Source organism: Struthio camelus, chromosome 2 (assembly GCF_040807025.1).
Source record: "Struthio camelus isolate bStrCam1 chromosome 2, bStrCam1.hap1, whole genome shotgun sequence".
Taxonomy (NCBI): domain Eukaryota; kingdom Metazoa; phylum Chordata; class Aves; order Struthioniformes; family Struthionidae; genus Struthio; species Struthio camelus.
Window position 1 is genome coordinate 36,924,963 of NC_090943.1, and position 277,336 is coordinate 37,202,298.

Below are 277,336 nucleotides of genomic sequence, written 5' to 3' on the forward strand. Positions count from 1 at the left end.
CTCTCCTCTCCCACGGGGCTGTCTTGTGGTGGCTCCACGCCCCTCTTAAGACTGTGCAGCGATGACAAGGCATGACCAAGGCCCCTGATAACATCATCTCTGCTTTTGACTCTGTCTGGAAGATATGTTGGTATCGCCAAGTCCCACTGAGCAGAGAAGGGCAAACAGCTCTGAACAGGAACAGGCTCCTGAGGCTCTAACCAGGCGCCTGCTGTGCTGCACCCACCTTGCAAACAGCGTGGGTTTGGCAGAATTGAATGACTGGAAGTACAGGCATAAAATATTCCAGTTAGGAACAATAACTACATGTGATAGGCATGAAGGCACAGAGCCCAGAGTTCATTAAGGTAGTTTTTATATTTTGAAAAGCAATATTAAAAAACACTGGAAAATGCAAGATAAATGTAACAGTTGCGTCTACAAGTTTTAACCTTGTATTGCTTGGCCATTTTGACATATAAATTATTGCTTACTAGCTTTCATAAATACACAACACAGTAATATGTACAGAGGCAGACAAGCATGAAATATGGAAAAGAAAACATTGGCAACACTGATTCTGGAAAATCAGACTATTTCAAACATACCAGGTCTCATAACGGTGGATAACTACTAGCTGCAGTCCCTGAGAATTTAGGTAAACACCTAGATTTGGGGTTTTCTGTTTTTTTACTGTTAATGCAAGGTAACAGCATCACGGCACTCAGAGAGAACATAACAGGCGGGTAGGTGTTCTTACCTCAGCTCATTGACTTCATCCCAGTATTTCTTAACAGTGTAATAAGCTGACAATAAATAGGCTATGCAAATAAATATTTCTCTGCTAAAATGTTTAGTATTTACACCTTTCTTTGTAATTTTACAGCAGCATACATCTTTTTGTTTCTGGTAACACTTTCTCTTTTTTGCCACTGTCATGCAAATGGAATTTAGTACTATCTGAGATGGGGCCGGAATCAAAAGGATGTGTCATAGAAGCATCTAAAGTTGATGCAGCAAAATCTCCCATCAAAGAGCTACAGAGTGACCCAGCTTTTTACTTTGTTTTGTCTTATTACTTCTCCTAGCTACTCAAGAAAACATGCAGAAAATATAACCCCAGGTGTGACTGTGGTAGACTGAACTTAAGAGATTCATGCATTTTATCCTGTGTAACATGATTGTGCTATTGGGGAGCTAAATATGACTAAACCCCACAATGTCACCAGTCTATGAACAAGGGAGAGGCCATAAAGTGTTCCCCATCTCCTTCACAGGGTTAATTTCTAACTCTCCTCCCAAACACCACACCTTCAAACTGCTTGCCAGTCAGAAGCCCAGCTCTGTCAAATGAAGACTCCGATGGGCCTTTATTTGTTAGACAGGTGAACTATAGGTTCAGGCTATTTGCCTTTCTATTATGGTTAGAGTTAAAAGATCCATATTCTCAGTGTGAAATCAATGCCCCAGAGTTGGCCCCTCAGACCTGAAAGATGTATCCAAATAATAAAGGCCACTATGAAAACTGGTTTGTAACGCTTTAAACAATAGTCCAATTAGCCAGAACACAGATTACAAAGTTAATGTTGGCATTGTGCCTTCAAACTGATTTTATGCCAGCTGCAATGGGTAGACAATACCTGATTTAGGATAAAGTTACGGTGCTGCAGATAGCTGATACCTCATCTGGCTTGAAGCCTGCTGGAGCAAAGTTGGCCCATCAACATACTTCAGACCAGTCTGAACGGGCAGAGTGAGGAGCCCTCAAGCTGGCTGTAGCATACTTTCAAATCAAAGTCTAAGCATACAGTCTTTTTTCTTTTTTTCTTCTTCCCCAACCCCTTCTTTCATTTCCTTGTCTTTTATCCTTTTCTGGCACCACTGCTGCTTCACCAGCCGTAACTACCAAAACTATTACAGAGCCAAGAGTGCAGGGAACTGAGAGTCAGGCCTACTTTCTCACAATGAAAAACCTTCTTATGCTCTCTTCCCCACAGATTTCCACGGAATAACCTGTGGAAAAAAGTGTTATTCCACATGAACCAAAGCACAGAGTCAGGTCTACATGCAGGCTCCTGAAAATTATGCCGCAATAAAAAGATTTCACGAGGGGGAGCTCAAGAACCAGCAAACAACCCCAGTAATGCAGGGGATTCAGAGAGCACTGTAGCCAGAGGAAGAACTGCAACAAAACAAGAAACAAACACTATTTGTGGTTCGTGTTTTTACACTGCAAAAAGGAGTCCACTCCAGCTCATATCCTGATCGGAACAGTTTTGGTCTGTTTGCACAAAAGGAGTTATTTACAATATGTGCAGTCACATCTACAGAACATAGGAAATTTTTACTCCATGGCCAGCAAGAGTTTATTTTTTTTTCTTTTTACTGGGTAAAAAGAAGATCCTTTTTCTAAAAAAAAAATCATAGAGTATTTGATAATAACAAAGTACAAGCAAATACATTTCTGAAACATCTGTTTCCTTTACAATAGATCTATACAATATTTCACAGATGGGAAAACTGAATGCATCCTACAGATTCCCCCACAGACCACTTGTTAAAGCTGCTTTTCTTAAATCCCCTTAAACCAGAGTTCACACAATGATGAAAGAGCACGCTACTTCAGGGGAGCCACATTTCAGTAAAGGAGCATTTTCTTGGAAGTCTTCCTGATGTGGAAAACATACAACAGACATACAGCGAGGCAGCCTGTCCTCCCTGCTCTGCAGAGGGACTGTTCCTGTACATCGGTGCACAGCCACGTGCTAGACAGAGGAGCACACTGCACATTGCCCATGGCATGCACTAGATTACTTCAGGGCAGCTCCTTAGCACTGAAAACCAGAGCTAGTATGAAGGAGTGCTTAGACATAGGTCAATCATAGCTTGACTTTAGAAATGCTCTCTCAGAACACGTGCCTAAGTACTACTTTTAGCTTCAAGAAAATTGGCTAGGGGAGGGGTGAGAGAAAGACAGAAGTACTAAAGGGACCATAATGCTGAGAGCCCGGTGTGTACATGGATAATTACACTGGTACCCTGTAAAGTGCACTCACTTGTTCTGTAAGAACTAGAAGCGCGTGCAAGTTAGGTGATTTTTAACCTGCTAAAACACTATTTCCAGGAGGTTAGTTAAGTACACAGGGAACCTAGGCACTGCCTCTGAATAGACAGGGAGGAGGCCATAATCCAAGCAGAAAACAGCTCCTGCTATAATAATTTACAGCTTGTTAACTGCAGGAGCTAGTACTAAATCTGAGATAACCGAAAAGGGAGAAAAGAAGAGTTTTAGTATACAAACAATTGTGTCCATAAACTGCAAAAAAAGTCGATTAGCTCTGATAGTGCGTTTTATAAAGTAGACTCTTAAGGGACCATAACAGCATGAACTGTTCACTTCTGACCTTCAAATTACGACACACTACTGAGTTTCATATGGTGCACTGTCTTTTCATATTCCCATTCTTGGTTGTCTGCACTTATCTCAAATTAGATGCTCTGGTGGACTCAGGGAAGCTGCATGGATTGCACAGTATTTTTGGCAAGAAAACTTTGGCAGCCTTGAGTTAGTGAGGTACATACTGTGGTGAAATGCAAATCCCCTTGCTGCATGTCGCTCGTTGAAATGTTTTGCGGCTGTGACATGATGCTTCCTTCCACTCTAATACTGTCAGAATCTGCATTGAAAGCTACACTGGACCAACCAATATTTTCACAGAGACCAAGCTCCTGAGCTCAAAGGCAGCTGCTCTGCTCCCTCCAATTGTGGTGACAAGTGCGGATGGCATCAGGCTTGCCCTGCAATTCTGTGAACAGCTCCTTTGCTTGCTCTGCTCGATCTTCCTGTGTATGTTGCATGAGTTACTGATAAAACTCAGTAAACTGTTCTTATATAGGGAAGCAACATGCTTGGCATAAACATTCACTGAATTCAAAGTGCTGCAGTTACAAGGTTATATGAAGCTGTGTACGCTCACACTCGCGGCTCTATCCTGTGAGAAAGCTCAAACAGAGCTTGCTGGTTGTCGATGACATGCAGGTGATGGACGTATGGCTTCAGCTCATGATGCTCTTTTGAAGGAACTTCATTGCCTGCAAGAGAGGAGACAGAGGATGAGCCGGCCATGCCTTGCGTGCTTCACGGTTCTGTGCGTTGGCATCGTATCTCAGAGCCCCTAGGTGTGCCAATGCGTCCAGCGCCGCACATTCACAAAAACAAGTAAAATACCTGAGGTAACAGCTAGAAACAGAAAAGGGGAGAACAAAGCAAGGAGGAGGCGATGCTGGTCTGCAGGCGTAGCAGCAGCCTGCAGGCACGAATGCAGAGGAGGAGAGGCAAGTGGGTGGCAACGGGCTGCCTGTACCGCATGGACGGTTTCCTCCTGCTGGGAGTACGGACAGTTTGTCCCCTGTAAGCATGACTCAAGGTTTCCTTTGTGCTACTCTGGCAGCACAAAGGGACCTTGAGCAGGGGTGGATGATCTAGCTTGTAACTTTTAAACAATCTTAACACAAATATACACGACAGCAGGCCCCTGGATCACTTCCTTGGGAGCAGGGGAAAGGTGACAGCGCAGCAGACGGATACTAAAGCTCTTCAAAGCTCTTCTGACAGGTCCCTGGGCTTTGATCTGTTATGCTTTTGATTTCTGATCTAGTAACAGAGATGAGAGTCACGCTGTTATGTCATGGGAGCATACATGGCAGGAGGAATTAGCTGTGGAACAGACAAATCGAAGGGTGGCTGCAACAGCAGCTGTGATCTGCCACTGTCTTCAGACCCAGCCCCGACTGGTGGGAACTCGCTGCCTGTGAAACCTTCCAGCATTGCTGGCCACCTGCAGAACTGGAAAAGGAAGAGCTAAGCCCATCGCTACTGAGACCCAACACGGCTGGCAGAGAAGACAAAGAGATACATTGCCCACAGAAGCGTACTTTGTCACATTGCTGACAGGCTACCACAGGTTGGAGAGCTCAGTTTTAGTCCATGTCCTGAAGGAATTCTTAATACTATTGCCATAAATTAAAAAAAAAAAAAAAAAAAAACTCAAAAATCCCCAAACCAATCAGCTTAGCTGCATGCTCGTTCCTTCTTTTGTTTCATTATCATCCTTTTTTCCACATCATCCAGCTAAATGAACTTACTAGGACCCGACCATCCTACTTGTTTGTAAAGAGCCCTATCTGATGCTATGCAAGTAACACAGGATGTCAATACAGACAGTTTTGCGTGCCACTGCTAAAGGTGCTCTTGGGCAGCAATTTCTAGGAGCTATTTCTAAGCATCTGTCTGACTTCAGGAATGTGGCAGCGAATAGGATAACGTGATAAATTTGTGCCAGAATGCACAGGTGACCTTATGGTTCTTAGGGAATAGGTTCACAGCAGCTGTACTGAACGTACTGAAAATTATTTATATTCTCACTAACACTTGAAATTACAAAAGCTTCAATTATGTTATTTGTTCAGGCTGCTTTGCCTCATTTTGAAATGCTATTATTTGTTTTCAGGATTTAATATATTAAAGTATTATTTCCATTAAAAAGGCATTTCAGCCTTGCTTGGCAACCTAATCAGTTTCTAATCTAGAAAGACTTTGCCTGGCGTACTTAATACATACGATACAGCTCATAAACAATAATAATAATATCCCTTGCTTGGTTTTGTTTGAATTCTTTCCTACAATAAGATGCCTGCTGTTCTTAGGCCAATCTGGGAGCTGATGCAGTAGAAAGATTCACATTCCTGAGAGCAAAATAAGCCCACTAGAAAAGGAAGCTGTCCATAAAGTCTCAATAAATATTCAGTGAATTCATTTCATGCCTAAACAAATTCAACAAAAAATAGTGCCTACAGGGATATCTGTATAAGCTGCTTTTTAAATGCCAGCTTCACAATAAATCAAGTCTGCGATAAAATAAAATAACAATCACCTACTTTAAACTACCAGATTATATGATAAATTTTGGGTATTAACCTTGGATTTATGTTGCAACACTTACAAAACCACTTGAAAAAAAAATGCGCTGAAAGGGGTTTTTTTCTTTGCAAATAAGCTGTAAAAAAATCACACCATTAAAAGGAAGCAAGACTGCCATTTTAAAATGCCAAATAAGGGAGACATTCCAACTTATAAAGACATGGTTTGGATTAATCAATATTTCCTTCAGCATCTGGTTTAACAGAGGATGTGTGTATATATATACACTATATATTGTGCATAAGTGTGTGTATATATATATATATACACACTTTTCTATATATAAATAACAGAAGAATCATGATAGTAAGCAGCCTTTGCTAAAAAAAAAAAAAAAACCTGTAAGTATACAAGGCAATCCTATGTAGAAAAACTATTCAGCAAAGCTACGAACAGTGCCTACTGTTCACCAAGGTGTATGTATTTACACAAAAAGTTATTACTATTCTTTTGTCAGAGACCATGCTGACAGCTGCTGAAAATTTAGCCGGAAAAAAAACCCTCAAACAATTCAACCTCTGTTTTTTTCATCCATGACAATTCTGCATTAAGGCTACAGCACAGTTTGGAAGTTCTTTTTGAAAAATGGATTTTATTGACCTCAGTAAGTGACATGCTTAGTGTGTTTGGCTTAAAGCCTCTAACTACTTTTTAAAGTAGTGTTGTGTTTGTCCCCTTGCTGTGTTTAACCTCTTTGCAGCACAGGTCATGCAGAGGAAGAGAAAAACAAGGTTTCTCCTCTGTGAGCAGAAGAACAAAGAAAGCTGAGGTCTTTTGGCATGTTTCCTAAGGGTCAGGTTCTCTGGTGTCTAATAAAGTGGAAACACCAAAGAAAGCATTTCCCGCAGCAAAGACCAAAAAAAAAAAGAAAAAAGAAAAAGGAAAAAAAAAAAGCACATCTCTGCATATATTCTCTAGTGTCTAAAACAGGCTGAGCTCAGTCTGCAGACTTTCCCTCCCAAAAATACTAAACAAAACCTCCTCTTTTCTACTTGGTCAACTATTTTCATGAAATCCGTAGGATCTTAGTATCTTCCAGGCTTCTGCCGTTCTGTGAAATGCCCCTATGAAACCAAACAAAGCAAACAATACATAAATATCTGATTGGTCTTAGTGGAACACAGTGAAAAGCCATGATGATGAATACCTTCTTTCGGCTACTGGAAGTCAAGACAGTTTTGAATCTATTGCCATAACACTTGGACTCATGAAAGAGACCAAGGTAACTCACCCATAACTGGGGAAGTGAGTTGGCACAGGCCTTACACAACGTTATGAAGAGATGATAATTTTTTCGGGAAAATCAATTTATAAAAAAAATGGAAACTGTTTCTACAAGTATTTTGTAAAGTAAAACTTCAGCTTCACCCAACTGTGGTTACTGCTATTTTGACCTTCTGAAAATGACACCCCCTTTTGCCAGTTAGTTAAATAATTAGCAGCTATGTTTTACTGCTGAAAATACCTGAGGAAGTAAAAAGAAAGCACAAAAACTCAGGGGCGTAGAAAGACAAAATAAGTAGCAAAATTTGACTACTCACCAAACTGGTTATTTCTGCAATGTCTCAATGATCGAACAGTATCTGCAATCATGTGCTGCAAAGACAAAATATAAAATATCAGTGCAATAATCTGAGTGCAATTGTTTACATAAAATATAAAATATCAGTGCAAAAATTCTGTCATTAGAAAATCCTGAAAAATCTTGCTTTGTACAGCAAAAAAAAAATATAATAAGGTAGAAAATGATGATAGTGGGAAGTGGACAGAAAGGCTCTCTGGCTCAGTGATAACATTTGATAAAATAGGGTTAGTCCAGAAGGTCCTTGTTGATATCACACAGATTAAATGAGAGGAACTCCCTAGGAGCCCATGAAAAGTGGTAATGCAGAACAGCCATACAATTGCTTAATTTTGTCCCCGTAGCTTTTATCAAACTGAAAACCTACAGCAGGGAAGTCTTTTGGAAAAAGGAGCTGATTGGCTTAGCACTCCTCGATTCATCTCCCAGCTTTAATGCATTATCCTGGGCGCTGGGTATTCTGCAATGTCTCCTTCCATCTCTTCCATCTTGTCTAATTAGACCGTTAAGCTCTTTGTGGCACAGACTACACCTCTACATATACTTGTACGGTGCCTAGCAGAGTCACGCCCCAGTATCAGTCAGGCCTCTTCTGCAGTGTGATACCAACACACAAAAGTAAGAGCCCACAGCCAAATGCTGTAGAGTGCTCTGACACCTCCACAGACACGTTCCAAAGAAGGCCACACTATGGGCACAGTGTTTTAGGAAAAGGTGGTGCTAAGAGAAGGATCCTCTTTCCCATTTGAGAATGAACAAACCTTTTATGATACATTAAACTTCACTGAATATTATATCACACAGATAAATAAAAGTGCAAATACAGCAAGACATTTGCTACCCACTGCACCCATGAGCTACCCGCGTGAAGAAAACAGAACAAAATTCATTCCAGGTTAACTCTGATGGCAAGATGCATGAGTAATACATGAGCCAGTCTTCTCCAAAGGGGCTCAGAGAATGATTTGATACTTTTTTTTCTAATTTTACTGGCCTTTCCAACCAGTGAAGAAGGATCTTTAAATTGCAGTTAGCAGCAATGATATAGCAGCTCATGGAAACAGCTAAAGTTCTTCTCACATCTCCCTCAAAAATAATCAGAGGTGGAAGGGAATAGCTGATGATTAGAGGGCTGGAGCACCTCTCCTATGAAGAAAGACTGCAAGAGCTGGGCCTGTTCAGCCTGGAGAAGAGAAGACTGAGAGGCGATCTCATCAATGTGTACAAGTATCTGAAGGGGGAGTGTCAAGAGGATGAGGCCAGCCTCTTCTCCGTGGTGCCCAGCGACAGGACAAGAGGCAATGGGCAGAAACTGAACCACAGGAAGTTCCATCTGAACCTGAGAAAAAACTTCTTCACTGTGAGGGTGACAGAGCATTGGAACAGGTTGCCCAGAGAGGTGGTGGAGTCTCCTTCGCTGGAGATATTCAAAACCCGTCTGGATGTGATCCTGGGCAATATACTCTAGGTGACCCTGCTTGAGCAGGAAGGTTGGACTAGATGATCTCCAGAGGTCCCTTCCAACCTAAACGATTCTGTCTTGAGCAGAATATGTTTAGGACCAGAATGACTTAAAACAGCTCATCTCTCAGCACGCAGAGTGGCTTATAGGTCTCCTCCACAGAAAAAATTATCACAAAAAAAACAGCACATGTTTAATGAGAACTTTGTGTTTCTTTCATACACCAGTGACACAAAATCATTTTTCCTGTTAGTTGCTATGCTTCATTTGCCTTGAAATCATGCAATCTCTAGTGCTGATGTCTCTTCCTTGCACTAATTACAGTGAAGTTCTAATGAGATGTCCTAGATTTCATGGTCAATAGTGTGAGCGCTGGGAGAGCTACAACTTCCACCAGCACTGCTTCTGCTGTGATGCTTTCCAGCCGAAACCCTTATTTTGAATGCAGCTTTTTAGAAGTAAGAGAGACTTTAGACGTAATCACATACACTGCCATTCTTTGCCGTTTCTGCTTTGTTGCTCAGTGTGGGGTCCATCCATCCGAGACTGGCTTTTGAAGCTGATGCCCTGAGGATGAAGACCCTCTTTGTGCAAAACTCTCTTGGAGCTGAATCCCAAATCTCCCTTCTTTAGTAGCCTAATTAGGCATTTCTCTCTGTCCCTCTCCAACTCTCTCTCATCCACCTGTAATGCAGAAAATCAGCTAATTTATCGGCAAAGCAAATGCTATTTCCTGACTTTTTAACAGATGCTTGCAGAACATTAGTGTGGAGAATAGCAAGGAATATTTCTTGCAGCTTTTCAGCCTACCAGCTACCTAGGATCATTAGCATTCCTTTAACTAATGACAGCAAAATCAACCTTGGGAGTTACACAGATATTTTGGGGGTGTTCTGAAAATCTTCAGCTGCAGGGACAGTTCTTCCTGATGGAGGGGCTACTCCGTAAAATGCATTATCTGTAAAGGTAATGGCCATTGACCTGTATTAGAGTTTGCCGGAGCGTGGCTAAGACATGCCATCGCTAAAGATATGGGTGATGGCTGACTAGAGTTTAAAAAATATAAGAAACTACACTTCATTGAAGCAGCTTAGTAAATACCATGGAAATATCTTCAGATGCAACAGTATAAGACCTTACTTCCATCTGTTTCTTCATATTTAGTAAAGGAAGAGGGCATGGTACTAAATATTGATCTAACAATATTGTAGCCTAGATTTTATCCAACATGGAGTTAAATAAACCACTGCAATCCCTTAAACTTTTGCTAAAGTTCCTCAGAAAACAGATCTTTTTTTTCTTCTCTTTGCAAATCCCCTTCTTTATATTTTGAATTAACTTTGGCTTCACTGCAATCTCATCATGGTGAATCAAGTTCAGTCACGGTAGGATTCTTGTGGCCACAATGGTCTAAGGATATAAAAGACGCAGCAATTGCAGAAGAGATGATAAATTACATTAAACTCACTGATGTAACTGGAAACAACCATGGTTCAGACTGACAAGTCCTCCTTCAAGTCAGGTGCTTCATTAAGGAATGAAATATTTCATAACACTAATCCAAATGGAGACATGAGAAACCATCTTTGCTTTGAAATTCCTAAGTAGAAATTACGCATTTTACGACAGTGAGTGAGTTCCTTCCCCAAAACAGGAAATCTGCTGTGGTAGGATAAATCTTCTCTTCTTTTTCTGCAACAGCAAATTTGCAGGTAAGGATCAGTGGCTTAATCCAAGCCAAGCAGGACTCAATGTCAATCCTAATTTTTCTCAGCAGAGATCAGAAAGTGCTCAGCACAGTATAAACACCAAAGAAGATCTACTTTCTTTGGGCATAGCCCTTAAAATTAGAAAAGTGACACGAACTGATGTACGCATGGGTGACATGTGATGTATCTTGTCAGTAAGTCCATGTCCACAGACTAAATACCTTCGCATCCAAATGAACCAGCATAGTACAAGTACTGGCTGAGTCCCCAGGACATTCCTATATTTAGATCTCTCCTAAGCCTCCACTTCCACAGTTTCCACTGTTGCTTGAATTCATATGTACAGAGTATGATCTGACTAATAATCTGGAGAAAGAGTCAGCCTGAACAACCCTCACCCCACCACCATCATCTCAGACTCTCTCCCCTAATTTAAATGCCTATTATCTAATTGCATAGAAAAGGTGAAATGCTGTCTCACTGAACTCAGTTAGCAAAGCTCCCGCTGCCTTTGGAGGCGCAGTGCTGACAGCAAGGATAGGAAATCTTACCAAGCAAGCCCATGACTAAACAACAAACAAACAAACTCACAAGGTTTGGCTAAAACTGGAATAAGAATCAGACCCCACATATTCACTAAATTAATATATGGGGCAGTGGGGGAACTTTAGTAGCAATTATTGTGCATCAAAGGCTAGCTAATTTGCATGTTAATTAGATGTACTTCCAAGAGGTAATGAAGAAGAATGTGCTAATGAATTTTATGTAAATACTAAAGGTAAAACAGTTAAGAGACTTGGGACAAAAAAAACTTTCATTAAATGTAAATCATTCATCTCGTAAAGTCTGCAACAAGAAAATGCACAGGAATCTAACAGAAAACACTAAAAGAGGATTTAAAAGGTTCAAAAGTCAAAGTCTACATCTGCTTATAAGTTGAAAGAGAATGTGCACTATGAGAAGATGTGAAATTAAAGTTCAACAGCTGATTCATGAATAACTCCATGTTTGGATGTTCATTCTGGAATAAGGGTAGACACATGGAGAAAACAACCAGGAACAACCATCCAGACTAACAGTCCCACAACACATCTGCAACAATCAGAACATTTTGGTTTCCTGAATAAATAAGCCAAACCAACAGAATCACAGTTTCTCCACCCCAACACTGTTTAGATATATTAAGTACTACAGATACGTTGCTAACAAAAAATGAAATAATGAAAATAAAAAAAAAAAAGCAAACCTCTTTCAGTAATACTATGCCAGAGTAGATGTCACATAACGTCAACCACATCTGTAGTAGATATTGCCAAACATACAACGTCAGTAAGTGCTCCCTATGCAAAGTTTAGTACAGTGGTATTTATAGTCAGTTTAATTCACAGTTCAGGCATTATTTTCCTCATCATCTAACTGAAATCATAAATTTTACTTTCATACAAGATCCCTGGGATTAGCATATCAGTGGCAAGTTTTAAACCAGGACAAAACCGAATGGACTGCAAACACTGATGGTGGCTACCACTGCCTTAACCGTTTTACAAAGAAGTGGGGGAAGAAGGAATGAGAAGAGAGAGGAGCAGAGGAAGGGGTGAGGAGAATTAAACTCTTGGTTGTTTATCCTGTTTACAGAGTTTACTTCTGTTTATTTCTTCCTGATTCAGCCAAAAGAAAACCTTTTAGTCTTCTAAGATAAGGAGGGGAAGGGGAAGAAGAGAGCATGGATTTCTCCAAAAAACAGGAAAGACAAAATTAACATACCAGCTTTTCAAAGTTAACAAGGTTATCCAGAAAAGTTTTATTTCCTTCGTGGATAAACGTAACATCTAAAAAATAAAGAAAAAAGAGTTATTTTTATGACTTTGTTGTTTTAATACAGGAGAACTAAATGATGATCAAACAGCAATGAAAAGAAAAATAACAGGAAAATACCCCATTAAGGATTGACACAGTACCTCAATAAAAAGGAACGAGATTGATATACAGATTACATTAGATGGAAACATTATATGCACCTTGTTAATAAGAGCATTTTTCAAGGGGGACCACAGGCTCTTACTAAACCTAATCTGTATGATTTCCAGGGCGCATATCACAGCGGCTGGGAGCAGGTGGAGGTACCCAGTGCAATTGGCTTTGCACAGCTTCCTGGCTCTCTGCACCCTGGGGACCCGGCCAGGCCACCGGATGCTTCCCGAGGATGGTACCATTCGGTCCCTCAGCCCAGAGCTCCTCCAGTGCAGAGTTACCAGACACTCGAGTCGGCCTTCATCCTAGCTCTGTCAGACACAGCTACCAAGAGATGCGGGCTATAACAGGTAGGTTAAACAGAAGGCATATACCGCAGTCCAAAGCCTAGCCTTGGAATAAGCATTAGGGCTAGGGCAGCGCTAGGGAGTCAAAACACTCTTTTACACGGCGCTACTGGAGAGAATTAGCAAAGGCAAATAGAGGTCAGTGAGAGGAAAAGGAAAAGGTCTATGTTTGGCTCCAGGAAGTGAACTGAACACGGCGTTACAAAACAGAGGGGAAAAAAGCAGGCAAAATAAGCGTTGCTAAGTGAAGATTACAACTAAAACTGCATCTTGAGGTCATCCTGCACATTAGGACACAAGCAAGACCTTATCTCAGACTTGAAACACTTAGTGCAGGGGCAGATTCCCTGCGAGGACTGAAGCACTGCCTCCTATTTTGCACCCTCGGGGTCATAGGAAATAAAAGCACGAGCAGGAGCACGAGCACCACCACCACTCACCCTATCATCTCTCTCCTGCTTTAGCTGCCTGCCCCTCAGCTGTACATGTACTCATGAGTACCAGGAGGAGATGGCATTATTTTAATGAGATGGCACTTTACCATCATTACATCTTCAAAGTTACAGCTGTGCCTGTCAGCTGGCGGACGGCAATCAGCAAACACGGCAATGCCTCTCTCTCAGCTGAGGTGCCAACTTGCGATGCAGCCGTCTAACTGCCTGTCTCAGCATTTCTGCTGTACTCATCACTAGGACCATCTGAGAAACTTATCCCTGTCATGGCCACTCGGTCCCCCCAGTCACGACTATGAAGAGCACTAGTTCCAGGGGATTTTTGGCCTGGGAAGCTGCCGGGACTCCCTTGCCATTCACTCCCCTTCCCGCACGGTAGGCAAAATCAGCCAACCTGATTTATTTCCTTCTGTTTCACAGATTCACTCTGGGCCTGAAGGGCATTTCATAATTGCTTAGAACAGAAATGTTAACGGCTTAACGGGCTGGTGGAAACCCAGGGCTTGTAATCAACAGGTCCATGTGAGGGGTGATAGAGGGCGCCCGCACCCCGTGGGGAGCCGGGCTGAGCCCTGCTGGCACTCCAGAGCAAGTTGGACAAGCACAGGGATCCACGCGGGATGCCTGCAGGGCCTCGTTGCCTGCAGGCGTCCTCCTCTGCCCCAGGGCAAAAGCAGGGAGTGGGACTGGCCTGACCTCTTCCTTTGGGCTGCTTTGGGGCACCTGGCACTGCTGGCGAAAGGATGCAGCTTCGGGAGCTGACAGACAGGCAGAGCTTGTCCCTAAATGGCCATATGTGCATGCACACGTGTGGGTGGGTGCGTAAATATGTACGCACACCCATGGGAAAATATCACTGCAGTTAAAAAACGTCTGTCACTTCTAATGAAGAACTTCTACCCAAAACAGAAATTGCCAGACAGTTTTTAAGTCTACGACTGCAATGCATATCTCTGAGGGTAGAAAGAACAGAAATCTGCTTTGCGGCCAACAACTAAGAGTTTAGATAAATTCAGTGGAGCAGAAAATTGCATTTGAGCTACGTTGTAAGGGTACAACACTGCATTTTATCAAATATTTGAAAAATCTGTCTGATTTTCAAAAGCTGTGTCTGTGCTGTAAGAAAGATCTGCAATTACATTAAATTAGCTTTAAATGGGCAGTCTAAAGTTATTCTCCATGAATAGAAAAAGTTTTTTACTGATTTTGTGTTTTCTCTTGAAATTACTTTTGTTCCTCTTGTGTTGAAATATAGTCAATTGTCCAATTATTAATGATTCCTATGTCATTAATGCTTATTTTACTGGTCATCTAAATAGTAATAGTAAAAACATGCCAGTTACAGAGTAAAGTCAACACCCGTTAAGTACTGTGCAATATAATGGGAATTACCAGCCTTGGCAATATCTCCTTATGGATCATTCTATAACTGAAGAGGATTATCCAGTTATTTTGCAAATCCTCTTCAGTCTCTCCAGTACATTTTAGAGACGTGAGATCATGCTACATGAATGCTGCTTATGTGCATGTTTCTACACACAACATTGTACTGCTATGCAAACATCATAGCTAACAAGTTGTATATGTTTCCTCTCTTTGTTTGCAGACAAGACATACTCAAGAACACCTAAAAAAAAAGTCATTCTGAAGCCTTGATCATTATATCCATCTGAATTAATGCAAGCTCTTTTGAAGTCCGCAAAGACGGGAAGTGCCTTATGGCCCCCAAACTGTCACTGACTTATTTGGAAAACTAGCTCTTCAAATATTTTAAACTTGCAGCAGTAACAAGTTAGACTAAACAGCCTAAAGACAATATTTGTGGAATATAGGAATATCAAATGAACTTGTCATGTTCAAAGAAAAGATGATTAATAATTCATGAATCCAAGATAATGGGATCTTTGAAATACCTGCCACTTAATTACCCGCCTAATTCACTTTGTTAAGCAAGTAGTTTTATTATCTTTTTCAGAACTTTAAGGGAGGGACGTGAAAATTCTCCACTCAGAACAGACAGATGGAGCAGATTCTGCTTTCAGTAGTTAATTTTATTCCTATAAGGCAGGGCGAACACCTCAGAACCTAGCAGCAATCTTGATGCTGCTTTTGTGCATGTACCAAGCACAACCGGATGGCTCTGTTCAGGGACGTGCAAGCTCTCTCTTCTAGCCTGAAAAGGATGGAATCAAAGCAGTGCCGTACTGCACTATCTTTAAGTAACAGGAAAAGTACTAAAGTTTAAAAATATGTATGAAAAATGCCATTTCACGCTGTTTCAAAAAGCAGCTGTTTATTATTGTCTACAGCAAGTGCTGTCCTGTATATATCACTACAAGTGCAGCATACTTATCATAAGGGCACCTGAAGGAAAAAAAAATCACTTTATACTTACTGTAACTAACTATTACAAATTTCTATGCATGCACTTGCATGGCAAAGAAGAATAGACAAGCTTTAACATTACCTTTCAGAAGTAAGGGCATGAAAGGAATTTTCGGAGATTTCATTTTCTTGAATGCATCTCTGTAGGCTTTGTGATTCAGAGAAGGGTCCTACAAAACCATGTGGGTAATAGAGAGAAAAATCAATAGGCTATAAAAGGAGCAATTCTAAATCCATTATGGGCTTATGATCTGAACATGATTTAGATATAAAAGGTTTCCTCAGGAAATGAGGTAGATCAAGTTTTTCCAAGCTAGGTGACTTTACTAAAGTGAACAGGAAATGTAAACAATGAAAGAAACAAAAACAATGATGTTCCTCTAGATGGAACAGTTCTAAAATGGGAGTAAGCTGCAGGACGGATTCAGTCTTTAAGTGCTCTGTAATTTCCCCACACAATTTCTACTAGCAAAATCTATTCAGCTTACCTGCTAGTACAAAATGCATCCCAAAACGTATTGTCAATGAATTTCTTAAAGAAGCTCTTAGATCGATCAACAGACCATATATTAGACATTTTCAAAAGAAAATGAGAGGATATGGCTCAGTGGCACTGTGTAAAACTCGTCTCATTTGCTCTATAAACATGTTTTTTGTACACTAGCTCACGCACACTTGAAAGCATGTTAAATTATGAATGAAAACATGCTAATTTATCAGTGCAAAAGCGTGACAACTGTTAAAGGACAGATTTTTATGTCCCTCGCAATAGACAGTGATCTCACCACATGTACAGTTCCATGACAGCCACAGGAAACACTTGTTTATTCAGCTTTGATAATGGTGACAAAGACCCCTAGCCTCTGAGTTTGATTTTTTCAACCTTCAGCTGTCCTCATTTTCTCCTGATCTGCAGCACATTTCTTTGGATACAGAAAGATTAACCTCCACAGCAACAGAACTGTTCCCAAATTGATACTGAGGAACAGACAATATAGATTTGTTCCTCTCTTATCCCTTCCTCCAGCTGTCAGGAATCTTGCCTTTTTCTTTGGCATTTTTGGAGATCACCTCTGAGCTCGGGAGGGCTGTGTGGCCCATAGGAAAACACTGATCTGACACAAAGACGTTCTAGCGTGAGACAATGACAGGCGGTTTCAAAATAAATTAGAAAGAAGGTATGTAAAGGCAAGCAATTCTTTTCTGCTATCAACACTGTACTTACTGTCAAACTCTCCAGTTCAGTGAAAAGTTTTTTGAACTTCCCAGGAATTTTCTGAAGTGGGAAAAACAGAAAAGAAAAAAAAAAAGAAGATTAAGAAAAATTACAGCAGAAAAATATTGATTTTTTTTTCCCCCATGAGACTGTCATGTGTGAAGTGCCTACTGGCGGTATCAACGGGCCACTTTCTCAGGGAGTTAACCCCTCTCCTCAGGTTCCCAAAGTCCTCACTGCAGATCGTGCTCAGTGCGGCGATGCCAGCGCATCCGAGACTGCAGCCGCCTCCCGGGATTCCATACGCTCTCGACTCCTTTACAAAAACTGCCTGGTGGCAGCTGGTTCGTTTCCTTCCCTAACTGCCATGTCTACTGCATTTATCTCGGCATCTGTATTAGGTTAGAAATAGTAACGCAGGCTGAGGATTTAGATGTTGTAATCATATCTCAGCTAAATCATTTCTTGCACTCACTCTTTTCCTAAACTGTGGGTTTTAGAAATCAACAGGCACAACACTGTCATTGCTCTGCTTGATTCGACCCCTTGCACCAAAGAACATGCTGGTGTCAAAGAGAGAACTTTTCTTAGGAAGTGATCACTCTGTCTCTGGTATCTCATCCTTAATCCCACAGGGAGGTGCAAAAAACACTTCCCAAGGGAGCCCGGGCAAAAATCACCTTCTTCCTCCTTCCCCCATAGCCTAACACTCCCTCTGTTCTGCAGGCACCAACTCCCTTTTCTCTCAGATGCTTTAGGGGATTCATCTCATTATACTCAGAGAAATTGCTCTTCACTTTGAATCTTCCTGCTGGTATTTCAGCCTTCCAGAAGGGCATGTAGGCCTGAAAGCTTGTCTAATCTTTCTAACTATACTAGTTAGTCTAGTAAAAGATGTTCCCTCTTTCTACAAAGCCTGCCTCGCCTACATCCTTAGACTATCACAGCCACAATGACACTACCAAGAGAAAGCAGCTTTAATTAACAATTAAGACTAAGTGGATGAGCTGAACGATTAAAACACTAAAGTAACTGCATATGGAATTGCAACAGCACGCTTTTAACATCTTCAGTCAGGAAAAGTTAGGATCATTAAAACACTGCATATTGCAGACAAAAGTAGAAGATATACTTGGGAGTGCAGTACCCATTTAAGAATTCAAGTGCATAGCCAACATAATTTAGTGCCTAAATGGTTCTTTAAATTTAGGTGAGTTCATTTACATGTGTAAGTAATTATAATTAATTTATACACATTGCTCTACTTTCTAGAAGTCACGTTACTAACGCAAATAACCCTCTGCTCTTGAGATTTCCCGAACAGTAAAGATTTACAAATTTAAAAAAAGTACAAGTTTGACTTAATAAATGTTTTACACATAGAAACTTGACATATTTACGATGCTATGTACGCAGACACACTCCTTGTGCAGACAAATAATGTATTCTGTTCTTCCCGAGAGAAATTCACCAGGGGTGCATGATCTTTGGAGAGCTCTCACCACACAGCAGAGCTCTGCGTATTTCTGTGCAGCAGAGAGCTGCGCGACAGCCACCAGGGATCTTTGATATAATACTTAGTTCCCTTCCACACCCCCACCACAGCCCAAAGAAAAGGGATGAAGGCAATCCATAAGAGCAGGCAAGGGCAAACGGTCCCTAGTAGACACGGCGTTTCAGAAGCAGGAGAGACACTGGTTTCTCTATAGTTATCCTCAAGTATGTATTTTTCCTCTGAAGAGTTTTGATTTACCTATTATTTAAAGATAGCTACTCCTTGCCTATCTGCACCCCTATAAACTCCTCCCCACAGAAGCAGTTGTTGCCCTTGTCTCTCTGCCACTGACATAGGCCGTGATGTTTCCATAGCTGTGGTTTTGACTCAGGGGAGTCTGGACAGCGTTTAAGCACCTTCGCAAGCCCCTGATGGCCATTCGTTTTCAGCTGTTTGTGCTCAAGAATATCTTCAGCACTGGAGACCACAGCATCTCTTCGTCACTTTGTGTTACTGATTCAAATCGTTGGGAGTACTGCCTGCCTGTGGTGTTGGGTAGGGGGGCTGAAGGTCGAGCTTCCCTCTATATTACACTAAATCACTCCTTCTCTAATTTTGGACTCATCAGCAAATACAATAAGCTTGGAAATATTACTATTCAATAATATCCTTTGATAGGAGAAAACAGCAGTGATGATAGAAAAAACACAGATCCCAGAGGGAACCTTCTCTTCATATCCCATGCTCTGTCCAGCGACTGGTCGCTTCTTCAGCGGCTCATCTCTATGCTCTGTTGCACAATATGCTCCTTATTCGCAGTGCATTTCCTAACTTTGTTGCTCAAAATGAACGGCTGCAAGGGAGCTGATCAAGGGGAACTAATGAAGGCTTATTTCCTATTTTGTATTTTTTAAATTGAATTATTCCACATTAAGGTAGGCTTCATTTGGAACTGCCGTTATAAGGCCTTCTGTTCCTACACCTACTCAAAATGCTAAGATAATTTACTCAATATTTTAAGACGGTCAGATCTCTTTGCTTTGTTCTTATTTAAAATTTCAACCAGGACACCCTTAGTTGTATTTGAATGGCCATGAATCTGAGGTTTCAGGTAACAGAGAAGTTTCTACACTGATATCCCCTCATTTTGTTTCAGCATTAAAAGCCAAAATTTAGAAACTAAAGGTAATTCACCACTATACAACCTATGTGAGAAATGGTTTTGACAAGCTCTAAAAGATACAAAGATGCATCTTACCTCCCAGGTCTGAGACAGTCGGCTGACAGACGCAGTGTTGAGACCCATAACAATGGCAAAGAACGAATTCAGATTTCTTTGGGCTTTACAGCTGTGGAATGAAAATATGAATGCTGTATTCTGATTTTTTTACCCTCAAAATAAAAGATAAACGGAATGCACAGGTATCCTAGGTTACTGAGTTCAATTTTGACTCTCAGCACTAACCTGCAATCATCTTCCACATAATGAACTCATTAAATGTCTTATCTTGACCACCTGCAGTCTAGGTGATGAGGTCTCTAAGAAGTTTTTAGCAAGTGTTCCACTGCCTCATCAACCTTGTTGTTGGCAGGTTATTTTTTTCTTTTGCTGTCAAAAGCAATTTTCCCTTTTCAATGTTCAAGTGACATACGGAATAATTTCTTGACCCCATTCTGTGGTATTATAAATATTTTCATCTCCTTTTTCATCTTTTCTATAATTTGTACATCACTGGCTCCTTCAGTTTCTCTTTGTGGTCATGGCCTGCTATCTACTTTTCTATATTGTTATTATCCTTTATTGAATTATTTGTAGTTTATTTTAACTTTTCTCCCATGCATTTCCTTCTTACCAAGGAGATGTAGTGAGACAGCGGGGAGGGAAGGAGAAGCATAATTACTGCTTTGCCTCTCTATTCTTAGACCATTCTCCTGTGCAAACTTAAAACAAATACCGAATGTACTTGTTTGCAACACCATCACATTTTGTCCATGTCCTTAATTTGTCATCTATTATCACCCAAGGACCTTTGTCCCAATACTGCTCTTTACTATCACGCATTTATTTCTTCAGCTCAGTATCAGCACTCCCTAGCTGAAATTACTTTGCATCTATCTAAATTAAATCTTATCCCACTGTTCTTTGCACATGCCACTAGACTCCTTAGATCATTCTGTATTTTTTCTACCCTACAGTGCATTTGCAATCCCTCATCATTTTTATTGTCTGAAAAGCTGATTAATGTTCCATTTACACAGCCCTATAAATTAGTTGTAGCTAACACTGGTTCCAATACTGGTTCCTATGGAATTTGCTTGATACCTCTGATATTTTGCTATGCATGATCAGTCCTTGATTATTTCTAGCCCATTCAGAAATTTGAAATCATGAAATAGAGAGTCCTATTCAAACAAAAAGATTTCACCTGCTTATGCAGATTCTCAAAGACTGCTATAAACACACGTATGTGAGCGCACATGCGCGCGAGTGTGTGTTTATGTGAGTGTGTTAGAATCCCCTTTTAAGATAACTGTAAGTGTAGGAGTGAATCTCCTGTCTTCACTGGGATTAATCTTCAGGGAAAAGCATGCACCAAGGACTTAGACTGGAAACTGTCTGGGGCTTGCTACAAGTATAAGGCTTGCACTCACTTTAGTGGCCCAATGTATCTTTAGATGGCCTACATCTCACTTAACTTCAGCTGTCTTAAGCTATTCCTCTTTGTAGCTTAGACTCCTTTTATCATCAGCCAAGCACCTTTTAAAGGCAACTTGTTCTGAAATTAAAAAAAGCGTCTAACATAGCCTGGATAAACTGCCTGTTGGAGAGGTCTATCTCTCTCAAAGAACTGTGGAGAGAACCTGGGCCACCAGGGTAGACTAGGTTTGTATTTTACAGTCAGCTACTGCTTGGGAAGGAGCAACCAAAAAAAAAAAGTGTTTCCAGGTTTTACCTAAACTGGAATTTTATTGAAGAAGGATTCTGTTATGACCAATGTATTCTAAGCCTAGGTTGACCTACTTCTGTATCTCCTCAAGGTGTTCGTTTCTAACAGCATGCAAATTCATTTTCTCTACCCAACTGCTTGGTTTCTATTTTAGACTAACTCATCAACAGAACCGTAAGACTCTGTTTCAAAAACCCTCCCTTTCCTTTAGGTATTGATACACGTGTATAAAGGCCTCCCATCTTCTTCAGGTGTTCCTCCTTAATGGAGCATATGAACACTGAAGACAGGATCTTAGACCTGGTCCTGCGTCGACAAGCTGAAGGTCGGAGACACAGACTCCTGGCTGAATCTGGGAGCAGAGAAGAGGCAGCAGCCAGAGGGCTGCCTGGCTTGTGCCCGATGATGGCAGTCCTGCGGCTGACACACTATCCCTCCACCCTAATTGTCCCTCTTGCATTAACTGTTCCAGAATTGATGAGATAATGATAATGTCTTTTCTGCTTTTCTCATTAAAAGGGAACCCTGAGCAAATTACCCACTGCCTATACGTGTATTTATTATTTCAGAATCTACACGCTAAAATGAGGGGTGTTTCTGTAACGCACAGAGAGATGCTGTATCATTTACTGACAACTGCATTTAGTTTCTGCAATTTTGACTATTCGCTTAACAGAGACGGAATTAACTTAGACAAGGCAACCTTTTATTCTGGAGACAAATACATCCCTATTCATGTGGGACAGATATGAAACTTTTCCTGGAATGCAAATTAATGCTACTGTGGCGCAAGCAAGCCACACAGAACCAACCATTTCTGACATAACTGGACCAAACTTGGCCACTGATAAGGCTGAGAAAGAATGTATTACTGGATTGCATACAACTTGCAAACCAAATCAAATCACATTTATGAGTTACACTAGATTAGATTAGAAGAATTCATTTCACCAAAAGCACTGCTTGAGCAGAGAACAGTCTTTTGTATATAACTGCCATGCTTGAAACAAATTAAATCAACCCAGTCGATGAGGGGAACAAATTATACATTTTCCATGAACATGCATATTCAAATATTGCAGAAGACGAACAAGCAGAGAGAGAGGCGAGGAGAATGGTTGCATATATTTCAATTGCTCCGTTCCCTTAGTTACTAAAATACAGTGATTACAGAGAAAAGAACTCTCTGTATAGAGAATATATTTATATTCTGTTCCAAGGCACAGAATAAATGCCAGCACTATTTAGTATAGTGCAAGAACAGACGGACAAATCTAATTAATGCAGCAAATAAAATACATAAATTAAAGTGTACTCTGAGAGGGTTATGTAGGACAATAGCTTACTGCAGCCAGTTTCCTCTCTAGAGGCAGGACACTAAGTTTTAAACAGAGTTTAGTGGTTTCCATGTAGTCTTTGGTAAGTAACTGTGTTGAAGCTCAAATAGTTTCATAATGTGGTTCCTTGCGTTATCTCTGCTGAGAAAGGAGGATCTCTGCAACATCAAGGATTTTGCAGTTGATGCTGCAGACACATTGGCTAAGCTGTTGCGGAAGATTTGTGTAGCATATACTCCACTACAGCTAGTTTTGGCCAGTGTTTGCTGTTGTTATTTATACACTTTTTAATCTAGGCATGTTTACTATACTTGTACAAATACCGGATGACGTCCAGTTTCCTGTCTTCCCTCTTGCACCTAATTCCCCTTTCCCAGTAAATAAAGCATGCGCATTCAAGGATTTTTTTTGCAAACATAATAACTTACTGGGCGGCAATCTTGATGAACTTTTTCACTAGCTGTACACGTTTGCAGAGCTGGCTGCAGAGGAGGATCTCGGTGGCAACCCAAAGCTGGACTTCATTGCATCTTTGAAGCAGAAGACTGAGATTCTCAGTGTTTTCAGCACTGCCCTGTCTGCTGAAGGTGAAGTATATCAGCTCTTGCTGGAAGACAATGACAACATTATTAGGGATACAAAATCAATTTGAATGTAAATAAATTACAGATTATTTTAAAATGTATTTTTGAAATAAGATTTGGTAACAAATGGCTATTTTTACTTGTCCGTGAGCCAATCACAGATGATCCAGGGTCCAGGCTGGCTTAGAAAAGGCTAGAGGCTTGTTACAATTTGTAAGTGGACTGGAAGCCCTGCAAGAAGGGCTTTTCTTGTGAGATTTCCTGCAGCTCTACTTCTGGTTTCAGCTAGACATAGGACATAAACAATCTGTCTCTTCCAGCATTTCATCACTTCTGTTTCAGCATGAAAAACAGCCCATATCAGAACATTCTAGAACTTGAAAATTTTCCATTTAAACTTGATTCTAAAAATAGCCACGGTTTCAAGAACAGAGGTGTGGGTCTTCATTTCGGTGCACAAAAATCTCATCAGCTCTAGCTTTAAAGTGAATAACTTGAATAAAAGATCCTGAAAGGAAAGATCAAGGAAAGAGCTGCTGAGAGGCACTCCCATCCATTTTCTCAGAAGGCCGTCATGCTTTTCAGTGAAAGATATTTTCAAGTGATATTTCGTGCTTCACCACTGCACTGTTAACCAGGTCTTTTATTCAGTGGATCACACCAAAACCTATTAAAGGTTGTCATTGAAACAACCCAATGGGCACTGAAGTGGGCCTTTACACCATTTTATAAAGCCTACCCAGGATTTTTATCTCACTGAAGCCTAACTAAAAAAGTAATATAAGCATCTAAGTTGCTCAAATTGTGAATTCTGTTATGGTTAAAGTGATATCAAGACATCGATTTTTAGAGTCCTACATTTACTGAAATATTATCAAGTGCAAAGGACTATTTCTATATGCAACACATATACTCGCAGATACTTTTTAGAGAATAATCTTGCTCTTTTACTCTCAGAAGCAAATCTGAATAAAATCCATCAAGTATACAGGCCTCTTATGAGGTGCTCCAGCACAGGGAAGTTGTAAACTTTTGACAAAATTTTCAGAATCAAAGATGGCAAAATATCTCCCGGACTCGAATCGTTACCACCACTACTGAGGGCTGTCGTGGCGGTGAACTGAGACGTCATGTAATAGAGATGCTCCCAGATACTGATGCAACACCAGGACATAAAAATGACACAAGGCTTCGTGAATAACATGCTTGGAAGAGGACTTGGCGCTTCTTACCTCATGAATTGCATTGAAGAGACTCCAGTCAAAGTTTGTTAACTCCAAGGCAAGATCCCAGGTGTTGATTCCCAAAATCCTCACAGATCTTTGTTGCAATTCCTCATTTTCAGCAAATGGGCTCTAAATCAATAGCCAAGAGCAAAAGAATCCTGAGCAAATGCCAAAAGTTTTGCAAGGAAATAGCTACTAGACAGAGGTACAACGCAAGGCTGAGTGAGTAATCTTCTCTAAGTGCACTCTGAGGGGTTTTTTTCCCTATACTAATCAAAATCAATGTGCTATAGCCTATTTAATGAATAGCTTGAAAGAGGAAAATAGGATCAATGATTTTATTGGATTAAGCTTTCTCTCTCACTTTCTCTCTCTCTAAACCTTGAGCATAAAACACTGCGCAACAGATATAACGGAAATAAAATCCCTGACATCACCAGAAAGTAAAATTTTGTATTGAAAGATAAAGGAATCATTCTACAAATACACCAGATTTCAAATACATACACACAACTTGCCACCAATCCACACACATTTACAAATACCATAGAATCATCAATTTTATGATTGTCTTACTTTGAATGCAATTGCCAACAAACAGTAAAACACTGTAGGTCCTGATTCATTAAAATTACTTAGCATATTACTGTGGATTCACAGGTACTGCTGGTGTTAAGGATCATTTGATTTCCATTATTAACTCCGATTTTCCAAGGTTTGTATTTCTCTTGTTTTTTTTTTTTCTCATCAGTCTGAAATCTGGCACATGAACAGTCCGCCAAAATGAAAGATTATTCCGATCAGTTAAGCCATTGCTTTGGTGCAAGATTTTTTGACAGTTACAGCAAGTTTTGGAATTTTTATTATGTAACTAATTAAACTAGACTGGCTGTCACCTGTCTGCACCGGAAATCTTTCCTTAATATTAGCATTTTTAGAGGTGGTTACAATGCTGCAGGTAATGGGGATGATGGATCACGATGCTAGCAGCACGTCAGCTCTTAAAGACACACTGATCCAACAAAATGTATACAGACATTTCTCATTCCCAGGCTGAATGCACGGATCCTAGTGGTACTGACAATATCAGTCGCAATGTTGTCCTTGCGCTTCCCTCAAAACATATAAATTATTAGCAGAAAAGTGTTAAAAGACTAATTCTTTCAGGATCTAATTGTTCCTGCTTCACTGAGGTTGGGGGACCGGGGTTGCGAACTCCCCCTACCCACCTGATGTCCCAAGGACACTAGAAACTGTGCTGTTGAGGGGAAGGGAGAGGTCAGCTTTATGGGCTGAGTGGCACTGGGGATACTCGAGCCTTTCTCTCCCAGCTCCCCCCCAGGAATTCCCAGGGGCAAAGCACTTCCCACACATCTTGTGGTCACCCTGATGCTCATTAATTTTGGTAGAGCTCACTCTGCATGTATCTCTACATGCAGTAATTCCATGGTGTCCATACACCATCTTCCACGATTATGCACCGGTCACTTTAAGTCTTTTAAGCGTTACGGAGGCACAAGAAAAAAAAGGAGTCACACGCTCCCTGAAGTAATCTCCATCTCATTCAGTCCCGCACAAGTCCAAGTCAGATTTTCTAGGCTGATGCAGATTGAAAGATTTAAGCTGCATAGGAGCTTTGGCCTCTTTGAAACTGGTGAAAAAACTCCATTACTGTTCAGCAAAATAATGCTGTTAACACAAGAATTTTTTTTCACATATATGGCAGCTCAGTAAGTTTTATTAAGGAATTAAAAATAAACTCTTTACTGAAAAAGTCTTCTGACAAGAATATTAAGCCCTTAATCTGGAGTCAGACAAATCAAAAACGGAAATATAAATACTACAGCCTTACCAAAGAATCAGTCAGATCTTTTCGGTAGACAAACATACGACTCGATGACTCGAAAGACTTTGAGATAGCCAGGTCATTTGGTTGTAGTTCATGTTTTTCTTTAAAAACAGAAAACAAAATGCAAAAGCTTCAGAAAAGTAGTATAAGCTGTATGTATATGTTTGTGAGAAAAACATCACAAAGGTTTGCAACGCCACATCAATTTCTTAAAACGAAACTAAGCATCATACACAGTCCCTATTTATATGCTGAGCATGGGATCATCATGTCCATGTTATTCATATACAATAAAGGTGAGATGTCACTGATACTGGGCTAAAACACAAAAATCTTCAAGAATCTGCTTTCAGCTTAGACTTTATATAGGACAGAATGGAAAAAAAAAACTCTTAAATCATCTAGTCTAACCTCCTACACATTACAGACCATTTCATCTCAACCTAATGCATCTACAATCAGTAAAATGGCATTTGTTAGAGCAAAGTGTCTCAGGCCTCAAGAGACTGAGCTATTGTATTTCCCAGGCAGGGAACAGCAGGGGTGAAAGTGTCACCAGCAGCCATGGCCACTCAACAGGGAGAGAAATTCAGAGGATCCCAAGTAGATGAATTTCACCCCGTGTAGCAGAGGAAGGGGTGAAAGAGTCATCAACAATACCATATTAAGAAAAATTCATCCAGACCCATAGCAATTTATTTAGTAATCATTTGACTCTAAGTGAAAGACCATGACACACCAATCAGGTATCAAAGAGCGAGGATTTTCTTTTCCACTCCAGAGAACTAGTCAATCAGTGACCAGCACTAGGCAACCTTGATACATCAAAGATAAGGGAAAAAACAAACTAAAACCCAGAATACAGCTGAAAAACCTGGGGAAAACCATCTCTTCCTGAGGGCTGAGAGTAACTTTCTGGAGACCTGACACATGAGATTTGTTTACATTCACTGTCTTAATGTTGACTCAAAAGTGCTACAAGCATTTTGAAAGCTATCTTGGACTTTTCATGGCCCATGAGGGAGGGGTCGGAACCGGTGGATTCTGAGAGCCAAATATCCTTTGAAACTATCTTTACCCCTTAACCGTTCTCACACTGACAGTAGCACCTGATACACTCATGTTAACTACAAGTATGTTTTTTCAAGGTAATTTTGAATAAAAAAGCTTCCTTGTTCATTTAAGCAGTGCAATAAAAATGAGATCTTTAAGGCTTGTACTACTGCCCTTCAGACGGAAGACAGAAGATACTTCTGAGTCTTGCAAATAGTAAACAATAAGGAAAAGAAAATGCATGGCAGGTCGGCATTTATTGCATGTGGCACATCTGACAATGTTTAACAACAAGGATACTGCAATTTTGGTATCTTCAATTAATTCATTTAATGTGACCAAATAACATTTTGGGGATTATAAATGGTCACGTACAAATGGTAGTCCTACAGTGTTTGTGTTTTAATTACTTCATTTCTAAATGAGTAGCCAAGTGGCAATGGTATCTACTCTGTGGCTTTCTCAGGAATCAATATGGTTTAGAGATAACAGTGTGCTAACTTATTTATGAATTGCTAGTTTTCTTCAGCTAAGTAGGCAGCTAGCACCAGTTTTACTGCTATCAGAGCAAAACTTGCCCTGCTCTTCAACAGGACACAAGACCTGAAAAACAGTAGTAGCACACTGATTTTGCAGTGCTGCAAAATACCCTGCAGGTGGGTTTGGGCATAGGCAAGGGTAAGACAAGTACGCCTGCAAATGCAGATGAGCTGGCCAAGACGCCTACAGGGAACGCTACCACATGGCTGCTCCATGAGCAGGCTTGGGATTGCCGGGGCAGGATGCCACCTTCTTGCCACCCACACCGGTTCCCTGCAGAAAAAGTGGTTATTTAATTGAGCTTGGCATGGGGGAGAAAAATGGGACCTTCCAGTTCTGAATCAAATAAAACAGAACAAGTCTATTTAAATTTCATTTAACCAGACTTACAAAGAAGTAAGAATGAGTGTGTTGTCTTTAAGGGTCCATCCTTTGTCACAGGGGATCTACAGCAGCTCACATCAGCTGAGAGTATGGCCCAGCTAGTCTAAAGTTTTAGCCCTTTTACGTGGATCCAACTTTTCATTCCTATGTACCCAGTTAAATTCCTTGCTTTATATTCACTAAGAGTAAAAAGATGCCACAAGCAGCAAAACAACTTCCCAAGGATCTTGAGACCTGCCAGACACCAAATATCTGAGGCTTAGCAGGTCACTAATATCAGCCCATGATCAGTTTGATCTTCCTTAAAAGAGACAATAAGCCTTTCCTGTTAAATGAGAAATGCTACAATAATAGGCAAAAAATGTCAGTTGTAAGCCAGATTCACATAAATAAAAATGTTGCTTAGACTGTCTCCCTAGCTCAACTGTGCAAATATTTCTCTCCCTCCTTTCCACTAGAGAATATTCATTACTCAGGCTGTAAGCAAGGGAACAATCACACACATAGTGTTTGCTGTTCCCTTTTTTATTTTTAAAGCAAACTATGCTTCATCACCTTCAAAATTAATTTAAATGTGAAAGTGAGAGGCTTATCTGCGAAAGAAGAAATCTTGCAACATACTACTGAAGATAAAGTCCTCTACACTCCCTTTCAGTGAGGAAATACTGTATCCGACGGTACCCAAGAATTAGCTGTTGCCATGGAAATGACTCTCTAGGAAGCAGCTCCTTATTGTTCCCGTGGCCATCCAGCTGTGGGCCCGAACAGGAACAGCTGTATCCTTGCTCCAGAAAATGTCAGCCCTCCCTCATGTGATACAGAAAAAGATAAGCAGTCAGATGAAGGAAAGTTATTTACCGCCAGAGAAGGTGACTATAACCAGTGCCAACTCCTCCTCCGTGTACTGGATCTTTTCTGCTACGATCTTTAGTAGCTCCTGAGCTGAAGCCGATACTTGAGCTTTCACACTGACATAGGAGTGCTCTGTTATATACACACGGCAGAAAACTGCACAAAGGAAGAAAGACATGCTCAGCAACAGCCAGAGACATGACGAACTGAAGACAGGAGAATTTCACAAACCGAACCATGGCTTGGGCCATGGCTGCCCGACCAACGTTAGCCAGCAGCAACGGCTGCTGCTGCACGCTGACCTCCAGGGACACGACACTCTCAAGCACAAACATCATCGTTCCCCCTTCCCACATCCTCTCCCTGGGCAACGAGAGGGGCAAAGAGAGACCCCACGGCTGCATTTTAGCAAAACCTAGGTGGAGCTCCTGCTGCGAGGATTTCTCACAGACCAGCTTTCTCTTCTAACTTCTTTGCAAATTCAGCTGTTGTCATCTTTTGTTCCTTTTAGTTTCAGATAAATCACCACTCTTTCAGTACACTTCATATCCTCTGCCGAAATTATTTGGCACCTCCACTGCCACCTGCTTCTCAGGAAGAGCTCTCCCTAGCCTTCTGCAACCATCTAGCTTATCTGTCTAGACAACTGAACTACATGCACTGCCAGGGTATTTTAGTACAAGCAGAGGGTGCCCGAAGAGCAGTGCAATTACTTCAGACTGGTCTTTCCCTGAATCCCTTGCAGCACATATAAAAGGGATCAGCTTGGAGAAACTCCCTGGACTCATAATTTCCCATGAAGTCGATGAGCTGGTTAGGCTCTGAGAGCTCTCGGAGGGAAATTTCACATCAGTAATGCTGTGGTCAGCTCAGTACTTTGTTTCAGCTGCAAAGGTGATGTACGTTCCCTCTGCTTTCCAAAACTTTAGCTTTGCGGTTTTTTGCTGAGTTTGCAGGAACCAGTTATTTGAAACACAGCTGCTACACTTAAAAGGGAAGAAACAGAGCAGCAGACTTGCATGAATATTTAAAAAATGACAACATCTGCTAATGAGAGTCATTGCCACAACTCTTGATTCCATACTCACTTAAGTGCTTAATTAAACTTTCCATTTTCCTCTACTTTAGTACTTTAATTGCAGACAGGCTGCTACAATGATAGTATAAGAAGACTTTTTCTCCCTAGAACTGATTTTTTTTTTTCATTTTTATTGACAGATGTACACAGCAATAACTTTGTGCTTGTCCCACAAATCTTCACAGCTTCAGGCACTTTCATTAACTGAGACCACGCTAGAAGACATCGGTAAGAACTCAACCTTAGTGAACATCTTTTTCTGGTATTCTAGTAAAGAAAAATGAAGATGAGGAGGACGGAGGAGCTTAACGTTTAACCTTGGGAAAGAACAGTCATTTTATAATTTTTTCTTAACCTGTCTTTGCTGACAGACAGTAAATCAGATGCTCATCCTACAGAAGAGCAGGTATCCTTTAGAACAGGTATAACTCATGAAAAGATAAATAAATCAAACTGTACTCTAAATTACTGGGCAGGTAAAATAAACAAATAAATAAACTGATAAGAATATTTGGCCCCCAAATGCAGAGTGCAGCACAACTTGCCTACAAGGAATTTGTCTGAAATCTCCTCCTCTTTGTCATTTTGCAGGGGGAGGGGGAAGATGACAGCAATATATTACTTTGTAATTGGGCTAATGACATATTTTTTGTTTAACATTGAAGTAAACCAACTTAGAGGTCAGGTACTCAAGAACAACCATCACACCGCTTCCCGAAAGCCTGTTCCCCCACGCACCTTTCAAATATCGTATCTGTGGTCTCTACTGGCATGGGCCATGACATCCCTTCCAGGAGCCAGCGGTGCTCCTCCGCGAGGCACAGGAGGGAACACGCAGCTGGAGGAAGAGGGCTTGGGCAGAGGAGGCCCTAGGTCAGCCTGGTAATGCTTACATTGGTAGATACAATGGGCCAGGTCTGTTCTCTGGCCCTGAGGGCAAGCGGCACGGAAAAATGGCTTGGATAAACTCCTCCTTCACAAAAACTGTCAACCGGCAGCACTCCACAGCCCGTGATGTTTCCCCCGGCCGGGCCAAGGCAACGTGTGGCTAGTTTGCACGGGTCAAAATCAGGTAGAGGAATGCCCTAAGAGTTAAGTGGTTTGGACAATATGTGCCGTTTTTTTAACCTCTCTCCTGGCCCTGCTTAGTTTGTCACTACAGCCGCTGAGAGCCCTGAAGCTCCCTGGCTCCTCAAGAGCCACAGCAGCAGGGTGCATGCCCACCCCAGCAGCCGTCTCTTCTGCCCCAACCCCACTTCTGAACTTTCCTTCCCTCAGTCCCAGCGTCTTCCTTGCCTCCCAAAGTCACGGTGAGAAACCAGGAGACAACAATTTAAACCAGTCAGGGCTGGCCTTGCTGGGCCCGGCCCATGCCTTTTCCCCTGGCCATGTCACCTGTCGCCTCCTCCCTTCTGCCAGTACACTTCCCTCCTCGTTCCCCCACGAGCTGTTTCAGACTTTTTAAGACAAACAGTGAGTGTGGAAGTTCTCATTCGGAAACGATGTTTCTGGAAGCAGGCTTGTGAACCTAAAGCTCAAATGAATCTGAATTTCAGATGTGGAAAGAAGGTATCTATCAGCAGTATATACCGTGGGGAAAGACTTGGCATTAAAGGAGCACAGTTGTTAATCTTACCCTAAACAAGCATTAATACCACCCTGATCTGAACTAGACTTCTGGATTTCTGTTCCCAGTGTGAAATGAAGATAGACTGTCAGAGGGGGAGATTTCCAGGTAGGAGGTCTTTCTGGCTGTTTTCTGCTAACATACGTGATGTTATTTTCCTCTCTGCCTCCTTTCTCTCACAGCTCTCAAAGGCCTTATGGGAGGCTGACAGCTTCACTTTATGATTGCATTACTAGCAGTGAAGGGAAATTGTATTTTGAAATGGCTGACATCATTAAAGTGCAGCGGCATCTTGCATTCCACGTGGAAACGTTTTTGAGGAGAGAAGGAATGAACACAGGTTTGCAGAGTTAGTGGATCCTGACCTATTTAACACGACAGGCTTATTCACCTTTTGCAACCAAGATCTAGGTCAGGAGACTGAGACCACGAAATAGAGCAAGAAATAAAGGCCAGGCAACACGCTGCCAGCACTTGAGACTCACACAGCTTTATTACAGGAGTTGGAAGAAGGGTAAGGGTTTGGAAAAGCCCTTGAGGTATCATATTACTGCTGAACCCCTACAAAGTAGGGGGCAGAAAGGTAATACTACACATTCACATCTTTCTTCTTTTGTGGCCCTAGGGTCCTGTTCAGAAGAGTACATCGGTTTAAAAAAAATGTACCTTAAGGGTAGCTCTTATTTAAAATAATTCTGCATTTACATTTAAAGGCATTGCACTAAGCTTCTCCACTCTTTAAATCATACTTACTTTCTTCTGTTTCATTCATGGTTCCTCTGTGCTGCAGCCAGTTCTCTTTTAGACTGAATTGGTGGAAAAAGGTTTTATTCTGTGAGGGAGCAGGAGGAAAAAAGAAACAACAATGACTCTCTGCATTCCTGCCCTTTACAAAGCAGTTATTCATAGCATGCAGCATTCAACACATAAGTCTGGCCAAAAAGGTTTTCGCATAGGAAATCCACCCACCCATTCTTGGATAAGCAAACTGGGAGTTGCCTTACTAAATAATGGCAAAGGTGGGGATTTCTGAGGAAGCGAGACATGCCTAGGCTAAGCAGCCTGCACGTTTTCAGGGTTTTCCGTCATCATGTTCATAGCTCATTTCTTACATATGGTCCTAAATAGCAACTATTAATTGGCCTATTTCACTACAACCTCATATTCTGCCTTCTACATTTTCCACAGTAACACTTATAAGCTTATTACACACTTCAGGGTCAGTCCAGTAAATTTCGTGAGCACGGCGATCCACTTCCATGCAGTCTGCATGTCAACACTCTCTTGCTTGCATCTTTTCCCTCCAGTTAAATAGACACAAATTCATGTTTCTCTCTTGCTTCCTTTGTCCCCGTCACAACAAATCCCCCTTTACTCTATCTGTTTGACATTTGTAGTCAATGTCTGTGCTCAAATTGGTTTGCCCAGGTTTGCTACATCTACCGAGCCAAGCAGGGACATGCTCCTAGGCTTCTATTGAATTCTGACATCTCAGAACGTGTTGTTAAAATGCTAATATTGTCACAGCCACTTTAGGTTAGTTCATGCAATTGATATCCAGGCTGCACTGACCAAAAATAACTCTTTAGGCAATGTTGCAGGTCTAGTCTCATTGATACATCCTGCCATGTCTTTGGCCACCAGTCATTTTTAATTGAGAAGCTAAGAAAAGCAGTGACAGAAAGTGGGGATGGGGAAGTGAGATTCTAAGTTATCTAGCACTCAGCATAACAATCAGGGCCGTGTTACCTTTCGGTGAGGTGAGTATTCATCTACAGTGCTGAAACAAAAAAGCAAAAATCCAAATTATTCTTTCCATGCAGGGGCTAGGAAAAATACGTTGCAGCTATCAAAAGGTTTGCAACATCAAAAAGTTTTTAACATTAAATGGGCACCAGAGAACGGCAGCAGAGCTCCTTCAAGGAAAGTCAAGGGAGGCTGGCTCAACCAGAAAAGTTTTCTGAAAGTTGCATAATCCGTGCAGAAAAAAGAAATGTCACCAGTCTGTGAACTCCCAGAGCACTGGTAACAGCTTGAGCCTCGGGGAGAGGCACAGGTCTCAGTCAGTGTCACAGTTCCAAATCCCAAATGACCAAACCACACAAAAATTCCATTTGTTGGAAAAATGTGCCAAGGAAGTATGTTTTAAAAATGCCATAATTAGTAGCAAAATGATAACCCTGACACATCCATTGCAAAAGAGATTTGCTTCTCAATACTGCAGATTAGAGAGAGAGAGAGAGAGAGAGAGAGAGAGAGGAGGGGAGAGACAGGGGGAGAGAGAGAGAGAGAGAGAGAGAATGTGTCATTTGAAGTCACAGACTGTGAGTTCTGAGTCAAATTTTGCCAGCTTTTTCACAGAGATATTGCTCTACTTGAAAGTCATCCTAACCAAAACCGATTGGAGTGATTGTGGAAAAAGTGATATCCCACAAACATCAGAGAAGATGGAATAATCTAGCTTTACTTTGAAGATGACTCGTAATAATGAATGCAATACCTGCATCACTCATTTCTCTGTCTTTACTGAATTATAGCAAGATGCCAATAGGCATAAATAACACCCTAAACAAAAGGAGGTTTGACCACAAATATAATCGGTACTTACTGACGACGGTGCATTCCAAGTATCTTTTGAAATTCTTTCAGTTCCTTCTCAAGAATGGGATATTCATACACATCGTCTAACACATTCCTGTATATTGTCTACAAAATAAAACAGTATCTGCAAACATCTGATAACTCAAAAATAGATATGTCACATCAATAGTCTAAATCAAATCAGGCACTAGCCTATTCAAATAAATTTCATCATTAGAGAATGTTTCTGTTTAAATTTCCAGACTACTCAATGTTCAGCTGTCTTTGAAGAAACACCCTTTGCATCACCATCAAGTGAGAGGGCAAAAGTGTTGACACTCATTAGTCTACAAACAGTAAGATTAAAAATGGCACTTGTGGCTGTTACAACAAACCTGGTTTACAGCAGAAGGATACATTCTGAAGCATGAGAACATATCACACCATCATCACTTACCCAAAACGGTAACAACAGGTTAATTTGATTTAGGCTATCAAAATGAAGATTTTTTTTTTCTTTACTTTCTGTATTTGCATGCATTTTAAATTGCGTCAATGCCCCTCACAAGCAAAACACAAGATAACTCTGACTTTTAAATCCATAAACAAATAAATCTTATTTTTTCTTTTTGGGGAAGGCATTTTCTGAGTACCATCAATCAGGAACCTCAGTTCATGTAAACGACAGTGTCTGAGATAAAAGGTAAATAAACTGAATTGACTTTGATGACTGAAACCATGGTAACTGTTTTCTCTATACCTCTTCAGAATCTGCACACAGATCCTTCTCTTTCCCTTCCGAGGAGATGGGGATCATACGTATAAGCCGAGTCATCAGGTTTGCTTTAGCCAGTTAACACTCTTACACTCTTACATTTCAAGAACAAAGAATTCTGAATTACACACCTATATTATTTTCTGCATATACAACTTCAATTGCCATCAATACTACCGCTGTGTAATATTGCACAGTGACATCAAGCACAATTTTGTTTGTGCAAGAATAGCATACAGTCACCCACCCTCATGGGCAGCAAGATAGGCCCTGCAACAAGATACTTGCAACACAGTAAAACTTTACTCTTGGCTGGAATGATGCCCATTTTATAGTATGGCACTATAAATCTAGTACCCAACAGCAAAAATCCTCCACTTCCATATGCAAAACGCCGTCCTCCAAACCAAAAGAGAAGCTCCAGACGTTCAATTTTCATTCAGCATTTCTTTGCTTTGCCATGAATGAGTGGCTGAAGAGAACAAAAAGGCCCTCAAGTATTGCAGAAAAAAAGTCAGTCTTTAGGAAAGGAGGAAGATCTCGCACAGTGTCCCAAAATAACTGCATCTTTCAATCAGTTGGAAAAAAAAAAAACAGCCACCAGATGGATCCTGGCCCAGTGATTACTTTGCCATTTGCAAATTTAGAAGCGAAATGAAAAAGGAACTGGAACTCATTCAGAAAGATTATCAGGTCCTTGCTTACAAGTAAGGACAGACTTTTATTTACTAAAAGCATCTAAAGCTGCCCAGTTCTCCACACACACCTGATAAACGCTGTGGAATAACGTTTTGCGTTTCAGTCAAAGTAGGGCCAGCTACGAGGACCACAAAACTCTCGTTTTGTCCGTGCTCCTCTGGATACTGACTGTAGGCTCTGTTCTGGCAGAGAAGACCCAAGTGTCTAAGGACTCTCCCCAACCGTGCAGTTTTATTTCTGCCTGCCTATATTTTTCTCATTTTCAAGACATGCAGTTTTCTAAGTTTCACGTTCGAATGTAATGTTTTGACTGAATGTACTGACTTAACCGGCTGTATGTGCAAACTGACTATCCTTAAGGTGTTAAGGGAGGACTGACAGAAGTCATTTTACATTAAAGATTCCGAGGAGAAAATTTTAAAGTATGAAAAATTATGCTTTATACTTTTTCAATTGGGGCTTTCTAGACACAATGTTCTACTTAAACAATGCTGAAATGCATCAGAAAGTGTTACAATACCTTTAAAAATTGTTTTAAATGTTCATCTTCATGTAACCAGTCTTTGTAGAGGGAAGTCCACTGAGACACCAAATGCAAGACTTTTCGTTTCCTACAGGATATATCGGAGTCGTCTTCTTTACCTTGCTGGTTCTTAGCACAATAGGTGCAGCTGGTTAAGGATCAAAAACTATGGCCTCTCTGAAACCTACACATTAAGTGGCAGAAAAGTCACTGAAACGTACAAATTAAGTGATGGAAAAGACTCTGTAATCATCTTTTGTTCCGCTAATAAAAGACTGTTTCGCTACACTGCTCTATTTTAAATGCTTTATCCTGTCTGCAGCTTTAAGAGATTCATCAACTTTTTGGAATGAAATGCTCAGTAATAGAAACATGAGTTCATCCTCTGTGCCAACAGGGCTTTTTCCTTTATAAATTAGAGAGATAAGTCTATAAAAGGAAAATCAATCTAAAAGGAATTATACTCTGTTGAGTCATATCTTTCCTCTAGAAGGGGAATGAACTTTTGTCCTACACGCAGATGCAAACGTGAATGTCTGTAGACAGGAGGACAATGCATCATTAACAACAAAAAAAATTGAGTGGAGGAAGTCAGTTTCTCTTTCCCTGCACAAATTACGTTAGCAGAAATAACACCATTAAATACAAAGGTAAAACAATCTATTTCCACCGTTGTTCTCTATTCACAAAGCAGAAACACCAAATGATAGAAGATTCCCACGTTATGCATTGCTCCTATCCCTTCCCTGCTCCTTCATTAGGCAAAAAGATAGCGTTTCACAAAAGAAAAAAAAAAGAAAAATAAGTTCGTTTTACAGGTACACGTTCATTCAAACAATAGTCCATAGCGTATGGAAATAATTTACAATACATGAAGAATCTTCTATTTCCAAATGAGTTAGAGTTATGTACTATTCCTCAGGATAAAAAGGAACAGAAATTGTAAAACACTTATCCTCCATTTTTCTCTTCACATGTTTTTAAACGCATTACACAAATACAGGTATTCTAATAATTATTATATGATCTGGATAGTTTTAACCTGATTTTAAAAGTTATTTTATAAATGTTATCACAAAGACCTATGTAGCTTTAAATGAAAACAGCATTCATAAGATTTGCTTTGTTGCTATGAATTAGGTGTCTGTTTCAACATATCTTTCAAAAATTCCTGTGAAGAAAGGATGCGCATACACAAACATATGTATATATGAACACTAGAATAAAATTTTCTACTAATGCGCATATGACATTAATATTTGTCATATGGAACAAAGGGGAAAAAGGGGGATCTAATCCATCGCAATACTATATACTTTCTACAAAAACAGAAAATGACATCTTTATTCATAAAGTAAGAAATTTAAGAACGAAGAGGAAACAACATTAATGTATGATACACAAGTTTCTTACGAGGTTGCATGGTTGACAAGATAAATATACTAATTTGATATACTCACACAGTAAGAAACTCTAAAAAGGGAAAAGAATTGCTGAACTCAAGCAGTTCCCTCTCACCTCTTACATTTTTCCATTGTAATAATTGTCTGCATACATGTGATCACATAATATCCCTGAAATAATATACTAGGATATCTAACGTTTTGAGATAATGGATATAGGTTTATCGAGAGGTAGATTTGATTTTGCACATTCAGCTTCAAAGCAGGAATCTTCTGATTATTGATTCAGCAGCCATGCACACTCTACATGTATAACGCCATTTTTATAGGAGAACGTGTACATATTTTTATGGGCATCTGCAAATTACAGGAACTCATATCCAAATGCAGATTTCATGTTTCCAATGGGAATCTTTTCCTCTACAATCCATTTAAGTCAAGATAACAACATAACCTGAACTTTGGGAAGTTACAGGTTTGAATCCAAGTCCAAGTATCACAAAACCTTATGAAAATTGGACTGGAAGAGACCTTGAAAGATCAGCTACTCCATCTCCCTACCCTAACAGATGATTGACTATACTTACGTTATTGGTGGATTACCTTTTATGACTTCTCCTTGAAAATCCTGAAAATCAAAGATTCTACCATCTTTCAAATAGTCTACTCTACTGTTTCACTTTTCTTAACATAAAAAAAAAGTCCTAGTATCTAACTTGAAACTTTTTTATAGCAACTTAACCTCAGAGCCTCTTCTTCTATCTGTCCTCAATATGAGAACAGACTCTTCCCTTCCTTTTCAGGTACCTGAAGATTGTTCCATTTAAGGTTTCCCTTTTTTCAGCAAAAAAATCCTAACTCTTCCAATGCATCTTTGTAGATCATGTTTTCTAGAATGCTGATCATTCCCATTGCACTTTCCTGACTTTTTTCCAATTCATTCACGCATTTCTTGGGGTGTGATGCCAAAAACCACAGGGGCAGTCCATTTTTAACCACACCACAGTGACCACTAGACAAGAGCTCTCTTTTCTCACCACTTTCACGTGCAATCTCAAAACAGTCACATGGGGTTTGTATTTGAGTAATATCAATATGCAAAAAGCAAAACTAATCCTTCTGGGCATGCAATTTACTACTTTTGATACAATAAGGCTTAAAAATATATGGATCCGGGTGTAATTGCGCGATGCCTGTATATGCACCAGTTAAAAAAGGATATTGCCTCAGAAGTGCCTGGCATAAGTCATCAGTTGTCATGAAGACTGTGTATGTGAGAAGAAAATCATCCAGGAGAGTTTCTGCAGAGGAAGACAAAAAATCCCAAGGTAAAATATATTAATGAGATGAGAACAAGAGTAGCTATTCTTGTCAGTTTGCATGGCAGGAATAGAAACTCAAAAAAAAAAAAAATATAAAAATTCAAGTCCAAGTAATACATTATTGATTTGAAGACTAAGTTTGTAACAGTTCACAATATGTTGTCACTGAGGAGATGAGATCCTTATTAAACAAACATATCCTCAATTTTCAAAGAAACTACAAGTGGGAATGTATGTAAAATAAGCCACAGTTCAGGAAATAATAAGTAGGACTCCTTATCATAAACACTACCATCCCAATTGACTCTGCTAGATAGTCCCAGCAAAGCAACCTTTCCACCAGCTTCAATAAGTTGTTCTGGAAACGCGAAGACAACATTTTAGTAACACAAGAGAGGACATTGTGATTGCCATGTATTGTGATTAACATCTATACACAGTATTTGCGATGCAAGAATAAACAGAGGGTTAAATCTTTAGCTGCTTTATCTTGTAGGCATCACTATAAGTGTTGAGAATTTTTCCCTAAGCTTTATTTAATTGCATTATCAAGTTTCCTCTACTTCTGTCGTTCCTCCATCTGGTTTTTGTCACTGTTACAACAACGGGCTGAAGATACTTGCTGATCTAATATTTCTGCCCACTGCAATTGCAGTACCTCAGGTTTTCAAGCAGAAATCTACTGCCGGTTCTGACCTCAATACAGCTTTCTCATTCCTCATTCCCATCTCATATTACTTTTAGGATTTTTCCAAATTTTTAGAGCATGCAACAGACATATGAAGGCAGACTGGAAAAACGGGGTTTGCTCAGCTCTAAGATGATGCCTGGAAGGGATCTTATTGTGGTCTTCAGCTACCGAACAGCAGGGTATAGGTAAGACTCTGCCAGACGCTTCCTGGAGGTGTGCAGCAAAATAACAAGGGGCAACGACAGCAGATTACAGCAAGGGAAAATTTGCCTGGATATAAAGGTAAAAATTTTCCTGCGCAGATGGCCAACCACTGGAACAGGTCACCCAGCTAGACTGCAGAATTTCCAACATCAGATACAGTCAGAGCTTGCCTGGTCCAGACCCTAAGCAACCTCATCTTCCCGGACCTGATTGGAGCAAGGGTTGGGCCAGGTGGCATTCAGAGGTCCCTTCCAACCTAAGTTATCCCCCAATTCTAAACTGGACAATAAATTTGCTTCCAATTTTAGTAAATTATTCATACATGTGAGGAACGATCTCGGGTTGCATTTGCTATCCAAACAACACAATCTGTAGCTTTTTACAAACAGACAGGAAAATTTTATACCAGTCTTTTTAACCTCAAAATAAAAATGCCTGTTTTTTCTTCCACAAAATCATGAGATGTTCTCAGATATTGAGTAGTTCCTGTGCAACACATTTCTTTGAATTCTAGCAAATACACTGTATTCCCTTTAACTAGAAAACAGCTTTGCACCAGCTGTTTTACCGGGTGAGAAAAGGAATGTGGACAGAGGCTAAAGGTTAACAGAAATGCTTCTGCTATATGGTGGAGGAAAAAGTACTTTAGGAGTTTCTTTCTCAGCTTTGGTTTAAGTGCAGGATTTACAACCGTAAAGACCAAATCATACCTCACATGAGCAAGATAAGGCTGAGCCTCATCGTCCATATCCTGCTCATCTCACTATTTGTGCGTGATCTTCCCAATTAAAGCTGGGGCCGGCACGTGGGCATGCAACCGACAGCATCCCAGCAGCTTCTGACACCAAGGCTGCAATTTCACAATAACCTAGGCCAATGTCAGTTAAAGCTGCCTTGGACCAGTCAGTAAATTATCGACCCCATAGCTGCAGTGCAGGATGGCAAGAAGAATTCTTCCACATATCATTCAAAGCTGGATATCATAGGATAGCACATGGATGGATAGCTAATGATATTCCGTCTTGTCAGCATGGGATCCAAAATACCTCCATTGTCTTAAAAATACATATCACCATAATAAGAATAAATTTAGCTAGATCAATGCATTTAGCACAGCTGGTCTCTAGAAAGACTCCTGATCTGAAGACGCATAGCTAAAACCTTGCACTGAGAAATAAAACCATTAAATTATTTATATTTCATCAACATTGTTTAAAGTATAAACAATGTGGAAAGTTACCGTGGAAAGTATTATCTCTGTGTGAAAAGAATATTTTGTCTCAGTAACTGAAAGACATTGTGAACAGCTTGTTCTCTGTCTAAAAGGTCATCTATTCGTTCTGTTGCACATCTTTTGGAAGATACAATGCAGCTATTAGCAGTTTCACAAACATTTATTTGGAAACTGCTGTTCCTGGAGTCAACAACCACATCTAATCTCTTATTTTAGCTCTTGACTAAACCGTATGACAGCACAGTGATCCTTATGAAACAAAAAACACATTTACAACAGATTACTTCCACAAGGTTCTTCTGCTTTATGGCTGATATGTGAGTTTCAGCAATACATAGCTAAATGGTCACAAAAATATTAAGTACTGAAGTACTTCATAATAATACAAAGTACTGAAGTACTACATAATAATATTAAGTAGCTAAAAACAAAATTGTAATGCTTAAAAATGAATGAACTTCTGCAGTTGTTCATAAAAGTGCAACTTTATTCCTCTAACTGGTGATAAAATTCTGATTTAAAAAATTATTTTTAATATCTACAATATGTTTTCCAGATGTCAGTTTTCAAGTCTTCCAGCATCCCAAAGTCTTAAGGTCGGAAGAAAGACAAAAAGGCTGGGTTTGCTGTGATTTGGGGTTTTTTTGCTTTTTGCTTTTTTTTTTTTTTTTTTTTACAAAAGCCACACTATAGATATTATTAATACACTTCTTTTAAAACAACCGGTGAATGGTGGATTAAAAGGGTGTGTTTTTTACGATGGCTTACAACTATTTTTAAGCTCTCCATACAACTTACATTTCCCTGCTAACCTAGGCGTAAGCGAACGCACAGAAAATGCGGCACAACATGCTTATGCTTGCCAACTCTGTGCTGCAATGTTCTTTCAGATTCCTATTTAAGCTCTTAGCACGGCATGACAGCAGCAGACGCTTACCTGGCATAAAGGAGTACAGCTCTGCTCACTTAAATGGAATTGTAACACCTGCCTTCCGCTGACCCTCCTTGCGCAGAGAAATCATCTCCCCCTCCCTCTGCAGGCTCAGGAGGACCTCTATTTAGTCTCTGGCTTCTAACAGCCACATCGGAACAAGATATACTACCCAACCAACTCCAAGTCTCAGATAGGTATAGAGAGAGATTTTTTTTTTCTTTTAATATAGAGGAAAAATTAGAAGAAGAAAAGTTCATAAATTACAATTTCTATAGTTTGTGTATGGGCTAAATCTCTCCAAATTGCCTCTGAATTTGTTTAGAGGTGTAAACCCTGAAGGCATATTTGGAACAAAAAGTCGGGATGTTTTATGTGGCCCACTAATAGTGTCACTCACCTGTTAAATTGCTTTAACAAGTAGCAATGAAAGTGTGTTTGCTAGATTAAACTTCTATTACAGGATGTTACAATAATACTCACATTTTAAAACACCTGGCCTAACTTGCATGTATTTCACTGAAGTACTACCGTTCACTCTGTTTTCTATATTTTCTTCTCAGATGCACTGTAATTTAAAAACATCTACAAACCTCTCAAATACTTTTGAACATCAACAAATTTCCACAAATAATGATTTACTGGTCCTAACCTGCAAACAGAGAGACTAGTTAAACATGACAATTAATTCAGTGCAAATTATTCATTCTGTTTTACGACAGACCACTCCTAAAAGCAGTAATTGTGAATGAGGAACAAGTACAAGTTGGTTTCATAAGTATGAAAAGAAATCTTCCTGAGGTTTTCCTGTTTAGTCACAGTTGATTTGAGTTTAAAAAAAGGGAATTCTGGTAAAATCATTAATTACTTACAGTGTACCCTACCCCACTCTGAAAGGTAATGAAATATGTACTTCAGCTTTTAAATTTCACTATGTCCCAGTTTCTGCATAGATCTGTGACCACATTCCCCATTCTTCTCACAGAATAGATTTTTCTAGTATTTGTAGCAAAGAGGGAGAATAAAATGCATACTAGTAGTTGGAAAAGAAAAAAACTACCTTTGGAAGATACATCTTTCGCTGTGCAAAAGCCTGTGATGCTATTTTTTAAATTTCTCTTCTTCATGAATTTTTTGTTTAATCATTTTCTTTTAGCCATCAATCTAATCTTTCTTTGTTCCTCCTCATTTTCCTTTATTTGGTTAAGCAGTTATTACAAAGCATGCAGGTAGCTTGCAGCTACAGAATATTTCATTTCAAAGACAATTTCAAGCATTTTAAAACTTCATTAAGACATACAACAGAAACAGCGTGAGTACAATGGGCTACTGCTCTTGCACCTCTTTGAGGCCAGCCTTAAGCAGCAATCTCACTACATCGAACGAATGCTCTCAATATCATACTGTAAAGATAAAAGTAATAAAAAAGCAAGCACTATGCTTATTTAGTATTAAACAATCTATTCACACCAGCTTCTGCTGAGACAGTTTCACACAGGCTGTGTGCGTCCCCCTTTCCCCAGCCGAAAGAAGGCACTGTAGGCATCAACTTCACTGGAAGCTTTCAGTACCCCTCTTCTGATCTTTCTGCGATATCCAAGTCCTTCTACAAGGTACATCCGGGATGGGTGAAGGATGTTACGAGCAATATGAGACATGTAAGATCCATGGGTAATGTAAGAGATATCGGGTGTTCAGATGCACATGAATTTCCCAGGGAACGTTTGTGCCAGGTCTTAACTAAAGGAACCAGCAACACATCTGCAAGAGAAGCTGCAAGTGTATTGCGAATATGTATTGCAGTGTACGGTGATGAGAGCCAGCAGCAACAATGGCTTCTCTGGCTAGGAAGGGGGCCCAGAGCCCCAGAGACAATGAAAAGTCATACATTTGGATAAGCAACACACTGTACACTCCCATGGACCCTTGAAACCCGGAGGAGTCCCTGGCACTTCCGGTTATGCCCTCTTTCCTCTCTAACCAGACTAACTCCCCTTCTCTCTGAGAGGGCAACTCAACAAATGTTGACTCAACGTGAGAAGACATTTTTTTATATATTCACAATTTTAAATGGTAGGAGTGTAGAATGATTGGGATTACAAAACATGTGGGATTACAAAACAAATTCTATTCTTCTGTTGTTTATCTTCTCTCTTCTGCAAACCCTTCTCTAGACAGGGTATCAATTACTGAGCCTGAGAACAAAAACGAATATAGAGCAATAGCCAGAAATATTCCATAACACACAGTTAATAAATCAGGACAATGCAGTACACCTTCTGTTATCTCCATGCTTAAGACCTGTAAGCTGTTCTCAAACTTGGACATTTTCCTAAGCTATCAAAGCAGGACAAGGTATCACATAAATAACTTCAAATCACTTGTTAAATAAACATAAAAGAGATTTAAGCCAAAGGGGAAGTGCCTTTGCCAAATGAAATAAAAGTCAAATTCTTTTCATTAAACAGATCTGAGGATAGCTTTTTAAAAAGTAAATATTTCAGTTTAGCTATCACATAAAATGAGGAAAGAAAGAAAAGAAGTAGAGAAATATTCCTGTGCTACAGACAGAGATACCTCTCTAACTGCCCACCTATCAATTTGCATGCCTACATACATATTTACACTAATATGCACGTATGGCTACCAGTTAGATCACCAGAGCCACAACAAAACTATATATACATTTATATTATGAATGTTTAATAGATCAAACGGTATTCAAAATACACCTGTTGCTCCACTGCTAATATCAGACATTGAGTCCAGCCAAGCCAGATAAAACTTTTTCCCAATTCCAGGTCTTAGAATCATTAAGTCCCTTTACAACCGCAAGAAGAGTTAAGTTGAAGATAAACTGCACTTTGTCCTGGTTTTCTGATCATCCTCTTATGCTCTGAATAGTTCTTGTTTTGCTGCTTCTCAATGGCTACCCACAAAAAAGTTGGTGACAAATATGCCAAAAAAGTCCTCCCACAACTGTGATGGCTGAAATGATGCGAACCAGTCTCTTTTTTGCATCTGACTTTACAGAGAAACTTTTCACATCTTACTCTTCTTACTCTACACCATTTTATTTTCTTTATTTTCCATTGCTTGCTGTCTTCTATTGAAAATTAATATTTAAAATCATGTTGGCCTTTTTCTTGTTTTTCATAACTTTATTTTTTCATGCAATTACACGGTTTGCAAAAGGAATAGAGGAATATAAACATATAGACTCCGCACTTAGACTCTGTACTTCTTTATCTGCAGATTGTCTATGCCGCATATTGCTAGTTCGAGAGATGGTAAGAATAATGAAATCTGTTCAGCTACAAAGAACAACAACTCATCCGTTTTCTTTGAAAACTTATTGCCATTCTGAACCCAAATCTCCCGCTTTGCACTCTACAAATCCATTGTGAATGGTTGTGCAAGAATTACAGAAAGATCTAAGGGTTTTTTAGACTTGTATTCTGCACTAAATCGGATTATAAGAAAATTTAGATAAAGTACTGGAATGCAAGTCTTTTTCCACTCTATGCAAAGTAGGTATTCATCTTTCTCTGAGGATTTGCTGGAGGAGGCTAAACCTGTGTGGAGAATGCAAAAAAAAAAAAAAAAAAAAAAAAGAAGGATTGCTTGAATAAGCAAGCCACTGGAATTCACAGTTAATTCTTAGGTTAAAACTACCCTTAATGCAATTTTATAACATCAGTTCAGAAGCTCTTGACCCTACATAGCATTTGTTTACATAAGTAGTGGCCTTCATTAATATGTGACAATTAAACTGAGTAAGCAGAAGACCACTCATGTCCTGAACTAAAAAATAATTCCTCTCTAAACTCATTACTTTCCAAGCCAAGGAAAATGCCATTACTCCTCAATTTCTCTCTCAGTCTCAAAAACATACCAAAAAAGGAAATCCTAAGATCTTCTTCATCTTGAAGCACGTAAATCCTGTGTATAATGTGTTTGCTGTGCAGTGTGTAGGACATCCCGCAAGACAAAGTGTGGATGTGGGTTACATGGGATTTTTAAACATCAATGCAAACTGAGTTCTGTGCACTCATGAGACCTCTTTGGTGTTTTGGGCAGATATTTTGGGAAAGAGGGATACCACATTACACATGTGATTCTCATCACAACATACATTCTCCCCCAACATTGTTAGAAAAACACCTGGCTGAGCTGTTCAACTATACAATAACATCCTGCTGGCCAGAAGTTGTGCACTTCTCTGATGTTTCTTTATTGCAGAAAAATGGTGGGTGACCCATCCAAACCCTCCCCCTCACTCGCTTTTCTTCCCCAGTCTGAAGATACCGGTAGCTCAGAATGGCAAGGAAAAGGTGTTCAAAGACAGTGAAAGCAAGAATCATCTCATTTGACTTGAACCATCTACAAGTTAGGAGTTTCACTATGTAGACTCCCTCCAGTCTCTGCAGAGAGCTGACATCCCTCAAGGGAGAATCTGAGATCTTGGGCATCTGGAAGTGTTCATTTTTTTCCACTGTCCAGGACTAGATGCCTAAATTTTAAACAGAGAAAGATCCTATCTTGAGTAATGCTCTTTGCCAAATAACTTGATTTTCGGTCACAAATTTTGAACCAAAGTTAAGGAAATAAAAGAATACCTTTCAAATGATTGTACCTGCCTCCTGCACACACTGCAAGACCCTGCTTGAATTCTGCACATGCAAGTATCATGCCAAGCCTCCCGTATGTGCTTCTCTGCTACCAAGGAATACGCTAAAGCGGAGCTTCGGCCAGGGTCACATGATCACGGATGACTTAAGGAAGAGCCCGTAATCTGCCCTTTAACTTTTTGATATAGCTTTATCCACCCTTGGAGACCCTCCAGCAGGTACTGGGAGGAGGGAAAGTGTCTGCTAAGCAGCACGTCCCCGGTATTTTCAGAAGAGGCACCATTGCCATGGGTTAACTTCTACAGCGTGTCCTCGATGCCAGCTCAGGATGTGGCAGGAGTCTGTGACTGCCACACACGGATCAGCCTGAGGGTCCATCTAGTCTGGTACCCTGCCTTAGATCCTGGCCAACAGGATCTTAGGATCTTTCAGGGAGGGAGATGCAAGAAACTCTTTAGGGGTCTTATATAAGAAAATCTCCCTGCATTGGGCCTCCTTCTTAATATCTTAGAAAATAGCTTAAACTTTGTTAAGAGTAAGCTTCACCCCTGGGGCGGGGGGAACTTTTGTGCAGTAACTATTAACAAATTGGGCCTCTTCTTACCTAAGCAAATGTCCAGTCTATCTCTGAACCCTACCTGAGCTCAGTAATAGTGGTTCTGGAGAGTCATTCCTAGCCTGAAGAACAGAATTTTGACTTTATTACCTTTTCATTGTTACTGAATAACACTTCCTGTATACCTTACACCAGTGCGTAGTTTTATCAGAACCTTCTTGCTTTCTTATTCCTAAGATACACAACTGTAAAGTTTCCTGTTTCACCTTACATGATGCTTGTTTTTCCTGACCTTATCATTCGCTCCTGAACATCCTCCCTCCTGCCTCCAACACACACACCTACACTTCACAGTATCCACTATGAGATGAACCGCATGCAGCGTTATCGATGAGGCTACCAGACTAATTTATAGATTAGCACTTCAGCCCACTCCCAGATACTTGATTCTTTTGTTAGCAGCTGTTGGTAGCTGCACATTAAACAGGAGGCTTTACTGTGTTGTGCAAAATGATACGCGCTTCCTCATCTGATCAGGAATAGGTCAACATCTAGCATCAGCCAGAGTCTGGATGACATAAATATAAATGTATGTTCAGTAACATACAAACATTCTAAAACTCCTCAGTTACGTCATTTCCTATTTGTGATCATGGTGAATACAGTCGGAGGACCATATGGTCAGCTCCTGGTACCTTCTTATGTGTCAGTGTTGGCCAAAACGTCAAATGAAAAAGCACTGACAGCTTCAAAATTTGCTCTCACTTACATTTGCTGCATCATCCCTATCTTGTAGAACCAACCACTTTTCTATCAGATTTACTGAGGCTCATCCTCTAGACTGATATTTGAAAAAACAAACAAACAAATAAACAGAAAAAATAACTGAATTCTTTGGGGTTTATATCTTCCTACACATGACTGAAAAGTTGGGCTCGGCAATGCTAATGTGCCTTATGACTTCAAGGCACACACTGGAAAGATTTTTAAAGGAAAATACTCTCAGATGAGGCTAGCAATATTGTAACTACCCAGAAACAGTTAAAACTTGCTTTCCTCAGAATCACAGAGAAGCAGCCCTATGAAATGGCTGACAGAAAGAGGAGATCCCTGTGCTTCAGTAAAAAGGATGCTTATAACTTACTGTTCTATAGGGAATACCCATTTTTTACTATTTTAAATATTCCTTTGCTCAGTTCAAAATAAACTAGAAAAGGGCTAGAGCAGAGCATTTTAAAGTTTTTTAGCCTCTCAGTGCTGAAAGCTCCTGAGCTTGATACATTTTTGTCATCCCTCTTACTGTTATCCATAAAAATGAGAAAAATTATAATCGTGCCCCAAGGCAAGAACTGTCAAATGTAGCTTTTTTACATGTAATACTATGCAATCCTCTGAAACCTTTCAGCAATGCAAATGCATGTCCAGCAAGCTGTAGCTAGTAATCAGAAAATTGCTTATTCTGTAGAAATGGAAAAAGGGTTCATGCGTAACTATTTTTCAAGATAGAAGTTTCTCAATAATCTGTAATTCCCAAGCAATTTACTAAAAAATCTCAGGATGTGTCTCTATGTACAAATAGCAGATGCAAACTGCTATCATTAATATCTGATCTGGCAAGATATCGGTCACATCCTACAGGGTGCTGCATAGTCTCAAATTTCCCTTGAGTTCAGCAGATGGCAATGGCACTCAGGACCTTCCAGGATTAGCCCTTAGCCCAAAATTAAATACTCTAAAAACGCTATGCCACCATGGATACAGCATGAAGCAAAGAATGAAAATTATGTAGAGAAAGAAAGGTCAATGGAAAAAAGAACATCAATATATAATTTGCCGCTAATGTATTAAAAGAACTATATTAGTTATGTCATCTAACCACTGAAGCACCGAGAAATCAATGCAAAAAGAAATAAAGAGCAAGTCATTTATTTTTGGCATGAGATTAGAAAAAGAAAATATATAAGAGCAGGGTATTTAACCTGTACAACCAGAATTTTTATTAGAATATGAAAATCAGAACTGGGAATAATTTCTAAGGTCATCTCCCAGTGATTTCTGGCAGTACTGTAACATCTGCAGGATGAATCAAATGTTCTGTCTGGTAAGGTCAAAACTCCTTCTAAAGTTGCATTCCAGCTGCTGCTATCACATCTATTGGAGTAGTTTCATATTTTGTTTGAGGGATAAAAGGCCCTGAAACCACAGCCAGAAAGCAAATGTCAGACTTGTCTAGCTTTAATGAGACACTATTTTTTCCACACGGAAATGTGAAGGAGTTTTTCTCGCAGGTAGGACAGAGCCCTGGTGATTAACATGCAGCTGTAAGGGTCTGGGTTTTTTGAAGTTATTGGACAAATCTATTACGCCTTATATATTCTGAAGCATTAGAAATATTGCCTATAGCAGTCATTGTAAAATATTCCCACTTTCTGTTACAGCAGCCCTTGACTACTGCATCCAAAACACTCAAGCCCTCCATACACTGAAACTCTAATTGACAGGAAACTGAGATATTTTAAAGTACACGCAAAGTACTCACACGAGCCTAGCTGCAGAAGGCAGGCAGTCCTTGGTCACATCAGGAGACTCCTAAAACACTTTAGGAAGAAAATATCCATCCTCTCTTTCCATTGATTGTTTACAACAAGCCAGCCAGGCCAGGACTGCCTGGAGCAGCAGGACGGAGGAGCGAAGATTAAACCGTTCCCTTTTACCTTGCAATCCAGCCACTTTGCGGGGCCGAAGAGAGAGCTGCAGTAACGGCACAACACGCTGGCCTGCTCTCACTCGTTTTCCACCCTGAACGGAGCCGTAGCCTGGTGCCCCAGGCGCTGTCTTGTCTCCGTGAAATTCATGTGAGCAAGCGCAGGGTTTCTTCATTTCTGTCCTGCACCTGGATTTCACTGGGTCCCTGCCATCACCCTCATCCCCAGGCACCCAAAGAGATGCAATGTTCGTCAGCCCGAAGCCCTCAACGGCACAACCTCCAGTACCACCGCGACTGTCCCCGCCTCAGTGGGGCCACCAGGACCTCACACAGCCCTGGTGCACAGTTTTCCTCCATGGCACAGCAGCTCGCGCAGAGGGGCTGCATCCTCTGCCTCTTCCGCCACTGCGAGCCTGGCCGTAGCGACCGGCGTGCTGCAAGGGGCTCACGGCTGCTCAAGCCTTTTCCTAGGTCCGCCACCTCAACATATGCCTGAGCAAATTTGTTAGGGAAATTTCAAAGCACAGGCAACGAGGACAGGTAGGACGGACTGGCAGTCTCACGCCGTGACCTGCCCAGGCTGCTCTCTTTTCCCAGACGCAGGGTGCCCTCCGTCCCTTGCATGGGGGCCAAAAGGACCTGCTCGTTGTCCTATACCAGGCTTCTTCACCCCAGGAGAAAACATCCTCAAGTAATACTAAGAAGTAGTACTCACAGAATTTGGAAGCGGTCCCTAATAAGCCCGTGGAAGCTGGAAGAAATGCATCTCCCCTCCGACCTTAAAGGAGCCCAAGCTGCTGACTCAGCATGGACCATGGCAGCAGCCCACAGGTCCACTTATGCGTCAGTTCGTAAGGCTGGGACCTCTACTCAACCATGCAACGTTGCATTAATTCTGCACCTGATGCCATTCTACCCGTGGAGTTTTAATTTACAGCAGTTTTCTTTGAATTAATTTTCCTTCTTTGATGGACCCCTATTTTACTATGACATTAAAACGGCTACGAGCGCTGCACATACTAATCCAATGCTCTGTTACTCCACATGGACTTAGACATATTAAGTGTCTGTCTTAGGATGGGCTAAGTTGCTACTTGGAGATGCCTTTCTCTCATTTGACTCTCAAGAGAAGTCTAGAATTAGCCTGGCCGTTTGACTTTCAGAAAGTTAAATGTACTTAATCTTCATTCTTTTCATCTTCACAGACCAAAACTGGTACTGCACTGAGGATGAATCAAGTTTCACATACGTCTTTCTCATTGCTGAATTGGAAGACCTACACCTAGGAAACTGCAATCCTTTAGATTAAAAAAAAAAAATCTCACATCTTCAAAAATTATTGTGATTACACCATTTTTGGGTCTTCAACTTGAGATACTTTAAAAAGGCCTAATTTTCAGAGACATTTTCTGAGAACAGGAACCCAAATCTTCTCTTGAGGACCCAAAAATAACATACATAAAAGAAAAATAAAAGACCTTTTTAAAAATTTTAATCAATCAGTAGTATTTTTCAAATATGTATAAATATATAAATATAGTCAATATTTTATCATATTAACATACATATACTAAGACTATTGGCCCAAAAGTTTTAAACTTGAGTGCCCTCATGACAAGTTCCAAAGTCCACTGTATTTGGACACTATCCAGGCCAGCTGAGTATGATGACAACTATAATATAGTGAATAGAATACATTTTGTACTGGTACATAACATGGGTAAAGGACAAGTCAAACAACATGTGGAAATGCCATATCTAAAGCTTTGCCGGTCTGATGCAACGCCTAGAATTCAATGTCTAGTATTATTCCCATCATCTGCTGCAGACTGTTTTCTATACCAACTAGAGGTATAGGTCCCTTAAGGGAACAGAAACATACAGATCTGCTCTTGTGTATTTTTAAAAGTGTTTAGCAAGACACTTTGATCCATGATTTCCCCCCTACAAAGAGGCAGGAGGAAACTTCTTTGTGCTCCAGCCTGGGGAAGAAGATATAAGAAGAATATTCTATGCCTGTGGGACTCAAATTATCATAAGTATGCTAAGCAGTGCAGGCTCCACAACATGCGGCACTGGAGCATGTACAGTAAACATCACGGTGGCTCTAAGCCTAGTGCGACAAAGCCTCTACAGGCAGAAGGCTTCTGGCTTCGTTAGATTTGGCCGAACCTTTCGTAAAGGGAATGACAGCATTTTTGTCTGAGCGAGAGCTGTTGGATTTGGTCCAAATCTCTGCGTACAACGGCAATAACAGGCACTGAGTTACTAGACTAATGTGCAGACCGCTCACTGACCTTTCTTCCAGCACGTGAGACAGCAATGCACTGGGTCAAAAAAACAGGATATTTCTGATGTCCTGGGTATTACAGTGAGGCTCTCACATACCCACCTGCAGCCCAGAGCCAGGTAAGCTCAAGAGCAGCAACCTCCCAGCCAACATCCCCAGAGGTATGGAGGCAAAAGGCACTGCAAAGTCTACGGTACTGCATGGCTCAAACGCGTTACAGGCTTTTTGGGGGAGGGAGCAGGGAGGAGCAGGAGGAGGGAGACCACTATGCAAGTCCTACAGTCAGCACATGAGACTTGACAGGTATTAGTGTACTGCAGGCTTAATGCAGTGAAGTTTTATTCCTGCAGGACGCCACCTCCAGCATTCTTCCGCAGGGTATACAACAGTTCAGGTTGCTGGCCACAGACTACTCAAACACTGTTTAAATGCCTTATGCAGCAACCGACTCTAAATGCCTACAAAGTGCAGCAGAGACCTATCAGTACCCGAAAGGACAGGGCCATACTTGTGTCTTAAACCTCTCCTATTCTCCCCTGCCCCCACTGCAGGTAGTGAAGCACAGCTTCGCAGAATAAAACCGGAAAAAGGAGGGTCGGAGCACACCTACGGATGGTGCCTAAAAGGTCATTCGTAAGACAGCTGCATTTTTGCTTCCCCAAACTGGGAATGGGTTCCAAAACCACCTGATGCATTTCCTGATGGCTGTTTGAGCTCCACAATGTTACATTAATTGAATACTTGTATACATGATACACCGCCTTAAATCATGAACCTGAAATTGTGTTCAATGTACAGAGACACTCATATCATTCTGATGACTGGTAATGTGCAATTAAAGATAGTTTTCTCCGTATTATCAGTGACAACTGTAACAGAAGACAACCATGAAAAACTGCCTTGCACATAGCATGCACGTGTACTAAGAACATCCAACAACTTCAAACTATAGGGTTTGTCAGTACAACCTTGTACTGACAGTATAATGAAAGAAATAACAAAGGTTCCTGCTTGTACTGTTTAAAGATGATACACAGATAAGACACAAGAGGAACAAACATTGTTTGTAGTTCAGCTGCCTGCAAGTATTAAAATACCTGCATGGGTTATGTTTCTCTGTAGCAGCAGAGCTGTGCACATATTGTGCAAGGATCCTTTGGCTTCTTCAAACATACAGTAGTTTAATGTTACGTTTTTGCAAAACACCTTTATTTTGATAAATTTCAAACTGTTTACACGTATGAGGGAGTTCAGCCTTAGACTCGTGATTTAGTTGTACCACAATTACTCAGGGAGTTTATTTCATGGCCCTGCTTATTTTGGTTGAATAAAATGGGGATATTAAGCAATTCCGAGAAGAAAGCCCTGCGGAGTGATTTTCTAAAGATATATATTCACTTCTGCCATGATTTCAGATTTTTAGTGCTGTTTATTGATTTAGTCACAAAAAATACACTCAGAATATAGCTCTCAAATAGATAATAACCTTGGACTGGTATACTCCAGCTTTCTCTTTAGGTTTTTTTTTTTTCCTTCTTCTTTTTCTCAGTCTTATGGGATACTGTATCTTTCATGCATACACTTTAAACCATCTAATGCAAGAGATGCACTTTGCACCTTGTAGAAATTATTTGTTCAGTTAACCGTTTATTCCTCCAAGAACACTGCCAGCTGCTTCTTGGACATTCACAGGGCACAAAGGAATCTCCTTGGCTGAGATGTAAATCATACCTTTCTGTACAAGCATAAATTAATCTGGTGCAGTGTTTGGGGAAAAAAAAGGCAAAAATCATAAAATGCAGTAATAGATATGGCACTGTATTAACCTGGGCCTCTTGGCGCATCTGATCTATGACCTTATTTCACCACTACATATAACAACATTCAACAGTGACTACCACTCACCGTCATCTTTCCTTTCTATAGCTTTTTCATCCATAAGTGCCAGCACAGTTTTTGTTAAATGTGTGAGCCTTATTCTTCCATGTTACAGAGAAAGTGAGGCACACGTGGGCCTTCAGTGACTGTACCAGCTCATACAGGAGGCACCTGCCAAAGCTGAGATTACAAATCCAGTCTGCTCACTCCTGTGCTGCTGCTGCATTCACTGCATCATGCACTCTCCCATGCAGAAAATACCAGTGCATTTGGCCTCCTGTCAGTGAGCCAAAACCACTGAATGTGGGTTTCAGATAGAGATCCTACTGCACATAACCTTTCACTTTCAAATTTCGAAACCCTTTTCAAATTAAATAGCCTAACAACAATGTACTTTCTATAGCACCTTCACTGTTACCATTAACATATTATCTTCCTTAGTTTGTTCCTTAGAGGACACATTTGTCTGTCCAACTGTGTCAATCTTGCTCTCCCTTACCCCTGTAAGTTTTGAATCTGTTGACCAGTTTCAACCAAATTTGACAAAAGGACAGCAAATTCTCAACGGTTCAAAAGTAATGAAAATAAGTGCATCTGCAGAAGAGAAAGAGAGGTCATTGATTGGCCCATTGAAGTAAAGACTGCAGTGTAAGCACAGCTATCTTTTTAGACATAAAATAACTCAGCCAGAAGAGGTGAAGTCATAGTACGTCAAGCTGCTTCTCTTTGTATCTTTTAATCAAAATAAACACACAAGCAAACAAACAGTCCCATCTCAAGGACTGGGACTACTAGTAGCACTAAGATAGTCTCCTTATTTAAAATTTTGCAAATTGTGCCCCTACTCAGTTTCTCTAACTAGGCTTCCTATTGCTGCTATTCTCATCACATCTCCCTTTCTGGAACACCAAGTTCTTGGGTCTTCTCTTAGGGGGTCCCACATGTTCCTAAGGGCAGAGGTAAAGCTTCTGACTCTGTGTTCGCATAGCACCAAGCACAGCCACTTTGGTTCCTGACTGCCCATAAAATACAGATAAAATGAGAACTCAATATCCTTCCGCATTTATTTCTACAAGCAAGTTGTTTCATTAAACCACTTTGCTAAATGAAGTTGGCCATTAAGGCCAACTATAAAAACACGATCTTCTATTTGTTTCTGACTATGAAGCGGTGTTTCCATATCGTTCCTGGTTATTCTACAGAACATATACAGAAAATAATCGATTATGAAATGACTCTCTCCTTAAACTAACTGCAGTCACCTGTCCAAGGGTACAGTCCATTGAGAGCCTTCTGCTGGGTATAACAGTAGACTACGGCCTCTTTCAAGTTACATAATAAAGAACACGTATTTATTTTCCCTGAGGAGTGCCTATGAGAGAAAGCAGCATGGCATCTTAAAGAAATGACTCTGATGAGTATAATTCTTCAGCTAGCTAAACCCTTCCTGTACAAGAACATATATTTAAAAGCAATTTTCTAAAACGCTTCTTAGAAATACATCACCAGTTACAGTAAACGTACAGGAGCTGGAATTAATTCCACAAGGAACTGCTATTTTAAAGACACAGCAGTCCACATCCCAGAAGGACAGTGAAGTACAATCCACAAGCTCGTCTAACCACTGTATCCAATTACAAGGAGGAATAAATCATCACACACGTCTATGTCTGAATTTCAAAAAGTAAATATATTGTGAACAGCCAAGCCAAAAGCTGCCATCTCTGCATTCACAGATTAGCAGAGGAGGTGGTGTGTTCACTTGCATTTGAAATGAGAGCGTGCAAAAACTATTAACAACTTAGTATTACTAACTATTAACATTACTTATTTTAAGATAAATACAAAAGCTGCACTTTTTTGCTTAGTCTGGGGCTTGATCATACAGAGCTGCCACTCTTTGCAGTGGGAAACAAAAAATGGGGGTTTCCTAGCTGATTTTATCTACTTGCCCACTGTGGTGTTTGTGGAACAATTTCAAAAGGTGCCTTGCTTTGAAATACAATCTGTTAATCTGTAACCATAAGCATGAAAAATGCCTCTCTACCTCCGAAAATTCTGCTCCAAAACAAAGTAGTAACCTGATGATTGTTCTAAATCACTAGTTTTGATTTTGATATCCCTAAACATTTCCTACTGAAGGTGGATGCAGACCAGCGATAGGCTTGCTTTATACTAACTCCCTTCACAGATCCCAGAAGCCCACAAAGCCAAATCCTAGGCTGACAAACATCAACCTAACCAGAGCTTGTTTATGGTCTAATGACAGACTTTCCTAGTCTCTCTGCCCTGATTCCTGCCCAAGACCCTAAGGGTCAGAAGAAGAGCTGACACAGACCTGTTAGTACACTTTGGGCAACTGCTTCCACCCAGTCTCCTCAACTCCCCCATCCCAGACCTCCATGACAGAGAACACAGTCCTTTATAAGAGGAACTGAATTCTCTCAGTTTGTCAAGGAAACTCAAGACAGCATTTTCTTGCAAAGCTGATGGCATTTTCACGACTTCCACATGCTTCTGGAAAAATGTTATCAGTCATTTATTCCTCTTTGTAATCATGCACACAGTTATAGCTTCCCAAATCATATCTCACTAACTTTGATCCCCAATAAATCTCCAGTCCTTTAAGCTGAGATGTTAAATCGAGGGCATGAGGAGAAGCTGCAGTTACCTTAATAGTCTAAATATTGTCATTTGTCCATCATTGGTGGTTTCCATGCTTTAGGGCATGTAAAACAATGTTGTAGCTCCTTGTTGCTTTGAGAATGTGAATGAATAAAGGGTAACATCAGGGATCTAACAAATGCTATTTGTCTTTGGTTGTTTTCTGTTGCTGTTTGTTTGCTTCTGCTTCCAGCCTGTGGTTGCGTATTCCCTATGATGTACTAGCATTAACAACAAACAAAATCACATTGACAAGGCTCATATTGACCTGTGGGGTGGGGAATGAAACCCAACAAGGGTTTCATTATCATATTGATGCTGGGGCTCTAAAATCACAAACGGGAAAGAACAAAAACAGTATCTGCCTTTCTCTTTCTAGCTTCAGTGGTGCCTAGAGACAGGCCAACAAGTCCTAGGTCCTAAAAAATGGAGGGGGCAAGGGGCTGAATGAAAAGCTGTCTGTTGAATCAATAGGGCCTTGTGGGCAGGAGGGGGGATAATGGCATGAGGGGGATGCAGAGCAGGGCAGAAAAAAGGAAAGGAATAGAAATGCAGTGAAAAGCAGTAGTAGGTGAGGTATAAAGGCCTCCAGCAGGCCCAGATCAAGCAGCATGGTTTTTCCATGATTACATTTCTAAATTGGGTGAAGCTAAAGTTAAAGCAACAGAATAAAATCATAACTCATCAAGAATAATGAATGTCAAGAATGTCACAAGAAAATATAAATTTTATATAATTAGCTTCCATCAAAACTACATCCATCAGTGCTGCTGTTTTATTTACATTGGTCTATTGCCCCCATTCTTCTGCCCTTCCCCCCAATTTTTTTGCCCTCAGTGTCCTTGAAAACAGCCATCACATTTTCACTTCAGAGACAGTATACTGATTTGGCTTCAGAAGGATCTCACAAGCATTTCTGAACTGAGACACGGTCATCTCATGCTCTCAGTCTGACTCAAGAGACCGCTATGTGAGCTGCTGCCACAACCACAACTCACTTAGGTATTTTTCACCTTGTCTCAAAGATGGCACAAGCAATTTACTTTATTGCAGTAACTGATGCTATTCTGAAAAGCTTTCTGCCAGAATCAGCTATACTCCATGAGGGTAACTGACACTGATATTTCAAAAGTCACGAGAAACCACTGCCTGTCAAAGTGGTGTAATTCTACTCCTATTTCAATCTGTGAAAGGATCATAATTGACCTAAAAAAAAAAAGCAGGACTGCCTCCAACGCCAACCACATAGGCTCTCCTAAAAGGTGCTATGTGATACTAAACTAGATCAAGCCTCTCCTTCAAAAAAAAGCTACAGCAATTTAAAGCCTGCATTATGCGCTTACAATTTTCAGTTAATGCACAAAGCTTCTGAATTTATGCCAAGAGCATTCTTGGCAAGAGGGTCCATTATTGCCTTTTCAGACAGACACCTCAACTCATATAAAAGCACTCCTCCACAACCATCTATTCCTAAATCCAGTAGCTGATTTTATGACTTGCCCACTGAAATCATAAACCAGCAAATTAACATAAACCACAGCAGAATTGCCAGCCAACCTCTCCCAGCATGTAGAAAATTTCGCCTTAAGTAACTGTGGCATAGGTGCTGTCTCCCCTCTTTTTCCTCTGTCACGATAAAGGAAGCAGCACCTGGAGTTAGGGCATGGCAGAGCTGAGCTCCTTGCGCTTGGTTACCGGGAGTTGGGGGGGGGGGGGGGGACGCGAAGGAAATAAAAAGAGCAAGGATTGACAACTTCGTTGGGGACCAAATGGAGAAGCACAGCGATCACAAATAGCACATCGTAGCCATCGCTCTATACTGATCTGCAACTCCACTATTTGTGATGCAAATCTACTATTCTGGCATCGGTTTGCCTATCCCACAGACAGGAGTTCTCATGCAATAGTGGTTATTTGACCACATAGCAAGCAGAGGCATTTGGTACTGAAATGCATTTGAGGTTTTGCAGTTATTAAGGGTGATCCTAAGAGCCTGCAGAAAACCGCATCAGGCACTACACGTGTGAAATTAGCCAAAAAATTCTTCCAAATAACGGTTCACAGATAGGTCTTGGATTGTGGCTTTTTGTTTTTAATTTCTCTGGGTGTCTTCCGAGCACAGGGATTTATAAAAAATGCTAAAATGAAAGGTGGGAAAGATGATAACTGCATCAGCACATCATACAACAAAGTTTCACAGAGCAGCAGAGCAGTAGTCACAGACTGCATGTAAGTAGCTTAGAAAAGGAACTATAATTGCATTTTGGCTATAATCAGAAACAGCTCTGTTCCTCATCACAAAAAGGTCAAGGCTACTTCTTCCATGCTACTATAAGACTGTTTGAACTGAGGGCACGTTAAGAAGGATTGCGGGGGAAGCAGGAATTAATAGCATGCGAGTAAACTTAGTTTATAAGGTGGGGGGAAAGCAGCTTTGAAGAACAGATTTCTTTCAGATTTTTAATACACAACCTCAAAGTAAATGCAGGTCTTCAGTCTGTCAGGGAATGCATCCTTCCACCCTGTGGGTGGGGAATGAACACGCTCTTTATATTTCTCTGCACATGTTAATCTCACAAGAAAATCATTGTATTACAGCAACTTTGAACACTGGAAACATTGGACTTCAAGCCCTGAAGACAGTGCGTGAACTGTATTCTTGGACTCAAAGATGCAGTAAGTATTTCAAGACCCAGTTTTATGTTTTCAGCATTCTTACATAACTCCCCCACCCCATGCAAACTTCATTCCAACAAATCTTTCAGAGCACCATATCCAAGTTTTATAACATTAACGAGAGACAGCTCTTGGGAAGGAGGCTTTGTTCTATTCTGAGAATGGGCTTCCTACTTAATAGCTAAGGCACAAAGTGCTAATACCATGCGTGACAGGAGTCATTATTGCACAAACACCCTTACTTATCTCAGTGGGTGGTGAATCATTGTGTTGTGCAAGAGGAACACAAAAACAGAGTACTGAAGACAATGTCTGGGTTTTCAACAGCCTACAGTGCTAAGAGGCAGCAGGTCAGAGTTTGATAGTAAAAAGTCTTAAGCATGAAGGAAAGGAGAACAATGCTACGTGGTGAAGACAAGTAAGCAGCAAGGAAAGACAGGACACCTGTGGTCAAGGCTGCTGAAAGATGGCATGGTCTGTTGCTCATGTTGAAGGAACAGGACGTGTGGACACTACATAAAAAGCAGCAACGCTGATATTTCCGTTTTGCATTCCCAGTTTCTACTCTCACAGTTAACTGTCCTGCCAGCCCACACACAATCTGCTGGTGCTCCTTACAGGGCTAATGATGTCTTCTACTTCAGACTTAAAGTAACATTTGAATGTCCAAATGGGATCCGATTTCCCCTCCACAACAAATCAATGGCTGTAATACAAGAAACTCCCTTATAAATCATGTCTCACTTTTTCTTCAGTAGAAAGATTAGCTTTGCGATAACTGAGTATGTTTTACAGTTAATCAGCATCATTGCTTCATGGGCCACATTCTGGGAAAACATGGAGAGAGGGCTGCGTTTGGGGGCTGAGAATATGTAGAAGGTTGTGCCACCTTCACAGTATAGGTCGCCCACTCCCTTCATATGTTTCACACTTGGTGGTTTGATCCCACTGCTGTTGGGGGACTGATCTCAAAAGGACAGAAAGCAAGGTTTAGACTCACTTCGAAATGTGGCTATACCGTCGTACTGAGCCAGCAGCCCTGCTGACTTTCTTTGCTTCTGACGTTCTCATGGCTCACTGGAAAGCAGTCCCATCTCTTCTGCCCCTTCTGTCCGGCCTCCCAGAGGACAACGCTCCTATTTCACTGCAGCTGGCAGGGCTTCAACGCTTGCTGCGCCCTCACCCCCAGTACACACACACACACACACACACAGAGTAACAAATTTAATTTCACTCTCTTTTTGCTCTCTACTGCCTACTCAGTAGGCACAGCCAGTATATGCATCTGTACGGGCATGCTATGGGGGACATCACTGCATTGTGTTGCACGCTAGAATACTTAACAAGGCTGAGCTCTGGTCTACTCTGCAAGATATGACATTACCTGCAACAGAAGGGACCTGGCCTACTTTGCCACTGAACCTGCAGCTGTTGAGAGGACCAGCCTAAACTCTTCAGTATAGTACTTAACCCAGACATGGAATTAACCCAGCTGGCATATTTGTATTTCTGAGATGACATCTCTCTTATCAAGAGATATGTCTTCAGCATTGACACTGTGCAAGAATCCAATTTTGATTTTTGCCTTTATGAACCTGAGTCCTAGTCATCTGACCTGGGAACATTATTTATTTCTGCTAGATTCGACTCTGACCAGCCACACTCAGGTGATTAGAAAAAGACTCAGACAGAGACAGAAATGGAGAAGTAACATTTACTCACACTCTGTCACCACTAAAACATAAACATTTTTATAATGTAAAACCTTACAACGGTTTTTTGTCCTTTCTACCTCACAACCTTCTTGGCTTAACAATGCAAAACAATCTACAAATGTCAAAAGTATCATTCTGAAAAAAAGTTCCAAAGAAATATTTCTCAAACATGTATACATGCCCCTTTATAATCTCTGCAATTTAACACATATGCTAATTTAAATACATATATGACCATATACGCTTTTGTATATTTGAAATACTTATGCCATTGGTTTGGCAATTCATTCACATCTCCTAGACTTCCAATGTCTTCAGGGAGAAAGTGATTTTACAGACACCTGTTTAGAACTCTTTAGGGTCACAGTAGCTTTCCAGAAGTCTTATCAAATTCCCAATATCAAAACAACTTGTCTCACAAATACCTCATCAAAGCGTTTACATCACCTAGGTTTACGTTGCCATACGAAAAAATAACCTATTCTGCATTTTATGATTTAAAAAAAAAAAATTTAAAACCTTTTTCACTGTCAAAAGAAAAAATCATAACTCTTCACTACCAAAAAAGTTGTCCCTTGCCAGACCCTCACTGGCCAACTCCTTTCTACTCAAACCGCTAAAACTATCAAAAGCCTTCCTATGGTCAACAACGTAAATCTTAATAATAAATGGTTTCAGACTGGGGTTTTTGTGATGCTTCTTACCAGTCTCCCACATGGAAAAAAGTGGCAAGGAGGTATAACAGACCACAGAATTATGGAGAAAGACTGAGGAATTAAGAATATTGTGATCTAATTGACTAACGGTATTTGGTGGGTAGCTTTTTCTCCTACAAAGGTGACTTAGAAACACAAAATACCTAAAACACTCAGGGCCCTGCCATCTCCCACCAAAGCTACTCTTGCACAGGCAAGACAAAACCCTATTTAGGTGCCTGAGGTGCCAAGAGGTACCTAGCTGCTTCTGCGCACACTGAAACCAGGTCTTTCTGTGATGCCTGCTTAGGTCCCTTTCCCTCCTCAAAAGGGTCTAATTTGCTAGGCATGCTTAGATCATGAAAAGTAACTGGTGATAAGCTAGAAAAATACCACCAGCATCTACAGAAAGAGCTGCAATCACTAGGATAACATGACGAGAACATTCACTATTCCCCATGCTGACTTTAGAAAACTGTACAGCAGGAACATCAGATTCAAAGAAACAAGAGAACAGGCAGATGTGTCTGCCCTTAGTTAGCACTGTTGACAGGATACATTCCCGAAAGCGCAGAGGGCTGGGAGGCTGGCCCCAACGTTGGATATAATGGTGAAACAACCCCAGAGTAGCCTCCCAGGATTCTGCCTTTCCAAGAGACTGCCCTAAACTTGCTCTAGTGCCTGAGTGTAAAAAACCTTTTCCAGACTTTGAGTCCTCATTTCCCACAAACAAGTGTCTGAGCTCCTACAGGAGACGGCCTTTTAGACATATTCTCCATGGTGGCATTTCCTATTAGCTTAGGCACTGCAGCGTGTGACACACTGTCTGTAGTGAATCCCAGACATGATGCTCCTCCTGCAAGCTGATTCAGCTCACTAACGTGACAGAAAATAATCCTAGAGAAGATAAAGAAAAGAATAGTTTCGTACTAAGATGCTTAGATCTACTTGGCACAAGGTCAACCCAAGCGCGTTAGAGGAGAAGGGGCTACATGGCAATGATCAGGAGGACAAACGGAGGATACAAGATCTTCCTATTCGAGTGGAAGCCAACACCTGTGTTGGCTGCCTCGGTCACAGCCTCTAGTACTAGCTCTTTTACAGGGGCCAAACGGACACCTGCGGAAAAAAAAGAAAAACATAAGAAAAAGACACGTATGGAGTTATCCTTCTCTGATATATCATTGTAGCTTCCACAAATTGGCATTGTAGAGACTTCCCAAACTGGAAGCTGTATCCACATCACTGGAGGAATGGAGTCTTCTTCCGTGATTTTACCTAATTTGTTTTTACACCCTTTCAAATTTTGGCTTCGGCAAAATCCTCACATAATGAGTTTCACAGCTTAATTGTGCCTAATTTCAGAAAAAGAACTTCTCTTCATTCACTATAAGCCCAATAATTTCATTGTGTTATGAAACACTTCCTACACTAAGAGCAACAATGAATAATATTTCCATAGTCACTTTCCCACATGATTCATGGCCTTATAAACCATATCAATCCCTCCTTTACAGATACTGCTTTTCTATGCTGAACAACTCTGGACTATTTAGTCTTAGCTCTATTTAATCCATACTTCTAATTATCCTTGCTGCCCTTTTCATATCTTTTCTAGTTCATTTATAACCTTTCCGAGCTGGGAGAGAAGGAGGAATCATTTTATATATACCATATTACACAATTATACAGTGGCATAATTATGGTTCCTACTTGTCTTCTTTCATTTCCTAATTGTCCCAAATACTGTTTGCCTTTTTGACTAATGCTGAATGAAATTTTCCAAGACCTATCCACACGGTCTCCAAAGACCTGTTTTCTGCATAGTATTAGCTAATTCAGTTCCTACATTGGACAGATACAATGAAGATTTCCTTTTCTCCACGCTGGAGAATGCATTACTTGGCATTTCTCAACCTTGGATCTCATCTGCAACTTTATCATGCAGTCACACAGATTTTTACTCCCTCTGCCTTCCTTCAGGGCTGGTTTTCAAGGGGCCTGCTCCCATCTCCGTATTCCCAGTCCCCCACTGCCCCATTCTTATTATCTTCATACAGTTATTTTTGAGTTGGATCAGCTTCCTGATCTAACGCAACTTGCAGACAAACAAGTAATGTTTGTCAGAACAGTGACAAGACAACATGACAGCTCAAACAAGATGTCAGAGGTGAGGACAGTCGGGTGTACAAGAACATAATCTTGCATGGTTATCCAAGACAAAACCATGGCTTCATTTGTCATGAGATCTTCAATCATTTTAACATGATCAGCTCATTCTGTTACCTCAGTTTTTATCCCAGGCGCACAGCAGCACCCCAGTCTCAGCAGGACACCACTGGTAACTTTTCTCCATTTCAGAAACAGATAGTTTACTCTTACTTTTTCTCTTCTCTCTCTCAAGCCATTATTAGTCTTGCAAAATACCTTCACTATTAACAAAAGATTCTTTAAATTTCTTTAAGGATTTTTGGCAAAGGACTTTAACAAAGTATTCTGGAAATTCAAATGCAAGAGACAGACAGATCAAATCAAATATATCCTCATACTCTTCAAATTTTTAACAGCTCTACAAGATACACAAGGTTTGACTACTATCTTCCAAAAGCAACGTTTGCTTTCCCTCAGTTTGGTATTTCTGCATGCACTTCTCCATTCCATTTTTATTGTAGCGCTACTCAATTTCCCAGCACAAAGTCATAAGTATAGTTAGGCTGCAGTTTGACATGTAGTTCAAACTACCTCAAGCAACCACTGATGCCAAAGGGATCGGTCCGTTGCTCCAGCTGTCCTCACCTGTGTATTTCCCACTCCATGCCACCCTCTCCCTTGTGCCAGGAGCAAAGTTTGTGTCACTAGCTGATTAACTGGATCTGGAAACTGACCCATCTTAAAACGAGTAATTTACTATTTCCTGAGTTAGGTTCAACAAGGATCAGCTCCCTGCTCAAGTCCACCACAATATCCCACAAAAAGTTGTACTAACACAAGGGAGGGATCGGTGTCGGGGCACGAATGAGAGGCTGGGGAAGGCTGAGCTGCTTCTTCTGACTACAGTGCCAGTTTATACTGGAATAATGTATTGGTAAAATGACAATCTTATTGCTTCGATGTTCCCCAGACAGAGTCCTTTCTTTTAATTAGCATCACATTTTGCTCCTTCCTCTGCCACTGAAGCTGATTTATATAACAGATTACACCCCACTGTTAGGAGTTCAGCAGTTTCATATCTGAGTTCCTTTAGAAGTCTGTGGGGAGTAAAATCTGATCCTGGTGATTTGTTACTACTCATTTTATTGATTTATTCTAAACTTACTTCTACTGACACAGCTCCTCCTTTGAGACAGCTCCTTACGCTCATTCTGCATGAAGAAACGGTCCTGTGTGGGAACCTCCTCAAGTTCTTAATATTGAATGCTGAGAAAAATGATTATTTTAGCTTTTCTGCTATCATTAACACTGTTATTTTCTCCATACGTGTTAGCTCTGATAAACTCTTTTTCCTCTCTATAGGCATTGTAATAATATGCATTCTTCCTACTCAGTTCACCAAGTTTTCCTAAGACTTTGGGGTGAAGTTTATAAAGTCCCCCAGAATGGTGATAAGGTAGTACTTCATTGAAAAGGACTGCTAAGAGGTAATGGTAGCAGGCATTTATTTTCTCCATCCTAAATGCTAGAAGATAGGATCACAAAACGTTAGGCAAGCATTTACTGTCCTTGGCATCAGTCCCCAAGCATCAGATACGCTCATCTTGATTTTGTGGCAGTTGTACAAATTTTTTAACACCTTCCACTCACCAGCAATAAGGCACAGCAAGCAAGAATACAAACAGCATTATTTATAGCTAAGAAACAAAACAAACCCAAAAGCAAAAAGACATGTTTTCAGGGACTACTAAACAAAAGACCACACCTGGAAGCAGCAGAGCTGTACCTGCTGGTTAGATAGCTGTAGCAGCTACTAACTACTCACGCAAGAGGGTATCGTTCTCCTAAAAGGTCACATAGAGTTCCTCAGAGGGTGCCATTACCCAACACCAAAGCGGCATCATTGGTGCAAGTGTGGAAACAGAACGGATTAAACAAAAGTAACTCTTACTGACATAGCAGTTCTGGGACAAACAGATAAGGTTTGGTGGTCTCCCTGGATGCTAGGTCATGCTCCCAAAGCTACAACTGCTTGTGTGTGACAGGGGAGAGTTCCCAGCGACCCAAGGACCCCATCTACAGTCCCAGATAAAGCGACACAGCACGGTACAAAGGTAACTATGCTTTTCCTTTCTTCCTATTCCTAATACATCCAGGCCATATCTAAACCTTTCTGCATACATTTTCACTAGGTCATGAAGATTCACCTTTTTTTTCTGTTCAGTTAACCCTCCTCCAGGCCTTTATCACTTGCCATCCTAAATTCAGTGACACCCTCTCTAACAGTACTTATCATGCCTCTCCCTTGCCACAACCCTCTTCATAACCCTCTGTTATAAAAATGCCTCAGCTAAGACCATCACTGCTACCGGTTACTCCAGTCATACCATTTCTCGTTTAGTTCCTTCCTCTAGGTCTCCATTTCCCATTGCTTCTTGCCCTCAAAGACCTTCATAAACCAGTCTCTCCTTCCCCCTACTCATTCCTTAAAATGAATGCCGTAGCAGGAAACTGAAAGACAGGTAGTGTCGTCAGCTGTGATGAGGAGAGATAAAGCGTTCTGCTTCACCAACATTTGTGTTAAGCTGCCTGAGAGAGGTGGTCCAACACATGGGAAGGGACAGAAGGAGCCAGGCAGTCTAGGCAAGCACCGAAGGATTTGATGATCATTGTGTCTCAGAGGTTGTCAAATGCTGAACAAGATCACCACGAGGCAAGACGGCATATTTGAACAGAGACCAGTCAAAGGATCCTCTGGAGACTCCATTAGGATAATATCCAGGGAAGGAAATGTTGCTAATGCCCAAGAAAGAAAGGTTTTTGCAGAAGAGGATAACAATTTTGGGGAAAAAAGAAGTCACAGTCAACAGGAATGGCTTATAGATCCTAAGACCGTAAGATTTGACCTTTCAGAGATTACTTGTTCAAATCCTCATCCTTGACAAGGATTGGCCCAGCAGGTAAGCCTAACATTTGCTGCCTGGATATTGACATATTTGAAGGGTCTCACTCTATTGAATTCTTAAGATTTCAAACCGCCCTTTAAAGTTTGCACTCAGCAAACACTCCCAGATGATTCCGAAAAGCTTAGAGATCATTTGAAAATGTTCTTAGTTACAGAAATTAAAGAATTTCCAGTAGGTCGTATGCTTTCCCACTCATGCTAGAAAACAAGAAAAATACGGTCTTCTTGGGAGGTGGTACATTACAGGTTATAGCAACTCAACAAGATGGAAATTTTCTCCCTTTGAGATGGGAGGCTGTAGGTTAGCAACAAGTCCAGATTTAAGATGATGCCACCAGGACTCATGTATACTCCTGCTATAATCATCAGGAAAAAAACAGTCATTAAACAGTTATCAACTACCTAAGTTTATGAAATCTCGTAAACCTCTGACTTTCACAACATCCTTGCCTACAGAAGTCATCTGAGCAATACACACCTGCCTGCTACCATTGCCCCTTATCAGTCCTTTACAATGAAGTACTACCTTATCACCATTCTGGGGGACTTTATAAACTTCACCCCAAAGTCTTAGGAAAACTTGGTGAACTGAGTAGGAAGAATGCATATTATTACAATGCCTATAGAGAGGAAAAAGAGTTTATCAGAGCTAACACGGATGGAGTGTAGTTGTGCATGTTGCAAAGTCCTCCTTACTGTTCTTAGTTGCTATAACAACATTCTACCATGTCACAGGTAACAGGACTCTTCTTCAGGCAGGGTGACAGAAGGTGTTCCCACCTGTTTATCATAGCAGGGGATGTCATAGCAGACTGCTTAAGGTATCTCGCTACAAGTTTAGAGGCAACTGAAGGGAACCATCAAGCCTTGGCTGGACCAAGGTTAAATTTATTCCAGACCATCTCCAAAGCTTCCCTTTATTCTCCCCACTATAAACTGGCACCTGTTGTTTATAAAAATCCAGTGTTCTATGACCATGCTAGCCCCAGGAGTTAGTGGATTTTTTTTAATGACCACCGAGGGTTGCAGTCATGATTTGTTATACAAAGAATGGGAATGAGAGCACGCAGAGCATCGCTCTGTGGAAACCAATGCAAAGCGGCAAGGAGAACAACAGCCAGCCCCCCGCCCCCCCGCATTAGTGTACATAAGAATAGCTTTGTCTTATATTCTTCACAGATACAAATAAGCAAATGAGTGTGTGTGTGGGGGGGGGGGGGGCTGCAGGGAGACCAGGAGGCCAAGGAAGTCATCCTGGAACTGGCAGCCTGACAGCAGAAGCAGCAGCTAGGTGCAACAACATCGTCCTTCTATGTTCCACGGAACTATGTCTGCTAAGACACAAGCTTGCAGGACTCTGCCGCTCCACAGTCCTCTAAGATGGGCCAGACTATAACTACAAATATTTCCTGCAAGGAATAGCAAAGTCTAAACAAATGGCAGAAGGACGCCGTCAGCTGCACACACAAAGGTGTACACATGCTCACTATACAGTCATATTTCCCGTATTTCCTCATGTCAGTTGCTACAGGGGTCTGCAAAACAGAGTGATCACCGGAACATCTACCACAAAAACATTTGGAAATGTAACTCAAAAAAATTTTATTTTGAAGAGGTACTGTCTTACCAGATTAATAAAGCCAGATAAAAACAGTATATGATGAACTACACTCAAGTAACTTGAAGGTCACTGGGCAAGGTTTAAGATATTTCATTGTGATGGCACAAAAGTGAAACCACCGTCCCTTACTTCTTAGTTCCATCCATGGGATCCAGTTTACCCTGGCTACAGAGAAGAGCTAGTTGTTTCTCTCCAAAAGGAGGTGTGATAAGGCAGAAGAGGTGAGGATGGAGCCAACATTTAAATACATCACCATCTGCTAACAAACCGGCAAGTAGTGGCTTTAGTATTTGTTCTAAGGGCAATTTATCAGCTCCTCTGTAAAACAATTAGAAGAAGCTCATGAACTGCCTAGCTTGGGCACAGTGATGGGAGGGAGAGAGAGTAAAGAGGAATTAAAAGAAAGGAAAGAAAGAAAAGCTAGTAAACATCAATATCAGATATACTCAGTATCTAATGTTTTATGTAAGGAGTGCTTTGTATTTAAAAACACTAAAATATAATGCATAACACTACAGAGAATCTCATTGTTTCCTAGCAAGATTTTGAGCTTACGAACAAAGCTAAAGAATTGTAAGAGCAGGCAGCTAATGTCCCTCAATCTGCAGGTGATAAACGTTCCTGGGCAAATGTTTTCTGAATCTATCTAAAATTTGACCATAAAGGGCCCAGGTATCCTTCAATGAACCATCCCCTAACACTGGCCAAGAGCTGGCTCATATAAATCATACCCAGAAGTAGTCTGACTGCATCTGTGGAAGCAAAGCAATCAGAGCCTCTCTCTCTGCTTACATATTAATGCTTAGGCAGACAAAAGCAGCACTAGAAATATAATACTATCACCACTGGACACTCCACATATTTCTTCGGGGCATTTATGCATCATCACTAGGAATATGCCTATTGTCCCACACTAAGCTAATGACTTGTTCTGAGAACCCCCCAATACTGAAGTACCTCTGGGAATCACAGATGTTATTTATATTTTCAGTCACTTAAAAGGATTAACGTGTGTTTATTCTCAGTAATCTCATTTGTAGGGAGAGCTATATACAGGCATCAAGAGTATGCGTTTTAACCCTATGGGGAGCGATCAGGTGCACAGCTCCGTTCAGATCCAGCTGCCGTCCTCAGCATTCTCTTCAGAATTTGGGAACTCTGAAAGCCTCACCAGCCCGGCTACTTCCATTACAACTATAAAGAAATTGCAGGTTGCAGGCACTCCTGACAAACTACCACAGGACCTCTGCTGACAGCAAGCTGTGCATCTGGCCAAGAGATGTAGCTGAAAATTAAACTGCATGTCAAGTAGCCCGATCAATAGAATAATTGCTCTAGGCTACAACAAATTACTATCTCTGGTTGAAGACATACAAGTGCAGCATCAGGCTACACAGCATATCCTGCGTTATGAGGAATTCATGAGCCACACTTACGAAACGGAAGATGTGCCAAAGCACCGGGGTGGTGGCGAAATGTGCACTTAGCCACACGAGTGAAGTGAACATCAAGTATTCTGATCAATATAGTAATAGCTGCAGGCTATAAGGAATCGCAGTCTCTAGCTGAAGAGGCATGAGCGCTGTACAACACACGCTGCAGCCTGGGCTATCTAGCGTAAGCCATTTATTAAAAAAAATAAAAAAGGCAGAAGTTGTTGCTAAGTCTGTAGTTCCTGAGCAGATTCATTAATTGCCGGTATTTCTGCCCTGAGGCTGCGCGCCCCACTTTGCCACCGTCCGATTACCGCACGGTCCCGCTTTCCTCGCTACATCTCTCCGAGGTGCCGAATCGGAGCCGTCGGCTTTCCGCAGGGACCGCGGGGTCTCGGGGTCCCCGCCGGCCGCGCGGTGCCGTGCGGTGCGGTGCGGTGCGGACCGGACCGGCGCGGGGGCCGCCTCGCTCCTTACCCGTCTCTTTGTCCTGGGCGGCTTCCAGGTGCAGGTCGCCGAGGAGGTGCTCCAAGATCTTCTCCGGCGTCCCCGACACCACCACGTATCTGTCAGAAAGCAGAGAGTCCACAGAGTCATCCTCGGTCGAGGACTGCGAGCGGCTGCTCCATTCGTCCTCCTCGTCCTCCTCGTCGATGTACTTGAAGTAAGGCACGTCGAAGGTGGGCAGCGGCCGCTCCCCGCCCCGCTCGCCCAGCGGCTCCGCCACCCGCGCCCGCGAGCTGCCCATGGCCGCGAACAAAGGGCGGCTACGCGCGCCCCGCGGGGGCCATGGCCACGGCCCTGCCCGCGCCCGCGCCCGCCCGGTGCCGCCGCGGCGCGGAGCCCGGCCCGGCCCAGCCCCGCGCGCCCGCCCGCCCGCCGCCGCCGCCGCGGCAGCCGCTTACCTCCCGCGCCGCTCGGGGGCCGGGCTGCGTGACCACACCTTCCTCAGCACCAGCGCCTCGCCGGCCGCCTCCCGCGCCGCCTCGCCGCCGCCGCCGCCTTCATCGTCCGCCTGCGGGCACGGGGCGAGCGCCGTTAGTGCCCGGCCGGCGGGGCCGCCCCGCCGCCGCCTTCCCCCCCCCCCCCCCGCTGCCCTCCCGCGGCTGGAGCTCCGCGCTGCCCCGCGCACCGGCCGGTCCGAACCGCGAAGGGGGCCTTGCTGCGCAGCCGGCCGCGGAGCAGAAGGGAAGGGTGGGTTCCCCTTTGTGACCGCTGTGCAGCAGCGTCGCGGCGGGTTTTAATTCGCAGCTGCGGGGATGCATGCGCGGGGGGCTTCCCAGGGGTGAGGGTTCGTTTCATTCTCAACTGGCCAGATGAAACAGAGCCAGAACCTCTCGAGCCCGTCAGAGTACTCTAGTAATAGCTTACATGCTGCGCAAACAGAATATGCATTCTGCGCAGCTTCCCTCCTGTACTTAAACAAAGGCAATAAAAACACTGAGACAGAGATGCAGTATCTGGCGCGAAGCATCCTTTAAAATATTTTATGCACAGACTTCCCTCCCTTTCAACAACTTTTCAACTTGCCAGACAAACCACACCACAGAAAGTTAAGCCCCGTGAGCACCCCCCTTGCGTGAATCTCAGCTAAAGGGAGATGCGTCAGTGCACCGACTTTCCCCATCTCGGCTCCCTTGAGCTGAACAATCATCCATTTCTGCACACGCAGCGCGCGTCCGCAGGCACCGAGCAGCTAAAGCCAGCTGACTGTGCAGTGCAGGAGATGAGGGCTTGCTGCTGACGGAGCAGGGCGCATTGAAACACACTGGCTGATGAGAGCTGCTCCTCGTCCACTGTGAGATCCTAGCGGATTCTGTCATAGGAGCGTGAGCAACACAAAAGAGGCGAGCTATTTAAATGCAAGCACGCTCGGCAGTAGCTGTTCCTCTAATTCTGACCTGGTTTAGAATTATATCATTCACTATGTGAACGGTACTTTCATTTATACATGTATTAAAGGCGGTACATGTGCTACTTGAAGGAGAAAAACTAGCATTTGTGTATCGAGCATACGGCATCCAGCAACGACAAAGACTTCAAGTAGCCTAAAAATTGCTGAGAAACAAATCTTGGCAAAACAAGGTAGGGAACTTTCTGATCCCCCTGAGGTCTTTCTGATGCCCTTTTTTATTATTTCTTATTTTAAGGTCCAGTGAGTGTGATCACTGCTTCAGCGTGGTGCAAGCATGTCCAAAGATGCATCCCCTGCCCTGAATAAGTTTTCTTTATCAGTAAACAACATGTAGAATTGATCTATTAAATTTCTGCAAGGTCAGACATACAGGTACTGAGCCAATTAATGTCAGATATTCATTGTAACACTCCCAGGGGACATTACTGAGAAGCCACGTTACAGGAATACTGATGCCTAATTGTAATCTTCCATTTCACCGGACGTGGGGTTTTTTGTGTTGCCTACATATTTGAGAAGCTGCAATGAAAGAAGCAACAAAAGAGAACGGGAGCAAGAACAAGAAACAGGTGCAATATTAAAGCAATTCAATAAGAGGGAGGTTTATACAAACAAATAAATCTCTCCATTTCTCTCCGTTTCTCTTTCTTTCTCTGGCATCCTCTAAGAGAGCCCTGATCCTCATTTCCCTGAGCGCACTGACATTCTGAACTGCAGCAGATATAGGGCATATACATGATGTATGGCACTGTATCTGCACAAACCATCTATTTTCACATATATGGAAATGGATTTTTAGCACACCCATATACATTACATACATGAGCAGCTGGCAGCAACTCAACAGTGAGCAGTGGGAGGCTGAAAGCTATATCATACTGAAAGGACATTAACAATAGGCTATTCTGGAAGAGAGCGTTCCCATTTTAACATCTTGCCAAGCAGAGACATTTCCAAAAATCCTTTTGGAAAACTGTCTGCAAACTAACTGCATAAAGAGCTCCAATGGTAAGATTTTCATAAGGTTCTTATTTTGTCCTTGCCTGTTCTATCAATTTTGAGGGAGGGAAAAATCAACCACTTTTATCAAGAAACACAAAAATTGTGCAAAACCCAAGGACAATGAGGTTGAATTTCGATTTTCATTGCCTATAATACTTATTTGCAAAAAAAGGAAGGGATAGAGACCTTCTTTATTTGGCTGTTTTTCGTTTTAATAAATTATTCCCATACAATGGAATTATTTATCTCATTAAAATCCCAGTTATGCATTACATAATTTTGTGTGTTCAGTTTGACCCTTGAGTCACACTACAAGCAAAAACAATTAACAAACCAAAGGACAAAGAAAAGTCCTAGGTATCTCCCTAATTTTTCCAAGTCTGATTTGAAGACTACAGATATTATTCTAAAATGACATAAAGGCATGCTTCATTTATTGGGATCTTGAACGGCCTCTGAAATAATTAATGCTTGCTGGAAGAAAACTGGGCTGCTCTCAGCCTGCTCCACCTGAAGCCATCAGCAGAGGAGGACAAGGTGAGGGGCCCCCACGTGACAGCAGTAAGTAGTTCTGTGCAAGGCAGCACCCTAGCTGAAATGAATCCCTGAAAGTCAACAAACTCACCCAAGAGACATTTTCATCCGGCTGTCAATTAACTTAACAACGCAATCTCTCAGTACTTTGTTTTCCAGAGCATTTTTGCAGCCCATATGTAAGTAACCTGCACCAACCATACAGGGGCACAGCAGCTCAACATTACCAACTCCTCAATTCTAGAGGAATTGGGGCAGAGAGGCTACAGCAGGGCCTGCTGCAGATCAGCAGCAGAATCATAATTTAAATTCTGGTGACATTGGCACCTCAGCTGTGAGCCCTCTGAGGCTGCCTATTTGACATTTAGTCCATCCACTCCAGTGCAGAGGGTGGGCAACGACTCTCAAGAACACAGCTGGATTTGAGCTCTTGCAGAGGAAGCCCGGCTCAGAGGAAAGGCAGCAGGGTGAAGAGCCCTAGAGATGCCCTGGAGGTTAATCATCGTCTCCCTCAGTAGCTAGCCTTAGGCAAGACACTTGTCCGGACTCTCCCTGTCTCACTTACCTCTTCAGAAACACCGTTTTCTTCTATGTTACACGTGCGCTAGGAAACTTAGCTAGTGTCCATGCAGCACTCCATCCATATTAACTATTATATTTCATGTTTATTGGGGCTTTTAATTAATCATCTCTTGATATCAACCGCTATGTTAACTTGCTAGTAGGAGTTTCAAGTAAACAGTAAGGCCCTCTGGACTTGGGCAGGTCTTTTGACCAATATGGCAATCAATTCCAGTACTCTCGGCTATGTTGCTACTATTGACATAAGCCATTTTATCTCCAGGGTAATATATTTTAACAGCAGACACATACTACCTCTGTTTTCGGCATGAAAGGAACCCTGGCGCAGTATAAGTATTTATGTACTTATTGGAATGGAACGACTGCAACTCCTTGCTTAGCGGGCCTTAACTTGTGCAGGTTACGCTTTGCATAAGTAGGCATATGGCCCTCTGAATTACTGCTGGAGCAGAAGCAAACAGAAGTACATATGATAGTGTTGAAAATAGCCACAGGGTGCTGGCTTCATTACAGCAGATGTGATTTCTGGGTTATCTGGAATTGACATGGAGGAATCCAAGCGCTGGCCAAAGCAACATGTATCTGTAACAGACTGGGAGATTTCCATGTCCCTAGAACTCCTTAGTGTGGCCTTTTAATTAATTAAAACAGAAACCAACACCCAGAATGTGCTGCTTCCCCTCTTCCTACTAGAAACATCCACCACTAGAAACAGCTTTGAAATCTCATCTACCTTCTGAAAGCTTTTTGCAGCCCCACTCCTGCAAGGAGAAAACCGTATACTCTGCAATAGACACAATATCATCACAAACCTGCTTCACTGAAAATAAAGGTTCTTCTTTTGCGAATAACCTCCCGTTTCTCCCACCACTCCTCCATGGGACAGGACACCTGTACAAAGCTTTGTCTATTTTACCCATTACTGAAGTGTCTGTTACGCTGAAACATCATGCCCTAGCAACTCAAAACATACACTTCCCAGTGACAGAACTCTTCTTCGGTATCTCTACCTCCACTTTTTTTAAAAGGGGGCCAGACCCAAAGCTACCCAGGTAAAGCCCAGATCCAGAGAGATCTCCACAGTGTTGACTTCAATGGGTAAGGAAGCAATACTGCAATTAAGAGGCAACCTGAATAAAGGCATCTATGCATACGCATTTTCCCACTGCCAAGCAACGACTGAGCAAAGGCAAAGAGAATCTTCCTCGGGCAACGTGCAACGAAGCAAGCCTTACATATCAAGCCTTACATAGCAAGCCTATATCTCCTCCGAAATCACATTAAGTAACAAAGAAATTGCCTCCTTCGGTAGCTATAGAGGGCAAGAACATTTTGTTTTCACAGTGTAATTTGGAAAAACTGACTCAACACAATCAGATAATGCTGATCACTTCTGCCTCCATGTCTTTTGATGCTGGTGCCAGGGCATGCCCTTGAGTGGTACGGGAAAAGGCAGACACGGAGAATTCCCAGGGCTGCTCGGGCCCTGAAGAGGATTCTGCCCCTGGAAGAATCCCAGCAACTTCCCCGCACGCAAGTCCCAGGGGCGCTTTCTCTGAAAGAGGCGTAAAATACAAGAGTGGACGCTGGAAGGGGGTCTGGAAACACAGATGCGTAAGTACAGGGAAGGAGCTCCAGTAGGTGACAGAAGCCACAAAATAATAAGATCTTCGTTTCAGAAAACTGACTGTCTTCCTGGACAAGTATATTTTTGCTTGGATGGTATAATCAACCCCTCCATTTAATGGAACATGTTGCCTGTTCAAAAAAGACATACAAGAACATGATGGAAGATCGAGTCTGAAAACTGGGAAACATTGACTGTTATTCCTTAATTTATCTCCTTTGAATAAGACTTGATTTCTTATTACATCTTGTTCCTTCACTACAACTCTGCCGTCTTCAACACATGGTGAGCATTTGCTCTGGGATTGGGTCAAAACTGAGAAAAAATGTTCCTGTCTGTTGGAATCCTGCTTTACCTTCTGCAAAGGCTGAAAGCATGTGTGTCTGCAGAGTGATGCAGAGATCCCTAAACCTGCTCACTGAGAACTGGCTTGGACACAGCAAAAATCATAACTGCTTTAGCTCAGAGCTCCATCCAGGCTCATTACGTCCTTCAGGAAGATCCTGGCTGTACCAGCCAAGAGCTACAGCTGTAATGAAAACCTTTTTCAGCTCAGGCTGAAGCACGCTCAGAGCTTAGTGAACCTTCAAATATTAACCTGCAAAACTCTAAAAACTCTTTGCGAAGCATGTACAAACTGCTTTTTTTGGCCTCTAACTTGGGCCAGATTTTGGCGGATACTTATGAAGATGGCAAAAAAACAAACGCTCTTCCTCAAAGGGATTTCAAATCCCACTTCAGAAGTATAATGGTATAAGAGCTTTTCAGAGAAACTACTGCCAGATTTTTTTTTTAACATAGCAATACAGTATTTACCTCTAACCTGACTCTTAGCAGCCCCTGAGCCATGTTGGCTACATTTTTCATTAAGAAATTAAATAGGCTGAGGCAGATACCTTTCAAAATAAGCAGATAAGATGTGACAACTGTTATAAGCAACCAAAAATGGATTCTTACAATCTGGGACATTTCCCAACCCCAGTAGTATACAGTGAGATTAGTCCTACCTACAAAACACAAACATATTACATCAATCAAAGAAAGCAAAAAAAATTCTATTAACAGCTCTTCCTGTAAGAGACTCTTTCAGACAGCATCTATCAATGACTAAAGATGACTGCCTACTTGCACTTTATTATGTTCTCCACTAGAATCTGTTATGGTGGATACAGAAGAATTAGATTTAAACTCACCAAAGTACAGACAGATGTACAAAAACGGCCCTAGTCCTTACAGGATATTCCTCTTTATTTGACAGGAAGATGGAAATGAACACATCACAATTAAAGTGAGAGGTGGCCTACAGTTTCTCTGATTTCCGTAGATAAGCCATCTACAGTTAGGAGAAAAGCATTTTAAAGCCACCAGCACAGCTCAACCAAGGAGACTGGTAAATATTTTTTCTCTGCAGTGGCTACCCTCTCTTTATTCTAGAAAGATAAAAATAAAAAACAGCTATTCTAATTCTACTTAAAATACCACAGTACAAAACTTCATTTTAAATGGAACTGCCTATTTCACAGTCAATTTGTTGATCACCACTTTTTCCAAATTTCAAGGAAAAAAATACCATCTATGACTGCAGGAACATCAAAAGCAGCTTTTCATAGGACAATACTTACGAATCAAAAAATATCTCACGTAAGGATATCTTGTTCTATTTTACTATGAAATATAGTTCATGGAATACTCATACTACATTTAGTTATTTTTCTCATCTCAAGACCTCTTTTCCAATTTTTCATTATACCTTAGCATTTTTGTTTCTCTGTGGAGTTGTTAAACCTGCTTTTATAAAGATGTGCTAATCCACAGCATATTGGGAGAAGCAGAAATTCACTAAAGAAAAATTAAAATAGCTTACACAGTGATTTTGTTTGGGCTCTCAGAGACTTCTGACCAGTCCATAAAACACTTTACATGATGGAGTAATCATCTCCCCAGCAAAAAAAACCCAGGGATCCTACCAAAACTTCACTGTGGTTTCATGCTGAGCTATCTGTCTCAGAGATGCACAGCAAAGAGCTGACATTCTGCTTAGCAGACCCTCTTCCAAATACCAGCATTTATCAATTTGCACATAGTGGTAAAACAAGCAAAAGTCACGTCAGGAAAAGAATCAAAATCCTTTGTTGCCAGAAACAATTTTCAATATCACATACAACAATACACAGAATAAGCACTTTTACAAAAGTTGTTGATGTTATCATCTGCATACTGAGCATCTGCTGCAAAGACAACGTTAATAACAAGCTACCCTTGTAGAAGGGTCAAAAGGATAGCGCTGGTAAGACAGAGATGATAGACAACAGGCATCAGGGAAAAGATTAATATCCCTACACAGTCATACATCAAGGAACTCCATTTTTTCCTGTAATCCCCAAACTGCTGAGAGTAGGGTTATTTTTGCTTTCCCTATTACTAAGAAGTAAGAAACTGCTCATGGGAATAGGGAACGACTAAGCATGAGTCCTCGTGTGAGCAGCGAGGCTGCTGTCGGGTCCTAGGGCTAAAAAAAGCTCAATTGCATGTGTGTGTCTAAGCTCAAGCAGCAGTCCCACTGCAAGCAAGACTGGGCTTCTGTTGTGCTGACCACTTAAAAAACAAGATAAAACCAAAAGAAAAAAAAAATCTGTAAATCAAGACAGCCAAAAGGAGAGAGCCTTGCAGAGCACTGCACAGCAAATTATCGACAAGAAACTCCCTAAATAGATCCTGAATTCTCTATACCCAAACTGGCCCTTGACTACCTCTGAATATTGCCCTTCAAAGGCAAAAGCACTTTGACAGATTGGGGTTTAATGAAAGGAAGCAATACCTGTAACATAGGAACTAAGCAGCATACTTTCTAAAGTAACACAAAAATCACATTAATGGTGTCACAGCCACCCAAGTAATGATATCACAACCTTAACGCCCCACAACTCTCTGTTAGATAATGAATAATGGCTTTTAAGACAACTGGAGGCTATGCATTTCATTTTTCCTTTTCTTTGAGCACACACACTTCGAAGCTATTAGTAGATAAGTTTGACAGCCTGACAGAGTGCTACCACCTTGGCAAGGACAACCTAGGAGAACTTCTCTCCGCAACCACACAACAGCTGAGGAAAAAAAATAAAGAGCAAGAGAGCATGCAAGAGAGAGAAAAGATATGAGGACAGTATTAATATTGTTATCATTCTCTCACAGCTGGCAAGGTAGCACTTATTTCAAAAATACCGGGATACGTAAGAACTGCAGACCTAGAGCATGTGCACTTGCAAAAACTCTGCAGCACACTAGGACAAATTAATGTGGCTGTAGGACAAAAGGGACAGGTGCCAGCTATCTCTTCCAGCTGCCTTGCAATTAATGTGGTGGTATGTTGAGCTGACTGGAAATTTTCCAGTACAACTTTTTTCTACTGAAAAATGTGGATCTTCTAGAACTGAAGCACTGCCAGAACATGTCAATTTGAACAGAAAACAGCCTGCCAGGCTCCCCCCGATATTTGCATATACCTCACACTGCAGGCTGGCAGGGCTTTAGATCTCCTTGCCCCTCAGGAGCTCATCAGGCCTGCAGCTACAGCCTGGAGGTCCCAAGTTCCCGAGTAGGTGGCAGGAGAATTAAATGTATATTTCTGTCCCAAGGGCATTTGTCAATTATATTATTTTTACCTGAATCAGGATGGGAACTTTTTTTTCCCCCCTGAGAGCGTAAAATTTCTTGCAGGATAAAAATTTGAGAACCAGGGGCAGGTATCTCCCTTGCATATATAGATCAAGGAGCCGTTCAGTCCAACAGCTACCCAAAATAATATCTTCATGATGTCAGTGGGCAATGGATCAGGCCTCAGCTGCAATGAATAGCGTGAAGGAAATACGATAACAACTAGAGGACTTAACTCTTGGATAGGAAGGGGAAAGTGCTCTGGAGGCTGTAGACTTGACCCAGATATCCCCGCACTGATAAAACATACTACTACTATCGTATGCATTAGGGAAAAAAATGTGAAGATGATTGACTAGATGCACAGAAATTCTACTTGAGTATAATCTTAACATCAGAAGAGTGAAATTCTAGACATTACTGGGATACGAGGGGAACTAGATAACAAATTCATTAATATTCAGAAGGGCTCTTACTTGGCTTCCAAGGCAGCCCACATGCAGCTTTCACATAAGAATGAAAACTAGCTAATACTTCTAATATTACTTTATCTAATTTATTAACATAGACTAATATTCACCTTGGTACGGACACATGTGCAAAGCCCTTGCAACCTTTATTATGGACTTAGTGATAAATAAGGTCTCCTGAAAGAATGGAAGAGCTAGGGCAGTAAATATATGACACCATCAGCCTTATGGAGCTCTAATTAGCAATGCTGGACACCTACATGTGTTAAGTCAAACAGACAAGACTTAATCTCTTTCTCTGTCTTTCACTGCATTTTATATTTGGTGCGAAGTAAAATATTATTAAAAACAACAAACAAAACAAAAACTTACCCAGTTACTATCTAACAGAGAAACTTTTGTCTCTTGCCTTATGTCCTCAACACCTCTCAGGCTGGCAATGGTATTATTCTAGTGCAAAAAATTAAATGGGGGCAGATATACACTGCGCGTTATAACCCAGATTCCAAACTTGTAAGATTAAAACTTGTCTATTAACTGATATTCTGCTCATTACATTTATCACTGTAAAACACGCTTTCTTTCACTTGAAGTATCTATACTCCCAGAAGGAAGCAGCTGATTTTCCAGGATAGAATACTCAGCAAGGACCCATATCTGGTCCTGACTTCACAAAAGGCTTAAGATAAATTCTAAAAATTAGAATACTCTGTAGAGCTGGAGCTCATTCTCAGGAACTCCAGAATGAAAATATCACAAGTGCAGTGAGATGTAATGGGAGCTTTTAACAGAAAGCATGAAAATGCATTGAGTAAGGGAGTACAAAAAGATCCAAAGCTAATGTTTGAAATTAAAATAGTTTATTTAACCTCTAGCTAAACAGTAAAATTCATAAACTAGAGTTTATATCGTGGGTTTTTTCAACTAAGTTAGATACAGTGCTGTGATTTCTTTTTAGAAAAAGTGTGATTCACTGCAAATATAATTTTCTTGGTTTTGGATGATGGTTTAACTCCTTCCAAAATAGCCTGAAATGACTAGCCTTTTTACTGATGCTTGCTAATGGCTCTTTTCTTCCTAATTAATTCATGCATCTAAATCACTCAAAAATAGATGAGCCACTAATCACTGGCAGGCTTGGTAATGTATCCTAAGGAGAGAGCAATGTGTGGAGTATGCAATCAGCCTGCCAAAAAGAAATGAAAAAGGGGGTAGATGGAAAAACAAAGCTCACTCCTTTCATCTAATAGCAGATTTGATTCTGCATTTCTCATGAAAGGATAAAAGGCTCGCTGATTTCCACAAATAGTTCGTGACAGAAATGAAAAAAAATCGGGCTGCTTCTGTACAGGATACTTTTCTCTAACATTACATACCTACACGGGAGAAAATTACAGGATCAATTTTTTTGTTCTTGGTACAAGTTTGTTGTCCACATTTAGAAAAGAAAAAGAATGGGAGTGAGAAAGTGTGGGTTAACAATTAATCAGCTGTTGTCAGCAATAACTCATTTAAAAGTAGAGGCTGCATCACACAAGAAGGAAATTTCATTGTAAGATTACAGTGAAGAAAAGAAGAAAATTTTCTCGTATCCCTTTGTAAAGAACAATACTTTAAAATTATATATTTTAATTATATTTTCATGTATTGAAGAAAGCCAAAACTGTCACAAACAATAAAAATTACAGAACAATATACAATAACACCAGCTACCTACATTACAAAGTAACATTTTACATTTCTCCCATTTTGTGATTTTAAGTAATCTCAAATGAAAGTACTTATATTTTGTTCCAAACAGAATGATGTATCTGTTCCTTAACTAACTCTATTCTGTAAAAATTTATTTCAGTATGAATGTTGGGAGTCTCCTCACTGCTTTCTTTAGATAATATAATCGTGCACAACTTTAGGAAGAAGGTAAGTTAGTTATATCAGGGGCAATCTCAACATTTATTCAAGTTATGGAATGAAAAATGCATAGTTACCATGGCAACCACTAAATCACATGGTATCTGCAATGAGATGCAAGGCATCTTGAGTAAACACTCTTACGTGTATTTGTGTGTCCTCCTCTGCACAGATTGTCCCTTTGCTGAGGAACGCACACCACAACGTGGTGGCCAGCTTTGCTTTTGGCAAGGTTTGCAGGCTATTTTATCCGTGTACCCAGCATGCGGACACATGCCAGATTTTACTTTGTCTTCTGCAAAAAGTTGACAAAAGTAACTCAAAATGTAATTTTCACTTGGGATCATTTAACAAAACTTGTTTTTTGAAAAGGAAGAAATACTTGACAAGTTTAAAATTCTACGTTGTGTTCAGGTTGTGTTCACCTGAATTAAGAACACGAAACCTTACAAGTGACCCACTGCCTCTCTCAACCTCACTTCTTTGTACCTCGGCATCAGGAGACCATTCGCAACAGCACTAGGGAAAAAGCTTGCTGCCGAGGCGAAGAGCCTGCCAGACATGCAGCAGCACATCGCGCCGGGCAGCCGAAGCTGTTACTGCCTCCAGCCATCCACCTCACCCTGCTGATGGATGTTGCCGCCCCCAAAACAAGGACATCCATCTGATCTACCCCTGACTCAGCCCAGCACCAGGCTGCTGCATGTCTCTCGGGGCCCCGATACTATCAGTAACAAACGCACAGCCTCTCCCGGAGATGGCTTCCCCTCCTCCCTGCTCATCACAAACCCAACCCTCTCCAGAAGGATCCCTTCATACCATATCCCTCCACCCACCAGCCCATCCACAAAGCATCTAAATATCCGTCAGGCCCTAGGTTCCGACTGCGTTTCACTGCTGCTCTTTTCTAGCTCTTCTTCAGCCACTATCGTGCCCGCACAAGGCTCCCTTCCCGTGCCTTTAATTCGTCATGAGGAGCAGCAGCTCCATCAGGTTCCTGAGCCATCTCCCTTAGATCGCTCCCCTTCTCCTCCCCCAAATGCCTCCACCTCCTTGACCTCCTGAGCTACCTGAAATGATGCCACCTAGAGGAAGAGATATGGAGCAACAATGCCATGCCACTTGCCAGCTTCCTATATCACAGGTTTCATTCAACCAGCAACGGCTCCACATTGGGATGCAAATGTCCACTGACTGTATCTTCTCCAGATGCCATTCGCTGATGCATATCTTCACCTGATGCCTTTCTCTTCCTCACACCACATCCTATCACTGTAGGACAGCACAGCACGGGACTCCCCAGACAACACTAATGTACCTGATGACACCCAGGAAACACCGCAGCTCTCCTCTCTCTGCTCTGGACCTTCCTTCCCCCTTTTCTGACTTGATCCCCCCCTGACTCGCATAGCTTAATACAGGTTATCAGTGCTCCCAGCAATCTACACAACAAAACATGAATTTCATGGTCATTAGCAGCCACTCTTTTCCTGTGCCTGCATAAGAGCTCATCCAACCAACTTCTTCCTGGTGACTCAGGAAATGATTTTTATAGTCTTATGTCTCAGAAAGTCACCCTATCTCATCAGTCCTTCAAGTACTGACTTCCTAAACCTGTTAACTTTACCCTTGCTGGACTCTTCCTTCCCTTCCAGTTGGTCATGTGCTAATTAACCTGAACTTTCAGAGGTAAGGAGATGCCAGTGGGGAAAGAACAGACACGCTCTGGAATTCATCAGCTGCCCAAGAATGGCTGAGCAAAGGAGAGAGAAAATGAGCTGTGTGAACAAGCGGCCAGGTCTTAACTCCCTAATAGAAGCCCGTGAAGAGGGTTACAATATCCAAGTACTCCAGGGAAATAACTAATGCTCCTTTCTTCAGTTCAGTCATGTTTCAAGAAGCAATTGCCAGAGTTACTAAGTGCTTGAGATGGCCTCAGTCATTGCCATCATTTATTTTATGCATCATCATAACTACAGCAGTAGGTCAGGAGGACTTGTGCCTTATGGATGTCTTGAATATTAACACAGACACAGGAGGATTAGGAGAATGCAGTCAGAAACACACAGACCACAATACTTTGACTGAAGAAAGATAAAGACAAAGCATTTAAAATCTCAACATAAGGCTTCAGTTAGATGTTTAATAAAATGAATCAGATTTTCACGATTCCTTTGATCCCTTAAAATACAAGTTATCACAACCTAACATTCCTGAAGATCTGTTAGGAATTTTTGTTCCCAATATAAGTAGTGAATATTTTCCGGTAACAGTGTAACTGCCCACTCAGTAAAGACAGAAAAAGCTGTCATCTCTGTCTTATACCTCTATCTATACTGGATCAAACTCTTCCTGTGCAGTATGTTTCTTCATCTATACTTAGAGTTCGCACTGGTGCAGTGGCTACCTATTAATAAGCAGTAAATGAGAGAACAAATCGGAGATGAGATCTTAGGCTCCCAGGCGTTAGACATACAAGCTATAACCTATACACTTAGCATCTCTCCTGACCCGCTGACACAATGCTAAGCAAGGCTATGCCAAAGAATATTTTGTGAGGACGCGCATCCACAAGGAATGAGGACATGTTTGCATAACAACAACAGGCGTTGATTAGCAGCTTGGCAGGAATCTCCAGACTCCTGACATCATTTAAACCCCATCCTGTAGTCACCTTTCCTTTTAGTTACGTGAGGCTTCACTGGCATAGAAGGGCGTTTTTAGAATAACGATAATTTAAAACGTTGCCATCACCAGAACCTTCCGGCTGTTTTGAGATCTTAAAGACAATTCTCCTCCCCCCGCACCCCACAATTTTCAAACTATTTCCGCAAGATAAGTGAAGTAAAAATACTGCTAACCTTCAGCACTATCCTCCCAATTACTATGTTTCAAGGGCAGTAATATGGAGAATACTAAACTAACGCAGTTTTCAAGGTCAAGATGTAAAAGACAGATGATAGTCAACAGTAACTTTCATTCATTTGGTATTCAGGATGCATTTTCTCTGAATATCAAATCATAAAATCATTGCCAATTCATCAGATTTTAAGTTTCAGCTCACTAAAAATTACACTATTCTAAAAATAAAATGTATTTTTATTTAATCTGATTAAGATGCTTCTGTACAGCATGATCTAAGCCTCTGATTATTTATATCTCTATAATATCTCTATTGCTCTACTGAAGAAGTAAATTCATCATGATCCATTTTGATGGAAAACATTCATGCACTGAAAAGTGGTAAAGCAATAGAAGTCAAGATGCTGAATGTAGCTAGGGCCTAAAAATGAACAAAGGTTTCTCTATATTGTGTTTGCCAGGAAAGCAGGAGCTCGCATGACATTTGGCAGTGATTTCCCATGATGAAGCAACTTTCTGTGGCTTTCATTTTCATAAAAGCCCTACCTATTTAGATTTAGCTCCTTACCCTTAACAATGCAATACAGATAAAGTTCATTAGATATATTGTCTAAGGCAGCAAGAGACCTAGGTTTTGCTGTAGCAAGCACTCAGCATATGCCTGGCAAACCAGAAGGAAAAAAATGTAAAAAAGGACTGGAACAAATTATTTGCTACAAAATATTATTTGCTACAAAAGCAAAACTGATGTGGGCATTTTGATATTCTATATTGTGCTGAATTAGCAAAATTGCCAACATGAAGAATCTCCAGAATGGGAAATATTATTAGATCTTAACCAACAGGATTTATTCCAAGCAGGGTGAGCACGCGACCATCTGACGCAGATCTCTTCCCTGCACAAGAGCACTGGAATACAGGAAACCACAGCTTTAATGAATTACCCAGAAAACTGCAAATGCCTATGAGATTATAGTTAATTTTCACATTACTGTGGTCAAGAACCATTTACAGCTTGTTGGTATTTCTGCTGGAATGCAACACCTTCATTTCTTCTTCCTGCAGGTAAGGCATGAATTTCTACCATAAAGAAATAAGTAAATTGCCTTCTTTTCTTTTTAATCATTTCCACTCTTGTGGCATCCTTACTACATATGGAACATGACACAAGTTCAAAACTAACAGCATTTGAAAATAACAGGTATGTGCACAGTTTACTGTATAGCTTTTGTCTAACACAAATATGCTATTTCCATGTCACTGCTATGAAAATAGTATTGATTAACCAGTAAGTATTGGAGAGTTTAACTGCATTACGACAGCAGTTGAGGGTGGAAAATGGTGTAAGGGATTTCTGCCTTTTTTTCCCTGCAGGGAACAAAGCTGTTTTATAACAAATGCTTTTCCCACATATATATATGTATTCATGTGTGTGTCTGTGTAACAGCTCAGGGTGGGAGAGAGAGCATTAATGAATTCCCAGAAGGTTATGGCCACCCAGTGCAAGACTGCTCTACAAGTAGAGCACAAATTAGCACAGATTCTTATGGCTTTGTTGTAAAAGTGGAGTATGTTCCTTCAGTTCCTGCAGAGGCTCCTATAAGGAAGTGTCTAAAGGGAGGCACCAAAATAAAAGGGACAGACTTTTAGAGGTCTTCTGCAGCGAAAGCTATGACTGTTCCTCTGGAAAAAAAAAAAAAAAAAAGAAGGCGGCCACCTTTAAGGAAGGACCCAAAATTGGGCTCCCACATTAAAAATCTGTCACCTGCAACAATTTGTTCGGGCTTTAAAAGGGATGCCATTTCATCCTATTTACAGCATTCTTCCATCATCAGTGCGTTCTAACTACTTAAACACCCAATGGTGTGTGAGGGTATCTCAGGCATCAAGGTTCACAATATTCCTGAAAAAAGAGACATGGAGATGTTCATTTGCCTGAGGTCTTGGGGGACGTCTGTGCAGAAAGGGGAGCTCCCGAGCCCCAGTCTGGCACCCAGAGGCCATCACCAGCCCTCCCTCCCTCTTTGAGGGGTTAGCTATGGTTAACGTGTACCTACAAAGAGCTACCTCCAAGGTCACCCCCAGTGAAGGCAGCCTGTGTATTTCACTTTTTCTGTCAGCAGGCCCTGGCCAGTGAGCAGGAGAAAGGTGACGTTCACTGCACTGAAGCAGATGTGATGCCCGAGAGTCACCGTTTGGCACAGAAGAACTGAAAAGGATATTGAAACTTTTCAGGAACTGCCAGCTGAAAAGCTGATGCAATCCGAAGAGAAAAAGCAGGGAGGAGTGTCACAACAGATGGCTCATCAGGATAAAGCAGCTTCTTTGTTACCAACCTGAGACTGCCTGTAAACGACTGGTTATTTTTACAGTGTGACAAAGGGTCCCATAAGAACTCCTTGTAAGTGGCCAGTTTCGCTTTTGGCAAGGTTCGCAGGCTATTTTATCCGTGTAGCCAGCACACGGACACATATGTGCATACCTCTACAGAGAGGGAGAGACCTGGTGGACCCACAGGATGCACGAGCACCTTTTGTTGCTCGGTAGAGCAGGATTCTGCCTGATCCTTAATGAAACCTGGAGAAAGGCCCTCCTCGCAGGTGCCATCCTCTGCAGCCAGGAGGATTCAATGGGCTCCCAAGGGAGCACGGGGCACAGCTCATACCCCTTAGGAAGCTCTTCAGGTGCCAAGAGTAAAGCAGGTAGGATACTACTCACACCTCTGCCCAGGCTTAATTTATTTCTTTTACCCCTGTGGGGAGCAGGAGTAAAGTACGCACTGCAAAGGGGGTTTCGTTTAGAAGTCATATTCTTCTTTTACACAAGTTCATCAAATCTAGGAAACCAAAAATAAATCAATATAGTGCAATGATCAGCTTGCTATGGGTATTGTGAACAGACCGACAGATTATTTAGACAAATTGAATCAATGTGTTGATTCCACTGCAAAGATTCAAGGCACACAAAGCCAGAGCATCGGTACCCCTTCCCGCCATTTGCCATTGACACGAGGAAACCCAGGCCTGGATGTGTCTGTTTTTTCGCTTGAAACTTAAACAACTAGGCTTTGCATGTGAGAACTGAAATTACAGCCTCTTCATTCCAGCCAGCTCTGATTAGTATCATCTCCCCTGACCCTGACCACATCAATTCTCCCTATTAACCTGCTAAGTACAACCAGGCAGCATTATTTTTGCAAGCACTAAATTGATTTAACTGCTGTAGTTGTATCTACACATATATTTCAATATATATTCAATATATATTCAAGGCTCCTGTGATGAATGATCCCCTACTCGTAATATCAAAAATATACAGTAAAAAGGGCTAAGCTGATTTATTTAATAAATTTTAGTTCCCTTAAAAAGGGAAGAGACACCATGCTATTGCTACCAAATCAAAAGGGTGACGTATATTTGCATTCTGTGCTAGTTTTCTCTTCTACTAAGAGATCTGCGTCCTGGTACTGCTTCACTTCTCCTGGCACTGGGCTAGGTAGAAACGCTGCTCCCATCACCTCCCAGAGGAAACAGAGAAGAGCTATGGGATGGTGCTCAGTCCTGCCACTGCAGGTGAGACAGCAGTGCCAGCCAGACTCACAGGGGACAGAGCTGATGCAGACCACAGCCAGCAAAGACATCTTGGCTGCACGCCTTTCCCTTGGTCTAACAAACAGGGCGATGTGGTTCAGCATCGTCTCCTATTCAGGGCTTACCACAGTACAGCGCTTTGAAAATCCATCTAAGGTTGAAACACCAGCAAGCTGCTAAAGGAAATACCAGATGCCATTCATGATCTTCCTGATTTAGGTCATTCTATTATTTTCTAAGTCACCAAATGAGGCTAAAAGTACTTTTGCCTGCAACCGGCAGCTGCTGCCGCTCCCACACGTCAGAGCATTCCCCGCTCTGATGTGAATATTTCAGTAAGGGACAAAAAAGCTAGCAACTGCTTGCCACATGGTATCAAAGTACATTCGAAAAAAGGCCACAGGGTCACTGCTAAATTTCAAACCCTGTTTCATGTTTCCACATGACACATCTAATTAAAACTTTTCACTGGGTAGTTAAAATGAAATCTGTGCGTGTGTACTCGAGATCTCATTTTCACATGCTATGGATTAGAATACAGAAAGTGCTGCACGCAGCAATAGAAACACTAATCAAGAAAGGAGGGGAATACCTGCTTTGACTTAGAGGAAGGCAGTCAGCAGAAATATCACTAACAGCCTAGCTTTTCGTTCCTTCACTTTTTGAGCTGCCACATACAACCAAGGGAAATGAATGCAAGTGGTGTATTAGCTGCCACCGAATCAGCACTCTCCACAGGTGACTGCGTATCAAGCACATCTTGCAAAATGCCATCACCTTCCACAGCTAGGGCATGATAGAGCCACTAGACCCCAAGGGCCTTACCCTGCTCTTACACAATAATACCTATTAACATCAGTAGGAGCTGAATTAAGCTTTAAAATTCAGGCAGGCAGAGTGAGTGGTAGAACAGCCATAACACAGGGACAAGGTTTGGAGATTATTTAGAGATGTCTTGTGATTAAAACAAATAAATCCTGAAAAAGAGAAGTCTGCACAAAACACAAGGTCAAGTTGTCTTTCTTTTTTTGCTGTTGAGGAGACTTCAGCAACGGGGGCTAAGATGTATTAAGAGAGCTTAAGTTCTCTTTAGAGCTGCCCTTTCTCCAGAAAGCCCTTGAAGCAATCCGGCTGATTCTGGTAAAGGGGAGACAGTTGAACAAAGGTGGGAAAAGCTGAGTTTTCATATCAGCCCGCCCCAGGCAGTCTCCAGAGCATGCATGCAGGAACAAATGCTGACCATGCTGCTGGCATTTATTCCAGTGAGATCCTGACTCAGGCTGGCAGATTTCTGCAGAAAGATTATTTGGTTGGTACTCAGGAAGGGTTGTGCTGCCAGCACAGCAGCACCCGAAATCACAGGAGGCCTCACATACTCCTGAGCATCCTGCTCCTGGAAGCCCACTAATTTTAGAGAGAAAGGAGTACTCTAAACGGATACTGTCTTATTAGAGAACGTGCTCTGCTCCAGTTTCTCCTGGAAGTAGGAGCAAAGCTTGAGCTGTAGAAGCGTCATCAGTCCGCAGGAAACACAATCACCTGTTTAATGACACTAGCCACGTATCTGCTGCATCATCAGCCCAAATCTCCACTACAATGGGGCTGAAGATTCTTCCTGAACATATTTGGGATGATGGGGACCGGGGGGCGGGGGGGAAGGGGGGAACCAAAAGCCCTGCCTTCTCTTTTATCTGGCTCTGATCTCTGGGCAGGCTATGAAATCTCAGACACCAAGGCAAAGCTGTGGTGGGCAGCCACTAACTTCTGGCTTATTAACGAAGTCTTCCAGTTCATCATGATCATTTCATCTCAGTCAGGTCCACACTGAGAGCCAAAGGCTGACAACCTCAGTTGGCTTCAATTCCAAGAGACAAGTGAGTAAAACAACGAACGATTTCACTGTAAGGCACATCACTGAAAGGTGAAGCACAAAACTACTTCCTTTGAATTTCAAAAACTGCTTGAAATTTCTGAGTTAAGTTTGCATATTATCAGCTTTCCTATTTAACCATCCTGAACATTACCAATAAATTTCCTTAACTTGACAGAAAACCCCAGGCATTTCTGTTCTTCAGACTTCCTTGGACAAATGTAGGAGTAATTGTCCAGGAGAAGACAGCAGGAGACAGCCACTGTAGTATCACCATAACTGGGAATTTACTTATGTCATATATCAGAGAAATGGAGAAAATAACCATTCAGAAAGTCATAAATCGTGCTGATCACACAACGAAGGGCACTGACTAGCAAATTTTAAAAAAGGAGAAAGTTAGAGCAGGTGTCCTGAATTTACAAATTGTTAATTTCTACTTCTCTAAAGGAAGAAAATGATTATTTTTAGGTAAGCCTCTGGACAGACCGGAAACATAACCAGGTAAAAGCAGATAAGTGATTTGTGCAATTTGTTCCTACACAAACGCGTAATAACGAGTCTTGGGAACAAAATAAAAAGGATGACAGGTAATATGGCCAGCCACTACAAAGCTCCGAGCTGGAAAAAGATCTATGCAATCAGATAAAACTTCAAAACATTTTGTAAAAAGAAAACAAAGTTCTAGGGTGCATAATTAGAGGGCTCAAACAAAACTGAACAAAAGCATTCAAGCTCTGCGTTATAAAAAGGGTATTAATCAGATGAAAAAACTACTATAGGGAATATTTTTTAAAAATTAGTTTCTGTTAGATGCTTGCAAAGTACTATACAGTTTTGAAATATGTAGTTTTATTCTATAGTTTTCAAAAAAGAAGGATTTTCAGTAGCATATGAAATCCTGAGAGAAGCACAGAAGGAAGAGTACAGCGATGACTTGCAGGTGAAAGCTTTCAAAGGGTTTCTCTGCTCTTTCACAATGACATCGGCTACTGCGCAAGAGAAGGCAGAAATTTGGAACCAGGTTTTTGGTATTGGATCTGGGAACTCTGTTGCCCCACTGTCCCTGAAAATAGCTGTGTTGTCCTCTCCCTGCTCCTGGATGCTTATGGCCCCTTGTCGCTCACCCCCTTCTTTGTGCCCTATAAGCCTTCATGAAGCCACCGGAGAAGCATCCAAGTAACCAGAGGCTGAGATATGACTCTGACTCTCTGGCCTTGCTGTAGTTTTGCTCAGCTTTTTTAAAAAACGTGCTCTCCGGCCCCCAGCAGTTTGAAGTCCAACACGCTTCCAGCTTGCTGGGATCCCTTAGCCATCTCTCAAGGATCTCAAAGCAATTCATCAACATTCATTAACTACTGCAGGTTTTATAGTACCCCTTCAAGGTCCTGCAGGTTTAAGACATTTTACTTCTGGGTAAACAAAGGCGCAGAGAAGTGAGAGGACCTGAAGAAGGTCATATATTAAATAACCAAAAGAGTCAAAAATAAAATTCAAGTGTTCTGACTCCCAGCTTTCTGTCCTGTTAAATACTACATGCCCTTTTCACCCTTCTCACCCCACTAGCTAAGGTATTGTCACACACAAGAATGAGTCATCATTCTAAACCAAAGAAAGATCCGCATACAAAATATGTATGTGGAATTTCCTTCTATACAAAGTGTTTTAATGTTACAGACTAAATCACAAAGGGGAGCAAATTAAGCTTTCTTTTTTTTCTCTCTCTTCTTTTAAATATTCTAGGCAAAGCATCTGGAGGAAAGAAAGTAGTATGGAAATATATAACCTAACCCAAAGGAAGAGAGTAAAGCTTCCCAGTATGCTGTAATTGCACGTGTTCCAATATTATGTTGACAAAGTGTCATGTGAGCACAAACATTACTCATCTCAATTGTTTTATTTTTACAGAAAGAAGGCCATTACCTTCTAACTGCCATTTTGCACAGTTTCCTACAGGGCTTTCTTCTCCAAAACTTTGGCCACATCTACTTACTCAACAAAAGGAATACTAAGTCCTCTTAAATTACATAGTAAATAAAAATATGTGTTTTTAAAAAAATAAACGTTTTTCAAAACAAAGATTTCCTAGTAGCAAGATGACCCTAGTTCTACAACCGAGCAGGAAACAGTTTCCTTATCTCTGGTAAACTTTTTCCATTTCAAAAAGATGTCTGCTCTGCCATGCAAAAATCCTGGGAACTGCAGAAGTCTTTTTTTTTTTTTGGAAGATAAAGATGTTGGCTTACCCAGAACAGGTGATCACCTGGATGTACGTATTCATCCAGCAGATGAAAGATCAGACTTCAGGAATAGGACACTCTCTGGAACATGCCAGAACTAGATTCAAGTCCCTTTTCTTCCTGATTCACACCAGATACTTGAACTTCAGGCTACCTCCAGAGTAAGCATATCTCTTAATTACTTACTCTTACTCAATGCAGGGCTATAAAGTGACAGCCTCACTGATAGTCTTCAACGATAAGCCAAGAAAAAACTAAGTCAGCATTGCAAACTACTGTATTACCCTGGGATGAGAAGGCAAATGGCAGGCCCTTGTGCTTATATGCTATACATGTGCTAAACCTGTTCTGTTTCAATGACTTCAGACACCTATCCCATCTCATGGTTACTGAAGTCATGAATATTTCCACAGCCACTTTCAGTGTGCCATAGTTATGTCCCTTTGATCCACAGTCCTTCTGCAACAGATGCCAAGCAGCCCCCAGTATAAGAGGAGGGAGCCAATCCGCACACAAGCTATCCGGCAGGCCTGTCCCAGGCAGAGCGGATACAATAAAAGCAGCTATGACTTATCTAGAAAGTAAAGCACAATCAGTCTCAATCTCTGATTGCACCAATCTCTGATCTCAGTCACTGATTGCATTCAGACGTCATTCTATGTCACTGTTTTACAGAACATTTTTCCATCAGAGCACTGATCACTGACAACCAGTTCAGTAGTACAGCACAATGCAAGGCCGCAGCTTCATCAAACTAACAAAAACTGCAACTCTGGACATGTCCTGGCATTCATTCTTGTCTCTTTGCAAGTGTCCAGTTGGACAGATAGGTGCACACTAATAACTCTGATGTGTCGTGGCTGGAATTTCCTGGAGAAATTCTTCAGTCGTGAGTAATCTATACAACCTGGGGCTCTACATCATTAATCTTCTTTTGTAAGCCTTTTAACAGCTTCAGCTGAACCGCTAAACCTGCTTCTATGAGCAAATCATCTGTCTTCTTAATGAGACCACTGATTAGAAAAGTTAGTACCCTGTATATTAACAAAGCTGGTTTTAAATATCTGTTGTCCTCCTGAAAACACACCTGCCCTCCTACGATATAACTCTAATCTCAAATTAGCTAAATCACAGAATCAATATACTAAAGCAGCATGTATTTTTATACAGCATGTAACCCTTATTAATACATGCATTAATCCATAAAGAGACTACAAGGTGGATTTAGGAAACGCTTCCCTCCCCACTCATGCACTGAAGTACTGAAGCAGCCCCAGCCTAGAATATAATTTATGTGGTTGAATAATGAATTCATATTCTTCCGTTGGTCTGAACACATTAGAGAGTTTTGAATTTCCTTTGAATATTAGCGTTAACTCAAAAAAAAATTTACTCAACTGCTCTAACTATGCAAACAGTAGTATAACCTGAGGAATATTTTTCTCAGATTATTGAAGTAAGAAGATATTTGAGAATAACGTTATAAACAGATGTAATTTTTTAAATCAGTGCAACACTTCACTGAAATAAAACCAGAAACAGTATCAAGTCTATTACAAAGACATTATTTATTTGAGTCTATGGTTCCTAAAAAGAAGTTCCCAAAAAATACTGTTTAGTGCCAATATGCCTCAAATGCATCTCAAATGACTTCTCGAGCAAAAAAAGCTATGACACATTGCTTCAAATTGCTGTTTGTATCTTACTTGGTATATTATAATTGGTGCTAACTGTAAGTAAACTTCTTGAAAAAGCAGACTCATTTTATAGCTGAATATTTCAATAAATATTCTCAATCTATTTTCTATCAAAGCAATTGTTTTAATGCATTTGTTTGATGAAGAAATTAAGTATTTAAATAACAAAACTACAAATATCTCATTTTACATTTCTCTAAGTTTATGTGTGATTTGCTTGTAAAAGTAATAGAAACTGCCAGCTTGCATTGTCATTTTTACTCTGGGTCACACTTGGAACTAAAAGAATTTCTGTGCATTTTAGATAAAGAGTTCAAAGCTTTTTATCAAAGTGATTTTTACCTTGAAGGAATGAGACAGCACAGAGAAAAGACTGATCTCACTATTTAGAAGCTTATTTACTACTGTTTACTTTCTGCTTATCAGCAAAACAAGTTTTAGGAAACCTAACACATATGACATACGCAGCGCCTTAACAAAGAACCTTACTCTAACACATTAAGAAATGGTAATGGGAAAGAAATCACTTTACTTTAGTGTCTGTTTTCCTCTACAAGCCTGTTAGTACTACTACAGTTAGAGCATTTTGCAAACGTTATATTCACCAGAGAAGAATTTGGCATTTTGTGCTACAGAAAACAATCTCATCTTCCAATATACCAGTCTAACATGGTCATAACAAGCTTGCAGCGCCAGAAAGAAAGTAGCAGCTCACATAAAACAGAGCTTGCGCAGAAAACTTAAAAAAAAAAGTTTTCTGAAGAAATGCTACGATTTATCCCAATGATAAATTTGTAGAGAAGCGATAGCACACCAGAAACCTGAAACAAAAGGAATATGGACTTTCTGAATTGAGTGCTTAACCTATGAAATAAAAATGTATTTATGCATAAAATCATCATATGCCCCAATTTTATACCCTCCAAAACAGACCTAGACCAAAGGAATCCCTTCTCTCTGTCACCATAGTTCCAAAATGAGCTGTTTCCTCTAGTGACCTACCCAGCTGTCACGTATTTTCCCCTCTTCCAGACCATCTGCTTTTTCTGAGAAAGAGATAATTATATTTCATCTCTCTCTGAACAGACCGGTGCCCCAAACCAATTCGTGCTCCACCTGCCCACTGTGGGCTGCAGATCCTAGCCCCAGCATCACACCTTGAAGAGCACGTCCAGGTATTTTACCTGTCCGAGGACCTCTGGCATATAGGCAGCCCAGACTCTGTCGTACCCACGCGTCATTTACCCTTGCTATGAGAGTCAAATTCTCCTCAAGTACAGATTAAGCTGGCCATTAATTATTTGAATGACAGGAGTGCTCAGCAGTCCTACTTCCAAACTAGATCCCCGTCGCACTCAGAGCACTACCAACGCAAAAGAGAAAGGAAGGTCACTTCTCCAAGCAGCTTTACACCTCACTCACCGAACAGGAAAAAAGGCTAAGTTCACTGGATACCATATTCCCCAGTGAGCCCAAGAGCTCTTCCTTCTTCAGGGGAAGATACAAGAATCGGCAAAGCCCAATCATATTACATTTGTGTTTGCTGCTAGTGATAAGAAAACTGAGTAAGGTTGTACCAGTCTGAATACAGCTGCCTTAGAAACACAGTGGGTAGCAACAGAGGAGCCACAATTCAATTTCCCTGACACTTTAAGTGAGTGAGACATAATGTACTTATATTTGAAATATGTGTAGTGAGAATTCTAACTCAGCATTCAAGTTTTTTTCCCCCTTTTTAAGTGTTCCTAGAGGAGAACAAATTAGACTTCCACTTAGAGGAGCAGTTCCACCTTGACCATGTTAGAAACTGCAGCTTTACTTCCAGGGTGGTGGCAAAGCCTCTGGCCTCCAACAGCTACGCTGCCCACGGCTCGTTAAAACACACAGCGCTGCCAACCGGTATGATTACTGTTTAAAGCTGCATTGACAGGAAGGCTAGCCCAGCTAGCAGGCTGTTGAAGTGCTGAAAGAAGAGCATGGCAGGATGTTCGTGCATTTCATTTACAGACCAAACAGCTTCCCTTTGAGGAAGGCAGATCATCCGTGAAAGCACAGTTTGAGCTCACCAGGAAGGAAAGCTGGTGAAAGACTTAGCGCAGGGATACTTGCTGAGAAACGAGGGCCCTGCAGAGAACACACAGAGCTTTTCCATTTTCCGGTCTTCACAAAGCGCCCGTTATCCTGTATTAGTATTTCTAAGGAAGTAATGTTCAAGTAACCTATGCTTTTTGAAAAAAAGAGATGGGCATGCTACGCACTATTTTGTAAGGACACCACACCCTGAGCACATTGTTTCTCTAACATCTCAAACGAGCACAAGAGACTGGGCAAGAGACTAGCGGCACTCACTGCGCTGTAGCCTGCTGTGTTCCTCCTCGGAGAAGAGAGGGCACCCGGAGCGGCCCAGACTCAGTAATGCCTTATTTGATGACCGTTCCTCGTGAAATCAATAGACTAGATGGGTTCTCAGCAAACACACCTATGCCGAAGACTGGAAGTCTCTCCCGCATCCGAGCCTGGGCTGCCTAGACCACAGGTCCCATGGTGGCCACAGCACCACCCACCCCTAAAACCACCAGTGTAGCACAAACAGGGCAGAGGGAGCACATCACAGCTTGCGATTGCTCCTGCTAAACCGAAGCCATTTCTCTCCTAAAGTATGCCAGCAATTGCCAAGTACCGTACTTTTCAAAGGGGAAATAAAGGAAAGCTGAGCACGTCTTTCCATTTTTAGAACTGCTTTGCACCCCGTGCAGCTACAGAACTACAGCTGACACTGCATTACCCTTTGCAATGACCACAGCAAGCAGCAAAAACACCAGTGAATTTTTGGAGTACCAGCACCAACGTTCCCCCCTTTCATACGCCCACAGAATCTGTAATCTTGCTCAAAATCCTGAAACACAATTAGAAACCTTTCCTGGCTAAAAATCTTCTTTACATAAGCTCCTAAACTTTTAATTGTGCTTTGCTGATACGGTTTAAAGATACATGGAAATTCTGCCAGATGTCCATGGCGAGTGGATCAGCTGAGGAGCAATTCAATCCCAGGGATTTGAGCCCAGCTAATTACTCCCCTCCCTTGTGTGTACCAACTGATACAATTACATATTTAACTGCTCAAGCCTAGACCTTATATGCTGCTGAACAGACCAGCGTGAAGCTCTGAAATAAGGTTTCATCTTTCTCTTTTCCTTTGTATAGCCCTACTTCAGTAGGAATGAGCTCGCAGAGGAACTGAAAAGTAATTCTTTTCTAAAGCACAGATTTTATTCTATCTCTCAGTAAGTAGAAAATAGAGCAGATTTTATATATATAAAAAGATACAGGAAGACTAAGTGGGATTTTTGTTTTTTCTTGCAGTTATCGTTCTGGGGAGCCTTAGATGAATATGCAAACAGAATAGAAATTTTTACCAGGAGAACAAAATTAAAGACACATTGTGCTATAAGCAGAGCAGTCATGTTTCAGTGCACTTTCAATCCAGTTACTAACATTTGAATAAGTGTTTCCAGAAGCAATAAACAGAATGCTGTTTTCCTCAGTGTAAGTTTTGGTTGACAATACAATTGTTTTTTTTAGCAGCTGCTGAATTCCTTATCCAGATCATTTTTTTAATCCACATTGAAAAGCTCCAGCCAACACTTTCTTCGAAATACACCAGCAGCAAAGTAATTTTCTTTAAGACAAATTTTTAAAAAATAAGTGCTGTAAGCACTCATATACTTTATGCATTATTTAAATACACCTTTAAACAGACAAAACATTTCGATTATAATTGGTAGAAACAACAATTTGATACATGCAGAAATCATCTGCTATTTTATGTGCTATGCGATACTACTAATAACAGTAATTGACAGTTAATGTCAACATAATAATAATTTAAATGTGTTGAAAAATATTGAACTTAATACATTTCAGACAATTGTAAGCGACAAAACAGAACAGTTAACAGCGCCATGACTAACGTGCGTCCTGGATTCTGACCATCAGCTTTGCTGTTTCAGTTTTCTGACCTAGATCTCCCTCCCCTACCAGGAACAAACAAAAAAAAGCCAAACAAGAAATGTCTTACTTGTTCTGTCTTCTCTGGTTGTTTTCTATCCGCCTGCAAAAACTGACAGTTTTCTCTTGCCAGCTTCTGGACTAGCTCAATCCGTCCAATGTCATCTCTTTCCTGAAGCTTGCACAAAACCCCTGCCTTAAGGGTGGGAGAAAGAGCAAACAGATACTTAAATCCACAATCCCAGGACATGACACCGCCACAAGTTTCAACCTTAAAAGAAACACATCTGTTTTATCATATTTGCCGTAATTCTGTGCCGCTTGCTGACCACAAATAAATCGCTGCCTCCCCCCCGAAACAGCTCAAGAAGAGCTGAGGCACATCTGAATCTCCAAATGTATCTACTTTGGAAGAGAGAAGGCAGGGCTAGCTAAATCAACTGCTACTATGTGGCTGACTGATATGCTTGTAGTCTGTTTGTTCCTGTCAACCTATTTCCTGTTACATAAGAGAACAAGAGCAAGAGGTTAAAAACTCATGGGAAAGTTAGCTGGGAACAGCCCTGGAAAAAGAATGAAGTGCAACACAGTCACTCCTAAAAATAACATACTAGAACTCCCATTGCTCCAACGCCAACGTTTTTCACGTATGCAATCTATAAGAGTTAAATGAAAGTTGCCCCATGTTTATGCATTCTATAAATAAGAAATTAATATCATCCAATTCTGTTTAGGAAAGCAAACAACATTTGCTTTAAAACGTTAGAACTATTTTTTAAAATAGTGTTAGAGAACTATTTAGAATTAATGGTTCTAAAACATGCTAGAACTATTTTCTTGGCTAATACGCTGCCAATTATTCAAGCCGAGAGCTGTGAGATTAGCTATACTGACAGTGTTGTTTTGTCATAACATTCAGCACTGGTGTTTTATAAAAATGACATGTATGTAAAGACACATTCAGGCTCGCACACAAACATATCAGATCCATCTCTCAGCACGTTAGCTGACAAGGGCTAAATTGCTCACTTCAAAGTCCGTGGCTAAGAGCACTGTCCGATTTGATCATGGATACAGCCTCTGCGTAACTGGGACCTCGGTCGACACTGGGTAGCCTTTATTAGCCCAGGTGTTTCCTGATGGCAGGGGCATCTGTCCTGGGAGGGCCTGGGATGTGGCGTGGCTCTGTTACTGCCATATGACTTGAAGGGCAATCTGCAAATAAACCTTCTTCCTCACTTCCTCCGCCCTTTTCTTTTTGCTACTCATCCTGAGTTTTACTCAATGAGTATTTACCCTAAAATCCATAAATCATCTTGGGAGCCAGGACCAAAAGCCAGAGGTGTCCTGACCCCTAACTCATCAAGTCAGGCAGGCTCTCGCACTTGCTTCCAATCCCTTCGGCTTTCAGCATCTCCTTCCACAACGGCTGAAGGTTGGAGAGTGCCCATCCAGGCTATCCGACAGCCTGCTGTTTTCTCCAAGGAAGTGGGAAATGTTGGTTGAGGCTTCTTCAGCTGAGGAGGGTATTAAATCTACTTTATGAGTAAGTGCTTTAACGCTGGCGTGCAAAAAAAGGTGCCACTACTGAAACTAAAGAGTCATTCTCACAGAATTATTTGAAAGAAAAATTCTACATGCCTACATTCCTCCAGCCTGGATGCAGGCAGCTCCTCCCAAGCCTGCATCAGTCACTTGTGCTCTGGAGAAGAGAATAATTTCAGACATAACCTGTGCTTTGCTTTTCCTGCGCTTCCTTCCCAGCCTTCTGAGGAACCCAACTTTTTTGCACGCTGCATAAGGAACTTGAGCACTGATTTGAAGGTCAGAAATCCATGATGAAATAAGGAATAACAACACCTAACTTGAAGATCCTTACATTTTCTATAAGATTAATGCCTGATCTCTAGGACATGGATTTGTAAACCACAGTGCTGACATGCCATTATCACCTGCAGATCAGGGGGGAGACTGATCTTATTAAATGTAGAAAACTACAGTGAATTAGTTGTCCGGAGCCTCTTTGATCGATAAAGAAAAAGCAGTACCTACTAAGTGAAAAATCTTTCACTTTACAATAGAGACTTTAAAATGGTCAAATAAGTTGTTCCTAAAACTCATATTTTTCTCCAGTAATTTACACAGGGAGTCTAGGCAACTATCACGGACTCGGCTGAGGTCAGATGTTTGCTCTATGCAATACTTAGATTGCTTAGGGACATCAGCTAGAGCCAAGCCTGCCTATTTCACGGCTTAGTGGTGCTTCTAGCAGAGCGTGTAACATCTGTGCTTTGTAAACCCCACAGGCTTCTAGGCTAACCTGTTAGGGCCTGTTAGGGCTTTGGGAGCATAAAGATTTAGCTCCCAAACCTTGAGAGGTTCTGAGTACTTTGGGGGCACTTTTCACTCTTTCATGTTCCACGCAGACAACTCAGATCATACCAGAGGCACAGAAGGTTTGAAGTCCCCGTATTTCAAACGTCAGGTGGACCTCCGACAGAAATGCACTATTCACTACGCTGAACAAGGATTTTTCATCTTCAGTGCATGAAGCAAGGCCCAACAATTAAAAACACTTTTTTTTTAAGCGAAGGAATGGAGATTTCATTTCCTTTTCTGCTAATCTTTTGACTGACGTAATTATTTTATTGCCAGTCTGATTTCTATTCTGTAAATATCCTTGACTAGCAGGATAAAACACACACTCATCAATAAAACAAATACACACAGACATGAATGTCTATTTTCGCATTAAGTGCCTCAACAGGAAAGACTGAAAAATTGAAGTATCCGAGTAAAAAGAGTTTATTTCATGGGGCCAAATTCCCCCCAGTTTCCAACCACTGAAGGGCATCTCACAACCTGACTGGGTTGAATTCCACCCTGTCCCAGCCCGAGTCAGCCAAGGGTGTAAGAAGCAACGGGGAGGCAGCAGCCACTGCTGCTGCCCGGGCAGAAATGGCTTGGAAAGACAAGGAGGAATCTGCAGAAATCGGCATCAGGGGCCAAGGGAGAGTGGCAAAAGCAAGGGTTTCTGAGCAAGGTGTTGAGAAACAAGGATGAGAAGCTACTGGCAGTGAGCCTACTCCGAAAAAAGTTGAAAATGACTCCTCAGATACCCTCGTGTTAAGACCCTACCCCAGTCAAAATCCTCTTTTGGGAGCACAATCAGCTTCAGTACGCTCAAGTGGAAGAAACGTCCTGGCGAAAGATGACTTTTCAAACACATAGACCTCACCGTTTCACTGTGTGTTCAGAGGGAACGTATTATTGTTTTCTACGTGGCTGAGCACCCCAGGGAACAAATAACTCCAGATACAATCCCGTTACTCCTGCCACAACACCTGTCTTTATTCAAATCAGTAGTTGCATTAAAGAATCACATTGTCCTGTCTCAAATAACTACCAAGAAGAAATCTTACTTTTTAATACATCTCCTCCCCCTAACTATTCATTAATTTAAAGAATGCAGGGAATATTAAAAATGTATTTTACTGGGCTTCCAAAGGATAAATGATCAACCAAAAATCCCCAGGGAAAGCTAGGGTATTATCAAGTTAAATGTACAAGCTTTTTAAAGCTTAGCTCTGGGAGTAAATAATGCATTTAAAATATAAAAGGCTAAATATGCTTCTTCTTAATTAAAACAAAAATATGAATCCCTCACATGTAATTCTGATTTCCTCTGTTACGCTGGCTTTCCCATTATACATCTTTCTGCTAAGTAATGTAAGAAAGCATCTAGTTCAGCTAATTAATTAACTGCTGACAGCCTCTAAAAGCTGGTTGGGAAGACGTTGTTAAGAGTTTCATATTACTGGTCATCTTCACTTGTCAATATACATTTAACTCTCAAGCAATGCCTTTAAAGCTCTTCAGAGACAGGGGAAAGACAAGCCTCCCTACTTGCAAGGTGCTTTTTGCATTTATATATTGCACAGGCACATACTGTCCAAAATCCTGCATGCCCAAATGTTACTGTTTACTCCTGTAATTCATGAATGCAGACAGAGACGCAAGTACTAACTTACGTGAAGGTTAAAATGATGAAGGTGCATATTTTAACTGGCTTTAATTTAATGAATGATGAAAGAATGTAGAAGTTTTATAGTAAGGCTTTACCACTATCCACAGACCAAAATTACTGTAATTAAAGGAGTTTACGCAATATTCAAAACAGCATAAAAAGGTTTAATGGGAAGAAAAGTAAATTAGTCAGTTTGTAAAAGCAAAAATGCTGACAACACATTTTCTGTTTCAAACGTCCACTGGAAATATTCCCTCCGGAAAGGCCACAACACTGGTGAATGAGAATCCTAAAAGTAACATGGAAGTGAAATAACAGATCCCTAGGCAGACAGGACTGCATCTTATTTACAGCACGCTCCCTTTTAAACACCCCTGAACCGAATTTTTTCCCCACTTCCACCAGTGCTGCCATGTAACGCCAATATAAGTTAATACTATGTCCGCCAAGTAGCATTCAGAGCAGGCTCCAAACCCTCACCGTCTGCTAACAGGAGAGATCTTTTTTTATTGCACCTCTGCCTCCTTCTGTTTCTGTTGAAAACAATATAATTATTACAGGTTTCACCTTTGATCAACCAGAAGACTAAAAACCATATATCACTGTCTAGAAAGATCATTTGCTTTACTCCAGTCACATGCACAGTCTCACTAAAGCGAAAAAAATCATTCACACACTTAAAGCAAACTGTGTTCAGTGCTTGTAGGATGTCATTTTTATAGGACTGACAAACAAACCAGAGCAACGGCCGCTTTGATAATGCTACCGCCCTCCTCCCAGTTGCGCACTTGAACACTTTTGTTAACTGGCCACTTAATGCTAGTTTAATTTTACATATGTTTCAAATTCCTTCAAATTTTAGAAGCTTGGTTTGCAGCCAAATAAAAGCTGAGTGAATCAATATCCTGATAATAAATTCTCACTTTTTCTATAATCTGCCCATGTAATCTTATTAGCTGACTGTTTACTAGCTGGGAGCACACGTATCGTAACCTTTATTTTTACATCTTTGATATAACTGTGAACAAATATTTTCAAAAAAACAATAATAACAATAACAACTGCAACAATCAAGTAGAACTGAGCAGATACAGAACACAAAGAGGAAAACAGAAAGCTGAAATTTTTTTGCAGTGACATCAGGGTTTCCCCTCGGGTCTTTTCCATGGTTCTGGAACGTACGTTTGAGCTTAAGAGGACTGATACTCTCCTCCACACTGATGTGAATCAGGAATTAAAACTGGGTGACAAAACTTTCACATATTAGGACTCCTTCTATGCTTTTTCTTTAAACTGATTTGTACCTGCTTGCAATAAAAAAAAATGTAGAGCAGGCCATTTCCAAACATCTTACTCCAGCATTACTGCAAAGGAAATGCTAGAAATACCCATTTACGTCCACATGGGCCCCAGAAATTCTGCCTGCACTCTTGGGGTGACTGCCATGATCCCAGTCTGCTACCGAAGCTGCCTATGGCCCTCCCGGGGTCCCACGGTCAAGGCAGTCTACCTGTAGAAATGCACAGGTGCCGCTAGCTGGGCTGCATGGATCTGTTTGCACCCATTAGAATAGGCACCAATGCAAATCCTGTTTTTCTCACATCCAGCTTTTTAGCTGTCAAGATGTCAGAAGAGAAATTAGAGATAGGAACTATCAGTTGTATGCATAGGGAGAAGAAAAACAAGAAGTCAAGATTGGGAGAAACCAATTTTTTGAAATGACATTCAGTACCAATAAAATTTGCAGAGTTTGGGTGCACAAATGAGCTGAAGATTAACCCAAAAGATTCACAGAATCAAAAGGGGTAAGGGATTCCACAGTAAAATACTCAAGGAAGTAGCTACGTTTCTCCTCAGCAGTATCTATCTAAAAGTACGCTTTGGTTGTAAACAAGGCCAGACAGGTAAGGAAAGGAAAAGGTTGCTTGCACTCAAGTGACTGGTAAGTATCCTCATTTCATAGCATGCTACTTAAAGGGATTAAAATTAAATCAAAATGTCACATGTCCTTGCCTCCTAAAACATATCTCATTTTATTTTCTCACCTGGTGTATGCTATGTGTACTATCTAGAAAGAGCAGAGGCAGTTTAAGAATGCTGTCCAATTTCAACATCATGGGATTCATTCCCACGATGATCATCAATCTTATGAAGAGACACAGAAGACGAGATCCAGCAGACTTTCTGCTTCCTACAAGCTCCCTGCTCAGGACATTGAGGAAAACCGATTTCCCAATGCTAACGAGCCATCGAAAGCAGAACCTTCGACTTGCGGATCTGAAAAAGTCTCTGATATGCTATTAATCTCACACATTTACCTGAGCATCGGACGTATCCTTGAGCTCTTCTAGCCCTCTTATTTCTTGACTGCTGTTTTCTTCATTTTGATGAGTTGCTAAAACAAGAAAGAGAGAATGTATTGGGAGTAAGCAGGTTCAAATCACAAGAAAAAGCAAAGCAGGATGGCCCAGTTTAGATCAAACAGGATTACCATTCAGGAAACATGGTTCTAGTTCTAGCTTTTTAGTTAACTCATTGAGCGTTTTCAGGCAAACCCCTGTATACTTCATTTTCCCAGGCAGCAAAACGTTCCTTTACAGCACTAAATAGTTATATTCCTACTATTAATTTATTGCTGATAAAATAGTGGAATTTAAGGAAATTCAAATCTTTTCCATTATAACAAGACCTGATCATTCATAAAGAAGAAAAAAGCAGAAATCCTTTCATTTTCATTATATAGTTGAAGGTCAGTTTGGACTAAGCAAAATAAGCAGATTTATCCAGCATCTCAGCCTTGGAAAATTCTGTGTAAGCAAAGCAATTTCAGTCTTAACAAAAAGCATCACTTCCCATAAAAGTCATCTTCAGAAATAAATAGTAGCAGCAGATGATCTTTGGAAGGTTATTCAGTACTGGCACAGTAAGAGAGACCAGTCACTTAGCTCAGTTAACACTGCTTAACACCAATTTTGCCAGACTGTAAAAAAAAATAAATACTGGATCAAACCTGTAAAGTCTGGAAGGGTCTAAACCGTGTTATGAAATTACTGAACTGAAGAAAGTTGCTTTTGGAGGAACATTGAGACTTTTGTATTCAGAATAGCCACGCACAGAGCCCAGGATTTCCCCTTTCGCTCAGCACACGTGCCCGCCACATTTTAGGGGGGGCAGTTAGCCCTCAGGCCCCCCTGAAACATGACACAGGAGAGGCTGGGCATGCCAGACCTGATGAAACACCTGAGAAGTGACTTTCCTTATAACCAACCACTACACTCTAATCTCCTTAGTCTTGTCTGCACATTAAACGATCGGCCAGTACAGTATAGGACAGCTTGCCCACCCGCTTCCTGACCACCACAAGGCTCGGGGCTTGGGGTCACGGGCAAGAGGATTTAGCTCGTGTGCCTCCTCCTGTTCACCTCCTCTCCTCCACGCCAGCTATCTCAGCGGGTCCTCAGTCTGCATGGGAATTGCGCTTCAAGACAAGTTATCACCTGTTTTGCCTTAAAACTGCGCCTGTTAGCTGGGGCAGCTCAGGATTTGATTGCTGCACAGGTCAGGTGTCCACGTAGCAGGAGAAGGGCTGACAGGCAGCAATACCAACTTCATCAGCCATTCTCACCAAAGCTCTCCTCAGCCCTCAGCCTGACGCTTTACCTGTACAACCAGGTTACCGCAGCCGAGCTCATATGTATCGCCCGGGCCATGAGATCTGGTTTTAGGTATCTGCCCACGTGCTCTGAGTCTGCTGCAGAGATGACGTAAAGTTAGCCTGAACTTCAGGCAGCATCCAACAAACTTTTAAGAAATGTAATTTTATACTGTGCTTGAGCCCGAAAATAAAGCATAGAGATTTATTTTCTTTTTACTGCAGCATTTCTGCTGATACTGCTATGACCGACAATGTATAGTTCTTCTTCCTCTCCCACCTTTGAAGGAAACACCTCTGCTATGAAAAATAGAAAGCAGTACAGTTGTAGTCATAAAAGAAAAAAAAAAGTCAATTTGTCAGTGCAGCTTACTTCATTCAGGGACCTTTTAAAATCCTTTATCAAAAGAGAACAGAGGTCTGGTGTAAATCTTCACCAGCGGGTTTGCTGGCCTCACTTCACCAGCCTTGAACTGAAGTTCAAGGTGAATGCTGAAAACACAGGGTCAATCTATAGTTACAACAGCAAGCATTTATAATTAGGCTTAAATCAAAGCAGCTTTTAAAGCTAGAGGGAAACAAAACGCAACTGTGGCATGAGCAAGTACACCCACCCCCACTTCAACCTAGCTAGCAAATTGCGGACCCGACGAAGCAGTAACCAGAGCTAAAACCTCAGAAGTTGTGTGTGGCCCCGACTGCGGAGCTGCCTGTTCCCCCGTCGGAGGCTGAGCTTTCCTAGGGCAACCCCTCTGCGGCTCCGCGCGGCCCGTTCCCACTCCCGCTCCCGCGGGAGCCGTCTCCCAGCCTCCTCCGCCTGCAGCTGCCCCCTCCTCGCTCCCGGCTCCCCACACGCTCCCCCAAGGAGAGCCGAGCGCGTGGCCCCGCTCTGCCCCTATTACCGGGGCGACATGCGGCATTCAGGATCTCAGTTTGCTAAATCCTACTCCGAAGAACAGACGGGAAACAGGAACGCTGCGATACCAGAAGGCATTAACGAATGTTATCTATCAGCTGGCTGGTCCACTGAAAATCGCCTGAGTTGGCGGCTGTGTTAAACAGACAGTAGAAATGCAACATTTCCCCAACTCTCCATTTCCCGATTTCTCCTAAAATCGATTTGCTCTAGCCGCTGATGTCCAAAATACCCCCTCGGACATCGGCTATTAATCATGCTGCTTAAAGGCGCAGCACCTCGCGAGCTGAGGAGCAAGACCAGAGGGCCAGGCTTAAGCGATGCAGATGGACCCCACCAACCAGCTTTTGCTACGAGGGCCAGCAGACGGGCGCTCTGCAGACAGCTGTGCCGGGGAAAGGTTAGCAGCTAATGACCAGCCACCAGCGGCCTCGCACGGCCCCCGCTCCAGGCGTCCCCTTTCCCTGCCCTGAATCTGCAACCGGAGGGGCGGCCGGGCAAGAGCCCCACAGCGCTTCTGCCAAAATGAGCTGGGGGCCTCTGAGAAACGGCGCGCCCTCGCTAACCCACCGCTGCCGGCGCATCAGCGGGGGAGCAACATCTGGCTGGGGAGCTAGCGGCAAGCAACAGCCATCCAGGGGAGAAACGTCTTTTGCCCAGCGCAAGGGAAAAGAGAAAGCTGTCCGCAGCCTGCAGCAGCCACAGGTAGTCTTCGGGTTTTGGACAGTTTTAGCAGGAGCAATTGTGAAGCCGATGAGAAAACCACCCTAGTTCAGACGCATCCTAAACAAACGGCTTAAGAAAAAATAAAGAGCCGCTTTTATTAGCAATTTAACAGCTCAACACCAAAAAAAGCCGAAAAAGTTCATCATCCAAACCCAGCTGTCCTTGGCTTCTGTGTTGTTTAGGCTGTGCAAGGAATGCAGAAAAGAACCAGTAAATATTTTCTTAAAGGAAAAAAAAAGAAAATCCCAGACCTCACACTGATGTTCTCCCAGCCCCTGTGGGAGAGAGAGCAGAATCAGCCTCTTTTTCATGAAATTTCCATCCCAAACTTGATTTCTGCATCCTCTTTGACTGTTATCCAAACACAGAACCAGCCGCAATTTCAACCCTTTAACAACACCCAGGGAGCAATGCTCAAGAAACCACTCCATCAAAAACATTTTTTTTCATCACAAGAATATAGTCTCTTGAAGACTGAGGTGGCCACAGGGAGGAATAATAACCCTTAATTAAATTTTCATGGCATCTGTATGAAAAGATAATTACATATTTTGTCTATAAAAATTTAAAAAAACCATGATTTTTTAAAATATTCCTATATAGCCTCAAAAACTATGTTCATATAGGCTGTCACGCACATCCTTAGGAAACAAATTGCTATATTTCTGTACACAGTGTGCTTCCTAACCCAGTAACAACTTGCAAACATCCCCTTGAATTCCCACTCAGGAAACTAATCTATGGCTGTGGCCTAGGTGCTGCCCTAACAGGCTTTTGTGCAGGCAGTATTAAGTTCAGTCATGAAATATGTGAATTCAAGGATAAATTCCCACTTACTGCCAGTTGGCCATTTATTTTTTAATAAAAAGGCTTGACGTTGCAAATTCTAGGAAATTAGGAACTAGTTAGTAGGAAAACTAACCGGAAGTTTAGGGTGGGATGGGAAAGTATTTCCCAGGCAAGTGTTGATTTTGGGACAGTTCCCTAAAATTGTAAAATGTACACAGAAAAACTTGTGAACTTTGGAGCTTGGCCAAACGCTTCCTTCTCAGCTGGCATAAACCCTGCTTTTCTCCTTGTGACACAAACATTCCAGCATTTCTTACCAAGCAGCAACAGCAGAGAAAGGCAAAGCTGGTTGGTTTACCCTGACCCATGCATGTGTCTATTCAACGCTATGTGTGGAGCCAGACTTGAGACCACAGATAAAAAAGAATACAAGCAAATTCCCTTTTTTATCTGCAGCATTTCTCCTCCTTTGACCTACAAAATAGGTCACCATGAATGAAAGAAAGTGAAGACATAAAACGTGCATTAGCTTGCTAAAGTGCAATTCAAATGTGTCCATTTGCAAATTAGCTTAGGGAATTCAGGATGTTGATTTTTAATGGTCACTTAAGGATCATAAGGGCCATCATCTGATCTAATTTCCTTGCTCCCCTGTGGGCCAGAGCTGGGATTTTGCTGGAAGATTTTTGTATAACACTGATCTTGGAGAAGAGAATCCTTCTAGGAGGGAGGTTGAGTATTTATATGCAAAGGGATTATCACTTTTACGAGTACAGTTTGTTTAATTTCTTCTGGTCTTTGTTACAGGGAGAAATCATGCATTTTAACCCTAATGGAATACGCACAATAGTCACGTGTATTCATGTGGCCGAAACCGAGGCTGATTCAACGTCTTCGTTATAACCTCTTCTCTGCCTAGTTGCACCAGTCAGCCAGGGGAATCAACGCAGAGTTGCAATTTAGGGAGTAAGAAATCATAAGATCTCGCTCAAGAAAGGGCTTTCTGCCTAGTGTTAAGATTTTGTTTTCAATTTGTGGAACCAAGTTTCGGGCAGGGGCAGGAGAAAGTAGTTTAAGCTCATTAAACAGGCAGAAAAATAACAAAGAAACAAGTAAAGAAATAAAACATTTTCTACCAGCTTTGTCAGCAAAATCAGCTCTCATAAGGGGGTCTGACAGGAAAGGGAATGGAACCACCACTGAAACCAAAACCGAGCATGTTCTTTGTGTCAACACTACTGACTACAGCGCAGCCCTGTTTTTACTGCCACGTGACAAAAGTTACAAGTAGCTGTAAGACAGCGGCGGGGTTCATCTTCCTCTGCGGCGCACAGTGCTCTAGGCACGGCAAAAGGCTCGCTTCAGCAAGACAGACGGTACGTAGCGAGGGCCACGGCCTCCTGCAGCACGCAGCACCTGCGACGTGTCCTGCCTAGTCAAGGTGAGGTGGCTTCAGGGTTACTCGTGTGCCCCCGTGACACACCGGTCCGTACGCTCCCAAACGTGAAGGTGAATTAATGACGTCTGATGAAAAAGATTTTAAAAATCCCATAATACAACGCGTGCTGTTTCATTTTTAACACTTTTTTTTTTCTATTCAAAATGTCAGAATCTTTTACCTAAGTGAAAGTGGAAAGGACTCGTGAAAAAGCCACGCATAAAACAACTCGTGGAAGCCGCAGCTTCGCAACCTTCCCAGAGGCTCGGCTGCATTGTGCAGCAGCTCGGCTGTCTTCCTTTTTATATAAATGAAGTTTCTTCTTTCTACCCCTTCTGGCTCCAAAGATAACCTTCCCAACACAAACCAGCCCGCTATCGTCCCTGGGCTTCTGCAGCCCGCCAGACCAGAACAATAACACCAGCAGAGGTGTGAACTTCCTCCCTTTGGCTTAATAGGGTGTTAACTTTGAAAGCTCATTATTTAAACGTTTGAGAGAGGGATTGCCACCACAGTTAACCATTTTGCTGCTGAACAGCGTGGCGTAGCCGGCACCTGGATAAACAGGAGGCCGTGAGGGCTGCTGGGGGGCAGCGCTCGCCTGGCCGTACAGAGCTCCAGCAACCCCTGGGCTACGCTCCTCGGGTCGCGCTGTGCTGTGCGCTAAGGATGTTCATTTATCGTTTATTGTGGCTCTTCAACCTGCTCACGTCTTAGAACAGCAAATTACGTTGCTCTCTGTAAGATCTCAATCCTTTCACTACCGCCTGATCAAAAAAAAAAAAAATTTTTTTTTTTTCGCCAGCGAGCAAAGGGCCCCTACGTGCCCTCCGCAGGTGGGAGGTGGGAGGCTCACAACCCCTTGGCAGCGGCGAAGGCACTACCGCGTATTAGAATTTTGCTTTATCTGACAAGCCAACAGTCTCACTGCCTCGTCCCTGCTGGGTGGCTGTAGGCTGCTGCTCTGCCCCTGTCAGACCCTCACTGTTGAAAAGACCTCAGGAATCTGCACGGAAATTCTCCATCCATACTAGTTGACTGTCACCAGCCTTTTCAAGAGAGGCACCTTTGTTTCCTTTCTGTTTTTCAAAAGGAAGTTTCTGGGATGAACCTTGTAAGAAATAAACAACAGCAAAAGCATTTTTTAAAATCACACGATGCTAAGCCAATTTCATGATTTTTGAAAACTTTATTATTAGTTTCAACAATGGGACTTGTGATAGCCCTTGTTATTCTTTGTGGAGGGTATTCGGGGAGCTCCAGAGAGGCTGGTTACTATGGCAGCTCTGAGCTGTCTGACAGTGTCATAATGTTTGCTGATGCCTATTAATTTATCAGAGTGGAAAAAATGAATAGCTCATATTGATACTACTGGGGAAACTGAATGTCAGATACTTATGTAAGGGAGTAGGGCCGAGCAACGGAAAGGAAGATGAGCAAAGATTAAACGCTATACAAATGTCAGATTTGGGGACCGTTTTAAGCCAGACCAGGTTCCCCCTGCATACTTCTATATTTTTCCACTCCTATTTCCAAATAAAAGGAGAAAACAACAAGCGCGAATACCTCTGAAAAGCTATATATAAGAAAAACCCTCAAACGGAGAATTGGTTCCTTATTTACCATGAAATTATAATCTTTTCCCAGGAACTACTGAAAAGAGACAGCTTTTTAGGCTCGTCCTTAACATGTTTCCTTTTATTAGCAACACAAAAATTGCCTTTGAGCTTCCTCATTCTTTCCCACTATTTCTGCATATATATATATGCAAATTATTGTACAGATTTCCCTTCACTGAGTACCCCTACATATCTCTGAAACAGTTGGCAGGCCCTTGGGGAGGTGTTGCCCAGACAGCTGTGCAATCAGCTGAGTAAATCAGCTAATTAAAGAAACAAAGAAAATGCAAAAATTATTGGAGAGAGACTCCTGCTCATAGCATTGTTCAGCACCTCTGTATTTAGGAGCGCACAGCAAGCATGGGCTAGAGTAGAGGTGCTTACTTGTAAACTGGGGAGCAAACTATTCCACACGTGACAATGGTGGCAGTTTCTCTCCAGCACTAATATGGGTGTTCTTGATATTTATGCTCTATGGTTTAATTTAATTCAATTTAATATCAACTCCAGCACTTTATTTTCTTTTAAAATGACAGGGGTATGAAATGCAATGTCAGTTTCATATTTGTTACGTAAAAAATGGTCATTAACTTTTGCTTGACCTTAGGTGTAGAACTAATATTGAATTTGTACAGAGGGTGCTCATTATGCTCGTCTAGCTTCCACACAGAAAAATAAGTTCCCAAGGGTCTTAGTGCTGGAAGCCACTTCTCAGATCTCGAATAGGAAACAGGACTCCTGAAAATTATGCAAAAACATTTCCTCTCATTGCAGGGTTTATCAAAAGGAACAGATAACAGTAAGGGTAGGAATCTGAAATCTAAACAGAGCAAAGCCAGTGTGGTGAGAAAGGAGGCTAACAGATGTAGATTTGGTCTCTGGGATCCACTCATCATTAAGGCGCTGTTCCTTTTCACTGCATCCAGATGACCACAAGAAGGACAAACCTCAGTTTAAATGAGACTCAGAACTGTCTGCATTGTATCACCATCGTAAATTAAAGAATGAGCATACTGATGAGTAGCCAATATTTTCCAGCTCATCCATATTACAGCCAAAAGGCTTTGCTGCTATTCTTTTCACGTTCCTAATACAACTGTTCTTGGCTGCAAGTTCTCTTCATTTTATTTAGCCGGACTGAACCCTTTCATTTGAGTTTGAAGGTCATATTTCATCCAAGACGGTGGAGCATTAGAAGAACACAATTTGTAAAACACCTCTGGATAAACGAGGTAGGCAAAATATGAAATCATACCATTTTTCATCAAGGAGAAAAAAAATGGCAGATCAGTTGCAAACAATATAGGATTATTACAAAAATGGAAAAGAGTAATATTCTTCATAGCAATAGCAGCTTGTGCAGAAAACTATTCAATGGCTGAGTACACAAAGCTTTATCTTTTATCCATGCTTTCAGACATTCATTCTCACGTGCAAGATATTTAAAAATAAAAAACTGAGCAGCAGTGAATGCATCTCTAACCATGTCACCCAACAGCTGTATGTTGGAAGGGTGGAGAAAAGATCGTTACATGATGAGCAGGCATGGAGAGCTGGGAACTGTTCAAACATGGAGGTACAGGCCAATCACTAAAGGAAGGTGCCTGAGTGGGCTGGTGCGAAGCAAAACTCTGCTCTCTATTCCAGGGAAACATCCTATGGGCATGGCCAGGAAAGGAGCAGGAAACAAAGAGGACTCTGAATAAATATATTCTGTGAACTCTCTGTAAATGCCTCCCCCCATTCACTGAAAACAAAACATTCACCTGGGAACCGATTTTTGCACAGCTCCTGTCTTTTTGACCTCACAATGCAATCCATTTTTGTGTAGGCACAAAACACGTCATCTATACAGTTATTTTGCATGGCTCATTTCTGAGATGCAAGTACCTTATAAATTGTGCAGAAAGATCTATGCCAGAAGTTCTGAATAACTGCAAAAAACAGACAATGAACTGCCAAAATCTCTCTCAGCGTAACTCCAACAGAGAGCTCTCCGGAGCTCTTATTTTTCTTTCCAAGGCTCAGAATTCATCCTGATTTACGTAAACTGCTGAATAGACAAAGGCCAGTGAGCACGAATGCAGAGCCTGTACACTGACATTGTCCAGGGCACTTCTCATCGATAGCATTGCCCAGGGTGGGCACAAAACAGGCCATGGCACAGAGCATCACTTCTTGCCGCTCCTCACTGCACAAGCCCAGAGCTCCATCCCCTGATGCTGGAGGGAGTCTGCTCCCATCTTTGCGAAGTGCTGCAGGTTTGCTGGCACGCCTGATCCAAGGATCAGCACCAGAAACCCCAAGGATGAGGCAAGGCATTGATCACTAGGGGTGAGCGTTCAATAAGAAACAAAATTCTTAGAAAGGGTAAGTTAGAGAAGCCAACATGACTACTTCTCTTGCTTTAAGGCACAAAATCCTTAAAAGCACAATGCAACTTTTAATTATTACTGGCTATATTTTTAAGTAGAACTTTCATTTTGAACCACAGTTTGGCAAAGCTTCTGAGAAAGGAAAAAGTATAACAGACCTGGAGGGCTACTGTGATTCAATATTACTGCGACCTACCTCATGCGTGACACCCCTATGCCTTTGGGTGGCTATTTCTCCAGGATGAATGCTAGTATTAACACTCATGAAAGAACTCTGTCTTATTCCACACATTTTAGTAAGGCTGACCCTTACTTTCAAGTACCTGATGCTTGGAGAAGTTGGACATTGTAGTGAAATAAGGTCGTACGTATGTCAAGTAAATCAACCCGCTGAAAAGAGGCATAAGGGGACATAGCAGGAAGATCTTACAGATATTGACATTGTATGTTAACCTTTACTCAACTTTCAAACTTTCTCAGTGTTTCCACAGGCGAATATCCACACCTCTGTGGCATATGACTCCCACTTTGTAAAGTGGAACACGTTCTTTCAGTCCCTAAAGGTTTTCAGTTGCATAAACTAAGCAATAATAAGCTGTGCACAGTTCACACCAGAGGCAGTGCACATTTACTAGCGTACAAGAGCTGTACATTCAAAGGGTACTTAATATGTTCCAGATTTAAACACAATATTGAATTTCTCCACTATTTAATAGTCTTTAATCATGTATTTTGGCTGATTTCTTATAACCTCATTTTTGAAGTGGGTGTATAAATCTAATTCAAATTCATTATGTAACAACTCTGCTCTACAAGTAAATAAGACTGTTAACTTAGCATAGGACCTTTATATAGCACCAATTCACAAAGTTTTTTGCTAATTATTACAGAGGGAACTTACAAGTGAGTCCTATAAGGATCTGTGCTACTTGGGAAAAAGAGATGGACGGATGGAAGGAGGAGGGGGAGTAAGACCCTTCTGGCAGCTGTTTCATCAGCTTAGCAAACTCAGACTGCATCCTTGCTAGTCAGTCCAGTGATATGAACCCGCCACCCCAACTTTGAGTTGGCTGCAGCATGTCTCAGCCCCAGAGACAGTTTAGCATGCTAAACTCGCACAGTTTAAACTTTTCACACCAGAGCCAGCGCAAGGAAAGCAGCGAGGGGGCGCTCCCAGGGTCAGCAGCACCTCTTGTGGAAACAGCAAGCTTTTAGATCTGCTCTGCTCTGCTCTAAAGCTACACACAAACACACAAGATTTCAGTGATGCAAAGGCCACCCAGGAGAGTCAAATCTAAAGACATCTAGGAAGAACTGCTGGAACAAAAAACTATATAAAATCCAATACTGATAAATGCAAAATAATGCACATAAGAAAAATCAGACCTAACTATATGTAGACAATAACCAGCTCCAACTTACAGTTCAGAACAGTTTAGAGTAAATGTAGATAGTCTTCCGACATATTAGCTCAACACTCAGCCCACATCAAAAAGATAAATAGTTTTAAAAAAGAGAGGTGGGTTAGTAATTACTGGAAATGTTATAAAACAGAAAACACAGAAAATATCATAATACTACTGCATGAGCTGGGGTACTTCCACATGTTGAATACTGCATGATCTCCTGGCTGCACTGTCTTAAAAATAACGTAGCAGAGCTGGGAGATGCGGCAAGGATGATCAGATTTAATGGCAGGGACTCTGTATGAGGAATGACTAGCGCTTTAGCCTGGAAATGAGACAGCTCCCGTAGGTGAGATAGAGGTTTACAAAATCATGAATCTGGGTATTGATTATTAACCATTTTCCACAACCCAAGAGTTACATATCACCAAGCAGTGAAAGCAGCAGAGAATGTATTTAAAACAGGCAAGAAAAAAATTTGTCTTCAGATACCACACACATGAACTCACAACCACAACACAGGATGAAGGCTAGGAATATAAGGGGGTGCAAAAAGCAATTAGACAAATTAATAGAAGAAAGGCCCACCAAGGGCTACCCAACACAGCAGCATGGGTATAGCAAAATCCCTCTGCCACACACCAGTATAAGCTGAGCGTGTCCATCCAAAGGAGGATTGTTTGTACTTGCTCCGTTTCTCCACTCGAAGCATCCACAACTCACCACCTGCCGTAAGGTGGAAGCTGACCCAGCCTGGCTGTTCTCAGGTCTTTAACCAGGCTGACATTGCCTGGAGTGTATTAAAGTACAGTCACGAAATCAGCTCCGACAGCGGCGCTCTACAGGTGGCAAAGCAGCTTGAAAAAAGAAGAGCTGTTCACAGCTTACTTCTCATTCATATTGGCAAAGCTCAAGCCCAGTGACTGCTTCATACTGCATCTTCTGCCCTCAAATAAAAATACTCACTGCCTCTTAAGTCCTGACAGAAACAATACAAAAGGAAAGGAGGGGGAGGAAGTGTGGATATGCACAGATAGAAGCTAGGACAGGGGACAAGTGACCCAGAAGACCTCTAGTATAAGGTTAGTGCATTGCAAAAGTCATATTACTATGAATAAAGTGCAAGTGACCTGTTTTTTTTTTTTTTTTTAAATCAATACAGCTTGTCAATTTAATAAAATTATAACCAAAAAGTACAGAACTATGTTATGGAAACCTGAACCACATTCCTAACAGAGAGCATAAATAAACCCAGGGGAAGGGAGCAGCACCCACAGCCCTGCCACAGCTCCTGCAACACCTGGGAGATGCTGCAGTCCCCTCCTTGGTACCTCGCCTCTACCACGTCCTCGCTCTCCTTCTCCTTAAGCGTCTGAATTGGTCTTGGTACTCAGAAACACAAGGACGAGGGTCACGCTTTTGCAAATACTTCTTTATGTGAATAAAGTCATATGCATTCCTTTAGATATAAAGTTAAAGGAATTTGCTGGATAACACCACGGAGCGCTACCAGGTTCACAGACAGAAAAGCAGTCTGTGAACCTCACGGCAGGATTCACGGTAGCTCAGAGCAGCGCCCTGACAAACCCCGACTGGTCCAGGTGTACCTGCACAGCTGTGCCTCCAGCCTTCGGTTGTCTGCTGGATGTTATCCTTGTTTTAGCTACCACCTGTAACTCAGGAGAAGCACGACATGAGCCCTGACAAGCCACTGCGATACGTGCCAACCCTTGTAAACCTTCAGAACAGAGGCTTCATCTCCGTTACCGGTACAAAGCAACTGGTAGATTTGTGGCAGCTATCAGAAACCAGCAAGGCATAAATAAACAGAACAATTCTAATGCCAAGACTCTACAAGTAAAAACAAAGTTATATTCTGCTCCAGTTACTCGCCTCCCCAAGACCTTTCACCAATCCAAGGAAGACAGAATTTAATCTATTTATTTCTAAGAGTAAGTGAGAACAATTTTAATGCATTTTTATATACCACAGAGAAGTGCACAAGCTTATTTTCCTCTCTTAGGCCAGCGTTATCACGAGCATTTTATTTTAATGAAATATAAATGTGCTTTCCAGTCAACAGTGTTACTGAGGTCTATCAAAGCTTCAGGATTGCAGGCATTAATTTTACTGTTTTCTACATTTTTAGTTTTATTTCGTTTTCAAAGAAACTAATAATGCTGAGTTCTCTCTGCAAGAGGGCTCTCAGGTACCTATCTACCTACTTACACCGTGCTGATCGGAGTGGTATATGTGCAACATACATTTGAAACATGAAAATGGAGCTTTCCTCCACTGTGTAGAAGGAATTTACTCATTTTTCAGGTATTGCATTCTTCCTTCAGCCATCTGTCAGTTTTATATTCCTCTCATATTCTTCACACACACAACAAAAATGAAAGAATATCTCTTGAGGAAAAGCGTTCTCCTCCACACCCTAGAGAATTTTTATCTTCTGACGTTCTCCATCAAGTCAGGTCCTGTACTAGCAAGGATTTGATACACTGCCCTACCCACATAAGGGTCATGCCTCTACCGCGGTTTTCAAAGCATTTTGTCATTAGATACAGGCAACGTATAACCCTCTGAAATGAAACAGCTATTCTGATCCAAGAATTGAAATAGCTGTAATTACCACTTTTCATATACTGAACTACTACTAAGTACCTAAGCTTCATTTAAAAAACTAAACTATTTCACCCAGGTAACCAAAGGCAATGTTTCCCCTCTCCAGGCACAGCAAATCTTAATACTTTGACCTTTTTCACCTCTTGCAGAGGAAGATGTGGTGTTTGTGTGCTTGTACAGCAATTTTCCTGCATTGTAACCCAGTGATTACTATTACTGTCCTAGACAAATAATATTTAAAGTTTTAATCAGTACAATTAAATCACTGCAATGTGTCTCTCAGAGAGGGCAGAGGTAGATCCAGAAATTAAAGTAATTCAGGAACAAATTACACGGTCCTTAAATCAGGCAAAAATACTCATTTTCGCTCTTACTGGCAGCACTAACCACACATCTAGAGGAAATATTTTGAAATACTATAATTTAAAAACCCAACGGACCACCAAAACATTACAGGAACTCCTGCTCAAGGGCTTTGGTTTTGGGGGCTTCTGATCTCCAGGAAAGCTTTCAGTAAATGAAGAGATTACGCCTTACACTCAAGTCCTGCTCAGGTTAGGAACCTTGCCTATAGCCCACACTCACCACTCTCATGAACGCTACGGCGTGCGTGCCAGGCGCCCACGCCATTCACACCAGCCTGGAAGCACGTCAGGGCAGCTGGCCCGAAAGCCATGTTCCACTACTTTCATGCCAAAATAAATGCTTTGTCTGACCTTTGTTGGTTTATTTCCTGGAATTATACACAGTCTTGGACAAGGCTGGAAGAACAATATCTTAGGAAGATATTGTGGCTTTCAGCTCCATAAGTATTTTCTCTGAAATATGCTTCATTTCACCAGGCACATGGCATGCCATAGCTTCATTGCTAACTGTAACTGTTATGCTGTGAACTTAACCATCAGCAATTAAATAAATAAGCGTACTCCACCACCCTAATTCACTCTGCTCCTACTGTAGTAAAGCCGTTAAGTTAAATTAGACCTTACAGCTATGCCTGATCATGTAGCCATTTTTCATGCAGTAGTCCAACATGAGGCATAAAGAAATCCAAATTTCAAGAACAAGTGTACACTAGTTAAACTGACTAAAGAGATATCTTTTGTTCAAATCTAAGCTGTTATTGTGTTTACATTAATGTATTAGGGAGGGCTGGTTGGCACTTCAGAGTTCTAGAAGGAGTTGTGTTTACTTAAGAGTGTGATTTTTAACTGAAATATTTCTACCTGCTCAACCTGGCTAACAATTATCTTGGTATAAAGGTGATTCCAAGAACTATCCGCCTTTCCCGCTTTCATCTCCTGCCACTCATTTCCTGATCCAGCAACACCCAACACAACCATTTGTGTAGCCACATATCGAAAGGAAATGAGGGGCTAATTCAGATTAAAAATAACCTATTTGGGGGAATGTTCATGCAGTTCTATTAACAGTTCAGACAAATACCTCAAAGCGCATCAGCTGTGATCTCAATTCCTGTCAAAATCACTGAAGTCGCAAGAGGTGCTCAGTGAAGTCAATGAAAACACTCCCAAAGACCTCAATGGCTTTGAGAACCTGCCAACAACTTAAGTCAACTCTACATTTGTTTTACTCCAGAAATACATTCAACTCTCACTTTGCCATAGGGGTGTAATTCTGGCTGCAGATTAACTGTGCTGTAGATGAAGACACCAGAGAGCCAACCTGTGCAGAGTCAGCTCTGGTCCAGCAGGTTTGGTCAGCTCCTGTGCAGGCTCAGGCAAACCCAGCGCTGCTGCTTCCACACAGCGCAGCAATGCAGACACCTTCTGCAGCTGGTTGTGTTAATAAATCCCAACAGAGCTGGCCCAACCATGTGTTTCTTGTCTTTGCAGCATATTGCCAGCTTTTGCTGTAATACTCGTATTCTCAGAGCTTTTCAATTATCCATTCACCTTTCCCTTTTACTGCCCTGATAACAGCCTTGCCCATACAGTCATCCGGATGTACTAAACAAGTCTTCATGAAAGAACACCCTCGTGCATAAATTTGGCCTTTATGAACTTAGAGAATTCAAGAGCAGTATGGAAACCATAAATTCAGGAAGTGATTCAAAAGCCTCCAACATCTGAGGGCAAAATACTGATCACTGGTCTAATGAGTAAAGAGCGAGTGAGCCCTCCTCATTTTCTCCCATGCACATCCCTACGAAATGCAAAATTTTGAAAGCAGAACTATTCAATATGTTCAACTAAAAACTGCACTATTGGCCAAGAAAGAAAGAAAGAAAAAATCACTCAGACTTTCCTAATCATAGGAAAGGAACAAGCAACGCAAAGTTTTGGGAGAGATTCACTGTTTATACTCTTACATGTACACACCACTGTACCTTTATGGTTAGCCAAACCAAGGTCAGAAAAATACACCCTGTACTGAGAAATTAAATTTCTGATGATCCTGATTCCTACAGGTGATCATTCCACAGTCTTGGACTAAGCCTTGGAAAATGTTGTATAATCGTAATTCATATTCAACAGAATAGTCGAGGTTGAAAGGAACCTCTGGAGATTACCTGTTCTTAAATATCAGAGGTTGATAAAGAAAAAGAGAACACAAGATTTCAGGCCTACGTTAGTTAGATTAAAATTTTTGCTTTTTTTTTTTTATTTTAGCATACAGCAACGCACCTGACTGGGCAGCTAAAACACATCGGAGATGGCATGAAATACTGGGCCATAAAAAATATATCAAAATCATCAGCTTATTTGTGTTACATGTAAGTCAAATAATCACATAAGCGTCTTTGATACAGTGCAAGCTGAGCGAAAACGATGACGCTGGCCAGAAAGAGCCTCAAGTTCACATTTGGAACTGTAACACACTCAGATTTTATCAGCTAGGTCATTAGATGTGAAAAGCTAGGGAAAGCAAATCTTGACAGTAATTGCATTGTGCTGTATACAGACTCTCCATTAAACAGTGCCCTCAGTGAGCAATGAGGTCTGCTTTCTTTGCTTCCCAGTGTTAATAAGATGCCAATGAAAAAATCAAATACTTCAATAAATGACAAAAATGAACATGTTACAAAAACCTCTCTAAAGTCCAGCTTGACTCACCTGACTTTCTTGCTTTCAAGGCAATGACAGCAGCCAGTTCTCTCTGTACCTAAAATATCAGGAAAGGAGAGGATGGTTATAGTTACCAATATATAGTCAAACAGAAAAAAATGTAGCATTGGTAAGATATAGGCTATCAATCATTCAGAGCAGTCAGCTGCATATGGAATTACACATATGCTTGGTTTTGAAACTACATTCACTGTTTCCAGTAAACCTATTTCCTTTTCAGCTGGGAATTCTGTGACAACTATTTTTTAAAAACTTTAATTTTATTTAAATACTGTGCATTCCTTAGGGAGCGAGCAATTCAGTAGCCTGACCTATAACTTATTTGCTCGGCATATATCCTTCACAAGCACACACTTAAAGCTCCTTCCTTTCCATGTCAGATGCTTGTTTTCCCTCTGCTGAGCACACTCTACTGCTGGATTTATTGTGTGACTCCAGGATAAGGCAAGTTGGCCATGCTGAGGTTTAGCTGAGGTTCATGTGTATAATTGACATTTGGTTTTCGGAGTCTTCAGCAGGAAACAACCTCTCCTAAGAGCACAGCTGAGTATTTCAGGATCAAAATTTAACTGGCGATGAACATGCAGAAGTGGGAGCTTTCCGATTTACAGGTTATCTCACTAGCCTTTGATGAAACAACCCTGCCATACCACTCAACTCCCTTCCTCAGCCTCCTGTCTGCATTTCTGCATTCTCTGTATTTTCCCTATACTCTCTCCATCATCAGACACAACCTCTTTAGCCACCTCAGCCCTGCATCCACTTCTCTCCACAGGTCTGCTCCTATTTCTATCAGTACAAATCTATGTTATGCATTATTTTCATGCTTTATACTTCCTCACTGCTATCCCCTTGCAGCTGTTGCAAGTGTTCTGCCTTGGTCCCGCGGCACCCCAGGCACTCCCCTGCATACGCCACCGTTCTTCCATTCCTCTTCCCTACCCACCCCCCCGACTCTCTCGTCCACCTTCCAATCTCCCCCAGTTTCTCCCATTTTCCCAAAGCAGGCTGTTTTTATTATAACCAAAAAAAAAAAAAAGTGAGACATTTCAACTACTTTTCTAGGGATGGTCTTTATCTCCCCATCCAAAGTCTTCTGCTTTGCATACTAGCAACAGACCTATGCGAAGGTCAAGGCTATTCTGGAGCAGGAGTTTTGACATCCATGTTCTGAGAGTTTGTGAAATTTAAAAAGCATCAATCACAGGACTTGCGATACAGGTGAGAATAAGGCACTGGCCCATGAAGAGTCCCTGAAGTAATATAATTACGAGCGACTGTCAACATCCCACTCTCACAACTCTGAAGAAAAATTCTAATAAGTGAAATATGAATAGATAATATTATATTGGTCTGAGTAGAGAGACAGACTAGAATGGTTGTTAAGAGAAGACAAAATTGCCTGGAGCATCTCTCTGCCACGGTAACTCCAGCACCCACCGACGGGCTGCCCAGCAGCCACCCCGCAGCACGCTGTACGGAGATCGTACCCCAGGCCTCGTAAATACATCCTCGCATCTTTCCCTGGGGAAAAGGACAAGGGAGCGTTTTTGCTGTCTTTGCAAAGCACAAGGATCTTTTCTACTCCTTGACACCATCCCACTGAGAGGGACAGGGTTTTCTGCTACCCCGAGCAGTGAAATACAAAGGCAGTGCCACAGATTTCCTAAACGTCATCCTGTTTCCAGTACAATCGTGCAAGTTGGCAGCGTTACCTTCACTTCCTTCCTTCCTGCACACTCGTTCCCATGTCTCAAGAGCTGTTAATCATGCCCAATGTAAGCAAAAAATGCAAGTACTATGCAAAAAAAAGGGTTCTTTTTTGGCAAAACAATTCATAGAATCACTTCCAAGGATTAATACACCCGTAATACAGTAATACATACAAGCTACCCAAAGTTAGAGTAGCATTTACAAAAAAAATCCAGGTTGTTTCTGGATAACAACGCCAATAGTTTTCTTGGCGAAATTGCTCAGACCCCTCTCAAGATTCAATCATTAAACTCAAGAAGGGGTATCTATATCCATGCCCCCATCCTGCTCCATTCTCACAGGCTACTGACACTAAGAAACAATGCAGTGATGTCTCATCTTCACCTTTTAGTATTTAAAAAATATATTCTCTCAAGATTAGCCTTATGAGACACTATACTCTGCAACAGTTGTAAACACACCAATCAACCAAATTAAACCGAATTGAAAAAATGCAATTCTGTAGAAAAAGCTGGAAGAAGGGTATGAGATCATATTCTCAGACACTGGAGAAAAATCAGCATTTGTGGCATTCTAGGATTATATTTACAGTATTATTTTTGCTAATGAAGTGGCATTTCACTGGACTGCTTTAAGCTTGGAAGACAGTGCTAGCATCACAGACAACAATAAGGCTGTTTTTCCATACTTTATGTTATGTAAAATATCTCATTTTTTATTGTGTGCCTGGAACGTAGATTGCATATTATTTAATCTGAGCTAAACTCCTGAATTAAAACAGGAGAGAAAGATGTTTCTCTATGCTTAATATTAAGCAAATGTTCCTTCATCAAAGGGTTTCATCCTGTCTGTCTGTGCTCCTCTCATAGGATTCACTCAAATCACAAAGAATTGACATTGCTGAACATCCCCCTGGATTTGCCCGGTGCCCCTAGATTTCATCATCTGTATGCTTTTGTCTTTTTTAGCGCAAATGCACTTGACACCTCTGCTGTACAGGGCAATTCCTATGCACCATTACACCGATGGAAATCTGTGTACAACGTTCATTCCTCACTGCACCCATGCTACACATTATCATGCTTCTTCCTAATAGGATTTCAGTTACTGCCTGTTTGACAAAATCCGTAGTTGCGTATCACATTGCAGATAATAATCTGGACTCAAAGTGAAATATACACTCAAAGAAGAGCCTTGCCTACCATAATAAATTGAGATAATAAATATGAAAAGAAAATCAGTTAATACAAAGAGTTTGCTGCTACAAAGCAAACACTATCTGAGCAGTATCCCATTTTGGGTAACAATGCAAATTTCACAACTGATACAGTTTAGGGCCGGCTTACCATACTGTATTCACAGAAAGATTATAACAGTCTAAAAGAGACTGTTTTAAGTGTGTTAGAATGCTACCACATCTTACTCAGTTTTCTTATTGCGATATGAAACAGCAACAGTATGCATATACAGTGCTGCCCACCTATGTTTCTGCTTCGTTAAATACAAATGGCATATTTACATGGTGATTCTTCCGAGCTTCAAAAAATAGAGGTGGAGATTTTCCACAAAATAGCCTGGAAGTGTTTTATTACACTTAAAGATCACACATATGTGAAAACTGGGGACTGGGGTTCTGTTTCCATAGGATCATATGATAATTCAGGTGGGAAGAGACCTCAAGATGTTTCTAGCCAACATCCTGCTCAATGCAGGGTCAGCTACAAAAGCAGACCAGGTTGCTCAGGGCTTTCTCCAATCTGGTCTTGAAAACCTCCAAAGATGAAGACTCGACGCAACCCCTCTGGACAGCCTGTCCTGCTGCTAGCGTGTCCTTGTAGAGAGAAAGTTTTTCCTAATACCCAGTCCGAATCTCCCTTGTTTCAACTTAGTCTGTTGCCTCTCGCCCCCGTCATGCACAATTGTGAACAGCCAGGCTCCAGCTCCTCAGTAACCTCCCTGTAGGCCCTGCCAGGCTGCAGTTAGGTTCCCCCAAAGCTGCCTCTTCTGCAGGCTGAAAAAGCCCAGCTCCCTCAGAACTTTCCTCGCCGGACAAGCGAGCTGGAAGGCTGCCTCAAACCCAGAAGTGATCATTACATTTTCTTAAGAATTCATGGCTAAAAAGATTATCCAATGTAAATGCATTTCAAATGGCACTTTACACTGCTTGCATGTCAGCTGCCTTTACAAAATTAAGTTTGGCAGCATTGTCAGTGCCTCCTTGTACTGGAGGATATGATTCGATAGGCTACATTCAGTTATTTTGACAGATTCTGCTTCTTCCATCACAGAATAGAGAGAAACCCCACCAAGTTAGTTTCTCATCTTTTGTACCGGGCTCTGCTCTTAAAAGACACGTATTCTATACATTGTGTACAAATCACGATAAGAAAAAAAACCTCTGCGGTTGTTTCCTACTGCCCTACTAACGTGGCGTTGCTCACGGCAGCTATCACGATTATCTCCATCATAACTGTTTAAAAACAAGTGTGCTTTTCCCATAACTAATCAGTTCTAGAGTGGCTGAATCATTAAGAATTCACAGTCCCTGCAAAATCTGTGATAAGTGTAACTGTATAAAAGAAAAAATACCTGGGAACAAACAAACATAGGGAATAAGTAATAAGAGAAAGGTCTACAACGAAAGTCAGACTATAGTAAAGAAAAAAACGTGGCGGGAGGAATTCACCAAACTTGCATGAATGCCTATGTCTGTGCTAGTCACTCTATACTCCCTTTACAGCAAGTGAATACCCCACCAGTGGAGCCTAAGATATGATTCTTTTTCCCTAAAGTAGACATCCAAAACAGATCATACATTCAACATCTTAAAAGTGGCTGTTGATATTCACTGACCATGCAGAGTGCCTAGGGAAACTAGCTCAGATGAAGATGTCTGCCACGTGGCCACTTATATTTAGGTGAGGTGAGTCCCACCCTTTGCAACAGCAAAAGCTTTTATAGAGATACAGAAATATATAATTAGACCTTATGTGCATTCAAGCTTACAGTTTTTCCTGCACTTTCAGACACGAAAACGGTGGTTTATATCTGAGGCAGGCAGATTCCTCCATTGTTACTTGGGCTAGATCTTCACAATCAGTTTAGGCTTTCAGATCTGAGAATTCTATCCCCTGAAAAGGAAAATCTGATACAGGACCATCCTCCTGACCTGACCGAGAATGCTTTATTCCCTTGCCAGTAAAGTAAAGAGCAAAGTGGAAGAGATGACGGTAGTATCAGTAGGCTGCCTTCCCCTGTTGCCCAGTCAATTTTGAACCTCTATCTATAGAAATTTGTGACAGAGTCAAATATAATCTCTGACTGATTTAGTGCTGCGTTGGAGGTAAGGCTTTTCACTCTTGAAAAAGTGAAAGAAGTTTTGAAATTCCACTCTTCAGAGTATCTGAAGAATATCTGAACTATGAATTCTTCAAGTAACAGTGGTTTGGTTCTGTAAAAAAAAATATATATATATATGTTCAGTAAGCCAAAAAAAGTAAGACAGTATGAACAAATTTCCAGTTGTGGCTAAGACTCACATTTGGTTTCCAGGTTTCATGATTCTTTTTTCAATACAAATTCTAAAGCTGTCAGCAAAAAATAATAAAAAAAAAAAATTGAGAACTTTTATCTGGTGAGTCCAGCACTTTGCTAACGGAGGAAGGTGAGGGTTCAAATACCTTAGACAGATAAAGGTTCTTCATAAACTCTTAGTATTTTAGTATTTAGTATTTCATATCCCAAACTACTGTATGGAGAAAAAGGGGTAGAGCATACTACTCTGAGTAGTTTTATGAATCTGTCTCCTACTTTTAAAAAAGTTTTTTGAGCATTTTGAGCATTATTTGTTATAAACACAGCATAAATAATGTCAGATCTTACAATGATTGCATATTGACAATTCCGCTTCCAGCATCATAGTAGTATTATTACAAATTACTACAAATAACTTAAAATGAGTAAAGCACTTTAATTCCTTGGGGGTGGGCAGAGGGAGGTGAGACGGGCTGCTTGCATTTCTGGAAAAGTGAACAAAGACCTAAGAAAAGCTGCAAAGATAAGGCAAAGTTTTTGACCCATAGTGTATTTTTTTTCTGTATATCCAAACTGATTGTAAGTTTACTAGTTCCATTTTCAAAAAATAATGGACATGAAGATTAAGAAGGGAGATTTAAGCAGCTTAAAATATAAATGTTCCATATCATACTAATTATTAGCTATCCTGACTTACAATTATTGAGCAGAGCTCTTCCCAGAAAGCAGGCAAAGGCTGCTAGAAAAGTAATAGAAACTCACTGTGCTAGACAGCAGGAGACAGTGTTTTCTCATTATATTCCAGCTTTCCTTAGAGGGACAAGTTCATTTGCAGGTATTAATATCTGAAGGTCTCTGCTCTGGACTAGGGTTGTTTCTGTAGGGTTAGACTAGAAGAACTTTGCAAAGAGCTTGAATATGTCTCTGTGGTATCAGAGGCCAATTACTATTTTGTAGAAAAGCAGAAAACACAGGAGCAAAGATCAGTCTTCTTGACACAACCATGACAATGGATGGGTCTCAGACCATCTGGAAATGCAACAGACTAATTTTTCTTTACAGCTGTAAAATGGCTCATTAAAAAAAAAAAAAAAAAGGTCCATGTCCCCTGCTGTTGGGATCACTAATGACGTGGTTCAAAGGTTTGACCCTGCAAGATAGATGTGAAGCACTACGAACTCAGTGACAATTACTCACATGCTCAGGGGTAACCATTTTACTCAAGTGTATTTAGCAACAGTTAGGTTCAGTTCTTAAACTCAGCATGTCGATTCGTGAAGTCCTTCCTTTTTCTTAACTGATGAAAACAACATTCTTGCTCTAGTTTTGAGGGAGGAAGCTTTAGAGGGATACCAACAATGTTTTAAAGCTGGTGGTTTTGTGAGGTTTTGAAAATACACTATTTTGCAAGAAGTATTTTGTGTTTTTCTATTTCCCTTTCTTCATTCCTTATTTTTCTACTTTTTTTTCCAAATACTGAAAACAAAAGAGAGGAGCACTCACAACCTAGACTTGCTGGCTGGCAAAAAAATCACTGTGATCATCCAAATTGGAATTCCCTGGGCCACGGATAGCATGGGTTACAAATTATTTATTTAAATAGTTGTAGAACTGCACACTAAGACACCGGTAAAGCTTCCCCCTTTCAGAGACAAAAAATGTAGTTTGCATTACAAACATCTGCTCCATTGAGACTTAGGTCTTTTATTTGATAGGATACAAAACACAGTAATATTTCAAATAGGATCAGTAGCAACTTTGATGCTGTGACCTTACCGCAGAAGTGAGACGAGCAAGAATTTCAGCATTGGTTTCTGCTGTATCTTCTATTTTTTGATCAGGCCTTAAAAATAAAAAATAAAAACATTATTTCTGTCATTCTTTTCCAACATCTTTTGATTCCTGGAAAGCAAAGAACCATATGGCCACAGGCACTGAAGTAAAAGGGTTTTTCAGATTCTGCATCAAAAAGATGACTGTAGCACGACAATAATTAGTTGTGTCAGTAACAATAGAGTACAGCCTTTGTCCCCTGCTGTCAAGACCTCTTTTGATTGGATTGATGTAAAACATGAAGACAGTTCTTCAGACATAAAAATATGATGAAGAATTGAAGAATGGAGGACCTTCTTAACTCTAAGTTGCATATCAGAATGCATATTTTGCTCTGCTAAAAATATACGCCGTCAACAGAGCAAAGAGGTTTCCATCTGCCCACCACCCAGCTTTGCTGAAGGGTGGCGCAACACCTTTTATAGACTGCATGCTCATGTATATAAAAGCAGACAACATCAAAATCATTATGGGACACATGAACTTTGATATTTAAAAGAAAACCTAAAAATGAAATGAGTACCTGTAAGAAGCTATAAATTAGCAAATTAAACCAAATAATAAGAATACTATCAGATTGCTTTTACACTAACTCACAAGATAGTGATTTTATGTGCCTTTGACAAAATGAGAAAGGGAGGAATAACCTTTCTAGAAACTGTTACAGAATCCTGACCCACACGGAAAAAAAACAAAACAAACACACACATACACACACAAAAAGTTGCTTTGGACAGGAAGGAGCAGAACAGCATTTTTCTTTAAAACAGTCTAATTCCAATCACTAAAACACTGTGAGCCCTTTGGAAGGCTTATTGATAATTAGAAGAAAGATGCGAGTATGATAGGATTATTCAAATGGGAAGAAGAAAAACCTCCTGAGATCTTTCCTTTTCATTCTTTTCAAGAAGTGTGGCATGCCAACAAGCTGAGCAGATATGCAAAACTGCAGCTGTTGTGATAAACATAAATCCCAGGTATTAGCAGAAGCCTCTACCTTGAGTAAATTATTTAATTGCTCATATGCTTTGATGTGTTTTGGGAGACAGCACACAACACGCCTGGAATATGCAGCCGGTATATTGTGGTTCTTACATGTCATGTCCAAGAATGTCTTCCCCTAATTAAAAAATTAAGGTCAAAAAGCACAAGATGACACATGTCTTCATTGCAGGGCAAGCATATTCAGACCAAAATGGTAATCTGGATTTGAAATCATAATTATTTTCATGGCTGACTTTCCTATTCAAATAAAAATGTGATTTAACATTTTAAATGTTATAAACGGCCAAAAGAACTAAATGAACAGAGTTGTATTTACAGAGACTGATTTATTCAGTCTTTTTCATTATAATTTGGAATTAGATTGAAATAACTGACCTCTTTAGATGCCTATGTTCTCACACATCTGATCTCTTCTGATCTCTCAGAATCAAGATAATGTGTTTTTTTTAAATCGGAGGCCAAAAGATAGCATTCAGTAGACACAGCTACAGATACAATCTATATACCCAGAACAGTATATAGCACAGCTCTTTCCATCCCAGAATGTTATCACTTCTTCTATTTAAAAATATTCCCAATATTCTTCTGCATATAGGCATCAAATACTTATGAAAATATTAATGAACTAATGATTATAGTCATCTCTCCAGCCTCAGAGAGGAAGTGGGCATTATGATACCAAAGCTAATAGAAAACCAACAGAAAAAATAAGATAGAATGGATACTGAGAGACAGAACCAGACCAGATACCACCTTACATTTTTCCAAAGGAGCCAGACAAGGCCTGGTATGGCTGGTACTCAACAGGAGATACAAAACCCAGGTCGAATCTAGCTCCTATAGAGCCAGTGCTCTGTGTGCTTGGCAGCACGCTAAGCAGAGCAAGATGCAGGGGGCCTGAGCTAGACCTGCATGCCAGCAGCCAGGATGCACGCAGCGGTGACCACACACCTCCTGAAGCATCTGTGCTGCTTCCTCAGCAGCTGCCCGAGGAGCCGCCGGGGCTGCACCTCCGGTCCGTGCCTGAACGGGACCTCAGCTGCCCACGGTAGCGCCGCAGCACCTGCCCCTACACCGGCTTCACAAGCCGCCTACTGCCCAAACAAAAGACCCAAGGATATCTGAGAGTTGTCTGCATTCAGCAAAAGCTTTCCTGGCAGTCCGAAAGGCACTGACTAAACAAACATCCAATCCTGGATATTTGCATTAAAAACAATTGACTTTTACGACAGGTTACTTTTCCAAAGTCAGTGAAATGATTATTTCAGGACAGAAGGTGCAGAATACAGTGTAACACTTCTGAAAGGAAAATAACAAGCAATACTATCAAAAGGAAAAAATCCTTGTTCCCTATTAACCTCCCTTCCAATAACTACAAAAATACTGTGGGATTCGTTCTCGCAGTCTAAGGCACTCAGTGCATTCTACCAACGTCCACTGAGTCTACTGTTCACCCTGGCAGTTAGGTGTTATTATAAACACCTCCATTTCCAGAGTAGGAAATAGAAGCACATAAAGATTAAAAGTCCGACACAATGCCATTGCAGTCACTGGAAAAGAATTCAAAAGGCGTTGGATGAGAGCCTAAGCGACTGCCCAAGGTTGTAAGGAAGCCCATGGCAGAGCTCTGAATACAGATCTTTTGTTCCCAGGCTAATGCAATAGTCGCCTGTTTTCTATTCAAGCAGAATTTGGCTGTGATTAATGCAGGGTGTTTAATGACCCCAAGAGGCCGTTGCATCAATTCCACCTCCTCTGACTGGCCACACTTACAGGGGCTCAGTCTTGTGGAATATCGATACTAACCTTCAGTTTAGCACGAGCTGGGAAAACCCTTCAGTCCTGCCTTGTTCTCCACGGTAGATTCCCACCTACTACTCTGTTGGGATAGGCTGCATTTAATGCAAGGGATTTGCCAAGGTCAAAGCCCAGGACAGGGAGCATTTCTTCAGGAACTGCAAGCACATCTCTGGCCTCAGAACACCATTTCAGCTCTGAGACTTACTGTAGTATTATTTGGTTTCCTTTCTAAGTAAGTTTGCGCTAACTTTTCTATAAATATATACAGTGAAACAAAATATGGGCTTGCTGGTATTACTGGAAACAGGCTTTCCAATAGCTTCTGAGAAGCTATTTCTAGAGAAGATGCTATTCACACACTGCTTATTTACACACTCCAAATGCCAGGATTTGATCTTTACTATATGGGCTTCTGCTGAGAATTTTTAATGCCTGGGTTGATTCCGATATCACTAAGATCACCGTAGGTCATAAGCCACTGCCAAGAAACAAACCAGTACAAATCTGTTCCAAATGCGTACAGCAAGTCAAGACACTGCCATGCTAATTAAATGGACTAGAGGCCTGCTCATTTCTAGAAGACCTGATGAAGTAAGTCCCCAGAGCAGCTACTGTTTGCACAAATCTCCTGGCTGCTTCTGGAAGGGCAGATCCGTGATGCTGCCCAGAGACCCACTGATGGACCCCGGAGGCTGTGCACATGCCAGACCTTCCCCCCAGCCGCAGAAGAGGCAGAGCCAGTCTTGTAAGGATGCACCTGGGACACCCAGCACAGCCTGCTGATGCACAAGCAGGTAGTTTTTTCTGACTTCATCAAAAGCACGGAATCTCATGAACTAAGAAAGTAAGAATTTCTCTATCCGAATGTACATACAGAATCCACGTCAACAAGAATATACAGACTATAAGAAAAACTGATAGATGTAACAATGAATACAAAGTATAAGAGTACAGGAAATACCATGCTTCTAATGGTACAGAAAAACAGCTTATATCTTTATTTGAGAAAACACAAACAGTCACTCCAAGAGAGAGTTTTTAGAATTGCTTCTCCCTGCCTCGTGGAAAAGAATATATGGGTTTCTTTAACTTGGTCAGTAACCTTAGCAATCACCTTATCACATCTATTTCCCTTTCAGATTGTGTTTTAGCAGTTTATTATTCACATCAAATATGGAGAATTTTGAAACTGTAAAAGCCTCTTTTTCCTTTAAGATCACACTCCCTAGAGGCTGCTCAATTATTTAAAATTTTATTCCTTCAATATATACTAAAAGAAAAAAGCACCCCCACAATCTGACAGATAAAGCCACCAGAAAATAATTCTCCAGTGACAATTCTCCATGTTCCCAAAAGAAATCCAACTTCAACTAAAATTTGAATAATGCAAGCAGGAAGGAGCTGGAAATGTACATTAATGAATAATTGTTCAATTCATGTAAGAGGGAACATTCTGCACTAGCAATGACAGCTGCACCAGAATGATAAAAGAGTAGGGCAGACTACAAAATAGTGGTACTCTCTGACCAAAGTCAGCATGCAGGACACGTTTTTAACTCGCACCTTAAAGGTCTTCAGCCGACCTTCTTAACCAGCATCCTTCACCTAGCACCTCAATATGACCTATCTGGTCAAGGTCAAGGTGAAGGTCAACCAACCTTTTCGTTCAAGGCCTTTGTACGAGTAGCCATGAGCCGTGAAAAGTGGCCCGATTTGCAATGATAATGAGGAAAACTACAATTCCCACTGAAATCAAGATGAAATCTCCATGATATTTAAGGCAGAGCCAAAGTGCTCAGCACCAGAGTAGGCTGGAATACAAGAACTGCTATTTGCAAAAAGTCAAAGGTCTTCTCCCATACGAGTCATCTACTTAGGAAAACACACTCTAGACCCCTGCTCTAGGGTCCTTGCCATTTGGCTAGAGTCAGTCAAGCTGACCAAATAAATGTTTCATCAAAAGAAGCCCCACTCCAAAACTGCCAATTTCTGGTTGCTGATGGTGCTCAAGTTTCTGCCCTGAGTCATGCAGGGAAATTACTGAGACATTTTCAATCAGTTCAGCACCTCCAAAAAATCAGACTGAATATCTGAATTTAAGAAATTGGAAACAGCTTACAGGGACCTGGGGCTCTGTACTCATTGAAAATATTTCCATTAGGCATTTACTTGTGTTTTTAAAATCTAAGACACACAGAAGGAAAGTACTTACAGAAGAAAGTTTGTCTGTGACATCAAAGAGGATAAATCCTATTACTACAAGAGTAGTAATTCTCTGCGATATAAATATGACGTTTGAGGCTTCATTGTGCTAGGAACAACGAAAGACTTCAACCTATCTTTTCCAGACTGGCCAGCCCCTGAAGATTTGCCAGGGCATGAGAGGTCACTAGCCTTCAGACCTCTCACTGACACCTTTTTGCTGTATTTTGGCCTCCCACTATGGCACAAATAACTATGGTTTCTTTCTAGCTGCTAAATAGATCAAGTTTAGAGCACAGCTGGATCAGCACAGAGGGGATGTTAACATCCAGCAGTCAGGTGGAAGAGGAGACGTACAGAAAGGGAAGGTCTTAAATGGCAGTCTGCAAAAGGAATAATAATTTGAAACTACAGAGTGCAGTACAAACGTGCAGTAACAAACAAAAATCAGATGACTAAAGCTACCACATTCCTGGCCATCCTCTATATCAGCCAGATCAGCCTCTAGGATCAGCCACCTGACAGCTGATCCTGACCCAGGACACAGGCATCTATCTGATCTGCTAGCCAATCAGCTCCACAGCATGCCTCGTGCCAAATTCACGTCTAACCTCCAAATGCAAGAGGAGGCAAAAAAAGTGAAACAACTTGCCCAGGTAATACAGCGACCTACAGTCAGAGCTTGCAAAACAACCACAATATTCCAAGAACCCCAGGTGAAGTGCCGTGATTTATCTAGCGACACTGACTTTCCCAGGTGCTAATCGCAATGCATATCGTAGAAGAGTCCATCTCTACAAAGCTTGCCAACCCTGGACAGAAAACTGTCTCGTTTGCATAGTGGCTTGGGGGAAAACAATGTCCTTATAAGCCAGTGACTTACAGAACAGTCAGAAAAAACTGAAGCGATGCATATACATACTTACAGATTGCACATGTCAATTCTGGGAGGAGATAATGGCAGTAGTTGAAGTAGGAGCTTTACACCATTCTTCCATCCTTCATCTCTCTCAAATTCACAGAAAAGATAGGTACATTCATCCGCTGAGAACTGGTAGAAAGCATGAGTGTCTTGAAAATACAGTTGTCTGTCCACTGTTTGAAAAATAATAACATTAGATATCCTTTAACCCTTTACCATGCTCTTTGTCCCCACTGCATTTTCTATTGCACCTGACCTTAATCCTGAGTTGCACCCTCATACAGGGCAAAAGGATCACAAACTCAGATTTGCACAGAAGCAGTCCTGTCCTCTATAACTCCAAACAGCGCAACCCAAAAACCTCAGTTTGAAGGTCTCCAGGCTCCTGAGATTCAAGCACTAATACTGCCGAGTATTTCTTCGGCAGCAGAGTTTGGAATTAGGGGATATGGCTGGAAAAGAAAAAACCTTTTACTTGACAGATTTCTGAGCCTCAATTTGCATCTTCCAATCTGTTCCAGGCTTTAGCGAACAAAGATCAGTAACGAGGAAGAAAAGGATACACCAAGGTAAAAAACAACAACAAAAGGTTTCTAGGTTACAAACAGAGAAAAAATAGTTTCATGACTAATATTCTTTTCACATTATAAATTCACCATTTTTAAAGCCATTAAGCTATTGTTCAGCACACCATTATCTCAGCTTCGGCTGGAAGGCAGGAACATTGGCTCTGAGGAAGAAATCTGGGTAAGGGAATGTGGCAATACAACAGCTGTGGTCTTCCCTGGCAGAACTGGGACTGAATGACAAGTCCCAAAGCTAAAAGTACAGGCTCCTACTGGTGGAGTCATCCAACCCTTGCTGAGGCTGCTTTATCAGAAATTATGGCAGTGTACTTGGAGCAGAAGAAAACCTTTAAGTATGCTCATTGTCACCTTGCGTAAGTAGAAGTTTTCCACAACACCTCACCTTGCTGCAAGGAGGAAAGGTAAGTGCCCAGCACAGACCTCAGGGCTGGATACGCACTGAGTTAAGCTACCAGAGTAGTCCCAGCTATGACTGGGACTGGACTGTAAAGTCCAGCAGAAGTCCAGAGGTTGGTTACCAGTACGATTACCACCAACCACGTAGTCTGGACCAAACCCGTGAATTTTGGGAAGAAGGAGGGGACGGCTAGAGAGAATCTGGCATCACAACATTCTCAAGGAGCTGAATGCCTCTCTCAATCCATTGTATTCTAAAATTATAGAAAACAGAAAGAAATGGCAAATCACTAATTGCTAGAGAAGTCATCTGGTGAATCCAGGATCTGCAATGACTAAACAGCTGCTGTCTTGTGGAAAACCTACAAGAGCTTCAGGAGAAAGAAATAGGCTGGAATAGATACACACAGTCTGCAACTTGGCAATAGGCAATTACATTTGCAAAGGCAAAAAAAAGGAAATTGTCTCTAAAAATGACTCATCTTTGGCATTTATGAAATGAAAGATCACAGACATAAGCCTAAGGAACAGAGAGTAAAATAAACAATTGCCTAAGTAAAAATGAAACAATCAGCACTTTTTTACTTTCTCTCCTATCTCTTCCATCAAAAATGTAACTCTCATCCTATTCGGGAAGAAACTGACAACCTTCCTTGTGCTAGAAGTCCTACCAACACTGACCTGACAACACAATTCCCATATCCAGAAGAAGCTGCCACACGCCCACTGCTGTAGATCGGCACTTAACAAAAGGGCAGTGCTCCAGAAGCCAGTCTACCAGTTCCGATCCAACACAGCTTCTCCTGAAAAAGTGCAAAACAGCACTTCTTACACTACAGTAAGGTTAATATGCTATTTAATGATATGGAGTTAAATTTTAAGTCATCAAGGGGAATCCTTTGGTCATCAAAGCTAAGCCTTTGTCTCAAGCACTGTTTTTTGTCATCGTCTTCATTTCAAAGAGGAAAGCGTTCTGGAGAATCTCAGTGGGACATCCCTAGTAACAACAAGGGAATTCAGTGCTAGATCAGTAAGTTCCTTTACATACCTAATTTGCATGGCATATTTTACAGTATATAATATTTTTATTAATTTGTGCTGCATGCACTCATCCAAAGATGTATAAAACTAAATAAAATCCAACTTTTTGGATTTTATTTCCTTTCTAGGAGTAAGCACAAGCAGTACAGCTACACAATATAAGTGTAATACCTCGAGTGTTGCTCTAGGATGTACTTCATCTTGCACATTATTGGTAAACCTCTTTCTTTAATTCATCAAAACCAGAATTCATGCCTCTTTCTCATATACAGATATGAATGAATGGTGCTTTTATAGAGACCTGTGCGCTTTGGCATGATTGAAAATAGGGGGAAGCATATATGCTGTAATGTAAAACAAATGGATACATTTCATTACAGAAACATTCTGCAACTTATGTGCAAAAGCACTGTGTAACTAAAACCTGGAGCCCAGTTACTCTCTCTGACTCCAGACCAGGGTTGAATTTAGCACTCTGTTCAACAAAAGAATAAACATAATTGTATATGAAATCATAAGCCGTTAAATTAATGGACATATACTCAGAGTGCTGCTGCTTTCTGACAACTGATAGAATAACGTAAGAAGTAATATTAAAATACATGAGATTTTAAGGAATTTTCTGAAAAAGCATTTTAGATGCTTAGGAAACACAGACAAAACCCCACTCTTTGCATTTACTGTTCAGAGACAAATGCAAACAAAAACCCGTCCAGTTGATTAAAGTAAACGATCTTGGCTTACCTGCAAATCCCAGTAAGGTACACCCTGTCTTTAATCAGGTCAGAAGCTTGTAGTGTAAAAATATTCCTGAGAGCTCTCCCAGCACAGGAGGAACTTTCTCCATATATCTAAATGAAAAGAGAAATTAAAAATTGTGACAAACAGGGATTTTATTCCCACAGTAGTAGATTACCTCACTCCTGTACGCTCCCTCCCTCTGAGCAATGCCTTCTCCCCTGCTAAATAACAAGCAAACACTCCAGGCCTCACAGCAAAAGCATCCCGATGTCTGCGATACCCAGTCTTATCACAGGTTGCATGTGCCCCACGGACTGGTCTAGTTTTAGGTTTGCTGCCTTAGAAAAATGGAGATTTTACTACCTGTTGGTTTTACATTTGAGCACTAGATAAACACAAATTAAATCAACTGTTATTCTAGCAAAGCAAAAAGATCATATTACCATTGCAAAAATAGAAATACAGTAAAAAAGAAACATCATTCTGTATGTATTTTAGTTAGTTTAAAACAAGCCATAAGCATACTGAGATGCTATTTCACAATTTTTCCTTGTAGTTTAGAAACTGTGGAGGTATTCTCTGGTAGCTGCAGGTTGGTTTGTCTATACCCTGCCACAAGGATGCCGTCCTTCAGAAGGGACACACCTCTTAGGTCCCTCATGCCGGACTCATACCTTGCACCTTAAAGCTGCAAATGAGTCTTTCAAACCAGGACTTAACTCCATCTTCCATATACATGTGTTCTACCTGGACTCTGGGTATTACTCCTTATGGACAAATTTAACTCAAACTTCTCTTAGGATGTTTCCTCACAGTCCCAACAAAGGTATAGGTAATACAAATAACTAACTTGAAAGAAAAAGAAAGCCTTGCTTTCATAGTTTGTGGTTCCTATGTTTCGCAGTCTTTCAAGAAACACAAAATAAACTCGAGACAGTAAAGCCTTGAGAGATGCAAAAACAGAGCTCTCAACTACAAAACATTGCAAAACTAAGTTAAACTGTTATGAGAATAGTTTAAATGGCTCTGAAGTAAGTGTACATCGAGATTTAATACAATTTAGTTAAGTAAATTCAGTAATAGAAATAAGCAGTTTCCAACAGGCGCAAACTATAACGTTAACTGGATTTACCTGCAGGCCACATTCATAAATGTCTTCAAAGCTATGATTAAGAGGCTGAAGCAAAACAAAAAGATTCCTAATCTGCTGTTTTATAAAATGGAATTTAAGTGTGACAAGTACCTTGTTTGAAGGAGTTTCCAAATACGGATTTGAAATTCTTCTGGACAGGGTCTGTAAGACAGTTTGGTATAGATTTAGTTTTGTTCTTAACAACAAAAAAAAGTAGCACAATGTAGGTTTTCTAGCTATTGGAATCTGAAAAAAAGCATTTATCAAATCGTCTGAGTAGTATATCTGAAGTCTCCAAATAAGATTTCTTCACATCAGGAAAAAAAAAAATCTTATTAAACTTGGTCCTATATTGTTTACTACATTTTTTCTGGATCTGCAAAAGGCAGTGAGTAGTAAGGTGGTAAATTCCGTAGATAGCACACAATTGATTGTTTGGATCAGTAAGGACCAGAAATGACAGTGGAGCATTTCAAGAGAAACCTAAAAAAGTTAGGTGAAAAGACAGTATCCAGACGCACTCAGCATTACAAGCAGCATGTCTTAGAGCAGGGAATATGTAATTGCACAGGCTCTTATACCCTTTTAAACAAACTCTATCAGTTCTGTACACACACCTCAGCGTCACAGAGTACTTCCTAAGGAAGACCACTCTTACAAATGAAATTCTGAATTGTAGAAAAATAAAATAGGTATTAGAATAAATGAGGAATAACACAGTGAATAACAGGGGGGTAGTACTGCTCTAATGAAGACCAGCAGTATCTCTGGCTCACCACACACTGCACTGGTCACGGCATCTCCAAAATGATGTTCGAAAGTTAGAGGGGATTCACACAATAATAGTAATAGGAAGAACAAAGGATTTGGATGAGGAGGAGGAGAGACGGAGAAGATTGTGACCTTACATTATATAATGTAAGTATACAAAATAATGAATGGCAGAGAGAAAGACAGAATTTCTATTTTCTGTTTCATATTTTCTGTTTCTGAGAATAAGAGATCATTTAAAGAGGTTTCATATTAGAAGAGATGAAAGGGAAAATGACATAACTCTTCACTGCAGGGAAATGCAAATGCCAAAACCTTACTGATGTTCAATAAAGACTGTGGTTTTAGTTACAAAAGGAACAACGGGCTAGAATTCCGAAAGGCAAATAGAGACAGGATAAAACCATACAAGACTCAGGGTAGTCCATGTTTCCTTACCATGATATTTCCATATCTTGTCAGTGTTAAAAGACAAGAAGATATCATCTATTCGGATGCTTATTGGCACCTTCTATCTTACTACAAGCCATACAACACACAAATAAATACTGCCTAAAAGAAGTCTGGAATTGAAATAGAAAAAATCATGCAGGTGCTCTGGCAGCACAACAGGAGGACCGTGTGGTGCTTGCTCACGTGAATCCTCGTTACAGGCAACATAATTCATTCCTTGCTTCAAGAAGGATCCAATTCACACCTGGCATATTGTAATCATTAAAAAAAAAATCATCCTTCACACACTGCAAGAATTACAGAATCTGTATTTCAGTAACACCACCTGCTTCCCCCCCACCTCCATACTCTTGTTCCTGTATTTTCAAGAACAGAAGGGAAAGGACGACGAAGCATGGAAGTATCTAACACTGTTTACACCTCCATGCTCATCACAAATGTTAGTGCAGTTCCATGTTGCACATGTAACCGTAGCTCAGTATGGAAATACTATAATGCTAGAGCTTCACTCCCTTCACCCATGCCCAGCAGACATGTCCCGAAAACATGACACTGCTTCCACTCCCACTTCTAGTAGGCACGGCATTAACACCTTGGTCTGCGGCAGCCTTTCGCAGCAACGCTTCCCTTGGTTTGTTTCCAAGTCTTTCATTCAACAAGCTTCACTTACTACAGCAGCACAGCCCAAGTTCGTAAGCTGATTTCCCCCCTCACTGCTTAATTCCCTGGCTGTTGTAACAGCGTTCCCATCAGCAAGCTCATTGCAGCAATGCTACAGCAAACTGCAACCCCTCGTCCGGGCCGTTTCGGTGTTTCAGAGGAAACACCTCCAGTAGGGGAACCAGGGCTACCAAGAGAGCAGTTGGGATAGGGGGACATCAGACCCACCGGCCCCACTGCTGTCCTGCCCCTCACCTCCCTGTTCCTCCCCTGTGCCAGCGCCAGGCTCATCCCATCCCAATCCCAGGGAGCTCACCATGCGGAAAGCATTGCTCTTCGGGCAGGGTTATTCTTCTCATGGCTCAGCTCCCCGGATGGCTCACTCAGACGGTGAGCACATGCTCCCACCACTTGCTTTGTGTCCCCCGTGCTGCTAGTCAGACCCCTCTGTGAGCCAACTTAACCCACTACAGAGGCAGCAAAACAAACTCAGTAAAAAGAATCAAAAAATGTTGTGGCATTTCAGTAAGTTAAATTGGCTCTCAAAGGGTCCGGTGAGCTCCAGAGCCAGCGTAAGGGAAAAGGGCCAGATAACACACTCGGGAGAAAGGAGGACGGGAAAGGAGGACAGAGGAGGGAACCAGAAGCAAAACCTCCCTTGTCTGCCAGCAGGGAGCCAGAGCAGTGCAGCAAAAGGGAAGACGCCACGTAACAGGATCATCGCACCCCTTGGGTACTCTGGGCACAGCACTTGCCCACTAACATTTCATCTTGGCCTGCTGTTGCTCTCTAAGGGATTAATTTCAGCTGAACTTGGTACCCTCATACTTAGGCTTCTTGAAACAGATACAGAGCAGGGACTAGGTCCAAATACCCAACTCTCCAAAGATTACTGTCTCTTAACCCACTAAGATAACTAGTCTTGCTTAGGTAGAACATCTCAGTGGACATTAATTACATCCTATGAAGTCAAAAAGCACCAAGCAGTAAAACTCTGGCAAGCAGGGCTATACTAATAGTTTCAAAGTTTCTCATCAGCTTTCAAGATGAAGCATTTTATTTGACTGCTCTTACTGAAAATATCCCACAACAATACACACACACACACACACACACACACACACGAAAAGAAGGAGGAGGTTTATAAAAACACAGAGGAAATGGTAGTAATGGCAGCATCCCCTTTTCTCCACATTACAGAAGACCTAGGTCTAATTCCCACTTCAGGAGAATCAAACTCCTATTGCCCACTTTGGAGGGTACTCTGCTGTCAGATGGTGGCTGGGGCTATGAATTACTTCCAAGGGGTCTGCAAAAGGTCACTCCAGCTGAAAACTCGTAAAGCAAAAAATTTTTCTAGTCCATCCTTCAGACCCCACAGTATGAGCTCTGATGAAGGGAGGAGGGTAGGAATTCACAGCCCTGAAAGGAGAGAGAGAAAGACAGGATGACCGCTCCTTTGGGTAGCGGCCTGGACCCAAATCAGCTTAGAGGAAGCATGAAACCACAGCCTAAGAAAAGTACATTTCTTCATGCCAAGCAGGAACCTATATATGCGAAACTTCTCCACCTATAAGAAGATGGAAAATGCACAGAAGAGCTGGAAGGGAAGGACGGGAAGGACAGGAAGGTGAGACTGGAGAAAGAAAGGTGTCCATATCAAGTACAACTTTCCAGGCACTGCCACCCCGGCTGCCTCAGTGCCTCTTTGCCAGCTTGAAGAGAAGCTCTGCTGAATCACTTGCTGGGCCACTACGGTAATTGCCTCTGCACTTACTACAAACTGGTTAATGTTCTAATCAAGGGATAACGATATTACAAAGCATGTTTTCACTCACACCTTTTGGAGATTTGAATTTTCTCCTTTTAGCACTTTTAGAAGTTTTTAGGCTTGGGATTTTGGTTTGGCCTCACCTCTACTTAGTACGCCTTTGCCTCTGAGTTGCCTGTGCTTTGCGTCCTCCCAAAGCCGCTATTCCTGCCTTTGCCAGCAGTGCAGGCCCAGGAGCGTCAGCAAAGCTCCATACATCTGCCAGCAATTTAATCATTATGCTCTGAAAAAAAAACAAAGCTGCAGCGCTTAGAGCTCCAGTTCAACAAGTGCTCTTCTCAGCTGGGATTTAGTACAGTGGTAGCAGCCAGCAACCAATTCGTACCAATTTCAAATACAGGATTCAAATGTTTTGCCTCTCTTAAAAGAAATTCTGATACTGCTGTGCAATTAGCAAGAAATGAAAGCTTTGGCAAAAATAGGTAAGTAAGGATTTTTTTTTTCTACATTAAGAATGTAACAGGTTTATTAAAAGGAATAGGGGAATTTATTTTAAATCTGAGAAAGAAAAAAAGGCAGAAACAGGGCTCTTCCCATCCCGCAAACTGTTTAAGCTTCCATTATATTCTAAGTTTTTCAAATAACAAGGTTTTTATGTTATCAAAAATGGTACATGAGGCTACATTAAGAGTTTGTAATGAGCAATCAAACTTTATCTGTTGTTAGTTTACAACATATATTTGTTTGTTTGATCGGGGCTTAATTTTCAAACATGCCCACAATCAACTTCACACCGACAAGCAGTTCCAGAGAAACTTTTTGTGTATAAATATAAGAAAATAAGCATTCATAGTTTCAAGGCACTACTGCTACGTCCCTAAAGACTTTAATATGGCCTTTATGCATTCGAAATTGGATTACGCAGTACGCTTATAATTAAACAAATGCTTCAGCACTGCGCTGCATCAGCATTTCTTTCCCTAAATATAAATAGCCTGAAAGCAATTCATTACATTTTGAAATGCACATGGTACATAGCACAGACTACCTGGTAATGAGATTGTTTCTGCTCCTTGACGGGGGGGATTTCGGCAACTACCCAACGTATCCTGAACTGGCTAATATGACTGCAAGGGAAACTATGTACTCAGACGGATTTCCAACAAGCATTTAAGCATCCAAGCCTAAAATGCACTTTCACAAGTATTTGTGCCGGAAGAGTTCTCGCGTTCTGGCCACGAGAGACAGCACACACGAAAGGATCACAAAGAAAGCCGAATCCAATTTCACTTTCAAATACAGTCAAACGTTCGTGCTTTTCTCTCTCGACCAAACATTCCACTCTAATAATAACGTAGCTGAGGAAAAAACAAAAAAAATCCAGCAGGGCTATTCACTTAATTTCCCTCAGGCTTCTCTCCCACTCCACACACAAAAAGTAATTATTTTTTTTCTAGACAGATTTCTTTCTCTCATTACAAACCATGCAAATGATAATGCCAAAATGATGGAAACTATCATAACTGATGCCACCAATGGATGTCTGTGTGATTTTTCTTCAAAACGATTTGCTGGATTTGCTAATAGTAAGCAAGGAGCTAAAATAATTAGAGAGTTTCCATTCCAGCCCTGATCTGAAGATGAATGCTGAAACAAGGCTCTGTTGTACCTTCCCGACACACCCTCCTTAACCTGCAACCCAAGGAGGCAGCAATTTCTGCATGACTAAACATTCATTTATTCCAACCGCTTGGTCATGCCAAGCAAGGAGTGGGGGAAGGGAAAGATAATTACTGCACAGTTTGGGTTGTCGCTCCAGCACCTTCAATTTTTTGCATTTGCTATTGCTTGCTACTGCCAAAACTGTAGGCTTTTTAGGCGGAAATAAGATATAGGTGCTGTGTATAATACACGAAAAGCTACTGTTGTATGACTGTGGCTGCAGGTAGAGAGTGTTGTCATGAATCCCAATCCGTTTCCATGTGGCAACAGATTTTTGCTCTTGGTTGCTAAGGTACAGCAAGTAGAGTGGGTTCGGAAGCTAGCTGACTTTCAGCAGATATAATTTATATGAAATTGTAGAATCTGCTTGACTTTCTGCCAAATAACATTCATAACAACCAATCTTCCCCCCACTACTCCCCTGAAAACCTGCTTTCAGAACTCAGGGATAATGGAGAACAGTCAACGGAACACGTCCCCATTAATATTTATTTAAGATTAAATATAAAACTATTTATAAATGCAATTATTTGGTCTTCTAAAACTTCATACACTTAGATGTAGCATTAAAAGGTCAAAAAGCTATAAAATGAGAAATACATATTCATTGGAGTTTGCAATTTAGGGTTCCCAGGTGAGACTAAAAAGCTCTCTGGAGATATCTAAATGGGTCATTAGTGGAAGGAAACTGAAGAACGTATTCTCTCCTGTTTTCTGTATAAAAAGAACTTGCAATGAATCTGAGTAAGTTATTTCACAAAAGGGAAGCCCACTAGTGACAGTTATTCTCACCTCCACCAGAACAGAAAGAGAGCTGAGAAGAAAACAACTGTTCTTGACAAAAACAAGTAACGTTTTCCAGGTTTAAAGACTTATTTCTGAGATAATAACAGGCATTAAAGCAATGCGTGTTCAAAGCCTTTCAGTATTTTCCGGTACCTATCAAACTCAATACGGCTGTATGTTTTTATGCTTCAAAAAAACCCTCTTTTTTAAGTTAACCTTTAACAATGTCACATGTTTCAAAACTTTTAAAGTCCCACATCCTAGCAAAAAGCAGAACTTAGCACACGAGCAAATTTTGTTTCCAAGCCCCTATTTTCCCCCAGTTACAAATGGCAAAAAAAAAAAAAAAAGATGAAAATACGGCAGGATTGGCCTTTTCTTCTCCTTTTTCCACAGTCCTATCATGAGAGGAAAGCCCTGGATGAGTCCAGTTCCAAACAAGAAAGGCATCAAGACAGGCCAGAACTGCAAAGGGATTCAAATAGAGCTATAAGGGTTTTGACACCGAAACCAAATCGGTTCAAGAGAAAGGGAGGAGCAGTGAACTGTTAGAGGGGAACGGTTGGGTTAAAGAAACTTTATGTTCCTTAGGAAAGGAGGAGACTCATTCTTCTGCTAATGACGCATTCCTACGACCTGTTTAAAGTACCATAAAATGAGGGGGCTGACGAGAGGGTCCTCCTCCAAGCTGCTCCTCCCCAGCCCTACCATCTCCCTGCCTTGCGCTAGCACCAGGGGTTGTGGAGCTGGGCAGTGAACCAACCTCAAGAGCTCACAGCTTCAAATCAACTCAGCAAATAATGATCAATTTTCACCCAGACTATTTCCCTCAGCCGGGCCACGCCGGAGCCCGACAAACAGGACCGCGAGGAAGAAGGGTGGCAGGGGACCCAGGCCCAGGCAGCGAAGGGGAGGTGAGGCAGGAAGGGACAGCTGTGGTCAGAGGAAGCACTTGTTTATGCTCAATTAAACTGTTCAAGGAACTACGGCATAAAATATGTCTAATAAATCTTTAGCGTCTCTGCTCTGCTAACATAAAAAGGAAGTGAACTTTAACCACAAAAAATGACGAGGCAAAATTCTAAAGTGTCACAGCAGAGAACTAGTAATGGGAAACTTTACCTCACACCTTTGTATTCACACAAGGGCATCAATTTAAGTAAAACAAATCCTGTCTCAGTTAACTCCAAAGACCAACTGTAAACTGAATAGGCTACAGCCACAGCTTACAATGCAGAAACAGAGCTTAAGCACGTTTTCTGTTCTTTCTTTTAAAAATAATATGGATATTTTAAACTCAGACACCAACACAATGCTTGCAATGAGAACTTACTAAACATGAAAAGCAGACAGAATCACATTTTATATAATGTTAAACTATACTAAGTAAATTTAATTATTTGTGTTCCTTCATTTGCTTAACTTTATTGCAGCATTTGCGTTCTAGTTGGGAGTTTCAGTCATACTTTTCCTAATGTCACCTAAGATGCTTCCTGGTGCGTTTCACTCTTCTGAACAGTCAGCAACATTTCACAGGCAAGCAGCAGCCTCCCTTCTTTTCAGTGCAAAACAAGCACTTTACAGATTGTCATAGTAAATAATTTGCAAAATGTATGCAGTTATTTTCCTTTAAAACTCAGCACCTAATAAATGCAGTCCATGTTCTTTGTAATCTACCACCATCCTCCTGACTGTCTGGTTTCATTTTGATTTGGAGCACATCATGCAACAGCAGCTGTTTTTTTAATGATTATTAAAAATATTACACAGCAATTAATATTTCTAATGATACAGATTATTATTAGTAATAAACTATTTGGACCTTTCAAAAGAATGCACACAGGACTCTTCATACTATAATTAAACAGATGTTCCTAATGACAGGTTACAATTTCTTTTCATATGGATTTAAATGAAAACATTAACAAAACAGTCAAAAGGGAGATCAGAAGAAAGAAAACGTGGATTGTCTGTACACTTTAAAGCTTTTCAAAGCACCTCTGGCACATTTCTTGTGTTGCCACAGAAATACTTTCTCACGACACATTTCCAAGTAAGAACAGAGAGCAGGATGGCACACCAGCTTGGCAAAGCCAATCTGGGAGCTAGGCAGCCTGTCTCGCAGGCACACACTAGTCAAACACATTTGCGAAAAGCAAAGTAGAGGCTGTCATCACCAGCACAGCAAAATGGCATCACGGAAGAAAAATATCAAGGGAAGGTCCCTCATCAGAAGTACACCATAGTTTCTGCTTTTAAAGAGGTGCATCCTCTGCAAGCACTTAATCTCGGTAGAGCTCTTATTTTCAATCCAGTGACTTCAGACAGCATCTCATCTAGATAAAGAGCACCTAGCAGCACTGATTTGTTCTTTCTCAATCCTTACACTTCTTAATTAAGTGCAAGTCTTATAATAATAACAATATTGAATTTATTCTACTCTCAAATTTATGGTAAACAGGTAAGGGAGAAGGACAAAGGCTTACCAACATGCAGGATTTTTCAGTTCAGTTAATGCACTTATAAAAATTCAGAGAAAGTTGCATACCCCAAAGCATACATATCCAGACACTACATGCAAGTTCCTTACCGCCTCCAAGTTCCTTTGCCTCCCTCAAAACAATTCTCATTTATCATCATCTCTTGATATGCAAATCTAAGTTCTTGATATGAAATCTAAGTTTTCACTAATGAAAATACTGTCTTGGGATGCTGACGTTATCAAACCAAAAAGCAAAAGCTTTCACACTGATCAATTCCTTCAACAACAACACTCATCCCCTTCTATGTTCTTTCTCGTCCAAGCAGTTCAATTAAAATGCAGAATGACATTAACAACAAATACCCAGATCTCCACATGTTAATGAGGGGTATTGCAATAAATACATCTGCCTTGAAAGCCAAGTTAAATACCACCCCTGCCTGGCTCTCTAACATTACCACCACCTTCAGTCATGTAGCCTTGATCCTGCAGATCTCCACTAGCTTTGAAAATACTTCTTTCACTACTGAAAATACTTTTAATATCTACTGCCAGGTATTAAAGAAACTGAGATGAGTGATCTGTGGGAGAAGTGATTCTCTAATGCAAAAGCCTTAGAAAACATAAGGCAGAGCATTACAAAAAGGAGGCTAAAAATAAGCTGACAAGGCTAGATTCTGAATTGTCATGCTAAACCATCATGCTGGCAGTAGTTCAGATTATTTCTATGCAGGTCAGTGACTGCATGTGTATGTACTGCAGACGTTCCTGCAAATAAAATTTCAGGTTCCTGATTTAAATTTGTTGGGGGGTGGGGGGGAAGGTTGCTAACAGTCATCTCTATGCCCCTCTGCATGGTGGGGGCGGGCGGGGGGGGCTCCACAGTCACAGAGAGGAATGACACATTTCATACTGTCATTATGTCTGCTATTCATAGCGTCCTCCACCATCTGCTCTACCTGCCAAACAAGAAAACCCATTAAAATTTCTACTGGTGCTTGGAGAAGGGTGGGAAGAGCAGGGAAGGTGGTACCCCTTCTAAGGGCTGCAGAAGGGAGCTGCAGAGCGGCACGCATCCTAGAGCACAAAACGAACAACAAGACCTGGGTGGAAATACACGGCTTCATGCATAACTTTGAGCTGACTCTCTTCACAGTCCTCCACTACTGAGTTTCCCTCTCTTGCATTCACAGGCTGGTACAGGGCCTCAGTAATGCAATGTCTCCACTGCTGGGATGCTGAGGAGAGTACCTCTGCTATCAGCATTATCACAAAAAATACCAGTGCCAGAACTGGACCTTCAGCAACCAACATTTGTCAGGGATTAAATAATTAATACAAAGTTTAAAACAGACAATCAATTAAACAAGTGATTCAGCTCACCTGTCACTAACAACTTAAATTCAAATGCTGCCTATTTGGTATTAGGCAAAATCAGCATGGTTAGGTTAGCTGATCTTCCTCAATACTGATGCGGGAGCACTCATGTGAGCTGCCCTGATGAGCCTGCTGCAAGGATGCTAACCTCCAACAGAAGAGTTGTAACAAACAGCTGAAGGGCAGAAATATATAAAATTGCTGCAGCTCTTCAGGTAAACACTTGTCTGCAGCCATAGGAACAAAACTTCTGAAACCAGTAAATATTCAGCAAATCAACTATGAACAATCTTGGCAGGATATATAGATAAAATGTCAATATGAAGTGTATATGATTGAATAAGAAAATTCATTAAAATATTAATTTATTCAGAAGCAATTCAAAATTAAAGACCCAGTATTATAGATTTCAATAACTATAGCGTATTTATTGTTTGAAGTACAAAAAGACAACTTTAAAATTCAGTGCTCTCTTTATGATTTACGAAAATACCTTGCAGTAAGTTATGTCAGTTTAGTTTATTATATGAAAAATGCCTGTACTTGTTGGAACTTTTTTCTTTGCACGAGCTGCACATGAATAGTCCATGAACTGCAAGCATGCAAAGGTATGTTTTTAATGTCCCTATTCTTTTAATGTCCCTATTCTGTCTTATTCTATTTCAGAGACCTCCACTTTTACCTCTGCCTGTACAAAACACAGGTCACCTGGTAATTTCCCAAGACTTATTTTTTGAAGTGGAGCACATATATTCCTTTCAGGTACAAGACATGTGTTCCGCATTTGCAAACTGAAATATCTGAACACAATGCAGAAATACTTTTATCTTTGTTTCTAAGAAAAAAAGAGAGATTGTATGATTTTGCAGAGACTGTCTGACCTATTGGACAATGCACCAGACCATTCAATGTAACTGGGTTTTATTGCTAAATCTTTCACGGGTTTGGTAGCAACCAGCAGCAAGCCATTTGCCTTCCTGTACCTCAGTCTGCTTCTCTCTGCAATGGAAGTAACAACGATCGGTTCCCCTCTGCCAAGCCCTTGAGACCTACTGGTCTGCACCTACTGGCTACACTAAGGGCTACAAGCATTCTGGCTGTTCGCCAAATCCCCAGGGTCGCCCCAATTCAACATCAAATACATATGTGCTGGACATTTAAAACGCAATTAATCATCAATAAAACTATCAACTTTTGCTTTTCTTACTTAGATTTGCAAAGAGCAGGAGCGGCCTCTGTGCTGCTGGAACAAGGTCTCACTTAAGGAGCTTGCCTTATAACCTGAACACTTTGAGGATCTGCAGATCTGTTGTTTGTACTGGCAGCACTCCAGCGTGACCCCTGAGGAATAGCATTATTTCACTGACAGTAGCTCTTGGCACAAGTCGGTGCCAACCTACTACAGGCTGAACAGTGGCAGTTTTTAACCACTTCCAGAAGAACAACTGTAATTTACTTTTTTGCAGAAAAACCATCAAAGTTTTACTATTTTAGTTTGGTGAAGGAGTCAGGCTCTCACTGTTCAGAGAGCTTAAGAAGCACCCGGAATGCAAGAAAAAAAAAAAATTGTTCCCTTGGATCACACATGTAATTTCTACACAATGTAGATCTAAGAGCTCCTCGTTTGCTCTCGGCAGAGCTTGAACTCTGTTTGGAGTTCAGCTATCGGCACCTTCAAACATTCTGCAGAACACGATCACACTAACCTTGATAACATCTTTTTTGTACTTGAAAACCTTTAGTTTGGGTGCTGAAGCAGGAACAAATGAAAACTCAAATGCACTCCAGCTCCAAAGGGAGATGTGTTACCATTGAGATGGGGAGGGACTTGAGAAACAGGGCAGTCCAAAATCCTCTGCCAGCGTCCCGGGAACCACTGCACACCTATCATTTAATCTGGATTGTTTTAGTAGACCTAGGTATAATATATAGAGCGATGTAGGAAGTAGTGCACAATAACCATTAGATATAAAATATGGAATAGGATTAGCACGTGAATAGGAGTTCAGCATATACGAACAACCACTACAGGCAACTTAGGTAAATTTAGCTTTCACTAGACTGAGAAGTTACAGAATCAGAAAATATCACAGATGCAAGACACAGATGAGTCTTCTAAATTTTTGCAAGTGGAAAACAGCTAAAGTGCCAAGTACCGAAAAGGAATAAGTTTTACTTTGTATGATATGATCATATCCATATAATATATCTTATGTAGATTAAGATACTAAGAAAGTAAAGGATGTGCCCAGCACCCCCATCATACCTGAGAGTTTGGGCATATTCAATAGGAACTTCCTTTACGAGCATAGGCTGAAAGACTGAGGAACACAGTCTCTGAACGTAGGCAAGATTTCTGCCCTGAAGACGCAAATTTCCCTTCTGACATTCTTTACCCTTTATTTTAATAACCTGCCTTTCTCCTTGCATTTATCATTATTTCCATTCTTTATTCATATAACAATTGTTTGCACACATTTCATATCCCTGAAGCACATGAATAAGTCACGTCATATCTGTGTTGCATTATTCTACTTTTACTCACTGTGATGCATAATCAAGTCTTAAAGGAAAAGTCCTTCCTTGTACTGCTGTGGAAGTCTAATCTCTCTGTGCGGAAGGTGGGAATTCTCATCTCTTGTGATTTTCCTAATAGCTGATAACAGGGGGTCAACACCATGAAGTTCTCCCCTTTCAGACTACAGTTCTGAAGGATGGGGCCTTGCTCCAACGAGAGACATTGAAAATGAACAGAATTGGTCCTTATAAGAGTTCTCCACATTCATCATTTTCTAGACAGTATGGGCCAGGTCAGGATCACCTGATCCTTGCCACTCTCACCAGCCTTCAGAATACAGGTGCCTGACCAAACAAGGTTTAAGAGAAAAGGTTCAGAATTTGACAGGCTATTTTTGTGAGATTAATGCCCTCTCTGGTGATACCCTACTCACATTCATAGAAAAAGGAATTATTAAACAGAATTGTATTGAACCTCTTGAGGAGAAAGCATATTTTTTTAAAAAATAAAGTTATTTTAGGAAGCCTAACTATAAAGAAGTGGATAAATAAATAAATAAGTCTTCCCTCAACTAGTCCCATGTTGCTCTCGTCCCACATGAGGTCATCAACCCTTGTAATTTTCCAGCCTACAGATAAAAACCCCTCCAGGAAAACAAGTCCTGGTATTTACAGCACAGAGTTTCTCTCTTTGGTTCATTTCTTACATGCTTTAAGTATCCTTTAAACATCATACAAGTATAAAGGGACAATCTTAAGGAAAGATTCTATTCCTTAAACAGAAAAAAAAAACAGCTTGGGAGTCAAAGGATTAGAAGATTTCTCTATTTTTGCATCTGATTAAATTATCTGAATTCATTAACCTTTAACTGCATTTGCAACTAGAACTATTATGTAGCTCTACATCCCAACAGAAGTGCCACCATATGATGACTACATCCTAGTCAATCTCATTCCCATATTCAAAGACATATGCAAAAAAAAAAAAAAAAAAAAAAGGTGCCAGAGTCTAAATTAACACAAGAACCATGTGCACAGGAGAAAAAATACTCCAGCAAATTACAGCAATGCAGGGATCTGAGGTGAATTGTATATTATGAAGTTGAACATACACTCCTGTGTCAGACACATCTTGACACAGAGATTGAACTCTATGATTTCAACAAGCTCTCTGCACAACAAGTGGTGTAAGGAAAATTACTTCCTACAGAGGAACTGTTTGGGAGTCTGCACTCCCAGGACCCCAAAACTCATGGCAGACATGCGAGATATCAGCAAACTACAGAGACAGTCCAGACAATAAGTAGCATGGAAGGGTTACACCATAGCTGGGAGAGTCCATTGAAAGCTCTATTATGCAGCCTTCCCGCTCAACTGATTCTAAGCTTTCTTTTTAAAACAGCAAGTCACTTGCCTTGATAGTTGTGGCTCACCTTTTTAAGGCTGCTTCAAAGTGTACGTGAGGCAGTAACCACGGCCTGCTCTTGTAGAATCTGAAATAACAATTCAAAAAAGCATCCTGTCTCTCACTAAAGAGAGCAGTGGTAGCACTTGGGGTATAACGATTTCCTTAAAAAATATATAGCAATATAATTTCCCTAGAAATAGCTGTACTCACTGGGACATGTAAGAGAGAAGCAGAAGGGCATAATATGAACACACTTATCATTTGTGTGAGCAATGACATATGAAACATAAGTGCAATAGCCTATGCATTATTCACAGCCAAACTATAGCTAGAACATGGGCTGAACAACACAACCTCAAAGAGCCAGCAGAATGGTCTGCTCATGCCAGTACCATCACAAGAGGAGACTCACACATCACCACTGCCTTTCTATAGGGTCACATTTCCACCATCAGAGGAGAGTCAGGCCTGGCGGCCAAGGCTAGGAAGGGAATTAGGGAGCCTCTGACCATCAGACTAAGCAGCCGCTCATGTAGTCCCTGTGCTGCTTGGTGCTGTTTCCTCCTCACCCTATCCCACACCGTTGCCCAGGACTCCTCCACGAGCCTCCTTCACACACCCATGTAAAGCAGCAAGTCATAACTGAGCCACTACCTTCTGCTTCACTAGATTGAGTCTTCACGCCAAAATGCTTGAGGGGGTGCTTTGTCCCTTGGAAATAAAAGGATCCGAGGTAATATCTGACCACGTTTTTTCAGGTCTAGGGGCAGAGAGAATTAACTTTTCTCCACTCTAATATTCTGCATTATAGCCAATGCTTGCAACATTGATCACTTTAACATGCTATCATGCGCCTTCCAGTTGCCTGCTGTATCCTGGTTACCAGCCCACCCAAATTTAAAAAGTCAGTAATAAATGTCATTATAAGTCAGCACATATTTTCTGATCTATACAAGTGGCAGGGAGAGAAGGGGAACTGCTGACTTTAAAAGTTATTCAAGTGCTATGCCCATGAAAGATGCGAATTTGTTAGAGAATTCACTGAAATCAGGGAAGCAAAATGAACCAAAAGATTCTTCACATGCTGTAATATTCCCCATAGCAGCAATTGATCTGTGAGAGACCAGAAGTGAGATGTCCGTGACGTCCTAACAGCCTGTTGTGATGCCGACTCTGGCCTAACCAATTCACCAAACAGGTCTGGGCCATGCTGGATGCCCTACCAAAGCAGGTCGAGTCTGTTCATGCTGCTCCCCACACCTTCGCCCTGACAATCCCCAAACGCCCGCCAGCCTGACAACCCATGCCCCATCACACACCTGAGCCGCTGGTTAAGCTCCTGTGCTAGGGCAGAGTGATGGCAAATTGCCTAACTTGCTGTAAGAGACCTTCACTTTCAGACACATGCTCTTCAAGAATTGGTTTATTCTCACCCTGCATCCACTTGCTGACTGTTCCGTCCGTCCCCACACCAGCTCTTCAGAGATGACTTCAAACCAACAGTTATTTCAGTGCCCTCACCCCCACGAACCACACCGGCTTTCTTGATTTCACATCAGCCCACAGTACAACAGGGTGACATATCTATTCAGTCGCCTCTCGAGTGTCAAATATGACTGCAGCAAAAAAACAAGTTCAACACCTTCTTGGGATGTAGATACACACAGAGACTTCTGACATGGAGACAAGGAATACAGAGAAGAGGAATGGAAAATAAAGGTGAATGAAACTGGGAAATATCTGGTTAACTTCAGAGAACAGACGTGACCATCATCATCCTGCGTGTACCTAACGAGGACACTTTGCTCTAATCCTACTATCACATAAGAGACAAGTTCAAGACCTGTGCTATGTTCCTTGAGTTTGGACTTGCCTTACTGAATCCTATATATTTTGCTAGCCCAAACCTAAGAAACGTAGCACAGCCCATGCAAGAACCCACGAAAGCAGAGCTGAGTCCAGGGAACATACTCAGTTTACCAACATCTTTCAAAAGCAATGCTTGCAAAAGCACTAAAAAAAGGTTTTATCACCTTTAATCTCTTTGCTTCCTTTTCTCTACGCAACATCATAGTATCTGCAGTTTTAGGCACTGGACACACCAGCACAAGTTAATCACAGAGGGCCTCTGGGACAGCATTGCTGATAAGTGACCCTTCTCCCTGGAATTCACGTCCCTGCTCCACGCACCAGGATCTCATCAAAAGATTGGATGGGTCTAAGCACAGCAAAGAAACGGGAATTGGAGCACTCTGGGGTTTGGGAGATTACAAAGGAGGTTTGTTTGCACGCTTTTATCATAGCTCATGCTTGTTGACGTTTTTAACTTCTCCGTTTGTGCCAAGAGATAACAATGACTAACTCGGGAGGGAAAAAGTCACAGTGTAAGGAAACAAGCATACACATATGGGAATTGCAGTCAGCTCAGGCCGAACAGAAGATGACTCATAGACCCCCAGTACTGAGCTTTGTTTTTAAAAGTCAGATAACACTCTGACCTGCTAAAGCAATGGATAAACATTCTGTCTGTTTTCTTGCTTAACTCAAAGTAAGTATAAGTTCCTTTCAAAAGTCTTAATTAAAAAAAAAATCTTCCTATTTTGGAAGTTTCACAAAATTTACCATTAGCACTTCAGTGACGTGTGAGCAGTTTTCAACTCAGGCTTATAAAGAAAAACTATTATTGTCTGTGGACGACGTCTCTGCAAGAATTTTATTTACAGAATGGGAAAATGTAACGCTTCCTTATCCACTACTATCATCCTGCAGTTTTCCTGTAACATGTTTGGATATTAATAACCAACTGAAGTAGGTCCTTTTCTACAGCCACAATAAACAGATTCATAAAGTGCTATTTTGTGAAACAACAGGCATGAATAGTTCTCACTGTATGCCTTATTTTAATAAGAACACAACTTGTATTTAATAGCAATATTCCTCTACTAACTACACTTTGTGCTTAAACACAGCACTCCACTACAGGGACATTTTGTGTCTTTGATTTTAATAAAGAGCTTTGCAAGATTAGAGAGCGGTTGTCTGTAGAGCGACACAAACACTTCAATATATCCGTTTTTAGAAAGTGTTTGGCAAATGATTTGTCTGCTAGAGTTTTGTTCCAAGTAGCAGTTTTGCCTTAAAGTGGCCTGAGCAGAATAAAAAGGAAAAATAATAAAACACACCTCCTCTCCTTCTCCTCCTTTTTTGGTTTGTTAGAGAGCTAAATCTTAATAAGCATAATCTCTATTCCTTCCCTGCACTTTGTAAGGAAAATGCAAATCATAGCAGAGCCAAAAGATACTCTTGCAGAGCCCTGCTTTGTGATTATCTGACCTAGTCATTGGTTACTAATCTGTGTAGAGCCTTCCAAACAGTTGTGCATCCATTTAATAGTAGTTTCACCACTCATGAATATTCTCATATTTCTTATGAGAAGAATAAAGCTTTTGACACAGGACGATATAACTGGGTCAAGACTGACATGACATTAGCTGTTTTTCTTCTATTCTCAGAGACCATCTACACAGCAATACTCTACAGGTTTACTCCATCTTCTGCAGAGATGGTACAGATTCACCCTAATACACGGGCTTCCTCTAAAGAAGCTAGAGGAGTCTTTGGTTGAGAGACAAAACATTGATCAAACAGTAGCAAAGTGATGAGGAACAAGAACAGGATTTAGCAGCCCATTTTCTTCCTGACAAGGTAGATGCCCAATGATACATCCTGGGCTCAATGTTGTTTAATAAAACCTATTTGTGATGTGATAAGCAAGTTTTGCCTGTATTTTGGTTAGTCGCAACAAAAAGTCTGTAAGTAACCTCAGATGGACCTAGTCAAGCTAGGTGAGCCGACAACTCAAGTTAAATAACGTTCATCGACATCAAATGCAAAGTAACGCCCACTGGAAGGAAAAAAAAAGCTGACACCTTATACTGTTTTAAATTAACTGTATCAACCTAAAGAAAGCAATGTGAATGGCCGTGAGGACATTTCAGTGAAGGACTAATCTGTGCCAGCAGGAATTCTAAGAAGATAGCAAATTGTTAGGATGAAAAGCATACATGACGGAGACAGGGAGGAAATCACATGATTTAAATAAATCAGTGGTGCAGTCTCACCTGGAATAGTACATTCAGCACAAGCCATCACAACTTCAAAGGGATACTGCAGAACCAGATAGGGTTCAGAACATGGTAACCAAGATGATTACGGAGTCACCTACACAGACTGAGATTGCTTGTTTTTAAAAGTAGCTGTAAAAGAGAATGCATAAAAAATAACCGTACAGAAGAGAGAAATTATAAATTCCCTGCCTAATAACTTACAAAGGTTACCGTGACAACAGACTAGTCCCTTAAATTAAAGGCGGGAAATTCAAAATTGTTCAAAAAGAAATGCTCTAATTAACAACAAAAGAAAACAAAACATAATTTTCCTTCCGAGATGAGCTCGAAGACAAAACACTAGCCAGATTCATTATAAGGCTGAATTTGTATATGAATTACATCAACAGCTATAACTACAATGGTTAAGGGTAACAACTCCCAGGCGTCAGAATATAAGGCATCTCCAGGTATGCAAATCCAGGAAGAGAGAATGTACAATGCAGCCTATATTGCATTTGCTCTAAGGCTCTCTTGAGGACACAAGAAACTTTACATTTGTGGCTAAAACCATTGGCTGTCAAATTAACCTTAAAATTTAAGGATACAGCACTAGATGAACCATCATCTCAACCCACTACATGTCCTGTATCTACAATAGCTTCCTTCAAGATAACTAGAATTTGTTAACAAAACCTTTGCCAGTATAATGTAAACATTTATTGCCACATTGAATTGCAAATAACAACTCAAAAGCGAGACCTTTTAAGCAAGACCTTCAAACAAATTCTCAGTTTATGCATACACTGTAAGAATTGAGAAGAGATATCTCAATGGAAAAAATTGCTATTCAGCTTGGAGAGCCACCAGCTTTAATGCATGCCCTGGCAACCTAAGGGACTTATTGATTTGCAGACATTCATTCAAGTGCAGTGAAAGCCATAATTAGATAAATAGCTTTGGTAAAACCAATCTAAAACTCATTTGTTTTGGGACCGTCTGCTTAATGAGATAAAACAAGAAATTAAATGTCTGCCGAATGTTCCTCTTCTATCCTTCAACACGATAATAAAAATATAAATAAAGAGGTGTTCATTTAACTACCATTATTATTTTTGCATTTTACGTATTTTGTTCCTGATGTCAACTACAAAGACAATATTTATGAACGATTCTGCTCTAATAGGCAGACAACTTCTATCAATTGCCTTCACACATGGGGATACTGAGGTACAAACAGAACAGATCACTCGCTCAAAATGATAATGATCTCTCGGGCAGCTCAAACAGGCTTCCATAATTTTACCTCAAATATCAAGCGCATCAATTATTCCCTTTTTTTAAATGATTTTTTTTTTAAGCTTGGTCTGTTCTCTTTGATGCACTCTACACTCAGGCCTTTTAATCATTTGTAAACACTCTTCGCGCCAAGTCGACGCAGGACAGCTGTAAGACGGCATGGACGCTGCAAGTGCCAAAGTCCCATTGCTGGCCGTGAATATGCCATTTCTCACGAACGGAAGTCAAATTCCAGTTAAGTTTTCAAAACTGTTTATAATAATTAAATCTAGCAGGATTATTTATGTGTATATTATGTTCTTAAGCACATTCTTCCATATAGCAGCGAGGAAGCCTTGTCAAAGCGCTGCTTTAAAGAAGTCCTGTGGTGATTACCGCTGGCACGGTTCAGAGCTAGCATGGACAGATGCTACACAGTATATCGTTCTTAACCTAAAACACACTCAAGCTTGGGATACACTCTGTCCTTACCTTTCTTCTTTGGCAGCTAACTACTAGATTCTGCTTTTGTTCATTTAGGACTTGCATCTCCCATGCCTCTGGCCTTCCCCAGCAGACGCTACAAATCTCTCTTCGCCCTGTAGCACAGATTCAGCAACAGACTTGCATCCCACACACCCCAGATTGGCTTGAGCTGCCACGTGGCTGGAGGCAGCGCACAAATGACATATCGCAGCAAAGCGCTGCATTGTCCACTAGCTGGATCCAGAGCAGATCTAACGGATTGGCTTAGCTCGTTCCCTCAGCCACTCAGTAAACAAACAAACGCTTTGTGACTTTCAAAACTAATCGTGCATGTTCATTTTCTCCCCTTCTTTCCATATTAAAAAAAAATCAATTTCTGCATCGCTAAAGTGCATTCACCTATGGGATGAAATGGAGCAGCTGCTTAACAGCATGCAGTAGCAGTTCATGACAGTAAATGATTACCATATCCATCTGAAATTACAAAGAGTTTTACCATCACTGGGTCTAGCTGTGTAAGACAGAACTTGGCCAGAAAACCACAATTAAATGCTTATCATCTTAAAAAAGAAACAAAAAGCAAATATTACCACCATCGCCACCCCAAAAAGGACCTCGTGAATTTGTGATGCTCACAAGTGGTCTGGGCCTCAGTTTTCTACCTTTTATCCAATATGTAGAACTTCCTCTGGGTCACTGCTCCTCAACGCTGACCTGCAGACCGCAGACCATCTTTTTCATCACGAAGAGCAGGTTCGACATATGTTTCTTTGGCTGGCAGTATCAATATAAACAAGCAACTTGGTGCTGCTTGTTCCTCAGTCCCCGTGATTACACTGCCAAGCCACCTGCAGAGACACTGCGATGGGCCAGCAGCGGAAGAAGCTACCAGCAGCTCACACCGAAGCACACACACGCATGACACCCACTCCCTAATTAAGCAACGAGACCACTGAACCATTTCTTCCCTTACTTCTCCAAGACAGGTAGCACCTCAGTCACACGAGGGCTTTGGTCTGAGGTTCAGAAGCAAGAAGAGGTAGGCAGCCTCCTTTGACCCGAGCAAGCTACAGAGCACTCCCAGAACAGGACCCCCCCCCCTCCTCCCCAAAGTCCCGGTGTCACCTTCCTAGCACCAACTTGCTTAACTAACACAGTCCAGGGAGAAACAGACTATTTCTGAAAAGTAATTAGAAGGCGAATTAGAAAGCCCAAGATTTCACAGAGGGTCGAGGGTCTTTGAGTGGTTTAGCAGAGCCACACCAAAAAGGCAAACTAGAAAGCACCCAGCATTTTAAGTCAACAGGTTAACTCAGCTCTAAAACAGAAGGCATAAATATCTACTGACATTTATACAGAATGAAGTTTTTGTCTGGCAGTTAGCAGAATATTTTCTTTTTGCACTATAAAAAAGTATAGTGACTTTTAATCAGTTAGCCTTCTAAGTCTTCTCCAAACATGTCTTCTGTAAAAGGAATTATTCACAATAAAAAGTACACTATAAGATTTAAATATTAATAACTGACACTAGCTTAATCCAACAGCTACAGGTAGGACCACAGCTACAGGTAGGGCATTTTACAAGGTCAGACTAACCCAAGTCAAACCATAAATTAACTGAGATAAAAGACATCAGGACAATTATGAATAGCTACTGCCTTTTACACTTGGAAGTTAAAAAGAAAATATTCAGATCCTGCTTCCACAGCTTTTAACTTTAGAGCCCCACTGCCTTCATTTTTATCTTTAAACTTTTGCCAAAAGCACAGATAATGATGACAAATGTTTAAATCGAAAGGTTTCATTATGGATAAAGTGTGTACAACAGACCTCAAAGGCCAATGTAAAACAGTCCACTGAAAGCAATCCATGCATACAGACCTGAAGAGATCTGCAAGGCAGCCTGACTTGGGAAAAAGAGATCCAGCACAGAGGGATCAAAGAATAACAAGGCACTCTCACACTACCCAGGGTTAAAAGGTGTCCCATTTTTAATTTCTGTACTGTAGCACCCTACGGAGCCCCAACCAACACGAAGGCTCTTATGCTGAGCGCTGTTATGAACCCATAATAAAAGGCAGCTCACATCCTAGAGAGACTACTGTGGACACCAACGCACAGCATCTGCTTACTTGTAACCAGACACAAATTTCCTGCCGAAACAGAGTGACCTGTCAAGGGTCTCCGAGCAGTTTGGCAGAGTCGCACCAGAACTCTATGCATTGCATCCCAACTTTTCATACAGCAGCTGTTACTCCTACTCCAGCCTGACGCAAAAATCACAAATCAGGGATGGACAGAGTAGATCAGATATAGCTGCACAAGCAATAGCAATTTCTGTCTATTTATTAGGCCTGCTGGCACAGTAACTCTACAGTGCTGAATATTCCACATCTCGATAAGCATCTTTAATCCTAATTCTCTCAAAGAAGCCTATAATGAGCAAATCAGAAAAGGAGAAATAAATCACCTTAAAGATAGAGAATCTTAGCTATAAGGCCCGTAGTTTCCATAAAGAACAGGCAACTTCCTGCCTAGTGAAATATTACTTTAATTGTTACAGGCCAAATGGAAAGATAAAACATCTTGTTTTATTACAATTGCTTTCCACAAGTGAGGTCAAAAAGACAGCATATTCTGCTTTCCTTTTTTTCTCCTTTTAAAAAGCTATTGCTTCCTATTTTCAGCATTTTCATTAGAATAAACACGCACAGCTCGTTTTGCAGTCTCCTCAAGGCACAGAATAGAACTGAAATCACTAGGCTTATACAAACAACAACAGTTGGATAGAAACCTTATTTTATTACTAACCTAGCTTGTCATAATACTACAGTACAGCACTTGCTCATTCATTCTAGCATCTGGGAAATCTAGTGTGCATTAACCAATAATGCAGGTTTACAAGCAAGCAAATTAAAAGTATACAATTCCACAAAGTGAATTTTATTTCTTTCAAAATATATAACTAACAAGATACAATTATCTCACATTTAAATTGAGCCTTCCTCTTATCAAGATGTAACACCTGCAGAAATTTTGCAAATACTCCCCTTTTAATTTCAATGGAGCTGATCTTGTTTTATACATAGATTTCCTGAACAGATTGCCAAGTGACACACTGGAGCATCACCTCTGAGAACCTGTAGGCTATGTCTGCAGGCTATGTCGAAACAGAAGCAAAATCAAAATTGAAAGGAATTATATCTTTGTTCAATCGGAATTACAAAAACGTGCAGGACAAAAAGATATTTTTTTCAGAGACACTAACTGAAGATGTTATTATCAACACAAGAAAAGCAGCACTTAGAGACTGAACGTGGGCTAAATTTACTCAAGACATTTTCAGCTTGAGTTTGATTTGTAGTGCAGGAAAGGGATTAAAGACAAGACTGTGTTTTATAGCAGCAAACTGTGGATCAAAAGACCGACTTCCCAGGACACGCTCTGATCAGAATAGAGATAGGAAACTCAGCAGCTCAGACCCAGCCCCGTGACTCTGAGCAAGGTGGGGCATTTTTTCTGTCTCAGGAGGTCGGTGTCAGTTTTATGCATCTTCCACGAGCCGAAGCTACATGATGGCATCTCTTCCCCAGGTGTTGGCACTGCACCTGGGCCTACACAGGCGTGCTAGAAAGCAGCTGAGGTGTCAGGCCAGGCATTGCCAGCCTCAGAGCACTGGCAGTAGGCATCATCCTGGCAACCTGAAGCCATCCCCTGCCTCAGGGTAAAAACAGCTCTGCATCCTGCCGAAGGTTACTCAGTAGGGCAGAGAGGTAGATTGCCTCAGATTTCCTTCAGCTATACCTACTCATCAAACCCAACATAATTTCTCAGAAGTTGTAAGACATGGGCTAATTAAGAAGTATTCTCAATTTAGCAGTTCAGTGAACACTGACTATGAAACAAATTATTATGCAAATAAACAAAAAAGACACTGAAATTCCCTGTCAGCTACTGTGGTCACTGTCGCTAAGCTATTTTATTCATTACTCAACGCGTCATGTGTCACCAGTCACGGACCTGACAAGTTAAAGGATACTGTGAAAGACAATTATCTTAATCAAATACATTTAGCTGGAATATATAATAAGCCTGATTACAATGGGAAAAATTCAAGACTACTTACCAAGACTATTTTTAGTCATATAATAACTGCCAAGATGATCCGTGTATTAAGTTACTGAGTAGAAGCTCTATGGCAGGCTTTAAAGCAAAATGTCACCAATATCAATCAATTTGTTTCGATAACGGCACTGACAGTAAAACTTTCAATCCACTGAGCCAGTCCGGTATTTTGTGCACAGATTTCAATTAGTATAGTGTGCCCACAGATCAGAAGACCACATCTTTTAATGCAGGAAGACATACAAGGGTAAAGCGTCTATAGCATGTATAAGCATAGATAACAGACCAGTTGTTCTCATCATTTCTTTTCTCCTCTTCTCATTAACAACACCGGGCAAATGAGCAGAATGCACCAAGGAAATGTGTTGATGACACAAAATCAGAGGCATTGGCAAAACAAAGGTAAACAGAATGACATACGGGAAAATTAGATGACTTTGAGAAGTGGAGTATTAGGAAAAGGATGTAGTCCAATAGTGTGAAATACAAGGTCATTGCATTTAGGCACTAATAAGATGAGGAAGCGCAAAGAAAAATAGGGAATGCTATAACTGTCAGCCATTGCAGGGAGATAACTGAAAATAAAACAAACCTGCATGCTTAGGTCAATCAAAAGATAACTATGAACCACTGACATAATGTAGCTGCACAAAGAAGAAATGCAAGTTCTGAGAATTTCCAGCGGAGGTGAGGAATTTCTAACGTCCTGGCAAAACCTCATCTGCAAAGCTACAGTTTCCCCAATCACAGGAATCACATGAATTCAGTGAAGGAAAGTAACTTGAATGATGTAAGCAACTAAAAGCCTTGTATGAGAGGTGAATAAAAGTTTACCAAAACGTAGGCTATTGTAGGCATTCAAATAGATTGCATGGAATTTGATTTTTTTTTCCCTGGCAAAGAAGAATTTTCTCCATCAGCATGACAGCTGCCAATGCCAAAATATACAACAGCTGTCCAACCCTCCAACTATTTTCAGCTTGGGGACTTTCTGTGCCTCATGTAGACTGCATGTTCAACACATTTCTCTCGCATAAACCTTCTCCAGTCTCTCCCTGAATTCATGGAAACTTTTAGCACCCATAATTCTCACCTAACTCCTTTGGTTTACGTTTACTCCTTGGTTTGGCTTCCTCCTTGGGTGCAGGTTTTTCAACCTGCAACCCCACATTCAGACAGAAGTTTACATTCTGACACGCATATGGCAAAGTTGTCACCCAAAACACAACTCAGGTTCCCTCAGCGTGAAGAGAGTCTGAGCGTACTGGTCTGCCTGAAGACCTTTAGAAACAGCAAAAAAGCCCCTGGCCGATCTGAGAAAACAAAATGTTTGTGGTATCGCTTTAGTCAAAAGGCACGGTTTATGGTGAAGATACGTACAGGTCAGCAGGATATTTCACAAAATCAGAGTAACAGGGTTTGACCCCACGATGTACAAAAGGCATGGCAGCTGCACTGCTTTCTGACAAACAGCAGCATCCAGGCTCACACAAAAGCTCTTATGTAAATGTGAACCTAGAAGGCAGAAGACGTGATTAAAAATGTTCTCCTCTGACTTCCAAGCGCTGCTTTTGCCCTTTTAGGAGGAACTCAGGAACACGAGCAAAATTAGCTCCGTTAGGAGAAAAGGATTATCTGCGCAATGGAGCAACTGCTGTATTGGCATACCTGCAGGACCTCATTCGGGGCAGTCTTGGTGCTTCCGGGGGCAGGGACTTTGCTGTTGCACAAAGCACAGAACTGAACCATATTTGGTTACTTATTAAAGAAGAAAAAGGAGGAGAGGAAGGTGTCTTTGGCAAACAAAAGGAAGGAGAGCAAAGACAGTTTATAACTTAAATACTCATGCTCATTACATGTACTTTTAGCACATACCTCAAAGAGGCAAACTGGAAACCAGAAGGATTCTACTTTCTAAAAGATTTTGAAAAAGCACACACACAGCTGAGGGGAACGCTTGCACAAGGACAGGGAGCCAACAAAGTAGTTCCCTTCTCTGCCTCTGCACAAGCTCTGGTAGGTTGCAAGGTGCTTGTTAGCCCCTTCAAGGGACCAATTTGAGCACCTGAAAACTGAATAAAACTGCCACAGCAAAAGACTGGAGCATTTTCTGCAAGAAGCAGCACCAAGCAGAGGAAGAGGAGTAAAACCCACCCCTTTTTCAGCAGGAGCATGCAGTTCCCAGCACAGCTGTGATGCCACAGTCTAACACCCCATGTGGCCTCAGACACCTGTGACGGACCTGCCCTAAGACCGGCATTAGGAAACTCCACCATCAGGGATGATGCCAACATCCAGTTCAAAGTTCAAAAGCTTTAAAAAAAAAGAAAAAAAAAACCCTCTAATTCCCTTCCCTAGTAAGGGAATTAGAGGTTAGTTTTATGACTGAACAGTAGGATGTATTGTTATTTAACAACAGGTAAATGGTTCTGGGTCCACAGAACAAGCACAAAGCATGGTGGTTATTGTAGCTTTTCTGCAAGGCTTTTTTCCACTTCTAAGTTCTTCAAGCATATTCCAATCAGATGTATCCTGATGGAGAAGGTGAAAGATATCCATTTGTAGTCCAGTTTTTGCATTTACTGAACTAAGAGGAAAACGCACATTTTGTTTCACCACTTAATTTTATTCTGCGTTTTTCAATTATTCCCATCGCTGGTCAAAAATTCTCAAACATTCTAGCGCCAAGGGGCAAGAAGGACTGGCAGGCCCCAACAGATTAAAAAAATTTATTCCACCCCATGCTGGTTTGCAAAATTTATTCCATTCTTCGTATACTACCCTCTCCCACACAATGCTTTTCTCCCCCACCACAGAAAATATTCTAACGGCATGCAGTGAAGTGTATCTTTAAAATAATTATAGCACCCTTAACACTTCCATTATTTTTTAGTATCCATAGTCTCCAAGCATGAATGCATGCATGCATATTATCCCTATTTTATAGATGAGGAAGCAAATTGCAGGCAGTCCCTTAGCAAGTCAGCATCAGAGGCAGACGCCCTGTTCAGGGGTCATAATATTTTTCTAGGAAATTAAACAAACCAGAATTTCAGTTGGTCAGCATTTACTTGAAAACAGCTCACCTATGTGAGCAACATTCTTGATGAATCCAGCTGGACAAATAACAGACTCAGCTTGGTGTTTGAACAAACAAAAAAGCACAAAGAAAAAGTCACCGGAGACTAAGATCACTCTGAAATTTAAAAAGGAAGGGAGGCATTTCATAAACAAACAAAAGAACCTGCAAAAATTAACTTTGGAGTGACCTGCAGTATTTTGCTGAGGAGAAAATAAGACACTTTGTTTCATATTTGTGCTACTCAACCTTTTGTCCAAGCTTATTTTAGGTCTCTTTTCTTTTGAGACACATGCTCAAATTGGAAATATAAAACAATTGCTGAATTCTGTTATTCTAACATATCTCTTCGTTCCCCCAAACGCCATCATTATCAGGGTTGCAATTGTCCTCCAAACCAAACTGAAATATGTTGGAAGTGTCATCCCCCTAAAATTCCATTTCTGAGGGAAAAAGGCACACGCACAGGGTGGACAGGAATCACCACGGGGCACTGCTGACAGAACCAGACCGTTCCCTGGAGAATTACGCATGGAAGAAACCTTCCACACATCTCATGGGCTCATTTTGTTTCAAAAGGCAGAAAGTGTCATTATCTCACAGTCCCCTTCTCCAGAGCCTTTCTGAGCCAGAGGGTCCCACGGAGACACAGTCAGACAGCACCTGGCCATCAGCCGGGAGCTCCTGCTGGAGCCGTGCAGCACCTCGAGGCAGCATTCACCCCAGACCTGAGAGCTGCTGCATCCGTTCAGGACAGACCTACAAATTCCCCATCCTCTCTCCAGCCTTCTTTCTACCAAGATGGGCAGATGAAGAAAAACTTTAGCAGGTGAAGCACAGGGAACTGCAAGACAAAGGCACAGATGACACAGCCGCTAAATCTATCACCTCCTCCTTGCTGGTCAGTAACACTGCACATGGGCAACAACACGCAGAACCTGACCTGGGACACCATGAAGCGAGATGGACCAAGGCGTCAGCAAGTGTGCCTGAGGAACCGCACACACCCAAGGTCCCCCCAGGCTTCTTACAGGGGTGTTGACTCATCCACTCCAAACATTGACAGAGCAAATGTTCACACTGCTCACCTTCTCAAATACTCACAATGGCAGTGAGGATTAACCGTGATAATAAACCGAAACCTCCTCCACATGGCATCTCCCTGAAGTGTCATGGACTGGTTGTGCCTAAAACAGCACACATGCCGACAAATGAAAACAGTCCTCAACAGCTATTCTGCACTAGCTCTTGCCTTCTCACTAGACACTTTTATTGAACTTACTTCTTTTGTAATATGCTTTAAACGTAGAATAAATTAACCTCAAAAAAGTATTCTGAAAAGGTCTGATCTTCCCTGGAAGATATCTCTCATCAACCTTGTATTAGGATAGAACCAGGCTCGACTAGTTACAATTAACCGAAACCCCCTAGCTTCAATTTTCTAAATGAATTTAAGCGAATCAAGTTCAGGCCACTTCTGTATTCATACAGACACTTGTGAAGTGGATTAAGATGTGCACTAACCGGAATATAAAAAATTATTACGTATCTCCATACAGACAAGTCTTTATTCTGAGGGTAAAACTCATCTGAGGTAACAAACTTATTCTAGAGTAGGATTCTGCATCCAGAAATTATTTGGAAATACCTACTGGGCTTTAAATTTATATACTACCTTCATCCTATTTAATTTCCTTGCATATATATCGTTTTATACTAGAACGTTCACACAGGAAGTTCTGTTTTAAATTCACACCCTACCACATTTCACAGTAACTTCCCCATGCGTACAAAGCACTTATTTACACAGGTAAACTACTGTAAAGTTGATTCGGGTACAAATATACATCTTGCCGACTACTGCACACTAACTCCCTACGCAGGCATTTATTTATCAGCGCACCAAAACCACAAGGCAGCTTACTTTTACTCCCTTCGCCGATAAACCCAATGCCTTCATTTCAACGACCCACATGCTAGTTTTCAGTCCCGGTTTGGACTGCGAGGACGTTTCGCCTCGGCTTTTTCGACATCCCAGCCCCGTGGCGCAGCCGCCACTGGGAGATTGCGCTGTCCTTCCCATCAACAGCTGCGGCTTCGAGCTGCTGGGGGCTCACGCAGCGCTTCGCCGGGGCCTTGCTTCCCACCGCGCAGGCCGGGGGGGAGCGCCGCACCTGTGAGCCTTTCCAAGACGGAGTCAACTGGACTGAAACATCATTTAGGCGGTTGCACGCTGCCCATCTGCCCCTGTGGCTGGACGCACCTGTGAGTGGGGCACAGAGCTCAGGGGGGAAAGCAGCTTCGCCTCCGAGGCGCCAAGGCGCGCGGCGGTCCACTGCTTTCACGCGCTTCTGCGCGTTTGAGAGCCCTTGAGCAGCGTATCCGTCCGTCGGGCGAGAGCGTACACGGCCCCACGCCGAGCTGCCCCACGTTAAAAGGAAAACGAGGACACGGGCGAAGAAGGCGGCTAGGGCTGGGAGAGCGGTGGGCGCTCGGCCCTATCGGGGTTTGGGGGGGTTGGGGGGGGGGGTCGTGCTGAGCTGGGCGGCGGAGCCGGCGCACGGCCTGCGGGCACCTGCGGCGGGGCCGCCCGCGGGGACCCTCCCGGCGGCGGGGCCGGGGCCGGGGCCGGGGCCGGGGCCGCCCTCCCCGCGGGGGGCGCGCTGCGGGTCACTCACCCGGCCGGCGGCGGCGGCGCTCTTCCTCCGCAGCGTCAGCCCGCTCCGCAGCAGCGCCGGCAGCTCCCGCAGCTTCTGCCGCAGCTGCACCGGCGGCGGCGGGTCGCGGGCTGCGCCGGCGGGGCTCCAGCTGCGCGCTAGCTCCGCGCCCTCACACGGCGACGGCATCTTCACGGAGCCCAGGGCCATGCCGCATCCCCGCCGGCTGCCGCACCGCACAGCCGCTCGCTCTGCCTGCCTGCCTCCCCCCCCCCACCCACCCACGCACACTCACTCACTCACTCACACACCTTTCGCTCGCTACGCGCAGCGCGGCCCCCCACGCCCCGGCCCCGGCGGGCGGGCAGGAAGGGCCGCGCCGGCGGCAGGCGCAGGAAGCCCCCGGCCTCCACCTCCGCCGCCGCCGCTCGCCCGGGGCCGGCGCCCCCGCCCCGCTCCGCGGCGTGGCGCGGCGCGGCGTGGGCGGCGATAAAGGGCAGGTAGCGAGCAGGGTGGAGGAGGCGCGGGCGGGAAGAGGCTGAAAGTCCTGTTAACTCCTTTGCGCTCAGCTGCCACCGCCCAGGACCGCACGTCCCACCTGGCCTTCCCACACCTGGCTCCCTGGGGGCAGAGGGTCGCGGACACCCGTGGGGATGGGGCAGAGGGAGGCCCTGGCGCACAGCAACGCCTGCTCCTGGCCCCAACGGTGGGACCGGCCTCGTCAAAGGGCTGCCCACCTGTGCCTTTGGCAGTGTCCCCTACCTCTCCTGGCAACCCTGTGGGAGGCCAGAGCTGTCCACGTGCATCCCCTCTTCCACCGCCTGCTGCAGGACACCGGCGTGAAGGCAGAGCTTTGGGAAATACTTTCTCCTCCCAAAGGAAGGAGAGCTGAATGCTTCGCCCCGCTGTAATGGCTTTCACTCTCTAAGTATTCACCTTCAGCCTGGAGAAGCGATGGCTTTTGAGGGGACCCAACAGCAGCTCCCAGTACCTGCAAGGAGGTTACGGAGAAGACATCTTTGCTGTGGTGCTTGGCAGGAGGACAAGAGGCAATAGATATAAGCTGAGCCTTATTCAGACTGGATATAAGGGAAAAATCGAGCAGTGGAACAGGCTGTCCAGGGAGGCTAGGCAGTCTCCATGCGTTCCTGGAGGGCTTCGAGAGCAGACCGGATAAAGGCCTGAGCAGTGTGGTCTGATCTCCTAGTTGACCCTGCTTGGAGCACAGTGTTGGGCTAGAGACCTCCTGAGGTCCCTTCCAATCTGAATTAGCCTATGATGCCTGTGTCTTATTTATGGCTGTAAGAGGTACAGTTCTTCTCTTCCCACTTCCCGGTGGAGTCTTGACTCAGTGAGGTGTTTTGTTCTGCACATCAGAATTGATATCAGAGAAAATGAGTTATTCCTCTCAGCTGAATGACTTCCTTACATTCTTTCAGGTAATCGCTGCAAGAACAGAGAAGGGACCCTTAGATGGCAGAGACCCATTCCTTTGTCCTTTGTATAAAGAGGAAAGATGTATTCTTCTGCTCAAGGCACAAGGCACTGGATTCAGTACCTTGAATTATATGGACTTATTTGATCTCTGTGAGCCATACTTTCTTACCTCTGTGGTATAGGTGTTGCTTCCTTTCAGCCAGACTATTCTTGTCATTTTGGATCAGAAAACTGACTGCAAGGTGCGGTTTTCCTTACATATATCTTCTGCCTCTGAGCTACGAGTAAGGCTGACCTGCTCTTCCAGATTGAATGCACCAAGGCCTAAATCTCTGTAAATGACACCATAGTCAAGCCAATCTCACAGACACACTGCAGAAAGCCGTCCCCCTATCCCTAGCTTGAGGTCCCGCTGGTTTCAGGGACTGACCGTAGTACTCATCCAGCTCCACAGTGAGCTAGCTTAATCACTAAACTAATCTTGCAAAAAAGGGTCCCTTTCAGCATTAGTGTTAGACTGGGTTATCTGTCTTATGAATGAAGTAGTAGTAACCTGACCTTTCTGCTACACTGACCTAACAGGAGGCTGCTGCTGAAAGGTGATCCTTCCCACAACCAACCGATGTGTATGCCCTTCCCATCTCTTATGTGGGATCTAGTGACCATCTGGCCCCAGTCAGCCAATTAATCTGATGGAAAAATAACACCACAAAAAATAATGGGTTTTCCACTGGCCATAGAGCTGAATTGGTCCACCTTGTGACTGCACAGTTGCAAGATCCAGGGAGGCAGAAACCTGAAAGTGAGGCAAAGCAGAACTACTCCTTCCAGCAGCCATCCATCATTAGTTTGGCTGGACTCCATCCTATGAGTACATTTTCATGAGCAGTGCAAACCAGGCTGACTCTGGCATACTCTTGAAAAGGGCTAGTTTTGCTCCAGCCATGTTCTCCTGCTACCTCCTTCCTGTTTATACCAACAATCAGAGGCCGTAACATGAGCCAAATTAGATAACTAATCTATCTGAAAGTCAACCGTTAAAAAAAAAAAATAACTATTTTAGCTGACTGAGATGACTGGTCACATACGACCTATTGCTGACAAAAAAGACAGAAAAGGGAGAGGAATGCCCTCTGCAGCGGTAGCCCTAACTTCGATGAAAATCATGCTGCAGACATCTCAACCCCAAAGCGGTAGGAGGATCCGTGAGCCCCAATTTGCAACAGCTCCAGCTTCAGTTGCAAACGCAACTGGAATTATACCATAAACCTGTTCAGCCAAGGCTGTACTGCATAATCAGATACGAGGAACGCTAAGTACGTTGGCTGCTCTATGCAATGCCTTGTGTCCCAAACATTTCTATTACTTCATTTGATTTGTGCCTTCAGCTGCCCCACAATGTGTTTTTGATAGCTGTGTTGCCTGGCAGCCACTTTGTCACAGCTCAGGATGCAATTATGAAGAGAGGTATATCTGCACCACCTGAAAGGATAATGGATCTTTGGTGTATAGGCTTCACAAAAAAGACCATGTACTCTGTCCAAGTCTCTAGGTGCTGCTGTAATACAAGCAGCAACAAGACAATTCAATAAAGCGTGGCTTAATGAGATAAACTGCAGTATAACCAGAAGTAATGTGATTATGTTACAAAAGGGTAAAATTATGCTAATGCTCAAAATTTGCTGTTTGTTTCGTTTTTACTGATCAAGATAAGTATAACTGGTGAATGGTATCTAAAGAGAAACAAATATGTTCCTGAGCATTTAAAAATAAGCAGCTACTGAATAACATAATTTGGGCAAACAATTGTCAGGAAAAGGGATTAGATAGTAGTTAGGTCTGTCTATCTCTAGTTTGAATCATTCCAGTTTTTGGAAGATCCTGGTAGGCATTGTCTAAAATCTTGTATTGCATTTTTTTTAAATCGCAGAAGACCTTTTTTTATCTCCACAAGTGAGTCTAATACCCTTTTCTTTTCCTTAGGGAAAAGGGGAAGGGGAGTTCAAAACTAGATCACGTCAGGAAGTACTTGACAGAACAGTTTTTCATAAAAAAAAAATCAGTACATTGCACCCAGAACTTTTTGTTGAAAACATCTAGATTTCACTGAACTTTCACTGAACCCAGAGCATGGTTCTAAGGGAACCTGGTCTGTGTTCTTGGCAGGGCAGGCCCCAAATTGACTGATTTCTTGCCCCTCACAGGCATCAGCAGTGAGAACAAAAAGGACATCCGTTCCACTGACCATTGGCCAAAGCTGAGGAACAGCCAGTTCTGTAAAATGTTTGAACATTTTTAATTTGGTCTGATATAAACTATTTCCAGTGCTTCTACCAAAATACGTAGATTTAGCTATACCTCCCAGAGCAGAGTATGGACAAGGTTTTGTTCCCACACTTGCAGGAAAGTTCCGCTATATATAAGAACATGTATGTTTTAAAAAATACCAGATGGAATCTTAAGACTTTGTAAGTCTACTGCAGCTTTACAGATGTGGGGCCTGGGAGCGTCTGCTTTTTATAAATGTGTTTATTTTTCTTTAACACTGTAACACAGTCAAAAGAAATGCAGTAAAAATAATATAAGCCACTTCATGCCTGAGTGAGTTTAATATCAGTTTTTAACTAGATAATTGCAAAAAGAATTATCTGGGATCAGACACTTCCTGAAAAAAAGCATAAAAAACACTCACTTGGGACTTAAAGTATTACGACTTCTTAAATCCATTGCAATAATCAATAAATGTCACTTTGGTTTTCACCTGCATAAAGTGAAGATAGATCATGCAGGAATCCAGGAGACTGAGGGAATATTGGGGTGCAAGAGGAAGCATATCTGGATATGAGGAAGCCACATAACTTGTGTAACAGGCAGTGGTCCTGAGCCAGCTATTTGCTCCGGTTCCTTTCAAATGCTTGCTCTCCCTGGCCTGGCAGGAGCTGTTCAAAAGAAAGCTTTGTTTTCCAAAGCAACAACAATCCCTGTCCAACTAGCCAAACAGCCTCTTTCCCAGGCGGTCCTGCCAGAGCGGAGGGGGGGAATGCTTTTCTACTCTTTTAGATACTAACTCTATTTCCTTCTTCCCATCTCATAGGAAAGCATACAAGCAGGATTTTCTTCATGTCACCTCTTCTCCCATGTAGGAAGAGGCAAGCCAGGCACAGCCTACCTCCCCGAATCACCTCCTGATTGACCTCAAGAGAGGTCCTCTTCTGCAGGACTTGTCCCCAGTTCTGCTGAGAGTCATATCCTCCAGGTTTTAATTTGCCAGGCGCTACTCCAGGACCACCTACCTATCGCACTGCAGACTCTCACCCACCCTCTCTGCGTAGCAGACACAGCTAGCCAGGCAGGCAGCGCGCATGGGACAGCTTTGCACCGTCCTGCCACTTTGGTGCCTCAAAGGAGTTTTGAGGTGGATTTCACAGGCACAAGAAGTAAGGGAGATGCATGCACCTCACCACTTGACCCATAGCACAAGTGTGGCAAATGACCATCCAAGCACAAAACTGTGGGCTGGAGACACACACTGCGAAAGAGTGCACTTCTTTCACTAAAACACGTTCTCTGCTTTGGAAAGTCTTGATCGGTTCATCCAACTTCAAAACAAAATCAATCTATTCATGCTGAGAGCTGCCAAAGATCTTCTTTTTATCTGAATAACTTGCTTCAGGTTTTTGAGTTGCTAGCTTCCTTTCACTTGATCAAAGAGCAGGATCTCAATTACATTTTAAATGTTGGATATTGTCAACTTACTGCAAATATAAAATATAAATCAATTAGCAGAGCCATGTACATCAGGGGCATGTATCGGGGTCGTCTATATTTTTTTTTAGGTAAGTCTTTGATTCAGTTTCTCAAGAAATTTATTTGGAAAGAAAAATTTCCAGCTGGTTTGGTATGGTGTCATCACACAGGCCAAAAATCCAGTGAATTAAGCTCAGAAGCACCGCTTGCAGCATTTCAGACTTGAAAAGTCTCCAACACGTAATGTAAGCTCAGCAATGGAAAGATACCGAAATGGGAACGGGGGACAAGGAAGCGGATCAATCCAGGGTGTGACTTGAAAGGTAGCAGAGCAGGAGAATAAGTACAAAAAAGGGGGAAAGAGGTGAAAGGTAAAGGAGATATATTAGTAGGTGAAATATATCAAGTAGTTTCATGATTCATATGATTCATAGCTGAAGAGGCTGAAGCTGTCTCTATTCACACAACCTCCGATTTTCTTTTGATGGCCTGAACCTCTTCATTTCAGCTTCTGACCCTTTCCCATTCTCAATCACACTAATAGGGACCTTCCTGCCTGCCCCCAGTTCCTGCTCAGCACTTCAAAATCCAAAGCATCTTCAGTGACTGCACAGCCCGTGTCCTGCCTGTGCCTCCTCCTGGGACTCGGGACACACTCCTTGCTAGTGATTCTTGAACGCTCAGCAAGGAGAGCGCACAAAAGCACCGTGAGCCACTAAATTTGTTAACGTCATTGTCTGAACCAGAATTATTGCACTGGGCAGGGTGAAGGGTAGAAGGATGTATGTGAGGTGATTGGGGCTATAATCTTAAATGCATATCTTTTTGCATTTACTTTAGTCATTTGGTCATTTTTAAGACTCACTGAGCCACGATGACAGGGGCAGAACTAATGTAAACACAGTCAGAAGTTATCACTTGGTGCATAACATAACTTTTGTTTTAACACAAATAAAAGAAACAATGCGTTTGCTGTGATAACTGTGATTTGCCAGAGCTAATGAGCCTGACTCAAGTCTTCAATTTGATTTGTCTTTTTAACATACTTTGAAGCAGGCGACCTTATGACCCCTCAGGGAAATTAAAACTCCTAAAGCTCTCATGTCTGGCCTTTTCTGTCAAAACAATGTTGTCACTGAGCTATGCTTTCTCTTACAGGCCAGAATTAAACTTTAAATCCAATAAGATTCTCAGCGGAGTTTGTTCAATATTTCTTTTTTTTAACAAAACATAGAAATTCCAAAATGACAGATCAATATATTTAAATTAAAAATTAAAAAAGAAACACATAAATGGAATCTGGATGTTTTTCTGACAGCTGCAACCAAAATTCAAGTTCATTTACCCCTAGGCACCTGGGCACATGCATGATGTTTTTTAAATGTACAATGTGGTAAGTTTTACCAACATTTACAGAAGAGGTTGAATAGGAGATTTTGAAAGACATAAATTGCCATTAGGTGCTAAATTCTCATTGAAAGTCAATGGAAAATCTTCACTCTGTGATTGATGGAGAATCTGCATATTTATCTTTTCTTCTTTAGCTGTTCAATCCCATATTTATGTTTAAATTCATATTTTCTGTTTTAATTCATATTTTGTGTTTCTATTCTATATGTATAGGCATGAAGATGCTTTAGCCTGACTTTGTAGCAGCAGGGTTTAAGACACTGCGCTGGCTTCTTCTACGTGGCTCTTTATGGATCTTTGAATACTTAGCCTATGTCAGCCACATTTCACAGAGGTATAGAAATCCGCAAATTAGTATGTCCTTTCAAGTTTTCTAAAAACAGGCAGCCGGTTAGAGTTGTGGTTGATGCTTCCCTGAGGTCAGAAAAAGCAGCGTATCCTAGCAGACATCAGAAAATCCACATAGGGTCTCAAGCTCAAGACACAAATCCCTAGAAAATCACGCTTCATTGATTCCCCTGCTCACAGAACTGTTTGGGAACTGTGGAATGCATACGTATTTCTATAGTACATACATCACTACAGTACCCTTTCAGCTTCCATGTTAGCAAGCTACCTTAATGTAACAATCGTGACTTCCTCATCTGATTATGTTATCGTTTGCAAAAATATATTTGCATATTTGAGCACAAATATATGCAAGGTCCTCTTCTGTTTTCTTGAATGCAGTGTTAGTATCTCTCACTACCTTCATGTGAGCAGAACTTATCCTCATATAATCTCTTTGATGAAAGATAAATACAAAACCACATGCCAAATATTATGAGTTCTCAGCGTTAACCTGGATCTATGTTGACAAGCCTTTCCCAGGGACAGTAACATCAGTTAAATATTTTCATTGCAATTTCTTGAGAGGTTGGAAAAATCAACAAAAGAATAACATGAGACTTGTTGCCAGAAATAATATTACGATTTTGAACATCAAACCATCTCACAACCTCTTGCAAATAATGAAATGTTTTAAAACATTTTTTTTAATTTGCTTTGTTTGTGTTGTGTTGTGTTGTGTTTTGTTTTAAATGTGCCTGACTTTTACTGCTGAATAAGAGCACCACAGCTGTGGAACCAAGGCCAGTGAAGCAGAGAGCTGGAACCGAAACTCCCCTCTGAGAGGACATTCAGAAGAGAGTCTTCACGTACACAAGGGATGTTTTAGGTTCTTCTGGTGACTCGACAGGCTTTGTTAGGGATGAAACTTCCTCCTGGTACAGTTATTCAAGTGCAGCCCTTTAAACCACACTAACACCAGTAGAGGTAATAAGACTGTGGACAAACCCAGGCGGTTTTGCCCCTTCCGTTTGGGCTGTAATAGAGCAGGGAGAGCTCCCTGGGGCAAGTCTGCTGGTGGGATGAAGGGGCACTTTCCACTTTGTGTCCAGAGTCACGTGTTGATGGACCTGCAAATCTCAATCCAACAGCCCTTCTGCAGTTTCCCTATAGGCCCTGCCTGCTCAAGGAGCAGTGCACTGTCCTTAAGAGGCTGCGCAAAAAAGTGTTCAAATAAATCCTGTTGTTGTTTTTGTACTGATCTATTCACAGAAGTGGTAGCAGGCAGGAACAGGGGAGGGGAGCATGGATGGCCAACACGGTTCCTCCATGCCGAGCAGTAATGAGATCTCCAGAGCGCCTGCAGAAAAGAAGGAATAAGCCTCATCCTGCCATCCCCAATCTCCTCCCCCTTTGGCCTCCTCTAACCGCTTACAGACCCCCCCCCAAGGATGCTTCTGAAGGGCAGGAGAAGTCAGCGTAGTTAAAGAAATTGGGAGGACAAAACAGTTTGCCCTAGGACTTAAACTAGTGGGACTAGTATGAGTGTGTTGTAAAGAAGAGTAGGTTTCAGGGAGAACATTGGCTTCAGAGGCTAAAAATGCATGTGATCTTTGATCTTTCAGCTGTACTTCTATGACTAAACAGTGCTGGCTCTGGGGTGCATGTGAGTTTAGCTAACTGAAATGCGTAAAGGTCGCATGGGAGCATGCAGAATTGTAAAACAGGGCACCAATGGAGCAATCCCCTGGCAAATCACATCAGCACCCATGCAAAACCAGTCAGAGGAGAGTGACAACAATCTTACAGCATTTTTTTGGACCTACGCACCAGAAATATATAAGATGAATTTTCTTGTCCATGGGATAAAGCTAATGCTTCTCACTGAAGCCCTGGAAAAAGACCTTTTCTGTAGTCTGCAAGATATTTCCAGTGTTTTCTGAGGCTTGGATACACTACCATTGTAAACAATGTTATATCTATGATGGTAATGAAATAAAATTATAAACTCATATAAAGGTTAAACTATTTCTAACGAAAGACTAAACCAAATTAATCCAATTAACAAGTTGATATTGAACATATTAACCTTCTGGACAAGCAATTTCTAAACTTTATCTAATGATCTATTAAGCTAACAGCCCAAACAACAGCCTGTATCAAAGCAAATTTAACACAGACTTTCTGCCAGCTAGAGGTCTTGGCTAAACTAATACATCTGCAACTAAGACTAATTTTTGAATTACAGTTTCAATACTCTTATGGCAGCCTGCCTAGACTGTTGTGGTTAGACAATAGCAATTCTTCTCTTTTTTTCTAGTATTTTTACTCATTTGCAACACAATTTGTGAAGAATAGAACTTAAATGCCAGCCCAGCATCCTACATTGTAATTAGCGCTCAAACCTTTAAGCTAATAATTAATTAGACTAATGTATTCTTTCCACAGCGATTTATGTGACCTCCTCATGACAGTCAGAGGTATACAGCTAGATAGTTATTTCTAAACAGTATGTTCAGCAGCGATTCTAAAAAAGCTCCCACAGACGTAAAAAAAAAAAAAAAAAAGCAAACAGAAAAATCTTTTATTAGGCATTTGAATTTCTGCCTCCCAGTTCTTGCCAAATTGCATTTGTCTCGGTAAGACTGACCTGCTATTCAGTTAAGATATAGGTAGCTTTCTGGTAATAATAAACTAACGGACTAATAAACTACTCTTACTTGCTGGCAATGACTCTACTCCTAGTACTGCTGGTTTCTTCCAGCTTGTTAATGTCTTGTTAAGAGAAACGCAGGCCTCAGCGCATGGTTTACGAGAAGAAGATAGCATTACTAATGGAGAGAGAAAATACTTGCTTTGACTCTTTCCGAGGTTCAGGTGTCTCTCTTCCCAAAGTCCTTCAACGAGTTAACGCAGACCACCTCTTCCAGCATAACTAAAAAGAAGTGGGGAAAAAAAAGGAAAGAGATGTAAGTGGCTAGAGAAGGCTGATCTAAATAGGATGAAATACAATGAGTCCCTCTAAGCTTATATTAGGGCTATATTACAGACTAAGAAAGTCTTCCTATTAGCCTTCATTGATGCTGCCAGTCAGTAAGTCCTGATTACTGATTAAGTAATTCATGAAAAATTCTATTTTGGCAAGCTAGAATACTGTCTGAATGGAAATTTAATAAAACCAAACGGGTCATGTAAAATCAGACAATTTGTTCTGTGCGCTCTTTAAAGAAAGTTCAGCCAACTTGGAGAAAGTCTGAGAACTTTTCATTCTATTTGAGAACTTCTAAGCACGTCAAATCTCATTAAAACCCACATAAATGCATCTCAGAAGTGCAAAATTGACAAAAATGGAACAGAACCAATCTATGTTTCAGATACTTCCTATTTACTCCTGTAAGACAAAGCTTTCAAAGATCAACTTCCTGGCCCTTCAGGTTGAAGAGATCTATAGCTTCTTACTGTAAAACCATCAAGTTCTCTTTATCTCCCACTCATCCCACTGGCTACTATACTGACTCTAAATATTTTACAAAAGTACTTTTTCTCAGGAAAGATCTGCTTGCTAAACTGAACTCTGCTTCCCACCACTCCTACTGCCATAATAGCCCCATTCAGACACCATCATTACAGATGTAAAAGCAGCCAAAAGTGAGCAGCATAGTCCCTCTCCTTCTATGCGGCTTTCATGGTTGGGTTTAGTGTATCTTTTTCCTCACCTCTGAAGTCACCTTAAGAGATCCCTGTCCCCAGCCACTTATTCCCAATTCTATTTGACACAGTTCACTGTCCCCTCAACTGGGCTGTTAAAAACTGTTTGTGAGCAGTTAAAACAGTCTCCCCGTTTTTTCCTGTGGGTTATTTCTACACTGAATTAGTTCAGTTAACTGCGGCACAAGGTGGGAACAAGCAGCCAGGGATGTGAACATCCAAAGCTACTTCATCATCCAGAAAAATGTGCAAGGCCCCTTAAGCAAGGGATCACTCTGGAGATGATGGTTACATCAGAAGTGAGAGGCTCTGGAAGAGTCTTGCTATCAGCAGTACAGGGAGAGAGAAGGGAACAGCTTTTAAGATGGGACTTGAGGTTTTTGTGACATAATGTAGTTGCCTAACACAGCTCCCCGACCCAAGCTGGGCCGTTGCAGTCCACACCTGATTTTTCAGAGGCTCTCACAGATTCGTCATTTTGATTTTTCATGTTTGGGTAGGAATCGTCACAATGGGTTTTGTTTATCGATAGCGCATCTACAGGGGAACTGACCAGCCAGGCTCCCTTTACTGTCAAAGGAGAGAAACAGGTGTTTATAGATTTGGATTCAGCTGATGTATTTCGGATGAAGCATATCTTGCAAATAACTATTTTTCTCCACTGACTATAAAGCTAATTAAGACAAGCGGCTCAGATCTAGACATCTGCACTGCAGACATCTAGATTTGGTCAGATGAATTTTGCCGTGGGTTCTCATTCATACTTCTGCAAAATGGGGATAAAATGCAACTAAAACAGGAGCGATCATTTTAGCCTGTCTCACAGAATCACAAAATGGTTGAAGAAGGGAACTTCAGAGATCATTTAGTCCAACTCCCCATGGCAATGGCAGTGCAGACCGATCACATACAGTATAAGGAGTTACAAAACTGGGCATTTTAGGCCTGCTCCACAGTCACAGCTGCACAGATTTGTGGAAAGAGCAGAACCCAACTATATTGCTGTTTTTTTTAAGGTTTTTTTTTTTCCCTTTGCACAGTCCAAAAATCCCTGTCACTAATTCCCTGTCACTGACTGTTCCACAATACAAATCTATGTGCCAATAAGTTTGTTATTCTGAATGAGAGTTGTACTGATTCCATATACATTGTACAACAGCTGTGATTGACAGTTTATCAGTGTATCAGCTGCTGGTTTGGTTACACAAAGAAGTGTTTGAATAACTTCAGCCAAAGTTAAATCTCACGTATACTACACATGCCCTACATGTTTATTGTCTTGGATATCAATAACACACCTTAATTAAATAAACAGGCTTATCTTTTGCTCTATCACAGGAAAATGGTATATACCTGCCTGGAAAAATATTTAATAAGACCCATGGATCTGAAAACTTGGGTTTACCTAAGTTACAAGGAAAATACTAACATTAAGGAAAGCCATATACAATGCATATGTGTTTCTATGGGTGAATAAATAGTACTTAGTTTGAGGACATCGTTTTGATTCACTACATTTTCCAGCTAGTCATAGCCAATAAGCACAAAAGAAGAGGGGAGCAGAGGGCAAAGTGGGGAATAACGTGCCATCACAGACTCCAGAATGCATAGAAGAAGCCAGCAGTATTTTGAAGATAGTGAAATGATTCAGCTGGTTCATCCAGTTTCAACAGCACTGTGGTGAGACTGCTGATGTAAAGCCCCCCAGTTTTTCTCTCTTTCTTTATTAGGACTGTCACAGATAATCTCTGGCCAATGTAGCTAGTCACATCCTGCTTTCTAGCCCAGCTGTCAAGATTAAGGACATCACAACCAGTCATTACATTGACAGATCATCATTTCATTAAGGCAGTGGCTTCAGAGGCTTTGATTTTACCACAAGGACTTCAACAAATGCCAAAGTTTGCTAAAAACCATGGCATCCTTTTCACAGGAGGAAAGCTGTAGGGCCTAGTGGGACATTGCCGTTGAACAGCACTGACAGTGGCAGAAAATAAAAGCTGAGGCTGTGCCACACTCCCACAAAACCTTCCTACCCTCCTCCCTCCAACAAGGCTGCCAAATTTCGCCCCAAGCCTTTCTCTGATTCACAGATAATTTAATCGGTTCTAAACAAATAGATGTGGTGATAGAATGAGGACCAGAAACGTAAGGCACTGTAAAAGGGCACCAACCATACCCAGCAGCCCGTCAAGGCTCCCAGGGCCCAGTGTCTTCAGTCAGTGCAGAGTTGAACACACCCAGATCCAGAACCAAGAACTGTGAATGCAATAATTGTTCTTCCTTCCCCGTAGTAAACAGGTGCCATTTGACACCTGACATGAAAATAGCTGACATGAAGTGATAGGAGAAATCTTTCTTCTTCAAAGACACAGTTTGACATTCAAAGTGTCCCAGGTATATGACCAACAGCCTGCTATTGACTGCAGTCAACCCTTCTCCATTCCATTCCTATGCAAGCTCAGAAGAAAAAATAACCAAAGATCAAGTGTAGCTTCATTTAACTGAAGCTAGATGTCTAGATTCAGACCAGGACATGGATATGAAACCGTTTTAGTATATGCAGAGTCTCCTACAGTCAGTGGATAAACAGTAAATATCCTTTCTTACCTTCCTGGATCTGTTTACACCATTTGATTCTGTCTCAGAGACTCAGCTTCTTTTCCTGAGAAAGAAGGCAAGGTCCAGTGTAACAATCTGAAACAGTCTGAGCTCTTTCTGGAGCAGTGCTCCAAAAGCAATGAAAGAAGACTGCAGCTTTATCACAGGCTTTCACATATTTTTTTCTTCAACATCTATAAGCAAAATAGATATATTGGTTCAAAAACTAAGACTGAAGTCCCTGCAGTATGTAAATGACACATAGCTTTACATAGCCTTCAGCAGAAACTGCCAAGGTGGCCGATGCTTGGATGAGATCAGTTCATGATTGAGGAATGACCCATGGACCCTGAATGCAAGTGAGGCAGATGTGAAAAGGGTGATCAATGGAAAGCATTTGGAGAGTGTGCAGCTACAGCTCAGTTGTTCTGCTAAAGGTGCACACACAGACTTGGTCAATGCAGTCTTGTAGTTTGGAAAATTGCTTGGATCATCTTGCTGAAATCAAGATCTCATTATCTAGCAGTCATTCCTGGTGGCTAGGAAATGTGTCCCTGGTAGATTACAACCTAGGTTTAGCAAGTCAAACCTTGAATCCATCATCTGACTACAGCAAGCGGTATATGTTAGCAGGAAACCTCAATTAGTATAAAGTACTGCAGTGTATCTTCTCAGAAACACAGGCTACCACAAGCATGCCAGACTGCTACCACAACAAGCCAGTCTGTTGTACACAGTTATCCCCTCGGGAAGAACACAAAGTGAAAACATATCGCTGACATGACTCACTTCACTCAGCACATTGCTAGGGTGTGCAATGCAGTGCAGTGCAACAACCCACAGAAGTGGGATGGCACATATGTATTTATGAACATCTACGCTCAGCTAAAAGACTTTGAGTGATGACAAACTGAAATTACTTTTGAAATTGATCCCAGCTGTTAATTACACTCACAGTTAAAACTTTGCTCTTTGGAAAGATATTTATAACATGTATTTTAGTCATCTAATTAAACCATGATTCAGAACATGTAAGCCTGGGAGCATAAGCTCCCTGCATATCTGAAGGGCGAGATATGGAGTCTAACACATGGCCCAGAGCACCTAAACACATGCCTAGAATCAGACAGCATGAATATCTATTTTCACCTTCATTAGTTCAGGATAACCTAAAACCATGTTCCAGTTAAAATTTGTCCCCTTCATTTATTGACTTTTGATATAGCAGAGAAATATTAAGGAAGAGTAAATCTGTTTGTGAGCATAGTGAGAATCATAACACTGCAACATGCAATCAGCAAGGCAGCTGGAACTTCAACCCACACTTATGTGCTTTGCTGGCTTGGGATAGACTTAAGTACCTACTTAGACTTAAGTACCTGCTCAGCGGGGCCTGTAGAAACAGATTTCAGTTATTGTAACAGTGCTTTTGACTCTGACATTCATCCATGTGAGGAATTCCAACCTCTCCTATTTCTTCACAATCTTGCTTGTTACCTGGAACATTTGGAAGCGTCACAACCATCTTTCCTATATCTCGGCCAACCTGTCTTCCAGAGCAAAGGACTCAAGGGGTTTCGATTCTCTTTTCCCAGAGTTTCTTCACTATTTCTGATAACATGTAGATAAACAATCAGGAATGTTAGATAAAAAGCAAACAAAAACTCTATCCTTCATTCCCTATCTATTTTCATGTGGCAAAAGTTAAATGTAGAAAAGATTTGCCTCATATTCACTGTCTACTAACTTCAGTGGCTACTCTTAACAGTCATAAAACTTGAGCTGTATACGTCTTTACAGCTGTTTTCCAGCATATTGAACGCTGTGCAACTTTGGGGCAACTCCACAGGCTGCAGTCCTGATATGCGATGGACGCTCTCCTCCCCTGATACCAGCCCAACACTGGTCTATGCTGGTATCGGCAGGCAGGCCAGGAGCTATCCCAGATGCTGTGATTCCCACAGCGCTGGCAATGGCTGCCCCTCTCCCTGCCCACCCTCATCGTCCTCCTGCTTCATTCCCACCGAGGCCTCAACAGAAAAGAACAATAGACTGGACACAAAGATCTCAGGAGCCAGAACAGACCCTCAAGGTCATTGCAGGGAGACTACTTGGAGTGGCTCTGTATTGAAGGCAGCATGACTGTTTCGGTTTCACATCCCACCAACAAAATCAGGAGCAGGACGCTGCGGTGCTGGCGCAGCTTTCTGAGTGATCAAGCATGTGTTCTGGCTCTGCTTCCAGGTGGCGTAAAGCACAACCACTGTCTTTCATTGGAGGTGTTTTGTTTTCAGAAAGATGTGAACTCTGCGTCCTGGTTTTTAAAAACCCAGTTCATGGTGTTCTACAATTGCCTGGAGTCTCTTTTGCTCTGGTGAATATAGGGTCAGCAGTAAAATGCCGGAGTGGGATCAGGGCAACATGATTGCTGCAGTGTTTACATCCACCGTGCAGGTGGCTTTGGTGCATTCAGGAAATCATTTTCTAACCCCTTCACGCACATTTTCCTGCTGGAAATTCTCAGCAGGCTCGCATTTCCCCCACCTGAAGTTTCACAAACGAATCACACACAGGGATCTGCTTTTCTTTATGCATCTTTTAAACAGTCCAACCAGGAACCAGTTTCTGTTCAAAAGGGCCTTAACAGGAAGAAGAGATAAAAATCTAAGCTCTCATAGAGGCATTTAGAAAACCATGCCATACTACAATGTCACCTTACTACCTCTGTTCTTAAGGCTAAAGTTTTTGAGAAAAATGTGCAGTGAACACATTGATAATGCACAGATGCACTCACAGAATAGTGTGAAAAGTGTAAAGTGTGTTAAATTGTGTTTACTCTCACTTGGCAAGTCCCTATATTTAAACTCATTACATGCATCCCTACATGTTTGTAATGGTATTAAGAAAGTTATCTTCCACAATTGAGTCTCTAAAATCATGGAGCAGACTAGCCACTACTGATCCTACAAAGCATCTACAGAATATATAAACATGCTGGCTTTAATATGTACATCAACCTGGATTATGTCATTAGAGTCAATTATCTTCCATAATAGGTAACTTTTTCAAAGGCTGTCCAGTGCCAAGTGCTATATATAAAATGGTAAGTACAGAGGCACAAGGTTAAAAAGATCTGAGTTTCTGTGGCATAGGCAGTTGCTGCCCATCAGCTGAATCACAATAATTGACCATGTGCGTGTTCTTAGCATGCCCCAATTGCAAAGCAAAATGTGTTAGCTTAAATCACCATGAAGGTGCCCGCACCCTCAAATAGTCAATAGGATGTGATGTGATTGTTACCACTTACAGTTCTTACAGCTTCTTAGGACAGGCTTAACTGTGACCTTAGCATAACTTGGAAGCTTCCACTATTAAATGCCAGGTAATAAGGAGCCAGAACAGCAGTTCATTATCATCAGATTAAGGTACAGCAAAGAGCAGGGATCAAAGAGCTGCTTCAAGCTGCTTCAAGCAATGATGCGTAATATATGTCCACCACCTTTGGCTAGTCACAACTGTAAAAATCTCAGCATACAATGAATTATGAGTCTTAGAAGCATGTGATCCACCTCAGCTATCAGCAGTTTCAGGAAGTTTTAAGGCTACCTGAAACAGAAAACGGACATTTCAAAAGCTCCCATGAAATATTTCTTTTTTTTTTAATTTTGATTTTCTAGTGTATAATTGTTTCATTTTGACCACCAAACCTGTTTATCAAAGAGATATAGTCTGATTTTACTGTTCAATGATGCTGATACTATTACATATCTTTGCATACTTTAATACAAACCAAAACAATGTTTGTTTACTCTTTTACTGAAGCACGGTATCTGACACTATGGAAACAAAGTGCATAATATCAATGAAACAAAGCAAAGTGGTGATTCTTTTCAACTTCATCAAAAGTTCTACCAAAATCAAAAAAGTTTCTCTGAAAACTTTTCATTAAAAAAAAAAAAAATACTGCTGCAGGGGAAATGTCTCTTTCCCTGCTCAAACAGCGAACCTACATACATTGCGTAGCAATAACACTTTTAGCATCTGCTAGCTATAAGCACATTTGTGATAATACTGGTCTTGTCCTTGTACAAATCCATAGAGCTGTACTCTTGCTGGCCTTGGCCTCGGTCCCTTCTCTCGAGGTGTTTCCCACACTCCACTTCCTCAAAGTTGTCTTGAAAGCCAGGGAAAACTTAGACAAGAAAAATAAACTCCTATTACTCTTTGGGAAACATAGCTACTTTTTAGAAAGAGTCTCAAAATGAAAAGAAGGCTGAATAATCAGAATTTGATCTTTATTCAGAGGGCTGGCTATCTGCTGCAGGTGTTGAATATTCCACTCCAAATATCTCCATCAGTGGGGAGAGGCAGTAGTAGAGTTTATGCACGTTTCCAAAGTAACAGAAGACAAATCTCTTTTCTGATGATGATAAAACCATCAAGCCACCACTGACAAAAGAAGCCATTTCAACCGATGCATTAACACTCCTGTGTGTATGTGGATGTTGTTTAGTTTGACTTTAGCAAGGCTTTTGACATGGTTTCCTGAAGTGTCCTTATAGCCAAGTAGAGTAGATACAAACTGGAGAGGCAAAATACAAGCTAGGTGAAAAGCTGGCTGGACCACTGGGTTCAAAAGACAGCATTCAACAGTTAAAAGTCTAGGTGGCAGCAGTTTATCAATGGTGATACCAAGGCTGCTACTATTTAACATCCTCATCAACAGCCAAGATGATGGGCTGGAGGGCACCCTTGGCAGCTTCACAGGTGAAACCAATGTAATCATCAGATTGAGGGAGGCAATTACTCTTTTTGGTGTTTGTGAAGCCACTGTGACCAGTTTTATGTCCCCCAGTACAGAAGAGATCAAAAACCTGAAACGAGCTCAGCAGAGGGCCCTCAAGGTGATCAGGGGCTGGAGCACCTGCCACATGAGAATAGGCTAAGGGAGCTGGGCTTATCCAGCCTGGAGAAGAGGCGGCGTCGGGATGGACCTACCAGCAGCCTCGCAATACCTTTGGGGGGATACAGCCCGGCTCTTTTCAGAGTTGTGCAGTGAAGGGAGAAGAAGGGAAATTCTGACTAGATAGAAGGAAAATAATTTCACAGAGAAGGTAGTTAAGCACTGGAAGAGATCATCCAGAAAAACTGTGTGATCTCCATAGAGATACTCAGATAACTCAAAACATAACAAGGCTCGGAACAACCTGATCTAACTTTGAAGCTAGCCTGCTCCAAGCAGGGGGAGGACCAGGTGATCTCCTGGGTTCCCTGCAACCTTAGTTTTCCTCTGATTCTCTGACTCGCTTCATCCATACAATAATACTATAAACAACAATAAAACTAATTTCTACTTCCTCCAAAATGCTTTGTATTTGTAAAGAAAGGAGAGTGAATGCCTTAAAATGTAACCTTTTAATTCACACAATCGAGTAAAATGAAAACAATTCATGATTTAATGTAAAAGCACTACGTAAGCTTTCAATCATGCAAATGGCAACTGTTGCTTTCCTTCTATACAGGTTCATAAGCTGTGCTTATCAACATAGTATTTGATCAATTTGTTAGTCATGTTGCTGAGAGCACTACTACATCTGGCACGCAGTTTGTTTCATGGTTACTGGCAGTCTCTTCTATCTGTTTAGATCTTGACTCCTTTTGTTAGGGACATTCACATAAACAGGATGTTTCTCTTTCTGCCTGTACTGATGCAAGTTCTCCTGCAACAGCCATTTTTAGCAAGGTAAATTAAAGACTGTGACTACCAGCAAACAAAACTAAACCTACCTTCAGAATGACAAAATAAAATGCAATCTTGTCCAGATCCTGCTGGAAAAACTGCGCTCTGCCTCCACTTTATCTGATAGCAGCAAATGTAATTTGCACAGCTGTTCTTCAGGGACTCGCACAAAGGCTTCAGGCTCTGGGAAGACCTAACCTTTGTTTCTTTCAGGGTTGATTCTATCTCATTTTTATAAGGTCATAAATCAAGGCTAGAGAGAAAATATGTATGGGCTTTTGAATGCAAAATGAATAAGAAAAAAAAAAGCTGTCATTTAAAGCAAATTCCCTCCCCCTTTTTCTTCCCAAGTGCAAGCTCCCTGCTGTACAAATCAAAGTATGCATCGAGATGGTGCCTAAATCTTTTATGAAATGGGCACTTCACTTGCACTTCAACAGAGCTTGCTGTGCATAAAGATTTCTTTTAATGATAGAAGGAAATAATTCTGCAGTTAGGGCTGAATGCTCCCTGCTGCAACTGATATTTGGACTGGATATGGGGCTGATGAACTGTGGAAGTGAGACAGAATTGTTTTCAGTGCCCTTCATGCTATCTTTGCATAGAGTACAAGGCCTGAAGGTGCCTACAGTCCTGTAAAAGTAAACAACATGGAGCTCCTGAGCTCCATATGGCCCCCATACATAGTTCTTGTGCCCTTGCTATGTTGCACGGCCTGAAACGTCACTTATCCTGCAGCAGGCACATGGTAGCATGGTGACATTTAAGCAATCCAAGCTGTGGTGGAAAGTGAGACAGCAAGGCTTGCCAAGGTCAACATCTCTGGGTTGCCCAGGGACGCAGCTGCATGCAAGGACTCTCCCACAGGGAGTGAGCGGAGGGGGCCCAGGAAAGTCATGGCCATCCTCCATGGGTGAGTATCTCTTGGAGTTCCCTCAGCCCTCCAGCGTGCTCATCTCATGGCTCTGGTTTACGTGGGGATTTTGACAGGTAGCTCATGGAGAAGTGCCAAAGTGCCCAGCCATGGCAAAGTGGAGTCCCTGATGTCAGGCACTCTCCTCATACTCAGCCCTCACACTCCTCCCCACCCACTCATCCCCTGCACAAGTGCCCCCCCCCCAATAATCACAAGGCAGAAAATATGCATGTGATACCTTGTTTCCCCATATCCTCCCTCTTGCACAATATCCTCTATACTGTAGGAGGCACCTCCACAGTTCCCACCCTTGTGCAGGCATTTGAGAGTTGAAAGAATTGCTTCATTCTTTCCTTAAGCTGTTGACATTCATATAGCCCAGGCAAGAAAAACTCAGATCAATGCAGCTCACAAGGGTGCGTGCACACAAACATATTTAGCACCAGCCTTCAAAGCAAACCCCTCAAGCCCAAAACCAACAAAAAAGGAGTCTTCAAAGGAGGTGTCTATCCCCTCAGCAACATAATGTCCCATGCTCTCTTCGAACAACCATAGTAGAAAATCTGCCCTAACAAGGTTCAGGGAAGACACTGAAGTAAACTCAGATGGATTCCCTAGGAAGTACAAACTCCTCCACTGTGGAAGATAGAATTTTTTCTAAATGGTAGATACATTTAATAATACAAAAGCTGCAATACCCTCATCCAAACACTTGGTTTTATCGCTGTGCAGGCAAGTCAGGCTCTGTTCAGTCAGATCTTGCTTTACTATCTGCTTCCAGCACTGAATTCTTCCTTACATATTTTTGAATTTTATAAATACCTGTGCTACCTCTAATGCACTCTTCATTGTATTATTAGTTAGGTGTAAATTCCAATTATAATGTCATGGCTGGAAGTAGGAAAAGCCCTTATTTCCTTATACTTTAACCCAGCATATTGTAGTGTGTCAGCTGTTGCTTTGTTTTCAGCTGGCATCAGATATGAGATATAAATTGCACTTAGAGTAATTTTTCATCATTGTTTCTTCAGACCTATGTCAGTAAGTTCATGGAAACTGAGAAGGTAATATTGTTAGTGCCTTTTCTTTGCACTATGCCTTTACATTGCTGAAGTGCTATCTGCATGGCCAGCTCTCGTTTGTGAGACAGAGTCAATGCAGAGCCGCAGCTTCTTTAGAAAAATAGTGTATAGAAAATACATCTTTGAGTTAGTCATGCTAAACTGCTTATTCTTTTGTGTTTGCTGGTTTTCCCTTCTAGTTCCTTTTATCTGAACCAGGACTTTTTGAATCATATCTGTTTTCTAAATAGAAATTTAAGGAAAAATTGTGTTTTTTTGGAGAACTAGATGCAGAAGTTAAGATCAAAAATATTTGCAGCATCAGGGAGCAGCATTCTACATTTCTTCTTGTGTTGTCTTTGTGCATTCTATATCCTATTTTATTTCAGCCTGTCTCTGCATTCAGAAGAAATTGGTAAAATGTATCAGCACAGGCTGTTCTTGTGAAGGCTTGTACTGAAGTACACATCTAAGATCAAAGTTCATTCATGCTTTCTAGGTGCTGCTGAACTATTTGTTTTGCTATGGATAATTTTAGGAGGAGTTTGTAATGAGTGAAAAGTTATTTTCTCTCTAGTTATGCTGATTTCCATATCTACCAGATTAAGGTCTCACTACCTGGAATGTCCTTCCCTTTCATCTTGCTCACCTAGTTTCTGCCAGTCAGTGAAACGCCTTTCTTTCTGTTCCAACTTTAAAGACAACAAAAAGGTATCTTTTAATCAACAGTCATTGGCAGATGCCCATTTTACTTTCCTTGAGTATAGTTTATCAATGCTGCATCAATCCCATTCTCTTTGAAATTAGAAGCACTTGAGCTTACACAGTGGGCTTTTTTTCCCCCAGAAATCACATTCTGTTGTCTCTGCAATCAATTCTATTCTCATTTTCACATAATTACAGCTTTATTAAGCAAAGTATTTAGAAAGTTCCTCCCAAAACCTTTACACTGAGTGCTTTCCAAAAACTAAATGCTAACAAAACAATTTCTCTCCCTTTCCGTCACTAGAGGAATCTTAATGTGCAGGGCTGTTTTTCTTGTATCTTCTCGCCTCAAATCCGTATGCGGTAGTTAGACACCAAACTGATGTGGGCAGCATAAGAACCAGGAGAGAATAAGGAAATACTGAATCGGTACAATATGGGATGGTGTATTGCCTGTCTTACTGCAGGTACACACAGCAAGAAGTGACAGTGGGAAAGCCAAGTGAAAGAGGAACCAAAGACACGGAAGAGAATTTTTACCATGTAGTTCAGGCCAGGCCTTGTGAATACTTCTGCTGTGGCAATCCTTCAAGGAACCAACTGCGTAATTTCACATGGAAGAGAAACAGGATAGGAGGAGACAACAGCAGAGCCTGTACTGATACTGGGTCATGTAAACCATAGGAGAAGGCTTACATATTCAAAATTATTATTGCATCTCATGCAGGGAACTGACTGTAGCAGCACTGGCTGGATGAGTTCAGATAATGCCTAAAGAAACACTACACTGTTGATAGCATGCTTTGTAAATATATATTGTACAGGTGTAGCGCCGTGTACTCATGCACTGTGCATCCACAGTAAAAAGATTGGCGGTGGTATTGCTTTAACACACATACAGCACTCTCCTCAAAAACTGTCATCTTCCAACAAGTTCGCGAACAAATATCCCTTCTTACCTCAAGCATTTGACATACTGCCAGTCTTGAGCAGGGGCCATTCATTATCCCCAACACTGATTTATTTCTAAAACAATTTTTCAAGAGCACATTGCCATCATACCGCTAAGTTTTACAGATCATACACTCACAGAACCATTGGGGCTGGAAAGGGCCATGGGAGGAGGCATCTAGACAACCCCCCGCTTAAAGTAGCGTCATCACTGAATTCAGACAAGGTTGCTCGTGACTTTGCCCAGTTGGGTCTTGAAAACCTTCAGGGACAGAGATTTCACAACTTCCCCAGGCAACTTCTGCAGTTGCGATTTTCAGTTTTCCTCTAAAAAAAAACTTTAAAAACACTTTAACATTCTAGGCAACACAAAACATTTTTTTTCCTGATTTGCTGAAATGATTTCAATAGACCTGACAAGTGTCAACCAGTCAGGAAGAAATTCCAGCAGCAGTTATATAAATACCGGACAATAGGTATGTTTAGAGAGGTAATGCTGATGCTGAGCCATAGCTGTGTCACTACAGGAACCGCTAAACTTAAAAGAAACAGCACTATATTAATAACCCTCATCTGAATGACCCTGGGTTAGTTCTAGTTGGATGTTATGTACACTTAAATACCTTCACATCAGAGAAAAGGGGAAATAATTACATCTACATCCGTCACTTTCATTTTTTAAACCAACTCATCCATTGTGGCTGTCACTAATCAGAATGCTACCTCCAAGAAACTTTGCAGCAGAGATTTGCACCAGACTTTTTACAGCAGGCAGAGCAATTCTTTCCTCCTGTTGCAAAGGAACAGATCGTTCAAGACGGGAGCCTGTGCCGTGCTGAAGGCAGTTAAAATTACAGCCAGTTCCCAAATTAGATGTCAAAAACCCAGCAGGCTCCTCTTCCCTCCACGGCTGCCCACACTGTGGGAACCGTTCCACCAGCATTATGCTCATTAGACAGCTCTTCTCCCACCTACTCAGGCCCGAGTAGGAGATTCTGCCTTCTGGCCTCACATTAGCCCTGCCCACGTGTTTGCCGTTCCTCAGAACTGGCTGATTTTAGTTTGAGAGTTTACCCCTGGAGAGGGCTGGCAAAATCATGCACTGAATTTGCATAGTAGTAAGGAACAAAACTGGTATCTGGCTCCTTTTGTATCTACAGGCCACGCATGCTGAGGGGAAACTCAGCCTTGCTCCGGGAAGCCGGTTTTGAACCCCCAGTGTAAGAGCATGGAGATAACGGAATAGAAACTCCACGTTCGGCAGATGGCAGGTGAGATCTCTGCTGCACTCACCCTGGTCTGTGAGAAACAAGGGAGCTCTCCTCATCCTTCGCGGGGCACAACTGGTGCTGGCACAGGGCCTCGGCACCACAAAACCATTCTCTCTCCCCGCTTCCAGTGTTGCAGCAGGGCTCAAGCCATGCCTCATAAGTGTAATAGCTTTTTCTGGTTAACAGGGACCTTTTGCCTCCTGGGCAGCACTAAAAGTCTCAGTAGCACTAAATACCTCTAGGGAAGCCTGCTAGGCAGGTTATTCCAACTTGGAATTGCATTACAGTCTTCTGAGTTACAATGCCGTACCTGCTCTAAGCAGTCACCTTGCTGGCAAGAATAGGTACAGATAAAGCAGAATTTGTAAAGGAGCTTGGCATGTCCTCCCAAGCCTTTCGCTAGAGTCGCGCAGCTTCGTATAAGGACAGAGCTGGGTGCAAGTTCTGGGCTCCTATTCTCAACAGCACAGATTTGTAGGTGCTGGAAGCTGCCTCGCAAACTCTTCACGGGCCTTTTTTTTTTTTTTTTTTTTTTTTTTTTTGAATAGAGGAGCTGCCTGAACTGCTGTCAGGCTGCAAGAAAGTCCCTATCACTCTCCCATCCTTTTCAATATGCTTAGAGAGTAGGAGGAAGTGTCAATCACGAGGCTATGCGTACTTGGGCTTCTTCTCCCAGCTCCCTCCTAAACCCTTCATTGCAAATGAAGCAATCAGAGGAGGACAGCTCAGTAATCAGCACCTTCGTATGATCCCTCCTCTTCAACAGTCAGCGGGAAACAAATCATTTGCTGGAACTTGCTACAAATACACAACAGGCCCTATAGCTGTACAAGGGTATAGATAACATCCCTTTAAAAAGGAGGTAAATGGTGAAGACTAATCAAGGATTCTGCAACTATCAATGGAAGGTATTTTCTACAGCTGAGAAAATACCTCATTTTCCTGAGTATTTCCCATGCAAGTTTACCTTCATGCAAGCTGTCAACATTCGATCTGGAACCCGAGAGATCACTAGAGGTTCTGTGAATTTTCAGCATCATTAAAGACAGGATTAAACAAAACTGGAGGCAAAATACAAGCCTTCCAGTGTCCAGTGCATATATTCTCACATGCAGGTTAGGTGGGAGGAGGGAGAGACAGACATGGTCAGGAGAAAGGCTGTATACATTTCATCTCTTGGCTTAATCTAAATGCAAAAGCTGGAATGAAAACCAGAATATCAAAACAGCAGCCTCAAAACATTTTTGATAGCACTAGCTTTAGCTTAAAGAATTCTCACGTTCCAAATACTTTTATAGGTACTTTGCTGATGAGTGAATATATTCTTGTACTTGTTTTAACTTCCTCCACCACCTTTTAGGAGAGAAGCCACCTCCATAGATGCTGAATCAAACTCCAGAGAGGGCCCTAATCAGTCTCTAGGAACGTCCATACCAGCTTTTTTTTCAGATATTTGAATGATATTTTAATATCAACATTACCACTTTCTAGTTATTATAGGTACCTATTGGAGCTTGACACATGCATATTCACATTTAAATTCCAGTTTAGCAGGTTTAGAAATCTATCAGTTGAATGCTCTACCCAAAGCACACTGCCTATTGCTGTACATTTTTGAAGCATGCATTTATTTCAAAACAGTAACAAATATTTTTCTCCAACTTTTAACTGCTTCAGCTCTGCAATTTATGTTACCATTCTTCTAAAAATGTTGATGAGACTGACAGCTCATTATTATTTTATCTTCTTTTTAGCAATGATAGTATGAGAATTCATCACTTTGAGAAGACATAGGATATTCAAGTTGCAGGAACTTTATTTTTAAGGTTATAAGTTTGCTTTGAAGTTCTATGCCCTAAGAGTTCAAAAAGAATTTTTCTCTACAATAAGGTAGGGAGGGAGGGAGGAAAATACAGCTGTAATGTTGCAAGTTATGGTAGCTGATCTTTCAGGATAAAAATACTTTGGTATCTGTACCTGAGCTTATCTTAGCATTCACTGAAACCAAATCTTGTACTCCTGAAGATTTAGTAACGGCAATTTGCAAGCGGGCTGCTCAATGTTAGATCACTGACCATACTACTTCATCATACTTTTGCTGCCATTGCACCGTTTTGCACACCATGTATTACAGACAAGCCAACTGAGGTATTATAAAAAGATTTGATAAGTCTTGCTGCTCCCTAGACTCTCTGCTCTTATTCTCATTAGCTGTTGGACAAACTGAAGCTAATTAATTCCAGTAAAATAAAATCCAAACCTTTCCACTATTATAGGAGGGGGAAAAAAAGTAATTTCACTTTCCACTCCTAGTTCCCCCAGTTAAAGCTAAGCTAGCCTCTCGGTATTCAAATCGTCGACTGTGAACACGCAGCAATAATCTGCCAACATCCACACACTTGGAGATTAACAGAATCAGAGAAACAGGGAAATCCGTGGGCATAAACCAGAGCACAACAAATATCCAAAGGGACACTGTCACTTATGCCTAAAGCACATGTGTGTCTGCAGCTCACCTACTGGCTGACTGATTCCATTTCCTTCGGATGCAAAAATCTATCATTCTAGCATTTTCACCAAAACCAAGCCTTCGCATTTTTTACTGCAAAGCAGATTTGAAGCTCTTAAAAACTGAATGCCATAAGCCTAGTTTTCATTCATGTCTTAGCAGTCAATGAGAAAAAGGCACAGATTCTGGATTTTTGGGGAGTTTCATCATCCCAGTAATACATATGTGATACAGACTGTGTTATATCAGCCCTTTCTTCCCCTGTATGCTCCAAAATAAATCCCACAACCAACAGATAGGCACACGAACTCTAAGCTAGTCCAAGACTTAATTATATCCAAGGTATACCTGCTGCCCAGGTGAAGACCTCGAATTGTGCTTGGGCAAAACATCAGCAAACGTAGCAAAGGCTGGTTTGAACGAGTGAGGGAAGCAAAAGTAGGCAGTGCCAAAAATCAGTGAGGAGCAGTGGGGAAGGAGCACTGGAGTTATATTACACAGCTCTGGGCGAGCTACTGCAGAGAGAAGGCTGTACTGGGAGGGTGGAAACTGGGCAGACTAGGGGAATGAGTAGACACGAGCAGGAAGGGGTGGACAGAAGATTGCCTGCTTAGCTGGAGATACTGATAAAGCCTTCAGAAAGGTGGGGAAAGGGAAGTTCCCAGAGCGTTCGAGCTCACCCCCGATGTCTGCGTCCCCTTCGCGCGCTTTGCTGCGGCACGGTGAGGTCATTCCCTGCCTTCCTTCTTCCTCTCAGCTTTTGTGAGGAAGCGACATCTCTGGCTCCAAACAGGACAAGGGCAGGGCAGATCGTGCGCTTATTTCCTTCCCACAGGCGGGTCAGGTCTCCGTCACGCAGTGCAAGACCAGGGCTGTCTTAAGGCTTTCCAAGGCCACCGGCAGAGGTGGTGGGAGGACCCCACAGCTCCTGACTGCTATGTTTCTGCAAAGTGACTTTGCATTATGTGCAGATAGAGCAAGTCCGGTGGGGTGACTGCAGGGGCACAAGCTCTCCTATGCTGTAGCTGCTTTTCCAAATCCCAACAGCCTGTTGTCACAAAAAAAAAAACCCACAGGTAAAGTTATAACCTAAAGATTTTCCATACAGGATGTAGCTTACACACAGGCTGCCTGGCAGCATCAGCCAGCCTGACGGATTGGGTGGCAAAAAGACTTTTACACTGAAGGTCTAGTCTAGAGCCTGTGCCCTACCACAGCGCTGCGAGAGGACTTGCCAGCCTTAATAGCTGCAAGATGTGGAGATTAGTCCAGGAGAAACAGATTGCTGACTGCAAACCAAATTATCCTCAGTCTGACAAAATCTGCCGTTTGTATTTAGCATAAACCCCATATCGTTTCAGCTGCCTTGGCTGGGATCTACCCAGTGCCGCCCCGTGCTCACCCTCATCCGCGTTTTGGTGTGCGTGGACTAGGTTGCTTTCAGAGGAAACTAAACCAGATGCTGTGATCCAGGTGTGCATCAAATGCCCTTTAAGCCCTGCCAGGGATACAAAGGCCCAAATTAATGATTGGGGGCATTTATTCAAAGAACCAGACTAACCCTGTTTTGAAGTAAAACCCCAAATTGCATGTAGAGGAGGTGTAGGGGACCCCCGCACTGAAGTCTTTGATCCATGGACTTACTCCTGTCACTCTCCAGATTCGACACATCCTCAGAAAAGGAGGAAATGGGCAGAAACTCCCTTTCCCCTCCCTGCCCTTGGGGTTATTGCCTTGAGAACATAAACAAGAGCGCCTGGGGAGCTTGACAAGGGTGTATTTTAGAGGCTGTAAGTAGGATACAGGTAAGCAGAAAATTCTGGCATACATGGCTCTTAACTGGCCATTTTTAGTCGGTAAAAATTCAATGTAAAGCAAGCAAAGAGGGAATAGGGATTTGGGAGAGAAAGTAGGAGCCGTTGCAACCTGTAAACACTGGTGCTAAGGCACTTAGGACAAACACTGAAATCATCAAATTAAAACCACAGGCACTCAAGCCAAAACAAGAACTGGTAATACTCTGATTTACCTGAAAGAAGCCTGCTAGAGAATTCACGATATGAGAGGAAAGGGGAAATAAAAATAAACAATAATTAGCTAATATATAATCAGAGAATGTGATATTTCTTCCATCTAGAAATACATTTTTCATCAGTTCTCCCCAAACTCTGTTTATAAAGCTTTTAAAAACCTTAGCAGCTCAGTTTTCTCTAAACCATAAATCACCAGGTGCGTCAGTGGCACTGCAACCTCGTAGACCAAACCTCTATTGTTAAATGAGCAGAATCACCCCCAATCTGATGCACAATTTAACTTGTCTGGCGAAAAGCTCCAATCTCTCTTGTTCCCAAGTTATTTGAAGGAGATCACTGATAACTGCAGCTATGGTGCACAGATAAAAACGTTACTCTGAACGACGCATAAAAAAGGATGACTATCAGGTTGCCTTTCCTGTTGTATATGGTGTGTCTGATTATTGCCCAGCTAAAACTGTCATCCAGAGCAGGATGTGAACCAGTCCTCAAGGTCAGACGCACTGGCAGGCAATCCACCATAGGCTTCAGACCGTTTCCGCCATCAGACAGCTGTATCATTCTCACCAGAGCCAACAATTGTTAAAACATCAGTAATCAGCAAGGTGATAATGTTTCCACTGGAGGCCCAGTGGTGGACCGTTAGCCTGAAAGGGCTCCAGGCAGCCTTGAGCGATTACTTTCAGCGTCAAGCTAGGGGCTGTAATGCAGAAAAGAACAAAGCTTGCAGGCCTATACAACACCCAGGAAGAACAAAAGATTCAGCCTGGAACAAAAGCTAGGCTAAACCCTGTCATATTTTGTGCAGCTGAACCACCACTGGAAAATGCCTAACATACTGTAGCAAATATATCCGATTTGAGATGGAAGACGAGATACCTTCTGATAGAACTGACAAATTTCTGCTTTATTTCATTTTTTTTCCATTTCTGTGAGAATTCATGGAGTTTTAAACACCACCTGAATGTAAATTTCAAGTACAAACTGTGTTATGCCACTTAATGCAAGACAATGCGAAGCTGGTTCTCCAGTATGTTGTTGTATAAAAGCCCTATGCCACTTTTTGGCAGGGAGGGGGGAAAAAAAAAAATCAATAAAATACTATTGCATGTGGAGCTTAAAACAAAAGGCAATATTCTTCAGAGAGCAGTGTTTAGAGAATGACTTCTTCTGTGAGCTAGTACTCAGATCTCATTAAATAAAAGCACTATTGGATTAATTAGTTAATGGTTGGTAAGCCCTCTGAAGAAACAGAGTATTGAATACATCAATGACAGCTGTTATTTATTGTAAAGGTAGTGGGGCATGTTCTATGTTTGACTGTGGTAGTACAATTCCCTTAGGCTACAACCACAAGATCTAAATAAAGAAAGGGTGTAAAATCAAGACAGACTGTGACCTATAAAGTTTAAAAATATGGCTTTTACTATGTACCCACTCCTCTTGACTTTAAATCCTACTCCAAAGCAGATTAAACAAACTTTTCTTATACAAATGAGAGGTGTATTATACCCACAAAAAGCACTTCTCCCTTGCCTACAATTTCCTCACAAGCCATAAAACAATATGATATATTCTTAGAGGGGAGAAAGCTCAAGCAGCCCTGAGAAATATGAAACATGACAATGGCAGAAGTACTACAGAACAGAGATATGGACAACAGGGGGGTTATTACACTACGAAAGAATCATAAACAGACTATGCCGATTCCTAACAGTTCTTCACAAAACTCCGAGCTAGAGACATCTGTGCTAATGTTAAAATATAACACAGAGATAAATACCCTAAAATGCAACCCATACAGTCTCATAAGTATACTTGAAAAGATCGTGTTGAGGCAGGAAAACACTGGCTAGAAAGCTATCAACAGATATAAATCCTCCTGGAAAGATAACGTTAGATACCCCTTCCAGTCCTCTTTAGTATTTATATCCTCCTTTATGCTGGCCCTCACACATTTCTTAGACAAAAAATTGGCAAGGGTAAGGTTATTCACTAAACCATTACAACAGAACGCTGAAAGTCAAAAGCAGATAAGCCAAAGAGGCATTCATCTATTGACTGCAAGACAAACTGGAGGGAAAACAACTGTGGAAAGCCAGCCACAGGCTGGAAACACAACTCAGGAAAGCTAGCTCAGCATTGCAGGCCAGGTCTGCACCACGTTACACTGCCACTGCTGCTCAGCCAGCTCCAGGCAAGAAGCAGCCAGCGTCCTACCTGGCCCATCTCAGCCCACTACATCCCTTGTGCAAGGGTGACAGTGCAAGGGAGGGCTGGCATTGGCTTTGATTTTGTCCTCCAGAGAGGTGGCAGAAGGATGGGGACAGACAAACTGCCAGCAAATATAGCAGCTCTACTAGTGGTCCCTGGCAGTATAATTATACCTATATACTATAGGGAGACAGGCTATGTAGTTCATCTTAAGGAAGATACCTGCAAAACCATCCATGTGACATGGTCACATGCCTGCAAGACAAAATACATTTGCATGTGGAACCTACCTGGTCAGAAAGCTCAGCCCCTCTGAGTATTTCTGTTTAGACAAATGCATGGCATACATATATCTGTACATGAAATCAGTAGAGATTGTGGTTCTTCCGAGATGACAAATACAGTAGTTATAGATTATACCTTTATATACTGCAGGTTATGTTAACTGTTTACTGCTTAGAGCTTGTCTATATTTGCAAGGCAAGTGCATAAGTAAGGAAAATTTAATTAGGGTAGCCTGCAAATTTAAAATTCTATTCTTTAATAACCCCATAAAAGGACAACATTATACTGAAGAAAGAGGAACTTACTTCAAGATGAACCAAAGTACTGATTCCAGAATAAAAGGCTGGCCCTGTATGGAGTTAAGTCTGAGCATCCCAGGATTAATAATTCTGAATACTCTCTGCGCACACAAGTTGTTATACACACCTATCTGTCCATCCAAGTGTGTAATCACTGCAAAAACCTCAAAGAAAGTAAAATCAATTCGACTATTTTTTGAACAAATGCAAAGAGTTAAACCAATCAGACAACTCAAAAAAGCCAAACTATGAAAAATAGATTTCATTACTGAACCAAAAGGCGGCACCATTCAGGAAATTGGAAGCATGGATTATTACCCCAGGAGACTCAAAAAGTCTTTCTTGTACTATATTAACTCTCCACATCCATTATTCATCAAAGATCCCAAATTAGACAATCTTCTCGCCTCATAGGAGAACTGCTGCAGTCTGCTGCACCAGGGAGGAGCCCTCCCACCGAGGGGACCACATTGCTGGCAAAATGCAGGTTTGTGCTGGGAAAAAGGGCCACAGGGGGCAGGAGGGCACCAACTGCCTGTCCCCATCTTTCTTAAACCAGAACAGCTCTCCCAGGTCAGCAGGCTCTCAGGCACCAACATAGTAGCTATCTAGAGGAGCAGGGACAAGGTTTGGTCCAGTGCTACGCCTTGTCCCGTGAAGCAGAGGAGAGCCAGCCCAGAAGCGGCACGTCCCCCTGGGGACGACGCTGCACTCGGACCTGCTGCCACCCCTGAGACGTCTCAGGCTGCGCCTTTCATCCTTCCGCTTGCTCATGCATTATCTCAGGAGGACAACAAGGCCTGAGAGGACCATCTCTGTCACGACTGAAAAAGCTGTGACATTTCAGGCCCCACTACTTGCCTACCAACATGAAAAGCAACCCTTACAGGATTTTATCCTAAATTTCTTCATATTCTTGCACTGCTAAGGTATTTGGAGCACACTCCGAGAAAGAGAGGAGTGAGTAAAAGAAGATGACAGATTAAAAGACTCCAAGGACAGTTTATTGTTGAGTCAGGTAAGGTGGCCTCCTGAAACTGTGCCCTCTGCATGGCCTGTCCTCTCTGCCTCTGCCCACATCCCTATCGCCCTGGATACTGCTTGCCCCAGATCTTGGCTTGTGCCTGCATCCCCTGTGCCCTTTCTCTCCCTGCAGCTATCTTTCTCTTACTCCCATGCAAAGGGCTCCTTATTCCCCCCCTTCATTATCATTCTCTTTCTTCTTTCTCTGAGTATCATCTTTGAAAGTTGTTCAGGAGGCTGGTAGGGGTGCATGGATGTGTGCACACATATGTGTGTCGCCTGCTGTCCGAAAGGCTATTTAGCAGTGAAGAGCACAGCTTTGGGAGCATGCAAGGTCCCACAACCAAGGCAGGAAAGCAGCAGCAGCCACTGGGCACAAATAGGGGAGACTGAAGCCCTCGATGAGTCTGTCCTGGTATCCCAACAAATTCCATGTCATGCACTCTCAGTGAACAGTTTTAACACCCACTGCATCGTACCAGCCTGGGAAATAAGCTCACTGAGATACACATAGACTGGTCCATTTCTTTATCCTTTATTTCAGGACCAGCATGTCGCAGATAATTTTAGTTTGCTTTGCTGTTTGATCCCAAGAACAGAGGGAAATTCTGTTTTTTCTCTTAATGCTGTTATACAACATTGCTTTGGATTGCATACATACAGCCGGAGGGAAAACTAGTCTTAGCAAGTACTTCTTGGCAACCAGTTTTTAAACAGATGTTCAGTTGTCGTAAGATGCATTGTAGCAGTGGGCAGGGCCCTGGGACAATGAGCAGCCAAGGATGTAGTGACAATTGTACAGGATTAATTAAACTTCCTGAATGACCTCACTTAAAGGGCTCTGCAGAGACCAGATAAGAATCACAAATCTTGGCCAAGAGCCTTAAAAGGGAAAGGAAAGGGAGGGAAAAGGACTTTCCGTAAATGTGTACTTCTTTCTCCGGTTTGGGTTTTGGAGCACCTGCAGGGCCTGACAGAGACGGGGCATCGCTGCTGCTCTCAATCAGCTTAAACAAAGAGAGCCAAATAGGTCAGATGCGCAAGCAGATGGACACAGGCAGCCCTTGACCTTACAACAGCACTCGATGGAGCTGCCTCCCACTCCACGCTTCCTAAGTGTTGCTGCTTCTCTTGTACCTTATTGTGTTGCACTTGCATAGCACTTCCATCCAGTTAAATATCTCAAAGCAGTGCACAGGCCCAGAAACACAAAGACAGGGCCACTTATGCCAACAAATAATGTAATTGTTTGGCTCACTCTCTCAATCCCCTGATCACAGCATAAAGGCATCAAAAACCAGCTCAATCCAGCCAATAATGACCCTACGGTCCATTTCTTACTGAAAGTAAGGAAGAGACCATTGCCAGCTTGGCTTCTTCCACCTATATCAATCTTCCCTAGCTGGCTTTGCAACCTGAAAACACCCCACAGGTGCCTATTTGCCCTAGGGCATACAACCCATACAGCTTGGTGTCATGTTATAAAAATAGCATTCTGGTAGGCTGTGATCCAGCACTCAGGCACTCTAAACTGCAAAGGTACAACAAAATAATGACATCTTCGGTCATGAAGGATACATATACGCTAGAGAACTAAGCAGGGCCAGGACACCAGCTTGAGTCCATGCTGTTGAACTTCCAAGACGCTCCCTTGCCTGGTTGTGTGTCCCAGGCTCACATCAGGAGGCCCACAGAACTGAAAATATTCTCCCACGCTAATTATGTTTCTCAATGCAGGAAATACCTTTGGCCTTTCCTGACCACAATCCTGAACAGGATATCAGTGCATCAGGAGCATGATCAGAGGCATGTTAGAGGATTACCTTATCATGCATGTATCTAGTGTATTCGTATGTTGCTCTTACTGCATTAAATATAATACAAAGGGCTGCAAAATACTGTTGGAGAAGGTAAAAGACTAGAAGAGTTGAATGACTTGCTTAAAGTCAGAGCAAGTTGCTGATAAGAATCAAGAATAAAATCCATGAGAAATAGCAAAACAGAGCAGAATCCAAAGTGACTGGCAAGATGCCCATTGATTTCAAAGAAACCACAGTTTAATCCCATGAGTCTTGACTTCTATCCTGCTGTTCTTGTGGCACAGCGATTACCAATTGAGAAACTGTTCCATTTCAGTCTGATCATCATGACAAAGCACTTGAAATGCATCTTGAAAGGTGACTTGTGATAAGTGCATTTTTAACAATAGTTTAACCAAATAGGCTTAGCACACATTAACACCATCAAAGAAGTGGTGCAAATGTTTTCCCTTATGTACTCACCTTGTACAATCCAGGAACCAAGTTCCTGCTATTGTTACTCAGTCCAAAAATCCAGAGAAATTATCACTGACCTCAGTAAAATTCAGTAACTTTCTGTCCCAGATAAGGTGTTGGTTCCATAAAGTTTAGAACAGTGTATTCAAATAGGGTTAAACATTTGTATTTAATCTTTAGCATGGTTTTAATTACTGTATGCCTTGATCTTCTGAAGGTTTTCTCTTTACAATTAGATACTACAGTAAGACAACCAAAGAAAATAAGAAAAGAAGAACGGTAGATGCTAAAAGGCTCATCATGGGGCTTCTCTCGGTAAAATAAAGAAAATGGCCAAAAAATGTTGCTATTTCAATGGCAAAATTAAAGGAAGAGGAGAGCCACAGGTGTTTGGCAACACAAATCTTCTATGAAGGTAGCGGCTAGAATGGCTACCAAAACACCCAAACTCTGAGCACCTGTGAAGCACATGCAAAATAGGCCACCAGCAAGCCAGAAGAACTCAAAGACCAGCAGAAATTTCACTTTGTCCTTTTCTCAGTGCACACTCCTCCTCTGGCAGCTCCAGGTGTCTCTCAGTAAGCTAAAGAGTGGTGGAAGTGACATCCCGCTGCCTTCCATGAGGAGAAGTCAAACAAGCCTGTGTGCCAGAGCTACCTTGGCTGTAGGTCATGCCACCGTTCTGGGGACACTTGCAGTGCTAGGTGTATTTTTTGGTTGGAACAGAAGCATAAGATTGCTCCTAGGCCTATGCCATCATCAGTGTCACATCATATAGTTGTCACATCAGTGATCGTAGCAACGCTGCCCGGGCTGAAATCCCTCTGCAGCTGGGGCAAGCGCTGTGTTGCTTTACCATCTGGGGTGCTCTTTCTTTGGAGAGAACTGTTTGGTTGTAACCGCTCACAACACAGCACCCAAGGGAAGGCTCAGCAGTATGCTAAAGACCCTACAAACAGAGCCGGCATCGGCATTGGTTAGGTGAAGCAGGTATTTAGCCTGTTGTTTGTTTTTGCAGTGCCTTGAGCCAGCTCTAGGTCCAAAAAAGAACAAAGACAGTCCTGCGCACCCGAGAACATGCAGCCTAAGTTTAAAACATGAGACAATGGATGGTTGAGAGAGACCCCGGGGAATATCAGTAAACAATGAGACCGTATTGGTTGGCCTGATGGGCAACAGTCATTGTTTTCTTGCACAGTGAGAAAATCTCAGTGTCATATCCTCTGTACAGTCAGAAAATGACTACTGTGCCCTTTTTTATTTGCTGTTAAAAAGATACCATAGTTGGATAAGAATGCTGCAGAACACACGCTTACAACCTTGCTTTCTAGAGACAGGCTTAACTCAAATTCTATTTTTTAAAAGAACATATAAACTCACACTGACCCTATTCAGGTTCCTGGTGATTGATTTCTGCATAAAGCACAGGCTTTCCCTGTAAGAAAGGGCTGGAAAATTAATAATGGCAAATAAAACTTATTAATAAATAAACTACAAATCACTTCTTAAAAGGAATACATTAATCTGCTTACAGTGGAAGAACAGAGCACATTTTCCAATACACAGCGGTCCTGAAGCTGAGCCCAGCTCCCAGCTGGACAGGTCTCTAGCAGTGCCAATAACATTGTAAATAATCTCTTGTAAACTTGAGGCTAAAGTGTTGGTCTATGTCCTGCGGTACAACAGTTATAGAGGCACTTCTCAGTCTAGAGGTTCAAGTGGAAACAACCCCAGGGTTCAGAGATCCTTAATTCCAAGTCAGGCTTGTGATTAAAAAAAAAAAATCAGAAACCTGTATCTTACAATTAAAAGCACCCACAATTTAAATAATTGCAATTTGATCAAAAAGATTGAGTGCGCAGATATGATCCTTCAGGTCTTACTTGGACAAAGTTCTCGCGACTTCAGAAGTTTTCACCAAGTGATTGAACTGACCATCAGTATGGTCTTAAATTTTATTGATAACAAAAAGCAACAATAAAACACACTGAAAATCCATGGAGAATTTAGATAAAAATCAGTCTCATCATCTGTAATCAAATTGGCTTGGATAAAACAAGACTCCAAAACCAATACCAAGAAAGAAAAGTTCAGTTAGCTTCTTCCACTATTGGTTTTTCTTTCCTGAGCTTTGTTACTTCAAAAAAGACCAGATTTCTCAAGAAAAAACTCTTATTAAAGGCTTCCATCCCAAGTCTGACACAGTATTTAGACCACATTTTGAATAAGCACAGTAAAGCAAGCGCTTTTCAGACTTCAGCTTTTAGACTGTTTCATCAGCCTTCTCATTACATACCGATGCCTCTGCCACTAAACAGGTACTTATTCCATTTGGCTCGAATCTCCTCATGTTTAGCCCCAGGTGATGTTCCAGAGCACACACCAATCCCTAGCCACCACGAGCAACCTCGGCGCTTGCCTTTCTGCCTGTTCTGGTGCTTCTATTGGCTGAATGGTGGCCTAGCCTGGTCCAAGCTTCTCCTGAGCTCCCTCTGGGCAGAAATCTCAGCAGAGGTGAAAGTGGGGAAATCCTATGTTTTAGCAGAAACCTGAAGCAGTCAGGAAAGGAAAACTTTTAGAGAAAATTCACCCTCCATCATACAAAGATTATCCACTTGAATCCTTTGGGATCTGAAAATTTGGAAATGCCCTTTGGTATGTTTCCAGTAATCCCAGAGATTTCTTTTAATGTTGTGTTCACATAAGAAAGCAACTAAACTCCTTTAGCTAGGAGCTAGTGGTCCTAATAAAGGACCTACTGCTTGGGGTTTTTTTCCATGCTTCTTAGGGATGCTGACAGAGCATTGTTGAAATCCTGTTCAGAGGAACAGGAGGCTCTCTCATAGCTGCCAACAGACATTATGGAATAGGGTATATCAAAGCTCTTCAATGGACGGTGCAGAAAAATTCCAAAATGCTTTCAGTATTTCAGTTAAAGATAGGAGTGGGGTAAAAAAATACTTCAGGTCTACTTCTCAGGAAGAGGCAGAGAGAGCTTTCAGCTACAGCCTTTCCAGCACCCTTCTTGCCTTTAAAAACGTGCTCTGACTTGGCAGGACTTTGGTTAGCATGACTGCCCAGCTCCGGAAACATGGGTGCCGTACAATTAACCAGTGAAAAACTGCAATAAACACAATACAGGGGACCAAAACCAGGTAAGAATCAACTGGATTTTTCTTCTGTACACATTATTTCTACCAGCTAGCAGAAATTTAAAAAACTAAACAAAACAGCAGTCAGAGGGAAACACCTGCAGCTCTTTGAGAGTCCCTCAGCTATGAATCTCAGCTTGTTTCTTTGATTTAAATGAAGCAATTAGTCAGTAATGTGCTGCCAATTTTTTTTAACATGCCTCTCGAACAAATGTTACCACAGGCCTCTGATGGCATAAAAAAAGGTACATAGGAGGTTCTGCAAGAAGACTCTGAAATTTTTTGTTGTCATTACATTTATGGAATAAAAAACCTTTTCTCCGCCAACAGTGTGGGGAAAGGCAGAGTACTGGAATCAAATGAGCCCGCTGGGTACCTAAGATAGGCAACTGCATGCAAAGTATGCTGGCTACACACTGCTCCTGTTAAGGGGGTTGATAGGGAACACATGTGAAGGCTTTACGGTGCTAGAAGGACCTGAAAAGATTTCTTCTTCCCCACAAGCTAGTTTTCTTTTAGCTGCACAGTTTTAACCTTGTTCAGGTCCCTCCACTTCTATGATCTTCTCCACTATACCTGTGCTACCAGCACAACGTTTCCCCCTGGTAAGCAGAAAGTTTTACATCATCTCTCTCCTGGGAACATTCATCTCAGCAATTTTTTCTCCTCTGGGTGTCTTCTCCAAATCCTGCTGCTCTCTGCATCTCTTACAGCACTCATTAATCCCCCAGATCCTTCTATGTTGCCTTAACAGATGACTGGAGTAGGAAACTTGCTCTGCTAGGGAAAGGCACAGAAAACCAAAAAGAGCTAAAGCTCATTTTAAAATCTGTTTTTAACATGTGGGTGATAGAATCCACTGAGGCAGTATCAAAATGCGTATTTCCTAGGTGGCGGCTAATACCGAAGCTTCAGCTCTATTCCTATGAGACCTGAGAGCTTTGTGTAGTCTAGAGGATTTTCCCCGTGAGACCCCTTCCCTGGAAGACTGCTTTCCTCTCAGCCTGAGATCTAGGACTATGTGCCAGAAGCTGAGAAAGGAGCCTTCCTCCATCTCAACCCTTAGTAGCAAGCAAACTGTTAAATCCTGACTTGATGCATTTGGGCCTATTGATGCTAAAGCTGTCTCCATGGAGTGAGAGCACTTCATTAGTTCTGTGAACACCACACTTTCCAGGAGACTAAAAAGGCCATGGGAACCTCTCATGAGCCAGGAGGATGTTGCTGTGCTTATGGATTTGAACATCCTAGGCATACAACATCGGGCTGAAGATAAAATGGGCCTCAGTCACAGCATACACAATACCTCACCGTATCATGAACCCCACAGGGCGCACACAAGCAAAGTCAGGCCCATTCAAAGACACCTGACTATGCCCCTTTAATATTTGTTTATGCATCAACAGAACAGTCATTCAATCTTCTCTCTGCATTTAATCCACTGGATTCATTTTAAAGCTATCTTTCCATTCATGTGACAGCTGCAAATACAAAACCTTAAGCTTCTCTGCTGGGGATTTAAGGGAGGCAAATACAGCATAAATATAATGGGAATGACAATCCTCCACAGGAAGGACTTTTTAAAACGGCAGATAAAAACTGAAGTAACAAAAATACACTTAAAAATCACTTAAGGAACAAAAATCAATTTGGCATAACATGCAATCGCAAAGTAGAACGGCAAAAACTGAGACAGAAATACAAAAGCACATCTCCGCATGTCTGCCTAAGCCTATCACTTCCCAGAAGAGCAGGAACTGCTGTGGCCTCCTCCATCCGTTACTGGGTATGGGTGGGAGACGGGTAGGTGTGTGGCGTTTTGCCCCCACAAATGGACAGCCGCAGGCTCCGGGGGGAGTGGAGGTGCCAGCCCCTTCCCCTGCCTCAGCCTCCCTCCTCCTTTGCTGTCCGCTGTGTGTTTTGATCCTGCACCCTGGTTCACGCTGGAAGCCGCACGTGTGCACGCAGTGAACTTAGCCCAGATGCCCTCCACGAGCTCCTCAGAGGCGCTGCGGGGAGCGGTGGCAGTCGGGACCCTGCCGGGGCTGCCGGGCCGATCCGATCCGCGCATCCCGCCACTGAGCCGGAAAGGATTAGCAGGGGGCGAAAGGAGATTTTCCACGAGAAAAGCCCCTAACAGCAACCTCTCAGGAAGAAAGCCAGGCTCAGATTTGCATCTGCGGTTCCCAAGTTAACAACGGGAAATTCCAAGCACCCGGCGAGTTTTGGTGACTCACTCGCAGCAGCAACGGCCAGTGCTGCAGCCGCAGCGCCAGGTTAATGCAGCCTGTGTCGCGAGGGCACACACTGGAGGCAAGAATTATGTATAAAAGGTAGGTTTAACAAACTGCACTCTAACAAACTAACATAGACTGTCTTGGTAGATTATAACTATATGTAGAAAGAGAGACCCGTGCACCCATCCATGAGCATGCCCTCTGTTCTTTCACAAAGTTACAAGCACCAGGCAGGGGATGTCGGGCAGAGACGCTCCAGCCTACGCCACGCAGCCGACTACTTTTTGCTTAACGCTTAGGTTCTCTTTTTACTGATGCCTGAAACTGGGTGAGATGAGGCGTCATCTGTTTCCAGTGCCATTCCTGAAAGCATTAGGACACCATGCTCCCCCAGAACTCTGTCACTCTACATGTACTGATGCTAAAATGCTTTTCTAGCTTACACATCCTAGGAACTGAATGCTTTCCTTCATGGTCTGGGCCAAAATAGACCAGTTTTTGACAGCTGTCTATAAGATGAACATTGCTTGGTTTAGGTGGAGGACAAGTTTTCTTCTGCACCTTGTAGTCATTTGTAATTGAGCAGATAGATTTGTACCTGTCAACATGTAAATGGTTCAGAATAGCAACACAGGTCTTTCTCAGTGCTACACTTGATAAAGGGCTTAAGTGCTTGAAAACTTGTCTTTTTTTCCCCCTCCCTACCAGCTAATCTCTAGATATCACCCGCTTTAAGAAAAATGGCATCTCTTACTGCTCTGGACCATTTGACTAAGTCAGCATTATTATTCAGAATAAGGGCTTTCACATGTTCGCTTTAACTCCTACCAGTACTCTGCTGAGCCACCAGCACCTAGTCCCTGCCTCCGTTAGACATCCATCCCAGCCTCCTCTGCCACCACAGCTACTCTGGGAGCGGAGCGTGTCTCTTGGGGAGAAGGGATTTCTCTGCCCTGCTTTAGCTGTGGGCACCATTTATTCAGGATGAGCCAAGCTTCTAATGGGAGCTGAGACACCTCCTCTCTGGCATAGGCCTCATCTCTCATGCCAAGTACGTTAGAAATTTGGCCTTATTCCCAAAGATGCTATCACTCATCAGGTAACACTGTTTGCATGAACAGCTTTCTCGCTCACTCTGTTAACGTTACCGTTCCCTGAATTTAGGCTTCTAACAACAAAAAATTGAGATTTTGCAAAATCTCCTTTCTCGTATTGGAACAAATGAGGTCATTGATACACTTTGAAGTCCATTGGAAATGTAAACTTTTGGCAAGGAGACAATCATGCTGAGTGAAGATCTGATTGTTATTTTTGCTGAATTGTGGGTTGCTACAGTTCACAGGTGAAGAGTATTCCAGTTTTCACATGCAAATTTGGCTACTGATAGGAATAGCTATTAAATAGATTGTACGCTATGTAACCTGAATTCAGCCCAGTCAGCGTTAAAGAAAAAATTGCTAACGAGGTGAAACAAAGATCCCTCAGCCCAGGAACACTGAGATATGTAACTAATGAAGCCCCACATTGCACCTCAGGTGATCAGTCTTCAACTTTTCAAACCCTTTGTTCTGCATTTAAATAATTTAATATTAATTTATTCTAATGTTATCTCAAGTGAATAACAAATGATATCAGAACTGTAGTTTAAAAACCTCCAACAAAAACAACAAAAACCAGACTTATAGGTTAGCCTGACCTGGTTATTAAAAAACAGAACATCAACCTTTAAGCTGAAACCCTCTCTATAATGGACTCCCAAAGGTTATTCAGCCAACTCCAAGACTTTTATTATGTTTATCTTGAAAGCAGTCATTAGTCTGGACCAAGGATGTCTAAAAGCACCCCTAAAAGTACTGGTTAGGGACTAAGCTTCTGTAGATCAGAATATCACAATAATAAATAATTCTCTGCCCCACATATCAGGGTCAGACCCACAGAGAGAGTCCCTATAGACATCTTCCTCCATTCACTTTCTCTTCCAAAGGCACTTTTAAACTTTGCCATAAAAAAAAAACGTACTGTGATACATATATATTTGAAAAAATATGGCAAAATTCCCTCCTGGGAAGAGGAGGTGCCAGATGATGTTAGTGTGGTGTCATGTCAGGACAAGATGCAGTCAGACCCTGCAGTGCTGGGTGCTGTAGAAGATCCGCTACATAACACAATCCAAACACCTCAAGACCAAGAGCACGATTTCCAGTTCCTAATGAAACCATATTGCAGGATTAATGCAAAGAATGCATTAAGGCCTAAAATGCCGTAAAGAAAACAAGAAAAGAAGTGGCAGTTAAAGTGCAAAACACATCGAAAGTACAGATGAGGTAGATATTTCCTAATGCCTCTGAATCATTTTTTTCTGAGCACAAAAATTCTTCCTGCTCCTCCAAAATGGTGAACGTTTCTCAGTGTTTCTACATCACTCATTTCCAAAAAAACTCCAAATCCTAAACCACTATTTTGCATTTTAGGCACACTAGCTGTTTCTTATATTTGACGCAAAACGAGATTTCCACTTAGATCCCTTTATCAAAGCATAGGGAGAAAAATCAGTGTTCTCTTTATTCAGCCCTTCCCAGACACTTTCGCTCCTGTAAAACACAATACCAGATTTCTTCTGTAAGAAGTCAAAAGCAAACCGTTCTTAGAAAATAAAGCTAGACAATACTTACCATGACCTATTTCAATTACTACCTTGCTGAAGCTATAATTATACTGTTATAATTAACTGCAGGGCCATACTACAATGACTTGGCATAGCACGCAATGCTTCTCATACAGGGTTAGCTTGCCTGCGACCATTAGAAGTGAACGGTCACAGGTTCACAAGCTCTTGAGGCTGACATAAATTGGCTGTGCCATGAAAGGAAGCAGTCCGACTCTCCCGCTCCCAGTTGTCATTCTTATCCCATATTAATGCCTCTCCACTGCCCGCAACACCATTCAGAGTGAATTAGGTCAAAGAATGGACCCAGCTGAAAATTAACTAAAACATTCAGCCAAACAACCAGCAAGCTCCCCCTTTCCAGCACATTGTGTGACCACACAAATACCTTTTGCTGGTATAAGGGGGAGGTTCCTGCAGTGTGGGGAATGAAAACACAGAAAGAATAAAGAGGGTGAAATCACCACTTCTTGTAGTTGTGCCTCATTATGCTTGCTCAAAACAACTGTTTGGTCAGTGTGCTTTTCAGGCTTTGTACCAAATTAACGTCAGGACGTGTAAAATATAAGCACTGATGAACAGAGATTTCTAATTTAATAATGTTTTAAAAATAATATTCAGTTGAGTATAGGAGATGCAAAGTGAAGGAGAGCAAGACTCTGGGTGTGAGTTTCTATGGCTTACCTATGGTGCCGGGGCAGCTAAAAGCCTGGTGTCAATGTGATGCTGCACGGTTGCATGGCTTGACCACATCCATGTGAAATTCATGTGAAAAATGGGGCAATAGCTGCTGCTAATGGAGGCAAACCTGTAAGTGACTGAGTAACCATCTGTAACACAGGCAAAAGAGGGGGCAGGCTTTCAAATTATGACAACAGGAAAATTGCAGGTTCCAATTATGTGTTTTTCACACTGTGCTCATCTCTCCTTCCTTCAGAGGATGTTGCTGGGATTAACAATGTCTTGTGCGCCTGCCGAAATCCTCTCTTTCAGTTCACCTCTATCAACCAGTCGGATAAAAATATTAACTCTCCCTCCAAACTTTGCATCTTTTCCCCCTCTGCGGTCAGTGTTAGAAGAAAGCATTCATAGACAAAGAATGCATACTTCAGAGGAGCATTCAGCCCAGAGCGCTTTACTCCAAACATTTAAGGTACCAGCATAACAAGGAAGGCTAACGAAACCCCACTACTACTGCTGAACAAATCCAGACAGGCAGGCCCAATTGCTGTTGGGGAAATGGATCTGTGAAGGAGTGACTGACATGTGAAACTTTGCAGGATCTATATACAGACCTTGAGCTACTTTAAAAAGACTAGTTTTGTGAGGGCATATAAACGCCACAGTATCCAGACATATTCAGAACTCTACAGTCCAGAAGATGCAATTTAAGTTCAGATGATGGCCGTTTTGTATATATTAATGTTCCTACCAGTCATCTCGATGTTGTTCTTGCATTTTGGGGCATTCTTATTTAAAGAAGAAAATCAAAATAGCAATACCTCCAGTCTTTACAATAGTATTCCCTTGATCCTAATTCAGCACCTTGTGAGTTACTTTTTTTTTTTTTAAATCAGTCTTCTCAAATACAAGTTCAAAGAAAAAATTTTGGAGGAGGGAGGTGGACAGAGTAGGAGGAGGTAAGATACTGTCTTTAGGAGCAGAAAGATATTTGGAGAAAGAAAATCAGTTTGCATTTGGTTGTGAACCTTGCGAGGTCCGTAGCAGTCCTTTTCCTACCAGGTAGCAGGCTCCACAGCTGGCTCCTCATAAGAGGAGCCAGGGATCCTGCACTCACAAACATGCCCTTGTGTGTTAGCTTGTTTCAGGAAATTCCAGTGGAATCTAGTTGTTTTGGGAGATAATCAAAAGAAATGGTCTCCCAGGTAAGGTTTCTACCTTGTGAGAAAATGCCAGTTTATATAGAGTTCTCATCCTCCTGAGATGTTTCCAGTCCTGCAGCCAAACTGTTGTCCCTGAGACTACCGATATTACCCATGATCTATGATGGCTCCTTCCGTTAAGAGCATTGTATTTGGGGTGGAGGAGAAGCAGTGTGGTCCAGGAAAGGGCTTTCATTTATGAATTGCTGCCCCAGGAGAGGAGAACTCGTTCTCTTTTTCTCCCTCATGGCTGTGGTGAAAGGTTGTAGACAGTCCTTCAGTACCAGCCCGCCTGCATGACCATAGTAATACTGCATGACCATAACAACACATGACGTAGTAACAAATGCCACGTTTTGGATCATGCCGTGGGAACTGCTGGCTTGCACTGGGGCTATTGCTGCCAGCCCTAACTGAAAACCTCCAGGTTTTATTATTATTTATTATTTTGCTGTTAAAGAACCTGAGCATTGGCTTCCAATAAGAGCCATTCAGCCAAAGCATATCCACTGCATTACACTTCTGAAAGGCAAAGACAGACAGTCAAGGAAATTAAACCAAAAGACAAAGGGCTGCAGGCTGGCTCTCTTTTCTCATATGCAGCTGAAGCAGCAACACACCTAACTGAGAAATCAGTATTCAGCAGTGTTACCATGACTATCCAACACGAGAGAATATCATAAATATCCAATTCATAGATGGCTGAGGCCTTACTACTGCAACTCTGCTTCTGCAAGGATCAAAGCTCTCCAAAATAGATCAAATGAATAATTAATAACCATTGCCTCTACCCCACCAGCATGAAATTGTTCATTTAATTCCAAAGTTAAGTGTCAGTTTCCCAAGACGAGACTTTTATAAACTTCACTGAAAAATCCTAGCATTCCAAAGGCACTTTCCCAAAGCAGTTTACAATTTGCTTTTCACGGCCTCTTGAAGAAGTCTACATTCTCTTTAGTGCTTGCCTCATACAGGTGAAAGAGCTATAGACACATATATTAAACAGACATATTTGAGATCTGACTAAATAGTTTAGAACTCTTGAATTTGGAAAAGAGGGGACTCAGGCAATGAGATAGACCGTATAAATTCATAAAGTGACATGAAAAATGTGAATAGGGAATGACTGTTCAGTGCCTTCCAACACAAGAAAAGGCAACTGCCAAAAGAAATAACAGATCACAGGCTTAAAACAATCATTGTTAAGCTGTGAAAGTCTTTGGTATAGGGTACGTAGATGCTTAAAATACCAAGAGTCAAGTAGCTTAGTAGGAATGCTGCTAATCAGTGTTACTAATAATTGAACTCCTCACCTTTACAAACTAGTGAGTTTTGTATCATTCTTCCTGGACTTCAGTTCCCATATTATCTTGCATAAAGATGGGCAAGTACAAAAACAAATGATGAACAATCCTGTCTGTAAAGGCCAAGAAGCCTCAGGTTGGACCTCTGAAAAAAACTAACGTACTCTTCTCCACCTCAAAAATGTATTAAAAAATAAATCACTGTCTCCGAAAAACCTTGGCTAAAAGTATCCAGATCAATGAAGAGAGGGAAAGCATATTAGTATAAAAGCATTTTATTAGTATAACATGCCTTCAATATGACTGTGAAACAGCTTATTGGGACAGAAAATTACCGTCTTCAAATCCTACCCAGATTAGGAGTAGCTTTGCTATTCCATCATGTGAGTACTAACTGTGTTTAAGTTGCCCTCTGGTTGGTCCGAGTCCTGCACTCTCATCTGAAGGTTATTGTCAGGAGAGCATTTCTTAAAGGTTGTCGTGAGTGGTTTACTCCAACCAGTTCAAATATGGATATGGTAACTATCATTAGAACTTGAGAATTTCAGATTTTTCCTGCTTCCCAGCCAGGATACGAAAGAAAGCAGAGGGGGAACGTTTCCAGTTAGAAGAACCTTACATTAAATGGACATTCCCTCCTAAAGAGTCCCAAAGCCTCAGCTCTTGGATTCCCACCAATTGAGGGCCTCTGTCTAGGCTAGAGCCAGGATCTGGAGAAAAAACCCTACAGGAATGGCATAATAGTAGCAATTGGCAGAATGCACCACCATAAACCACATCAGTCTGTCTGAAGCGCAGTAGCTGCCTGACTTAGCAGTATCTACTCTCTAAGACTCAAAGTACAGCATGGCAGCCAAAGCTGTAGGAAGACATGTAAGAGACCAGAAAGAAATATAGTGACAAAGTTCAGACTTGGATTCTCCTCACTAGTCATGTTAGTTTCTACTTCTTCAGATTCAATCTTTCATTTTCCCTTCTGTTTACTCCCTCTACAGAAACAGGGTTAACAAGAGTTGCTCGGTTTGACTCCTTTCCCACCCTTAGCACCTGGCAGAGGACCTGGCAACAACACCTTACCCTGCCATCCAGGCAAGGTGGCACACAGACACCTCAGGACCTGTCAAAGACATGTCCAAACTCAGCCAGGAAGCAAACACACCATGAACCAGAGGCATTATTTCAGAGTGATTCTCTGTGGGCATGCCTGGGTTATTTTAGCAGCTTTGCCAGCTTACATATACTTCAGAGCTTGGTAGTTCCAAGTGCTGCCTTCCCATAAGAAAGACCACAGGGACCTTGTTCTCATACTTTCACTGCTTTTTTTTTTTTTTTTTTTGCAAATCTAGCCAGTAGGAAATACTAGGCTCATGAAGCTAAAGAGAATTTAAGTTTTCTGAACATGGGCCTTCAAGTTTTCCTCTTGAGAATATGGCAGCTTCCTACGATATTGCAGTGACCATCAGTAACATAGCTGACCTAAATCTTAATCTGCTTTTAATGTTAATACCACTTCACCATCAGAATGAGTTCCCAGCATTAATCACACTTCATGGGAGCCCTTGACCTTTAAGAATTAGGTTTTTGAAAAAAACATCCCAAATATGGACAAAAAAGAAAGATTTGATTACCCAATAGTAACAGCCTTCAAGTAATTTATTATATGGGAGCCAGCTCAACTTATAAGAAAAAATTATTAAAAGTTAAACACATTCCTGAAATAATCCTGTATATAACCTTAAGAAAGCTTATGGAAAGAAAATGATGTCAGTGAGGAACACTGGGAGAAAAACATTAGTGGGATCTGATCAAGGACCGACTGCCATCATGAAGCACTGAAGAAGCATTTCTGAGAGCTGCAACCTTCCACCTGCATTTTCTCCTGAAACTTGAGAGCGCATCAGGAGACCACAGAGGGGAGACTGAGCATTGATTGAAAGCAGAGAACTTATGACAACAGTGATGTTTTAATGACTTATTCAAAGCTACCAAAAGCAAGAACTACTGCCTGTATTTCTGTTTATATTCCACTGAAGGCACACACAATACATTATGTAGCACATTAGACTTAAAAGCTCCCAATGTATGCAATGAATTATGCAGTAGTCTTTATTGAACAATTTTACTAATAAGCTATCTTAGATTTAAATAGTAATAATTCTGCATATAAGGCACACAGCAGAAATGATTCATGCGTTCTAAGTGCCTAGAGCAAAGGACACCTTCCTTAGCAGGCGGCTTACTAGAAGCTGACAGCTGATGGTGTACCAGCTATGCAGAATAACAGGGACAGAGGAGCAAGATACCTCTAGTGCCTCTGCTGTTTCAGCTATTCTATAGCCAGCCTTCTGATCTGAGCTCATTACTCCAAATATTAAAAGTGTGAGGCTTTACCATTTACGATAACTAGTGGCCCTAGCCAGTAGCTGCAGCAGATTGTTCTGTTATATAGATCTAGTAGTAAATGTGGCCACGGATAAGCAGAAGCTGATGAAAAACAAGTGGGAACTGCAAGATGGTGATCATCTGAAGTGATAAATATTAATTTTTGGACTTTGGTCCCATTGCATATGGATCAGCCAATTCCAAGTCCATCAAGAATGGAAACTAGATTTTGCAACACTGCTTCATGTATTTAGAGTCTTAGTACTTATGTATTAGTATACTATATAATAATTTGCTGCAATTATATAATTACAGCAATATTACATTATGTAATAAAGTATCATGTAATATGTATCATAAAATTGCATAACTATAATCTGCACCATAATACACAGCATTTGTACACTATGCAATGTCACAGTATAATATATTCCAGCATTTCCAGTGCTCCAGGTGCAAATTGCCAGTTAAAAGCATTCTCTTAAATCCCTATTTACAGCTCATTTCAGCTTTCCAACCTGTCTTATTTTCCATCTTCATCACAGCACGTCCCCAGCCTGATTTGCTCACTAGCTTTTGTTCCACCACCAAGTTTCTGCCTTGGCACATGTGGTCCTGGTGGATCATAAGCCAATATGTCAAAGCAGAACTGTTAAATAACAATTAAAACTGTGGAGAAAGGAAGCCTCTGCACCATTTAGGGTCTGGCTTTGTTTTTTCTCTTAACTAAAAAAGCATAATCTCTTGAAACTATTAGTGGAGCATAGAAATATCCCTTAGTTTGAATAAAATATGGTAAATTAGCATATCTACATACTGATTGTTGAGCCTATCTGGAACCAATGGATCTGTTACAGTCTGTAACAGTCGTCTTATAGCTCTATTAGTTGTGAAAGCAATGGATTCTTCTCCTGGATCACCCGAGGACCTAAATTAGACCTGCAGTCTCCTTTCTAACTTTACAGCCTACAGTCAGCTTTACACACTCTTAGCCAATCTCCCAGAGGTAAGACTCATTTTCTTTTATATTAATTTAGCAATAATATCAAATAATTGGGCGGTTTTGTGCTCCGTGAGTTTAAATCCAAACACACAGTCTGCATTACTGTCACCTACAGACTTTATTCCTGTTTTAGCTAACTTTAAAAATATGTTAATTTCATGTTTTCCCCTGAGTTTATATGGAATTGCTCATGTAGCTGAGGGAGTAAATCCCTGGACTAGCTAAAAATTTTCTCTTAAAACTTTTTTTCATGAATAATTAAAGTGTTCTGTCTTTTTAAGAGGAGTTACAATTTCTAGAAATTTTTTTTTCCTTGAAAAATCAGGGAACATTCCAAAGCACCACAATCTTAGAAATTCAGCTTTTTACTTAAAAAACCCAAGTTTTGACTATTAAAAATAGGATACTGGGAGTCTGATTTCCTGCAATACCATGTGAGATTTGTAGCTAGGGTAGCTAGATCTACCCTGAGTTAGAAGTCTCCACTAGACCACTTCTAATGAAGCACTGCCACTCGGGACTCCCATGGTGGCTGAGCCAGAAAACAAGGCATGTGTGGTCCAGCCACAAAAGGGACTGTCTGGACACACCAGACCTTCATAAGGGCCAAAAAGGCATTTTCAGTGCTTTTGGAGTTTTCCATATTAGTTTTAACAAAGAAGTAACATTTTCTAAAGAATTTTTGAATAAACTACTATATGAAAATCTTTTCTCCCCCTCACCCCCCCACCAGTTCCAGCAACTTTTCTTAGCTGCAGGTAAAGAAGAGAGCTTGGCAACTCGAAATACTCCGCAGAATAAAGCATTAACTCTAACTATACAAGATTCAGTATTGGCCCAACTGAAAATAATATAATTTTGAATTTATCTCTGCTTAATTTAATTACATTCAATGTTTACATTGGTCTCCATTACCAGAACCTACTTTGAAATTGTCTTGAGTGAAATTCCTGTTCCCTCTCCCCATCACTCACCTCCAATCTGTCAGAAGAGAAACAGACTAAATGTGCTTTTGAATTCGTCTAGAAAGTTTCTTTCAACCTCCATTACATTAATAGGTAGAATGAAGAAGAGTTAACGTTCTATAAATTTTGGCCTAGATTTTGTCACTGGATCATGTCTACATAAAATGTTCTTTCCAAGAAACACTTCCAAACCTGTTTGTGTTTCAGTATGGGACCAGAGAACTAACTTGCTAGTTCTCTCCGGGAAGGTGTGCTCTCACTGCACTAATCTCCTTGGACAACCTGTTCTGTTGAGAGGAGTGATTCTGGTTTCTGACCTAAAATAATTTAAAGAGGCCAAATTATTATAAACCACCAAACCTTCATCCTTTAAAAATCACACCCTGAGGATACGTCTGGTTGCCTAACTCCATTCAGTAGACACTCCTGAAAATTTTGATCTCTGCAGCCTGGTGTTTTAAACACTGGTATTAGTCACCTTTTTCATATTTAGATGCCTATCTGCTTACTGTAACCTCAATATCTGTTTTCTTGTAACCTACATAATTGTTATGCTTGTTTACCTTTAAATGACACACTCCAGTTTTAATTAAACTAATCTTTGATGAAGCTTATCTTAGAATCCCTTTCACTCCTGGAGAAAAACACATTAGCTCACAACGCGCTATGGAAATGCATACAAAAATCGAAGCAAAACATCAAAGACAGAGGAGAATAAATCCAAAGGCAAGAGACCGTGCCCCGTGAGTTTTCATAAACGCCACCGTGAATTTTCATACGGTGAGCCCCGTACCTTGCCGTAGGAAAAACAGCTGCTGGATGCAAAGACGACACCTTCAACACCACCTTAGGGCCGTCTCCTCCCCCAAAAAATCTCGGCTCGCCCCTGGCGGGCCGGCGGCGGCCGCCGCTTGCCAGCAGCCCGGCGAGCTGCCGCCATCTGGCGTCCGCCGCCCGCCAGCGCCGGGGCCGCCGGCGCCTGGCAGCCCAAACCCTGCCCCGCCGCCCCGGACGCCGGCCCGGACCTGCCGGGGACCCCCGGCGCGGCTGCTTGTCACCGCCACCGGGCCAAACCGCAGGACGCGAGGGAAAGCAACGCAGCGGCTCCCCAAACAAGAAACCGGTCTCCTCGTCCTTCTCCTTTCCTATAAGATATTTATCTGCTTAAGACGAACGCTGGGCAGAAAGGACGCTCGTAAGGTGAGCGGAGCGGGGTAGACGTTTTCCTAAGCTGAGTGAAACGCAGTGGAAGCTGTGGCCTGTGTGACAAAGTATAAAAATATATAAAGCCTGTCCACGGCTTGCTCTTGCTGTTATTCTAAGATGGAAAGTAATGGGGAGCATAAAGATGCAGTTTTACAATCACAAAAATATTCTCTATAATTTCAAAAAAAATTGTTTTAAGTTGTCTTTAAGATCTGAGTTATGTAAAATGAAAAATTATTATTTCCAGAACAGGGGCATGAGGTAAGCACTTCAAAAAAACAGCCTTTGAAGCAGTTTATCAAAAGGATACTCTTCTGACAAACGTTGGGAGACCTTACTTAAGGTACCACCAAGGTTTGTGGTTAGGGAAAACAGAAAAAGTCCAGCTGAGCGAGGCTGGAAGAAGGCTGCCAAAGGAAACCAAAGGCTGCCAAGATAAGATGGCTGGGATGACCTTCTGGGCTGGTCTCTCTCTGGAAGTCTTGTCTAGGTTTGTCCTACTGCTGGGTCTAGGGTGAGGTTTAAGGGAAAGCAGAGAGCTCCAGGTGTGCTGGGGCTGGAAACACGTTGTCATGCAAAGTGAAGGCTGGTAATAAATAGAAATATTGGCTGCATTAGCTATTTAATCTAGGCTTTGGTTTAGGGACCTTACCTTGGGATCAGCTTACCTTTGTGGTTAGGGTTGACAAGAAGAGCCTGGAGTTTGAATTTGCAGGGGCTGAAGCTAGAAAAGCCAAAGCTCTGTTGGTTTAAAGCCTGCAGGAACACATAGGTCAGCAAGAAGGACTTCTGTCAGCACATAGGCACTAAAACAAAGGCTAAGGAAAATGCAGGCCTGCTGCTTAGTAGGGCAGGGGAACCTAGTGACAAAGAGCATGGAAAAGGCTGAAGCATTCAATGTTGGTTTCTTTTTTTGCCTCAATTTTTACTGGTAAGCCTGTCATCTGGCCTCCCAGCTCCCTGAGCCTACTAGCTGAGCCCATGGGAGTGCATCAGGGAGCAGCAAGAGCAGGGCTGCTCCACAAGGGAAAGTGAGCCAAGGAGAAACACAGCACAAGCAGTGCTGGGACCTCACCGACAGCTTGCAGTCCCATGGTGCCTGAGCTAGGCAAGCAGATCAGGAGTGGTGATAGCAACAGGTCCCATTGACTACCAGTAATCATCAGGCAAAGCCAAGACAACACAGCAACTCCAAAGACAACCAAAGAAACCCAAATAACTGCTCGTGACTGCCACAAAACTCAGGAAGGAAGCAAGAGCCTGGGCCTGAGCTTAAATAGAGCTCCTGGGCTCATGGGCAGTAGGTGCATTGGTGGAGGTCCCAGCTGAGGATGGTCAAGACAATTATAGACTATTAGTGTAGTGAAGGCCCTGACAGAGCGAAGCATTACCCACAGTAGAGGAAGATCGAGTTAGGGAGCACCTAAGTCAGCTGGATACTTATAAGTCCTCAGGGCGATATGAGATGCATCTCAGAGATCTGAGGCAGCTGGCCAGTGTCACTGTGAGGCCCCTCTCCATCATCTTTGAAAAGTCATGGTGACAATGGAGGATTCCTGGTGCTTGGAAAAACACAAAAATTGCAGCCACCTTCAAGAAGGGCAGGAAGGAAAACCCAGGGAACCACAGGCCAATCAGGTTCACATCAGGCCCTGAGAAGGTTATGGAGCAAATCCTCCTGGAAGTCATTTCCAGCCACATGAAGGACAAGAAGGTGACTGAGAGCGCTCAGCATGGATTCACCAAAGGTAAATCATGCCTGACTGACCTTAATGCCTCTTGTGATGAGATGCCTGGTTCTGTGGGTAAGGGAAGGGGAGTGCATGTTGCATATCTTGATGTTAACAAGGCCTTTGATATGGTCTCCCATTGTATCTTAACTCTGTTCTTAGAAACAGCAGCTCCCAGAGAGTTCCCAAGCTCTGGTTGTCAGGAACCTTTTCAAGGCACGGTATTTCCTTTGTACAACATAGAAATGTTGAAAGGCTTCATCTATGCTTTGTCTAAGCCAATTGCCACGAACTATTGCAGGCATTTTTACTAAATATATTCTCATAAACTTGATTAGACCAAGAACCCAAGAGTCCCCAGCATGGTTGTTTGTGTTTTTCCTTGAAGGTCTTGTGGGATTTTCTTTCTTTCTTAAAGTACTTCTGCCAGTTTTCTTTTTGCTGCCTTAACTGAGCAGCAGAGCAGGGAAGGAGGTATCTGTGGCTCAGACCAGGAGAAAGGCTTGAAGGAAGCGTTAGTGCAGAGACCTTTGATTTTATATAGTGTTTGTGGCATTAGGACCGTCTTCTTTCAGTCCAGTGCAGCTAGATTCAAAGAAAGCATAGTCTAACCTTCAAAGAAACTGCACAGAGAAAAAAGAAGTAATGTCTAGACACTATTTTTCCTATTCATACACTAACATTTCTCAACTCCTCAACTGTGATGAAATCTACCTTCACAAGTCACACAGCTTTTCAAAATTTAAAGATTATAGCTTCTTATGTAATCGCGTAAATACTCTAAAATAGAGGAAAAATAGGTTTCTCTGTATAATATTTCAAATGTTGACATTTCTTTTACATTCTGGTCATAAATCTGAGAGGTGAAATATATCAAAATGGAAAATAATTTAAATAACAAAAGGGGAAAATTACAATAGGTTGGAAATAAAGTCATACTCAGTTTTGTGAATGAGGAATTTATCAAAGAAAAGTCCTTCCTTCATGGAGTATTTTGCGTAGCGGAAATAATCAGCCTATATCTAAAACTGAACGCCTGCACACCATTTCTTGCAAAACTCAGGTATGGCTCCAGCAAGGTTCAGTTTGACTTCTAGTCTGCTTCTCTGTTGGCCCCAGCCACAGCAAAAACAGAGGTCTGTCTCCTCTTATCGACTCTGGATGGTCACAGCTGCCCATGGGGCCGTTTGCTAGCCAGAAACTGTTCATATGCTGCATCCTCCGTCCGTGTCTCCTCAGCCTTACACACGGGCCTTTTCTTGCCATTGTCTGTGAACTGCTTCAGCTTTATGAATTTTTAAAAGTAGCACAGTTAAAAAAAGGCCACTTGGGTTTTTTTAATGAATTGTAGAAAAAAAGGAAATTGTGGTGATGGAAATTCTGTTGGAAGCATCCTTGTTGTATTCCTTTCCCTACAATTGTATGCAAATTCTTCGATGAGTGTCACTGAGAGTTGATGTTTCCTATGGAAATCCCCAAATTAAAATTATTCCAGTAGCAATTTCATAATTCTATGACAAGTCTCATAAAAATGTCATTCATTTCTCTCCCTAAAATCTTCCTTGCAATTAAAGGATATGTGGTTATAGTAAGAAGACAGAAATGGTTTGATAAGATATTATATATGTGTGTGTATGTATATATGTGTGTGTGTGTGAGAGGGAGTGAGTGTGTGTGTGTGTGTGTGAGTGTGTGTGTATGCATATATCTATCCATATAGTTCTATATATATATTTCTTCATTTTTCTCTTGAAGCCACAATACTCTCAGCTGTCAGGCTAAGATATAGGACTTACATTCTAGGAAAATTTGTGGAAAATAATCAAATAAATGGAGAAAAATAGATGCATGTGATATACCAAAAAAAATCAAAAAAGGTTTTCCAAATGGAAAGTTATGCTTCATAAATCTATTGGAGTTCTTTAAGTCTACAGGCATGTAACTAGTCAGATCCAGTTGATATATTCAACTTAAATCTCCAAAGAGCATTTGACCTAGGCTTTTAAGGAGTCAAGTTTCCACAGGATAAGAGTGAAAGACTTTGCATGGATAACTAATGGCTGAAAGATGAGAAACCACAGATAAGAATAAATAGTCTTTTTCTGTGGAAGAAAATCACCAGTTGAATCCCCCAGTGACTAGTATTAGAGCTTGTATTTGTTAATATATTTCCATATTGTGGGAAAAGTGCTGAATACTGACTGACTCGCTGATGACCCTAACCTACTTCTTTATGCTGGAAGTAGTGGCACTCTGGAAACTGTTGCCATGAGAGGCTGCTGAGGCAGAGAGTATCAGCAGGTTCATAAAAGGATTAGGCAAATTCAGGGACAATATATTGACCAATAGATATGTCAGGGAATTGACAGGGATGTGCCATTCTTGCTAGGGATGTAACATCCTCCATCCAAGAGCTGTGAATGTGGGGTGGGAGGAAGGGACTGAACCACAGAAAGCGGCCAAGCTCGTGTGCTCTCCTGAAGCAGCGTCACCTATTTCACCTGTTAGAGGCAGACTACTGAATTCAACGGACCATTGCTCTGACTTAGTAGAGCATTTCGTATATTTTATGTACACTGACTTCTTCAGGGTAGTAAAGACATAGACTAACTATGAAGAACTGCAGGAGGTTTTCACAGCCCTGAGTCACTGGAATATAAAATGGCCTGTAGATAAATGTCATTGTGAGGGTCATGAAAATAAACGTCCTAACTTCACAATGTGATGTGCTCTGAACTAGATATTATTGCTCAGGAAATGAAATCTTGGAGTTACAATAGAGAGTTATAAGAAAACATCCATTGGATGTCCAATAACACTATAAAATAAAATAAAAAAGTAAACTGTTAGGAAGAGCATGACAGAAACCATCATTATGCCATCAGTTAAATCTAGAGTGTGCCTGCATCTTGAATACATTCATAGTCCTCCATCTTGAAAAGGAGATGAAATAATGAAGAAAGAATACAGCAAAGACTAATAATCAAATGTATAGAATAGCCTCTATATAGCAAATGATTAAATAGACTGGGATGCCAGCCTAGGAAAAAGGTGATTGAGGAGGGATACTTCAAAGGTCTGTAAACCCCACATGGTGTAGAAAAGGTGAAAAATTGTCTCTTCCAGTACAAACGCAGAAGGGGTTGGGGGGGAGGTAAAAGGAGGAGGGGAGGATTCAATATAAAGAATGCACAATGAAGCTGTGGAGCTGCTTTCCACAGGATGTTGTAGCTGCTAGAAGTTTAGGGAGATGCAAAAAACGTCCAGATTTTTCTTTCATGAATTTGCTCACAAAGAGCTATTAGTTACAGTGATAAAAAACCTAGTTCCTGAAGTCACTGAGCCTAAAATCACTGGAGCCTGAGACGATATATCAAGGAAGAGCTGTGCTACGCTTGGGCTGTTTCTACATGCTCCCCTAGGCATCAATTATTCTGCTGCTTGCCAAAAGACAGGTTTAGCTGCAAACCCAAAGACAGCAGACCCCTGGCAAAGAGGGTACAGACTAAATGTCCACTGTCGTCTTCACTTCGGCATGCTCTGCAGTGATATGCCATCGTGGAAGATGCTCTCTAGAAAGGTCTTTAGCACCCCAGGAGGCTTCTCGTATGTGTGGTGCACTCTGCACCGCCATGGATGGACCAAGCAAGAGAATCTGGGCTTGCTGATGTCCTAGATGTTGTCATTCAGGATCTGCGGTCATGCCTCTCACGCCTGCCCCAGCCCTTTGCCTCCTCTTCCACAGTAACAGCACAGCCAGGTCACTCGAGATCCTGAGCTAGACAAACTTCTGTTCTTGTTCTCTCTGTCCTAGCATCTCCTTTCCAGTTCTAACTCACTCACAGTTTATGTTCCTCAAGCTCTCTTGCCTACAAAGTTTTCCACCTCTGCTCATTACAGAAAAGTAAGAGCTAGGGCACATCTCATTAAGTGTATTTAGACAACTAATTTCCATTCCAATCATTTTCACTAACCATCTACAGACTAAAAAAAAAAATAGTACATAATATTTAACATTGGAAGACATTCTAGCCTCCAATAGACATTTCATGCAGAAGACTAAATTCTAAGATTACCATCCACAGTACTGGACAAAACAGGCCCTGGCTAACACAGTCTAGATTTATGTCTGTACCTACAGTGAACAGTTTTCCTTCTTGCAGATATCTATCCACCCTAGAGAGATACTCTGAATAACTATTACTAGCTACCTGCTTTTAAACAACATTAAATTTGCCTTTAATTGGTATGTAAACGTGTTTTCCTACTCTAGACTTGGTCTCTCTGGAAGTGCTGGTGCAACTTTACAAGTATGAGCAGCAAGACTGTTATTACCATGAAAGTCTAAATCTGGTCAAAAAAGACCTAGAAAAAAGAGCATTTGCAATATTGGCGGCCATTCTGCATCTCTGCTGATGCAGTGCTGAACGAGGCTGAGGGCACCAGAAGGAGATTCTGCAAATGCTCTGTGTAGCCCATGTAGACGTAGCCCACACGATGTAGCTCAGGTATCAGAAACAGCCAAGCCCAGGGGGATGGAGTACCAGGAGAGTGAACTGGCCACATAAAGACAGCTGTCTCCAGCACCCAAACTGGTTTTCTCCATTCTGCACACACATCTCCATATACACACTCTGCATACCATTTTTATACTGATGCAGACAGAGTCTGTTCCCCTAACTGCAGCTGATCCATAGAAATCAACTCTCAAAAAGGGTAATTGAACTAAGGTTCATTTTTACCGTATTAGAAAACTTATTTCAGTGGACCATGCCATTGTACAAATCAGAGGAAAAAGCACTTTAAAGCAATGTTTCATGGTGAATTGTTTCAAGTAATAAAAAATGGGTAAAGATTAGGACAGCACAAGTTCTTGGAAAAAAAGCAATTTTGAGCAGGGGAGGCTTGGAAGACAGCTAGAGCTCTCTGTCAAATCAGTATAACAACTGATAAATAGCCAGGTATATGACAAGATACTGTACATTTAAAAAAAATTCTTAGAACAAGACATCTTAACAGAAATAGAACTTCAGGCATAGACTTTTTCTTAGGCTAACTTGTGGTTTTAATTCACTATTGCTTTCTTGAGCTAATTGCAGAATTCATTACCACATAACCTGCTTTCATTTTCTTATATGAGCATTGTTTTCCTTACCCCAAGCAAAACAGGATATTCATCTTTCAGAATTTCTGTCCTACCTTTTGCAATACCATTCATTTGTGTGCTTCTGTTTAGGTCACTGTGGTAAGTGCACAAGCATTTAGAAAATTACACTGTAATCAAAGGAAGTTAGCAGCTCTCCTATCGCAATAGGATAAAGGTTTTGCTGAGCTACAGGATTGACTAATGTGGGACACTTCCTACTTCCCCTTACTTTGATGTCATATGTTTAAGTTTCAGGAGAAGAAGAGCAGAAATAAGAACTGTAATTTAATGCTTTTTTTCTCACTTTACCATGACACTGACTTTTGATATACAGATATTTCTAGCTAATGAACTGCTAGGTCATCCTCAGCAGGCAGTCCCCCAAAAGATTTTCAGGTGCCTAAACTCACATGTGATTCGAGCGGGATTGTAGGATTCAGATCCCTAAATAAACTTTTTCTTACCCTCTGATCTGAAACTCACACATCCCCTTAACAGCACTGCAGTGGGTACTGGGTTTCACCCACTCAGCCCACACACAGGGTTTCAAGTCTTTCAGTGGCTTCTTGCAAAGGGAGGCCAAATTCATCCAAATGATTTTCTTCTGTAGCTCTTCAATGAGAGCAGATTTAACAACCATGTAAACCAGCTGTAGGTGCCCCTCCCAACCCTGTACCACAAGGCAGACTACCCTAGAGTCATCTGGGCAGATGGTACAGGATCTCCTTCACCCCATTAATGAAGTACAGTGATTTTCTTCTGTAGAGAAAATTTTAACAGTTAAATGTTTGTGCTGGATTGTCATTGGTAATAAAAATTGGCTAAAAGTAAACAATAATGCTTGAAAAATAAGCTGGCTTTGCTAAGAAAACTAAGAAGAGGTCTACAGGCAGATTGTTCAGTTACATCTGACTTATGATAAAATTGGTATAAATATTAATTTCTTAATAATTTGCACTCCAGAATTTTAATTTTACTTTGAAAGGAAGGGAGCAGTCACAGTAGAATTTTAGGGCCTATTTGCTCTTGAAAAATCCATGACGATGAGAAAGGCAATTAGGGAACGAAACACTGACAACACGAAGTGAAAGTTGAGCAATTAAGACATTTTTAGATACAGTGTTTCTCATTTTATGATTTTCATTTTACCATCTTTTCAGCTTCGCTAGCTAGTTAACTTTTCTGTGGAAGAGGAACAGAAAGATGATCTTGGCCAGTGAATGAGCATCTCTGCTGTAAGAACATGAAAAGCTTGATCTCGAAGGCGTTCAAGAGATCCTCTATCAAAGGGAGGACAAGGGTAGGGAAAACCCTTGTCAACTATGTCCATAGAATTCGAGTAAGAAGTGAGAAAAGAAACCAATAATTTGAATAGGAATATCTGGTTTTCCATATTCATAAAAAGAGATAGAAATCAATATCACTGCTTCAAAAAAGAGCTTCCATTTCTTTTTTTAAAGCACTTTCTTGACTTATAAAGGAACTTTGATTCTTCAAGCAAAGTTACATGCAGATGTGCCTTTAGACACTTTAAAAAGTGAGTCGTAGAGATGCTTTAAGGGTCAGCCCACTTCTAGTCTGCGGCTGCTTCCTACAATGAATACTGCATACCTCTTAAAAACAGCTGGGATAGGAGGAGATTGCTTGATCAGAAGCACATAAGCAGGTCCAGGTCACACTGGCTGCTCCTAGGTAGACCGTTTTAATTCCATAAACACAGACAATTGTCTCTGGGGAGTCCTCCTCATGCAGTGTCCGGGTCGAGTGCTGTTCGGAGGAGGAAAGAGTTGCTCAGAATTTTCACACTTTATTCAATAAATGATCCCTCTCTCATCTCATTTCCATCTGTATCTTACATGAGGTTTTCTACCTCAAGAATGGAGGAAAGGTTCTAACCTCATGAGGTTTTCCACCAAAACCTTCTAATACCTCAGAAATATGAATATATCTAAAGAAAAAATTACATTAACATTATTCTCCCTTTCATCTGAGGGCAACTGAAGACAAAGAGCTTCTTCTGAGGATACCTATAAACCAGATCCAAAAATAGGGACATTTTTCATAAAATTTTTTATTTACAAAATTGCCTCATTCATTATATAAAAATTTCAAAACCATTTCAACATGGCTTCAGCTACACAGATTAATTAATAGCAGAGCGCTCAGGACTTCCTCACTTCTAAAACTGTCTCCTTTCCCTCAGATATCACAGATTCTTTGCTACAGTGCTGAAGGTTGCAATGACTTCAGCTTTAGGGATCTGGAAAATGAACATAGTCATTGCTTTAACTTTTGAAGCCTGCTGGTTATCACGGGCCTACAGGGATTATTATGGCAACCAAGAAATTGCCAGCAGTTCAGCCTAGTAGTACAGCAGGCAGCAGAGGGACCATGCCTGAATCCTTCCCTACTGGTGATAACTTCCAGTGTTAAGATAAAATAAGTCTTCGAGGTATTGCAGGACTTCATATATCTCTACGAGTTCTTCAAACTAAGGTCTTCCCTTTATTTTTCATTTTGAACTAAGCATCTCTCTCAATATTAAGTTTATGGTTTGATTGTGAGGGGGTCATTCTGAACACCATTTTATGTCCTAAACCCCGGAGGGCAGCTGCCGTATCCTTAATATGCAGTGTATAATTAATACATGGATGATTATAAAATACATCAGGGAAGGTCAAGGTTTAAAATGCTCTGAGGACTAACCCAAAGCAGTAAGATACAAAAAAAAAAAAAAAAAAGAAAAAAATCAACATTGTATAATTGCTTTTAAAAGGGCCAAGACCACTCAGAAGAAGTAAATCAACCTTTAAGGACCTGTCTTTCAGGGAAGGTGGTTACAGTATGAGCAGACTTTCAAACACTGTCTCCCTCAAATCTCTTTCCTAAACTGCCTTTTCCGTTTTACATATAATTTCCAACAGTGAATAAAGCCCTGAGGAGAAATAAACCTAATTATTTGTACATGGCCCCCCACGGTCTCCTCCTTGACTGTGTCAAGCAAGAGTCATTCTGCTGACGCACCTCCCGCTAGCCTGCTGTACAGTATAGCAGTGGCTCTCCTTCACTCATTTTGCTTTCCCTTTCCCTTTGGCAGAGGTACATGTGTGGGATTTCACAGGGTTGTCTGCCAACTTTGAAATGAGAGATGTGTTCAACTATTATTGGTTGCGCTCAATTTGTAAGGGCTAAAACAACATTATTTGAAGCTTCAGACAAATACCAGGAAGGGGAAAAAAAAAAACTCTGCCGTTGATTTACTGGAACAGACTATCATCAGGACTTGAAGGGAGGGAATTTAAAAAGAACAAATTACATGGATTGCGCAAACTGGTTTTACACTCTGGTGAGCAAGCCCACTAACACGTACCCAGATGAAAGAACATAGGTAATGAACATCACAATTCACAGCCATCATGTCTGTCTTAAACTGATCTCTGTATAACTTCCCAGACTAACCAGCTACTGCTCCTGCTTGAGTAACGGCTCAGTTCACCCTTTCCCTTCTTCCCCCCACCCAATTCTGACCTCAATTTTTACACCCTATAATATGGGTGTGTCCACAAGCTTCATCTATTCTCAGGGCACCAGTAGTGTGACACAGCACATTGCTGGTTAGTTTGCAGTAGTGTTTGCATAAATGAAAATTAGGAAGCAGCTGTCAATTGCTTCCTAAATCATTTCCTTAATTCACCCAGAGTATATTTAGTCAGTCTTATAGGGATTAGACCCAAGAACATTACAATATGCCCAGACTTGCTTTTAAGAGAATATTAAACAAACCCTAACAAGCACGCTAACCCTTTTCCAAATTATAAGCTGGAAATTGTATTTCCTCTGTACAATATCCCACCCCCTAAATATGGTATATGAGCTACGACATCTTATTCAGGAGTCATCATAGGATTTTTGTGGGTGTTGCAGAAAAAGGAAGAATGAGAGGTCTATAAAACACTGAACCTAATGCTGATTACAGAGTATGAATGCATATGCAGGTCTTTGCATGAAGACTTAGTGCCAGATGTAGGCAAGTTACTCATCAAAGTTAACAGATAGCCAGAGAATTCACAAGACATTTAAAGCACGTTTATAGAAGACTCTTTCCAAAAAAATTGCTAAACATGTTTAGTAGCAATATTATACGAGGTAAAAGAATAAAAATAACTCATAAATATCTGAACGTAAAAGAAATGTTTCAGCCAATTTGGCTAACAATGAGATCTGCTCTTTAAATGAGACTCTGGAAAATTTCTTTATTCTTAGGGATTCCTAAGCAGCTATCACTGAGCTGTCACCAGAGATATCCTCATATAAGTCAGATAAGAAGAATTTATCCTGCCATAAAACTAATGATTAACTGTTGGAAGAGTAATATGGGGTGTATGTTGCTATTTTTAAAATCCTACTCTGTCGGTCCAAAAAAACCCACGGCATTCCTAAGAAACATAAAATATTCTGAAAGCCTGATGAACTCGTCTTCTGGAAAATGTTTTCCTCCAGGCAGTTTTGCACTGCCAAAAAAAGTAATATTTCAATTGAAATAACTCATTTTGGGATAGTTGTTTTCACATTGTATCAGAGATCCTTTTGTATTTCTTGTACTCCAGAAGATCCTACAAGCTACAATTCCTGTCTAGCTAAGGAATGCACCACCTTGCAGATGCATTCTTTACCTTTTCCCCAAGCCAGGGCTCAAGCCCGTTCCCTCTGTCTGCTGCGACCTTCTGCGGTCTTCTTCTGCCTTCCCAAGGCCCCACCTCATTGCCATCCCATCCCATGGCTCACCCGTCCTCGTGGCTCCCCTCAGCTGGACAGCAGTCACTGCCCTGGCTCAAGCCCTGTGCCAGGCTATGTGGAGCACAGCGAGAGCCGGCCTGGACGCCAGGCACAAGAGGAAATTCACATCTTATGACTGTCCTTCTGAGCGCCTCTGCCTTCCAGAAAGATGGATGATGAGCCATACGTTTTGGAGAAAATATACATGTTTGGTGAGCAAGCTGAAACCAAATTGCTTGCAAAGACAGTTTGCTCAGCTCTGGAGAGGAAGAACTGAAACCTGTGAAGGCTATATGCAAACATGGCTACCGGTCTCACTTCTTTTGAGGGAAGTGGGAAGTTTCTTTTGAGGGAAACCATCTGCTCTCAGGGGTTGGTTTGTTTTTACTGACTCTGTTTGCTGTTTCACCCACCCATTACATGTCTGTTGGTCCTAAATATGTCATCTTCCCCTCTGCATGGCAGTCTCCCACACAAAGTTTAATTTTCGGTGCATTTCACAACCCTTTATTTTATCCATGAATGTCAATATGAAATGTTGTTAGTTCCAAGAATGACTATAAATTCCCACAAATTGAACGTTGTCATGTGCTTCTCCATTGCCTGCTCAATGGAAAGTGTATGTACAGTATTGCCATTCTGTTCTACCAGCTTTTTTTTAATATAAGATACAGGGCAAAAGATTCAGGCCTTGCATCACAGCAGGGTAGGGTCAATATGTTTATGCAGCTTCAAACTAGTTACAGCAACACTGAGTTTAGGATAAGCACTCAATTAGTTAGTCAGCTTCCTAGGAAAGTGCTGCTCTCTGTATTGAACCCCTCGCCACCATGAATATGCTGCCAGAAGATCCTCAAGATAGTGAGATACTTCAAAACATAGTGACCTCAATTGCTACATTTCCTGCAAAAATCACTCCTGCATTACAGTATGGGATCCTAGTGGAATTCTTTTATTAGTGCCTTCAGTTTCCAGTAATTTCACATCCCCAAGGCCTTGAAGACAAAGAACAGGGAGCTCTCTACCCATGCCGAGTGGAGGTTAGAGATCGTCACTCTAGTCATCACCTGGCCTACCCCTAGATTAGCGTGTGGCCTCCTAACTTTCTCAGACCTCATATTTCCTTGCAAAAACTCCCCAGGTATGCAGCATGCTTTTAGATTGCTAATACCGTATTCAGTGATGCAAATGTGCTTTATTCTATTGTCATTATTTGCTTCACAGTACGCCCAAAAGTGATCCTTGTTCTATTTTATCTCATACTAATGGAATAGTATGGCAACATCACTCATCAGCAGCCGCTGGTTTTTGCTTTTTATCCTCCTACAGAGAGATGTTATTCAAGTGTCCGTTATCTGAAAAGCATAAGAGTTTCTGCCAAAGAAATGATGACTCAGGCTGCTAACAGAGAGTACATGCAGAACTTTCAGAAAGTGCATTAAGCCATTCCTGGGAAATAGCTCATGTCTGACTTCACAGCCTGACATAGCCAGCACAGTACACACCAGAACACCCATGAGCGCATGAGTCACGGAAGGACAACAGGTAACTGAACACTGTTATGTCACAGTTACATCAATGTTCAGAGTAGTAAAAGAGAAAATTAAAAAAAAAAAAAAGGCTGAATGAAACTATGAAACTATATTATTCAGCCTGACTAGAAGCCTAAAAATACTGTGATGAGCCAGTCAAAAAGCACTAACGTATTCACATGTATTCACGTTTCCTCTGCTACCAGTACTGCCCAGTGCGGTAAATCCCAGGGAAAGGTAATAAATCAGAGAGAAAGATCACAGTATCCACTACCCTTGTCAATCTTTGGTGATCAATAGGAGACAATTTGCTACGCTTCTATTTTAGTACATAAGAAAAATAATGATTACACAGTACATTTAGGAAGGGAGTAAGGTAACCGTAGAATGTTATTAGAGAGCGTCTTGTGTCTTTGCAACTGAGACTTACTTTCCTCTTTGAGCGGGATAAGGAGCCTACAAAGACCTGGGAGCCTTTCCAGCCCCCTGCTGCCTTGGTGCACGGCTTGCTCCACCAGAGTTCTGATGGGGCAACCATTTATTCAGTGCCGACACACTTCCAGAAATGTCCACCTGCTTTTTATATGCCAAAACTAGCCAGTTATCTTCATGTCCTCCACATTGAGCCAAAATACTGGAGTATAATTTAATCTAGAGAGACGACATAACACAGTGAGGTCTGAAAAGGCTTGTTTGTTGAAGGGGAGTCCAGTGACCCAATAACGCAATGCTTCTCCTAGGTTTGAAGGCTCAGTTTCCAGGGGAGTAGAGTGAGAAAGTCTTTCGTAAGAGGGTAACTCCAAAATAATTTAGGGAGCCATTAAAAACATGTCTTCTGAGGCATGAGATTCACTGTGAGAGATACTGTGAGGTTTTCAGAGATGAAGTCCGGTATATCAGGGTTGTTTGATATAATTAATCTAATATAAAAATCTACATTCTTACTGGACAGTTACCATTTCTTGAGCATTGAGTTCTGCAATATTTCATCTCAGACTCAGAATGGATAAAAACCTAGAGCTGTACCAAAGCTGTGTGTACAGGATCATGCTTCTTAAGGTCCTGAGACATAGTCCCCTGTCACTGCTGAAAAACAAACACAGCAAGCAAATAGGAAGATGTGACAATGGTACACAGCTGTTGGACTTTCGCAGGAAAAGGTCATCCTTTTCCAGAGGAGATGCCGGTTTATGGGATTTGTTTTTCATTTCAACTGATATAAAGTCAAACATTATAAAAGACCTAAGGAATGGGTCTTTTCCTCCAGCGTACAACTCAGCAGCTGCAGTATTTAGAGGCTGTCATCTCACTCACTCCAAGGAAATCCAGCAACAGAATCAGCAGCCAAAGAGATGGCAGCAAGCCAGGCAAATTTATATCAGGAACTTCTCCTGCTGGTGTATGGAGGACCATCAAAGCCCCAGTTGAGTGTGATCAAGTCAACATCAAAATTGAGAGTTTGCACCATTGTGCAGCATGTTCTGACCCCTCTCACTGCAGACTATGCTTTATTGAATTTATTTTTTCAATTAACACTTTTCATTAGAAAGGGGAAGCCAGATTTTCTCAGTGAGAGTTTCCCATAAGGACAGGCATAACGTACTCCTGAATTTCAGCAGCAAAGGTCGGCAGCATTACACAAAACCAGTGAACGTTACCATGAGGTGCTCATGGTTGGATGAGAAAATTAGAAAAGACAACAACAGCTTCATGGGAGAAAAGATGAAGAAACAAAATAACTTTCTTCACTGACAGGCCAAGAGCCCCAAAAACGTTTTAAAAGCTGTGGTTACACAGCATAGTAAGTGGTAAGAGGATAAAAGGGAAGCTAGGAGAAGTGATACTGAGATGAAGCGATCAGCCCATGCTCGTAGGAAACAACCACATGCTTCCAAACAAATCTGAAACTCTTTTGAGGGTCTTATTCAGTTTTGGCGTGTCTCTATGACTGAGTAAAATTGCTGCAAAATAATTATTAAAACAAACCAAAAAAAAAAGTCTTGCACTGACAGGCTTCTAAGTACAAAACTGTAGAGGAACATAGGCTACGATACAATCTGAATATATTCCAGCTGTAGCTTCTATAACATCTTTCAGAGAGTGCCATCTCCATTTCTGCTCTAGCCCATAAGACCTGGAAGCTTATTAAAAACAAAAAAGTCAATTTTTCTGAAATATAATCTATATTGATAGAAAAATTTCACAAAGCTCAGTATCTTTTAAAAGCTGTAGAGAGAAAATGTGGCTTGTAGCAAATCCTGAAGTTCGAAGAATAGAGTAGTGTAACATTTAGTTCTACGATAAAATGCTTACTACAATCCTAATGAATATGTAGTTAAGCTCCACATACCTGTCAATCAATTATAATAGAGTGATATGAATATTAATAATGAGTCCAATTGTTTTGAGGCCAGCTTTGGGTAATGCTGAGAAAAACCTGCTATGCAATTGCAATGCGCTGTGCTTCTTTTCTGATTAGGACAGGCTCGGGTCTCTCTTAGCCTCCACCACCAGGGCAAAATTTGCATTTTCACATTCAGCAGACGAAGCGTCACAATACAGTTAACGCTTTAAGAAACCCTCGTCCTGAAACATCATCTCTAGAAAATAGACAGCAACCTACCGTTGGGTTCAAGATCATTGCACTTTGTGACGCCTCAGGTTTTCTTACCTCTAATTCTAATGTTAGACATGAATATCTAGATTGTCAAACGGCTTGAAAAATTAATAATGATGTGCGCATGCAAAACCTTTGTTAAATACTTTCTAAGATGCGTATAACTGATAATGCAGGCATTTGAAATTAGCATTTGGCCTCAAGGAATTTCATGAGGGGCTTGACCCTAATTCATTAAGAGTCTTTGGACAAGATAGCTTCTCTGTGCCTTGAATCCTCTGCCTGTACAATAAAGAGAACGATAGTAATTAAGGACTAAGGACTGCTAGTTTGATTAACTACCGTAATATTGCTACAGCTAGCAGCCACTGAGTCATCCAGGAATCACTGTTTCTTCACACACGGGACACATCACAATTAACCACAGTCTCTCTCACAGAAAAAGGATGCAGGAGAGGACCCTGCAAGAGAGCTTTCAACAGTGGTCTAGCTCTAGCCCTGAAAGAGTTCACAACCATTTCTACAGTTGGAACTAAGGCCTGCAAGGATGAACAAAGTGCTCCTGGCAAAACTCAGACATAAAAAGGAAGTATGCAAGAGGCAGAAGCAGGGACAGGACACCCAGGAGGAATATAGGGACACTGTCCAAGCATGCATGGGTGGGGTTAGGAGAGCTAAAGCCCACCTGGAGCTCAATCTCAAAGAAAGGCTTCTACAAGTACATCAGCAGCAAAAGGAAGGCCAGGGCACATGTGTGCCCACTAATAACTGCAGGTGCAGGGGCCCTAGTGACAAAGGACACAGAAAAGGCAGAATACTCGGTGCCTTCTTCACCTCAGTCCACACTGGTAAGACCAGCCTTCAGGAGCCCCAACCTCTAGGACCAGAAGAGAATTCTGAAGCAATGAAGACTTACCCTTGGTGGAGGAGGACCGGGTTAGGGAACACTTAAACCAACTGAACATACACAAGTCTGTGGGTCCTGACAGGATGCTCCCACAAGCAAGGTGATGGAGCTGGTCAATATCATTGCAAGGCTGCTTTTGATTATCTTGGCAAGGTCATGGTGACTGGGGACTTTCCTGAGGACTGGAAGAAAGCAAATGTCACCCCCACCCCCATCTTTAAGAAGGGCAAGAAAGAGGATCCAGGAAACTATAGGCTAGTCAGCCTCACCTCGATCCCTGGGAACATGATGGAGCAACTAGTCCTGGGAAAACATTTCCAGACATGTAATGGACAGGAAAGTGATCGGGAGTAGTCAGCAGGGATTTATGAAGTTGTGCTTAACCAAAATGATAGCCTTTCATGATGGAACATCTGGCTTGGTAGATGAGGGGAGAGCAGTGGATGTTCTCCACTTCAGTAGGCTTTTCAGTAAGGCTTTTGACAGTGTATCCTGTAGCATCTTCACGGACAAACTGATGAAGTACAGGCTAAATAAGTACCCAGTGGGGTGGACTGAAAACTGGATGAACTGCTGGGCTCAGAGACTTGTGATCAGTGGCACAAAGTCCAGTTGGAGGCCAGTCACTAGTGACGTATCCCGGGGGACAATACTGGGGCCAGTACTGTTTGACAGCTTCATAGTTTACCTGGATGATGTGACCAAACGCACCCTCAGCAAGTTCACAGACAATACAAAACTGGGAGGAGTGGCTGATAAACCAGAGGGTTGTGCTGCCATTCAGAGGGACCTCGACATGCTGGAGAAATGGGCAGAGAGGATTCTCATGGCGTTCAGCAAAGGGCAATGCAAAGTCCTGCCCCTGGGGAAGAATAACCCCATGCACCAGCATACACCGGGGGCCAACCAGCTGGAGAGCAGCTTTGCAGAGAAAGCCCTCCCTTGAGCCAGCAATGTACCCTTGTGGCAAAGAAGGCCAACAACCTCCTAGGCTGCTTTAGGCAGAGCATGTCCAGCAAGCTGAGGGAAGTAATCCTTCCCCTCTGTTCAGCACTGGTGAGGCCACATCCGGAGTGCTGGGTCCAGTTCTGAGCTCCCCAGTACAAGAGAGAATTGGAGCTGCTGGCGTGAGTCCAGCGAAGGGCCACAAAGTGATAGAGGGATTGGAGTTTACGAGCAGAGGCTGAGAGAGCTGAAGCTGTTTAGCCTGGAGAGGAGAAGGCTCAGGGAGGATCTTGTCAATGTGTATAGATACCTGATGGGAGGGTGTAAAGCAGATGGAGCTAGGCACTTCTCGGTGATGCTCATTGACAGGATAAGAGGCAATAGGCACAAACTGAAACACAGGAAATTCTGTCTGAACATAAAAAAACACTGTTTTATTGTGAGGGTGTCTGAGCACTGGAACAGGTTGCCCAGAGAGGTTGTGGAGTCACCATCCTTGGAGATATTCAAAACCCCACTGGGCATGGTCCTGGGCAACCTGCTGTAGGTGACTCTGCTCTGAGCAGGGGAGTTGGACTAGAAGATCTCCAGGGTGCCTTCCAACCCCAGCGGCTCTGTGATTCTGTGATTCTTTGATTCTTCTTGCATGTACCTTTATCAGGCTTGGTATTATATTGACTAGCGAGAGCTCTCATGAGGCACTGGACACCTTCAGGTTAACTTTCAGATCCGTTATTCAGTAAGTTGTCTTAAACCTGTGAAAAATTAGATAATAGAGCTTGGGAAACTGGGAAAACAGATAGGGGGATGATGTTCCCTTTTCCCTCCTCATTGGCTTCCCTGGGAATATGGTAAGTACCTTTACTATTTTTCAGCCACCTGCAGAGCTTGCGGCTTTTTTGTTTCATTCTCAGCAGGTACATTGGTTTCTGGTCAAGGAAAGGCACTTTCTGTTCCCTTTTTCCTTCAGAATGAAACGACTTCATTCACTTTCAGGCAGACTGGAAGAGGCTTCCTGAAATGTAACAGGATGTGAAAATAGCAGCACTTTGTCCGGCGCTCCTTTGAGCGTTTGCCATGGAGGCAGAGCTTGCTGCAATGCCATACTGCCCAGGGACTTCTGTTCATTCAACATTCCTCTTCTAATGACATCTTACATTAATTCATTGCTTTGAGGTTATTGCCTCTGACGTCCAATATTTGGCAAGGATGGTCTAATCTGAAAAAACATTCAAAAAATCAAACCCATTTCTTCTTCTGTCCACGTTTAGGATATTTGGGAATTTCACAACAACAATTGCTAAATTTCATTTGCATTCCCCTCCCCCACCACCACCTTCCTGATGAGTTAACTTTACTCTAGACCCCAAGTACAGTAGGTCTGGCTGATGTCCAGACATCCGTTCATCTTCAAATTCTGTTTGCATAAATGTTGTGACAGCTGTTCAGGACTGGTAGGCTAAAGAGAAGCAGGGGAATGAAATAAATATGACAAAGGCTGTTGTGACACCAGCTTTGTTTGCAGGAAATTAGGAGTTGTGTTTCAAGTAAAGCTAAATTGTGACGACTCTCCAACATTTTTAAAAACTCTTATTTTTCAGTAACAGCATCATTTTCTACTTGTCCTGTCTGTTGTTTTTTTTTCACTTTTAACTTTTAATCTATTAATGGCTGCAAGTCTCTAACTGAAACTAACTTTGCTTCAGCTTCTAATGTAAAAAGTGACATCTACAAACATAGACTTCCAGGCTCAAACATTTGGCTGTGCAGTGGAGCCTTCGGGTGCCAGAAGCAAGCTGACATGCAGCATTAGTTATGTTATCTTATTCTGCGTGATCTCACAAACTATACAGGATAGGTTTTTCACAGACTTTTAGGCAAAAAAAAACTTTTCTCTTTGAAACATGTGATAAGTAGAAAAATAAATCACTGCCTGATATTGACACTTGGATTATTAAAAGCAGGATTCGAGCCTCATGGAGGTTTTTTGAATCCTACTTACCTCAGCACTGCTTGATATAGCTGAAAGTATGTGCCTCTAGCTTTGCACTCTGGCAGCTAGGTGCGTTCTTCAATGTTTTTGCTCTACAGATGAAGTAAGGTCAGACCAGAGACCTTATGAGTCCTAAGTGTTTCATAATACTAGAGTGAGAAAACCCAAATCAGAACGGTATTCTTGCCGCAGCCCTGTCAGTGCTGGGTTGCAGATTCTGGAAAGCTTATCCGTTGATGTCAAGAGTGATTTAGCATGTGACTGTGTGTGGAAACATGCTCTGCAAACTATTGCAACATACAGTAAGGGCAAGGAAAGCAGCAGGGATACTATAAGCACTTTGCTGCAACAGCAGTTCATGCTGAAGAAAGTCTCCACAAAAAGCACATATTGCTTCCTCCGGAAGAGGGGCGATGGATAAATGGAGTCTCCCTCAAGCAGCTGTGGCACTTCCCGTATTCCACAGATAATGCTGGGATGTGAGCAGGAATGAAGAAGGAAGAGGTGATATAAATTGGAGCGGAATCCAATCCACCTCTTTTTTTATGACGTAGGCACTTTAACCATGTTAGAAGAGAACAGAAATTATAAGCACATTTGCCATTTCTTCTCTCAGTTAAAAAAGGGATTAATCACAAAGGGAAAATGCCTTGCTGTGACTCAGCAGAAAAATTATTTGCTTGGAAGTAGCTGGAGAACACAAGTGGGACACAGCAATGAATCAGGGAAACCTGGAACTTAGGATATTGGCTTCACCCTTTCCTTTAGTCCTCATTTAACAATCTGAGCACATGGTAATAAGCTGATCACTTATAGAGATAAAGAGGTATCTAATGTTGTCTTGTGTGGTTAGCGTGGATTCAGACTGCAGAGTAGAAACAGAAATATAGATGACACTGTTCCCCTTTTCGTGAACTGCTTTTTGGCACTGATCATCTTATGGAAGTTCCTGCGGTATCATCCCAGGAGAACAGGACTGAACCCTCCTTGGATGGGCCTTCCAGGATGTACAGAGGTATAAATTCATATTAATACAGACCTGGATCATCTGCTTTTTCCATAGAAAAAAAAATTTGATCCCATCACAGGATGGGAAGGCCATGAAGCTTTTCTCAAACCTGTTAGATGCCCAAGTGACACAAAGATCCTGGGAGATCCTTCAGGGATTTGCATAGAGACATTCAGCCTTCAGCTCAGTCTGCTTTAGCAGCATTGACAGGTCTGAGCTACCAAAATTTCCCCTAACAGCCCTATATGCTGGGTATGGCCCTATACGCTCTGGGAGCCAGGCACCAAGCTCCCAGCCAGGCACTGTGCCACAGAGAGGCTTCTCAGGGGCTGCTGCTGCCTGAACCTCCCCTTTCACCAAGCATGGCTGGTCCCCTTGCACCCAGTAGACATTCAAATGGTGTGCTAGCCTCTCAAAGGTGGACCAGTTTGCAGTGCTGTTTGGGTGGAAAAATTAGATTTTCAGACTTACAGGCTGTCCTGCTCACCTTTTAGGAAATGTTAAATTTCCCTAGACCCTTCAGAGGGGCTTATATAATGTTTCTATTGCTATCATTTTATGTTAAAAGTCAGCTTGGAGACCGCAGCCAAAATTAAATCTCATGGTAATAGGCAGTTTATGAATCACATGATCATAAACAGAGAGAGATTCACCAGAGATTTTATTATCTGACATACAGACAATTGGCAGCAGGCAAATATAGATACAAGGGGAAAGGTGATGCAAGGTAACAGTGAAGGCAGATGTGGTGACATGACCTAGTCACCACCGAGGTCCGGGTACTTACAAGCTGTTTCTAGACGGTTTGTTGCTAGCCAGCATAAAAAGGTAGAATTTGGAAAAGATAAACTAACATTTCCCTTAATTTTGCAATAGTACCATATGCAAAACCATGAGTCCAGGTTTTTACTACAAATCCATGAAACACAGGCTGGGATCTGCAACATTATTTTCATCAGTCATGTGGTTAATAATCACTCTTTCCTTATTACCCTTACACTAACTCTTTTAAGCCTCATTGCTCAGCACTGCGGCATCTTCCAGAAGATTAAAATGAGCAACACTGTTTTTCTTTTCCTAGATTTCTGCTGACAAACGCTAGTGACGTGTGAGAATATACTGTTGGTTCTGGGTGACAGCCAAAGTCTGAGCCAAGAAGCAGGCTGCAGGAAGCATCAAAAGCAGAGCCTTTGCACCAGACCTTACAGCTGGACTTACAGGAGCGAGTTAAATTCCACACTGCAATCGTTCAACATGACTGCATATTCACAGATGCAGCCAGGTCAGGCTGCTGGCTCCAGCACAGACTTCTGTCCCGCCTGAGAAGCGTAGTTTCTAACATAGGCTGCCTGAGGTCATCCAAGGACCACCATCCAAAGTTTTTTGTCCAAAGTTACCACATTGCTCCCAATATCTCAGAATGAACTGTAAGAAAATACCATGGAGATATAACAAAACTGAACATCTCTATGCAGAGTTTTGTTTCCTATGAAGTTAAAAAAAAATCAGAAATTCATATCCCTGAAGTAGTTCCTCCCTGCTGCCCCAGGACAGTGCATGTAATATATTATCACAAGCTCACTGATGAAAAAGGTTGTTCATAAACAACATCCACAGTCCACACACACCCTCCCAGACATAATTAAGACCCTTCATAAGAGGCAAGTTACTGTAAAGAGCACGTATCAGCAACCATGTTAAGGGAATCAGAACTGCTGTAGTGCAACATTTCCTCTACTGTTACATGAATCTGAGAAAGCCCCCTCTGCTTAAAAAAATGTTCCTTTGCATCACCAAATTTTTGGAGGATATCCAAGCTTGGCTAGGGAGAATACGTGTTGCTGCTCAGGAAAATTCATTCTACTTGGAGTCCATTGACTCCATTGTCAAGCTTCTAGGTACCAGCAATATTTTTATTTACATAAGTACATATTACCTGGAGGAAAAGAAAAATGCAAGCTATAGGAGCATCTCAAGAGCAGTTTTGGCTCAGGCTATATATGACTTATTCACTAGCAAACTTACTCCACTATCCTTTCTTTCCTGATAGTTCTTCAATTTTTATAAATTGAGGATTTAATTTCAATTATTGGCACTCACGTGGTATGGGTTACCTGAGGGCTGAGATAGTTGCTTTAGTTGCATCTTCTTTCACATGTCAGGTTTTCAGTAACCAGCAGTGAGGGAATCACTCCACTTCTCAGGAAGAAGCTCGCTCTGCAGTGTGGCACTCCAAAAAACATGCCAGGCTGGAGGAAAAGACTGACAAACCAACTCAGAGGCTGGAAAGGGGGACCAAAGACCTGAAGTCTCAAACAGCTCTAATCTTTTATTTCATAGTTTGATGTGAAGCTCAGTCCTTTGAGGTCCTTCCTAGCTGCAGTGCGTGGAGGATGATTCTACAGCCCAGCAAGGGAAGGCCATAAACAGACGGAGCAACAGAGCACAGCAGCAAGCCCTAATGCTCAGGCATAAGCAGGACAAAGCCTGGTGAGTTTACCAGTTAGTTACATTGTGGTAGGGTAGTCTTCATCACACATGCCTTTCTTCAGACACGCTCCTTGGCATTTAGTGCCCGCTCTGCATCAGACAAAGTTCCACGGGAGCCGGCGGTGTGAGCCCATGGGCAAAACCACGCAGAGGAAATACCCGCTGCCTTACCAGGGCAGAGCTCAGCCTGGCCAGAGATGTCTCCTGCCTACCTGGCATGCCAGAAGTGGCTCACCTTCAAGTCCCTGCACTGTCTGAGGGACATGAGTGGAAGCAGGTGGCGGAGCAGGACTGGGCAGGCAGAGCCCATGGGTGACCTGACTGGAAAACGCACTTCTCCGAAGGGGTAAGCTGGGAGCCCGTGCCTGCAGGGCAGCACAGCTGGCGTAACGGTATTGTCCGGGTGCACAAGTAGGAGCCGGAAGAGAGCCTTGCCTGGTGTCTCCCCAAGCCCTGCAGCCCAGGGGCTAACGCGGTCTGCAGCATGTGTTGGGAGCTGGGCCCTGGGAGCAGAACTGAGCCCAGCACCCGCAACCTGCCTCACCCTCTGTTTCCTCCTTTTCAGCCTGCTGTATTTTCAGTACTGCAGCTCCTTGTTTTCTCATGGTTGGCCAGTAAGACCCAGGCCACTGGGCTCCCTTCACTGCTCCCGCGAAAGCTCTTGGTCTACAATTTGGGAGAGTATGGGGCCCTGGGTCCCCCTCGTCCAGTCCTGCAGGGAGGAGGTCGCCCAGGATCTCGGGCAAGTCTCTGGTCTCCCACTGCCTCATCAGTGAGGTTTCTGAGGTTGTGCTCAAGGAAAGTAGCTTGAGGAGACCAGGGCTCTCAGCATCAGGACCACAAGATCAATCTGGTCAGCAATGCGGAGAAAGGCAAAGGAGGCAACCCGGTTTCCGAAATTCAACCCGGTGCAGAGAAACACAGGCGACATTGCTGAATGAGCTCGTTCTGTGTTTGATAGTTTTTTCTGTCAGCTGTGTATTTAAGTGCGTTTATTCATATGTGCTCATATAAGGAAACCAGGATCAATTATACAGCAGAAGGGTAAAGCCTGTGTTTAAGGAAAAACCACTAACAGCAGTTAAAAATTGCAGGAAAGGCACTTAAAATTTGTATTTCTCCCTGTATATGTGCAATGATCAGAAGGATTTTTCACTGCAAAAACTGAATCAAGAGGAAATGTGTATAAAATCTGAAATGCGCAAATTTATATTTTCTGAGACATATTTTTTTTTAATAAATTGGCATTTAAAGGAGAAGCTTTTTACCCAACAGCTCTCAGAGCAGCCATAACTCCCACGGGAGATGGACCCTTCTCATATACTAATTCCCAAATATACTGGTAACATTGGCAAAGGCAGAATCTCAGACCCATCGCTCAGCAGAAGACTGTGAATGCCGCTGATAAGCAGAACTCTTTTTGAGTTCTAAAATTCTAAAATTTTCATTAGTCCTTACCGTGATGAGTATGGCAGAAAGTGAAAAGAGACAATATCTGAGATGTTTATGGAACAAAAACCCAGTCATACTAGACTGAAGTCAGCAAAGATGTTTCCTCAGCTGAAAGGTGGACTGAAGTCCTTATGCTTGCTTGAGAGTTTGTTTAACTTTGCTGTGCCAGTAATTTTCCCTGCATATTACATGATGCAATAATTTAACAGATTTGGTTTTCACATATTTTCCTGCTTATGCAATTTATCTTCATGGAGAATGACTACAAGCATGCTCATGGCAAGCATTTCTTTACAGTTTCACTCACTTTACAGCCTCATGCATTCCTAGAACTTTATCAAGAGTTGCAGTACAGTTGATACCATTATTAGAGCCACAATATCCTCAGAGGACTGAAGATGCACTGGACTTTCACGTATAATAATATAATTACAATAAGCAATTGTCAAGCCCTGTGATGATAGAGAGAAGTTTGAAAAGCAACTAAATATGTCCCAGAAGCTCAAACCCAATAAAGCAAATGTAGGATGAAACAAACATCTATTATATACTTAGACTCCGCTCTCTGGGATTTCTGCTTAGTGAATAGCGTGCTAGGCTGGCAATACGGCTCCTGCATCACCCCAGTTGGATTTACACTATGAAACCACCAGCAATACAGACCAAAAGCAGACAAATGGGATTAGCTAAACGAGTTGACTGCTTTCAGGGGCCGGGAAATACGCAGAGTAGAAAAAGGCAGCCAGGTTTGGACGAGGAGGCTCGAGTGCAGGGAGGGGAATAAAACATGCGGCTCCTCTTTCTTGTCCCATGGGGGCAGAGTCATCACCCCGCAGCCCGGCGTGCGGCCCTGCGGGGCGCGAGTCCCCAGGCTCGTGCAGCAGCTCCCCTCCTCTGCCATGCACTGCCATTTTCCAGCGTGGGGTGGAGAGGGTATTTTTCTTTCCTTTTCAGAGCAGTAGTAAAAAGAGTATTTCCTTAGATGCAGCTCCTGCATATTACCTGCATCACTGCGTCCAAAAGAGAATGCAATGAAAGGGTTCAACAAAGTAAGGTCCATCAAATTCAGTGTGAGAAGTGGCTCTTTTGCAGGGGCGGGAGGAAAGGTGGAGGAAGGTGCTTTTAGTAACTCTAAGAAAGTCCAGGAAATAATTTGTTCTTGAAAGCTTGTGTGAAATCAAAGCTCAAATGGAAGAAGGACAGAGAGTTTGAAAATGGGAAAAGTCTAGCTTCTTCACTTGCCAAATTCTTCTTTTCTGAAATGATGTAAGCAGACAGGCCAAAATGAGCAAAGGGCTTGTTTGAATCCTTTGGAGTTTTTTATCTTTCCTTTAATTTTATTTTAAAATTATGCATTAACTTGTATTTCTAGATAAAGTGGAAAGAATAATAAGCAAAATATGTTTTCTAAAAATGCACATGTAAAACGCAAGAGACTTTGTTTCTTTGCTTTTCTAGGACTAGGGCCTGAAATTGCATTTTCTTTTCTCAGAAGACTTAAACACTAATTCACATTCCAAAAGCAATTACCAGTTACAGCTTCTACTGCTTGTTTTTCAAGATAATATGAAAAATACATTTTTAAATCACTGACCTTATTCACTATTGTTAACCATTTAATTGCCAAAAAAGAGTCATATTATAGTAACACAGCTGTGACATCTGTAAAAAAAAAAAAAAGACATCCTGAAAAATTAAATATTAGGTGGCTCATTTAGCTTACAGCTGTTCTGCATTCTTTTTTAAGGGGTATTCTGTGTCAAAGAATGACAGTTTTAATTTCCTTTCCTGAATGTTCTGTTTAGATCACTTTGACACAGATTATTGCTTTTACAAGAATCTAGTCCAGCTGGAGGGCAAACATCTCCCCTAATAATTTTTCTTTAATTTTTTTCCTGTTGTTCCTTAACTACATGTAGTAGAGGTATGAAGTCAAATTTTAAACTTTGGTGTGTAATCATTATTTTGCTATTTTAGGCACTCAGGTGTAAAATCTGATCAGGTGTAAAATTACATGGCTGTAACTCTAGCGTAGTCTGGTGAGAATGATTTCATGAGGTAATAAATGAAATGGTGCCTGGACTAAGCAGATGCCCTACCAACAAGCATTTCGAATCAAGACAATGTTTGAAGCATGGATTCAATTTCAATGGATCTTAGTTATATACTTCAACTGCTATATACATTTAATTGTTGTCTTGAATAGAGGTTAACTTAAGCACAAACTTTCCTGAACTGGAGCCAGAAGTCTTTGCTTATGACACAAATAATTATACTGAAGCTACTGGTGCTTTTTATAATGCTTATCATCTGCAAATCAACGCAGCAGGGTCTGCCCTGGAAGCTGCAACATCCATTCAAGCTTCGACACCTGGCAGCGGATCCCCAACTGGCCAGCGTATTCCCTCTTACCAGGGGATTTTGGTAAAGATCTTGTTCACTACATGTATCCCCATGCCCAGGCTCACAGCAGGCTCTCTTGAACTGATCCTGTGCAGCCAGTTGCTCCCCAGGTTTTGAGCTCCACATCTTCACCGGCCTTCATGTGCAGGGAAACAGTGCTGGCTTCCTCGCTGGCTGACCTCTGAGAGCTGGTCCAGGGAGGAGGAACGGGTCAGCCTACCACAGACTGTTGGTGCTTTTCCAGCAGTGCTAACGAAGACCCTGACACCGCAGATGGTCCCCTCTGCAGTGCAAGTATCAGAGAATGTGACAGAGGACACGTCTGCCACGTTAGGTGATGTGACCGGGTCTCTGTGGAGTCACACGAGAAGGAAAGGGCCCACAAGGACTGTGCCTTCAGGTCGTGTCCCTAGAATTCGAGACCTTGCTACATAGCATCCTCCGGCTGCTGTGAAGTGCCACAGCTGTATTTGGCACAAGGTGTCAGGGAAAGGGAGGGAGGCTGTGGCAATGCATGGCAAAGGTGGCAAATACAGGCCTGGCTCAGGGTGATTGCAAGGTAGGAGCCAAACAAGTAAGGTTATCCATCAAAGCACAAGATCGACTCAACAATTTCATGCTCAGGGTTTGCCGTTTCTTAGGCAGTTTGGCCAGGATTTGTTTAATTTACTTGCCAGGAGGTTTTTCAAACATCTAACATTAAATCTTTGCTAGCAAATTAGGTGTGACTAAAACCATTCTCAGGCACCAAGTCCTACATCCACATTATTAAGCCATCTCACCTTCCAAAAGAGGATGGATGCTCACAAACTGCCAATGGCTGATTGGTTCTAACCCCTAAACCATGCCTGAAAATTATTTTAGAGACTGATAATTTGCCCTAGCCTGGAGCAAGGCCAGGTATATTCTGTTACTTTAATAACATAGACGTCTGAGTCTGTATGCCCAGGAGTACCCTCTGGCACCCTCACTGGAAGAGAGGTAGCCTGTCATTGATTCATTTCATTCACTCTTCTCCTTCGCTTAGTATTCACAACAGCTACGTTAGTAAGCAACCACATTCAGACACCTTAAGGTCTCTCAGTACCTCCACTCTGAAAACTTAGACACTTACTCTACATCAAAGTCCTTTCTGACGTAATTTCTAAATATAAGTGTTTAAATCCTGCCCTTGACGTCTACAAAGTCATCACTTTTAGTTGCACCTCGATCACCCATCTGTGTGAGATGGCTGGAGCTTGGCTTGTTCCTGAAGCTATATCAAAGCTTGACAATCAATATTAAACACCGATCCCACACATGCTGGTACCATTTCTTGTGCAATCACTTATTTCACTGTTTCCCTTGAGGTACAGTTGGACAACATCACCCAAAAAATTATAGCCATCAGCTCCTTTCCATCTGTGGCCAAAACTATTACCCAATATCAACTTAAAGTCGTGGAAACTCTCTGCAAGTACATCTAGAAATTAATTAATTTCCAGTGAAAAACAGAGCCATGCACTCCTGCCGCCCCTGCACTGTTCTTACCAAAGTACTTGCCTGTAGACAGCACCATCCTGAGCATTTGGCAAGTCTTCTCCTCCTGAAGCAATGCTCGTTTTTGTCTGAGAGTGAATGTACGCCATGAATACAATCAGCATCTGTGGTAATTTTCTCTGCTTGTTAAGTATGTATGAGGCTCCTGAGATCCATCCAGCATGCAGCCCACATGAGTCTGGTGATACTGGTAATGGCTGGTGCCTCACATAGTGCTTGGACAAAACCTCCTCCCATCCCCAAGGGGAAACTTCCTACCCGATCCCCAGATACCAGCTCCTCTTTGCTGCCTCCATTCCCGCTGGACTCGAGCTAAGCACTGTGCTCTCTTTTTCTCTCCGCAGACTACTGTGCTCCAGTCGTGACCCTTACCTCTTGAAATGGCACAAGCCTTTGCAAGGACGTGGTACAATCAGGCCCAGCACTGGATTCAAGTCCTTAGGGAGGAGTCCCTGTCATCCTGAAGTTAGTATGGCTCTGCTTTCACTGCTTTTTGGGTGCACTGCAGCAGCAGCATCTTTGAGATACGTTATATCCTCCACTAAAAGAGATTTGCCACAGCCAAAGAGCTTGGGAGATGGAGAAGGACAGCCACTCCACCTGGGAAAGGCGGAATGGGTAGGTGGTGAAGGTTTTTGGGATCTAAAGCAGCAGATGGATCCAAGGTCCAGACTGATCCACTTGTAACTGAGCGCTCTCAAAGCTGAAAGAAGATATTGGAAGGGGCAGTAGCAAGGATGTATTCAAGAGGTGATCCTCAAAGACCAATGGGTTCAGAAGAGGATGATGACAAAGAAAAATTTTAACCATTCAGAGGCATATCGATCCCATTACCTAAAACTATGGTGAGAAAGACGCCATATTCTGCCAGGAAATATGTGCAACCTAAAGGCATCAGCAGAGTCGAACATCGGCAGCTACTTGAGGTTACTGCTTAAGAAATAGCTACTGTGTTGACCATAGTGGAAGCGGGAAACAAGCAAATGAGGGAGGCAGAAGAAAGCATTTTAGAATTGCTCTTCTGTACTAGCACAGATACTTTCTGATTTTCACTCAGCCCATCTTCCAGTGCCAGCTGGAGTGCTGCCGTACTTCTCTATTGCTGTGTCCTCAAGTTCTCAAAAATACGTGTTTTAAAAATGGTCACTGTCTCAGTCACCTTTTTCCTCATCTTTTTAACTATAGGGCCTAAGTTTGCTTTTCTTCAGACATGTATTATTATCCCTATTTAAGAGATTTAAAACTAAAAATTCTTGCTAGCCGGGGCTGTGATTCCATGTTCCAATCCCTTCAAAATTCAAAGACATACTTTATCCTGAAATAATCCAGGAGTTTTCTGGAAAAGTGCCAGAGTCTCTATATCTTGAACTCTAGGTAGTTGGAACAGAAAAACGGTGACAGACCTGTGATCCAAAATGAGTGGCTTGCACTCAAAAGTGTGCAAGAAAAGACAAACTAATTGAGTAATAGCCTGCAGTATGTTCATACTTCTTTTGACATCCCTCTCTGCAAGTTGCTATGGGACACAACACCTAGAATTACCAATGCTCCACCAATTTTTTAAAATGAATGAGAAACAAAGAGTGCTAACCAGACATTATCAGTATAAAGAAATAAGGGCTGGGACTCTCTAGCATGGAGGCAAGTGGCTTTCATGACGGTTATCACCAAACGTATGCCTTTCTCTGCATGCCAGAGGTCACACTCTCTTCCCCATCCCCATAGCAGGTCAGCAAACATGAGCATGTGCCCACACATGTGTCACTCCAGTCCCCTACCTGGCTCACCAGCACTAGCAACATCCGTGGCAGCTTGGGCTCATCTGCTGCCAGTGGGGTACGCAAACAGCTGGAGGCAGCAATCTTATACACTGTGTCACAGTATGTGTTGTCAGAGCTCATGTGATAGGTACACAAGGACCTAAAATGCCATCATAGCTCTGCAGTTTCATTTATGGAATTACTAACTCGGAAAAGAGTGACAAGAGCTGAAATTGTGGATGAAGAGTTAGCTCTTGTCACTCAAAATTTCAATTTCCTTCTAGATCCCCTTCTTCGTTGAAAGGTTTCCGTTTCTCTGCTTGTATTATCTCTTTCAATCAGCATTCCTGGTAAAACAGTTACCAGCACTGCTGTTATAGTATTCGTAGCTTAAAAAGTTTCGCAATATGGGGAAAATTAACAAGATGGATTCTTTTTGCCTCCTCCCAATCTTCCTGAATTCAGTGGCAAAACTCTTGCTGGTACAAGAAAATTTCTTTTTCTGCAGTCTGTGAGAAATATATACATAGAAATAGATTTTAAAACCATTTTCAATGAGATGCTTCTTATTTAATGAGTTTCACCTTGGGAGGTCAAAGTACAATTTTCAATAGAATCCCTGCATCCCACGCTCAGAACATACTATAAACATCCTACTCTGTGCCAGGTGGAAATTCTGAGATTTCTTCCTAGCAATTTAAACCAGACCAGCTCTTTCTTCTGCTCAGTCCCTTACAAAACCATCATAAAAAAAACTCAAACCACAACACAACAGAAAAAACCAACAACAACCCTAACCTTCCAGTGCAGCTCAAGGATAAAACACCAAGCTTAAAAATGAAATTATGAGGGCACGGCTGTTTAGTAAGGAAAAATGGTACCTACGTGTTATGAATTGTTAAAAAAGAGATTTCACAGTAAGCTAACTATAATGAATAAAATGCAGAAGACTGGAAAGTTAGAAATCAGTGGTGAGAAATGACACAAGCCGTAAGAATGTGCTTATTTGAAATGGGATCAGACTACATTATTTACATAAAACACATTTACTATGCTTTAGCATGATGTTTTATGCCAGGGTATCACATGTCTTTCTCTCCTGGTGCCCTCCAGCTCAGGCTTTTGGAAAGATTTCATTTGTTTTGGGGAAACATTTAACATATTCCTGCCACGTTGCGTAAAATTCTGCCTCAGAGGAAGGTATTTACATCTGTCTGTTCAGTGTATGCTGAGAAACTCATGTTGAAACTAAAGGTTTCAGACAACATACCTTAGAAAAAGCTTTGTTGTAGCAGAGCCCTTGGCCTGCAGACATCCTCATATGTTTCACTGTTAAGTGGGCATAGCACCATCGGCATCAACAGGACTACTCAGAGACATAAGGTTAAGTGCTTATTTGCAGATCCAGCCTTCCGCATATAAGACAATATTGTTAAAGAAGCTGAGAAACGGAAATGAAAACAGACACACTTAAATATCTCAGGTTAGCATTTAAAATGTGATCCTTTGGTGAACATTTAAGAACAATTCCTGGCCAGGTAAAGTGCCCCCAAGGCCATCATACGGCTTGTAGCAGAGCCAAGACTAAAATTCACATTAGAGAGACATCCCTGTACAAGCGTTTTTCCACTACAAAGTGGAGTGTGTAGTATTTATTGTCTGTCCTACAGCAAAGAGAGGAGCTGATCCCTCTCTGCTCTGAATTTGTACACCACCATGTTGAGTTTCAGCCAGCTCTGCCAGGAGTCAGCTCCAGGGAGCTTGAACCCAAGAGAGTTCAACTAGCTCCCGGTGCACTTCACTCCCTCGGGGAGGGCTACTCATACTGTTACGATACTATAGCTCAAGACATTATATTTCTTTTCTGCATCAGGAAGAGGACAGCTACCTCACTGAGGACAATACTTAAGGTAACAGGAGCTGTGGTTCAGAAAAAGACTGTCAGTGTGGCTTGGTTATTATTTGCTTTGTGGAAGTGCTTAGGGAAGAATCAGGCTCTGTGGTATTATACAGGCAGGTCCCACGGGCATTTCTGGCATTTATGTTTAAGGTGTGACGTTATCAGCAGAGCACTGCTACCATGTTTCAGGGCAAGGGACATCGTGAGCTGACTGTTCGCCGTAAAGATCAGGTACGCATCACTTAATACACAAATAAGCTTCTAAATAATCATTTCTGCAATGATACACAATTTTAGCAGAAAAATATTCAAGACTCTAGTTTCTAATTCACTTTCTGACTGAAGTGAGAGAGCTGAGCTACAACTGCAGGTAATTTGGAGGCGCCAGGAAGCATCCTTGATGTTTTAGAGCATTCCCGGCTGAAGAATAGCATTTCCGATTTCATGTAAAGTAGCTCTGATTTGCAAAGACCATACCAGACCCCTAGAGGGAAGAAAGTGAAGGTGGCTCAAAACTGTCAATATTTCTTTTGCAAGTCTGCCCCGTAGCCTTGGCTTACTGGGACATTACTGGGCTTACTGTAACATAACTGCTTCATGTAACCTTTTTGTTCCTGATAAACTCTTATTTGACAATGACTAAAAGTGCTAAAGTGAGAGGCAAAAGAAAAAAAAAAAGAAAATAGGAAAGAGCAAGGGTAAAATAACAACCTACACAAGCAGCTCCAAAGGACTTTTTTTCCTTTTACCAGGAAAAAAATGATCTGATGCTGCCCAAGGAAATATCATCTCATGGCCTTTTCCATCCAATTCCAAGTTACGGCTACCTGAAACTGGCTATGCTTTATAGAGCAAAGTTGTGTTAACACTGGAAGGAAACCTACCTCATGTGCACAGAGAAAAGTCCTGGCTAAAAGATGATTTGGGGGAAAGAGACTCAGGTTACCTAAAAAGAACCAAAGTGCAGGGGGTTTTTTGAGGACACAAAAACTATATACATTAGCAGGGAATTAACAGCAAACTTCAAGAGTATCAAGAGACTTTGCACTGTGGAATTACACATCCTTTTCCAACAGTTATTTTTTAATCAAAAAACATCACCTATGTCAAAATGAAATTGTTCTGCAAAAAGGTATTGCTTCTGACAAATTGCCACAGAAAGTTTATTTTAAAACAAAAAGCACGTCACTCCCGAACACCTGGCATTTCATTTTGGAATTATGAAATTTCAAGCTCCCATTGTGTGGTTGGTGGGATTTCATGATCACAGTCTTCTTGTTGTTACTCCAGGCTATATCACGATTAGTAGTGCGTAAGAGGCGAATTGAAAGAAAGAGGTGGCAGAACAGGTAAACTGACTTTGCCCTCTAGCAATGAAGTGCTCAGTGTTGATGGCAAGCAAAGAATTTCAATTAGATGTCAGAGACCCGTAGTTTCTCCTTTTCTGGTATCATCTGATTAGTTTTCTTCCTTGTAATATCCCAACAAATTATATATGTTTCTTATTGTCCTAGCCTTTGTTCGAATGTCACTACTTTTAGAAAAGTTTTCTAAAAGCATAATGAGAGGCTAAGAAGAGAATGAACAAACTGTACGGAAAGTAGGAGGGATGGTAGAAGCTATTTCCCACTTTATCCACTCATCTGTCATTCCTTTTACATACAGGACATGGTTAGGTTCATAACAAATTCAATAGGAATCTTTCCACTGAGTTCAGGGGCAACACAGAGCCACCTATTTAGAGTAATTTTACCACACATTGACGTTTAAAAACAGCTCTTCCTCTATGTGACATTGATCTTTCACCTTGGAGAAAAAATAAATAAAACAATTATTTAATTATCCCCATGCCTGGCTCCCTAAAACAGCACACAGAAATTTGCTCAATATGTACATCATAAGAAAGCCATGAAACAGGAAACAAAAAGGAAAGGAGTTCAAGGGAAGTTAAATGACCCTCCCACATGTTTCTTCTGAGCATAAACCAGAAAACATCATCTTTGTCCTGCTCGATGTTTGAAGGCTTTCGTTTCTGGAGAGGCTCTTGGTAGACCAGAGTATTGAAGTTTTAGATATATATCCATATGCCAAACCCCATTTCTAAAGCTCTGATTTCTAGAAGTTAGGATTCAATCTGATTAAATTTGCAAACTAAAGGGTCTGACAACCCCCTCAGATTGCTTAATCTAAAAAATTGTCAGCTGTGGACTTACCTACTCGGTATTTCTCTTGCCATGGGCATCAGGTAAGGGGAGCCCTGTCAAAATCAGTGGAGTTACAATAATTTAAAGCATGTGTAATAGCTTTCTGTGGGCGAGTGGGAAGGGCTGGCCCAAAAGACCACTTAGGGAATAGCAAATTTGTTCATAATACAATTGGGAGCTGAAAACAGGTGGACACAGTCCTAGGAGTCAGGCCTTCTAGTGGTCTCCATTGTGCTGACACAAGTGTTTGAGCAGACATGCAGTGAGCCAGATCACGGAACAAATCTTGCTGAAAAATGTTAATTATTAATTTTTTTGATGGGTTAGTTTTCAGCTAGATCCTCTCTCCAGTCTTACACAGCTGCTCAAAGGCCGGCACTGACACATGGGAGGTGGTGAGAATAAGCAACTCGTGGCAGAAGCCAGACTACAGACTGGCAGCATCGTTCCTTTTGGTAGCATCTTTCCCACACTGATATCAGCTCACAGTAGTCATGGAACCACATGTTAAATGTCAGACAGAAAGCAGGAGATTTCACTAAGTACACACGTGAGACCTAGGCTAAATAGCACACATGGATAGTGCATAGAACATAACTGCATAGCGGTCTCCAAGGAATGTCCTCTGCAGACAGAAAAATTCCTTAAAATAAAAACAATTTAATTGAAATTACAATTTTAAAAAGTAGCAATTTTACAAAAAGTATGAAATATGCAATTTCACACCAGAAATTTTGTAAAGATATTGCAAACACCTAATGAAAATACTGTGGAATGAAACACAAAAGTTTAATTTATCCTTTCTCATAAGTCTCTGTAATTTGACCAAAGTCTTTACTCTCTGTTCATATTTGTCGGTTTTTTGCATTTACAGAGAATAAAGAGAATATGGTTTGCTGTCACACATGTTTAAAGAAATCTAAACAGTTAATTTGACAAGTCCAGACAAGCAGTACTGATGTGATACTAGAAAAAAGTAGACCACAGAAATCCCAAGATTTGAAAAATCAAACAGTGAAGAAGATCAAAGCCAGAGTAGTAGGGTTGTGGTGCTTGATGCTGTACAACTACATTACAAAGGCAGGGAGATACCCAATATATTCCCTCTCCACACCAGAATTGCCATTGTCGTATGTAGCTTCAGGCACACAGGAAAGTTGGGGTTTTTTGGATGAGAGGGTTTTTTGCTTTTCTGGTTCTGTTTTTTTTTTCTTTTGGTTTCGTATGTATTTTTACAATCAGCGGGTGAATCAGAGAACATCCTGCATCTGGCAGCAGAGGTACACGAGGGACTTGACATTGAGCAGCGCTTAATTCAGGGCAGGCAGAGGCACCGTCCTCAGGGACGTTTCTGCGTTCCTTTCCCAAGGTGAGGGCAAACCTGTGCTGAGGAAGTGGGTACGAAGAAGCCAGAAGGTCAGTTGAGGAGCCCGGGCCCTGGCTGGCATGAACCCCACAGAGGAGCATGCCCAACACTGCTGCCCCCTCGGGAAAGCAGATGCCTATCCGGGGCAGCTGGAGGTATCTCCCTCCCAGGAGAATGCAGGCTCAACTCCTCCTGGGTTTTAGCGTACATATGGGCTCTTCTTCCCAACATGCAGCCCGTAGAGGAAGTAAGGCTGATAATAGAGGCCTTCACCCCACCTCAGCCTTACCCAACACCTTTGAGGTCAGAGCGCGCCCTGGCAATCACTTTCTATTTCTGTCAAAGTGTCTAATTTCTCATACTAACTGTTCAGCCAAATACAACCTGTAATCCAGATCTCCTCACCAATTCAGCACGTGTCCTAACCTCTAAGGTTAGGGTAAAGAGTGAGGAGCCCTGATTTCTCTCATCTCTCTGGCGAAAAATGGTTCCCTTTAAGAAGAAAGATTGGAAAACATCTTGGCCAAGTTTATATTAGGAGTTGGGAGACTTTCCTGTAAAGTAGTAAATGTGGGTTCATAATCCCTTTAGATAGGGAAGGGATATGATTCAATGTCTCCCACATCCTGGTTGAGTAATTTAAATTAAAAGCACTGGGCCATCTAATTGGCCAACTGAAGGAAATGTCTAGCTGAACCTAAATCGCTTCAGTCCTCTAGTGATTGGGTCAAAGTCCTTAAAGGTAGCCTGGCCCCCCATGATACTTTTGCTTCATTAATAGCCGTGCAGGAAGAGTGAAGATTACAGATCCAGCAGAACCTATTAATCCACACAATTATGTTTGGAGGTGTGACTACGAAGGGCTCCCACTGTAGTAACTAACGTTACCTTACTACGAAGGGCTCCCACGTTACCAAATTCAGGTTAGAGCAATAAAGGAGCTTGCTAGAACCTGCCAAGAAGGGAAGGAAGACCAAAAAACCTCAACACTTATGACACAATTTCTGAGCGGTGACATTCAGGTTTCTCAAAAAGACTGTAAGGCCAAACGTATGACAATGAAGGCAAATCCCTCAGTAGCTCCTTTACTGCTGCGTCACTACAGGATCCTTGAGCGATAGGACGGTTACGGAAACGCATAAAAGCCATTGCAGGTGCATAGGGTGTTTTGTTTTTTCTAGTTATCCATCTCCTAAGAAAAATTTCCAATCCATATATACTACTAGTGAAACATTATCTCCCAAAAGTAATGTGCCGAAGACTTGCATCTGATTCTGGCAATGGAGCTATAATACTTTCATCAGTGATCTCATCCTCTGTTGCTCGTAACTGCTGTTCTCTAAAGCAGCACCACCACTCTATAGCATATATAAAAGAGAATCCTCCAGGTGGAGAGTCTGCACGTCTCACTGTACTCAAACGAGATTTCAATTACACCTGCCTACACTTCAGCCATCTTTCCATGGTCCAAGCTCTGACAGAGAAATAAAGAGTTCATAAGCATGAGGCATCATATCTCTTCCATCATTTAGGGTGCAGCGGTGAAAATAACCACTGATACAATCCAGTTCCTGTTCTTAATGCAGAGAGAAACTTCTACTTTCCAGGAAAAAACACAAAACAAGAATTAAATGACTTGGGTGATGCGTAGGTAATTTACAACATTGCAGAAAAGGCAGTCACTAGCAAAAGCAGAAGGAGGATGCATGGCCAGAGGTCAGACTACACGAGAGAATAGTCTGATAAAGAGATTACTCACATGAATATGAGTAACCCCATTTAGATCTGCAGGTGTCTCATTAAGTAACATACAAAACTTTTACTAACTTTTACTTTTTACTTTTTGTGAAATAGATTCTATGGTTATTCAACTAAAATACAGATAGAGACACACAGACAGCCCTTTCTTTTTCTCCAGCTTTGAGCAAGCTCCTCAGGGAGAGAACCTGTCTTTTTGATTGCTTTGTAAAATGCAATTTACATCTAATGTACTATATTAAAAATAACAAACAGTAAAAATAAGAAACAAATTAAACCACTCCGTACCTCCCATATACTCAAACTGCTCCATGTGTTCTCTTTTCAGTTTCACCATCTTTCCTGATGACTGAAAATCCTCCCTCTTCTCCTTTGTTATACAACTACTTCAGAAGTTTGATCTTTCATGCTTAAACAAGCTGAGAGGGAACCAAGCAGTTCCTTAAACACAAGTGGAATTTACAGTGAATTTATTTTTAAAAGAGCCCAGCGACTTTCTTTAGAAACTCAGCCCAACAATAGTTTGAAACACAAAACTCAGAATGGGGTGTCTGTCAAAACAGTGGGTTGACCGAGGGAGCGATGACCACAAAGAAAACAAATACGATTAGCACGTGGCGTTCGTGCTTATGAAAGACGAAAGACCACCAGGGTATTTTTAACTTCATCAGTCCCCTGCAGCAGTGTGTGAAGCAGCCCTGCACTTTGGCGGGGCTGCCCAGCGCCGGGCCCACTACACTGGGACGGAGGGGAAGCAAGAGCTGCTTTGCCGCTGCCAGGGCATCTTTCACCTACCCTGGAAGTTGACCAGTAAAGATCATAGCATGATTTCACTTCTCAAGATTAAGCAGATAAAGCTGAAAACCAGAAGAACATAACTGAAAGCTAGCTAAAGATGTTTCCTCCAAATCTCTAATGTAGTCTCAGGCAGGGAAATCCACAGTATTTGCATATGATAGTCTCAAGGAGAACATTTAGGTCTACTACTACGTATCTTAGTCTTGTTTACAAATGATGCGAGTATGCCTTCAGGGAAGAAAAATGAGCAATACTCAGTGCTTTTCTCACAAAAATCCCCAAATAACTCTGCAGCTCCCTGCTGGCAGACAGCCAGCTGGGAACCAAGGAGCTTGCAGTGCAGTCAAAGTCCAGGGCTGGTAGTCAAGTGCAGAAGTGCTCCTTGGCATCACGTGCAGATTCTGAAAGAAACGTTTTATTATGAGAAATATGAATACAGGACCTGCTCACTTTAAATATAGTACAGGGCACCTTGGTTTACTACTTATCATTCAACCTCTTAGCAGAACGAATGGAAAATACTCACTTGGAAATGCATAGGGTAAAAAAATTTTTGAAGCTTGGGATTTTTGATGGAGACTATTCAAAGTGATATTATTAATGCCTTGTACCATGGAAATAAAAGAAACTGTGGAGGAGAAACATGGCACTTACAGAATCTGTTTTACAGTATAAATGGCAACAGAAAAAGGATTTACCTACACAGTAACATGCAGAACAACAGCAATAAAAGGATACAAGAACAGTGAACTGCAGTATTGCAAAGCTACTGCATAGGAAATAAATGCATCTGTGTCTACAAATTATGCCTTACAGTCTCAATAAAATTACTTATACATTTAAACTACCAACAGCCAGGTCTCCTGACTTGTAACTAACTGGTTGTCCAGTGTTGTTATTTCATGCTTTATTACTTTCTGAATAGTGTGGCTACTGATGAAACAGTGCAGTTATGTGTAGTATAACACAGACTAATTAACCTCCTTTAAACCCTCACCAAATTTTAAACATTATTATAGATAGATCAGTGCAAAGAATTCTTTTCATCTGCAGCACCAGTTAAAAAAGCAGTTTGCCCTAAGAAATTGCATAGAATAATAGTAAAAATTAAAGTTCATCTTTCCCTTGAATGCTATGCTTTCTTCCAGATTATCAACCTGAGTCTATAAGGCGTTAATGAGCAACTTCCACTGCAGCATGTAAGTATACTTTGTACTTCCAAAGAGTCACACAGACACTTACATATAAAATAATAAACAACAAATGCAAAGGCAAAAGGAGACAAGAATAACTGAAGGCTTAGAAGATTTTACATGAGGAACAATAATTGAAATTTGAAGATATAAATATATACATCAGCAAGAATGTTCTCTGTAAAACAGTGATCAGCACAAAAAGGTTTCTTTGGAAACTGCTAAGAAGCAAACATTTCCATGACACAAGGAGAAAAAGACAGCTCATAAAATAAGATGTTACAAAATTAAAAATTAAAGAGCTCCAAACAAGACTAATTACCTTACGGAATGCCTGTGGGAAAGATATTATGAAGGAAATGTAGCATTATAAAGAGTTTGTGGAATTATAGGAACAGAGTCAGAGTTCTGTTAAGTAAAGGGGAACAAAGGGAAAAGTACAGCTGTCATGCAGTGACCAACGTGAACTGACCAGAATTAGAAGGAAATATCCCTTAGACATGTACGTCTATGTGCTCTCGTGAGTGTAAAGAGTGGGAGGTTAGAGTTTGCCTCTGCAGTATTTGACCCTGATGATATGCCCAAAAGGCAAATACCAGACTTGTCTGGACCATTGAGTTGATCTGCTCCGGTTGTTTCAATCCTTTCGTACCTTGCAATCAGACCATTTAATTTGATACTAGTCAAACATACAGTTAGCTGTATGCTTTATTCTTACAGCTAGGAGCACAAACTTAGTATGACAGAGCTACTGTTACAGAAGGTTATTGCTGTGGCTTCCTGCCGCTGAGCTCAGGTAACTCGGCTGACACTGACTGCTGCTGTTGGAAATCGCTCGGTCATTCCTGGATTTTAGTGCTAGTGTCTCTCCGCTGGGCACAATTACTACAGTGGCCTTTCCACTACAGCAGAATGGCACATGAAATAACAAAACAGTAGTGCTGTACTTCTTTCCTGAGGCTCTCTATCCAGGCTATTCTTAGAAAATTCATTAGCAGTAGCTGATTTTTTTTAAAAAAAGGAAAATGCAAATGAAGATATCCAAGTTCAGTCACTGTATCATCTCTCTTACGCCCCATCTCACGTTTCCCCAGCTCTTCTCTCTGTTCCCTCTTCTCCCATGCGGGATTCGAATCAGCTCTTTCTCTAGTCTTGCTGACATGAGAAAATGGTACCAACTTCATAAGAAACAAGCCAATTTTGCTCCAGTCAGTTCCAGACTTTCCAAAATTTAAAGAACGGCATGCCTTTAGTGGTTTGACTCAACCCGCGCTCTGTGCCATTTATTTAAATGGGCACACTTGCCCTGGGTGAAGAATCCCTATGTGTAACGTTAAAATTCCTGCCACACCTTCCACCTCAGCAGGGACAGATAACGCAAGTGTGTGGCATTTCCTGCAGCCATCATCTCTGTGTAACTGCAGGAGCCGAGTTTTGTCCGTTCCCTGCGCGTATAACACATACGGATGTGACAAAACATATTATGTCCTGTTCATTCATGCAGTTCATAGAGAGAGAAGAGAATCGCAGAGATTGAGAAAACCCTACTATGTGATGAACAGGCTGTTGAAACCTATGACAGCTTGCACAGGTGCAGCACCTGAACATGCGTCTCTTTATATATGTGTGTGTGTGTGTGTATGGATATCATAAGCGTGTGTGTGTGTGTGTCTGTGTGTCTGTATGTGTATAAATGTCTGTACGTGTGTATGTACGTATGTATCTAGGCGTGCACGTCCCCACAGCCTGGCTAGCCGCGGGTGCCCTGGCCGGGCCCGCTGCGGGCGATGCCGGGGCTGGACCGGGCGGTTCCGGGGGGCGCCCCCCGGCCGGCGGGGGCCAGGTGAGCCGGCGGCCGCGGCGGGAGCCGGCCCGCAGGGGGTTACCGCGGAGGAAAATGACTTCATGCTTCTGCTCGGGCTCCGCCGGGCTCGCCCCCCTCCCCGCCCCGTTTCACAATCCCGCGGCGCTCCGAAGGGGCGAGCGCCGAGCGTCAAAACCCAGCGCGCACGAACACACACACACACACACACACACACCACACACCCCCCGTGTTCTCATGCCGGATTTTCCCGGGCCATGAATAATCTCGAAGCCCCCTCGATAAAAACACGTCCAGGGATGCCCGGAGCTCATTCAACCCGCCAGCCTCGCCGACGAGAAACGGGCACGGGCCAGAGCCGAGGAGCCGCGCCGTCGGACCATGAAGTTTTGGGGGGGCTGTAAGTGGGCCGGAGCCGGGGCTGGGGCCGGGGCCGGGGCCGGGACCTCCGCTGCGCTCCGCTCACGCCGCGTCTCTCTCCCCGCAGGCTGGGGCCGCGCCGCGGCCGCCCTGACGCCGCTGCTGCTGCTGCTGCTGCTGCCGCCGGCCGCCGCCGCCCCGCTGCCCGCCGACTCGTCCGGGGAGGCCGAGCTGGAGGAGGCGCCGGCGCGGCGGGCGGCGCTGCCCGACTGCGAGGCGCTGGCCTGGCTGCTGCACAGCCGGGCGGCCCGGCTCCAGGAGGAGGTGGGTACGGGCCGGGGCCGCGGGGCGCCCACCGACACACACACACACACATTCACACTCACTGCCGGCCCGGCGCGCTGAAACGTCCCGCCGTCTCTCCCCAGATGTGCGAGAAGTTTACCGTCTGCGAGAACAGCATGGAAATGCTCGTCCAGAACAACCTCAACCTGCCCAAGGTGACGGAGGAAGATGGGTGTCTCCTCTCCGGCTTCGACGAGGCAAGGGCTCACGTAACCCCGTCCCCGTCCCTCCCGTCGGCTCGCACCGCCGATAATCCCCTTCGCCAAGGCGCCACCGGAGCCAAAACCGCACCACGGGGCGGAAAGATCTGCGGCGGCCGCGGCTCCGCGCTGCCCCCTCCCTGCCCGGGACCGGCAACGGTGTCGTCCAGGCCTTTCTGAGCCGTAAGTGACTCTCTCACCTTTCTCTCATTTTAGGAGAAATGCTTGAGGAAAATCTCCAGCGGGCTTTTCGCGTTTCAGACATACCTTGAATACGTGCAAGAAACTTTCACTAGTGAAAGGCAAAAAGTTGAATCGCTGTGCTATAGCACAAAGCATCTGGCAACTACCCTAAGACAGATGGTGAGTGGTTTTTTTTTTTTTTTAATCTACTCAGATGACTGTTAAAACTTACCGTTGATACATAGTCAGAGAAATAGGAATGCTATGTAAAGTTGAACATTTCCCACTTCTTTTCCTTTCAGTAGGAACAGGTTGATGGCTACATAACTCCTTATACTCCAATATTTACCCTTACGGCTAAGTTACGGATTTTATAAGCTTTTTTAAGAAAGGATTCTCCTTCCTACTTTCTATTGTTATTTCTGATTTGCAAGCCAACTCCAACAACTAAATGCATCATATTGTTTTAAGAACAAATATATTAATGCTGCCGGGCTGATAAAAAGAAGCAAGTTTTTGTTCATAATTGTGGAAATGCAGTTCAGTCCTCGCCTTCTAACGCCGCAAACCCCTAGAAAGTAGAAATAAGTATTTAAAAGAAAAAACACAAATAATAACAAATACAATTTTAAATAATTATTAATCTTTAAAACTCTCAAAAACAAATTTTTAAGTAGAAGCCGTATGTTACATTCAGACATCAGTAGTTCAAAAAACAATGAAAGCAGTTACATTCAGAATTAGGTTAATGATTTGACTGAAGAAGAGAAAGTGTACTTTTTGATTGCAATCATCATAGGAAAAATCTTAATCCTTGACAAAACACCTGGTTCTTTTTTGATACAGTAAACTAAATGATACTTACTTCTGACTGTTTTTTTCTGTGTTGGAGCGCTTTGAAAATGCACTTCATTCCTGCAGTTCTTACTCATGCAAATAGTTTCACTGATGACAAAGAATGTATTCATGTGAAGGGTTATTAACATGAACCACCCAGGTGAGTAAGGCCTGCATAATTAAGAAAGGCTTAAATCTAAGGCTATTATTTACTACAAGGTGGTTTTTAGCATTTGAAAAGCCCATTGTGTATTTAAAATACCTTTTCTAACATATGTATGTTCACCATTCTTTAAGTGAAAGGGAGCTGAACTGCTTTTTCACACTATAGTAACTTAGAATAATAGTCCTGTCATCAGAAGACAACTTACTGACTGACTACTGACTTCAAACCTCATATATGAGTTTGTAGAAAGTTTGTTTTATAACTGAATGAGATTAGCCTTTTTGAAAATAAAAAAAAAAATCAGTTAGAGCAGGCAGAATTAAGCATAATAGATCTAATGAAAAGCTCAATAGCAAAACTGATATTTGTGGGAACTATAGAGATTTTAAGAAGTGGAAGATTCCAGGTTGGAAATAAGACATTACAACAACAAAAACAACAACAAAAATATCTACTCTTTAAGGCAAGAAGAGCTAGTGGACAGAATCTGTCACTCACCTGCCTTTAATTTGCGCTCAGGTAGGCCCATTAGCAAGGAAGGTGTCTGTCTGGATATCAAGCAGACAAACTTCTACAGCATGTAGCAGGGAGATGGACATACTAGTGACTGGATGTGTGATCAGAATCCACTTCTTCAAGTCGTCTGAATACAAAGAATGTGCATATTTTATTTAATTTCCACAAGAAATATGTCTAAGAAGGAGGTACACATGCTTTTGTCATTTGTTAAAAGGTAGCGGAGAGCCTACAAACAAGATGAAGCAGATACTTGTTTATTGTTAGGCTTCTAGACCTCAAATCAGATTGTCTAAAAGAGCTCAGTAATTCTGAGGAGTAATTGCTATTTTCAAAGGTCCTCCAGACACTTCATAGAGGTTCTTAAAAGGCATTTGGGTATCCAGCCGCCACCGCTGTCAGTCAGAATTAGGTACCTGGTTCCTTTTACGCATCTTGCTGCTAGGATCCCACACACCAATGACAGTTGGTAAGATTTAGTCTCCTCTGAGCCTAAATGCCTGGAAAGAAGAACTAAGCAGCTAATCCTGCTTGGTATCTTTGGAAACCGTAATCTACTGCAAAATGTGAGAGAAGGGGAACATCATCCAAATAATTTACAACTCAAGACATGGTAGCTATTACGGACTAGGACAAACCGCATTCACCATCAACCCAACTAACCACGCTGTTAGCAGATACCAAGAAAAGATGCATTGATTTATTCAGTACAGTGTATTTGCCAGGAATGCAAGAAGTTATGTTCAAACGGGAATGGATTTTATAGATTAAACAAGACCCTTTGATTCTTCAGCTGTAGTAATACCAGATATAAACGTTCCTCAAATCACATAGCGGGAGTGGGGCTATACACAAGCGCATGTCCCACGAAGGTCCATCAGAGCCAGCAGGGACAGGGTGCATATGCAGCTGGTTGGAAGCACGTTCTACATGTAAACTGAGACAAGACTGATTATAATGTTCTAACAATTGCACCTTTATTGTCTTTTTTCGTAGGTGATAAATCCTGATGATGTGATCATCCCAGACTCAGCTACCCAGAAGTCCCTTCTTGTAAAGCTGAAGTCGGATAAGACTTGGATAGAGAAAATCACCACACACCTTATCCTCCGAGACTTTACTTCGTTTATGGAGAAAACTGTGAGGGCTGTTCGCTATTTGAAAAATACCAGGAGTTTCAGTGTTTGAATGTTTTAATTCAGGCACAATCCTTTGTTACAAATTTGTCATGTGGCAGATGACAGTGTTGTTCTGTTTTCAGAACCAGAAATAGTAACAATTATTTGCATTTATATATATTCTCATTTCCTTCTAGGAACCTATTTATTATATTTAAAATATTTATTCATTTCTAATGTTGCCTATTTATATTTTCAATATTTAGTAAATAATTTAAACAGAAGACCAGTTTTATTTCCTTTCTAATGGTACTATCCATAATATCAACTGATTTAATACATATTTAACAAATTAATTTTGGAAGCTAAAAATATTATTGTATAACTTATGCTTTTAAAGTATTTGAGAGATTGTATTTATGATCTATTTATATTTTTAAAAGAAATAAAAGCTGATTTAAAAAAACTGTATAAGCTATCTGAATTTTAAATAAGACTAAGGAACTCCAAAGTACTCAATTTTGAATACCTACAATTATCAAATAACCACTTTCAAGAATGTTTTCATTTTATCTGTATCACAGGTAAAGTTATCTGCATACAGTATCTCCCTCCTCCCTCCCTCCCTCCCTCTCTCTCTCTTTATATATGCATATATATGTGTGTGTGTGTGTGTGTGTGTGTGTGTGTGTGTATATATATATATACACACACACACACACAAACTAGATCAATATGAAATTATTAAAACGGCATGTAAAGGAAGCAGATGTACTGAACACAGATAGCCCTTCAGAATAAACATCATCAGGATAAAACATCATTGGTCCTGAGAAACATATTGAGAATGAGTCCCGCATATTTAACACAGATCACTCTATAAAATTTTAATCCTTTTTAAGTAGATAGTTACAAGTCATGCCATCTATTTTAAACAAATAAAACAGTCAGATACCTAATTAACAGGTTTGATATTGAACCACTGGCTGATTATTGCTGTCATCCAAACAAATTTTCCAAGCTTCATCAGATATTCTTCCCCCCTCTGCCAGGAAGTGGAGAAAATATCAGGCCCTTTCCTTAGGTGGTATAAATCAATGGATCTTTGCTAAGATGTTGCATTTGTCTTTTATTATTTATCATTTATAGTCCATGGAGCAGTCACAACAAAATGAATGTAAATTGCTGAGCACTGCATAGAAAAAGTCCTTAGCTTGAATACTGACTGAATCACTGATACATTACTTAGCTGTATCACCTGTTTCCTTGTGGCTGTGCATGTACCTTACATACCCAATCTCTGTAGGATTTTAGCTCATAGCATACACAAAAGGAGCCCCTGGTGCTTCGTCCCTACAGCATGAGCGGTGGACCATTAACTACCGCCTCTCTCAAGCACAGTACTGCAGAGGAGGGGATGAAAGGGATGTCATGGAACGGGGATGAGGATGTCGCTAAATTCTGCTTTTCCCCTGAGCAATTGTCCGCACACTGCTCTTGGGGATGCCAAAACAGTGACCAGCCCATTCATTGTGCAGCTGATCCAAGTGGTCATTTTAAAGATGTCTGTGATGAATGTTTTTTCTTGCAACACAGAAGATATTGCTTTAGCTCTTCTGGCATATGCTCTAGAAGACCTAGGAAAATCCACTTTGGCTTTTTCAGAGCTTAACTGTCACAGAGATTTTCTTAGTGACCATTTGGTTAGAAAACCTTTCTGGCCCTTGGTATGTCCATAATAGCTATAGGGGAGCCATGAGGATCACTTAAATCATTTTGTCCTGTCAAGTAGAAGGCCATGATCAGCCAGCAGGTCTCTGTCTTCTATGCGTGCGACTTTGAGAAGGAAATAACATCAATCTATTGGTCTGGATGAAACTCCAGAACATCTACAATAAAAATTCAGTCCGCATTCTTAAAAAAAATTGTCTGAGTGAGATCATGTATTGCCATTAAGACTTGTATCGCCTCCATTCTCTCGAGTTAGCAAGTATCAAAAATATATCCTCCGCTGACAAGTGCAGTACGGATCATACCGTATTTGCTTCAAACAGGACACCCAAATGACATAAAAGGAACGAGTTCACAGCAGGATTAAACTTTTTTTCCCATAGGGATCCCAAGCTGGACCCTTTAAGAACTTTCTTACTCCATGACAAGAAAAATAACCATCTCCTGGCCTCACCTCTCCCAGTGTCTGGTGTTTGGCTGAGGTCACCATTAGCCACTATGTACACTTCAGCTAATTACAAAGTTGCACTGAGCTCCTCCTGTCCCTAGGACACCAGGGCTGGAGTCTCACGCAGGAGATTGACCCATGTCTCCACTTCCAACTGGCATCTCAGGCCCTTCAGCTGGTGGCCACCCTAGTTTGCTGCCATTCTAGTAATGACGTACATGTCACTATATGTCAGGATGCAGAAGATGAGCAACAATCACTGCTTGCTGGAGTGTGGGGGAAATGTTGCTAGAGAGGTGGTAGAGGTCAACTGCAAGTCCTTCATGGAGTGAAGGGCATCACTGAAGTTGCACCGAGGTACTGCCACTGTCATTACAGCCACCTGCCATGCTCAGGGGAAGCCAGGCACCTAAATGCGGCAGTTGCCTCATCTACCACAGTTCTGCTGTCACTGTGTCAACTTCAGGGAATATGTCCCCAGGATAAGTACCGTTTTCCAAAATTTTCACAAATTGGTGCCTCTGGCACAGGAACACTCAGAGTGAAGCATTCATATGGAAATCTGAGGAGAATTAAACACTGTTGAGTATGTGACAGAACCTCTCAAACTGACTCACTTATTTTCCTTGTTTCCACTTTGCTGTGTATTTCACTACACAAAGTATTTACAATAAGCAGTGAACATACACAGACATTTATTAGTCGTCAGACCAGTGGAAACACATACAAAACTAGAGCAGTAAAAATGAGCATTCCAGACTCTAACAATCAATCCTAGAAAAATAACTATACTATTTTTAGCAACAAATATCTTAACACTTCTATTAAATAGAGCTTCTCACAACTGACAGCTATCTCATTAGTATCACACAAAGCAAAAAAAAAAAAAAACACACACACACACACACACACACACACACACAATTGCTAATAATTGCCCATAAAAACTAGGAAACTGCCCAGTCCTTTGGGTCTTTTGGCTGCTGATGTACAGGACTAGCATCTCCATGACATGTTCTGAATCCAGCTAGCCTTCCTCCACGTTTGTGCTGAATCTCTGCTCATTAACTTTACACAGAATTTTTGGAATGCTCAACAGATTACAAACGCCCTTTATCTTGAATTAGCTTTCCCAATGCAGGAAGAGGGTAGAGAAAGTTAAGTCAAAAAGCATGCATATAATCTACAGTATGCATCAAAAATCCCACAGGTCTAAGAGACAGTGTCAGAGGAGTAAGAGAAACAAAACATGCCTCAGTACTGTGAACATACCACTAAAACCTTAGATAAGAAGGGGGAAAAAAAACTCTGAAAGGACAAAATACAACCTAATACTAAGGTATATACTCTTGTAATGCAGAAGTAGTTATTTTTCGCTATGACAGTCATTTTCCTATTCTATTTCCTATTCTATTCTATTTCTATTCTATTTCCTAGTCTATTCCTAAGTGTCATTTTCCTATTCTTTTAACTATATTTTTTCCTAATAGAAGTCTGACTGTGTAAGAAACTAACGTTTCTTAAAAAAGAAAGAAAGAAAGAAAGAAAGAAAGAAAGAAAGAAAGAAAGAAAGAAAGAAAGAAAGAAAAAGAAATCAGTCCTGATCCACTTGTCAGTCTGCAGTACCATCCCCTGCCCAGTTAGCCTGTGTATTGATGTAAACATCTAATTTTGGCAGAAAGAACAAGAGATACTTGAAAAAAACTCTCCATATTTAGCACCTTCACTGATTTCATTAATGGCTAACGGATAGTGAGGTTAGTAAGACCAAGCTGACATAAGAGAGGGAAGACTTGCACCATGAGCAAAGCAAGGGGAGCAGGATCACTTCTTTCAGCAGTAACGCACATCAGATTGACTTAGCTATATTGTGCAATATCACACAACGTCTACCCAACACAGCACTTTAAACAATTTTACCTTGTTTCTACTGTACTCAACGCCAAATTCTGACTAGTTTCAATAAGAGCAACTATATGTGTGATTAACTGTTTCTTTATCTCTTCAAAGCATGTATTAGTAAGTAAGGTTCTATATTCCGCACCATATAAAAAGGCACAATATGATGTATAAGCAAATTACATTAACATTTTTATTACGTGGGAATCACTTAGAGCTGTTACACACACACACACACAAGTAAAATCACCTAAGGAAAGCTCAAAGTCCAGTCCTCTGCTCACTTGCCAACAGTCCTTGCCTCCTCTTCCACTAGCAGTAACTTCTGAAGAGACACAGAGGGAAGAGGGACGATATCTTGACTACACCTGTGGATCCCACATTAGCACGTGTTAACAAATACAATGAAGTTCAAAGATGTTCCCCAGATTGTGAGAGCTATACCCCTCCTAATCAGAGAGCTCGATGCCCTGGGATAGGGCTGCACAAAAGGAGTTTGTTGGAAGAAAGACCACTTAGGGCTAAGGGAGATGTACAGGCAATCTTCCAGTCTTGCTAGAAAGGGGACTGCTTTCCAGTTGCACAGTTATTAGTTGCACCATTTGAGGGTCTCTGCAAGAATAAAGTGACTCCTAGGAAACAGAATTAGAACTTAAATGGAAATTTCAGTTTATCTCATTTTCCAGGCTGATGACTGCTCATTGCCTACCATTTACTTGAACTTGTTATTTTTAATAACAATTCAGAATTGATTTCTTAATCAGAAAAAATATAAGAGTAAGCTTCCTTTTCCCCTAGATAAGCATCCCTTTTGCCTTACCCATCTCCTAATCCTCCTAATTAACATAAGTATAAGCCAGAAACAATGCTTGCAACCCACAAGCTTAACCAAGAAGCAGTTACCATATTGCACACTATCATGGAAAGTATTTAGAAATTGCAATTAACTAGTCACTTGTAAAAATTAAATTAGTCATATGACATTTAACCAGGATGTGGTGTTTACTCCTGTGGTAGGAAAAGATGTAATAAGCTTTATTTCCAAAATTTATCATGACTCTCATCATAGCTTAAATTCCAAGTCTGTAACGAGATATTCCCCAAAATATCCAGGGCATATAGTTTCCGTTTTAGGAATCTTTCCTGTTAAAAAGCAATGTATTAGTTCTCTGTTTCAATAAAAATACATTTTAAGAAGCACTTTGTCACCTACAGCCATTTCATAAGACAGCTGTAAAAAGACAAGATGCACTGGTTTTATACATGCCAATACAGGGACCTGCTGTGACAAAATGATGAATAACATTTGGGTTTGCAAAGTTTTTTACATGTTCAAAAGCTATAGGCTTTAGGTTACTGTAACTTTTGCTGATGAATTATTTCAAGACAAAAGCAGGTATCCATGTATACATATGACAGAGTGAGGTATGCACGAGGCAGGACACCATATAGCTCCTTGCCCCTCACAACCTCCTGATGCTTGGCTAGTAATTCACACACAGCCAGGCTGGAGAGAGGAGAAAATGTACTGCAGCCCACCTCTTCGGTCCTGGGATGAGGACAATTCCTTCTTCACAGATACCCTCCTAGGAGGCCAGACAAGCCATTGTGTGGTGTCACTCTCATAGGATGAAGCCAACTAGGATGCTGGCGCTTTGGACGAGGAGAGCTGTTGTCTTCCACCTGAAATAGGACCCTGCACATAGGATTGCAGGTCACTGCAAGATGGAGAAGCAAGAATGGGGTATTAGCCTCACTTAACATCTTCAAGATGCAAGTTCCTTTACTTCTAGCAACAAGCATAGTAAGCTAGGAGTCACCGCAACCTTTGGTCCTCCTATGACTGGTCCAGGTGGAAACGTTCCCCAAGCCTCACACAACTGTTTGGCATCAGGTACAAGAGGCTTTAGTGACAACCTGCCAATTGGGACATTTCACCTCATGCAAGTTAACTGCACGCACAATCCACCTCTGCTTCCCAGAGTGGAAAAGACCTGCAGTTGAACTGTTCCTATGTCCAGGTAAGGCCTTATGAAGATATATCATAGTGGGTTTATTCTTCATAGCACGTGTGAAATAAAATAATCACTAACTCTTTCACACATCTCATACTGCAATCAAAGTGTAAACTTGAGCCCAGCTGTGGAAGTCACAGCTTGATTTTCAGTAAGCAACATTCATCTATTATATAAACTTCAGAGTTTATATGTAGTCTTAAAGGACTGAGTCACAAGCTCCATTACAGAAAAGAATCCCTATTTGGCTAGAAAAAATGCTTTCACTTGAAAAAGATCTTTTGATCAACACAGTCAAGCAGGGAAGCTCATGTTTGTTTGGTCTTTTTTAAATGCCTCCCATTCCAGTGAAATAAAACTTTTTGAAGTTCTATTGGAAGAAATAGCAAAAGCAAAAATTAGACGTTAAGAGACCCAGAGCAAGACCTAATTTCAAGTCCATAGACTGCAGCGTTCCACAGCTCTGATGCATATATGAGCGACTTCACTTTACTCCAGACACCTGCCCCCTTCCCCCTAGCACCACAAAAAAAGAAAAAAGTTTTGATAAAACTGGCATATTCCCCAAAGTTTTTTTTTTTTACAGAATTAAGATTTCTTTGTAGAAATACATTTAACATGTAATTTCAAAGGACACTAATCAATTCTTAGAAGCACATCTGAAATTTGTAAAAATGACAATAACGACAAAGAAAATTCAGAAGGTTGCAACCAAAGACTCCTTCCTTCAACCTTGAAAAAAAAGTTTCTCTGACTCCGTTTTTGCTACTTACAATTAGTTACCAAGATTTATGGTTAATGTTTGCCCTGTTTTTCCAGGGAAAAAGGAGTGTTTATTTAAGGTGTTTCATTCGTCTTTTAGCTACAGAGAGAGCGCGGTGTTGAATGAAACGTCGCTTGGCTGTGTGAACATAAAAATTTTTATACTATCTATTGGCATTCAGTTTTATTTGGCTTACGTGTACTATAAAGCACACTCTTCTTGAATTTAAAAACCCAAAGGTTCTAGGCTAATGACTTTCTGAACCATATTTGATTTTTTTTTTTAAGAGAACAGTAACTGCATTTATTTCCACAATAGCAGCAAATTACTAAAAATTTGCTACCCTATGTGTTTAAAATGGAATTTTAAAATTAAGAATTGCACAAGCAATATTTATCAGATAAATTTTAAGTCATGAAGAACTGAACGACAACTACTTTTAAGGGAAATTTTTAACACATTGAAGTTACAAAAGCTGGCCCCATGCTTGATATATCCATACTTTTAACACAAGTACTTTTAACACAAGAGACAAGAACACTTCCCTATTTATCTACCTCTTGGCAAATACTATTATTCTTGGAAGGCAGCCAGTGAAACCGTGTGGTGGTTAAGACCCACAAACCACATCCCCAAATATCTGACATAAAATAGGACATATGAAATATACTTTCGCAGGTTTCTGGGCCCGTCCACCCACTGTTGCAGTTTGGTCATTGTATAACCCTTGTGAAATGTAAAATTAGGCTTCAAGAAACTTGAGTTACTGTACACTGAGTAGTACTGTACTCTTATGACATTCCACTAGATTCAGTGGAGGAAAAGAGGTTCCTGTTTATGATTAAAACCACTGAACAGAGATCAGAAACCGCACTCCGATCATAACTTAAGACAGATGAGTGATGACATTAAACTTAAGTTACCACTAGAAAAAAAGGCACTAGAAAAGCTACAATATCAACAGCATGTGGGGTCATAACAAGAATGTTCTGCATTCACTCCCTGCTCTGTCTCCCAGCCAGTGGTCTATAATCATCAGCTATTTCACTTATTTTCAAGACATTTGATTTAATTACCGTGATTAATGGGATTTTAAGAAACATGCTGTTTTGCAGTAGGTTTTATGAATATTTTCCACTTCCTCTTTTTTAGCTCTTGTCTTTCAATTTAATTTTTCCCTTTGCTCATTTCTCTTTCTCTTTTCATTCATGTTTTCCCTTAAACATAGTAACATTTTACTAAGAATTTTAATAGACGAGAAACTGAGGAATATCCTATTCCTTAAATGTTTAACTAATATACAAGCTGTCTGAAAGTCTATGGGGTTAAAAAAAAGACAATCAGAACTCCATAATGTTTTTGTTGTAGTGAGAATTGGGAGCAAATCATCTCTTTTTATCATTGTACAGTTACAAACTGACCCGTACAGCTCTGGACAGGAGAGAGTAATTACACAATGCAGCTTCTATTTAATAGAAACCAAGCAGTTGCCATGTTAGCGATAAAATTTCAGTGTTAAAGGAAGAACACAGGCTGAAATCAAAACAACAATATTCTGAAGAATAAGAGTCTGGAATACAAATTAAGTGTATACCTTGCTTAGCATACTTGTTTTCTTTCCTCCCTTGCACATCAATAACTTCCTCTTAAAGTAGGAACACTGTAAATCACTGTTTGTCACATCTATTCCTAAACAGGTCCTGTCATCATCGTTATTTGAAAGTAAATAGATCTGAGGCAGTTTTGTTCCCTACTCCTTCCCAAATTATGGTAAATTTAAATACTGTTTTTTATACCTGAAGAGGTCTGAATCAACACTGCTAAAGTAGCAAACTGATTTTGTTCAATTCTGACACTCACAAATAAAGTAAAGGTGGCAGAAGACAGTACACTGGGTTTTTAACTATGTGGTTATGCTACAAAAAAAATGTATACAGGCTACATGCTTAAGGTATCTGGAGATGAATAAATCCAAAAGAGGAAGGGTGGAGGGGAACAGGTCTGCATAGACTGAACAGCTGCAGAGGCTTACCAACATTCAGGCAAGAAATACTGGACAAATATTAAAATATTTAAAACAGCTCAGTTTTCTCTTTATTCTGAAGATAAATGAGAATCTTTACCTTAAAGATCATCATAATGAGGATAAATATGGAGGTTAAACTTCACCAAACTTAGAGAAAACAAAATGGTTATCCTTTCTGCAATAAAGGAATTACTAAATTATACATATTTAAAGACTTTAAAACAATACATATTGATTCAAACTGTATTTATTTAATTACACTGTAATGCAAATAAGTTAGGTCCATATAAACTCCATTTTGCTGTATGTACAATCTATGTCATTAGCAAGCTGCCTGAGCCAGCTGGTGTAACGTTAAGTGTCCACCTCCTCCTCTGGAATGTACGTATCTTCAGACATTTTCTCTGTTCATCAGCTTCTTCTAGAACAAGACAGCCACAGCTTTCATCCCCAAAGTAAACTGAAAGTGGAGGGGAGAGGAAATGAAAGTCACAATTGCAACATGTGTTTGCTTTTAAATGTACAAAGTCAGGAGGAACAGCCCTGACATATAAACGTACAGAATAAATGCTACCCTCAAAAAGACTGAAATAAAACTATTTATAAAATTAAATTTAAGCTCACTGAGAGCTTGATCATGTGCCCATAAAATCAGTATCTGTAAGCTTTGGACTAGACCCAAACATATGCTTCTAGGTATTTGTAGATTTACAATAGCTAGATTGAGGTTGTCACACAAGGAGATAATAGACCTTTTCACTTTGGGCACAAATACAAAATTTATATTGTGCAGATATGCTCACTAGATCAAGAAAAAAAAGTCTCAAACTGCTAGGGAAGCTAAACATATCAACACTTATCAGCAAAAAAATAACTGCTGTAGATTAGCTCTTAAGACAAAAGGAGACTTTACTGAAATTGTAAAATGATCTCGAAACATTTTTCTCATATTTTCTACTGTTTAAAAAAAAAAAGTTCCCTTAAATCACTGAGTCCTGAAAATGAGCTTTCTATACATTTTAACTGAGAAAGGCTAAAACAGGTAACATACGACTTGGCAAACAATTCAGACTACCAATCATTTGTTTAGCAATACCTGCTTCTGCATAGTGGTCATAAAGTTATTTTAAAACCAAGGAATCACGCTTTCCTCAAAACTTTAATGTTGGAAGTTTGACTCATGGAAACTCTCCAAAAAACTCCAATATCACAATAATTCAAGTATTACTACTAGGAGAACATTGCAGCACTAACAAATAATCCTACAAGAAAGAGGCAGTATGTGCACATGCACTTTTCTGACCTGATGACAAATGACTAATAATGAAGAATATATCTTGAGGCGTATTAAATGCCTTGATAACATCTTACTCAAGCTGTATTCCTTTATTTCATGCAGTTGCTATGGAGCATTACTAAAATATTTGCAAAGGGGACTGGGCTTTGTTTTAAATTCACACTAAAGAGCTAAATAGTTATTCCTAGGTGCAGAAAGAATCTTGCATTAAATAGCTGTACAACAGATCAGAGGGCAGCTTCCACTCAGAAAGTACCAATACTAGAATCCACACAAGATTGTGAGGGCTTTAGTATTTTCCTCTTAAAAACTTCTGCTTTGCTGCCTTTATCTAGTTTGGATTTCTAAAGAAACAAGAACTGTGACCAGGTGTGCTATCATCCTAAACAATTAAAAACAATGAACAAAGACAACCTGCATAACTTTTGCTGTCCAGTGTTAGTCACAGTTTTAGGTAGTTGTTACCTGCATCAGTTTTGCTTGAACATTACGAACCGATACATACCTCAAAATAGTTGGCTCAGGCATTCCAGGATCTGCACCTCTTCTAAAACCTGAAGTGAAATATATATTACATACACATATATGTACGTACACAGACTCCTGCACAGCTGAAGCAAGTACTAGTTATTCCAAACCCCTAAATTGAATTAAAAAAGAAAATCGATTGAATCGAGAACTATGATTCATCAAGTTGTATGCTAACCGGAACAAAAATTAGACGTCCTTGTCAGTGCAGGGAGCAGGGAGAATAAATACAAAGGTACTGACTTAAAAAACAAACACTTATTTACTCGAACCTTTATTTGACCTAAAATTCAGGAACAACTATATGAAATGGAAGAAATCTACCCCAGAGACCAACACATAATTTAAGTCTTGTTCAGAAAGTAACCTAGTAACAGTAACAATATCACTGGTATAAATAACGACCTTGAGTCCCCACTGGCAATGTCCTTAATGACACCCGATGTAGAACTTAAAGTAATGTTTCAATAAAAGCTCATTTGATTTAGGATGAGAGAATTCTAAATGCTATTCAAACTATGAAAACAGCAGCAATGGAATGACACACCTAAAATCTTTCATTCTTACTGGCACCTCTCGAAAGGCTATCTAGCACCAAAGTTTGCAAATAAACAAGATGCTTTGACAACCCACTAGTGCCAAGGGGAAAAAAAGGCTAATTACAAAAAATTCATCCCCACTTAATTACTCAAATACTGGATTCACTAAAGCATGTGTATGCAAGGCAAGTGATTCTAGGTTCAGTCTATCAGATATCTTTGCCTACTGGACTGTAAATTAAAGTCCTGAAGCACAGTTATGCAAGACATACACTGTTGAACATACGCTCTTATACTTGCCATATAGAAGAGGATGGTATATGTAAAATTTATTATTTCTCTAGTTCTCAGAAAGTAAATAATCAATGACAGCTTGCCTGAAACACGGGCCATGAAGGTTAATGGAAAAACTTCTATTAACTTCATGGCCATTGGGTTAGCCCTTGGAAGATAACCCCATGTGATCTGAGACTATTAAAAAAAAAATCCTGACCTGTTATCTCTGGTGGCCATACTTTCCAGCAAAATCGATTAAAAATTCATTAATTTGTATTACAAGTAGTATCATGTGCGTGTGAAGCAGATTTAGAGAATGTTTCTGGCTATTTTTTTCCTGGTACTTTCTAATCAGCAAGCCGTCTTTAAAAATAATAATAATAATAATAAAAAAAAATCCATACCAACCTAATTCACCTATGTAAATACGGAACAGCACACTTATTTTTAAAGATACAAGGTTAAGCCACTACAGCTCAGTTTCTTATTACCACATAACAGAAATACACCAAGAACCCTGATATTGGTATAACTGTAAGCACAATAAGATGGGTTTATATGACTTGAAGTAGCTCATTTAACTTCCCCTGTTGTTCCTTCAGAGCAAAAAACAGCTTTCTCAGATGCTGTCATAAAAGTATAATCAATAGAACAACTTCAGTAACAGCAAAAATAGGCTACAAAACACTGCTGAAATTCCCACCTGAGAATGATCAAATCAAAATGATCAATAAGCTAAAGCCAGTAATGTAATTCAGCTGTACAACTAGCACTGCCAATTAGTTTTTTTCCCGTAAATGCTTTAAGTGACCTCTTTTACTTGTAGTTGTTAAAGCAGGTATGTAATTGCTGAAAAGATCAAATTTCTCCAGCTTGTTATCTATTAATTGAACTACCAAAGGCCTTCTAATTGGGTTTATACACTGCATTCCCCTCAATTAATTCAAACAACCTGTCAGTTTTGACAGTTAACATGTCAAGCCCCCATCCCGCTTTCACGTTTGCACCGAAGGCAGAGATACCTGGCCCTGGCCTGCTTCTGGGTGCTTTTCCCTAGAGGCCCAACAGAGTTAGGGCAGAAAGCAAGCCAGATGAACCGCAGCCATTAGTTTTCCTGCCATAAAAGCAGTGAACAGAAGCGGCAAGCATATTACACATATGCACATCTGAATTAGGTCAAGCTCTTTAATAAGCAGAGCTGATGGCGCACCGCCCAGACTCAGCAGTCAAATTACCCTAGGGCTTGCTGTCTGGGCACCGCTATCGCATGGCAGGAGCGAGCAGAGATGTAGCCTAGGGGCCAGACGCGACATAAAGGCAGCTTTGGAATGACACACAGCGCAGTTGGAGAGCGAGAGCCACGGCACTTCAGGACAGACTGTAACCTGTGCCTAGCTGGAAATTCAACCTCAGCCAGAGGCTGGCAATCGCCTCCGCACCCACAGCGCTGAGCTCCAAGCTGCAGACAACCTCCTCCTGGCACACTGTCCCCCCGCTGCAAGAAACACACAGGCTGGTGTACTTAAGGCTGCCAAAGGCTGATGTAAGATTAAATTTGCAGCCTCATTTGTTTTTAAAACTTCCCTGATGCACGCTCATCCCCCTCCTGACAAGGGGTGAGGCTCTCCAAGCCCGCCCGCCCGCCGCCCACGGCCCGGCCCTCACGGGCAACGCCCGCTCCACAGGCCGCAGCGCGCACAGCGCTCTCGGCGCACACTCAGCCTAAAGGAAACAAAAGGGGGCAGAAAGAGCCTTCTTAAATAAATAAGGCTCCAGCTGGCGCTGTCAAGGGCCGGTCCCTTCCCCCTCCCCTCCCGGCCCGCGGAGC

At 41.6% G+C, this 277,336-nt stretch overlaps 2 protein-coding genes and 2 long non-coding RNA genes across 4 annotated transcripts; 1 reads left to right on the forward strand and 3 right to left on the reverse strand.

The window, feature by feature from the left end:
* Positions 1-338: 338 nt before the first annotated feature.
* On the reverse strand, positions 339-167,877 carry RAPGEF5 (Rap guanine nucleotide exchange factor 5). Its single transcript, XM_068935069.1, has 26 exons — positions 167,633-167,877; positions 138,045-138,095; positions 136,805-136,911; positions 135,701-135,822; positions 134,041-134,209; positions 128,051-128,117; positions 121,016-121,064; positions 104,708-104,784; positions 98,433-98,558; positions 71,306-71,415; positions 70,878-70,966; positions 39,259-39,337; positions 36,631-36,775; positions 34,665-34,762; positions 33,806-33,836; positions 32,810-32,888; positions 29,358-29,507; positions 26,526-26,623; positions 24,680-24,802; positions 23,292-23,470; positions 19,837-19,927; positions 17,093-17,143; positions 15,950-16,037; positions 12,477-12,541; positions 7,501-7,555; positions 339-4,071 (listed from the first exon to the last, which is right to left on the reverse strand). The coding sequence occupies exons 1-26, from the start codon at positions 167,819-167,821 to the stop codon at positions 3,953-3,955; spliced, it is 2,607 nt and encodes an 868-aa protein (XP_068791170.1). The 5' UTR covers positions 167,822-167,877; the 3' UTR covers positions 339-3,952.
* Positions 167,878-237,172: 69,295 nt separating this feature from the next.
* On the reverse strand, positions 237,173-241,814 carry LOC138066317 (uncharacterized). The gene is made up of 4 exons (XR_011139639.1): positions 241,691-241,814; positions 240,795-241,001; positions 237,434-237,793; positions 237,173-237,329 (listed from the first exon to the last, which is right to left on the reverse strand). It is a non-coding gene; the product is annotated as an uncharacterized lncRNA (long non-coding RNA).
* An 18,565-nt stretch (positions 241,815-260,379) lies between these two features.
* Positions 260,380-267,099, forward strand: IL6 (interleukin 6). Its single transcript, XM_068935107.1, has 5 exons — positions 260,380-260,661; positions 260,749-260,945; positions 261,050-261,163; positions 261,383-261,529; positions 263,865-267,099. The coding sequence occupies exons 1-5, from the start codon at positions 260,643-260,645 to the stop codon at positions 264,054-264,056; spliced, it is 669 nt and encodes a 222-aa protein (XP_068791208.1). The 5' UTR covers positions 260,380-260,642; the 3' UTR covers positions 264,057-267,099.
* A 1,134-nt stretch (positions 267,100-268,233) lies between these two features.
* Positions 268,234-273,314, reverse strand: LOC138066318 (uncharacterized). The gene is made up of 2 exons (XR_011139642.1): positions 269,604-273,314; positions 268,234-268,432 (listed from the first exon to the last, which is right to left on the reverse strand). It is a non-coding gene; the product is annotated as an uncharacterized lncRNA (long non-coding RNA).
* Positions 273,315-277,336: the final 4,022 nt, after the last annotated feature.

What these genes read in the sequence shown, in the direction of transcription:
- RAPGEF5 (XM_068935069.1), bottom strand. Translation starts at nt 167,821, where the DNA reads ATGGCCCTGGGCTCCGTGAAGATGCCGTCGCCGTGTGAGGGCGCGGAG. An exon ending in TGGAAACTCCTTCAAACAAG is followed by an intron (nt 136,912 to 138,044) that starts GTACTTGTCACA and finishes CTTTTCATTTAG; the next exon opens with ATATATGGAGAAAGTTCCTC. An exon ending in TACCTTACTGGGATTTGCAG is followed by an intron (nt 135,823 to 136,804) that starts GTAAGCCAAGAT and finishes GCACTTTTTCAG; the next exon opens with GAGAAGCTGTGTTGGATCGG.
- IL6 (XM_068935107.1), top strand. An exon ending in TCCTCTCCGGCTTCGACGAG is followed by an intron (nt 261,164 to 261,382) that starts GCAAGGGCTCAC and finishes CTCTCATTTTAG; the next exon opens with GAGAAATGCTTGAGGAAAAT. An exon ending in CAACTACCCTAAGACAGATG is followed by an intron (nt 261,530 to 263,864) that starts GTGAGTGGTTTT and finishes CTTTTTTCGTAG; the next exon opens with GTGATAAATCCTGATGATGT.